Genomic DNA, 288,358 nt, shown 5'->3' on the forward strand with positions numbered 1-288,358 from the left:
GGCTGTTGTAGGCCAGGGAGCCAGGGAGAGGAGAGCACACACACATGCCCCAGACAGCAGACAGACAGGCTGTGTGTGGCAGACTCTGGGTCGCCCGTTATGCCCCCTTGGCGTCCTCACAATGCAGACATGATGTTCTTTATGTATGTATGATGCACTGTTGACACAGCCTTGTTATTTCAGTGTATGTGAGCCCCTCTGTCTGAAAGAGGATACACTCCATCGTGTGTGGGTGCGTGTGTGCATGCTTGTGTGTGTGTGTGTGTGTGTATGCACCATAATGCATACATACTCAGCGGGGCTCACGATATTGTGAGTACAGTATATATTACACAATTTATGTGTGTGCGCGTGTCCAGACGGCACCGTGAGCGTTAGCAGAAGAACCCTCCTCCTTGTGGCCCCACAAAAGGCTCCAGAGATCCAGAGAACCTCCCACCACCCAGAACATGTATTGCCTGCCCCCTACCTGCTCTGCACCCCACCTTGGGCCCCCGACCCAGGCCCACTCAACACACCCCAACAGGAAAGGCATCTTCACCATCCTGAAATGAAAAACAAAGGTTCCATCCAGTAGTTTTGTTTTGTTAATCCTTAGTGTGAGGAGGTCACCTCCATGGCAGGACTATGTGTGTTTTGTCTCTCGGCGCTAGTGAGCAAGCTTTTGAAAGTGTACAGTTAAGACTGGGTAGGTGGGGTTTTACGAAGGGACAGAATTGTGGTGCTCTGGAGTGGGAGTTCTTCACTCTCCTCAGTTAAAAGGTGCCAAGGCTGGTTTTAAAAGGCAAAGGCAGAGTGTGTAAAAGTGCACTGCCAAGTCCTGTTTTTATTGGCTTTTACTGTTTAATTGCATGGCGTAAGATAATGAGTCGCAGAGGCAATCGACTCCAAACAAAGGGAGAGTCAAGAATGTGACCAAGTCAGCACCATGTTTCCCTGTTTAAAATGGTTCATTTCATGAGGGAATTACCCGGCACCTATCAATTGATATGTAATCTGTGCGATGGAATGAAGATCAATGATTCTGTTTCTACCCCCCCCAAAGCAAATTTCTAAGGAATGCAGGAAATATTGACATAAAATTGATTAAATGAAATGAATGAGTGAAGACACCCCACAATGGAAGCATGAGAATGAGAGCCCCACCCTCTCCTCTGCTATGTGACTGAAGTGGAACGTAATTGACATCTGCCCTATTATTCCAGCCAGGATGATAAATGTGTAATATTCCACCCACTTGAATGTTTAATTGGACCCCCGGTCTCCTTTTTCACCACCCCCTGGTTTGCTACAGCTATCCACAGCTTGCTAACACTCACACACACACACACACACACCTACACACACGCACTAGCAGAGCCACACACATGCACGCACACATACACACACAGGCACGCAAGCATGTACACAGGCGCACATGCACGCTCAACCACTGACACACATACATAACAACAAAGCTTTTTATTTTGCTCGTCAGATATTAAACCCAACATTTCGCCATTCGTTAAAGTTAACTAAAGCTAATTATTCCTCCTTTTCTGATGGTTCCGTGGGGTAGCAGCTCCATGTATTTAGGCCCAGATGTGTGTGTGTGTGAGTCAGTCGGGGGAATAGCAGACCGTAGATGGTGTTGTGCAGCTCTTTTTTGAGTTTCAGGTGTATCAGACACAACGGCCTAGTCATCACGCCTGCACTCTGCATGGCCCTCTGACGTTGCCATAGTGACACCATCCGTAAAGTAGAGCCAGAGTTGGTGGGCAAGCGCCAATTTAACCCGGAGTGGGGTACCATTCAGGGGAGCAGAGTTGCGAGTGACTCTGCAGAGGTTTGTTTTGATTTCCAAAATTGGGGCCGGGTCTGCTGGCTTGCCTATGTTAAGGTTGTTAGCGATGTGGTGGTGGCGGTTAGCCACATATTGACCAAATTTTTACCGGTAGCCCTCTCATTTGCAAAGTCTCAGTATGCATACTCAGTGTTGACAGATCAGAAACTGACTGAGCGTTGACTGAAAGTTCGCTGAATGGTTTCATCGTCAGACAGTGCCCTTCCCTCAACACTGGACCATTCCTGGATACCGGACCCTTCCTGTATAGCGATCCTGGGTTAACGTTCCGTTGTCTTTGTCACAGTCATTCAGCAGCTCAACGGAGGGAATAAAATCCAACTCTATATTACCCACCGGGCAGATTAATCACAGTGTCAGTCATGCATTATTTGCCGGGGCTTCTCCTTGCTCAAGACGCTAATCTCCAAGTTGGGTTTTCGATTTGACTTATTGTCAGCGAAATGGAGCTTCAAAGGGCGGGACCGGTGGACTAACCTGCTGCTTAATCTCCCGACAGAGCCTCCGTCGCATAGATGAGAAAATAATGACCCACCTAATCCCAACATTAGCTTTTTAAATCGGAATGCAGATGTTTTAAATCATCCCTGCTAAGCAGGATGGGTGATTGTAAGCAGAGCACTGGGGGAAAGAGAAGGAGAATGAGAAAGAAGAGAGAGAGAGAGATGAGAAAGTACGATTCAGAGTAATCTTGTTAGGCTAAATGACGCTGTGCAGATAGGCCCTTGTCATCCGGTTGGCAAGATGGACTTGTTCTCATAAAAGATTGTCCTCTCTGGAGAAAGAGGGTGTTTCTTCTTTTTCTCTTTCCCCGGGCACATCTCTATCTTTCCCAATTCCCAACTGTTTCCCCTTTTTTTCCAAATGTCTCTCTCCCTCTCGCCCCCTTTCCTACCCCTCTCTCTCTCATACACTGTCACTCAAAAGCCCCCGCTACATTTCTTCCTTTTCTTCATTATCCTCCTCCTCCTCTTCTCTATTACTCACTCTCTCTAAACTCCCTGTCACTTTTAGATCATATCTTTTCATGTGAACATCTGCAGACCTCGGCTCACCACATGTCCTTAACCATTTTACATACCCACATACACACACTGTCCATGGAGTGTATCTTCTTCCGGACAGAAGAGCTCGTCGGTGTGAGTGAGAGGAGTTGGCTACAGATACGTTCCCCTTCACGGCATTATAAATGTATGTGTGAGGAGGCCTTTAATGGCTGCTAATCCAATTTCTGCCACTGAAATCAAATCTCGCTGGCGCCAGTAGTCCCCTCCTTCCCTCACAAATAATGGCTTTCGATTTGGCATGTTTATGAAGCAAAGTTCCAGCTTTTCCGTACTAAATCCACCAGAATCTTCTTCGGAATTGTTTTGATCCCCTACCCTCAACCCCCTTCTCCTAAGAAACATATTAATTGATGGTCTCAGGATGATGGCGGCGTTTACTGGCGGGATGAGGTAACAAAAGGAGCAGAGAGGGTTCACTTCAAGAAGAGGAACACATTTACCGTTCGTCTTAATGCCTTCTTGAGGTTGGTGCCATCGATTTCCTCCAACCACAAGCGGAGCAGATAAGATTAGGCCTTCGATTGGTGCACTGCCTGCTGGAGCCCGAGCTCTGGGTAGATGAAGTCACTTGGCCGTGCTGCCAGACAGTCAGTACACACACACACACAGTGGTCATGGCCTCAGCGATTATAGATTTGCATGCAGGTACACACTCCCACAGTGGCAGCCACCAGGTCTGTATTTCAAAATAATCATTATTTTCTCTCTCGATCAAGGTCTGTTTTTGTCAATGTCCTCATTAAGCCCCATTCTTGGCAGCGTGAAAAACAGAACATTAACCTAATGATGGAAAAACAGAACGTTATTTATTACATAATTCAAACACTCACTCATTGTAAGGAATACATTTTCTCTGGTTTATTCGGTTCTCAAAAACAAAGATATTGAATTTGGAGATAGGTGAAGGGAGTTTTGGCTCCGTCCTTCTCCCCTGTGTAAAATGCTATTCAATTAGACAAGTTGAATGGACCGCAACTCAGAGTGCCATGGGCATATCTCCTGAGAGAGAGCATAGTGTTATTGTTACTATACAACAGGCCTACAGAACTGCTTTCCTGTTGGGTATCTGGCTATGTCTCAACCACCATCAGAGATAGAAAGAGAGAGATGTGAATGAGAGAGAGAGAATGAAAGATAGAGATGTGAAAGAGAAATTGTAAGTGATGGATCTCAATCGGACTTGTCCTGGAATGTCCCAGTCAGCGGAGGTCGGGGTGGAACTCCCACCCCAGTGCATGTAGGGAAGTCTAATCTGCCTCTCCCAGGTGCTTTGGCAGCTGATAAGATTGTATATGACATTAGAGGGTCCAAGACACATTTGTCAAAGACTTTGCGCTGATATGGAAGAGCGCACACATGTACATAGCCTAGTCTTAAACAAACACACAGATACAATGCAGGCTTGGAGGGCACTCCAGAGCTTTCTTCAGGTAGCAAGAACTTTACCAGAACCAGACCTGGCTCATGCAGTGAGACCAAGATTGGGCTTACTTACACACAGGCACAAATACTAATGTACACACACACACTATGTCTATAATACACACACAGTGATAATGGTGGGGTCATCCTCTGCCACCACAACAGCTTCTGCATTTGATTCAAAACTACAAAACATTTTGAATTGCTTATAATGTTTTGTTTGTTTGTTAAATTTACTCTATGAACCCGTCCACATACAAAGCTTTAGAAGGCAGATTTTATCTACAAAAAAAACATTATACAATTAAGGATTGCAGAAGTGATGCGAAATGTGGCCAAAACTGAAAAGAAAATGGGGAAAAAATAGTGAAAGTATTTTCTGAAATGAAAGCCATTCTTCAATTTTGGCAGTAAGTTTAAATTCTGGGTCAGTGTGGGGTAAAACAAAAATAGCTCAAATTATTTGAAGATTTCTGTTCCCTCCAAGACAAATGATCTGTACTCGCTCTAAGATTTATGAATTTGTTCCTTGTTTGGAAAGTAATTGAGTTCACTTCTTAATAATTTATTTCCTGGTAAATAAAAAATAAATAATTCTTAAAGAACTCTGGCTTGCATAATCATCTTAAGTGTTTACATTGATTGTAAATATACCATCATAAAAGCGTTGTGTATTCACTCTGCGTCCTGGTAAATGTGAAAGAGACAGACCCTGATATGATGTGCCATCTCATAAGCCTTATATCAGATGCAGAGGGGGGAAGATCTATGTTCTCTTGGTATTGGTTGCCCTCTAGCTGTCAGCCTAGAGAACTCTGATTATGAAATAGAACCCAGTGTAGTCCATGCTTTCATGGACACAGGTCAAACAGAGATAGAAATGTTCATCAGCTCACTTGGACAGTTCTGATGACATTCCGGGACGTTTGGTTTTTACAGTTCACATTGTCCTGGAATAAATTAGATATGAGATATGACGTGAGACCTCAGACCTGGGACAAATACATAATATGCCACGGTAATACTTTGAGGGGTGCTCGATTTATTTAGATATTTTAGGACTCTTCCTTCTTTTATTTATCCGTTGGTTACATTGTACTGGGGCAAACCAAATGAAGCACAGCTCAAGCTTTTGTAAGTGTTTACTCACACAATTTACTTACGTCTTATGAGATGAGCAGTACTGTGACGTAGAATCCCGGTCTATATAATGTCATGGAGATGTGCAATCCCTTGTTTTTCCAAGAACCCGCTGTAGCCGTGTTTGTGCCGTGGTGTAAGACAAGTGTCATGTAGTTCACAAACATCTTAAAGCCGTGTGGATAATATCCTTTCTGTGTTCGTGACTATTCAGGAAAACTATACTGTTGGTCTTTAAGTGAGCTCCACGCATTTATTTGCACTACACGCAAACTCGTACAACACGCAGAGAGCCTAATGGTTCCATGGAATGGCCCATATGGGCCTAGCCCAGCTACAGAGGCCTTTTTAATACAGCAATGTTTGCTTTTTTGCCATCAAATGTAATTCGTCTTGAGTCGATTGTATTGAATGCTGTGTTTATGAAGCGCAGAGCAACACTGTTTCAAATGAAAAGGACCTCTTTTAAATGGCAATTAGGAAAAAGAAACCTACGGTCCGGATTGACTTTGAGCGTGATGCGTGCACTAACAGTCGTAACCATACTGTACCTCACCCAAAGAATCGAAAGCGACATTTACTAAACGAGCATAGCAACTTTGCTGTTAATGTTTTTCAATTGGAGGTCACGGAAAGTTTAGAGCAAGATGTATGTTTTCCCCATGAGATGTGATTTTAAATCCTTTTATGGTCTGAAGAGGGGATTTTTTTTTTAATAAGATATTGCGTGTCGGCAATGTAATTTTTTGCCCTCGGAATGGCCGATGGTGACCACAAATAGCTAGCTAGATTGAATTGATTGCAGGAAATGGCTCTGAAATGTGGAAGTGAAATTGTTTGATATTTGTGCAACTGTAACATGACTCTCGTTTAAAAGAGCGAAAACAGAAAATTTTATATGTCCCCATTTCTTGGAAATATTAAAAAATATATTTTACAGTGTGGTGCTGAGATGTTCAATTGAACCAGACTTTTTTTGGGCGGCTTTAAATGGCTGGCGTTTGGCCAGGCCATATGAGAAGGTAATTAGAGGTAATTCTGCCACATATTACACACTTTAGCCTTATTTTCCTTAGTGAAATGGCATGAACAAGTGCAATAATAGGACACGGAGCCAGGTTTTGTAAACCTACCGTTGAGACACCCATTTATGTAGCATTTTTCAGTGTTTTCCCCCCTCGGCGAACCATAGCATGCCTTGTTTCTTGCTGTGCCAAATCAGGATCCAGATAGCATCTCATCATCCAAGCCTGACTCTAGTTTTCCCCCCATCAGATTTTATTTTTCTTCAGATCACTGACCCACTCAAAACCAGCAGAGCTATGCCACTGGGCAGAGGGGTTGGCAGCAGGATTGTGCCCCCACCACCACCACCCGAAGCCAACCTTCATTCAGCCCCATCACGTCTGTCTGTCTGTCTGTCTGTCTGTCTGTCTGTCTGTCTGTCTGTCTGTCTGTCTGTCTGTCTGTCTGTCTGTCTGTCTGTCTGTCTGTCTGTCTGTCTGTCTGTCTGTCTGTCTGTCTGTCTGTCTGTCTGTCTGTCTGTCTGTCTGTCTGTCTGTCTGTCTGTCTGTCTGTCTGTCTGTCTGTCTGTCTGTCTGTCTGTCTGTCTGTCTGTCTGTCTGTCTGTCTGTCTGTCTGTCTGTCTGTCTGTCTGTCTGTCTGTCTGTCTGTCTGTCTGTCTGTCTGTCTGTCTGTCTGTCTGTCTGTCTGTCTGTCTGTCTGTCTGTCTGTCTGTCTGTCACCTCGTTAAATGATTTGTGTCTTTTTTGGCAGCCAAACTGTTGCCTTTTGGTTCAGTAGCCTCTGTCGTAGGGAACCATTGGGTACCGAGGTAACGCCGCACACGGTTCCATTAGCACAGATTCCCAACATGCTTTGCCCACACCAATGACACCTGGGATACATTAACCCTGGGCTTATGAACGAGGACCTTTCCAGTTCTGACAGAGTGTTATGCAATTTCCCCAGAGAGAGAGAGAGAGGTGATGGGGCTGAATAAAGGAACATTTTGCTGCCAACCGCTCTGCCCAGTGGCATAGCTCTGCTGGTTTTGAGTGGGTAAGGAGGGGACCAAGATATATGGTATGTGTGTATATATATATATATATATATATATACATTAGCTGGTTTTAGAGAGACACCAAAGGGATGGAATAAAGGTTTTTACTGTGTTCCTTTTTTACATTGATGCACTGTTCTTCTAATAGGCTCTCTCTTGCTTCTTGTCTTTCTGCTTCAGGTGGATCAGGGAAGCAGCGACCCAAAGAACCAAAGAAGTCCAACAAGCAGAGGCTCCGGTTCCAGGCCCAGAACCAGCATAGTGACCACCTGGCCTCCATGAGCTCCAGCCAGTAGAGGACTGAGTCCCCCCCCCCCCCCCCATCCCCACCCCTTGGAACCTAAACAACACAAAGCTGCTAGCTGCTGCTCCACAAACCTCCACCCCACCCCCACCCCAGCACACAGTCACACTACACCATATTAATGACCCTACACATGTCTATGGTTGTAGTAAAGTACACATATGCCCTCTGTCCCTGTCTCTCTCTGTCTTCTGCTGCTTCCCTCGTACCGCAGAGTACTGCATCGTAGTGTGCCGCTGACAGATCAGCCAATCAGCTCCCCCCTTTTGACCCCACTGTGACATCATAGAACTCATAGAAACACTCGTTCCTTTTGCTCACACGCCATGTACGTCTGGGGAGAACAAACCAACGAGGGGAGACCGACACACACCGACTGACAGACGGAGGACGCGAAAGAGCAGGAGAATGAGGAATGAGATGGATGTTGATAATAGTGGTGACGGCCCAGCGATGGGGGCAATGGAAGACGCCAAGACGACGACTCTGACGGAGAGAGGAAGAACGTGTGAAGAGAGAGAATGAGAGGATGATCAAGAGAAGAGGAGAGATTTGGCAGAAGGGTGACTGCTATTAAGTGACATCTTGAAATAATTGAGACTTTTCTGTATTTATTTCAAAGCAAACTCTTATTTTCCCTCATTGGAGGCGGAGTGTTCCATGTATGGCCTTTTTGTTCATTGTGTACATTTTTTGAGAGTCATGTTAAGAAATACCATGCGTAGTTGCAATGTATTTTATTCTCAGCACAAAATGTTTACGTCCAGAACCCGCTTTAATGCTCTAACTGTATGCTGTGGATAAAGACATGGTAGTTGTTCGACTTAGCATGACAACAAACTCATGTGTACATAGTTGATGAGTTCATCTAATTATAAAACCTATTACTGTATTTTCGGTATTGACTCCTCCCAGCGTTCTAAATGTTTCAGAGAAAAGGATGTAATACCAAGCTACAGATTCAAAAGACTGAAAATGAAATAATAAACATAGCCAACACATAGCTATTACATTTATATGGTATATATTTGATTTATTTATTGATTCTATTTTGTACTTTTGTGTTCGGTGACAATTTTGTCTCGTACTGTTACTCCTCTGTGCTGAAATATGATTTGAATCCCACAATACAGATATCTTTAAAAGAGCCTCTTGTTTGTGTCTGGTCATGCGAAACAGTGTTGCATCGCGTTCATGTGGTCTCATCTACTGATTTCAATGTTTCAAAAACGGCAAAACTAAAGTGCGTACTTTGTTTGACATTGTTTAGGTTTGATATTCAGGGTTCGACAAATATATGGTCATAGGACCACATATGTGTTTGATTAAAATACATTTCATGTGACTGTTGATGTAGCTTTTCAGTCTTAGGGTTCATGGACAGCTAGGAGCGCTAGCTTTAGCTTGTCCCTCTCGCATTAGTATATAATTATGTAATTTGAAAAACATTTGTGATATCAATCATGCAATGTGCACTGCGTGACACAAGCTGCCTTCGAGCCAGGGAGATTCGATATGGTCAATTGACCATGACAGCATGACGTCACTGTGAGCGGCCTGTAAGCCATCTTGACTTGACCTCACGGATGGTGCAATGCCACATTGTGATGTCACCACCGTATCATTCATTTCCACCCTCATTATCTTACACATGATTTGGCAATAGAACTGCCTACTGTGCTTCCTTCACACACACACACACACACACACTCTCACCCCCTCTTTATTTGAGCACACATTAGATCTCATTCATTTTCAGGGTTTCAAAACATCAAATAAATAAGTATAAAAATCCAAAATGTGCTGGCTTGCCAAGAAAGGTTTTAACGCCAGTCATGGCTAATTAACCTAGTGAGGCATACTGTGTAATCATTGCCCCTTAAAAAATGTGAGGCTGTATCTGCCAGACAGCTTATGGACACACAGTAGCGAATGAAACAACGTTGTGTCCTATATCATCCTGGGAGACACCGACAGCAGGCTTCCTTTTCCTAGTAATCCTCTGAAGTCACACATTATTTTTTCCAGTGGGAAAGAGGCGACGGTGTTGATGCTCAACCCATAACCCATAATACCCGGTTCGCCCATGTAGCCTTCTCGGCCTTCTCGGAGAAGGAGTGAAACAAACCTCTTGCAGTGAAACAGTGGTCTCAGCTAGGAATGGCGAAGGCCTCAACATACAGTATGGTCTTTCACAGGTGTTGGAAAGGAGCACGGAGAAGGATGCTTGACATACTCTTCATTTTTACAGCTTAACACTTCCCTTAACCTTTCCCCTTGAAATGTATGGGTACTTATTGTCATAAAAGGGGAATATCATCTTTGATGCACCTTATAGAAATGAGAGATATCCATAAAGCCTAGAGTGCAGAACAGTGAGTGAATGGAAATGTAAAAGTAATACTAAGTGTTTTAAAAGACATCTGCTGCTGGTTAAGAGTTAATGAACGATTTACAGATGTCATCCCTAGGGCCAGACTGTCACTGTTTCAGACTGGGAATGAACTGCATTGAAGTGGATTCATTAAGGAGAAGACCACCAACACCACTGAAACACTACACAAGGTCTAGTGGGGGGGAAACTTAAGTGCACACTGGAGAATCTCCCTTACCTTTCCGTTTCCAATTATTCCTCTGTCTTTCATCCATTCTGGGTGTATTTGTGTCGTCGGTGAGAAACTGCATTCAGGGTTTCTTTAATGTTGGTTAGTGCATCAACGTTCACCCAGACATCAGAAGGTAGCCCGGCTGATCCCTTTTTATTAGTGAAACCACTTCTGTAAACTTTGAGGCAGCTTAAAGGAAGCGTCTGTGTTTCTCACTCTGTGTGTGTGTGTGTGTGTGTGTGTGTGTGTGTGTGTGTGTGTGTGTGTGTGTGTGTGTGTGTGTGTGTGTGTGTGTGTGTGTGTGTGTGTGTGTGTGTGTGTGTGTGTGTGTGTGTGTGTGTGTGTGTGTGTGTGTGTGGTTGAAGGACATAGTTAGGTGGTTGAGGCTGACGCTCCCTTTTAATGTGACTGGGTGCATTTTCATTAGTTCAGTTCAGTCCTATTATTAAAGCCCACTTCAAAGGCCCAACAAGTGAAACCACAAACAGGAAATGTCGCAGTGGGCTCTGCACACTAGAGATCCATACTGTAAAGTAGTGTTAAAGGGATAGTTCACCTAAATTGTATACTAATATCGAGTTTTGACAGGTCACCAAAATGCCCAAATCATGTCATTTTGTAAATTTGGTGACTATATCTTTAGTAACGGTGTATCTTGCAGGTAACAAAGGTAAAATCCAATTTATGCTCCGAATGGAGGTTGTGACGCAATTGCAGAACCTCCGGAGGCATGAAGAGGCCAAATTGAGTTCCACGCCACATCGCCGTGCGCCTCCCAAATGTTGTGACAATATGGAGGGCTCCGTAGTGCTCCGAATTGACATGATTGGTTGACGGTAGGTGGGGTTGGGAGGTCCTGTATAAACACAAACTCACTTCCTCGACAACAGCTCTGCACAACAGCTCTGCTCAACAGCTCTGCTCAACAGCTCTGCTCAACAGCTCTGCTCAACAGCTCTGCTCAACAGCTCTGCGCTGCTCTGCGAAGCGCAAGTAGTAAGAATGCCCTGACTTCTGCAGAGGCTGTATCACCATAAATGTAGATGTCGGATTGAACATGCAGCGCCTTTAAGGTTTTTTAAGCATACATATATTGCAGTCCCTCTCTTCAGCTACTTCAAATGTGCAGCACTTTGTGAGTGACACATTCGTTCCAACCCCAGATGGCAGAAGTGGAAGTTATGACATCGGTGGGTTAATAACTTTGCCCGGGACAATAAACGTTGAAATCATTTGCTGTGTTTAATAACTATATAATTGGGCATCGGTTGCCCTTTGAGCTGAAGGAAATCTGGAACTATTAGCGTTCACATGGGCTACGATGACGCTTGGCACGGCCTGTTGCAAGCAGCACAGAGTAGGTACAATGAAACCAGTCTAAGGCTTTCTACAAGTTTACCATATGTCAGCTATCATATGTAGAGGCACAGAATGAAGACAAAAACGCCATGTCTTTCATCCACCAAATTCGGACAAATTCCCTCATAATTGCAAAATGGTATCCGGTATCCACGTCCTTTTGAAAAGCAGATTGACTTCATTAAGAAAAAGTTGCTAAGTAACATGTTTATTACAGGCATAAATAAATATGTAAATTAAAGGTAATTGTCTGTGACCCTCTCTCTGCGTTCTCGGGAGACAAATCGGATGGGTAATTGAAAGGGACCAGGCCCGGTAATGGGACTCCATAGCTAATGCTGGTGTGTTCTGCCTGAGTGCAGCTGAAGTGAGGCTTTGAAGGTGGCTATCTTAGGCAGTGCTCGTGATTATAGCTGTCAGACCGCTTACATCTGTCCCCACTGCTGGAGAGAGATGGACCAACCTAATGACTCTTACTGAAGTCAATTGTTTCCTGTTTACACTGCGCGTCATCATGTTCTGTTTGATTCTTTCAAATGGCCAGCCTTCGACTTTGTCAAGCAGGGGGATATTTGTCATGTCCAGACTTCGACTTTGTCAAGTAGGGGGATATTTGTCATGTCCAGACTTCGACTTTGTCAAGTAGGGGGATATTTGTCATGTCCAGACTTCGACTTTGTCAAGTAGGGGGATATTTGTCATGTCCAGACTTCGACTTTGTCAAGTAGGGGGATATTTGTCATGTCCAGACTTCGACTTTGTCAAGTAGGGGGATATTTGTCATGTCCAGACTTCGACTTTGTCAAGTAGGGGGATATTTGTCATGTCCAGACTTCGACTTTGTCAAGTAGGGGATATTTGTCATGTCCAGACTTCGACTTTGTCAAGTAGGGGATATTTGTCATGTCCAGACTTCGACTTTGTCAAGTAGGGGGATATTTGTCATGTCCAGACTTCGACTTTGTCAAGTAGGGGGATATTTGTCATGTCCAGACCTCGACTTTGTCAAGTAGGGGGATATTTGTCATGTCCAGACCTCGACTTTGTCAAGTAGGGGGATATACTGTATATGGGCTGTGTTTCCTTGGGCTGTGTTTCTTAACTTACATTTCAACAGGTGCAGAATATATTATATTCCTGACCTGGTATGAGGTTTCCTTAGGGGCTTGGCAGTCGTTTTCGGGCTGTTTCACCGAACATTCCTCTTCTCCTTTCCAATGACTCATTTTGGTGTACCACCACCAGCAGCACCATGGAGAGAGTGTTGCTTTTTTTTCTCAAGTTCAATAAATCAACAGTGAGGCCCAAACACTGAAAACACACAACCATTTCCCCTTACCTCCACCTACCTTCACCTGAGGGAAATAAGCACAGGGACCCTGTCCTTCCATTCAGGATGTGACACATATGGTCTTTATGACCCCAGCTGAATCATACTGTGCACTTAAAAAACATTAGTGATTACCTAGCGGAGCAAACAGTTCCCCTTACAGGCAGACAGAGAGCCATGGGCATAACTAGCTGTATTTAGCTCGGGAGCCAGCTGGTGAGGACGTCCACGAAGACTACTATTTCCCCCCCCCTTTTTTTGGCAGCCCTTCTCCATTCATTGACTTTTTATATGTGCCTAGTAGCCGCGTTACCACTGGTTTCAAGGGAGAATTCATCAACAACAGCTCTCATTAAACCATGTTAAGACCACTCGTGTTGGATATAAGGTGACTAGCATAGGCCCAAAAGGGCCATGTCTGTTCCACGGAGCTGACACAAGTGGCCCCTCAAGAAGGGGGTGTCCGCTATCATGTAGGGGAGCACAGGTTCCAGGGGGGCCATTTGAGCATGAGAGCCAAGAGTCGTGCATTCATGGTGAGAGGGGTTAAGGGTGGTTAGGAGGGTATAAGTAAAGTAGAGGGTAATGGGGTCTCATTGTCCTGGAATGTTCACCTCACCTTCCCCCATGCCTCCATTGAGAGGGGGATTATGCAGCGCCATGCTTCATAGTCAACCTCTGCCTCGACTTGGAGGATCTTGAGTGGAAATCTTCATCCAGTCACACCACACACATAAACACACATATGCACGCACGCACGCACACACACACGTGTGCACACACACTCACAAGCATCACCACACATAATCTACACCACAATAAGGAGCCTGTTGTTTCCTGCTTCCAGCCAGCGATGGGGGTCTCCTCTTAGAGGTGGTAGGTGTGGGTCTGGTCTGGGCTGGAACCGGGCCAGGCTGCAGCAGGGTGTCATGGCTGCTGTCTCTCCTGACTCCTCTGTTGTCTGGAGCCATGGAGCCAGCCATAGAACACCCTCCACTCCATCAGCCCCCCCTCAGACTCCCGCCTGCCCGTCAGTCCTCCTCAGCAGCCAGCGCCAGCTTTTATTGGCTGCATTGTGCGGTGGGTCTCAGAAATGGGTTTAATCAACTAGCCATAGGGGAGGTTGTGACCTCATGTCAATGGTTCCCAGGTCTGGGTGTGAAGTGTGATCTGTGGTTCAGTCACTAGTTCACACTCAGGACTTATTTTTGGTTAAAGTGATCAATTATATGAAAGTAATGACTAATGGGAGGTAGCCTGACAGACAGCGCAATCCATATAACTGCACATTATCCACAACAATCCATTTAAATTAATAATTCAATTAATAATCCTCTCAAGGCACTGGTTATTGCAAGGCAGCATAGTTCCTCTGCTTCTAGAACAGGGAAAGATTGCAGATGCTTCTAATCTTTAATCTATAAGTGTGTGAACATAACAGGCGATATTTCAGTACAAGCTACATCCCTCTGGGGTGTGTGTGTGTGTGTGTGTGTGTGTGTGTGTGTGTGTGTGTGTGTGTGTGTGTGTATTTTAACGTGGTCGTCTAATTATCACAGTGATTTGTTTTTACAGTAGGCTGAACAAATCCACCTACCAAGTCTCAAATTACCAAACAAACATACAGTAGATTTTCTGGGATACAAATCAATAGCATGTACTTATTCTCTGGGAAAGTGGAGGATTTAGCAATTAATACATCGGAGCAGAGATATAAATGCTATATTCAGGCTGTACTATCAAATCCTCACTAAAGTACTTCAGTAGGACCGCCAGTAGCGTTTAACAGGTTTTGTAAAGCATCCAGTGAAGAGTGTCTGCTAATCAAATGACTAACAATGATAGCATCCTGTGGGATCCTCAGTATGCTGCCCTGCGTGGAAATTTCTTCACTTTGAAACACTGCCGTGAAGATTTATAGAGCCAGTATACTGGAGCAAACCAATGAGACAGACATTTAATTGCTGTTGCCTGCCTGGCTTGTATGCATTGTGTGAAATAAAATAAACCACATGGTCTGTGTGTGTGTGCGTGCATGCCTGTTTGTGCATTCCCGCGTGTGTGTGCTCGCAAGACAGCTGCCGGACCTAGCTCTCTGACTGCATTGTCTGTCTCCCTGTGTGGCTCGGCTTGGCAGCGGTTGTGCTGGTACGGGGGTGTACAGCAGGCATCTGTCTGGGCGCGAAGCATGGCAGTGTACTGTTCAACCCCCTGCAATGGTTGGCTGCTCTGAGGTCTGTCTATGAGAGTGGGAGTCTAGCAGGCAGGCTCCAGTCTCTGTGGTGAGGTTAAGCCCCAAACCAATAGGCTTATGGAGACCATGGGTTTACTAGTGCCCACACACATACGCCATTGACAACCACTCACAATCAGACAGATCACACATATGCCACAGCAACTGGCAGCTGATTACAATGTGTGAACACACAATGCCTTGACCTCTCTGGCCTATGTCCGTGTCACGCATCTGTTCGTGTGGCCATGCCACTGAATCTCAGTCTATGTTTTCTATACATTTATTCACTAAATTAAACACCATGCCATTAATGAACTTAGTGGTCATTATAACGGCGAGGTGCGATCCATCCATGCCTAACACAATACAATAGCACACATGCCACCCTGGCCAACAGCCCTATCTCCCTGTTGGTGAACAAACTAAGGAGAGTGGGGCTGTGTGTTATCTTTTACCATATCTAATGTGTTATATACTCCTACATTCATTTCACATTTCCACAAACTTCAAAGTGTTTCCTTTCAAATGGTATCAATAATATGCATATCCTTGCTTATATCCTTGAGCTACAGGCAGTTAGATTTGGGTATGTCATTTTAGACAAAAATTGAAAAAAGGGGCAGATCCTATTAATAATGTTTACATACTGCTTTACTCATCTCATATGCATTTACTGTATTTGAGTCAATGCCACTTTGACATTGCTCGTCCTAATATTTATATATTTCTTAATTCCATTCCTTTAGATTTGTGTGTCTTGTGGGGAATTGTTCGATACTACTGCACTTTTGGAGCTAGGAACACAAGCATTTCGCTACACCCGCAATAACATTTGCTACATCTGCTAAATATGTGTATGTGACCAATACAATTGGATTTGATGTCCTGGTAAAAATAAATAAAAAGAATAACACAACCATTCACTTACCCACATTGACTAAACGTTTCTCTCCCTGAAACAACTCAAAACGGTTCTGGAAGGTGGGAGCAAATCATTGACGATGGTTGATATGGTAAATCACCAACAGGCTATCAAGAGATTCGACAAAGCACTAGGTCAATGCAGGGCTGAATTACCTCATGGTTGTGGGCACAACACAACTGGGTAACACAGCGCAAACTGTCAATCGTTTCCAGACCTGAGTCCACCAGTAATGAGTTCTAGACAAACAGCCTGCTAAAGGTATGTCAAGTGTTGGATAAGTGAGGTTCTTTTGGATTTGGGTTGAGCAGGCAGAGTGAAGTAGAGACCTAACAACGTTTACATTTTTTTTTAATTAAAAAAACAAAAACACAGAATATTTAATAGAGCACGTGGCTCAGGTAGGGTACATTCCACAGCTTTGCTAGCCAATGCATAGTTTAAAATACCGAAATCATCAAACCAAACACAAAGGGAAACAGGAAGTGATGCAGCCCAGGAGGCAGGTGTCAATTTCTAAAGTTCTCCATAGCTCAAACAACTCCGTTATCCATGTGCACTAAGCAAATGACTCCATTACCTCCCTGCACTCAGGGACCCGCCATTATTTCTCTGCACACAAGGACCTGCCAGTATCTCTCTCCACAGAAGGACCCCCCCATTTGCTTTCTGCACACAAGGACCTGCCATTGGCTCTCTGCACATAAGGACACGCCATTAGCTCTCTACACACAAGCACCTGCCATACCTGTGGAGTGCATTCACTTCCTGTCGACAGCCACCTAGAACACCAAAAGAGTAGGTTTTTATACACATTGAAGTCACATAATCAGTTCAATTGTCCAATGAAAATGCTCGCTGCATTAGCTGAATGAAAAGGGGCCATCAGTCACACCTGTGACAGTTACTCCTCACATCCAACATGGTCCCATTAGAATATGCCATCTTGAGGCATGAGGTCTTGCTACCAGGAATACATATCTCCAGGGATTATTTCGTTTTCGGGAGAATTTGCAAACTGCTAACCATTAGAGCAGGGCTCCCCAACTGGCAGCCCAAGGGACAAATTTGGCCCACAGGTGGTTTTATATGGCCCCCAAGTCCCCCCCAAATGTAAGCAAGGTTTGAAATTATTTGAAATTATTTTAGTCAACAGCTTATTGCAGTCAATTTGCAGTCTATACATTATATTATTTTATATTATTTGTAATTATGATCCAGCCCCACAACCATCAGCTCAAGAACAAAAAAATGGTCCGCGGCAGAATCTACATGTAGTTGATGATCCCTGCATTAGAGGATGTGCAAGTCAAAGTAATCTTGGAAGAGGGGGTGGGGTTATTCCGCTCTCATCTATGTTTTTTCATTGGTTGAAGCAGCCTCTTCCTTGGTACAAAGGTCACGCTCTCACTCACACACATGCATGCATACACGCACGTAGGGTATACTGTATTTCCTCAAATATAGTGACATTTAATATAGTGACACCCAAGCTGACCTATTAGCTACAGTATGTCACTTATGGTGGGTAACGTCACGTCAGAGTGAAGGTGAACAAGGGGCAACTAGGGGGAACTTCTCTCCATAATTCACACTGTAGGTTAATGTGCTTCTTTTCCCTCCTTCCTCTGGCAATGTGCACAGCCACGGATAAAAAGACGTTGTGACATGGGAACTCTGCCAAGGTATCTGTAAACACAGGAAGAGAATTCAATGGGAGACCGGTGTAATTAGTCTAATAAATGTTTTAACGTGGATGTATTGGAAACAAAGCAGAGCTTATTGCAGCACGCATGGCTTTTATTGTGAGACCTTGTAAGCGGATGATGTCTTCTGCTCCGAGTCAAAGGGCTCTCTCATTCGGTGGCAATGAAACTAGTTCACGGGAGCACTTGCACTAACAAAAACCGGTGTTCTACTACTGAGGAAGCAAAATGTGGAACTGCTCTCCTTTTTAAAAAATAATATGAGGATGCAATAAAAATGCGTGTATGGATTTTGTTTTAATTCAAGACCTTTTTTTAAGGATCGCATTAACCCCGATAAAAGATATATGAATGAACGTGGATGAGGGATTACAAAAGGAGAGCATGCTGATTTGATTCCGTTTTTGAACGATGTGCTAAGTAACATGGGCGCTTGTTTGAAGCATCCATTAAAAAAGCCATGTGAGACTGTATGAATGGTGGTATATAGAGTTTACTGAGGTACTGAGCAGGGTGACATGTTTCTGGTTTAATACTGTTACAATAGGCTGCCATGCTCATTACCGAGGAGGCGGCTGTACTGGTTAGGAACAGCTTGCCCAGAGCCTCTGGTTAGGACCTGCACACACACCAGACTGCCCTCCTTTAATGGGCTGGGGCTGCCAGTTAGTGCATTGCTGGTTCCTGCCCTATAGATGTGGCTTTTGAGAGGGTGTCGGGGGGGGTTTGGAGGGGGCAGAGAGGGGGTCAGGCTCGCTCTCCACTGAGTGTCAGCCGGCCAAATTGCTGCCACATGAATGCATTGTGCACTTGTGATTGGGAAACGAAGGAAAATGTAAAAAATGTTGGAAATGGCTTCCCATGGCGCATAATTGAGCCCTAATGGGACACGGCCGAACATGAACGCATCTTTAGCATCTACACAATCCAAGCTCGAGGGATGAACAGTGTGTCGACACAACACAACCATCTAAGCAGGGGTCTCTGAGCATGGAAGACGGAGGGTGAGGTATGTGAGAGGAGCTGGTCACATCATGGCCACCATGTGGATCCATCCATTTACACAAGTTGTGTTGGTCTCTTATTTACTATGTCCTGTGCAGTGTTGGGGAGTAGTGAACTAACTACATGTATTTCAACTAGTCATTTAACTACATTTTGCAGTAGCTTGGTGGTACAGTAGTGGTGGTACAGCAATTTGTATTCTATGACATTACAGAATTCTATATGATTTTATCTTTCATGAAGTAAATGTAGCTTTAGTTAAGTAAACTATATTTTTCTTATGGGTAGCTTTAGTGTAGATTAACTTCTTCTCGTGTGAAGTAATTGGTAGCTTGGTAAACTATATTTTGAGAGTAGCTTCCCCAACTCTGGTCTTGTACTGCTTAATTAACCCCCGACAGGCTAACGTCGTCAGGCTCAACTGTTTTATATCTTCCTTTCTTGATGGAGGCAGATATTTTTAGCCATTTAGTGTGGCACTGTGGGTTGCTGTGTGCCGTGGCCTTCTCAGTTGTAGATTACAGTTGAAGTTGTAAAAATGTTTGTGAAGTGAAAACCTCTCCGAGCTGTGGTGCTCATGCCAAAAAAAGGTCTTCACAGCAGCCCTCAAGTTTGTTCAGCTATCTATCTACCCAAGGGAATTACACACACACCTGCTCTTATTTTAGCTGTCAATGACCCCAAGTATGATACCTTTTCACTACTAAAGCACCTAAAAAACCATGTCTACATAACTATGCTGTTAAGTAAGAAGCTTAACCTCAGGCAAGCCAATAAACGTTATTTATTCATTCAATGTCTCTCTAGTGGTGGAAATAGCTTGTTGTGGAATCTCCATCCTCTGTCTACATCTCATTTGTTTACTACTGTAAGCCTAGCCTACCTACTTGACTAGAATTAGCCTGAGATCTTAATTTGCTTGCAAAGTTGAGTCATCAAAATAACTCGGGAAAACAGACTCGTAAAGACATACACTAGCACTTGTATTACATTATGGAGACATTCACAATGGAAATGCTTTAGTCTTGTCTTGCAGCCACGCAAGACCATTTAGTAAGCAACATTGCTTTTTCAACACCACGTTATGTCCTTCTTTCGTTGGTTTCTTGTCCCACCATTTCTTCCAGCATGCTGTCAAAATGAGGCACATTGAAAATAGCTCCTATTTGATCCATGTTGCTTTTACACCCAGCTTTTATAACGTAACGTGGCAACTATTACATGGTAAGGGACTAATGATATATTTTCTCAGCTGGAACGTGGGAATCGCACCGCGGACACAGAGCAGTCTCGAGTCTCAGTAAATTAGTGCGTGAAGCTAAGTGAAAAGTGAGCCGCATGCCAGCCCAGCGCCGCGCTGGTTTGTGATCCATGGAGAACCCGCTGCCCACATGTTATGAGAGGGAGGGAGTTGCGAGGGATTGAGAGAACCTATAGTGAAACGAAGTCCTCTTTCACTGGAGAGACACTCAAAACCCAGACCCTCTGACAGCTCGGAAATACCCATTTTAATATGGGGGAAAAGTGGATTTGGCCAGACAGTTTAGTTCTTCATGTGGAAACTCATCTGTCCTGACTCCCGTCTCTCTCTGATGTGAGGCGACACCCAGTGACTTTAGGAAGAGGAGATCATATTCGGGCAAGCACGGAGTTAGGTCACGTAAATGAAGGTTCTTCTGAGGTCTGGTAATACAGGGTGTGGGTCAGAGGCCATAGAGGGAGCTGGAGACATGGGTTTGCGAGGAAGGTTTGAGTGGCTCACAGCCTTCAGCATTCTACACTATCCTGCTCTGATGTGCACCTTTCACATATGCCTCTCTATTGGTCTTTACTTAATCAAACCTTGAGTTCCCACGCTGAGGTCTGTCCAACGCTGGTCCGACCAAGCTGACTCCACACTCCAAGACTGCTTCCATCACGTGGACTGGGACATGTTTCGTAATGCGTCAGATAACAATATTGACGAATACGCTGATTCGGTGTGCGAGTTCATTAGAACGTGCGTTGAAGATGTCGTTCCCATAGCAACGATTAAAACATTCCCTAACCAGAAACCGTGGATTGATGGCAGCATTCGTGTGAAACTGAAAGCGCGAACCACTGCTTTTAATCAGGGCAAGGTGTCTGGAAACATGACTGAATACAAACAGTGCAGCTATTCCCTCCGCAAGGCTATCAAACAAGCTAAGCGTCAGTACAGAGACAAAGTAGAATCTCAATTCAACGGCTCAGACACAAGAGGCATGTGGCAGGGTCTGCAGTCAATCACGGACTACAGGAAGAAATCCAGCCCAGTCACGGACCAGGATGTCTTGCTCCCAGGCAGACTAAATAACTTTTTTGCCTGCTTTGAGGACAATACAGTGCCACTGACACGGCCTGCAATGAAAACATGCGGTCTCTCCTTCACTGCAGCCGAGGTGAGTAAGACATTTAAACGTGTTAACCCTCGCAAGGCTGCAGGCCCAGACGGCATCCCCAGCCACGCCCTCAGAGCATGCGCAGATCAGCTGGCCGGTGTGTTTACGGACATATTCAATCAATCCCTATACCAGTCTGCTGTTCCCACATGCTTCAAGAGGGCCACCATTGTTCCTGTTCCCAAGAAAGCTAAGGTAACTGAGCTAAACGACTACCGCCCCGTAGCACTCACATCCGTCATCATGAAGTGCTTTGAGACACTAGTCAAGGACCATATCACCTCCACCCTACCTGACACCCTAGACCCACGCCAATTTGCTTACCGCCCAAATAGGTCCACAGACGATGCAATCTCAACCACACTGCACACTGCCCTAACCCATCTGGACAAGAGGAATACCTATGTGAGAATGCTGTTCATCGACTACAGCTCGGCATTCAACACCATAGTACCCTCCAAGCTCGTCATCAAGCTCGAGACCCTGGGTCTCGACCCCGCCCTGTGCAACTGGGTACTGGACTTCCTGACGGGCCGCCCCCAGGTGGTGAGGGTAGGCAACAACATCTCCTCCCCGCTGATCCTCAACACTGGGGCCCCACAAGGGTGCGTTCTGAGCCCTCTCCTGTACTCCCTGTTCACCCACGACTGCGTGGCCACGCACGCCTCCAACTCAATCATCAAGTTTGCGGACAACACAACAGTGGTAGGCTTGATTACCAACAACGACGAGACGGCCTACAGGGAGGAGGTGAGGGCCCTCGGAGTGTGGTGTCAGGAAAATAACCTCACACTCAACGTCAACAAAACTAAGGAGATGATTGTGGACTTCAGGAAACAGCAGAGGGAACACCCCCTATCCACATCGATGGAACAGTAGTGGAGAGGGTAGCAAGTTTTAAGTTCCTCGGCATACACATCACAGACAAACTGAATTGGTCCACTCACACAGACAGCATCGTGAAGAAGGCGCAGCAGCGCCTCTTCAACCTCAGGAGGCTGAAGAAATTCGGCTTGTCACCAAAAGCACTCACAAACTTCTACAGATGCACAATCGAGAGCATCCTGGTGGGCTGTATCACCGCCTGGTACGGCAACTGCTCCGCCCTCAACCGTAAGGCTCTCCAGAGGGTAGTGAGGTCTGCACAACGCATCACCGGGGCAAACTACCTGCCCTCCAGGACACCTACACCACCCGATGTTACAGGAAGGCCATAAAGATCATCAAGGACATCAACCACCCGAGCCACTGCCTGTTCACCCCGCTATCATCCAGAAGGCGAGGTCAGTACAGGTGCATCAAAGCTGGGACCGAGAGACTGAAAAACAGCTTCTATCTCAAGGCCATCAGACTGTTAAACAGCCACCACTAACATTGAGTGGCTGCTGCCAACACACTGACAATGACACTGACTCAACTCCAGCCACTTTAATAATGGGAATGGATGGGAAATGATGTAAATATATAAACAATGCTACCTTATATAATGTTACTTACCCTACATTATTCATCTCATATGCATACGTTGATACTGTACTCTATATCATCGACTGCATCCTTATGTAATACATGTATCACTAGCCACTTTAACTATGCCACTTTGTTTACATACTCATCTCATATGTATATACTGTACTCGATATCAGCTACTGTATCTTGCCTATGCTGCTCTGTACCATCACTCATTCATATATCCTTATGTACATATTCTTTATCCCCTTACACTGTGTATAAGACAGTAGTTTTGGAATTGTTAGTTAGATTACTTGTTGGTTATTACTGCATTGTCGGAACTAGAAGCACAAGCATTTCGCTACACTCGCATTAACATCTGCTAACCATGTGTATGTGACAAATAAAATTGGATTTGATTTGATTTGATTTGAGTTTCTGGGACTAAAATCTGTACACTGTAAGAATGCAGATGTGAACTGTAATGTTTTACTTAAGCTACATTGACAAAAGAATGTGGACACCCCTTCAAATGAGTGGATTTGGCTATTTTCCGCCCCACCGTTGCTGACAGGTGTATACAGTCGATAGACAAACATTGGCAGTAGAATGGCCCATACTGAAGAGCTCAGTGACTTTCAACGTGGCACCTTCATAGAATTACACCTTTCAAACAAGTCAGGGGCAGATCAAATTTCTGCCCTGCTAGAGGTGCCCTGGTCAACTGTAAGTGCTGTTATTGTGAAGTGGAAACGTCTAGGAGCAACAAGGGCTCTGCTGTGAAGTGGTAGACCACACAAGCTCACAGAATGGGACCACTGAGTGCCGAAGCGCGTAGCGTGTAACAATCGTCTGTACTCGGTTGCAACGCCCACTACGGGTTCTAAACTGCCTCTGGAAGCAACGTCAGCACAAGAACTGTTCGTCGGGAGCTTCATGAAATGGGTTTCCATGGCCGAGCAGCCGTACACAAGCTTGATCACCATGCGCAATGCCAAATGTTGGCTGCAGTAGTGCAAAGCTCGCCGCCATTGGACTCTAGAGTGGAAATGAGTTCTCTGGATTGATGAATCACGCTTCACCATCTGGCAGTTGGAAGGACGATTCTGGGTTTGGCAGATGCCATGATAACGCTACCTGCCCGAATGCATAGTGCCAAATGTAAAGTTTGGTGGAGGAGGAATAATGGTCTGGAGCTGTTTTTCATGGTTCGTGCTAGACCCCTTAGTTCCAGTCAAGGGAAATCTTAACTCTACAGCATACAGACATTCTAGACAATTCTGTGCTTCCAACTTTGTGGCAACAGTTTGGGGAAGGCCCTTTCCTGTTTCAGCAGGACAATGCCTCCATGCACAAATGGTTTGCAGAGATTGGTGTGGAAGAACTTGACTGGCCTGTACAGACCCCTGACCTCAACCCCATCGAACCCCTTTGGGATGAATTGGAACGCCGACTGTGACTGGCCTAATCGCCCAAAATCAGTGCCAGGCCTCACTAATGCTCTTGTGGCTGAATGGAAGCAAGTCCCCACAGCAATGTTCAAACATCTAGTGGAAAGCCTTCCCAAGAAGAGTGGAGACAAAGAATAAGAGTCCCTGATGAAATCAGAGCCACGATTGTGGACCATGTCATAAACCACAGTCTTACAATGGAAGAGGCTGGTCAGAGAGTACAGCCTAATGTAAACAGGTCCACAGTGTCATGTGTCACATGGAATTGACGCTGGAGAGACGAAGCAGGTACGTTGAGTCAAACATTTAATAAGGAACGGACATGGAACGAGACAGGAACAGAGTCAGCATACAAGAAAACAAAGACAACAAACAATCAATGCATCAGCAGGGAACAGAGCAGGGGAACTGACAAATATAGGGGAGGTAATAAACAGATTGATAAGTGAGTCCAGTTGAGTCCAATATCGCTGAAGCGCGTGACGAGGGAAGGCAGGTGTGCGTAATTGATGGCAGGAGTGCGTGATGCCGGGCAGCCTGGCGCCCTCAAGCGCCAGGGGAGGGATGAGCGGGAACAGACGTGACAGTCATCAATTCGGCAAACATTCAGTAGGGAAAACAGGTCAATATGTACTCGTTGTTTACTTCTGTTACAGCATCTCATTCACAACAATACAGAAAAGTTGTAAAGGTAAATGCAAGTCTGAAAGTCACAATGTATGAGGAAGATATGTATGAGGAATACACAGTAATACAGTAATACAGCACAATTTGAATACACTATACTATCTGTAACACGATCTATTGGTGAATTCTACATGTCATATATAGGACTGCACAACGACCTCATGCTGGTGGCAGAGCAGCAGTATTCAGTCATCAGCAAGAACAAGACATTTGCAACATGGTCATAGCCAACAATTCCATCAGGCTAAGAGAGATCCAAAGTGCAATCATAAATGGCAACCATATCTTGGCAAATCAATTGTGTCGGCACTTCCACTATAGACAGACTTTTGAAAAAAATCTAATGACTATGGAACAACTCTACAAGGTGCCATTTGAGAGGAATCGACAGAGTGAAGGAGCTGCAGTAGCAGTATGTCGTATGTCCAGGTAGGAGCTGCGGTACCAGTATGTCCAGGTAGGAGCTGCGGTACCAGTATGTCCAGGTAGGAGCTGCGGTACCAGTATGTCCAAGTAGGAGCTGCGGTACCAGTATGTCCAGGTAGGAGCTGCGGTAGCAGTACGTCCAGATAGGAGCGGCGGTAGCAGTATGTTCAGGTAGGAGCTGCGGTAGCCGTATGTCCAGGTAGGAGCTGCGGTAGCCGTATGTCCAGGTAGAATCTGCGGTAGCCGTATGTCCAGGTAGAATCTGCAGTAGTAGTATGTCCAGGTAGGAGCTGTGGTACCAGTATGTCCAGGTAGGAGCTGCGGTAGCAGTATGTCCAGGTAGAAGCTGCAGTAGCAGTATGTCCAGGTAGGAGCTGCGGTAGCAGTATGTTCAGGTAGGACAATGCTGATGCATTGATTGTTTTTTGTCTTTGTTTTCTTGTATGCTGATGCTGTTCCTGTCTCGTTCCATGTCCTTTCCTTAGGTAGGAGCTGCGGTAAGCAGTAAGTCCAGGTATGAGCTGCGGTAGCAGTATGTCCAGGTAGGAGCTGCGGTAGCAGTATGTTCAGGTAGGACAATGCTGATGCATTGATTATTTTTTGTCTTTGTTTTCTTGTATGCTGACGCTGTTCCTGTCTCGTTCCATGTCCGTTCCTTAGGTAGGAGCTGCAGTAGCAGTATGTCCAGGTAGGAGCTGCGGTAGCAGTATGTCCAGGTAGGAGCTGCAGTAGCAGTATGTCCAGGTAGGAGCTGCGGTAGCAGTATGTCCAGGTAGGAGCTGCAGTAGCAGTATGTCCAGGTAGGAGCTGCAGTAGCAGTATGTCCAGGTAGGAGCTGCAGTAGCAGTATGTCCAGGTAGGAGCTGCGGTAGCAGTATGTCCAGGTAGGAGCTGCGGTAGCAGTATGTCCAGGTAGGAGCAGTATGTCCAGGTAGGAGCTGCGGTAGCAGTATGTCCAGGTAGGAGCTGCGGTAGCAGTATGTCCAGGTAGGAGCTGCAGTAGCAGTATGTCCAGGTAGGAGCTGCAGTAGCAGTATGTCCAGGTAGGAGCTGCAGTAGCAGTATGTCCAGGTAGGAGCTGCGGTAGCAGTATGTCCAGGTAGGAGCTGCAGTAGCAGTATGTCCAGGTAGGAGCTGCAGTAGCAGTATGTCCAGGTAGGAGCTGCAGTAGCAGTATGTCCAGGTAGGAGCTGCAGTAGCAGTATGTCCAGGTAGGAGCTGCAGTAGCAGTATGTCCAGGTAGGAGCTGCAGTAGCAGTATGTCCAGGTAGGAGCTGCAGTAGCAGTATGTTCAGGTAAACCATTGGTGTGCGCGTGGTATATTGTACAGGGAGTTTTACTGTACTTCAATGATGCCTGTATGTACTTCTTGAAGTTGTAGATACCCATAAGAACAGAAAACACTTCTACTTTACTATACACTCTGATTCTAGAATAGGCTATAGAAAACTATCTTTATTTTTGTTTCTGTGTTACTATATAGTGAATAATGGAGCTGGAAGGACATGAAATGACCCACATTCTTGTTTTTGTGGACGAGGCTGGGTTCAATCTGGCCAAAGGCAGGAGACATGGCAACAATCTCATTGGACGCCGAGTCACAATTGGCACATCAGGCCAACATGGGGGCAATATTACAATGTGTGCTGCCATTTCTGAAAATGGTGTGAGCACACATATTCCACACATTGGGCACTATAACACCCAACTTCTCCTGGCCTTCCTCAATACACTTTACGGAGACCTAATACCAGAACACGAAAGAGGTTTAGTTATATTTGTCAAATGATGTCACTGTGTGGGATAATGTCAGCTTCCACCGAACCAACATTGTTAGGGAATGGTTTGCTGCGCATGAAAGGATAACAGTGTGGTTTCTTCCACCATCCTCCCCATTCCTGAATCTGATAGAAGAGTTTTTCTCAGTATGGCGGTGGAAAGTATATGATTATCGGGCACAAGATCAGATGTCTCTGTTAGATGCCATGAATGCTGCTTGTGAGGACATCACAGGCGATCATTGCAGGGGATGGTTGCGCCACTCAAGGAGCATCACAAGGGAAAACATCAGCCGTGATGTTGACGAAAATCTTGGGCCAGACCAACAAGAGCGACATGATGTCCACCAAGAAGATGGGAATTTGTAGTGTTATGTACTGTGAGGTACAATTTTTTTTTTTTTTTTTTACAGAACTACCACAGTTTTTACAATTTTTTTAGCATGGATATCAGGTGGCAAATTTTCTGTTCACTATATACAGTGGGGAGAACAAGAATTTGATACACTGCCAATTTTGCAGGTATTCCTACTTACAAAGCATGTAGAGGTCTGTAATTTCTATCATAGGTACACTTCAAATGTGAGAGACGGAATCTAAAACAAAAATACAGAAAATCACATTGTATTGATTGTTAAGTAATTAATTTGCAGTACGGCTCACACAATGACAAAAAAACAAAAAACGTTTCATTTTGGTGGCATTGGCCAATTTACTGACACAATAACTAGGTTTTGAAGCATGAATTAAATGTCTTGGGTGAGTTACTACATTTTTCAGACATACAATAGAGTTGTGATGTCCCATAAAACAGTTGTGACAATTGCACTTACAGTTTAGAGAATATTAAGACTGTTTAAAAAAAATGAGCCAAAGCGATTGAGAAACTGTAATGCCCATGATTTTGGAATGAGATGTTCAACGAGCAGGTATCCACATACTTTTGGCCATGTAGTGTATATCTACTTGGTCATCTGTTTGGATTTAATAAGGCCCTACTTCCAGACTTAAATTAAATTTACTGATTGAAAGTCCTTTTGGATATGAGCGTGTGTAACAGCTTCTCATGTGGGGATCAATTTCCTACATAGGATTGTTTTCTTTTCTCCAGAGTATGTTATTGCCAATTGTGACATGATATTCTGAAAACTCAAGGTTTGATTAGGAAAAGGTCTATCTAAACTGTGAAAACTGAGCACAAGTACAAGGCGCACTCACGTGGAAGAATCATCTGTCCCCAGATAAGAATAAGGCTCACAAAATATACACCCTTTATGTACTGTAGAATATACATTACCTTGTACTTATGATTGCTACTGAAGCTGTTTTCCTTGAAGTTATTCAGTGAAAAAATCAACACAAATATATGAACTTTGTGTTTTGATTATAATGGCGCCTTATTTAATACACATGTACGTAGTAATATTCAGCAGCTACGCAACCCTGCCTCCAGGGCATTCTTTGTTTTTAACTAAAGAGAAGAGAAAAAAACACAAAAACAACATCCACATGCTAACATTTATACAGTGATTTCTTTTAATTGCCCTCTACTTTTTAATTTGCCTTGGACTAATGCTTTTAAAAGCGGTGCTGGAGGTATTTTATTGAAGTCGTGCATAATTGCAGGACAGAGTTTTCCTAATTGCTGTGGCCTCATAGCCGCCCAGCTCCTTCCTACCTGACAACCTGTGTTATTCGTTTCATTCCCAATGTCCACCACGCCACATAGCATTTAGAGTTGGAACAGCGAGGGGAACACTTAGTGAGCTTCCTCCAGGTTCGAAGCTTCAAAGGATTACCGTGAATTAACGTGCCTAGATTCTGGGTGCCCCGGGTTCAAGTCCAAAAGGAATCACGTTCAAATTGAAAAGTCAACGCAGATGGCCTAATAGATATATGTGGAGGTGAAGGGGAAAAGAAAAGATGATGTTTTATAGATTTCAATCTAAGCAGCCAGGAGGAAAAGATGATATTTAGTTAAAGACTTCCAGTTATAATAAAGTTTCTGTCAAAACAATGAACATAAACTCTACTTGACAAGCTAAGTCCCTAACTCAGCCTCTCTGACATCTTGGATGTATTACTTCTTCCAGGGGAATACACGTCCGTTATTAAAGTAAATGTCACACAAAGTGACAGTAACTATGGCTCCATCCAACAGCTTTCAGTTGAATGCCTCAATAAAACAAGCTATGACTTTTACTCTTCTGTCTTGATGGAAAACAATTCTGCACTGATGAGAAAAGCAACAAAGTAAATATCCTCCTAATATTTATGATTATGAGCTTCCAGTTCCTGTGCTGTCCAGAGGCCCTATATCTCCCCCAGTGGCTGTGTGTCAGCTACACACTGGGTGTCAGGAAGGCCAGCCAGGCCCCACATTTGCAGTAAACCAACTCTGCACTGCCACGCTTGACAGCTCCATCGTCTGTTAGCTACGATACCATCCTCCTCCAACAGGAAAAAGAGAGAGAGAAGAACTAGAGAGTGAGGGAGAAAACGGAGAGTCGTTCTGGATGTTAGGAGAGAAAAAGGGTGAAAATAAGTGTTGTGCCGAGGAGTTATGGCTGGGGTTTGACCCCTCGTGCCTTCTGAGCCACAGTGCTACTGTATCTCATCCTCACTGCTGTAAAGACCTCTGTTTTATGGTCTCAATTTCCCATGTGAAAAACTAAGGAGCAGTCCCAGCCAGCAGATGTTCTGTTCTAGGTCCAAGTGTTTCTTCGTCTGATTCTCTCTCTCTCTCTCTCTCTCTCTCTCTCTCTCTCTCTCTCTCTCTCTCTCTCTCTGTCTCTCTCTGTGTGTGTGTGTGTATGGTTGAGGCTGACCCTTTTAATGCATGCATGTGTTTGCCTGCATGCACGGGGGAATTGTGTGTGTATTTACATCCTGGTATGTGCAAATGTTCAGGAACGGTAAGGTGAGAGGTGTTACGAGTTCCGCTGATCAAATCTTATTGGGTGGTAAAAACGTCTTGAAGAGTTAAGTGGCGGCGGTATTTTTGGATGAATTTGTGCGCTCAAAATAAAGCATGAACGCTTCATTAGAGGGGTAAATGGAAAGTGAGTGTTTATGGTCTCAATTACCACCTTTGCTTTAGTGCCTGCTTTAATCACAGCCATATCCCTCTAACACTCACCAGAACGCAATCTCCCACTGCAACACACATCAACACGGAGACTGGGAAGTTAGAGTTACTAAATGGCCATGAATTTGTCAGCAAGAGAACAGAACATTGTGTAATGTGACTGCATACACCTTGGCCCAGAGTGGACGTTGCGCCATACACATAGTACTGAAAACATCTATACTTCCAACAAAGAAATATATACACGAAGTATACAAAACGTAAAGAACACCTGCTTTTTCCATGACATAGACTGACCAGGTGAATCCAGGTGAAAGCTATGGTTAAGGAAGGATTTTTTTAAAGAGACAATTGAGACATGTATTGTGTATGTGTGTCATTCAGAGGGTGAATGGGGATGACAAAATATTGAATTTCCTTTGAACAGGGTATGGTTGTAGGTGCCAGACGCACCCCGGTTTGTGTCAAGAACTGCAATGCTACTGTTTTTTTTTCCCGTGTGTGTATCAAGAATGGTTCACAACCCAAAGGACATCCAGCCAACTTGACACAACTGTCAGCATTGGAGTCAATATGGGCCAGCATCCCTGTGCAACTCAATATTAGGAAGGTGTTTCTAATGTTAGGTATACTCAGTATACTGTGTATCCGAATATGTGGTGTTTTTTGGGTTGTTTGAAATGCCTTTAAGAAATGGAATCAAAACTATTCAGTATGTCAAATAAACATGTTGTAATCACCAGTAATATCAAGTGAGAAAACATCAAATGTTCTTTGGCACTCAACATTTCACATGTACAGCCTGTAGTTCATCAAACTTAATCACCGTTCAATTCCAGTTTCACAAGAGCCCACAAGATCAAACTTGGGTAGAACATGTTTTGAGTTTCCTATCGCATGGCCTCGAACAACAATTCGGAGAAATTGAAACAATATGTGCCATATCAACACTTGCGGTCACTGAACCATCGCCACATAATGGGGTCATATTGTTTTCTATTTCTGGCTGCCACAAGAGTCAGGCATTATGGTTCATGCTCATACATGCTCATACCAGTGACCCCATCTTGTGGACGTATTGTAGTAGGTAACCTCATGCTCTACAAATGGGAATTTACAGTGCATTCAGAAAGTATTGAGACCCCTTGACTTTTTCCAAAATTTGTTACGTTACAGCATTCATCTAAATTGTTATTTTCCCTCATCAATCTAGTCAGAAAGCAAAAACAGGTATTTAGAAATGGTTGCTAATTTAAATATGACATTTACATATTACTTTTTTTTTTGATTACAGCCTCGAGTCTTCTTGGGTGTGACGGTACAAGCTTTGTACACCTGTATTTGGGGAGTTTCTCCCAATCTTCTCTGCAGATCCTCTCAAGCTCTGTCAGACTGGATGGGGAGCTTCGCTGCACAGCTATTTTCAGGTCTCCCCAGAGATTTTCGATCAGGTTCAAGTCCGGGCTCTGGCTGGGCCACACAAGGACATTCAGAGACTTGTCCCGAAGCCAATCCTGCGTTGTCTTGGCTGTGTGCTTAGGGTCGTTGTCCTGTTGGACAGTGAACCTTTGCCCAAGTCTGAGGTCCTGAGCACTCTGGAGCAGGTTTTCATCAAGTTTCCCTCTCTACCTTCATCTGTTTATCTTTCTCTTGATCCTGGCTAGTCTCCCAGTCCCTGCCGATTAAAACATCCTCCCTCCAGCATGATGCTGCCACCACCATGCTTCACCGTAGGGATGGTGCCAGGTTTCCTCCAGATGTGACGCTTGGCATTCAGGCTAAAGAGTTCAGTCTTGGTTTCATCTGACCAGAGATTCTTGTTTCTCTTGGTCTGAGAGTCTTTAGGTGCCTTTTGGCAAACTCCAAGTGGGCTGTCATGTGTCTTTTACTGTGGGTTGGTTTCTGTCTGATTGGTGGAGTTCTGCATAGATGGTTGTCCTTCTGGAAAGTTCTCCCATCTCCACAGATCAACTCTGGAGCTCTGCCAGAATGACCACCGGGTTCTTGGTCACCTCCTGACCAAGGCCCTTCTCCCCCGATTGCTCAGTTTGGCTGGGCGGCAAGCTTTAGGAAGAGTCTTGGTGGTTCCAAACTTCTTCCGTTTAAGATTGATGGAGGTCATTGTGTTCTTTGGGACTAGCGAGCCAAGTTAGGCATTACTTACTATGCACTGAATGGAGCTGTATGGATCCTATCGAGTGATGCTTAAGACTTAAGACTTAAAGACTTTCTAATCAACATTACCTTGGTCTTGTTAGAACAAACAGCACAGAAAACAGGGACCTTTAATGCTGCAGAAATATGTTGGTACAAACTTCTTCCATTTAAGAATGATGAAGGCCACTGTGTTCATGGGGACTTGCAATGCTGCAGACATTTTTTTGTTACCCTTCCCCAGATCTGTGCCTCGACACAATCCCGTGTCGGCGCTCTACGGACAATTCCTTCGACCTCATGTCTTGGTTTTTGCTCTTACATGCACTGTCAACTGTGGGACGTTATATAGACAGGTGTGTGCCTTTCCAAATCATGTCCAATCAATAGAATTGACCACAAGTGGACTCCAATCAAGTTGTAGAAACATCTCAAGGATGATCAATGGGAACAGGATGAACCTGAGCTCAATTTCTAGTCTCCATTGCAAAGCGTCTGAATACTTATGTAAATAAGGTATTTCTGATTTGATTTTTATACCATTTGCAAACATTTCTAAAAAAAAATGTTTTCGTTTTGCCATTATGGGGTATTGTGTGTAGGTTGATGAGGAAACAAGTCATTTTATCCATTTTAGAATAAGGCTGTAATGTAACAACGTGGATAACGTGAAGCGGTCTGAATACTTTCCGCATGCACTGTGTGTGTAGCTGTATTGTGAAACAGTATTTTGCATCTACCACAGGAATAAACTGTTACTATTGTTTGGTCCATAACCTTTGTCTGAGGTCACATCAAAGTCAGCGTATGATGAGAACGATTCTCCAGATTAGATGCCTCTAAATTTAGATATTAAACGTAGTACAGGCCTCATGCCTGTTTATGGGATTACAACCAGGTTTAAGAATACACAACTAAAGGCATTCTTTATTGTTATACAGTTGTGGTCTTTTTTATTTTATTTTTTACAGCGACTACATTTCCCAGATTTAATTTCAAGCTATCGTATTTTTCTGATTTAGCTCTGCACATTCCTTTTCATGTTGTGCATGCCAGTGAGTAGGGTTGACCTGTAACATGGTGAGATGTGACAGATCAAATACACCGTGGTCAATAAGGCATCCTGTGTGACCACATGGAAGCAAGGACCAATGAAACTCCTGCTCCAGAAGAATGCCCTCTAAACCCACACTGGGCCCACCACATCAGTGGCTGAAGGGTGAAATCACAGGACGACCGACGCTCACAATACCATTTCCATTTGGATCTTTTTCCTCCCGCTCGTGCTCAGTCCTCTTTACCACTTGCGACCGCAAGGCAACCGTAGGACCCGTGACGTTGACATCAGCCAGTCAGACCCATGACGTCCTGTCATCATTAATGTCAGGTTTTACTACAAAGGAGGAGCCCCACAGGGATGAAGGACACAGTGGTCACAGCAGAACCTTAAGCACGGATGAATTGCACCCTAAAAATACTTTACGCAATGCTGTATATCTACTTAACGAGACAGATTGTGTTCAAAGTCAATCTAATAAGAGGGAACAGTAGTGTAACTGAGACACAGTGCTAATGACATTCAGGGGGACAACAGCAACATTTGGGGCATTAGCAGTACGCAGAAAAGGAGGGCTTTGGTTTTCACAAGGTCATGTTTTTGGAAATAAGTTAAGAACCCAGTTCAGGTGATACATGGTAAATAAGTCAACTGCTTTGGTTGGATCAGAAGGTACTGGGTTGGTGAGGGAAAGTCAAGAAAAACACCTCGAGAATCCATCACCCTCACTAAACCTGGGTTGCTTGAGTGATCGGGGAATGTACTGTAGGCCCTTAGTTAGAGAGGTAACCTGTGAAAATGTATTTGCTGACCGTTCTTCACCAGACAGAGTTATACCCATCATTATAAATCAATTTCCTAAGCTGTGACTTACAGTAAGTATGGTAAATCTAACGATTTACAAACTGAGACCTGTTCTGGTCAGTGTACTGTAGTACGTATTCAGTTTATCCCCCTGGATAGCAATAAGCTCAATAGCAGTAGCTAGTACATGGTGAGTGTGACACGGGAACACCTACTTTTGTGCGAAGGGGTATTCAACTTCAGGCCTGGAGGGCAGACACACTTCTTATCTGGCTTTCAGACCTGAGACACCAGGTAAGTGGACTCTCTGACCAATCAATTAACTAGGTATAAAGAACCGGAACTTTGGCCCTCCAGGACCCTTGGACAATGCTCACAAACGTGTGTGTGGGGGGGATGCATGTGTATGAGTGTGCATGTATGCATGTATGCATGTATGTGTGTGTGTGTGCATGCGTGTGTGTGTGTGTGTGTGTGTGTGTGTGTGTGTGTGTGTCATTCAGTAGCTGTGTACTTAAGGCACTGGTGCCCATCTGTTGCTGCTATTGCCCCTGCTGCCTGTGGCTCCCTGTGTGAAGTGCACTGGCACGCGGTGTCTGGGTCTGCAACACAAGAGAGGGAGGATGTTTGTGTGTGTGTGTGTCATTCAGTAGCTGTGTACTTAAGGCTCTGAATCAAACAGCTGGTGCCCATCTGTTGCTACTATTGCCCCTGCTGCCTGTGGCTCCCTGTGTGAAGTGCACTGGCACGCTGTGTCTGGGTCTGCAACACAGAGAGGGAGGATGTTTCTGGTGTGTGTGTGTGTGTATGTGTGTGTGTGTGCGTGTGTGTGGTTCCAAAAGGGTTCTTCGGCTGTCCCCATAGGATAACCCTTTTGGGTTCTATCTACCTGCAACCAAAAAAAGTGTGTTCAAACGGTTATCCTATGGGGACAGCCAAAGAACCCTTAAGGTTCCAGATAGCACCTTTTTATCTAAGCATGTACGCATACAGTATGTGTGTGATTGTGGGAGGGGTATCTCCAACTAAACATTCCTCTCAGTGAATAGAATCCAAATAAAGCACTCTGCTGCCCTCCAGGGCCCACGTGCTAATGTACCCTACCATATCAGTCTTACTATCCATTCCAAAACACTACTTTCTCATTTCAAAATGCTCTGGCTGATGTGTAAATTGTAATTGGGGATGACTTTGGGAATGTTTGAGCGAAATGCAGCATTACCACTTTATCTTGTGGCCATGACCATCCATTGCGGGCACTTTTTGGCTCCATCTTCATGACTAAAATACGACCCCGACAAGGGTATCACAGCTCTTTGTCCAATCATATTTTGCATATCTGTTATGCTAAATGACTCGATATACAGGTGGAATATCAGACAAATAAAAGACGAGAGACCGCGGAACAGCTCTGTGTAATGCATTTCCTCTTCTGTCCTCTAGAGGACATTGTAAGTCTGATAATAACAATGTCCATGGGTCTCCAATCATCTCCTCCCTGGTTCCAAAGATCTTCTGTGAGTATCCCACTGCCTTAACCCTTCCCTCTCCAAGAAAATGACCACTCCTGTCTTGACCACTAAACTGTCTCCTCAAAATATGATGTTATACTGTAACACGAAATGTAAATATCCTATGGAAATGTGTGAGAGACAACGATAAATATTACAGTATATGTGAAAGAAAAAACACTTGAGATCAAACACCCATGTCAAGTTATTAGCCAAGTAATTACATAATATGATGTTCAGTGAATATTTAATACTCAACCTATTTCAGAGTGGTATAGAAGAGATTTAGGTCAGGTCTGGGGACTTTTGGACTGGACTGACTCCTCTTGGCTCTTGGGGCAGCCTTGCTGGACAAGCCAAGCACTTTACGATGACTCAGCTCCCTGTGAAAGTGGGTCTGCTTGGACTCCTGACAAGTGGGCTATTTCTGGCTGGATTGGTCTTAGGGACAGATACTTATAGTGTCAGTGCTGTTTCTCTGAAGCCCGCACTGAGTTGAGAGGGCTGGATAAGTGAGGCTCCAGACAATCCGTTACACAGGTGTGTTCTGTGCTACTGAATGAACTGTCGCAATAGCAGCACCACCACACAAGCAGAGGGGCAGCGGCAGCCTAACCGCTCACAGAGCACAGCTTTGTTCAGCCATTCTGATGCTTTGGCTGCATGGCCACATCTAGGGGTTTTTATAGTGAGGGTTTGGATCCAAACAAAGACTTCAGAGAGACTGAAGAGAGGATTGAGTGAGCTGGATGTTAGATGAACCCAAAGAAAGAGAGAAGTTTGGTGGAAATTACTGACAGAGGATATAGTCGGATTGCCGTGACTTTAGCCTAGAGTGTCTCCATTGAGATCTGCTCTGAATGATGGCATACATGCAATCTGTTACTATTGAGACCATAGCCCTAAGATACAGTATCCACGAGCCCATCAAATAGCTGTGCTTCGTGGAGCTTTAGTGATGGATCATCGGCTGAGAAGTATATTATTTGATCTCTTAAACGCTCAGTTTTACTCAAAATCAACAGGGCAGAAGGCAGAGAAGTGATAATCGGGAAAACTGAGGTTATCAACAGAACACCTCATCTTCATAACAAGGGCAGAATATATTCACTGCAGTAACTTGTGATAGGGTTCCACTGAGGCCCCAGGCTAATAGCTTACAGTCATCTTAGAAATACAAAAAAATACCAGAAATGGTCTTGTGGAGTGATTTCAACCAACCCACACTGCACAAATTTTAGTTTGAAAAACAATGCATCCTCATTTAGAAAAAGATAAGGCCCATCCTTAGTGCAGAAATAAGGTTAAATGTCAGTCCCACAGAAACACAGCCATAAAACTGATCATGTTGATGGTGTCAGCTAGTTCTTCGCAGTCTTTTTGTACAACATGGTCAGTATATCAGAGGCAATCAACTCATTTAGGCTTTAAAATGCAAGATCATTTATGTTGTGGTTTTTGCCACAAGGAAATCTTCATCATCATAAGCCAAGCACTGGAAGCCAGCAGGGCTCATCTTTTCAATGAGCAAACTAATCTTGTTTTCACTTTCTGTTTTAATTACTAGTGTTCCCAGAATTCTGAGAGCCCCCTGGGGTTGTCTCTCTCTGGCTCTATAAGTATCATTAACATCAGACGTAGACAATAATATCTTTGGGTGAGTTTCATGTCAGGGTGACTGGTTGCACCTCTTCATAACCCCTCTATTACAGAAAACATCTGTATCAGCTATTCATTGTTGCTGTGCTATCCTTATCGCATAAGTCATTGTTCTCTGAATCCTTATCAAATAAAAACATCCTCCTGTAAATAAGGATTTTGTTTTTCTTTCATGAATAAAGCTTGCCAAGGGCCTTTCTTGTCCAGAACAAATTTGTAGGAATGCCTATGATCATTATCATTATCTTATTGGCCTCACTGGCATGCTTACCCTAAATGACTCCACCTCCCACAATTCCTGGCTGCAGCTCAGGAAACAGCTGTGGTGGCCATTTGTAATAACAAAGGCATTCTCGACCAGAGACGGAAGAGGAAGCCAGACACCCCACTTGCTGGATTTTGTAGTTTTTTTCTGGTTCAATGAAAGTCAATGAACTAAGTAGACCAGACCCAGCTGCTATTGACCGGAACTGACAATTTTTTTCAATGGTAAAAGGCCTGAGGGAACTATCTTCACTTATCCACCATCTTTACTCTCTACTAAAGCACAAGGAAGACAACTCCACAGGACACCAAGGGGAGAATCTCAATTGCATACTCCTCGCGTTAAAAAAAGCTAACATATGGAATTGTTTTAAGGTGGTCATACCATGAATCATCTAGCTATTTGATGTAGCACATTCATACATTTTAAAAAATACAGTAAAAAAATAAATCATATCCTATGTCTAGGAGATATAGGAAAGCTCAGAAAATGTGTGTTTTTTTCGACACATATTTAACCCCTATTTTGTTGGCACAAAACTACCTCCATACTTCCATTCATTTGTATGGTTTACCTTCAGACAAGTCCCATGACACATGTGGGGGTTGTAGAGTGAAACGGTTCATGATAGTATCATCTTGCCATATATGTTTGTAGGCCAAACCATTCGGCCGCTACAGACGTTTTCGTGAGAAGACCAATTTACGGGATGCCTCATGGTCTGACAAAGACCACTGTAGCTCGGCCACTTTACACCGCAGATGCAGAAGGTTGACATAGGCGGATGCGGTGGATTGGGATGAAGCCCATGCCCAGATATCTCTAGCTTAAACTGATGGATTTTGATGGGGATTTTTTTATTATGCTACTTAGATTGACGCACGGGTGTCAACCATAAATACTTATAAAATCACCCACACATCTGATGTCAATTGCAACCAAATTGACCACAGGAGCCTTGTGCAGGCCTTAATACTCAAATCAGTTTTGTTTTTCAAATCCGTTTTGTACTACTGACTGTCCAATCAGCAAGTTACAAGTTACCAAATTGAATTTGTGTGTGTTCAGACAGCAGTCCTTTGCTGGCAAGGCTACACTAGTTGTAATAGTAACGACTGGTCTATGTGTTCGGGTGGTGTAGGCTGATTGGTGGTGGTGCTCTTGCTTCCTATCACTCAGAAGTTATGTAGCAAGCTAAGATGACAACAATGCCTGCCATGGATGTTTCCCAGTTGCTTTGAATGTTCAAAATCATAGTGTAAGAACACATTTAAAGCCTCAAAGGATAAGATGATCCAACTTTCAAAACAAGTCAGTTTTGGCCACAGCAGTCAACTAGCTAGCTAGGTAGATGTTTAGCTTTCTACCACATTCACTCATTTGTTTGTAAACTATTAACAAGCTTGTTAGCTACCATGTGTTCTTGTCAAAATGGTCAACAGAGTAGCTAGCAAGAGACAAGATATGCCGAATAACAATTTAAGAAGGGCAACTAACTCAGATTTGACCGTTCAGACACAAAGGTGGTTTAAAATGTGGCTTGAAATAGCCAGTTCCATTGTGCTTTTTGGCTGCTCAGACGGCAGGGGAAAAAACAGATTCGAATCAGATATGAAAATAGGATTTGAGTTATTTCAAACTGGCAATGTGAACAGGGCTTAATTTACCGCTCCTTAAAGCTGATGTAGTAGTCAGCTTGTATTCCTGATTGCTGTCAAAGTCTTTTAAGATATGTTCGCTCTCTGGTGGATATTATCATCAGAACAAATTAATCTGACTTTTTGAGCAGATAATGGGGATTTATCTATTTTACAATCCTTCCATACAACTGAAATCAAGTATTTCCTCATTTACCACAGAAAATCTACTGTGGTAATTTACCCTACATGTTGTATGAATGGAAAACACATGTTTCTTATCCAGATTGGGGGTATATCCCTGCACTGTGCATATGAAATGTGTGACTAAATCAAGTCAATTGTGAGTTAATTTATCTATAATTTCTATCAAAGTATAATAAAGTTATTTCAAATGGCACATATTTTGACATTTAAGATGAAATGTTTGAATGAAGTATAGCCCTACTACGGTTCTTATAATAACAATTTTTTGTCCATCAGCCTTATGGTAATCCTATGTTCCTGATAGGTTGTTATTTAGTTGAGGGCAGGAACAGAGAACCTAGACAACGAAAGTTGCAGCTGTGTGGTACAGTATGAACATAAGATCAGCTAAATCACTGGCATACAATCTCCTGTTAGTATCGTTTTAAGAAAACTGTCACCACTGACATTCCCAATATAGGCCTTTTTTACAGGTCTCTACGCTTATTTGTTACTGTATAGTTTAAACTATAGAAGTTATCATCAATAAAAACAGGGAAGTTTTGGAATTCCCAGACCTTAATAGGATCCAGTGTCATATCATGAATATTTGCATCATTAGGGTATTTTTTTTTGGGGGCTACTGTCATCTGTAACCAAAACTGTTTAAAATATATATATATATATTATAGGTCTCGGGAACATATTTGTCACTGTACCATTTGAACTATAGAAGTTGATACCAGTATAGGGGTTGGATTGTAATCCTCAGACCCTCTACTGATTAGGATCCATTGTCATATCATGAAGATTTTCATCATTAGGCAGTTTTTTTTATATTACTAAAATATAAGCAACTTTAAACATTAATTTTGGTGATTTGTAAACAGAAAAACATCCTGTAACAGTCAAATAATAACATTTCCGGTGGACTTTTACTTTTGTATTAGCAATATGATCATTTGACCTTAATGTCGCTAGCTTCACAATGCTCATCGGTGCATTGTGTCAGATCAGTACCTCTTTGAAAGCTGCATCTGAGCATCGCAGCTCTGGTATCAAGCTTCCCATCACTACACTGTAGTGGACATGACAACTTTGAGGGCCTGAACCTCTTTGGCTGATCAATGATAGGTCATTTTTATTTTATTTTGCTTGTTGAAAATCTCTGTTGAAATGTAACAGGCTTAAAGAAGCTGAGTTGGACTCGTGCACCTTTTACGTTTTAAAGAAAACAAGTGGGGTGTCTGCGCTTATAAACACAGGGTGGCTGCACAAATCCCTCTTTTCAAAGAGCGCTTCCTCGTACTAGCCTTAACAGAACCACGACTTACAGGAACACGCTCAACAGCCAAGCACACGCACGTTTGTGGATGCAAGGGCCGATCACTTCCGATACCAGTATTGACAGGCAGGCAGGGAGCATGTAGTCTGGCTAATACGTGACTCTCGAAGAGCTCCTGACTTCTGAGTTTGGAATGGCTCTTTGATGTTGTCGACACAATGTGTCAATAATGAAGGGGGCTGTGCTTTTACTGGTTGGCTCTCCTCTGTGTCTTTCTCACTCAAACATCCATACGCACAGCCACACAGCCCCCGAGCACCAACCCTATTGCATTACAACGGTTGGATTTTCAAATCCAGACAACGACAGGTCTCAACCACCAATAATTGTTGTTGTTGTTGTTGAGAGAACCAATCAAATAATTTCTGAGCGAATACTGTCACAGGTTTTGTTTATTTGAGTGTTGTTTCCTTAGGTTACCGCTGGAGGGCACTCTTACCTTGTTTTCTAGTTTCCAGGTTACCCTGATTATTTCTTATTGGTTTCACTGTGTTTAATTACCTTCTCTGTTCACCTGGTTGCCTTGGTATTGAGGTTCCTCAGTTGGCCTGTATTATTGCTTTGGTCTTATGTGTTGTTAGTGTGCTCTTGTGCTGTTGCCTTGTTTCTTTTAAGAGTCTAAGTAAAAGTTCTGGATTTACCCCTACCTCTGCTTGCTGTGTTTCTCTGGGCCTGGGTTCGAGTTCGTACAAGCATTACTATCACAAATACTACATAAACAGCCTCCTTTCCAGACCAGCGTGGTCTGGCTGATCAATGATAGGTCTCCCTGCACTTTGATTCACATGGGTTGCGTCAGCAAGGCTAGGAAGTATGCTTATCCACGGTGGTATTTGAACCCCAACCTTCTGGCCCGTAGCCCAGGTTGCCATAGACTGTGCCACAAAAGCATGCTCATGTGGAAGAGTAGATCAAGCAGTTATAAACACAGGGTCGCTACAATACTGGAAACCAAAATTACTGTACATTTGGGCCAAGTACTGGTTCAAATCCTGCCTATGAAAATGTAACATAATTGAGTTGTCCTCTTGTCAAGCAGAGGTTAGTTGGCCCAGTGACAAGTCTTTAGGAAGACAGAGTCATGTCTGTGCACTGTTTATGAGTGAGTTTGGATCATATCAATTGCAGTGAGTCAAACACAATGTCAATCAACAGGCTGATAATCAGACACACAGAGAGTCAACCCTGTCAGTGTCTGAGAGTTAGTGTGAGTGAAAATCAAGTGTAGTCTCGTTGGGTGTAGCCTAGCTCTCGTTCACCAAAGTGGGCTTCGTCTTTGGTTCTCAGTTGAAGCATTAATGAAAGCATAGGAATGTTTACAACAGTCCCAACACTCTGTCTAAAATAATCCTTGCTTGCGATAGGTTTTGAAAACCTTGGGAATTGTATTTTCTTATGATCGAGAAATACATTTCATAAAACAAAAAGGTACAATTATTACACATCCTTTTAACATGATTCCCACCATATTTCTATGTTACTGCTTGTTTACAGAAGAGAGAGATGACCACCTGTTCTAATTAGCTATAGCTCTCCAAACACCTGTGTATAACGGAAGAAGGACTCCAGAAAAGTGTTGTAACAGAGAAATACTGTCTGCTGCAAATGTGTTAAAAGAATGTACATTAAGTCTATATTTTGTATTTGCACAATTATTCTGATGTGATATGAAAGGAGAGCTTTATGTTTCTAGAACCGTATACCAATTGAGAATCGATTCAAGTTTAGATGGAGTATTTAGATGTTTTGCCTGCCAGAGCCAGTTTACCTCTGAACAAAACATATAAGTTCCTTGGATGTTAAAGGAGTAGGCTAGCCTGGACTCCTTAAAGGAGCTGCGTGGTCAAGCCGACGTCTGCATTGGCCGTGCACCATTTACGGTGATAAGGCGTCTCCAGAAGCCAGAACTTCGCGGAGCAGCGCAAAGCTGTTGTGAAGGAAGTTGTCAGGAGGTCACGTTGTGTTTATACAGAACCTCCTGCCCCCACCTACCATCAACCAATCATGTCAGTGCTGAGCTATACGGAACCCTCTGCATTGTTATTAAATGCGATGCATTACAGAGCTACATTTGGGCCTCTGCATGCCCCCGGAGGCTCCGTAATTGCGTCACACTCTCCATACAAAGCCTCTGACCACATTTTCGGAACAATCATAAAGGCCCAGTGCAGTCAAAAACGTGATTTCCTTTGTTTTATAGATATTTCCTCAAAATTAGGTTGGAATAATACTGTGAAATTGTGAAAATTATGATAATGCCCTTTTGGGGTGGCAGGGTAGCCTAGTGGTTAGAGCGTTGGACTAGTAACCGGAAGGTTGCAAGTTCAAATCCCCGAGCTGACAAGGTACAGATCTGTCGTTCTGCCCCTGAACAGGCAGTTAACTCACTGTTCCTAGGCCGTCAATGAAAATAAGAATTTGTTCTTAACTGACTTGCCAAGGTAAAAAAGTGGAAGAGCTGCCTAAAATTTCAGCCTGTTTTGGTGACATCACCAGTCAGTAAATGAGTTAATAGACCAATAAGAAACAGAGTTCCAAACCTCTCTGCCAATAACAGCTAGTTTTCCATTTCCACCTCCCCACAGACCAGTCTCAGACAATCCTAGCAAAATTATTGCGTGAGAAATTGGCTAAGAAACTGTTTCTTGTTGACCATTTTAATTGAAAACAATCACAGTAAGGTACATAATTGTTACCCAGAAATGATTTGATATTGAGATAAAATAGGCTGAATTGGACCTTTAACAGTACATCTTGGGCTAGGTGTAGCCTAGCACATCTTGTCCTGTTCGTTAGACAGAATGATTTGTGAAGTTTGTGCCAGTGTGTGACAGTGATGTATAATCTGGGCTGGGCTGTGTATTTAAAGGAGTGCTTTCTTGAGGAATAATTCAGGGCGCTCCAACACCTTGATAGCAATATCATTTAGTCAGCAATACATTTTACATAATCTGTGGATGACTCGGTGGCCGAAGACATCCGGCTTTGTCAAGCACTCCTATTACCCATAGAGCCTACCTATTCATCACTGCAGTGCAGTATGAGACTTCACCTCCCCTGTGTCTCAATTTCTCGATGAGAATACAGCCATGGATTCAGTGAAATGCTATTGCGGGCGTATGGTTTTCCTAGTTAAATACTGTACTTTATATACAGTAAAATGTGAATGTGGCAAGCGTCATCATTAAAAGGATGGCATGTTCACTAGATGTATTTATTCTCCATTACACAGCGGTGCGGGGTGCTATTATGATACATGTGCTTGTGGGACCTAGTGGTTGATGCTTGTGGGCTCAAAATCAAATCAAATCAAATTTTATTTGTCACATACACATGGTTAGCAGATGTTAATGCGAGTGTAGCGAAATGCTTGTGCTTCTAGTTCCGACAATGCAGTAATAACAAACAAGTAATCTAACTAACAATTCCAAAAAAAAAACTACTGTCTTATACACAGTGTAAGGGGATAAAGAATATGTACATAAGGATATATGAATGAGTGATGGTACAGAGCAGCATAGGCAAGATACAGTAGATGATATCGAGTACAGTATATACATATGAGATAAGTATGTAAACCAAGTGGCATAGTTAAAGTGGCTAGTGATACATGTATTACATAAGGATGCAGTCGATGATATAGAGTACAGTATCAACGTATGCATATGAGATGAATAATGTAGGGTAAGTAACATTATATAAGGTAGCATTGTTTAAAGTGGCTAGTGATATGTTTACATCATTTCCCATCAATTCCCATGATTAAAGTGGCTGGAGTAGAGTCAGTGTCATTGACAGTGTGTTGGCAGTAGCCACTCAATGTTAGTGGTGGCTGTTTAACAGTCTGATGGCCTTGAGATAGAAGCTGTTTTTCAGTCTCTCGGTCCCAGCTTTGATGCACCTGTACTGACCTCGCCTTCTGGATGACAGCGGGGTGAACAGGCAGTGGCTCGGGTGGTTGATGTCCTTGATGATCTTTATGGCCTCCTGTAGCATCGGGTGGTGTAGGTGTCCTGGAGGGCAGGTAGTTTGCCCCCGGTGATGCGTTGTGCAGACCTCACTACCCTCTGGAGAGCCTTACGGTTGAGGGCGGTGCAGTTGCCATACCAGGCGGTGATACAGCCCACCAGGATGCTCTCGATTGTGCATCTGTAGAAGTTTGTGAGTGCTTTTGGTGACAAGCCGAATTTCTTCAGCCTCCTGAGGTTGAAGAGGCGCTGCTGCGCCTTCCTCACGATGCTGTCTGTGTGAGTGTGAGGTTATTTTCCTGACACCACACTCCGAGGGCCCTCACCTCCTCCCTGTAGGCCGTCTCGTCGTTGTTGGTAATCAAGCCTACCACTGTTGTGTCGTCCGCAAACTTGATGATTGAGTTGGAGGCGTGCATGGCCACGCAGTTGTGGGTGAACAGGGAGTACAGGAGAGGGCTCAGAACGCACCCTTGTGGGGCCCCAGTGTTGAGGATCAGCGGGGAGGAGATGTTGTTGCCTACCCTCACCACCTGGGGGCGGCCCGTCAGGAAGTCCAGTACCCAGTTGCACAGGGCGGGGTCGAGACCCAGGGTCTCGAGCTTGATGACGAGCTTGGAGGGTACTATGGTGTTGAATGCCGAGCTGTAGTCGATGAACAGCATTCTCACATAGGTATTCCTCTTGTCCAGATGGGTTAGGGCAGTGTGCAGTGTGGTTGAGATTGCATCGTCTGTGGACCTATTTGGGCGGTAAGCAAATTGGAGTGGGTCAAGGGTGTCAGGTAGGGTGGAGGTGATATGGTCCTTGACTAGTCTCTCAAAGCACTTCATGATGACGGATGTGAGTGCTACGGGGCGGTAGTCGTTTAGCTCAGTTACCTTAGCTTTCTTGGGAACAGGAACAATGGTGGCCCTCTTGAAGCATGTGGGAACAGCAGACTGGTATAGGGATTGATTGAATATGTCCGTAAACACACCGGCCAGCTGGTCTGCGCATGCTCTGAGGGCGCGGCTGGGGATGCCGTCTGGGCCTGCAGCCTTGCGAGGGTTAACACGTTTAAATGTCTTACTCACTTTGGCTGCAGTGAAGGAGAGACCGCATGTTTCCGTTGCAGGCTGTGTCAGTGGCACTGTATTGTCCTCAAAGCGGGCAAAAAGTTATTTAGTCTGCCTGGGAGCAAGACATCCTGGTCCGTGACTGGGCTGGGTTTCTTCCTGTAGTCCGTGATTGACTGTAGACCCTGCCACATGCCTCTTGTGTCTGAGCCGTTGAATTGAGATTCTACTTTGTCTCTGTACTGGCGCTTAGCTTGTTTGATAGCCTTGCGGAGGGAATAGCTGCACTGTTTGTATTCAGTCATGTTACCAGACACCTTGCCCTGATTAAAAGCAGTGGTTCGTGCCTTCAGTTTCACACGAATGCTGCCATCAATCCACGGTTTCTGGTTAGGGAATGTTTTAATCGTTGCTATGGGAACGACATCTTCAACGCACGTTCTAATGAACTCGCACACCGTATCAGCGTATTCGTCAATGTTGTTGTCTGACGCAATACGAAACATCTCCCAGTCCACGTGATGGAAGCAGTCTTGGAGTGTGGAGTCAGCTTGGTCGGACCAGCGTTGGACAGACCTCAGCGTGGGAGCTTCTTGTTTTAGTTTCTGTCTGTAGGCAGGGATCAACAAAATGGAGTCGTGGTCAGCTTTTCCGAAAGGGGGCGGGGCAGGGCCTTATATGCGTCGCGGAAGTTAGAGTAACAATGATCCAGGGTCTTTCCACCCCTGGTTGCGCAATCGATATGCTGATAAAATTTAGGGAGTCTTGTTTTCAGATTAGCCTTGTTAAAATCCCCAGCTACAATGAATGCAGCCTCCGGATAAATCGTTTCCAGTTTGCAGAGAGTTAAATAAAGTTCGTTCAGAGCCATCGATGTGTCTGCTTGGGGGATATATACGGCTGTGATTATAATCGAAGAGAATTCTCTTGGTAGATAATGCGGTCTACATTTGATTGTGAGGAATTCTAAATCAGGTGAACAGAAGGATTTGAGTTCCTGTATGTTTCTTTCATCACACCATGTCACGTTGGCCATAAGGCATACGCCCCCGCCCGTCTTCTTACCAGAAAGATGTTTGTTTCTGTCGGCGCGATGCGTGGAGAAACCCGCTGGCTGCACCGCTTCGGATTGCGTCTCTCCAGTTAGCCATGTTTCCGTGAAGCAGAGAACGTTACAGTCTCTGATGTACCTCTGGAATGCTACCCTTGCTCGGATTTCATCAACCTTGTTGTCAAGAGACTGGACATTGGCAAGAAGAATGCTAGGGAGTGGTGCACGATGTGCCCGTCTCCGGAGTCTGACCAGAAGACCGCTTCGTTTCCCTCTTTTTCTGAGTCGTTTTTTTTTTGGTCGCTGCATGTGATCCACTCCGTTACACTGGTTGTAAGGCAGAACACAGGATCCGCATTGCGAAAAACATATTCTTGGTCGTACTGATGGTGAGTTGACGCTGATCTTATATTCAGTAGTTCTTCTCGGCTGTATGTAATGAAACCTAAGATGACCTGGGGTACTAGTGTAAGAAATAACACGTAAAAAAACAAAAAACTGCATAGTTTCCTAGGAACGCGAAGCGAGGCGGCCATCTCTGTCGGCGCCGGAAGTTCAGCTCAGCTCTTGCAGCTATGATCTCTTCTGTGGACCACTCTCACTTTCCTCTGTTTCCATGACAGAGGACCTGAGCACAGAAATAGAGAGAAATCAATCATTCCATTGTGAATTGTTTCCACCTGAATCTTCTAAATCATAGCCTACCCCACAATAATTGTTTTTGGAATTAGGAAAATAAAAAGTAAAAAGTAAGTTTTATGTGGGATAGTCATATGCATGTAATAATTTATAACATATAATAACAGCCATGCAATAACAGCCATGCTACTGATGATGAGGAAGATGATGATGGTAATGATGACGAAGGCATCATGTGTCCTGTCAAATTGACAAATGGGCTATCACTCTGTTAGATTAATCAGTATTTTAGGTTAGTCTTCTGATTTCAGAAACATGAGTCAAGAGCATCTCTCTAACCTCGGCTGGGTTCTAGCTCTCCTCAGGACCAGGATAACTAATCATCAACGAAGCACGTGCTCCGGGTTAAATTCACTGCATCAGAATCTTCCAGCAGACCCAGCCCGTGAAGGTACCGTCAATTGCTCTCGAGCGTGTTGTTGGGTCAGTGGGTCGAGCCGCCACGCAATGAAGTCTGATCTTCTGCTTCCATCGTTAAATGATGAAAGGGATAGATGTTTCTAATATTCTCTATCGGGTTAATAATTTATCGTTGACGTTTAGCTCTAACAACAGACGCGGGAGGGGATGGTGAGTGAGAGCGAAGGAGACGTTCACATTCACAAATGCGTCGAGGGAACATAGTAGAGGACTGCAGATTCTGCAATTCGGCTCGTCTCTCAAACCCTGCCTCCCGAAAAGGAGTGGCTATTTAAACATTACACACGCAAGCACGGTCGCTGACAGGGAGCAAGTTGATTTGTTTTGGTTGCAGCCATAGCCATTGCAGCGTATGGACACCCGCATTCATGGCAATTTGACAGCAGTCCTTAATTAAAGCAGCAAGCTGAACCAACATACGCTACGGTAAGGATATTTTGTCACTCACAACAACTATACAGGACTGTACTTTAATATTCCGTTTTTGTATCTCTATTTAATGCAATGCCTAGACTACAGAGTTATCAATACTGTAGCTTACATGGTCGATTCACTTATCCACTGGGGGGAATTATGGGCTGCATTTGCAGCAGGTGCTCAGTACTTTCATAACGCAACATCATTGACTTTTTTCAATAGTAAAGTAATAGTTCCATGAGATGTTTACTCGCTTTGAAATGCACACAAGAATTTGAAGCTTAGGCCTATTATACTTTTACATAGCATCATGCCTTCATGTAAGGGACAATAATTGGTCAATAGTTTGGTAGGAACCCATCAGTGGCGGTTGTTGCTGTTTTAAGATTAGGGAGGATTTTTTTTTTTTTTTATGAGCATGGCCTTATTTCTGTTAAAGCATATTGACTGACTGTCATTCATATTCCACTCACCCAGGTCAATGTAACACTGATAGATTTAGGCTACTACATAGTACTCAAATTTTCCCTATACCCATCATGAGATTGCTACAACCTAGCCTATGAATAAACGCTGATAACGTAGGGGCACAGGTTGAGAGAAAAATTGGAGAAATCAAGGTGGCAAATAGTGACACATTCAATACCAGCTTGTATACTCTTGCCTGCATCTAGCTGATCTATGGCGTAATCATTATTTCAAACATGAGTTTCTATTGGGACAAATTCAGGTAGGTGTTATGCTGCTTCGTTCTGTTTGCTTCCTTTAAAGAAACTTTTTTTCTACAGAATTGTCGGAATTAATACACCACTGATCACCCGCACACGCAGTTCACTTTCATAGCAGCCACATACAAACAGCATCATCACTTTGCTCGTTGTATAATTCATTCTTGCATCTATCCTCCACTCACCACTCCACAACAGCTGTCTGTGACTAGGCAAAAAAAACTTTCCAAACCTACATACCATAACCGCCAGTGCTTGACTTGCACTGAAATAGCTCCTTGGATAGCTTTTCAGAATTAAACTGGTCCACATGAAAAACTAGGCAAGTAAATGACTTGGTAACAGGAAATACATTTATTTCCATGACAGAATAAAACATTTATTTTGGACTGACCAATGTAAATACCCTTAACAAAAATAGAAATGCAACACATTAAATGTTGGTCCCATGTTTAAAATAAAAGTTTCCAGAATTCTTCCATATGCACAAAAATCTTATTTCTCTCAAATTTTGTGTACAAATTAGTTCACTTCCCTGTTAGTGAGCATTTCTCCTTTGCCAGGATAATCCATCCACCTGACAGGTGTGGCATAACAAGAATCTGATTAAACAGCATGCTCATTACACAGGTGCACCTTGTGCTGGGGACAATACAAGGGGACTCTAAAATGTGATTTTTTTGTCACACAACACAATGCCACAAATGTCTCAAGTTTTGAGGGAGCATGCAATTGGCATGCTGACAGCAGGAATGTCCAGCAGATCTGTTTCCAGATATTGTAATGTTAATTTCTCTACCACAACGCCGTTTTAGGGAATTTGGCAGTACATCCAACCGGCCTAAGAAATGCAGACCACGTGTAACCAGCCCAGGACCTCCACATCTGGCTTCTTCACATGCAGGATCATCTCAGGGACAGCTGATGAAACTGAGTATTTCTATCTGCAATAAAGCCCTTTTGTGGGAAAAAAACTAATTCTGATTGGCTAGGCCTGGCTCCCCAGTGGGTGGGCCTGGCTCCCAAGTGGGTGGGCCTGTGCCCTCCAGGTCCACCCATGGCTCCGCCCCTGCCTAGTGATGCGAAATCCATAGATTAGGGCCTAATGAATTTATTTCGGTTGACTGATTTCCTTATATGAACTGTAACTCAGTAAAATCGTTTGAATTGTTGCATATTGCGTTTATATTTTTGTTCAGTGTAGTTATGGTCTTTGATGTCGATCAATGGCCTGTAATTTCACTTCTTGAAAACATTTAAATAAATGCAATTAATTTGTGGGCCTAATGTATGCTCAGGCTGGTCACTAGATCGCCCAGCACTCATGAGGCTCATAGTGCGCGACTTAGACCACTGCGCTACGACAGTTCACAATGCTATAACAAGCACTAAAAATACTATGAATAGGCTCGTGATGATACATAGGCACACCATTTTTTATTACTTTGTTTTAAGCCTTCCCCACACCATAGCCTAACCTTAAGCACTTGGAATTAATGCCTTAACCGTTAACCTTTGAGTTATTTCTGTTTTAACCTTGTAACCACGCGGAATTAATACATAAAAAATAGACGTTCATCCATGAGTCAAAGGGCAGTGAGCCGGATTCGAACATTGCGGACTCTGGCATATGTGTAATGGGGTCAGTGGCTGTAACCATAACTGACTGACTTGCCTAGTTAAATAAAGGTTAAATCATTTAAAAAAATTAAACTGCAAGACCATACAAGCGCAGAGGTGACCCCAAAAAATGTATTCAGCCTATTTGCTTGCCTTCAACATAAAATAAAACAATTTATTAAAAAACGGACATTTCCCTAATGAAAATACATCTCCCCCTACAATTATGTCAATGTATTACAATATACATAAGTAGTCACACAAAACACGCTGTAGCCTGCAATGTAGGTATGGTACCGCATGGTATACAAACACCGCTTCCAGCTGCCCCCCTGGCGGTGATTCTAAATATTTATTCAGATATTCAAGTCCTCCTGCTGCAGGATTATTTTACTCCTGTGACGAAAGGGGTCAAATTAAAATCCAACATCTGTACAGTACATTGTCCATGCTCATTTCCAGATGTTAAAGTTACAGTAAGAAGGTGACAGTAAAGTACATATTTTCAAGGAAACCTAGACATACTGGCTGAATGGAATAGAACAGAAGAATAGAATTGTACTTTATTAGTCCATCAGAAATTGGCATTATTCTACTCTGCTCCCGACTGCCCACCAGACAACACACAACGCACGTTGAATGGAGCACAGGGCATCCGCAGTGCAGTGCCCCTGGAGCTATGTAGGGGTTAAGTTCCTTTCTCAAGGGCATAACGGCCAGAGATGGTACAGAGGAACTTAAACCAGCAACCTTCCAGCTACTGGTCTGTGTACTAACACCTGGGCTATCTACTGCCACCAGATGCACTGTGTCTCTATGAAGGACTCATTTGCACTCAGTCCAGGTTGACACTTCACAGTAACATGTCTCTGGGATAGTGCTTCACTGTCTAGGACCTTGGAGCCACAGGACTGCTTTACACCCATATGCTATGTGTCACAGTAGGAGTGTCACTGTGCCATTGGTACCAATCATTTGCAACTCAAATATGCAATATGCATGTCTATTAAGATAACATGGTTATTCTCTACATCAGCTACAGTTGGTCTTTGTTTTGGCATTAACCTCACACCACCTTGCTGATTGCCACGTTTCGTGACAGGGAGACACTAGTTATCTTATCGTCCTATCCATCTCGTTAGTAAACCTTTCAGGAAACACAGTTGAATAAACAGAAACAACTCTCACTCCATTGGCTATAATGAGGCCTAGACTGACCCACATCCTCATAGCTGAGGTTAATTTGACTGTATCCCTGTATATTTTACTGGCTTCACTGTATCGCCTGTGTACCCACTTTTCCAGAAGTCAGGAGGACTTCGAGTTTGGTATCAGCCAGATCTACATTCCACTGCAAGGGAGCCTTTCTCTCTGTCACCATGCCAACCAAGGATTACATGGGAAGCAAGTAAATATGTTAGTAGTTCCCGAGTCAGGAGGGGTTGAAATCTGAACAAGTTGATAAAACTATGCACTGAAGGTGATTGGTAAAGAGAGAGGTAGTTTCAGTTTCAGAATACTAGAGCAAATTTTCCAATTTCATGCACTGTGGGTTCAACACATGACTTCTTGGTGTGGCAGTTTGCCTTACGGCTAGCTTCAAAATGCTAATTGGAATGTACAGCCTAACAACTTTGCATCTATGTGGCTGTTTTCTCTGCTCTGTGTTTCCCCATTTACATATAGATTTTGGAACTAAAAGTCCTCCAGGTCCCTTTAATTTTTGATTTACAACATTTCCAAAAGTACCATATGGGAAGCAAATGCCATAGTCTCGTGTGAAAGATGTGAGATTTGGTTTTGGGAGCTGAGATTATGGCCATTTTCTTATGCTAGACAATGTCAGCGCAGTGACAATGTATTAGACGTAAGAAACAAAGTTGACTTTAGTCCCTTGTCCACAGAAATAAACACACCCAACAAAACAGGAAATCGTAAACAAACCCTTACCATGCACAGGGAAGAACAAGGCTAATGAAATGATGTAATCGGAGGCAGAGATCGTTAATTCATTATGTTTTCCTGTAAACATCATAAATTGAAGACGCAAAACGTGCTCCCACGTGGCCTGGTTGTCACAGCAACGTAACTTCAAGATGAGAGAATACGTCACGCTAGTTTCTTATTTACTTTACAACAAATACATGTATCGGAGACACTTTATTTGGATAGTCCATTTCTAGATGCTCTACAGACTGTCAGTAACATTTCAACTAACTATCTACTAACACTAACCCTAACATTAACCCTTGCCCTAACCCTTATTCTAAACCTAACCCTAATCATAACCTTATCAACAGATAGTTTGCTGAAAGTATGACCATCTGTAAAAATCGATGCCTTATGCTTTTGTCTTCATTTTGTTACAGTATAATCAAATCATTTGATTACAAATATTAACAGATTTGGTATAGCTTACATGTTTTTACCCACCAAAAACAAAGACATTTGTGCATTATTGTGTAACATTAGCAGAGTGGGTTTTTGCATCCCGAGCAGAGGTTAAGGTCCATCACCTACCGATAGTGGCCACCTAGTCAGACTTTATCCAGGACGCTCAATAGTTCATAGTCAGCCTCGTCTCGTTTTCCTATCAAGTGCCCAAGTCTACGGACAGTAAGGAATGCAAATGGGAATTTGAACTTTGTTCCACTGTATGACTGTAATATGGAAATATCTTTCCTTAACATTTATCTTGGCTGCATATTTTCATGGTGGTTAATCATCAACTGGGAGTTGGGTCACAGTGAAAGTCTCCCTCCTTTTCACACGTGAAAATTGCCTGGCTGACCCTAAATGAGCTACAAATGTTGGGTGTTTTTTTTTAGACACCTTGACTGGCAGCAGCTGGTTAATATCCTGGTGTGTTGGCTAAGGCTTGCCATTAATCCAGTGGTAAGTAGATCAAAGAATGTTGTAGTCATTCTCCTACTGATATCTGAATACCGGTCTGGAACTCTTCTTAGCTGACCTGGAGGCATGCTCTGTCATTGTTGGATCACGTTTTTTGATGCAACATGACATACTAGGTGATCCCAGAGAGTCATACTGTAAACCACAATAGTTCCGGTGTATCCACTTGACACATGTTAAGAAAGGCTTCCAACTCAACCTGTTATAGACATTGCCAGTGTGTGTACCTGTGCCTGTGTATATTTGTATAATGTGGACTGTATGCCGTGTGCAATTGTGGATCTCAAAGTATGGACAATGTATGTTTCTAATATGCATAGATCTATACACGTGCAATGTCTCACTGCTGCTCTCTTCCATGTCATTCTACTGTACTGTAGGTGATGGCGTCGGGGCGTAAGGACAGGCAGAAGGACAGGGACCGGGAGAGGGAGAGAGCCCTGCTAGAAAGATATGGAGAGAGAAGCTTCCCTACCCCCTGCCCTGGGGACACACTCCCCTGGAACCTGGACAAACACCAGAGGGTCAAACGCTCTAAGTCTGCCTCGGGCTCCGGGGACGTCCTGGACCCGGCTGAGAGGGCCGTCATCCGCATCGCAGGTAGGCAGTCTGCTGTCTGCAGCCCCACGACACTCCTCCTGCCACCTCTCACACATGCTACTTTGCTATGCTATTGTTCCCACCAGACCTCATACTAGAAAATTGGGTCTGCACTAGCTTTGTCTGAATGGGGCTAATGACACATTCTGTGTATGAGTGTGTTTAGCATACCAGTCATTGAAGTAGTTGATTTCTGTAGAATTTTGTTGACTGTTTTCATTGGCAGTAGCCTACTATGTGTGTGTGTGTGTGTGTATGAGTACTGTGTTGGGTAGGTGTCTTTGGACTAAGTTTCACCAACTGAACAGGATGTGTGGGGCCATAGCCAAGTATTAGGTGTGGTTGTCCATACAGGGCTCAATCAATAGAGAGGTGTCTAATTCACATTGTTTATTTAGATAGTGGGAGCACGTAACGTTGATGTTGCCTTCTTATTAGCTGGTCCTCCCATAATACTGTAATTCATTGGGTGGTTGCGCAGTGAGAAAACAGGACAGTTTCAGAGACATTAAGTCATCTATTTACCTATTTGTCACAACTGCATCTCTCAACTGGTAGTCGAGAATATCTTATCGTGGGGACGGTTGTAGATTCTCAACAGCAGTGGTTCCCAAACTTTTTATAGTCCCTTACCCCTTCAAACATTCAACCTCCAGCTGTGTAACCCCCTCTAGCACCAGGGTCAGCGCACTCTCAAATGTTGTTTTTTGGCCATCATTGTAAGCCTGCCACACACACACTATACGATACATTTAGAACCCGGCTCCTGGGAAGTGACAAAGAGCTCTTATAGGACCAGGGCATAAATAATAATAATCAATGATTTTGCTCTTTATTTCGCCATCTTACATATAAAAGTTTATTTCTTCATCAAAAATTGTGAATAACTCACCACAGGTTAATGAGAAGGGTGTGCTTGAAAGGATGCACATAACTCTGCAATGTTGGGTTGTATTGGAGAGAGTCTCAGTCTTAAATCATTTTCCTAAACGCATAGTGCCAGTATTTAGTTTTCATGCTAGTCAAGGCCGAGAATCCACTCTCACATAGGTACGTGGTTGCAAAGGGCATCATTAGGTCTCAATATGCTCTGCCGTGTGAACGAGCCAGTAATGTGAGATAAGGACTGAGGGGGTGAGTGGTCTGTCTGTAGACAAGTCTGCATAGGAGTAGTTGAGTTGTGAATATACAGTATATTGAGAAGTGCGCGATTTGCCAAGGCAGGATACTCTGAGCGCAGCCCAATCCAGAAATCTGGCAGTGGCTTCTGATTAAATAACATTTTCACAGAACCGCTTGTTGGTTCTTGTTCAGATATTGGTAAGTGGACTGGAGGCAGGGCATGAGAGGGATAACAAATCCAGTTGATTGTGTCATCTGTTTCGGGAAAGTACCTGCGTATTTGCGCACCCAGCTCACTCAGGTGCTTCGCTATATCACATTTGACATTGTTCGTAAGCTTGAGTTCATTTGCACAAAAAAAAATTACAATTATGGAAAGACCTGTGTGTTGTTCTTGTTAATGCAGACAGTAAAGACCTTCAATTTCATAATCATAGCTTAAATTTCTTTCCGCACATTCAATGAAGTTGCGGAGAGTCCCTGTAATCCTAGATTCAGATCATTCAGGCGAGAAAAACCATCACCCAGACAGGCCAGTCGTGTGAGAAACTCGTCGTCATGCAAGCTGTCAGACAAGTGAAAATTGTGGTCAGTAAAGAAAACTTTAAGCTCATCTCTCACTTAAAAAAAAAAACGTGTCAATACTTTCCCCCTTGATAACCAGCGCACATCTGTATGTTGTAAAAGCGTTACATGGTCGCTGCCCATATCATTGCATAATGCAGAAAATACAGGAGAGTTCAGGGGCCTTGCTTTAACAAAGTTAACCCTTTTCACTGTAGTGTCCAAAACGTCTTTCAAGCTGTCTGGCATTCCCTTGGCAGCAAGAGGCTCTGGGTGGATGCTGCAGTGTACCCAAGTGGCGTCAGGAGCAACTGCTTGCACACGCTTGAGCGCTCCACTATGTCTCCCTGTCATGGCTTTTGCTCCAACGGTACAGATTCCAACACATCTTCACCACCAAAGTCCATTTGATGTCACAAAGCTGTCCAGTACTTTAAAAATATCCTCCCCTGTTGTCCTGGTTTCCAGTGGTTTGCAGAAGAGGATGTCTTCCTTAACTGACCCCCCATAAACATAACGGACATATACCAGGAGCTGTGCCAGGCCCACCACATCTGACTCATCCAGCTGTAATGCATATAATTCACTGGCTTGTATACAAAGCAGTAATTGTTTCAAAACATCTCCTGACATGTCACTGATACGTCGTGGAACAGTGTTGTTTGATGAAGGGTTAGTTTTTAGTTTTTGGGCCTTTTCCCCCTGCGTTGTCTTAGCCATGTCCATGGCAGCAGGAAGAATTAAGTCCTCCACAATAGTATGGGGCTTGCCTGTCCTCATCACTTGGTAGCTCACCATATAAGACACTTCTAGAACCTTCTTATTAATGGTATCTGTTGCTTTTATACATGTCTTACTACTCTAAAGTTGTCTTAATAGTACTTTTGCACATATAACACACTGTGGCTGAGGAAAGGCACTACTCCCAATACAAGTGAACCCCAAATCAAAGTAGTTCTCATCATATTTACGCCTCTTCGATGGTCCAATGTCCCTGTCTGTTGTTCGGTGCGTTCCCAGGTAAGGGGGTAGTAGCTCTTCGGCTGCATCAGATTCACAACTGTCAGTGTCCATGCTAGCTGGGCTAACAACAAATGTAGAATTACTGATGCTAGCATTGGATGTGCTCGTGGAAGCAGAACAACTTGTGTCGTCGACAGGTGCAGGTGTAGAGTGCTGGTAGTATCAGTACTACCAGTAGAGGTGGTATGTGTGTCTATGTACGCGGGCCTTACTTTTTAAAAACTATTTATCAATTTTCGAGCAAACGGAATGAGCAGCACCTACGTTTGGCTACATACGGACCGTTAGTGGAATTCCCATGAGAGAGTAACGGTTAATGTGATTGGATGTTCATTATGTGACTAGGCTACCTGTATTTGACATTGTGTTCTTATTTCGCTGAACACTAGATGGTTTAATTTTATTGTTGGCAGTGATACGAGGCTACTCAGGTGAGAAGAAAAACTCACCAAAATGTATAGCTCCGTTGGAAAATATAAATGGACTGTTTGAAAATCCCAAAAATATATATATCATTTTTTTTTTAAATAAAATAATTTGGTTATTTTTATTTATTTTTTAAAATGTGAATCACATTTTTATTTGGCGTACCCCCGACGGCATTGCGCGTACGTACCCCAGTTTGGGAATACCTGCCCTACAGTATACTGACACCATATTCACTCAGTCTGTCTGTACTATTGAAGTCCCTGATTGCGGTGTATTGGGCACACGTGTAAGTAAGTAAGATGGCCTGGCATCAAGAGCCCAATAAGATTACATTTCACCATTGTATTGCTATGGCAACATGGAGTATGAGTTTATGACCTCAGCTGCATGTTGGACTGAACACATTCCCCTGAGTCCCATATCTGGTCGCAATTAACAGTGCTAAAATCACCCCTCCTCATTACAAATAGTCTTCATTAGAAGCTTGGAGGAAATTGATGTTCCTTCCCCTCATGCTGTAGCATAATTAGAATAAGAACAAGGTCATTGTCCACACACCATGTGAAAATGTGCCTTTGCTTCACTATACCATTTTTGACATCAAACACAAACAACATTAATACATCATTATCATTATCGGCATCTTGCTAATTTCAATGAAACTATTCAGTGTTTTGCTGGTCTCCTCCCATGTTAAAGTAAGGTTAGATCTACCAAGTGTTTGCTGATGAAGGCTTTGAGGCCTAAACGCACCCATCGCAACTGCTGAGATTGAAAATAAGTCAAAGTAATAGCCTACTCCATTTCATTATATACTGTATGATTTTTATTTTTGAGGGGGTTGTCTCCTGCCCCCTGTCTCCTATGCTCTTCCTCTGTCATAGGACCTGGTGGGGCTGTGTCAGCACACGTGGGGCAGCCTTTGTTCTCTCCTCTGCTGACATGCTGCCCAACGTAGGCCGTAAACCCTGACAGTAAGGGGAATCATGCATATATCTCAGCCGCTAGCTCTCCAACAGCCAGCCAGGGGCATTAAGCTAAGTCTGTGGGGTGCACATTTCAAATGGCAAGTGTCCTGCCTCTGCTGCTGCATCTGTGTCTGCACTGCACAGGTACTTGGATGTGTGTACATTATGTGGGAAGCCTTTGCTGAGATGCATCCAAATTCTCTATACTTCTCCCAAAGTGTGCACTTGCACATTCCACATCATGTATTTAACGATGGTAGAAAGTGCTACTGCTCACTTTGGGAAACGTGTGGGGAATTGGGACCCACATCGGTCATGTTTGCCAGTCACAGGTGTATGGCACCAATTAATGCCATGCATGTGTGGCACAGGAGGCTGCTGAGGGGAGGACGGCTCATAATAATACCCGGAACGGAGCAATTGGAATGGCACCAAAGACATGCTCTAGTCACTACCACAAGCAAGTTTCCCCCAATGAAGGTGCCACCAACCTCCTGTGCTGTGTGGTAGTAGGCTTTGCTCTGAGTGCAGCAGTGTTCGCTTGAGGCAGGTGTGTATGTGCAAGCTGGCAGGAACCGGAGAACTGTGCCTACTGCAGATAGTTCTCTCTTAAACACATGTATCCACTAACCTCTCCCTCGTGTGGCGAGTCTTAGACAGACAGGTTTTCATATGTACTACTATGTATCTAATTACTTCATCGAGGCTGATTTGAATCCCTTATGGGAGCTCTCTGGCTCAGAGGAAGGGGCTGGAGAGTTGTTGGGCTCCTCTGTCATGTGTTAGGTTATAAATGAAATGCCATGAAGCTGCATCACCTAGCAGTGACATGTGGACTATGGCTATTTATCATATAACACTCTCCTTTGGCACACTTGGAACATGTAAGCGCCAGGGCAGAAGATTGTGTGGCACCCTTAATGTTGTCCCCTGGGACCTGAACTCCAGAGCAGTGTCCCCACTTTTCAGTCACTCACACCAAAGGTCAAGGGAGAGGAAGAGACTCAGGACAGCCACCCAGTGGTTGAGTGAAGATTCACCATTCACAGTGTACAGCCCTGGTGGAAGTAGTGTATACCCCTACCAGAGAATTCACCGTGGGTTACAATACAATAAACATTTTGAACGCCAACACCACTAGATATACTAGCCTTGATTTTGGAGAGCTGAAGAAAACCATTCAATGATTTCACCTTAGACAGGAGTTATTAATAAATATGTTGACACTGTTGACACATATTCATGACATATATAAAAAAAAATGTATTACAACATCTGGTGCCATGCTAGTTGGACACCTTGACCTTGTGTTCAGAGCTGTAATGTGTGTGAACGGTGTCTGTTTCTGACAGGGCCCTCCCGGGGTAAAGCTTTACTTAACCGGCTAACATCCCTACTGAGTGGCTGTCTATTATTCATAACAGAGCTGCTATGATCTACAAGCTGTCAAAGTCACACACACGCACACACACATTCACACACAGAGCAGATTTTAATGTGGAAAAGAACCATTTGATGAATAGGTCCATGTGATTCTGCACTGACTGTAATATCGATGACTGGATGAGTCATAAATCCTCTCTGTTCCTCTCAGAGTGTGTTCCCTGTGCTGTAAACAGAGTGAAAGAGAGTCTCTTCAGTCAGTGTAATAAATAATCCACCATTCACACGCATTGGTACTGTCTCAGTCACTGAGAGACTTTGGGTGGAAGCCATGCCTGAGGCCTGCCATCAGTAGAATCACTAAAAAGAACAGGCTGTCTGTCATTACACACTGTGGTACAGCATGTGACTTATTTGTCTCTCGCAGATCTCCAAACGCCTCAGGCATTTGCTTGACAGGGGCCTGTCGAGTGTCAGTGGACCCTTTTCTCCATCCCTCCAAAAGCCTCCAGACTGCAGTAGCCGTATTCACCACCAGGTGTCAGTCCACACGGGAAAGCTTTCGACCCGGTCCATTTGAGCCTCTGGAAAATGTGCCTCATTGTCTATCGTTTTAAATAGAATGCATTACATAGAATATTCCATTGTGGCTGATCTTTTTTGGCACATTGGCTCTCCTTTCATTTCATAGAGGATAAGTTTCATACTTATTGAAAAGTCAGTCAGAGGGGTTCAATTTCCTTTTTATGTGTGGAAATGACTTTGGAGACAGAAGAAATGGCTCACTGATAAAGCTCCATTGCATGCTCACGCAAATGAATGACTAAAACACGTTACTAGTATGTCACCAAGATAGAATGTCAGACTGAATGACTTGTCAGTAACCAGAGGGTGGCACCAGCCGGTTGCCCTGGCATTCTCCTGTACTGTCACTGTCAACATCATTACACAGTCCTTACACAGTCATTAGACACGTAGTACAACGCTCATAAAACCTCATATAAGCTGGAGGCTAACTAATACATAGGGATTCTATATGCAATTATATACAGTATGAACCTAAGCCATGTTTTGAGACCCCTGTCCTGGCTGTAACTGATTAGCATAGAGATATGTTGCCAGAGGTAGGAGTGAGAGGGGGAGCGATCGATAAACTGAGAGATGGGCTTTAGGAGGCCTCTGTCAGACACTCTGTAGCCCTCTCTCTCTCTCTCTCTCTCTCTCTCTCTCTCTCTCTCTCTCTCTCTCTCTCTCTCTCTCTCTCTCTCTCTCTCTCTCTCTCTCTCTCTCTCTCTCTCTCTCAGGACACTAAGGGACAGCTGGCAGGAAGGTCACTTTGAAACACACAGACCAGTGACACATTTATGTTGGTGACGTAGTAGCCTGACATGAGTAATATTCTTAGTGTCATCCATCTTGGTCATCACATAGATGTTGGTCTGTGACACAGATTTGATTTGTTACAAATAAATCTAATTAGAAACAAGCAGAGTGCCCAGCCCAAGGCAAACGCAAGGCCCAAAAAAGCGGATATTGTTTCGGTAGAACATTGGAATAATAGTCCTGATAGACAGTATCTCTCCACAACCTTCAATTCCAGATTAATTTCTCACTTGCCATATTAATTTCCTCCCCATTGCAAAGGACTATAAATCATAGCTGCATAAATAAAGACCCACACGTACACGCAGTTGTAACCGGTGTGAAATGGCTTGATAGTTAGCTGGGCGCGCGCTAATAGCGTTTCGATCGGTGATGTCACTCGCTCCGTCACCTTGAAGTAGTTATTCCCCTCGCTCTGCGCGGCTTTTGTGGAGCGATGGGTAACGATGCTTCGTAGGAGGCAGTTGTTCATGTGTGGAGAGGGTCCCTGGTTTGAGCCCAGGTTGGGGCGAGGAGAGGGATGGAAGCAATACTGTTGCATTGATGCTGTTGACCCGGATCACTGGTTGCTGCGGAAAAGTAGGAGGTCAAAAGGGGGGGTGAGTGTAACTGGTGAGAAATGGCTAGCTAGTTAGCGGGGTGCTCGCTAATAGCGTTTCAATTGGTGACGTCACTCGCTCTGAGACCACTCGCTCAACTTTTGTGGAGCAATGGGTAACGATGCTTCGAGGGTGGCTGTTGTTGATGTCTGCAGAGGGTCCCTGGTTCAAGCCCAGGTAGGGGCGAGGAGAGGGATGGAAGTTATACTGTTACACATTGGTAGTTATGACTTTAGAATTGCAGCTCAGGAGTCTGTTATCTCCCCTGGGATAGGCTTTCTGCCAAAATGAGTTTTGTGTGTGTGTGTTTGTGCTTAACTGTGTGTACGTGTGTGTGTGTGTGTGTGTGTGTGTGTGTGTGTGTGTGTGTGTGTGTGTGTGTGTGTGTGCACGCGTATCTGTGTGTACACGTGTGTATGTGCGTGCGTACTGTGTCTTTGTGTGTGCGAGCCTTTGCTTGCAACCTGCAACTTCCCTGTATCCGTTCTGCTTACTGTAAATGCGCTCATCGTCACCATCCTCCAGCAGAGTATTCATTAATAACTTAGACAGACGTTTATAAAAGCTGCTGAGATTTGTGTGGGCCCTCCTGATGAATGACTCTTCACTCTCGGGATGTACAACGCTGAGAGAAACATTTCATGAACACGGATGGATGCTTCCAGCACACTGGCTGTTTGAGCCAACGCTTCATAAAGGGTTCTACGGCTGTTTTAACTGTCCTCGTTGGAGAACACTTTTTTTGGTTCCATGTAGAACCCTTTCACCCAATCAAGATAGTCAAATAAAAGGTTATAGTTGGAACCAAAAGAGTTTTTACCTTGAACTTAAAAAGGGCTCTCCCTACAAGGAAAGTCCAAGAACCCTTTATGGTTCTAGGAAGCACTTTTTTTCTAAGTATAGGCCTACTTGAATATCAAACGATCTCTGTGCTTCCTGCAGAAGAAAGGAGAGTGTGTGAGGTTACTGAGGTGGCATGTTTCAAGCCTGAGTGCCTTCATCAATGGCATTACACATGGGGAAGCTATGAAGGACTCCCAAGCCACCTGGGTCAAAGCAAATGGCACAGGTTACAGGTCAAAGTTCGGCATGTTTAATTCCCGTGTTTGTGCCAGCTGTGTTTACATGTTAACGTGTTCATGCAGTGTCACTCACCTCATAGGCCGACGTGGACATAACGAATTTCACGCCCATGTCAGTTGTGTTCATGTGTTTGTTTCAAGGTCATACATCCCCAGGTGCTGTCAGCACGCACAGTATCATACATCACACACTCAGTGTCACACACATGCACTCTAGGGATGTGACAAATGTAAAAATCATATTTTTAAACAATAAGAAAAAAAATCTAAAATTACATGTGAATTCACAATGTAGATATGGTCCTGCATATGACCGCTAGGGAGCCATTCAGTCTTGGCTACCATACGGAGCTCACCTTATTACTGTCCCCAACCCACTCAGCAACGAGGGTAGTAAATGACATTTTTTAGGTTCTCTGATGTGTGCCTTTCCTCCATTTTCTCAGTCCCATTCCCTCAGTCTCAGTTCTCTTCAATGGCTCGTTGCAGTGATGTATGACAGTGTGTTCATAGATGTCCAACAACCTGTTGTTAACGCCACGTATGGGGAGTTTGAGAGCTTGCGCTTTGTACTTGCAGAGTAATCATTATACAATTTCTCCACCCGGGCAGTCACAGTTTTTCGACTGGTTCTAGATATGCCATTAGGATATTGAAGCCGACATCCCCTACCGTTGACAATGGCTGCATATCAACTGCAATCATTTCTGTAATCAACGCTGTGATTTTCTCACTCTGTCTTTTATTGCACTTATTTTGTGTGAAGAGCCTGTCTGTCTGTTGTCGGGGGGCTGCAAGGATGACAGGATGACAGCAGTGGTGTAGTCTATGGGGATACGGATATCACTTATTATTGATGTCTACATAACGTTGTGAATCACACTGCTGCTCTCTCATTTAGCTATTTGCGCGTTACAGATTGTGGTTGTTGTGGATGGCTGTTCCTAAATCTAAAGGTGTATTTGAACCCAATAACGGTTGAATTCAAGAAGTTTAAGCTGCCTATCAACCATTGTGTTTGAAACCAGTGGACAGCCAGTGAAAAATGTGCTCTTGCAACAGCTGCATAGTGCAGATCCAAGCCTGTGGAATAAAAGTGGGGCTTTTATTGCTCAATCTAATTCATGCTGATGAAAAAATGTAATCCATAGGCCTAATGGACACATGCTCAAACTTGCACACTTTTGAATAGACTTAAAGGGGCAATCTGTAGTTGCTACATCCTTTTTTGGACTTATAAATGATATATATATCCATTGATTCTTGAAGAATATAACTTATAAATGCCGCATGTGCTTAGTTCAACTGTCACACTCCACGAGAACCCCAAATATAAGCTTGTTTTTCTCCAATGTACGTAAACATTGTAAATGTAAACAAACACTGATAACATGGTTAAAACAATAATGTTGATATCATGGATGGTCAGTCCTTGCATCCATAGCTCTGTCTATTAATCTGAGAGTGATTACATTTCTCCAGGCCCATCCCTCAGCGTTTTACCAAAGCAGAGGCGAGGTGACCATTTTGTTATTGTTTGGTCTGTGGATTTGCCCTTTGTTTGGTCTGTGGATTTGAGCTGCATATTTTAACAAGATATCAAAGTTTAAACAATAGGCCTATAGCAAATGCAGCATATGACATTCATTTTTCACATTTAAACTGCACTTTTCAGTAGTGCTCAAAGCATGCCATTCCATGAGTGCAGCATTTATTTTTCAACTCAAATCAATGAGCCCAATCAGTCCTCCATGGTAACAAAATAAACAACAGAGTAGGGCTGGCTAATAAGTCCTTTGTTTGGGGTTATGTTCAGGTAAAACAATTTGCTTAATCTATATTTCCAAGTCCTATTCTTGAAGATCAAGGGGTATAACATTTAGTGGAATGACTGGAATTCTGATAGACTTTGGTTTTCAATGTAAAGATATAATTTAATTGTATTATTATATGCCGTAGAAAGCCCACATAAACAACCCATAGAGTAAAATGTAACATCCATATATGGCCAGCTATGTAAACTTTAACATTGATTTATCCTGCAATAGATTTGGTTCAATTGGTAATGTACATTTTTGTCTTCTTCTAGTGCCTCTTAAGGGGAAAGTAATCTAAAAGTAAATGAATGTAATCAGATTACGTTACTGAGGTTGGGCAATCCAAAAGTTACGTTACTGATGACAATTTTGGACAGGTAACTAGTGACTGTAACGGATTACATTTAGAAACCAACCTACCCAACTGTTCACACATGGTTATCTGACAAAATGATCAGGGGTAGTATCTACCATAATTTCTATTACTATTTATCTCACACACACACACACATAGACACTCTCTTACATACACACTCACACTCTTTCACATAAACACACACACGGTTATTTGGCCAAATTATCAGGGGTAGTAACTGGCACACATACACATGCACACACACACACCCACACACACACACAAACCTTCTCGAACCCTCTCATGTGGACAGCGTGTGTGAGTAACTTAATCCCCATGCCAAATGCCTACACACACAGCATAGCACACGTGTTTTCTGCATTGGGAGCTGGGAAACTGCAAACAATCATCTCAGATTGTGGTGACACAAAGTTAGATATACATAGATACACATTCAGATATACACTTAGTCACGCACACACACGCACACACGCACACACACTGGTCATCTTTCACCTCATATAGACAATTGGAGAGTCATCAAAGATGTTGTTAACTTGTATCTGGTTAACAACTCACAACTTTAGGGGGGCTAGCTAAAGAGTCAAAGCACGGAAAGAAGCAAGAAATGTAAATATTTCGCAAGAGCCTGTTGCTGAAACACCAGTAACGAGTATGCATGTGTGACGTGATGTGTGTGAATGTACTTCTATGTGTGTGTACATCTCCAGGTGGGGTGTAGAGGAATGGGGTGAATGGGGTTGTACAGGAACACACCACTCCACTCACCTGTTAAGCCACAGTACAGTCTTCTAATACCCTCAGCCCTTCAACCATTGTCAACACAGCAAACAGCCCTCTCCCTCCATTGAGAGACTTGCCACACTGAACTGGACTGTGATACCTGTCTAAATCCAGCCCATACTATACAGTATATAGATGCTGTAAAGGAGTCAATGGAACACAATTTTCTAACAACGTGGATATTCGTCAAATCCTTCATGATTTATGTATTGTGACAGGCCCACAGTGTGGTTACTTAGGTCCAATTTGTATATATTTTGCTGTTTTCACTGCATAACATTTAGAAGTTCTCTTTTTTGTCCCTTTTCAGGTTTAGAAGAAGTGACTACTAAATGCTAACTCCTGTTCGTATAAGATGGTTAGCATACAGAAATTGGCGGTTGTAGTCAGTCGTTTTTAACTGTAATGAAGTTGATTGGTGACAATGACATGAACATGTGTTGGGCTTGGTCCATACAAGCATTTATTCTCAGAATTCTAGCTCAACATAGTGTGAAATACACATATAAACAATAGCCTAAATGTAGGCTAATTTTGCTGGGGGGCAATGAGGAGACTTGGTTATTTTCCCCAGGGCCCTTTCCCCCACGCGTTTCCATGGCAATTTCATTATTTTGATCGAGTTCAAATGACCCTCTTTACCGCATCTACAGTATGCTGAAGCCTACTCTAGTTGTCTATTGTTATGGCACATGGCAACGATAGAAAACGAGAGTTAGCTTCAGCACAGTACGTACAGTACAGTAAAGTATGGATGCAAGCTTGGTCCCATATCTGTTTGTGCTGTCTTGCCAACTCCTATGGTCATTGTCACGCCAATGTTTGGCTTGACAATAAGAATAATCATTTATCAAATGTATATTTTGTGATTTTCATAACAATCTGAAAGTGCTTCAAAAGCAAAAAAACAAGCAATACATCATTATGAGTAAGCTTAGCTATAGTTAGGTAAACCAATAGAGGCCAAGTCTTTGAGTGTGTGCATCCTGCATAGATGGAAAGGGACAGTTCATGGCGTGATTAGAGGAATAACCAACAATGGCCATAGGAGTTGGATCTTGGACCAGGCTAGATGAAAATGTGGTGAACCACCAGGTGTGTGTAGTCCTAGTCCTGTCATGTGCCAGTAGTGAAACAGTTTCCATTTCCTGTCGAAGTGTGGCTGTTTGTCTGGAACGGCAACAACGTCTCCTTTTCCAGTGGCGAGTGAGGCGTTTGGACTTATCCTGTTTCCTCACAGGAAAGCCTCCTGGCTGATGTCAGGGACTGGCATGAGAAACTCGCTGATAGAACGGCCAGGACGGAAATGAAACAACGAGGGGAGATTTTCCTACGGTACTGTCTCTACTCCCTGCAAGTGTGCTGCTGAGGGGATCTGACGTTTAAAGACACAGAAATATAACAGACTATACTTGGAGGAGTTTAACACTAGAACCCTTGGGCCTCGACGGACCAAGTCATTCTGACTGCAACATTCTAACAGTGTAATTCATATTTTTTTGCAAAAATAATAATTTGGTAGTGTTTATGAAGGCCGTGGGTAACATTAGAAAAACATTTTTATTCAATATTTTATAACACAATAGCATTTATATGAGTTTATGTTACAGTAGGCTATAAGTAAAAAAAAAATCAATCAATTTTATTCGTGTTTTTTAAAACTATGAAACAGAAAGCATATGTGTTGGAACACATTTTATAACAATAAAATAAAAATACCCCAACCACCAAAACGTACGGTCAAGACACACGGTCAAATGATGAAAACATCAGTCGCCTAAACATCATTATAAGCGCCAATTGGCCTTGATAAATAGTGAAATGAAATAATGACATTATAATGAATATAACAGCAGTCGATTTTGACAGCAGTCCAAAATAGTCAATTATTGTCAGCTTGTGTGTAACGATCGTTGTTGGAAAGATGGTCCGGCCAAGATGCAGCGTGGGATAGGTTAATCATTTTTATTTATGATAACCAGCACAAAACAATAAAGACAAACAAAACGAAACGTACAGCTTTTGTAGGGCTAAAAAGCTGCAATACAAAATCAAGATCCCACAAACAATAGGTGGGAAAAGGCTGCCTAAATATGATCCCCAATCAGAGACAACTATAGACAGCTGCCTCTGATTGGGAACCATACCAGGCCAACATTGAAATACACAAACTAGAGTACCCACCCTAGTCACACCCTGACCTAACCAAAATAGAGAATTAAAAGACTTTAAGGTCAGCACGTGAGGTGCGGACCCCGGACTCCAAACCTGACTCTATGGGGGAGGGTCCGGGTGGGCATCTAGCCTCGGTGGCGGCTCCGGTTCGGGACGGAGATCCCGCTCCGCTCGCGGTTCCCTCCGCTTCCGTGGAACCGGACCTTGGATCGCCGGACCTGGGAACCCTCGCAGGAGGTTCTGGACTGGGAACCCTCCCAGGAGGCTCTGGACTGAGAACCCTCGCAGGAGGCTCTGGACTAGGAACCCTCACTGGAGGCTCCGGGCCATGGATCCTCACTGGAGGCTCCGGGCCATGGATCGTCGCTGGAGGCTCTGGACTGCCGCCCGTAGCTGGAAGCTCTGGAATGCCGACCGTCTTTGGAGGCTTGGTGCGTGGAGCTGGCACAGGACGTACCGGGCTGTGGAGACGCACAGGAGGCCTGGTGCATGGAGCCGGCACAGGACGTACCGGAGGCCTGGTGCGTAGAGCTGGCACAGGACATACTGGGCTGGGGAGACGCATAGGAGGCCTGGAGCGTAGAGCTGGCACAACGTGTCCTGGACAGATGACAACATTCGCACGGCAAGTACGGGGAGCTGGCACAGGATGTACCGGGCTGTGGAGGCGCACTGAAGACACGGTGCGTAGAACCGAGCACACATTGTACCGGAACAATAACACGCTCCTCAAAGCTAGTGCAGAGAGCTGGCACAGGACGTGCAGGACTGGGGAGGCGTACTGGAGACCCGGTGCGTGGAGCCGGTACAGTCTTCACCAGACGGCTAGCACGCTCAGGACAAGTACGGAGAGCTGACTCAGGTGGCATTAAACTGAGGACACGCTCCTTAGGGCGAATGTTGTGCCTCATGCACCAACACAACAGCTCCCTCATAACTCTGTCCTCCAATTTCCCGATCAACCCCTTAACTGTCTCTGATTCACTCCCTTCACTCCCCTCCAAGTTCACCTTCCTCTCCCAGACTGGCTCTGGTTTACACCTCGGCTCCGCCGACCACCCCGTGTGCCCCCCAATTTCTTTTGTTGAGGCTGCCTCCTGGGCTTCCGTCGTGGCCGCGAACCCCGGTGTCGTCGTTGTTGCTCCCTCGCTGCCTCCGCCTGCTTCCATGGCAGGCTTTCATATCTTGCCAAGACTTCCTCCCAAGTCCAGGATATTCTCTCCTCCACCTCCTCCAAAGACCAGGATGCCATCTCCTCCCGGGCACGCTGCTTGGTCCAGTTGTGGTGGGATCTTCTGTAACGATCGTTGTTGGAAGGATGGTCGGACCAAGATACAGCATGGGGTAGGTTAATCAAAAGGAAACGTACAGCTTTGTAGGGCTGGCCAGTCTTGTTTTCTTTGCAAGCGACTTGTTCAGCAATGACAGTGACGAAATTGGCCGTAGTGACATTTATCCCCTTGCCAACACAACGTTCCACAAGCCTGATCACCACATTCTCCATCTCTCGCTCACTTGCTGCCGGTTGTGGATATTTTCTCAGATGTGAAAGCCGTTCAGCATGTACAATTACACATGCGCTCACTGTGTAGCCTACTTCAAGTGGGCCAGAGTAGACTGATATGACTGCTTTGATTCGCTGGACTGATGTCGGGTACATACCATTTTAAGATTATTATTAGAATGGATCAATACAATAGAATGGGCCGCCCTGTTCTTCATTCACAGTGGCTGATTACATAATTAGGCATCGTTCGCTTCCCCTCGCTCGTCAACTCACCCATTCTCCCCCTTTCTCCCCCATCGTACTTTACTTATTTATTTCATCTGTTGTTATGTGTGTGAAATTAGTTATGGTATAGTTTAGGTTCAGTTTCAGGCCCTACAGGCCCTACTGTCGGGAGGACCAGAACAGGCCCTACTGTCGGTAGAAGGACCAGAACAGGCCCTACTGTCGGGAGGACCAGAACAGGCCCTACTGTCGGTAGAAGGACCAGAACAGGCCCTACTGTTGGGAGAAGGACCAGAACAGGCCCTACTGTCGGGAGAAGGACCAGAACAGGCCCTACTGTCGGGAGAAGGACCAGAACAGGCCCTACTGTCGGGAGAAGGACCAGAACAGGCCCTACTGTCGGGAGAAGGACCAGAACAGGCCCTACTGTCGGGAGAAGGACCAGAACAGGCCCTACTGTCGGGAGAAGGAAGGGGAACGGGACAAAAAACATTCAAAAAATGACATGCCCTCCTAAAACTGGTTATAACTCCAGTTCTGTGTGTGATATTAAGATTCTAACACCGACATTGTGTTATATAGACTTACAGTATTTAGGAGAGGTCAAGGACAGAGGGGGGCAGGACTTTCAAAATGGCACAGTAATAATAATAAAACAAAACATGAGCAGTCAAAATGGCTGCTTTCGCGGTTCTACTGTTAATGCATGGAATGGATATTTGATTCTTTTGACGTGACACTTCAGTATGAAATAAACACCGTTTTATGTGGATGTTCCTGTATGGCTGGATGGATGCTTTCAGTACAATGTCAGCAATATTAGTTGTTTTATTGCTTTCCCACCCCTATAGATGATTCACCAACACTTCATGACACGTTGGCTTGTATGGGTGCAGTAATGAGGCCGCTAAATCAGGCGCGATATTAAATTGATAGATGTCATGACATATAATATCTATATATACTTTTCTGGACTGTCAAGTAGAGGAGCTGCTGAATATGCAATGTTGCTTGCTCTCGGAGGAGTGTGTTCCCTGAGGATGTCATGGTCTCATCTGCACTGTAACTCGCTTTTAAACGTATTCATCAATTGAGAGGCAAAACATTTACTTCCACTGCCTGGTGAATGACCCGGACACGCGAGCTAGGCAGCAACAGCATAGTGCATTGGCATAATCTGGGGAAAGAAGGGAAAAATATCCTTGTCCATTAGATTTAGTTGCTTTTATTTGGTTTCTGTGATTAGGATTGCAAATACTGTACATTAGAGTATATATTTTTTTCTTCAAAACTGTGTTTGGGTCTCGCATCTAATTATGAGAATCTTTTTTTCTTTTTTAACTTTAAGTCAGATGGGAATTGGGCCAGCAGTAGAAATGAGGTAGCAGCTTGTTTGTGTGTTTGTGTGTGTCTTACTTGTGTAGGAGTTGCTACTGGGTATGACTGAGTTTTGTTTGGAAAGTATATGCTAAACCCTTGTGCTTGTTTTTTGTTTTTTACCCAATAAATAGCTAGGAGGTTATACATAGGGAGTGTGCGACTCTCTTTGTTTTCGTAGCTTTTCATAGCTTTACTGCTGTGCAATAGTGCAATGGTGTGCCTGCCTGACAAGTCCTGCTGGTGTGCCCAAAGCTGCTCTCTCTCTCCCTCTCTCTCTCTCTCTCTCTCTCTCTCTCTCTCTCTCCCCCTCTCTCTTTCTACGTGCTTCCCCTGCCATGTGTCTTTAAGAGGAGGGACCTGGCATTTATATTGAGTATTTATCTGCTACGTGAGGGGGGGGGTGCTGACCACTGGAATGAAGTTGAGCGCTGTGGAGAGCTCATACACAACTGCGAGAACTACAGAGAGGACAGACAGACAGCAGAGGTTTTCAACAGGGAAAGAGAGCGAGGGAGCCACTGACCTCAAAATAAGAAGAAGGGAAAGGAGGAGGACAATAAAAAGAGGAGAAGAGGGTGACGGTCCCCATTGACAGCCATGGCCATGTATGAACCCGCATGCCTGCCCCCCAATGCAGAGGAGCAGGACTTCATCCAGGCATACGAGAACGTCAGGGAGAAGTACAAAGGTACATGCCAGCCAGGGCCCACACACTCACATAGAGGAGTGACTGCTGCTACTGCCAGTTAGGACAGGATATGGTCCGTGTGTGTGACTGAGGACGTGTGGGGGAGAGGGAGAGTGTGTGTGATATTAGTAGCTCTGCACAGGGGTGTTAACAGCATATGTGTTTGTATGAGCCTGTGTCTCTTCATCTGTCTTTCTGCACGTCTTCTACACCCTTTTGTGTGTGTGTGTGTGTGTGTGTGTGTGTGTGTGTGTGTGTGTGTGTGTGTGTGTGCGCAACAGGGAGTGCAGCCAGCCAGCCACACGCTGCTCCTCCAGAGTGCTGATGGATGTATTGATTGGATCACATGTTTGCTGTCACTCTGCCGGTCTCTCTCTGTGGCTCTCTGTGGCTCTCTGTGGCGGTTGTCAAAGTTCAATGTGTAGATTTACTCCACTGCTTTATCTTGATATGTGAACATAGCCAACTAGGTCTACCATTCTAACCTTTGACCTTAATGAAATGGAGAGGAGAGGGGCTTACATGTACTGTAAGTGCTCATCTGATTGTGTTATTTTTTGCCCAGCTACAGTTTATGGGACATGGACAGGTGTTGCTTCTCTACAATGAAGTATACTGTCCATCAATTTACCGGAGCTTATCATCACATTATGTGTCATCTACCACAATAAACACAAATGTTCTCTTTAATTGTTTCTTTTGAGCCACTTGGCTAATGTTCCTGGGAAAGAATGTTGTGTCGTTCATAGTCTGTCACATCCACTGGTTGAAGTGTCAAGATCTTCTTTTTGTTCATGATGTTTATATTGTATATAGGCTGGAATTCAATGTACAGTCTTTGTTTGAAGCGATCACTCTGTTTCCACACATCTGAAGGCATACCTGTGAGGGGAGTTTACCTGGTAGTTTGTATAGGGCTGTACCCAAGACCAGTCTGTGATTTTATATCACCATGGGGAAAAAGAGCTAATGTGTAAATACATACTGCAATGTGGACTTTATTGAATCGAGCCCACAGTCAGAAGATAGTGGATAGTGGGTTGGGGATCTCAATCATAGACTATCATAGATAGTAGACTATCATAGACTATCATACTTCATCCACTATCCTAATCCACAGAAAACCCCCATCCAAACCCCCATCCAAACCCCCATCCACACCCCAAAACCCCTCCATTGCTATTTCACATCTGCATTCGTGTGTCTTTGTACCCATTTGCTGTACCCTTTGTACCCTTTGCTCCTTCTCTCCATATCCCCATCTCTCTCCATGTCAGTCCTTATCCCCTTACTGTTCTGTACATCAGAGTGTTAACTCCCTCCATTTCTCGCACCCCGGTGTTCCTTCACTCTCCTTCTCCCTACATCTTGCTCCCCTTTACGCATCCCCATTCTGCTTTCCCCTAGTATGTAGTCCTTCCAGCTGATCTTTCTTTCAGAAAACAAGAGAGCTCCTCTATAAATATCGCCCCAGTTTCTTGTCTCGGAGAGAATCTGGAGAATGAGCCCCTGTGCTGAATCAATTTAGCTGTTTCAGGGGTGGATCTGCACATTTGTGGGTTTCTGTTTGTGCTCTATATGTGTGTGTGTGTGTATGGGCGCATGCATGCACGTGTGTTTTGTTTTATTTCAAGCTTAGTTCAGTGTGTGTGTGTGTGTGTGTGTGTGTGTGTGTGTGTGAGACCTACGGCCAAGAACAGTGGCAGCCAGGCAGGTGTTTATATTTGAGATGTTCCTCTGTGTTCTCTCTTCAGTCTCTGTCCTACAGGCAAGGAACGTAAAACAGGCAGACTGTCCTGCTCTGCTCTCATTATCCTTATTAAGGCACATGAGGCAGGGAGGCAATGAGCTGCTCATCTGTCTCTCTTTATCTCTCCCAGTCTCTCTCTGTCTCAGCCCCCCCTCTTTCTCTCTCCAACCGTCTCTGTATCTCTGTCTGTCGCTCTCTCTCTCTCCATCCATCTGTCTCAGCCCCCCCTCGGTCTCTCGCCATCCCTCCCAGTATCCCCGTCTCTCTCACCTCTCTTTCTCTCTCCGTCTCTCTCCATCTCTCCCAGTATGTCTCATTCTCTGTCTCTCGCCTCTCACCTCTCTCTCCTTCCCGATTGCTTGAGTTAATTATTTTAGAGAGAACCTGTGTTCTTTTCAGTGATGTCATGGTGGTGTTTACTCACTACCATGCACAGGTGAATCTAAGGTCATGACTCATCAGACTTCTTTCCTTCAACTCTTGTTCTTGTTCTCTGTGTATCTCTGTATATAGTAGGATGTGTGTGTCTTAGTGTACCTACTGATGTCCGATAATAGAAAGTATTTATTCTGTAAACATTGCTAAGTCTAGTTGTTCTTCCGCTAGGCGTCTTTAGCCACAGCAGCATACCGTGACAGTATTGGAGTTTCACTGGGAGATTTTATTTCATTGTCACACTCACCACTTGCCAGAGAATTCCCCATTTAGTTTTGATCTTTAGCGTGCATCTCACCTCACTGTTAGAAGTAGGAGCGGTTGCCATAGAAGTGCTGGATTATGGAACACTTGAATGACTGCGCTCGGAATCTGGGGTGGAGTTGTCAGCCGATGGTTCAGAAATTATTGTATTCAATGAGAGAAGAAAGTTGGTGATGCATATTATGGGATAAGTTGACCTGTATAGAATGCTAAGTCATTGCTCTGGCACTTTGTACTGATGCGCCTCCATTACGTTAGTCGGAGTTTATACGGTAGGAGACGTATCCCCCTGGGTGATGAAACAACTAGTTGAGAATTCTCCCTGTTCCTCCCATTCTGTCATCCTACAAGTTGGAAAACATGACACTACAGTCTTACATTCGTCACAGTATGTACAGTATGTAGAATGTGTCCCTCTCTAGGAGTCACTCAGCCTGCGGTCTTTGATCCACTGTCATATCAGGAAGACGGACAGCATTAATGGATAACTATACTGTCAAACGTTTGTAAGCGTTTATATAAGACGTATCCCTCTGTAGGAGTTAGTCAAACATTTCTCTTTGGTTCATTCGCAGATCGGGAGGCAACATGACGCTACTGTCTTACATTCGTCAGAGTTTGTGTATTAGGACATATTCCTCCTCGGGAGTTAGTCAGCCTGTGCTCTACATATTTCATTCTCTTGTGCTGTCTCATTGTCCCAGCATGGCGGAGGGAGGGAGGGAGGCAGGCAGGCTGGCTAGCTGGCTGACTGTCTTCCCAGCGTCCTCTAATTCACTTTGTGACGGCAGGTGATGTGGGCGGGTTGTCACTGGGCAGCCGGTGAGGAGGATTGCCCCGGTCTGGGTGGACGTGCCGGGTGGACGGGCGGACTACGGTTGGCATCCACGCTCTCTCCCACCGCCTACTTCCATGGCGCCCTCTTACGCCCTGCGGGGGCTTAAAATAAACCCCAAGTATAGCCTCAGCCTTGTTTGGCCGCCCAATTAAATAGTTATTTTTGGCCCGGGGGCAGACTTTGATTGTACCACGTTTCTCTGGGGTACAAAACAAATATATGGACTGTGGTTAATAATTGGATTTGATCTAAATGTGCTTATGTTTTGGAATGATGGAATCATTACTCATACCACTCCAAAAAAAATGGATCTCTATAGCTCAATTAAGAATCTATCAGTGGATGACTTCAGTTATATTTAGGTGTCTTGTGTAAAGTCCTTTGGGAAGTGGTCAGTCACCCAGCTTTATGAATGAACAAACTATTTAAAACCAGTGGTGTCTATTCTAGCTGTGTAGTGTGTGAGTGTAGTGTGTAGTGTGTGAGTGTAGTGTGTATACTGAACAAATACATATATAAATGTAAATCTTTTTTTTTTTTGTCACATGTGCCAAATACAAAAGGTGTAGACTTTAGTGAAACACTTACTAATCAAACCCTTAACCAACAATGCAGTTAAGGAAATCCCCCCCCCCAAAAAAAACAACCCAGATAATAATAACAAATCATTACCGAGCAGCAGTAAATAACAGGGCTATATACAGGGTGTACCGGTACAGAGTCAATGTGCGGGGGCACCAGTGTCAAAGTAATAGGTACATGTAGAGTTATTAAAGTGACTATGCATAGATAATAACAGAGAGTTGCAGCAGCGTAGGGGGGGAGGGGGGAAATGCAAATAGTCTGGGTAGCCATTTGATTAGCTGTTCAGGAGTCTAATGTCTTGGGGGTAGAAGCTGTTTAGAAGCCTCTTGGACCTAGACTTGGCACATCGGTACCTCTTGCCGTGCGGTAGCAGAGAGGACAGTCTATGACATAGGTGGCTGGAGTTGAGGGAGTGTGCAATGCTGACTGCTGGAACATCCAACAGATAATTTCCAGATAATTTTGTTCATTTCTCTACCATAAGCCGCCTCCAATGTTGTTTTTGAAGATTTGGCAGTACATCCAACCGGCCTCACAACCGCAGACTTCTCAAATTAAAATCACTTGGAGCTGATTTCCTGGTGTTTTTAGTTAATGTGTTTTTGCTCAGAAAACTTGGGGGGGCAAATAAAACCACCCGTCGGTCAGATTCAGTTTGCGGGCCGCAGTTGGGGAACCCTGTATCACGTTTCAGGTAAGACCCAAATGCAGACTGTGTTGAAGTCACAATGTTTATTACAGCAACAGGGGCAGGCAAACGACAGGTCAAGACAGGCAGGGGTTGATAATCCAGAGTAGTGGGGCAAAGGTACAGGACGGCAGGCAGGCTCAGGGTGGGCAGAACAGGAACAATCACTAGACAGGAATAGAGGGAAAAATGCTGGTAGGCTTGATGAAACAAAAAGAACTGGCAACAGAAACAAAGAACACAGGTATAAGTACCTCAGGGAATAATGGGGGGAATTAGTGACACCTGGAGGGGGTGGAGACAAGCACAAGAACAGGTGAAACAGATCAGGGCGTGACAGTACCCCCCCCCCTTCCTCTAGTGACACCACCTGGCGTCCTACCTGGGAGCATACCTAGTTGAGCGGGGTGCCGGAACTCAGAGATGAGGCCTGGGTCCAGGATGTCCCTAGCAGAGACCCAGCACCTCTCCCCTGGGGCATAACCCTCCCAGTCAACCAGGTACTGGAATCCCCTGCCCCGAGGTCAAACCGTCAGGAGACGTCTCACCATGTATGCCGGTCAGCCGTCGATGAGACGGGGGAGAGGGGTGGGCCTGGAAACAGGAGACAAGGGGCAGTAAGACACGGTTTTAACTCTAGACACAGAAAAGGTAGGAAAAAAACAGAGGGTACAGGGCAACAGAGAACGAACAGCAGAGGGGCTAATCATCTTGAAGCGGGGGGAAAGGTCTCGGCTTCCGGGGGTGTAGTCGCGGCCCTATAGCGGCGTGGCATCACCTCAGGCTTGACCTTCTTGGATACTGGTCGGTGCTGCGGAAGCGAAGTGGCCCAGGCCTTACTGAACCCCTCCCAGAGGTCCTGGTACTCTGCGGGGGCTGGCGGAGAGGTGCGGGGCAAGCCCCCAGGAAGATGTTCCGGGGCAGGCAGAACTGACTTCAGGCAATGAGGGTGGCAGGACGGGCTGGGCCAGTTCGTACTATCACGTTTCAGGTAAGACCCAAATGCAGACTGTTCAAGTAACAATGTTTATTACAGCAACAGGCAAATGACAGGTCAAGGCAGACAGGGGTCGATAATCCAGAGTAGTGGGGCAACAGTACAGGACGGCAGGCTCAGGGCGGGCAAAAAAGGTCAAAAGGTAAAACAGCTGGTAGGATTGACGAAACAAATCGAACTGGCAACAGACAAACAAAGAACACAGGTATAAGTACCCAGGGGATAATGGGGGAAATGGGCAACAGGTGGAGGGGGGTGGAGACAAGCACAAGGACAGGTGAAACAGATCAGGGCGTGACACCCTGCACTAATCTATGGATTTCACATGAATGGGCAGGGGTGAAGCCATGGTTGGGCCTGGGAGGGCATAGGCCCACCAACTTGCTCAGTCATGCCCCTTCTCAGTCATGTGACATCCATAGATTAGAGCAGGGTTCCCCAACTGGTTGGTTTTATTCGGCCCCCCAAGTTTTCTGAGCAACAAAAAAATATGCCCTACCGTTCAAAGGTTTGGGGGCAGTTTGCGCTGTTCTGTGAAGAGAGTAGTACACAGCGTTGTATGAGATCTTCAGTTTCTTGGCAATTTCTCGCATGGAATAGCCTTCATTTCTCAGAACAAGAATAGACTGGCAAGTTTCAGAAGAAAGTTATTTGTTTCTGGCCATTTTGAGCCTGTAATCGAACCCACAAATGCTGATTCTTCAGATACTCAACTAGTCTAAAGAAGGCTAGTTTTATTGCTCCTTTAATCAGAACAACAGTTTTCAGCTGTGCTAACATAATTGCAGAAGTGTTTTTGAATGCTCAATTAGCCTTTTAAAATGATACATTTGGATTAGCTAACACAACGTGCCATTGGAACACAGGAGTGATGGTTGCTGATAATGGGCGTCTGTACTCCTGTGTAGATATTCCATAAAAAAATCAGCCGTTTCCAGCTACAATAGTCATTTACAACATTGTCTGCACTGTATTTCTGATCAATGTGATGTTATTTTACTGGGCAAAAAATGTAACTTCCTTTCAAAAACAAGGACATTTCTAAGTCACCCCAAACTTTTGAACGGTAGTGTATGTATATATTTTTTTCATTGTTGGACGTACAAAACTGTAAAAACACCAGGAAATCAGCTCCAAGTGATTTTAATTCAGGAAATCTGTAACCTAATATTTCCATGCATAATAGAGAGACGCGATCATATACAAATGTAAGCAAAGGTTTAAAATGAATATGTTTTAGTCAAATAATATATATGAGATGGCAGATCAGGTTTCCCTCAGTGGACAGGCTAGTGAGTGATGGGTGTGTGGCCCAAGGAGCTTTTTGTGGCTGATAGGGATTTTAAGGATCAGAGTCAGTGACACGTCAGATCTCCATTTATCATGAATCACTGCTCTCTCTCTCTCTCTCTCTCTCTCTCTCTCTCTCTCTCTCTCACTCTCTGTCTCTCACTCTCTGTCTCTCACTCATACACACTGTCCACTCCCTCACTCTTCTTTCTTTAAAACAATAATAATAATTTCACTCCCTCATTCTCGCTCTCCCTCGTTCTTTTTCTCTCTCTCCCTCGTTCTCTCTCTCTCCTTCGTTTTCTAACTCTGCATGCATCTCAGTCTCCTGTCGACAGTCTGAATTAAGGACTCCCAAAAGTGTTAAATGAAAGATGTATATATATATATATTTTTTTTCATATACAGTATGTATGGATCTATTCATATACCACTTGCTTTTACCTTGCTACAGAAGTACTGAAATTGAATAATACATATATTTGAGAACCATGTAACCATGCTAATCACATGTGTCTCTGTCTGTCTTGTGTTCTGTCTCATAGGTAAGCATTGTCCCTCTCCTCATTGACTCCAACACAGGAGAGGGACACTCTTTATGACTTGGCCAATGGGTGCATTGGAATCAGATGTTGTAGCCTACTGTGCTGTCTTAAATTGCTTTGCTGATAACATACCTGTGAGTTTCCAGTAGTACCCTAATTGCATGTGTCTACTTGTAAATCACCCCTCACGCTCTGCGGGAATTGTCCTGCTGTGGCCCCTGTGAATCACACACACACACACACATACACACACACACACTGAACTGAAGCAGAGGTCAACCAGGCACAAATGCTATGTGAATGCTAAATGAAGTCATGAACAATTGAGCCTGTCTACTGTGTAAAATGTGTCACATTCTAATGATATTTTCCTTTATTGAGTAGCTGCCAAAATCTTCCCTTTCAAAGAGCTTAAGCTGGCAGTTTTCCAGAGCAGAAATTTAGAGGGAAAATCTCAGTAATGGAAATCTTCTGTACAGTATGTCTGTGAAATCGTTACAGCAGAAATGCAGCGGGCTCAGAGAGTGTGAGAGTGAAAAAATAGAGCGAGCGAGGGAGAGTATGTTAGAGTTGGAGAGAGAGAGTGGGAGAGAGAGATGGGTAAAGTATGAGTGGGAGAGGGAGAGAGTCCTTTTTTCCGTCTGACTTAACTCTGAGAGGTGTCGGAACCATGCTAAGGGAAAGACGCTGGGTTATTCCTGGTCTTTTCCCGGCCTCTATGTGTTTCTGTATTCTTGTCATTTCAGCATTTTTAGGGCCGGTGGCAGCAGCCTGGGATAGATCAGCACTCAGGTGAGAGGTCACTTCAGGGCCAGGAGGATCATGGCTAGACGGGATCCAGCTTTTGTCAAATTAACGTCAGATTTGACTTTTCGTAGCAGGTCAAGAGAACTTATGCAGCACCTTAGGATAATTAACCTATCAGGTTAGGGGAATTAGGTTAAGGTTAGGAAAAAGGTTAGGGTTAGCTAAAATGCACCAAAAAAAATCAACTTTGGACTCTAATTTGACAAATGCTGGAATACCTCCTGGCTGGTCATGGCTAGACCCTTCTAGACCTTTCTAGCCATGACCGACCAAAGGGGATGATAATAGATGCTTTGCAGAGATTCCTCTGGCCGTATATGGACTTTGGAGGGTCCGCTGGGAGGCTTCCCAATTATTTACTGTCCGTTTCCTGTCAGAGAGGCATAGCTGTGCAGAAGCTAGTGTTCTGTTTGATTGGATTACAGCAAGTGCAGAATCACATCGGCTTATTCATCAAATGGCTTTTTTCTTCAGTAAAATCTTCTGTGCCTCTGTGTGGGCGCACTCCCTCACGCGTAATGTCTGTTGAAACTCAGTCTTTAACAATGTTGTCAAACATTACACGTGAGGGAGCGGCCTGCTGCTGAAGAAATGCTGAGCCGTCTCATTCGCGTACGGTCATGGTTTTGCCCACCTCATCTCTTCTCTTCAAGCTGCACGACTTGACACCTCATTTGATTGTTTCTCAGCCATCTTTGTTTGAAAGCGGTATGATTGAACAGTTTAGTTTGAGTGACAAGGTGTCAGCGTTTGATGGAGTGACAGCTCAGCATACTGCTTTAGTGTCAACCTCGTGGGTCGATTTATACGCAGGAGTCACTGCATCATTTTGGCAAGAGTTCCTTTCTACGGAGACATGACTTTCATTCAACTCGTTGGGAATTATGTGGGAAACACTGTTGGGAATTATGTGGGAAACACTGTTTGCACCTGGACTGGGTTTGACACAATGCCTCTCTTTCTTCCTCCATCTCTCTGTGCCCCTGTTCCTCTGCCTTTAGGTTAGGCTCTGGCACTTTGTTAACTGTGCTATGTGTCTGGGACGGCTGCCCCAAGGCGTCAGTAAGCAATGAAAACATATAGGAGTAATCATATTGCTCCTCCAGATGCACACACAGATGCATGAAACCTCATACAGGTGCACTCACGCAGGCAGACACACATGCAGGCATGCAGTGACAGTTGCACATCACAATATTATATCGACACTTTGACTCCCGAGTATCGAGTTGATAAAAAATGCAATACATTGTTAGGTAGAATTAGCTAGTGCTAGGCTGCTGTGCCTGCACACAGACTCTGGTATTGTTCATCCTATAGCTTGTTCTCCAGCTTCTTTTGTAATCGTGAGGCAACATCTGTTCAGCACTTTTTATTTCCATGACTGATCCAAACAAACGTTCTCACGCCCTCTCTTGTTTCTCTGCAGCAGACATATAGTGAGCAATAGGTTCTCAGATTGCACACAATGCGTCTGCCCAACGTAGGCGCGATGTATACAGGATAAAGGAAGAAGATGCCATTTGGACAGCGTTTGCTCATGGCCAAGATGTCTTGCAGATGCGTTTAGAGTTCTACATCGTTTATACGTTGGCCAGACATCAACATTCCTATTCTGATGTCTCGCCGACGTCTTCCCAATGTGCAAACGCTCTCTAAACTACACATCCCCCACGCAATTTGATACGTCGGCCAATGGAGTGTGTGTTATCAAGAGTGTGAAACATCAAATCCCAATGAAAGCGCAGTATCGAATCGCAATACATGAGGAATCTTGAGAATCGTAATACATGTCATATCGGCCCGTAAGTATTGTGATAATATCGTATCGTGAGGTCCCTGGCAATTCCCAACCCTACATGCCCATGGGCAAGCAGGCGCACATGGACACACGCACGTACAGTAGGTACACACTCATGCACATATTTGCATGCGTACTTGTATGCATTTGCATGCGTACTTGTACACACACACACACACACACACACACACACACACACACACACACACACACACACACACACACACACACACACACACACACAGGGACTGGGACATGGGGGGAATGGGCCCGTTAAAGCAGCATTCGGTGTCAGTCAGTGCTCTAGTATCTTCCTTCCCCCTCATTTCCCAACCCTCCCTTCTCACATGCTCATTATAACCATAGTGAGGATGGTGTGTGTGTGTCGGAAAGTCCTGATAGGCGTGTGTGTGTTTGAACATTGACATCTTAAGTCAAGGTGCGTGTCAACGTATCAGGATGGATTGGATTTTAGTGTGAATGGCCACAGTGTGTATTTATTTCCCATGGGCCTAATTGAACCTCTCCTCTGGTGTGGAGTCTCTGTTCGTGCTGGGATGAGTTTTTAAATGGAAGTGTCTGTCTGTATGCTCTGTGAAGGAGCACTGCACGGGAGAACAAGCTCTGTTTGATTGGCTGATGGAAAGTGTTTCCGCTCCAAAGAGAGGGTATGGATTGAAATAGACATGAAACAGTTTTCGCATTCTTCTAGCGGGTAACAGTGCTCAAACAAAGTCCCTAAAAGGTCATATGTTTATTAGTGATACTGTGAGCAATCAGTGAGAGATGTGGGTGCTTTCCGTGTGGAAGAGATTTAGATCGGTCTGTGTGTGTGTGTGTGTGTTAGTGGTCTGCCTTGTCATTCTCTAGCACATTACTGCTTCCAGACACGCTGCGCAATGACGAGCCGGCATGACAGAGTCACCACGAGGCCCGGGGATGCCACAGCAAGTCATCCTGCACAGCTGCCGCACACACGCACACAAGAATGCGTGCACGCATGCATGCACGTGAGCGCACACAAACACACACACACACACTCACACGTAGAAAACCCTGGGGTAATACAGACTGCCCTTGAGGTATCACTTGCTACATTCTCCTCTGGTAGCAGGCTGCTTGGTTTGCCGCACATAGACATGCTAAAGACTTTGGAGAAGTGTTGCCTGGTGGCAGAGACAAATACCTAGCAAGCTGTTATTCCCCAGCCTGAACAATACCAAACAAAACACTGAGCTTACACACTGTAACTTTTACCTCAGTCTGAGTGACAGATAAGGAGTACCAACTTCTCTATCAGATGTGTGAACAAGGTCTCGGATACTGTTGTGGCAACTGCTTTTGGTTGCTATTGATTGCATTTTGTATTACAATTTTGTTGGGGGGGGGGTATTCTCATTTGAAAAGGATACCTGGGTCTCAATATGACTCCCTGCGGAAAGAAAGGTTAAATGAAATGTAACGTTGGTCTCTAACCTCTCCAGCCCAGAGGGGTGTAACTCTTCTCCTGTGGGGAAGAATGGCCACACTGGAAATCAGATTGTTTTTATTTTCTCATCAAAGCGCTAAAAGCACAGCTAATTCTGGGCTTCCTGTTGTAGCCGCACTTTGGCACAGGGCAGTGTTGTCTCACAGAAATAAGGGATTGTGGGGCTTCCAGAGAAGGAAATGGCACTCTCCCCTCTCCCCCTTTTTGACTGATTTTAATCAGTCAGAGCAAACTGGGGTCAAGGTCGTTCAGTGTTTTTAAGCATTCCTCATCAGTAGCAAAGCAAGGTCCTATCTGAGCTCTGGTATTAGTGCTCTCAAAAGCAGCGCAAAGAATCAAATATGAAAAGATATTCAACAACTTTTGGCAGGACAATGGAAGTTTGCTTTGACATTGTCCTACCAAGAGTTGATGAATATTTTTCAGCTTCAGTCTGCTTCACTGTTCACCTTCTGAAAGTGAGTTGGCTTCAGCATTTGACCTGTGTAGGAGCCTGTGCTCTATCCCCGACACAGACTGACCAGATGAATCCAGGTGAAAGCTTTGATCCCTTATTGATGTCACTTAAATCCACTTCAATCAGTGTAGATGAAGGGGAGGAGACTGGTTAAAGAAGGATTTTTAAGCCTGGAGACAATTGAAACATGGATTGCCTATGTGTGCCATTCAGAGGGTGAATGGGCAAGACAGAAGATTTAAATGCTTTTGAAAATGTTATGGTTGTAGGTGTCAACTGCAACGCTGCTGAGTTTTTCACGCTCAACAGTTTCCTGTGTGTATTAAGAATGGTCCACCACCCAAAGGACATCCAGCCAAATTGACACAACTGTTGGAGTCAACATGTGCCAGCTTCCCTGTGGAACGCTTTCGACACCTAGAGTCCATGCCCGACTAATTGAGGCTGTTCTGAGGGCAAAAAGGGGGGGGTGCAACTCAATATTAGGAAGGTGTTCTTAATGTTTTGTACACTCAGTGTGTAGTGTAAATGTCATGTCTTCTGGCTGACAGCTTCACTCTGCAGTTCTATTGTCATGTTAGGAATCTGTAGCTCAATGACAGCGTTCGTGTACATGGATGCCGTGACAACTATTTGTTGTGTCACCGCCAGTGTACATGTCTGTGTGTGAGTGTGTTTCTTTTAAAGTACTTCTTTCTGCTTTTACTGATCTGATAGTACTTGACCTGAATTGTTGTGCAATAGTCTTTACTCATCTCATATGTATATACTGTATTCCATTCTACTGTATTTTAGTCAATGCCACTTCGACATTGCCCGTCCTAATATTTATATATTTCTTAATTCCATTTTTGTACTTTTAGATTCACGTGTATTGTTGTGAATTGTTAGATACTACTGCACTGTTGGAGCTAGGATGTGTATTTGACCAATAAAATGTGATTTGATTTGAATAAAGCATAATCCTAATGCATTGTAGTGTGTGTGAATGGATTATTTGTGAAATTCTTGCAATGACCGTTTCAAATGTCTCATGAAGGAACGTTTTTAGTTAAACCAGTGTGAATGCTGCTCTCACTAATTGAGCACAGCATTCGGTCTGACTTTACCACGCTAGTAAAGCTGTGGTCATTTTTATGTATTGTACCTGGTTGCAGACGATAGATACCCCCAAGGCCTGCTGGATGTGGTCCTTATGAGGAAGCAGCTAGAGGAGAGGAGAGAGACGTATGTTTATTCTGGAGATGCTGAGGCTCCTGTAACAAAATCAATACGACAGTACCCAGTTCCAGACAGAGACAGACATCTTGGATGAGTCTGGTCAGGCTCCCGGGGAACACAAAGGAGCCAAGCTGACGCCTTCAATGAAAAACTCCTTGCATCATTACATATACCAGAGAGAGAGAGAGAGAGAGAGAGAGAGACTCACAGTCTTCCTCTCAGTGCTACTGTATTGATCAGCTGTGAGGTTGGCTTCCACTCAGCAGTTTGTTTCGATTATTAGACATCTGTAGAAGGTGACAGTAAAGCCCTGTCACTGTGGGCCTCATGTTCAGCCCTGAAACGGCTGTCTGTTTCTGCTGATTCGCTGCAGTGATATCTGGGCAAGCGTTAAGAGACGCAATCACCCCCCCTCCCCCTCCCCTCCAAGGAGACAGCCTCTTGGCAAGGGCAACATTTTGAGCCATATGTGAGCCATTATAGCTCCCATGGCCTGCTATCCTGCCTGTGAAACTACAACATGCTGACTCATCATTTTTTAAAATCGATCTAGGAAATGCATGTAACCTATTAAAAATGCATGTTACTGTGGGTGGCATCCATAATGAATATGCTGTTTCATATAGGTTTTATGTAAGAAATATGGTAAAACTACCCCATTTCCCCCCATGCCCAAGCACATGTATGATTGTGACTTGATCTGTTTGTGACTCATTGTCTTAAACAAACCAAAATAGCATTTTCTTGCCGTCTTGACAGTAACTGCTGTCTTGTTTCCTGGAATGTTTTCTATTAAAAAAAAAAGTGTTGTCTTTTCACCCTTTTTCCACTGAGAGTCCTACTCAGAGAGTCGGTGATAGTTAGGCTGTACAGTGTAAGCACAGCCCCTAGTGGAACGTAGTCCACATAACAACATCTAAAAACTCTTGGATCCACTGTTCAATTATTTGAAAGAGCAAGGTTGTGTCAGGCTTTGAATAAAAAGTACATCCGGAATACTATAGCCAAGAAATGAACAGGGACAGCGAATGAGTACTGTGATTATTAACTTTCAAATATTGCAATGAATACTCCCTTTAAAAGAAAAATCGAGTTTGAATTTGAACATGGATTTTTACAGAAGGACATGGATGTTTCGATCATCTGAAACACACTGAATTAGGTCTGCCTTCAGCTGGTGGTTCCAGCATGTCTACATTAAGCTGCTGAGATGACAGCGTGTCTCTCCAGTGCTCCAGCCCTCTGACCTTGACTCCCGTGGCCATTCCCTTTGAGCATGGGTGTGTGCTTTCAACCCTGGGGCCTGGTCTGGTCCCTGGTCTGGGACAGAACATAGAGGAAACCTGGCTTCAGTCATCACATTCTGTGCTCCATTACCCTCCAGCCCCATTCCCAGCATTCCTGCACCAGGCCAACGCACGCCACCCCGCCAGCCGCCCAGCCTTTCGGGTCGGAAAACCAGCTCCCTCGACAGAGTTAGGGCAGCTGCATGCTGTATGCTTGTCAACATTCTGTAGGCAAGCAGACATAGTGAAGCAGATCCACAGTGACAGTGACCCACTCATTCTCTCACCACACATATAATGTATTCGTCAGTTTAAAGACAGAACTGATTTTAACATCAATAAAATGTCATGGTGAAAATAGTGACTTAAGTAATAGTTGTTTGAAATACATGTTCACTTCCTATTAGAGACTTGAATGAAAGTTATGGAAGTTGATAAGCTACAATTACTGCGTGGATGATTTGGCCTTTCGGGAAGTGTATTCAGCAATATCCTCCTGAGGGCATAAGGTTGAAACTCTTGAGTTCTCTTACAGTGTGTTAACATGATCTTCTTATCTCGAGAAGTGAATGTCCGGTGAGTTGGAAGATAAGGCAGTATGATCCTGTGGTGGACAGCCTTTAGTAGCAGGAAGCAATGGTAGAGGTGTGTCGGGCCGAATGTGTGCCAAAGCACCCTGCCCTCTCAGTACACTCTTACAGGGGATTATATCTCCTGTGTGTGTGTGTGTGTGTGTGTGTGTGTGTGTGTGTGTGTGTGTGTGTGTGTGTGTGTGTGTGTGTGTGTGTGTGTGTGTGTGTGTGTGTGTGTGTGTGTGTGTGTGTGTGTGTGTGTGTGTGTGTGTGTGTGTGTGTGTGTGTGTGTGTGTGTGTGTGCATTTTATGCAGCTGATGTGTTTATCACTCTGTCGGGTATTTAGCCTCTAGATTATTCAAGTGCACCTGCAAGAGGTGCTCAATTACCATCACCAGTGACCTGTGCTGAGGATCACTTTTATGAAGTAGACCGTGAGTGATGTTTCACAGGGATATTTGCTAAGTGTGTGAGTGTATGTGTCCTCTTTGTAGTGTGCGATCCATAGACTGGGACCTGTTGTGTTTGGCTTTTGCCCGTCCATTGGCTAATAGTTTTATCACCAGATACTGGCTCTGTGCAAGGCTTTTCTCTCAGTGCTGGGGGAAAGCTGTCCGGCCTAGCCGCTGCCCTGCGCTCAAAGCTGTCACATTGGACTGGAGATTTGTGTGGCTGTGTGACCTCAGAGAGATGGAATGTTTTGTCTGAGTGTTCACAGCGGGGCTACTGGCGTAAACTGGCCAGGGGGCTGCAAACACACTCGTGGCCCCCACAGTCAGGGGTGAAAGAATAGGGCTCTGAAATGGACTGGGCTCTGAAATGGACAGGACTGTGAGGGAGTGTCCACTCCAATACAAGGTGCCACACTATCCCACACAGCCTTTCTGTGGTAGATTGAAAGAAAGAGAGCCCTGGAATGAGTTCTATCCTACATCCCACATTCAATCCACATCCACATGCTAGCACAGTCTACAGTACTTTTCCTCTCTACAAATGTACAGAGTCCTGCCCTTCCCCTTAACCCTCCACGGGAAGCCAGTAATATCTGGACTTAAGCTACGTGTGAAAACCAGAGCTTAGATAGATGCATGGAGCAGTAGAGACATCATTGGGAGAGTGAAACGGGCCATTGTATTCATCATGGTTTTGTGAGAGGAAAAAAGAGGATTCCTTTCGCAGGTGTTAACACTTTGTGAGCCGGGACCGCCAACAAACGGCTGTGTGGATTGACATGTTCCCCCGTAAGTCTGCACTCTGCATGTAAACTGCAGACAAGCACATAGCTCCAACACAGGCCCTACTGTAACAACAAAAGGCCTCTGCCTCACAGCTTCATTCCACTGAGGCTCTTTGTCAGTAACAAATGCCCGCTACTGCTAATGACACAAAGTTCCATCTCTGTATCCTTGACCATATGTGACCAAGATTACTATTACTGGAACAACCCCCTTCAAAAACCCTTGTGGTCACAACTGTTTGTTGTCTCGAGTACACCCCATCCATACTGTAGCTCATACTTGTTTTTAAATAGCATTTGAAATGGACGTGTGCTGGGGCCTTGCTGGAGTCCAAGATGGGCAGGGTTTGCACTTTTGGGAACATCAAGCTCAATCAATCACAGCTGAAGTATTTGAAAGATGACAAATGTTAGGTAAACCAGGTCTGATGTATCTAAATCTCAGTCAGTCAGTAAGGCTCACTCAAACATGAAGTGATGCTGGTGAAATATGTCTGAGAAATACCATTAAACCTCCCTCTGGCCAAACTTCAGACGTTTGCTGACTCATTCAGTAGGCTGTAGTTACAATAGCATAGGATGAATTCGGTTTCCATTCATGCCGCCAAACTAGGAAATCCTTAATTGATAGCCAGCAGCCCTGTTTGAATTTGCTCAGTGCTTATTCAAGCACACAACCAAATAAGATAATGACTGAACACAAGCAGTCAACACACTAATCGAGCATGTGAATAAATAGACTCATGGGCTCTATCTGGTCTTTATTCAGGAAGACAAAACATACCGTTTTTCGTAGGGATTCATTAGGATGCACATTTGGATGTATTTCATCTAGATACAATGTTTACTGTGTGAAAACAAATACATTCAAAGGGGTATTAGGCTTATTCAAACACGTACAGATCTCTATGGGTGGAATGCTGTTTTGTCATATCCTTATCCTTAAACCTCCTGCTACTAGTATCAGTGGTTTATCTATAGTATCTATTGGATAAGGACTAGGGACTCCCGCTGATGTGTGCCCATCATCACTAGCATGACATCTGATCTAAGTTGGGTAGAGTAGAGGGAATACAGTAGATCTCTGCTATTCTCTTCTCAAACTCATTAACACATGCTGTAGAGATTCTCATGATGAACAATGAGGCACTTGTGGAAAAATATCCGGTGTGGAAAAATGCATTCAGCATTTAATCACATGCATGTATGTAATACTACAAATTAAATTGTCCGGACGTATTTATCTCTCCACACCTTCTATCTTGTTTCACCCTGTTGCACCTGTGAGTTACATGTGGGCAGGCCAGTTCAAGGCAGTCCAGTTTTAAATTGGATCCACTTCTCTCTTAGTCAGCTCACCCATCTGGGAGTCATTGAAGAGTGTTGTTGCTATTGTCCCATCTAATTCATTACAGTTTTTGCCTATTACCTTCTGTTGGTAACAGGCTGGTTAGTCTGTCACACTGACAAATTGGGAGGTACAGGAAGAGAGGGAGGCACAGGTCCAAAAGGATGCTGATGTGAGCCAATCCAAACAACGGTCACCCCATACACAGCTGTGCCATCTCTCTGTGTCTTTCTTTAGCCGTTTAGTCTCTCTGGTACTGTGGCATGCTGGGATAGCAGGGAACACATCCATAAGGAAATAGTCAGGGATCCCAGCCATGGACACACACACACACTGTTTTGTGTATGTATTTTTCCTTGACATTACAGAATTATTAGACTACCAGTTCCTTTGCTGCCAACAATATGTCACTCATTTCCTCCCCCCTTCCTTTATTATATGAGAGAGAGAAAGCGATATTGATTGTGACTCAATTAATAGCAGAGGGTTGTGTACTCTGAATCAGACTGATGCTTCAGAATATAGGGTCATTTCCATGTACAGTTCATTTGGAAAGTATTCAGACCCCTTGACTTTTGTCACATTTTGTTACATATCAGCAGTGGTTCTTAACCTGGGTTCGATCAAACCCCAGGGGCTTGGTGAGTCAGTCTCATGGGATCGGCGGAGGTCAAGACACACATCCGACTCATATGATTCGTGATGACACTCCCCGCTTGGCCATCATTGGCTGCAGGTGATCACGCTACATCGCTTGGCCTATCTGTGCTGCAGGGAATTTGGTGTGCTCAGTAGTCGACTTGTGACTGTCGTGATGGTACGTCTTGTGATTTCTTTCTTAATATTGTAATCCCTTCATACTTACTATGTCGAGCAAAAAAAGAAAGTGGTCGGACGAATATGTACAATATGGATTCACATGTATAACGTGATGGGAGTCAGTGTCCTAACTGCATGATTTGCAATGCCAAGTTGAGCAATTCTAGTCTAGCACCGGCAAAACTAAGAGAACACTTCCTTAAGCTGCATGGAGATGGAAAATACAAGAACACAACGTTCGCTGAATTCAAGGTGAAGAGAGCCAGATTCGATGAAAAGGCTACTCTGCCTGTTCTCGGCTTTGTACCCATCAACAAACCGATCCTCACAGCATCGTACGAAGTTGCTTACCTGATCGCAAAGCAGGGCCAACCACACACCATTGGTGAAACACTCATAAAAGCAGCTGTGTTGAAGATGGCAAATATCATGCTGGGAAAAGAGGCTGAAGTTAAGTTATCCCAAATTCCTCTTTCAAATGACACCATCAGTGACAGAATAGAGGACATGAGCAAAGACATCTTGGCTCAAGTAGTTGCAGATCTGATTTCAAGCCCGGCAAAATTCAGCCTTCAACTCGACGAGACCACAGACATTTCCAATCTAAGCCAGCTTGCTGTATTCGTGCGCTATGTGAAAGACAACGTGATAAAGGACAATTTTTTATTTTGTAAGCCTCTTACAACAACAACTAAGGCAGCCGATGTGAAGAAACTTGTGGATGACTTCTTCAAAGACAACAATCTTTCGTGCGATATGGTTTCTGCAGTTTGTTTGGACGGAGCTCCAGTCATGCTGGGAAGAAAGTCTGGTTTTGGTGCGCTAGTGAACGCTGATGCACCACACATCATTGTTTTGCATTATATTCTGCACAGGCATGCGTTGGCAACAAAAACCTTGCCTCCAAAACTGGCAGAAGAATTAAAAATTGTAGTGGAATGCGTGAACTATGTGCGAACTAGTGCACTAAGGTACTGCATTTTCAGTGTGTGTAAGGAAATGGGCTCTGAATTCGAGGTACTTCTGTACCATTCTAACGTTCGGTGGTTATCCCGGGGACAGGTGCTGAATCGTGTTTTTGCTGTGCGTGTGGAATTAGCCCTGTTTTTGCAAGAACACCAACGTTGTCATGCAGATTCCTCTCATTTTAGCGTACATGGCTGATATCTTCGCAGCTCTCAATCATCTCAATCAAAAGATGCAGGGCGGTGGAGTCAACATCATCGAAGCGGAGGAAAACCTGAAGGCTTTTCAAAAAAAGCTAACGTTATGGAAACGACGAACAGAGAACGATAACTTCGCAAACTTTCCTCTGCTGGACGACTGTGTAAGTAAGATCTAAGATGTATCTGGAATCGGAGACATTTCTGTACCCGCGGAACTGAAGCAAGCAATTGCCACACACTTAGATGAGCTTGCAAAGTCCCTCGACGGATGCTTCCCTACAAGAGAGTCATATCCAGCATGGGTGAGACAGCCGTTCACGTTTAGTGTTGAGACAACAGATGTCAATGATGAATACCTCGATGAGATCATTGAAATTCAGCAGAGCCAGGTTCAACAGCAGCTCCTCAGAACAACAACGCTTTCAACGTTTTGCTGTCAACAAATGGTAACGTACCCTGTTATAGCTAAGAAAGCTCTGGAGATTTTCATACCGTTTGTTACAACATATCTTTGCGAGCAATCCTTTTCGAGGATGCTGGACATAAAAACGAAGAAAAGGAACAGACTTTGTTGTGAAAATGACATGAGAGACATGACATCATGAGACATGAGAGACATGACATCATGAGACATGAGAGTGGCACTTGCCAAGGTGAAGCCGCGCATTTCTGAACTGGTCTCTGAAAGGCAACAGAAGTCACACTGATTTGCAGTAAATATCCATTATTATGTTTTTGTTTTTGTGTGAAAATCATGTTTTGATGATTTTGTTCTTTGAACACAGTGATGTTGATGCACGGTTCGTTTTGTGCACCAGTAAAATATATACCTATGTTTTGTATTTGAAAAAATCATATTTTATTTTTCCAATTAAGAAGGGTTCGGTGAATGCGCATATGAAACTGGTGGGGTACAGTACCTCCAACAAGGTTAAGAACCACTGCATTACAGTCTTATTCTAAAATGTGTTAAATATATATTTTTCCTCATAAATCTACACACAATACCCCAAAAACAGGTTTTAGGAGTCAATCACATTTCTGTGAAATCAAACTGTCCACTTAGGAAGCAACACTGATTGACAATACATTTCACATGCTGTTGTGCAAATGGAATAGACAACAGGTAAATTATATGCAATTAGCAAGACACCCCCAATAAAGGAGTGGTTCTGCAGGTGGTGACCACAGACCACTTCTCAGTTCCTATGCTTCCTGGCTGATGTTTTGGTCACTTTTGAATGCTGGCGGTGCTTTCACTCTAGTGGTAGCATGAGACGGAGTCTACAACCCACACAAGTGGCTCAGGTAGTGCAGCTCATCCAGGATGGCACATCAATGCGAGCTGTGGCAAGAAGGTTTGCTGTGTCTGTCAGCGTAGTGTCCAGAGCATGGAGGCGCTACCAGGAGACAGGCCAGTACATCAGGAGACGTGGAGGAGGCCGTAGGAGGGCAACAACCCAGCAGCAGGACTGCTACCTCCGCCTTTGTGCAAGGAGGAGCAGGAGGGGCACTGCCAGAGCCCTGCAAAATGACCGCCAGCAGGCCACAAATGTGCATGTGTCTGCTCAAACGGTCAAAAAAAAACATGTAATTCTGTTACAAAATCTTTAACAGAATGACTGAAATTGAATTGGCTAAAATAGGTAATTATAGTAGTCACAAACCACAGTTGGTTCTCGTGCTACTGTCCTTCCACTGGCATACTGTTATGTTCAGCTCATAATTGTGAAAACAGTCTGGACAACCGCTCGCTCTCTGTCTCTCTTTTCTCTGTCACTTCTCTCTGTCTCGCTCTCGCACTCCTCTCCTCTCCAGTTAATGTCACCTCTTCCGGCTCTTACTGAATAGTTGAGTAGAGTTTAGGTCAGTACAGTACTGTAGAGTTTAGTACAGTAGAGCACACTACAGAGTACAGTGTAATTTACTGTACTGAACTCTGCTGTGCTGTACTGTACTCTATTGTGCTCTACTGTGATGTCTAAACTTGTGTACCATAGACGTCTATGATTGGTTCAGAGTTGGTCTGGTCTGTACCAACCAAATGTGGTCTTTTTTTGGGGGTGGGGAGCTCATTAGAATAATAGTCAATGTGTAGAATAATACCCAAACAATCAGGTGTTAATCCACTTCACTTACTGTAGTTCAATAAAGCAAAATGTATTTTTTTCCAACTCAAGGTGTCATCGTATTTGACACCCTATTATTTTTTGCAAACATCTTTGAATCTTTATTCAGAGTAGATATTTAAGAGAGATTTTGGAAGACTTCAAAACATAAAAAACGGAGGGAGATTTTACCGTCATTCTGTTATGAAACTCTACATCTGCACTGTTCTTCAAGTAGACATGTTTTAGTAAAATGTTCAGTGGACATTTTTGAAAGTAGTCCTTGTGCTTAGAGCTCTATAGTTCGTTTTCATTTGGCATACATTTTAAAGTGAGTCTGAGCATCATTATTTTACCATGGAATTGCCCATAGTCAATCATTTACATGAGGATCTCACTGCTATCATTAGTTATTATGTGGTTTCAGGGAGAGTTGTCTCCATCCATGAGAGTGGAGCAGAGGTTGCTGTGAAATATGCTCACATTTTGTGCCTCTCTGTTTTCAGTGTAGCCCGGGGAGCTCTGTGTAATATTGAAGGAACTCAGGGGACTCTAAAGATGGGATGGGTTATGTTGAAATTGAACATGGACCGTAACTGGAACATTTGACATAGTCCATAGACTGGCAGTTTTTCCAGTGGCATTTCAATGTCAGATCAGCAGCTAAACAGTGATATTTGAGCTTTGGTTAGTTGCTACTGTGGACAGTTCCTGTATGAATTAGAGTAGATGCTAAAGTAAAGTCATGTTGATGGGGGTCTTAATTAAGTTACTTTTACTGGGTCAATAGTTCTGCAGTGATGATCATGGTTTTGTAATGCAGATGTCAAGCTGTGCCGGACGATTTGAAATATTATAGCACCAGGTTTGACACAGTACACCTGTGCCGCTGCAGGTGAAATTAGGTTTTATTAATGGGAGTGGTTCTGATTGTACCTATTCACCCTGTTGTGGTATAGCATAAATGAACACTTAAAGAGAAGGTTGTCGTCTCCAATGTTACAGGCCAGATTTAGAGTGGGTTACTGTTTGCGTGTCCTCTCACTATTCCCCCAAGCCTGAACGGGGATAGCTCTCATACGGGTGTGTGAGATGGCGTCTAGCCTATACATTTCAGTGTGTTGATAAGGGATCTTCCTTCCTTCGTTTTATCTTCCATTTCCACATGACTTGGGATTTCTGGTCTGTCTGGTTCGGAACTGGGTGTGGCATGGGGATTTTATTCCTCCCCAGCTTCACTTTCCATCCTTCCCACCATCTCTCTGTATGTCTATTACTCTAACCTTCCCCTTTCCCCCTCCCCCCCTCTCTCTTTCTCTCTTTCTAGCTCTCCCTCTCTGCCGCCATCTCTACTTTAAAACTCACCATCACTCAAACTCTACTTGTTACAGGAATGTGTCTGAATGGCAGAGTTACACTGTGATTGGTTGAGCTATAATGAAGCGGATGCCGGTGCCCTGCAACCATTGGCTGAGTCATGGTGAACGAGAGGACTGTGCTGTGCAGTGATTTGCAGAGGCACAGCCCTCAGTGAAAAGCCGGCTTTAGGCGGAGGGAGGAAGGGAGGGGCTTCCCACAGTGTATATTCCTGTACACACAGGGTGTGTGTGTGTGCATGTGTATTTGAGAAGGACCCAAACACAGCAGCCTCTCCCGGCAAGCAGCACTACAGAGACAGAAAGAAAGAGAGCAAGAAGAGGGAGACAGAGATTGGGCAGTTCCTAAGCCTGTAGAGGAGTAGCCAGGACTCACAGATGCTTGCAAAGTCAACTTGAGGCAGAGGTACACAGTAGGAGCTGCACCGAGAACTGGCATCAACATCATCACTGTCATCAACATCACAGAGAACTGTCATCAACCATCAACAGGAGGCCAGAGAGTCAAAATGGATGGCCACAGGTCCATTCAGCAGGAGATCACTTCTCTCAAAGGTACTTTCTGTCTGGACCGGGGGCAGACTTTACTTTGTACTGTCACTGCAGAGTTACAGTATACTTGTATCGGGAGAGTTTACAGAGGAACTCTCTGTGAGTGCTTCATTGTAACCAGGGACAGAGACAAAAGACAAAGAGAGGAGAGAGAGAGAGAGAGAGAGAGAAAGAGAGAGAGAGCAGAGAGAGAGAGAGAGAGAGAGAGAGACAAAGACTGTACAGACAGACTGACTGACTGACTGACGGAGAGAGAGAGAGAGAGAGAGAGAGAGAGAGAGAGAGAGAGTGCAAATGACAATTCCATGATAACTGAGTGACATTGAGACTCAGATTTTTCACTTTAAAAACCAATGATTTTTACAAAGTTAAACAAACCATACAAATCTATGCAGAATTTCCACTGAAAGTTTTACAAAACACATTTACTATAAGTACATTCCAGATGCAAAGTTTGGTAACAGAATGACGGCACAAACCGTCAATCTGTTACCAAACTTTGCGTCTGCACTGTTCTTAAAATTTTCTGTGGAAATTGTTAAAAGTAATCCTTGTGCATAGAGTTGTATGGTTTGTTTAACTTTACAGTCATTGGTTTTAGTTTGACATACATTTTAAAGTGAAAAATCTGTCTCAGTTGTCACTCTGTTACTGTGGAATTGCCCCAAAGCAACATTGTTTTTGTTTTTTAGGCAGTCTGGGAGGGAGGGGCGTCCGGCAATGGCATTGTGTTCAGAGCAGCGGGGGGAGTTATGGGAGAATATCTTCCAGCTCAGACATTTATACTAAGGTCCTGCATGTGTGTTTCAGAGAGCGAAAGAGAGAGTGTGTTTGTGTGTGTGTGTGTGTGAGAGAGAGCGAGAGAGAGAGAAAAGATGAACTGCGAGAAGACATACGGGGAAAGAGTGTATGTTTGTGTCTCTTAAGTCTGCATTGTTTGTATAGAAATGCTACAATGTCGTTGCTTCGACTGACCTGTCACCTGACGGACACCTGCAGTCCTAGAGGAGTTAGTGTGTAGTAGTGTGCTGACGGGTGTCATGGTAGCGCTAGCATCTCCACCTCACATTTCCTATGCAAACCCATCAGGCAAATCTGACTTGCAGCTTTCCAGCAGTTAGTACTACTACGGCTAACCATTTAGAGATTTAGAGACTTGTATTGTCTTTTCTTTAGGTCTATGTAAACGTGCTGGAGTAACCAGTCTTCTAAAAAATACTTCCCCATTACAGTTTCTGTTGTCCTGATGTGACGACGGACATGTGATTTCATCAGCAAAACAATGCTAAGTTTGTCGACCTACAACTATCTGCCACCATTTATTTGTATTATTTTGAATAGGGACAACTGTGGGACAATTAGCATGGCCATAGCCTAAATGATGAGTGTTTTGATGAGGATGAGGATGATGAGGATATTGTCCACGGTACTTACTTGCTTGTTTGCCACGTGTGTTTGTGTGTGTGTGTGTGTGTGTGTGTGTGTGTGTGTGTGTGTGTGTGTTTGTGTGTGTGTGTGTGTGTGTGTGTGAAAGATGAAGTCATTCAATAATAATCCTGTGGAGCACCAGACAGTGGTGTGACCTAATGATGTCATGACGGGCACTCCTTGACCCTGCTGCCCGGCCAGCAAAGCTGAGATGACATTTCACCAGGGGGTGTGAGAGCAAAGGGAAGGTGTTTGTGTGTGTGTGTGCACATGCGCGTGTGATCTTAATTGAATTGAGTGAGGATACAGTAAATCCACCAACCTCACGCTGACACAAATGCAGTTCTCCCACACCCATGGGAAGACTGTCGTTGAGCGGGCAATAGACTTTGACTCCTGTCTTAGTCTGGCTTAAGCACTCCTCTCAGCCACTGTGTTCATCGGAAGTCCAGGATCAATCGCTCTGTATAATTACAGACATGTCACTCGCTCTCTCTGGCGCCCCGTCCCTAGGCTAGCCTGTTAACACTGGCATGCTAATAGAACACATTGGGTCTCGCCGTGGTGCTACATATGGGCAAGGCCTACTGATACGCCTTGTCATCAATGCCCATCGGTCAGATGGAGGTATTTGCAGAGTCCTGGTGAAGAGGCATGGAGGAGTGGGCATTAGGCTAGTTCTCTTTCAGCACTGGGATAGAGATACTGAACGAATTAGTGACCCGTGATCTTGATCAGTCTTAAGCCTACTTGTGTGTTTGTGTGTGTTTACTGGATTTTGAGTGTGCCTGCATGAGTGCATTGGTGTGTGTGTGTGTTTGTATGTTACATTGTATATAATATGTGCATCAGTGAGTGCTGTAAGAGGGTGTGTTGCCAGGAAGTGGCTCCTAGATGGGTGGTTAATCTCATCCCCCCCTTCATCACCAACACAGCAGCCTCTCATATATCAGCACTCCGGAACCGCCTATCGATTTCAGTCTGAGCTGGACTTCCTGATGGAGATCTACAGCCATATAAACCCACTGTAGTCCATTTAGATGGCTCTAGCCCAATGTACTAGAGCCATCTAAATATATAGCTCTGCACCGTACTGTATGATGAATAGTAGCTTTATGGCTGGCCTGGGGAAGAGGGGGAGAATATCCAGCTTCTCCCTCTCGTCTTCTCCCTCTAGTCTAAATCTGATGCTGTCATATTATATTGTAGAATATTTAGACTCTACCAATGAGGGATGATGCCATTGTGTGTGTTTAAAAATGCCAGGGTATCTTGGAACCTAAAATAGTGTATTGATGCTTTGGACGGTCTAAAAAAACTCCCCACATTTCCGGGTAAATACCAAGTGAGCAGCGGACTGCGAGGCTAAGCATTTGCTTGAGGAAGGTTGATCCGCTCATGTGCTGGATGTGCCACTTGACTATTTGATAGGCTGTGAATCTCTGAAATAAAAGAGCCTTCAGCGGTATGGGATAGGTTTTTGATTTAAACTGTCAAAACTCAGTCCATTAAACCATTGCAATGCAGCTGAGCAGAGAGCTGGTGAGACCCAAACACAATTGAAATGCGTGAACGCACGCACGCACACGCACACGCACACGCACGCACGCACACACACACACACACACACTGAACAAAGGGTGTTGCTGTCGAAAGGAAACACCTCTGATTACACAGGAAATGTTCCAACGACTGTGTGTACTTCACCTCCCATCTACTGTATGTGTCAAGAAGAAGTTATGGAGAAGATTACTGTTAATAGGTTAAAAAAAACAAGGTTCATATGCTGCTCAAAGCATAGGTCTATTAGGGAAAAAAAACATACAGTAAATCCGGATTGACTCCAGGAAATATCCTGTATATATCATAAATAGCATCAATGAAAAATAGTAAATCTTGCTTTTACCCTAAATTAAGCAAAATAGTGTCTCTGCACATCCTTCAACTAGCCTAGGCACACTCTCTGAACCTCTCACACACTGTGAACAGCTATTTTTACTTATTTTTTTACTATTTTCTACATTGTAGAATGTATGAAATAACACATGGAATCATGTAGTAACCAAAAAAGTGTTAAACAAATCAAACTATATTTTATATGTTAGATTCCTCTAACTTTGACTTGATGACAGCTTTGCACACTCTTGGCATTCTCTCAACCAGCTTCACCTGGAATGCTTTTCCAACAGTCTTGAAGGTGTTCCCACATATGCTGAGGGCTTGTTGGCTGCTTTTCCTTCATGCTGTGGTCCAACTCATCCCAAACCATCTCAATTTGGGTTGAGGTCGGGTAATTGTGGAGGCCAGGTCATCTGATGCAGCACTCCATCACTCTCCTTCTTGGTCAAATAGCCCTTACACAACCTGGAGGTGTGTTGGGTCATTGTCTTGTTGAAAAACATATGATTGTCCCACTAAGCGCAAACCAGATGGGATGGCGTATTGCTGCAGAACTCAGTCTCCTATGAACAGTTGATGTTGATGTGTCTGTTACTTGAACTCTGTGAAGCATTTACTTGGGCTGCAATTTCTGAGGCTGGTAACTCCAATGAACATATCCTCTGCAGTTGAGGCAACTCTGGGTCTTCCTTTCCTGTGGCGGTCCTCATGAGAGTCAGTTTCATCATAACACTTGAGGGTTTTTGTCACTGCACTTGAAGAAACTTTCAAAGTTCTTGAACCTTCATGTATTAAAGTAATGATGGACTGTCATTTCTCCTTGCTTATTTGAGCTGTTCTTGCCATAATATGGGCTTGGTCTTTTACCAAATAGGGCCATCTTCTGTATACCACCCCTACCTTGTCACAACACAACTGATTGGCTCAAACGCATCAAGAAGAAAATACATTCCACAAATTAACTTTTAACAAGGCACTGTTAATTGAAATGCATTCCAGGTGACTACCTCATGAAGCTGGTTGAGAGAATGCCAAGACATTTGTTTAACACTTTTTTTTGGTTACTACATGATTCCATATGTGTTATTTCATAGTTTTGATGTCTTCACTATTATTCTACATTGTAGAAAACAGTACAAATAAAGCAAAACCCTTGAATGAGTAGGTGAGTCCAAACTTTTGACTGGTACTGTATATGTATATATTTTTTGCTATGTCTTTGTTGCAAATGCTTTACGGCCAAACTGGTGGCAGTTGTGAAAAAAGACAATAGTTGTAAGAGCTGCAGAGTTAATTGAAAATAATATTTATTATATTATTATTATATTTGATTTAGATGCTTTAAAAAAAAATTAAGTAGGTTATTTTCTCTTGAACCATACGGTCTATTCACTAGAAAGTCATGGACAATATGGACACAGATTAAAACATATATACTATATATTAATACATTATTTTTAAGGTATTCAAGTATAATTTACTAAAATTACCATGGATTGCCATAGATTACCTGTTAATTACCTAAATTATCAAAGATTCCGGCAGCCAGTAGAGGTTCTGGGGGCATCATTGACAGATCAGAACATTTGGGAGTTTTGATATTTTTCATGTAACTTACACCTTCCCACCTGCCACAACAGACGTCAATTACAGTGGCTACTGCGGGTCTCTACCCTGGAACATACACTGTAGATGTATTGCCAAAAACCTCCATACCACTCAACAACTTCAAACATAGGCTCTGACCTGTCCAATGAGACAAACGGAGTAATCCTACTGACATTAGAATCCATAGAGCAGCTTGAAGTGATAGTCTACTGTGTGCTCAACACACCTCTGTTTGCCCTCTTCTGTCACTTTCTGTGTGTCTTGTCTGTTGCTGTCTCAGGTTCTTGTATGTTACGGTCTTCTTTGTCTGTCCTCTTCTGTTATGGCCTGTTCTGTTCTTCTGGTCTCTAACTCCATCATGTTGGGGCGACAGCGTAGCCTAGTGGTTAGAGTGTTGGACTAGTAACCGTAAAGGTTGCAAGTTCAAATCCCTGAGCTGACAAGGTACAAATCTGTCATTCTGCCCCTGAACAAGGCAGTTAACCCACTGTTCCTGGACTGTCATTGAAAATAAGGATTTGCTCTTAACTGATTTATCATATTCTTCTGTGTCTCTTTTAGTTTTGTAGTCTAAAACAATCAAGGAGATACTGGGGTAGCTTAATTTGTTTTGAGCCTGTGTCTGGGTCACTGAAATCATTCTCTTCCCTACCAAGTGTTCCACTAGCCTGCTGTTCTCATCTGTCCTCCTCCTTGCCGAATTTGCAAGATAGCAAGCATATTTAAAGGGTGACTGTACATCCTAATTTGGCCTCGCTTTAGATTTGGTTCATTAAGAAATGCTAGTGAATTCAAATGAGTTGGTTTTGGGGTGTGGTTTGATGTGTGTGTGTGTGTGTGTGTGTGTGTGTGTGTGTGTGTGTGTGTGTGTGTGTGTGTGTGTGTGTGTGTGTGTGTGTGTTCGCAGGTGGGAATAGTTAGCCAAATTATTTCAACAATTGGCTTCAGCCAGTTGGTGTGCGACTTGACTTTGGATGGCCTATCTCAGGGGCTAGTTAGGGACCGTCAATAAATGATGCAATGTAAATGAGACAATATTTTCATGTCGCACACTTTTTTAGTTTTCTCATGAAATACTTTCAATATTTGTATATTACTTGTCTGCTGCCAGCTGTGGGAATGTGGGCAGGATTGAGACAAACCCAACCTTCTCACAAAACTCTCACAATATCTTTGGGACAAATGATCCTATTTACACTTTGTAGTCCATTTTGACACTATAATAAATGTTTCGGACTCATATCGATGCCACATAGGCTGTTTTTTTAAATGATAAGTTGTATTTTAGGTGCAGTTGCATTTTAAAGTTACTGTATACTGACATGACCAGGACAACTCAACTGTAAAGAAAAGTGTCTGCATAACCGAGCAACACAACTCCAAACATGACAGATAAGAAGCTATATAGCCCCTAGGCTATATGAATATAAAGAGACATGAGAACCTAAACATTTTACCTTTAGAATGGAATAATACCTTAATGATTTATTTAGTCAGTTCTACCAACTAATATGAGATTGTAAAATTACATAACATTTGAAGACACATAACTATCTACAAGTAACTGTAAAAATAATGGGGCAAAATGTAGTAAATGAGGGATACAAAAGTATTTTGAAAGCAGGCGCTTCCACACAGGTGTGGTTCCTAAATTAATGAAGCAATTACCATCCCATAATGCTAAGGGTCATGTATAAAGTTGACCATTGTTTTGACTACCTTGGCTAGAAGAAGAGAGCTCAGTGACTTGGAAAGAGGAGTCTCAAAGTAGCATAGTTGGTGTGTGTGTGTCTCAGCCACCAGATCTCAACCCAGTTGAACACTTATTGGAGATTCTGGAGCGGAGCCTGAGACAGCGTTTTCCACCACCATCAACAAAACACCAAATGATGGTATTTGTCATTTGGCGGCTCTTGGTGACCCAATGCTCTATTAAGAGACCATGTTGGTGTTTCCTTTATTTTGTCAGTTACCAGTATTTTCAATGTTTTGTTCACCTACAATCTAACCACAAAACTGGCCATATTTTCCCCTCTCTTTCTGGCTGACCTCCCCTTTCCCTGATATACATGGAGTACACAGCACAATCAAATGCTGACTTGCAGGTTAACCTCTCGACAATGCAACAAGAATAGAATAAGTAAGTACCCACTGGGCACAGACGTCAATTCAACGTCTATTCCACATTGGTTCAACGTAACTTAACTGAAAGGTAACTTAAATGAAATGCCCAGTGGGCAACTAAGTGAATAAAATGAGTAATACAAATAAAAGCTCAATGAAATAATTTCACAAATGTAATGTTTTTATTTATTTGTATTTTTTTTTTTACAAATAGTTACAAAGCCTATATGGAAATGACAGACATGAGCCAAGCATGTTTACCTGTAGAATGGAATAGGTTATAAGACCTCTGTTAGAGGAATTTAATTCCTATATGTTCGTTAACCAATTCAATTATAACAAAGCAAAACACTTTGTCCGTTTCTAAGAATTTGTAAGGTTCTTATTTGCATAAAATAGACAAAGATCAGTCTCAAATTTAATCAGTAGCATTTATTCCCGAGAGCTCTGGTCATAATACCATGTACATTGGTTTATATACCTCACATTTCGTCATAAATATCCCTCCTCCTCTCAGATACAATGGCAATATAGTTCACAAGCCTTCTCACATTGTCTGCCACCTGTTAAACAATCTACTACAAGCCCAAGGTCTCTCCCCTCCCTGGGTAGGGACAGAATGTCCTGTAAGGAACACAGTATTCCAGCCGGTCTGACGATAGCTCCATTCGTTTCTAACAAGGAACAGAAAGTCCTTGTTCTAATTCTTGACTAAAACTACACACCTTATATTCAGTATTATGATTATAACAAGATTAATACATTCATACAGTAACAGTATTCTGTTTAGTTATAATTCTAATCTGAATGTATACATAATTTAGTCATTCTTCATAAAAATCCCATAACAGCCTCTATGATTCATTTCATTTTGTCAGTTCTTCCACCTCAATATTGCCCATTTTTAACCAGGTTAAATGTCAAATTGTAGTAATGTTCAGCTTCCTTTCACAGGGGGCCGCTGTGCCACTGTCAGAAGATATGTGCTTCCGTCAGAAAAACTTTCATCTCTTTGGTCTCAGCTAGCGAGCCAGCCAGTAGCTACCAAAGTGGCTAGCCAGCCAAGCCAGCTACAGATACTAAATAAACACTTTTCCTAATATCATGACTTATATCAACATGCTTAGCTTGCCCATTCACTAAATATACAGTTAAATAATATTCATTGACACTGGTCATATACAGCGGGTGTTGCACGTTCGTAAATTCATCAGTTATTCTGCCCTATGGCACATTCAGATGAGAGTGCTCTGAAATCGGAGTAGATAGCCAGAGTGAATTTGTGAACGCAAGAGATATGCCAATTGGATAACAGTTGTTCAAGTTCTTGCTAGCTAACCAAATGACACCTGCATCTCTAGCTAATGTTAGGCTCCGTGTTTTTAGCTTGCTACATAAATAGATACGCTACCCTATCAGCGACGTTATGACTGCCCTTGCTAGTTTGATTGTATTGACATTCCCAGCCTTAGTTACATTCGTCCATTTTTGCCCAAGATATTGAGTAATTGAAACACAAACAGTGCATCCCCAATGGAGGCAACAAACAATGTAACAGGCCAATTATGATTTACAACCTGATAGCAATATCTTTTGGACTACCAAGAAATGTATTGGTGAATTATATTAATCATGCATTGAACTGCATCCAACAATGCCTTAGTGTATGTCATGGAATGTTGAGTCAAATACAGTGCCTTGCGAAAGTATTCGGCCCCCTTGAACTTTGCGACCTTTTGCCACATTTCAGGCTTCAAACATAAAGATATAAAACTGTATTTTTTTGTGAAGAATCAACAACAAGTGGGACACAATCATGAAGTGGAACGACATTTATTGGATATTTCAAACTTTTTTAACAAATCAAAAACTGAAAAATTGGGCGTGCAAAATTATTCAGCCCCCTTAAGTTAATACTTTGTAGCGCCACCTTTTGCTGCGATTACAGCTGTAAGTCGCTTGGGGTATGTCTCTATCAGTTTAACACATCGAGAGACTGAAATTTTTTCCCATTCCTCCTTGCAAAACAGCTCGAGCTCAGTGAGGTTGGATGGAGAGCATTTGTGAACAGCAGTTTTCAGTTCTTTCCACAGATTCTCGATTGGATTCAGGTCTGGACTTTGACTTGGCCATTCTAACACCTGGATATGTTTATTTTTGAACCATTCCATTGTAAATTTTGCTTTATGTTTTGGATCATTGTCTTGTTGGAAGACAAATCTCCGTCCCAGTCTCAGGTCTTTTGCAGACTCCATCAGGTTTTCTTCCAGAATGGTCCTGTATTTGGCTCCATCCATCTTCCCATCAATTTGAACCATCTTCCCTGTCCCTGCTGAAGAAAAGCAGGCCCAAACCATGATGCTGCCACCACCATGTTTGACAGTGGGGATGGTGTGTTCAGGGTGATGAGCTGTGTTGCTTTTACGCCAAACATAACGTTTTGCATTGTTGCCAAAAAGTTCAATTTTGGTTTCATCTGACCAGAGCACCTTCTTCCACATGTTTGGCGTGTCTCCCAGGTGGCTTGTGGCAAACTTTAAATGACACTTTTTATGGATATCTTTATGAAATGGCTTTCTTCTTGCCACTCTTCCATAAAGGCCAGATTTGTGCAATATATGACTGATTGTTGTCCTATGGACAGAGTCTCCCACCTCAGCTGTAGATCTCTGCAGTTCATCCAGAGTGATCATGGGCCTCTTGGCTGCATCTCTGATCAGTCTTCTCCTTGTATGAGCTGAAAGTTTAGAGGGACGGCCAGGTCTTGGTAGATTTGCAGTGGTCTGATACTCCTTCCATTTCAATATTATCGCTTGCACAGTGCTCCTTGGGATGTTTAAAGCTTGGGAAATCTTTTTGTATCCAAATCCGGCTTTAAACTTCTTCACAACAGTATCTCGGACCTGCCTGGTGTGTTCCTTGTTCTTCATGATGCTCTCTGCGCTTTTAACGGACCTCTGAGACTATCACAGTGCAGGTGCATTTATACGGAGACTTGATTACACACAGGTGGATTGTATTTATCATCATTAGTCATTTAGGTCAACATTGGATCATTCAGAGATCCTCACTGAACTTCTGGAGAGAGTTTGCTGCACTGAAAGTAAAGGGGCTGAATAATTTTGCACGCCCAATTTTTCAGTTTTTGATTTGTTAAAAAAGTTTGAAATATCCAATAAATGTCGTTCCACTTCATGATTGTGTCCCACTTGTTGTTGATTCTTCACAAAAAAATACAGTTTTATATCTTTATGTTTGAAGCCTGAAATGTGGCAAAAGGTCGCAAAGTTCAAGTGGGCCGAATACTTTCGCAAGGCACTGTATAGCCTATTTTTAAAACCTCTTATAAAGTTGATTTTGTATGATAAACTGGGAATTTGATATTTTTGACTGATATTATGATTCATAGTAGTTAAACCTCTCTTGGGTAGGGGGCAGTATTTTCATGTCCGGATGAAAAGAGTGCCCAAAGTAAACTGCCTGTCACTCAGGCCTAGAAGCTAGGATATGCATATAATTGGTAGATTTGGATAGAAAACACTCTAAAGTTTCTACAACTGTTAAAATAATGTCTGTGAGTATAGCAGAATTGATATGGCAGGCGAAACCCCGAGGACAAACCATCCCCCCCAAACAATGCAGCCTACCACTTGATTATAAACGTTGTTTGACTTGTTTGTAAAAGTTTATTAGTAATGTTTGGGATTAATTTTGTATGCATTTTGATGGAGGGAAACTGGGTGAATTATTGACTGAAACGCGCCAGTTAACTGAGTTTTTATGGATATAAAGAAGGACATTATCAAACAAAAATACCTTTTGGAGTGCTATTTCTGATGTTCGTGTCACTCTTGCCTGGTTGAAATATGTTTTTTATGGTTTTGTATGTGGGACGCTGTCCTCAGATAATTGCATGCTGTGCTTTCGCCGTCAAGCCTTTTTGAAATCTGACACAGCGGCTGGATTAACAAGAAGTTAAGCTTTATTTTGATGTATTACACTTGAGATTTTATGAAAGTTAAATATTGATAATTATGTAGTTTGAATTTCGCGCTCTGCAATTTCACCGGATGTTGGCCGTCCCACTTGCCCATAAGAAGCTAAAGCACTGTCAGTTCCACTTTAATTAAACATCTAGGCTTAACCCCTGTCATATTTGACAAACTTAATGTAAGATTAATATTAACATCGAAAGGCTTCGTTAGACATACTCCATGCACTGTTCGTTCCGATAGGAGAGAAAGGCCATTGCCTGTTGCACACTGCAACCCCACCCACCTTGCTATCTGAGCGGAGGCTATGACTACTTTACTTAACCATAAACGGAATTGTTTAAAACCTGGAGAAAAAAATAATTTTTCTTTTACCGTGTTCTGACCATTGGAATGTTAACAGCACTATTTTATAAACTCTTCCTCAAATGCCATTGAAACCAGTATTTATCTCATGTTCTCAACTTTCTTTTGTTGTCCAGCATCCAAAGACAATCAAATCAAATCAATTTATATAGCCCTTCTAACATCAGCTGATATATCAAAGTCCTGTACAGAAACCCAGCCTAAAACCCCAAACAGCAAGCAATGCATGTGTAGAAGCACGTTGGCTAGGGAAAAATCCTAGAAAGCCCAAAACCTAGGAAGAAACCTAGAGAGGAACCAGGCTATGAGGGGTGGCCAGTCCTCTTCTGGCTGTGCTGTGTGGAGATTATAACAGAACATGGCCAAGATGTTCAAATGTTCATAAATGACCAGCGGGGTCAAATAATAGTAATCACAGTGAACAGGTCAGGGTTCCATAGCTGCAGGAAGAACAGTTGAAACTGGAACAGCAGCATGGCCAGGTGGACTGGGGACAACAAGGAGTCATCATGCCAGGTAGTCCTGAGGCACTGTCCTAGGGCTCAAGTCCTCCGAGAGAGAGAAAGAAAGAAAGAAAGAGAAAGAAAGAAAGAGAATTAGAGAGAGCATACTGAAATTCACACAGGACCGGATAAGACAGGAGAAATACTCTAGATATAACAGACTGACCTTAGCCACATAAACTAGACACATAAACTACTGCAGCATAAATACTGGAGGCTGAGACAGGAGGGGTCAGGAGAAACTGTGGCCCCATCCGATGATACCCCCAGACCGGGCCAAACAGGCAGGATATAACCCCACCCACTTTGCCAAAGCACAGCCCCCACACCACTAGAGGGATATCTTCAACCACCAACTTACCATCCTGAGACAAGGCCGAGTATAGGCCACAAAGATCTCTGCCACGGCACAACCCAAGGGGGGTGTCAACCCAGACAGGAAGACCACGTCAGTAACTCAACCGATTCAAGTGACGCACCCCTCCTAGGGACGGCATGGAAGAGCACCAGTAAGCCAGTGACTCAACCCCTGTAATAGGGTAGGGGCAGAGAATCCCAGTGGAGAGAGGGGAACCGGCCAGGCAGAGACAGCAAGGGCGGTTCGTTGCTCCAGTGCCTTTCCGTTCACCTTCATACTCCTGGGCCAGACTACACTCAATCATAGGACCTACTGAAGAGATGATTCTTCAATAAAGACTTAAAGGTTGAGACCGAGTCTGCGTCTCCCACCTGGGTAGGCAGACCATTCCATAAAATAAAAATGGAGCTCTATAGGAGAAAGCCCTGCCTCCAGCTTTTTGCTTAATAATTCTAGGAACAATTAGGAGGCCTGTGTCTTGTGACCGTAGCGTACGTGTAAGTATGTAAGGCAGGACCAAACCGGAAATATGGGTAGGAGCAAGCCCATGTAATGCTTTGTAGGTTAGCAGTAAAACCTTGAAATCAGCCCCTGCCTTAACAGGAAGCCAGTATAGGGAGGCTAGCACTGGAGTAATATGATCAAATTATTTGGTTCTAATCAGGATTCCAGCAGCTGTATTTAGCACTAATTGAAGTTTATTTAGTGCTTTATCCGGGTAGCCGGAAAGTAGAGCATTGCAGTAGTCTAACCTAGAAGTAACAAAAGCATTGATTAATTTTTCAGCATAATTTTTGGACAGAAAATTTCTGATTTTTGCAATGTTACATAGATGGGAAAAAAGCTGTCCTGGAAACAGTCTTGATATGCTTGTCAAAAGAGAGATCAGGGTCCAGAGTAACGCCGAGGTCCTTCACAGTTTTATTTGAGACGACTGTACAACCATCAAGATTAATTGTCAGATTCAACAGAAGATCTCTTTGTTTCTTGGGACCTAGAACAAGCATCTCTGTTTTGTCCGAGTTTAAAAGTAGAAAGTTTGCAGCCATCCACTTCCTTATGTCTGAAACACAGGCTTCCAGCGAGGGCAATTTTGGGGCTTCACCATGTTTCATTGAAATGTACAGCTGTGTGTCATCCGCATAGCAGTGAAAGTTAACATTATGTTTTTCGAATTACATACCCAAGAGGTAAAAAATATAGTGAAATCATTCGTGGTCCTAAAACAGAACCTTGAGGAACACCAAAATTGACTGTTGATTTGTCAAAGGACAAACCATTCCACAGAGACAAACTGATATCTTTCAGACACATAAGATCTAAACCAGGCCAGAACTTGTCCGTGTAGACCAATTTGGGTTTCCAATCTCTACAGAAGAATGTGGTGATCGATGGTATCAAAAGCAGCACTAAGGTCTAGGAGCACGAGGACAGATGCAGAGCCTCGGTTTGGCGCCATTAAAGGTCATTTACCACCTTCACAAGTGCAGTCTCAGTGCTATGATGGGGTCTAAAACCAGACTACATTGTTTGTCTTCAGTGAGTTGCTTTTTTTAAATTTAGGAAATGGAATTTTCGATATAGGCCGATAGTTTTTTATATTTTCTGGGTCAAAGTTCGGCTTTTTCAAGCTGCTTTTTTACTGCCACTTTTCGTGAGTTTGGTACACATCCGGTGGATAGAGAGCCATTTATTATGTTCAACATAGGAGGGCCAAGCACAGGAAGCAGCTCTTTCAGCAGTTTAGTTGGAATAGGGTCCAGTATGCAGCTTGAAGGTTTAGAGGCCATGATTATTTTCATCATTGTGTCAAGAGATATAGTACTAAAACACTTGATTGTCTCCCTTGATCCTAGGTCCTGGCAGAGTTGTGTAGACTCAGCACAACTGAGCTTTGGAGGAATATGCAGATTTAAAGAGGAGTCCGTAATTTGCTTTCTAATGATCATGATCTTTTCCTCAAAGAAGTTCATGAATTTATTACTGCTGAAGTGAAAGCCATCCTCTCTTGGGGAATGCTGCTTTTTAGTTAGCTTTGCCACAGTATCAAAAATAAATTTAGGATTGTTCTTATTTTCCTCAGTTAAGTTGAAAAAATAGGATGATCGAGCAGCAGTGAGGCCTCTTCGATACTGCACGGTACTGTCTTTCCAAGCTAGTCGGAAGACTTCCAGTTTGGTGTGGCGCCATTTCCGTTCCAATTTTCTGGAAGCTTGCTTCAGACCTTGGGTATTTTTTGTATACCAGGGAGCTAGTTTCTTATGACAAATATTTTTAGTTTTTAGGGGTGCAACTGCATCTAGGGTATTGCGCAAGGTTAAATTGAGTTCCTCAGTTAGGTGGTTAACTGATTTTTGTCCTCTGACGTCCTTGGGTAGGCAGAGGGAGTCTAGATGGGCATCAAGGAATCTTTGGGTTGTCTGAGAATTTATAACACGACTTTTGATCCTAGTCATTAATAGTCCATCTTTAGATCTTCCCTCTTTCAAAATTTCGAAAGGATATTTCAATCTCTGTCATATGAAATCACTCACATTTGCTGTGCGCTTTTGAGAACGGTGTTTTCCCGCTAATTGCATTTTGGAACATTTGCACTTATAGCCAGCCTACTGCCTTATGCGCATTGCTGTGTTTTATAATGTGAGGATATAGCCTAATAGTTGTCATGACGTGCCCTGGGGGCAGGATCATAGCCCCCCACCCTCTCTCTCTCTCCACAGATTTATGACTTTACGACAGGTCATAAATACCTGGTAGAAACTGCCATGCAGTTTTGAGGGAAAGAGTCTACCAGAACAAAGCGCTTCTCTTAGTTCAAAATTCCTAATCCCCAAAATGGGAGAACTCAACAATATTTCTACTTTTGAGAATGTGGGAATGGTCCGTGGACACTTAAGGGACAGTCATGACGAGTGTGTTTCATTTGGTGATCTCCTGAAGGACAGGAAACACACATAACTGTATCCCTTAAAGTGTACATTTCCCAGCTGTCAGGTTTATATCTAAATATTGTGAAACGTATATGATTAAACATGAAACTATTTGTGAAAAGATGTAATGTGATGTTAACCTTCTAAATGAGAGTATGGATTTTCATAAAAAGATGAACTAGTCAGTGGCCACACCCCCATGGGCCTAGACATCAAATTAGGCGTCAAGCCCTTTTCTCTGAAGTGTATAAAACCCACTCCTGATGAAATTCACATTACACTAGAAAACATGCAGCTGACGCTTCATGTGAAATGGTTTAAACTACATCTCTACCAAATGACAAGTCAGAGAAGGCCGGGACGTCGTCCCCACGTTGGAATGGCTATAATTCTATAGGCCACGGAGACCATACAGCTGTAATTTTGGCTACATGGCTGGAAATGGTTAAACTCTGAGACTATCGATCACTACAGAATAAGAGCAAATCTTAGACGTATAATTACTAGTCTGCAGCTAGAAATTATGTAAGTCTAGAACGAGGATACCGACAACCGCCGAAGCATCTATTCCATCAGAACATTTTCGAATGGTACTCTGAAGTATACATTCTAACCACCTACAACCACGAAAGACATTGTGACCTCTGGGAAAGTTATCCAGAGACTCTGATGAACTCTACAGGACAATCAAGTGTTTTCAATGGAGAGACTACAATGGTCTACGAGCGTAAATATATACATTGCAATTATTCTCAAATGAGCAGCCGTTCATATGCAAAGGATTACTAGCCATCCCGGATCCGGGATCGTGACTACAGGCTCAAGCTCATTACCATAACGCAAAATGCAAAAAATATTCTTAGAAATATTTAACCTCCACACATTAACAAGTCCAATAGCTCAAATGAAAGATAAACACCTTGTTCATCTACCCAGCAAGTCAGATTTCTAAAATGTTTTACGGCGAAAACACACCACATATTTATATTAGACCACCACCGAAACAAAGACAAGAGGCAGCCATTTTGTCCCAGAAAATATAAAATTATAAAAGCAGGATTAAAAAATAAATCATTCACTAACCTTTTGAAAATCTTCATCAGATGACAGTAATAGAACATGTTACACAGTACATTTATGTTTTTTTCAATAATATGCCATTTATATCCATAAATCTCTGTTTACAATGACGACATTTTCAAAAAATGCTACTCAAATGTCCGGAAAAATGATGATAGCTCCGACAGATAACGTCAGATAACAAGCAATACACATGACTAAATATACATGTTCTACATATAGTTACAAAGATACACTTCTTCTTAATGCAACCACTGTGTTACATTTATTTTTAACATTACAGAATTCGTTCACTAAGCTATAATATGAGACGGCGCTCAGATATTAGCAGTATGTCTCCTCTACGTTTGGAGTCCACAGAAACCCAAAATTAACCACATAAATATTCCCTTACCTTTGATGTTCTTCGATCAGAAGACGTGGAAGGAGTTATACTTACCCAATACATCGTTTGGTTTCAAGTTGTGTGTCTCTGTATTAGCATATGCTAACAGCTTCAGCTGAAATGCACCCAAAATGACTTCTGGTCCCACACTCTTGCGCATCAAAACTTCAAAATTACATATTATATGTCGACTAAACTGGTCAAACTAAGTGCAGAATCAAGCTTTAGGATCTTTTAAACGTGTAAAACAATTATCAGCTCGAACAGACAAACCGACATCGATTGGTGTTTCATGGAAAAAGAGAGAGCTCCAATTCAGACGCGCGCAATAGAGTGCATGTATTTTCGCGTGACCCGAACGTTTTAGCCCGCCAAAGGACGAGGGCGCGCGAGATTCTCACAATGAACTCCCCATTTGAAAGCAGACATCGCGCTGAACACACAGAAACTGTTCCCAGATCCGTAGCTGGTTGGGAAGGGTGGGGGCGATGACGTCAAAGTTGTCCCAACTTTTCTGTTGCCAAGAGAGAGTTTGGGAGAATGGCTGCCCTGAGAGTTCTGCTTTACATACAGACATAATTTAAACGGTTTTAGAAACTTTAGAGTGTTTTCTATTCAATAATAATTATTATATGCATATATTAGCAATTTTGGACCAAAGTTTTTTCTGTTTACTATGGGCACGCACTTCCTCCAAAGGGGGCAGTATTCAGCCCGATCCTCAAGAGGGTTTACCTCATAGAGCATTCTGCGCTGTGCTCTTGCAGTCATCTTTGCAGGACGGCCACTCCTAGGGAGAGTAGCAACAGTGCTGAACTTTTTCCATTTATAGACAATTTGTCTTACCGTGGACTGATGAACATCAAGGCTTTTAGAGATACTTTTGTAACCCTTTCCAGCTCTATGCAAGTCAACAATTCTTAATCTTAGGTCTTCTGAGATCTCTTGTTCGAGGTATGGTTCACATCAGGCAATGCTTCTTGTGAGTAGCAAGCTCAAATGTTGGGACTCATTGACTGGACTCCAGGTTAGCTGACTCCTGACTCCAATGATCTTTTGGAGAAGTCATTAGCCTAGGGGTTCACATACTTTTTCCAACTTACACTGTGAATGTTTAAATTCTGTAATCAATATAGACAAGAAAAATACAATAATTTGTGTGTTATTAGTTTAAGCACACTATGTTTGTCTATTGTTGTGACTTGAAGATCAGATCAAATTTGATGACCAATTTATGCAGAAATCCAGGCAATTCCAAAGGGTTAACATATTTTTTCTTGCCACTGTAGGTCAACTTTTGTACTATGGGGATAGTAGATTGACATAGGCTAGTGCTTTTGCTGTTCGTTACTCATCTTGTTGGCTGACGAACAGTAAATGTGGACAGTTCAATGTGCCTTGAAATTTGAAAAGGACACGTGCCGTTGCATCCCCAATGTGTCTGTCTTCACTTGTAGCCTACTTCGGAGCTATGATACCTGTGAAAAGGACCCGATCACATGACAGGCGTTGGCTAATAACAATTGAGATATCTGAGAGAGTCACATGGGTGAGAGGTGCTTTGGAGCGTGGTGATTGGCAGCTGGGAGAAGGGAATTATTATATTCAGCCCAAGGGCACAACGGCTGCAAGGCATGGATTTTTTTTAGGGGGCATTGCAGCAACACAAGGGGCCATGGCCGTCGATGCGGCCGGGAAATTCAAGGCCTGGTGAGTGGTCCACTACATTCTGAAATCTCAACCAATCACAGCAGGCAACATGCCAGGATACTGGCCTTCTAGGCAAAGCTGCAAAGAAAAAGCTATATCTCAGACTGGCCAATAAAAAGAAAAGATTAAGATGGGCAAAAGAACAGACACTGGACAGAGGAAGATTGGGAAAAAATGTTATGGACAGAATAATCTAAGTTTGAGGTGTTAGGATCACAAAGAAGATTTGTGTTGATTCAGCTGTGGGATCGGGGCACCACCAGTACAGAGCTTGCTCAGGAATGGCAGCAGGCAGGTGTGAGTGCATCTGCACGCACAGTGAGGCGAAGACTTTTGGAGGATGGCCTGGTGTCAAGAAGGGCAGCAAAGAAGCCACTTCTCTCCAGGAAAAACATCAGGGACAGACTGATATTCTGCAAAAGGTACAGGGATTGGACTGCTGAAGACTGGGGTAAAGTCATTTTCTCTGATGAATCCCCTTTCTGATTGTTTGGGGCACCGGAAAAAGCTTGTCCGGAGAAGACAAGGTGAGCGCTACCGTCAGTCCTGTGTCATGCCAACAGTAAAGCATCCTGAGACCATTCATGTGTGGGGTTGCTTCTCAGCCAAGGGAGTGGGCTCACTCACAATTTTGCCTAAGAACAAAGCCATGAATAAAGAATGGTACCAACACATCCTCCGAGAGCAACTTCTCCCAACCATCCAGGAACAGTTTGGTGACGAACAATGCCTTTTCCAGCATGATGGAGCACCTTGCCATCAGGAAAAAAGTGATAACTAAGCGGCTCGGGGAACAAAACATCGATATTTTGGGTCCATGGCCAGGAAACTCCCCAGACCTTAATCCCATTGAGAACTTGTGGTCAATCCTCAAGAGGCGGGTGGACAAACAAAAACCCACAGAGTCTGACAAACTCCAAGCAGTTATTATGCAAGAATGGGCTGGTATCAGTCAGGATGTGGTCTAGAGGTGATTGACAGCATTTCAGGGCAGATTGCAGAGGTCTTGATAAAGAAGGGTCAAAAACTGCAAATATTGACTCTATGCATCAACTTCATGTAATTGTCAATAAAAGCCTTTGACACTTATGAACTGCTTGTAATTATACTTCAGTATTCCATAGTGAATACTGAATGCTATTGTTTATGATTTGATATATTGTCTTCGTTGTAATTAAAAAGGTAGCTAATATGAAATTATTTTTCTTCTTAGCCATAAAGGTCTAACTGCCCTCATCTGGCTGGGTTATAATATAATAAGGTGTGCTATTTAGCAGACAATTTTGTCCAAAGTACAGTGCAGTGAGGCTATACATGTTATGGTTCCAGTGGGTATTGAACCAACAACCCTGGTGTTGCTAGTGCCACACTATTACCAACTGAGCCACAGTTAGCCCCTGTTAGCTCCATGTGATTGTGTGGATTGTTTGCACTGGGTTGTGCCCTCACACTGTGCTGCGCTCGTCCCTGAATGGCAAGCAGGGTGGCATAAAATACCTCAGCCTCTTTCAGAATCCAAGTGCTGAGACTTGACCTAGTTTTGCTGAGAAATGTTGGTGTGCCTAACCCCCTCTCACTATTGTATACGCCTAAAAAACTCCTAATGCCAAATGACTAGACTTTTAAAGTCAATCAAACACAAATTGGTACTTTACTGAGCAGAGGCCTTGAATCTCAATGTAATTTGTATTTTCCGTAGGTGTTACTTAGGCTAAGTTTAAAGCCTCAACAAAATGTACAGACAAGTATCAATATGCAAGGTGTTTGGGATGGTTATTTTCTCCTTACAGATGTTATTCAACTTCAGTAGTTTAGTGTAGCCTATGTTCTTTGACATGTCAACCTGAAGCTACTCTACCATCATCAAGACCATGTGAACAGAGTGCCATGCCAATAACAAACGGACCCTGATCAAATTACCACCAGTCTGATGATGATTACAGAGCACTGTTAGGCATCAGTTTGACAGTCAAATCTACCCCACTGTATTGCTACACTACTTTTCAGTCAGACTTCAAGAAGCGCCACGGTAGGATATATGGTGAATGTTGGCTCATTTGACGACAGCGTGAGAGAGGGGAGTCTCCTGACCTGTGGGTGTTTGCTTAACCCTTTTCCTGGCCCTTTGTGGCGCGTGTGTACGTGTGTGTGTGTGTGTGTGTGTGACCATGTTTGACAGTGTTATTTTACAGCTGATTGATCATCCCCAGCACCTTTCCCACACACCTCCTGACTCATTAGGAAAGACACAAAGGTGTGAGGACAGACAGCTTCCCAGCAAGGCATGTTCTGGTTGGCCTTTGGCCTGGGGTCAGGGGGTTGGGGTTCACAGGACCTTACTGGTGGTCCACACTTACCACACTGTTTATTGTTTGTTCCAATTGCCTGCTACATCTCCCCAATAGGTCTTCTTTTTTGATTTCCCTCCATCTTTTTAAGTTTCATCAGTGTTGATATGTTGTAGGATTCCTCCTGCAACATTCTTCATACTCAGGAATGCAAAGTACAGATTTGTTTGGCGTCATTGATCTCACTTGTTACTGTAATTGTGGAATCAGCTGTTTTGACACATTTAGTGGAAGTCTATAGAAGCAACTAGCTTGCTAAACATGGTGTGGATTCGCCTGTTTGTGTGCAGCTGTGAATACAGTACTATGCTGTGTGTACTGTGTGTGTGTATATATATATACATGTACATTACTTTCAGAAAGTATTCATACCCCTTGATCAGTTCCATATTTTGTTGTTACAGCCTGATGGATTCAAATCAATGTTCGTTCTCATACACAATACCTCATAATGACGAAGTGAAAAAACGAAAATGAAATACAGAAATATCTCATTTACATAAGTATTCACACCCCTGAGTCAATATATGTTAGAATCTCCTTTGGCAGTGATTACAGCTGTGAGTCTTTCTTGGTAAGTCTCTCTGAGAGCTTTCCACACCTGGATTGTACAATATGTGCACATTATTCTTTTTTAAATTATTCATGCTCTAGACAGCCATTTTCAAGTCTTGCCATAGATTTTCAAGCCGATTTAAGTCAAAACTGTAACTAGGCCACTCAGGAACATTCAATATCATCTTGGTAAGCAACTCAAGTTACCGTCAAGTGTTGCTCTTCTTTATATTTTCCTCCGTTCCTTACTATCTCTCCATCTTCTTTGTTATTTTCCCGCTAAACTGTGCCCAAGTCACAGAAGTGAGAGAAAAATGACAGCTCGAATAGATACGAGGGAAGACTTCTTGCATCTTAAGGCATCGTTTAGCTTTATTAGCAAAAGAAACAGGTAAAATATTCCAAACAGAGGATTTCTTTCATGAAGCGTGTATGACATGTTGTTGGACAAGATATCAACACATGTCGACGAGACCTCGCCGTCATCCAGAAGGCTTGATTGAAAAGGTTTGCCGTTTGAGCTGCAGAGAAGTTCTAATTTAATAAGTGTTGACTACGGAGACAGTGGGGGAAAAAATGGAAACATAGGAGGAAAAAAAGTCAAAGATTAGCTGATGACATGTTCAACTGTGCACATAATAAAAGGCTTAGTTAAAAACGCACATGCTGTTTGTCAATTATTAAAAAAAATAAAAAATGGAAATTAAGTCCAGGTAATCTCATGAAGTGTAAATAACATTATTTCTTATTGCAAACAGGATGCATGTTTTGGAATATGTTTTGTTCTGTACAGGCTTACTTCTTTTCACTGTTTTCTCTTTTACAAAAATGTCTTAAAACATAATTCCACTTTGATGTGTGTGTGTGTGTGTGTGTGTGTGTGTGTGTGTGTGTGTGTGTGTGTGTGTGTGTGTGTGTGTGTGTGTGTGTGTGTGTGTGTGTGTGTGTGTGTGTGGGCTAGTGACACAAAATATTAATTAATTAAATTTAATCCATTTTATATTCAGGCTGTATCGCAACAAAATGTGGAAAAAGACCAGGGTTGTGAAAACTTCCTGAAGGCACTCTGTGTGTGCATGTTCAGGGATTCATTGAATCCGATTCTGGTGAGAGTTTTGAAGGAGGAGAGACAACAAAGACAGGAAGGAAACGCTGCAAGAAGTTTTTGAAGACTCAAGAAATTGTAGTTGCTTTTATGGGAATCTGATATCAGATGAAAGGGCAGTATTCTGTACATGGGACCTACTGTAAAGCCATGACCCCTTGTCTGTGAAGTGGCTGTTTGCTTTTCTAGTATGAGCCTGCCTCAGTCTGGGCAGAATGAATTCTACAGGAAGACATGGATAGTCTGGAGCTTACTCCTTCAACTAGAGATTTACATATGCTGTATCTTAATTTGATCATCCTGGTGTTGCAAGAAATTCCAATGTGTAGTGTATTCAAGGTTTAAAAAGGCTTCTAAAATGTATAATTTACCCCCAAAAATGTTACTTGATTTTCCCAAATGAAAAATGTATCAACCCCCTAAAAAATTCTCCATGAATGATAATCCACATAACAATTCTCATTTCCTGTGGCTGCAGGACTATTTTCCTGCTGTGTGAAACTTGCTCAAATTAAGATACGACATCTGTACATCTATAGTACTGTACCTGCACTGCTGTGGTGGGTCTAGTAGAAACACAGATTATTTTCCTGGTGATGTTTCAATTGTCAAACCAAGTCAGCTGTTAATAGTGTTGTTTGCAAGCCAATAAACTGTGTCAAGGATGGGCAACTTTGATGGGGGTGGGGGCTACAAAAAATCTCATCATGGGGTGCCGCAGTTGCTCGCGGGTCTGCATTCCCACATGTGGATACCCCCCCACCACCACCACCACATATCGAGCAAACTATTTTAGCAGCCCCCCTCTTGACAGCGGAGAGACATTTTTTTACATTTTAGAGTTCATTGTGTGCAATTCTACACATTTTGCCATGGGGTGCATAGAAAATGTAGCAGTTCTAAAGAAAGTTTGCTGAAATTCTATACATTTTGATATGGGGTGGAGAGAGAATTGAGCTATTTCATGCAATTCTACTCATTTTGCCATGGGCTGGAGAGGCAAATGTTCTGCTTTACACCTAATTTCCTGCAGCTCTACACATTTTGTTGTAGGGTGGAGAGAAATGTTTACAGTTTTTTAGTGAGACTGACTAACTAAATCAATGGGGGTAATTCGACCAATAGCTGGTCTCTAGACTAATTGACCAATCTGAACGATGTTGGTCACTCAGTTAGCCCATGTCAGCTATCAGTGTCTGAGAGAAACTGCTGATGCACAACCACATTTTGAAATTGCACCATGTGTATTCTACTATTCTAACCTGCAACAATAAGTTGAGACCCGGACTGAAGGCCTTCAAAAGGGCGTCATGCGGGTCGCCAGTCGCCCATTCCTGAATAATGTTATGAAATCCAGAGGGTTACTCTTCCATCTGTTCACAGGGCAAGGATTCCCCAAAATAGGACAGAATTCCTAGGGAACAATGCAGATGTAGGATATGAGGCCAGCAGATGTGATATCTGGCTAGAGTGATTTAACCTATTTATTATTATTATTTTTTTTTACTGTTAATTTACTTGACGTCGGTTTAATTACTTGAATTCCCATTTTGTTTACATGTTCTTGTGAGCTGAGTGCACTGTTTCTTTAGAGAGAAATCAAATCATTCATGAGAGAAATCAAGTCAAGAACTATGTGGGACGCTGGGCAAATATTCAACCGAGTTCAGCGCAGAAACGTGGCAATTAACTACAATGACCATAATACATTGCACCTGTTCTTCCCGGCTTGATAGTTGTAGTATGCATCTACTTTGAAGAACTAGTCAAATAATTTTGTGAGACAGCTCTGCAGCATACTTAGTCAGCTACTAGCTAGCGAGCTAGTCACTAGCCTAGCTAAAATGATGTTTCAAAGACTGTACAGTATGGGGCGCATTGAGAGAACGTTTGGATGTCTGGCTGGCTGGCTGCTTCTACCTGAGCAGAAATGAGATGATGATTTTAAGGAATGAAAAAATATTAAGTCATCAAATAAAAACAAGGTAATATATGTGATTTCCTATTTTTCTATTGATGTCTACCCAATGTGGACTTGACAGGGAAAATGAAATGTTTTCAATGTTTTGGCAATTGAATGTTCACTATATTGGGCTTTGGAATTTCCAATAAAAAGTTATAAAATAATTTTCATGTCATTATTTGATAATGCATTTCATGTTCATTTTTTTTTGTTGATGTTGAAAACATACCTAAATCGAACCGACCTCAAAAATCCCTCCGCACTAGGCTATATCTGGCATACTTGTTATCACTCAGTCTGTTGCCTGTTCTGTTTTTCTGCCGTCTACTGTTGACTTGAGGACATCCATTTCCTACTATGGCTTCAAACATAGACGACATGTTTTTTGGGGTCCAATTCCTATTTATTGATTAGCAGTTACTATTAGCCAATACAGATATCTCGGTAAAAGACCAATATTTGCCAATAATATAGGTGAACCGATATATCGCTTTAAATAAGATGGGGATTGGGGAAGAGTTGCATTGGAGAGGCAATTGGAAGGGAAGATTAGCCTGGGACTGGGTGGTCACGGTAGTATAGTATGAGGGGCCAAGTTTATTGTTTGAGCCAGGAAATCAGGATTAACATGTCATTTTTCTCTGTATATATATCAATGATGTCATTCTTGCTGCGGGTGATTCTAAGATCCACCTCTAGATCTACCGCAGACGACACCATTCTGTATACATCTGGCCCTTCTTTGGACACTGTGTTAACAAACCTCCAAACGAGCTTCGACGCCATACAACACTTCTTCCATGGTCTCCAACTGCTCTTGAACGCTAGTAAAACTAAATGCATGCTCTTCAACTGATCGCTATCCGCACCCGCCCGCCCGACTGCGCATCACTACTCTGGACGCTTCTGACTTAGAATATGTGGACAACTATAAATACCTAGGTGTCTGGCTAGACTGTAAACTCTCCTTCCATCACTCATGCTGCCAAACATAACCTCGTAAAACTGACTATCCAACAGATTCTTGACTTCGGCGATGTCATTTACAAAATAACCTCCAACACTCTACTCAGCAAATTGGATGCAGTCTATCACAGTGCCATCCGTTTTGTCACCAAAGCCCCATATACTACCCACCACTGCGACCTGTATGCTCTCGTTGGCTGGTCTTCGCTACATATTCGTCGCCAATCCCACTGGCCCCAGGTCATCTATAAGTCTTTGTTAGGTAAAGTTCCACCTTATCTCAGCTCACTGGTCATGATAGCGACACCCACCCGTAGCACATGCTCCAGCAGGTATATTTCACTGGTCATCCCCAAAGCCAACAACTCCTTTGGCCGCCTGTCCTTCCAGTTCTCTGGTGCCAATGACTGGAACGAATTGCAAAAATCACTGAAGTTGGAGACATATCTCCCTCACTAACTTTAAGCGTACCGATCGTTGCATCTGTAGATAGCCCATCTGTAAATAGCCCATCCAACCAACTACCTACCTCATCCCCATATTTGTTTTTGTTTATCTGCTCTTTTGAACACCAGTATTTCTACTTGCACATCCTCATCTGCACATATATCACTCCAGTGTAAATTGCTGAATTGTTATTACTTCACCATTATTGGCCTATTTATTGCCTTACCTCCTTACTTCATTTGCACACAATGTATACAGATTTTTCTATTGTGTTATTTACTGTACATTTGTTTATGTGTAACTCTGTGTTGTTGTTTGTGTCGCACTGCTTTGCTTAATCTTGGCCAGGTTGCAGTTGTAAATGAGAACTTGTTCTCAACTGGCCTACCTGGTTAATTAAAGGTGAATTTTTTTATTTTTTTAAATGAACAGGACCTTGATCTATTGTAATCTTCTATCCGAAGGCAACACCCTTTGCAGGGCAGTGGCCCTGATCGACATCTCATTACTCTTTGAAGTTATTTGCCCAAGTCTTTAAAAGGAGTGTTTGGCTTTCCCATGGATAACTGGTGGTATGGTGGTTGGGGATGCGTCACAGCCTGCTCCGTCAGGGAGAATCAGAACGCCCTGTTCAGTTTTATCTGACCCATACGGCTGTCTAGTCTGAGAGTCCTGAAACAACAACAGTACCCTTGGGATTTATCACTGATGATCGCTATCGTACTCTAGTCAGCTGGCTACTGTATACTAGCGGAGCTGGCTACAGTGTTTTGGTGTGTAGAACAATGGCTGAGTGGCTGCTGGTCCCATTGTCGTCTGGTATTGTTTATGTCTGCTTGTTTAGTTGGGGCAGGGAATGGGATCTCCCAGTCCGACGGTTGTCCTTCCCAGTTTATCCCAATTACTTCATCTGGGAATCCCATCAAACACTCTGGCCATGATCCTGAGGGAGATGTTGATGTATTGTGTGTGTGGGTGTGTGTGTGGGTGGTTGTGTGCGTACTTGCAAGCATGTGTGTATGTTGGTGGGATATGGAAATACTGCCTTAGATATCAAAACACTGTCCCTGGATAACTTCTCAAGGATAGCTTCTATTGAATGATCTATTATGTATAGGGGGATTTTAAAAGCATTTCAGTTGGTAGGAACAGTAAAGGTTGAGAACCCTTGAACTAGTTAGTAATAACAACCATTTAGTGAATATAGCCATTGTCAGCAGTGTCCTATTATTGTTGAACAAACAATGCTGAATAATACATTCATACAGCGTATTTAGTTCAACTTCAACAAGCTTGGCAGCACATAAGATTTTCCAAAATGTCACCACATGGGATTCAAACCTGCATTCCTGTGGTTTCACGTCAATTCACAATTTCCCACAACCACTCTGCCACCCAGCCATTACAAGCTTCCTGAGAGCAGGACATTCCTTTGACATGGTCATCACTGGTAGGAAATGCATCACAGGACTGTTTTCCGCCTCTGTTGTCCAGCTATTCACAGTGATTGTGAGGCCCAGGGGAGCAGTACACTAGATAAACATAAGGCATTTTCCTCTACAGCTGCAGGTTGGGGCTTTCGCTGGGTGAAGTGTCCGTCTGCTGGTGGTTAATATGTGGTCAGGACAGAAGCAGAAACAGGGTGCAGCTGGGGTTTGTTCACGAGTGCACACCGTAACAAAATGTTTTGCAACGGAAAAGAAAGAGATTTGTTTGGTATTTCGCCATATTTTTTTTTTAATGGTAGATTACAATAAATGTCATTGGACAAAAAAGGACAAACAATCTCCACGCTTTTCTTTTTAAACCGCCGACAAAACAAACAGTCGCGTCCCTCACCGCCGTAACAATCCCATCCCTCGCCTCCGTTTACCCCCTACCCCATCTAGTGTTACTAAGATTTGCAAAAAAGATTGTGTCCATTGTCTTGGTGTGGAGATACAGTTTCACTCAGCTCAATAGTCACAGTGGGACCTCTTTTGAGGTCAGTCATACTTAGCGTGTGTTGTGCTCACACGCAGTATGCCATTAGGCCAAGATAACTGTAAATGATTAACTGCATGAACATACAATCATCAGTCACCCGCGGCTCAACACTGCACCTTTTTGAACTACACTGCCGTGAAGCTACACGTGTAGTAAGGCAAGGCACACATACCCCACACATGCTACACATTCTTTAGTGTTACAGTGACTTATCAATGCTAATGCTTTGTACTTACTCGGTATAGACGCTGCATAAAGGTCAAGAAACAACCTCTAGCCCTTAGACTTACATAGACTTGTATAGATCTTTAATAATTGGGTGGGCGCAAGCAATACGGTGTAGAGTATACATTTAGTTTACTAGAGGGCAAGGTGGAGCTATTACCATATTTCTTACACCTGTCTAATTCTTTCACATCTACATGCAGTGTTTAAGGGAAGGTTATGTATTCTACTGCATGCCCAAACAGACTGTACCAGCCCCCCTCCAGTAGGGTTGGCAGAGGGCCATGCCATGCCACTAAACCATTCTGTCACTATGCCAGAATACTCAACCCCCCGCCTCCGTGGAACCCTGTGGTGATAGTCCCCCCCACCCACACTGCTGCTTTCATCAAGTCTGTTCATCCGTCCGTCCATCTGCATCTCTGTCTGGCTATCTGTCCATCTGGCTGTCAGTCAGGATATATACTTCACTCAACCACAGGATCTCTCAGGAGGTGCAAACTGTTTTAACACCGCTAGGCTAGCTATGAACCGAGCAATAGAGGATGGCAGCTGGGGATGTTATCACAGTATTGCACTTGTCTCCTTTATAATGAATCACGAGCCTGCGTCTCACGTCTCAAGTGCACAGTGTAAGTGGTTGGCTGGTTTGCATTTGTCATTGAATCGAATGCAGAACAATTTTCTGCATTCTTGTTCTGTTCTTTTGAAGTTTTTATTCCCGCTGGCCGTTGTTGCTGATCTGAATACACACACACACACACACACACACACACAAACACACACACTCTCTCACACATGGGCCTTATGAGTGAGGGCGGCTCTAACCTGTGAAGGGGGAGGGGGACTCCTATTCTGTGGAACTATGAGGCGTGACGTGTTAGAAAGGGAGAGGACGATAGACAGAGAAAGACAGAGACCAGGCTGCACAAACTGAGATCAAGAGACGGGGAGAAAGAAAAAGAAAAGGTTTAGCAAGACCTACCTCCTGCAGTTCCAAAGGTCTCAGTAGCTGCTAAGGCATGTCCTCTTCCTACTCCTCGACCAAAGGTAAGACAGTGGATTGTGTTGGTGGTAGAAATGTGGACGCCGAAAGTGAAGAAATCCAAAGAATGGTGGAGGAAACAAATGCAGGTGCAGAGTATGCTTCACAGACCCTCTGGACTAGCCGGGGAGTATAGACACCATAGCAGACTAGGGCCAGGGGCTGCATATTGTAGGCCAGGGCGATTCAGATTCTTCTGCATCATATTTACTTCACGGTTACAAAAGCATAATGTGTGTGTGTGTGTGTGTGTGTGTGCGCGTGTGTGTGTGCGCACGTGTATGGGAATGAGATATGGGGAGGTGCAGAGACCACACATGCATATCTACAGAGATTAGTGCATAAAACTTGATGACATAAACAAACATAATGTGTCGAGCCAGGTTCTTAAGGTTCAGCCTGGCTGACTGCCAATGGGCTGTTTACGCTACAGTTCAGCTAGTTTACCTTCTGTCTGTGCTTGCAGGGTAGACACGACCGCAAGCTTGAGTGCTGGTAATGGCTGTGTATACCTTTAGTAATTAGGGGTCTTGGTTTTGTTGTCCTTATACCTCTGCCTTGGTCTTGTATGTGATTGATGTTCATTTCTAGACTGCCCCAACAAGCAAAAAGGGTTATTTTAATGTCATAAGAATCCCAAGCCTAATCGTTGATGTGGGTGAATCTGTTTGCTGTTTTGCAGGATCAAGCAACTGTACCCACCTGCCCCCTGTTTTACCTCTACTACATACTAATCTGTCTACCTCAAACACACACACACACACACACACACACACACACACACACACACACACACACACACACACATATATATATATATATACATATATATATATATATACACTCACTCGCACACACAGAATGCAGCAAGGCCTATACAGACAGATGGATGTACTACACTGTGCACACATACATCTGCTTGTCTGTCAAAGGTCAAATAAATTACAGATAGCCACCTGTTGTTTCAATCTGTTTTTGACAGATATAAAGTTTGTCTGAACATGGCCTAAAGCACAGTAACACACACACTGCTGTTCTCTATCATTTAAACTCTTTTGTTGATAACCCTCTTCCTGCCCCCCTCTCAACTCATTGTATGAAAAGGTCCTGGGGGGGGACGCAATGAATTGATGAAAGACTCGATTCACCTCAAACTAATCCAGACCAGACCAGTGCTTTATGGGAACAGCTGGCATCAGTTATGTACTGTAGAGGTTAAGTGAGCTCATTAGGCCTCCATTTCTGGCTCCTCTTCTAAACACTAAGCAGCACAGTGACGTCTCCAGATCAGCCCGTCTGTCTGTCCAACTGAATGTGAGGCTGCAGCTAATTTATAGTCTAGTGGCCACTGGCAAGGCTACTTCTCATGAGTTTTTCTCAATTGTTTAAGCACAATTTTGAAAACAGGGCCCGGTTTGTCAAAACACGACACACAATTAGCACAACCCTACACCAAAGTAGCACAACACTTCAGATCATTTGCAAAATGGAACACTTGTCAAAACTATACGCAACTTCATAAAAATATTTTGTTACCATACCAAACACACATTTCATACGACTTCAATCTTTTTGAACCAGTTACACTGCTGTTGCTAACCTAAAACAAGCTTTAGCAAGTCTAATTGTCAGTGATTAGAGTGCTGTAAATGAAGTACACAGAGAAAGTGCAACTATACAAACACTACACAAGACCAATGCTGCAGACTGAGGAAAATATCATTTATTTCTCTCCATGTACCCAAATCAGTCAACATGTCAACATGGAGAACCACAACAAAACATGTCCCAGTTCTCATGCTACTACAGTAGTGTGCATAACACTGTTAGCTCAGCAAACAGACAAACGTAAACTACTGTATCCAGTACAGCTTACAATTACAGTAAATAACAAACATAAAAAATAATCTGAAAAAAACGGACAATATTGTACAGAAAATACTATTGGGGCGGCAGGGTAGCCTAGTGGTTAGAGTGTTGGACTAGTAACCGGAAGGTTGCAAGTTCAAACCCCCGAGCTGACAAGGTACAAATCTGTCGTTCTGCTCCTGAACAGGCAGTTAACCCACTGTTCCTAGGCCGTCATTGAAAGTAAGAATTTGTTCTTAACTAACTTGCCTAGTTAAATAAAGGTTAAAAAAATAAATAATAAAAATACTATACATTATCTCTTCGCCTAGCTGGATCTGGCCAGAGAATTTCATCAACATCACAAGCAATATCGTCATTAGCAAGACAATGCGGGAAGAACCGTCTTGAATGTCGAATCCATCCTTGCACAGCTGCGGCGTCGACTTGGTCACAGTCGTCCTCCATGGCTTGAATGAGGGGTACCTGAGCCTGGGGCTGGAGATCGTAAACCTTCCACCGCCATGGAGAGAAAAACTATTCGATAGGGTTTAGAAACAGAGAGTATGGTGGAAGGTATAGTACTGTCAACTGTGGTGTTGAAACCAGTTCTGGACCAAAGCAGAGCGCTGGAATGACACATTGTCCCAGATGACCATGTATTGCATCTGGTGCATTTCATTACCTGCTGTGACGATGTGGTGCAATCGGGCCAAACATGTGAGAATGTGAGGTGTGTTGTAAGGGCCCATTTTGGCATGACGGAGGACAACCCCATGCTGTGAAATGGCAGCGCAAAGGGTGATGTTACACCCACGTTGCCCTGGGACATTGATTATAGCCCTGTGGCCAATGATATTTCTGCCTTTCCTTCTTGCTTTTGTGAGGTTGAACCCTGCCTCATCAATATATATGAATTCATGCAGGATTTCCTCAGCATCCATCTGCAAAACTCCCTGAAATACAGTGAAAGACAAGATTGTGTAGTTCAGGATAGGTTCTAGTATACAGTCAATGTAAAAAAGTCATGTGTGCAGTATGCAAAATAACAGTGCTAAAGTGTACAATACAAACCTCCACATACTCATGCTGCAGCCGCTTGACCCTCTCTGAACTCCTCTCAAATGGCACTCGATAAAGTTGTTTCATTTGAACCTGATGTCTCTTCAGGATGCGTGCCAGTGTTGACTGAGAGACCTGATGGACATTATTGAAAATGGGATGGTCACCGATAATGTTGGCTTGTAGTTCTCTGACCCTGATAGCATTATTGGCCAAAACCATGTTTATTATCTCTCTCTTGTTTTTGCGTGAATATGGGCCCCCTTGTCGTTCCCGACCCTCAATCCTATGTACAGAATAACACATGTAACTTACTGTACAATGTCACAGGAAGGGGTATCACAAGTGCTAATATGGTGCTGACAATAAGCAGCTGATTACTGTAACTGTAGACAGATCTTATTTTACCCATTTTCCTGTCGAAAAGTTCTTATGACAGATGCCACTGTATATCTGCTAAGATTTGGCTGAACTCTCAGTCCAGCCTCCCTCAGCGTCAATCCGTGGTTCACAACATGGTCCACTAGTGTTGCACCAATGTCATTTGATAAGTTTGGTCCTCTTCTTCTTTGTGCATGTTTTCCTCCTGCTTCAGGTCTTCCTCGACCTCTGGCTCGACCTCAGGCTCGGCCTCTGGCTCGGCCTCTTCCTCTACCTCCTCCTCTGTGTACTCCTCCTCTCACCCTCACTCTTCTTCTGACTCCTTCCATTTTGGTTGAAGGCAGGTGAACCTACCTGCTGCATTTTTATAGTGCTTAACCCTGATTGGTGTGTCTACAAGTGACATCATGATATACAGTGCCTTGCGAAAGTATTCGAACCCCTTGAACTTTGCGACCTTTTGCCACCTTTCAGGCTTCAAACATAAAGATATAAAACTGTATTTTTTTGTGAAGAATCAACAACAAGTGGGACACAATCATGAAGTGGAACGACATTTATTGGATATTTCAAACTTTTTTAACAAATCAAAAACTGAAAAATTGGGCGTGCAAAATTATTCAGCCCCCTTAAGTTAATACTTTGTAGCGCCACCTTTTGCTGCGATTGCTGCAGTCGTTCCACTTCATGATTGTGTCCCACTTGTTGTTGATTCTTCACAAAAAAATACAGTTTTATATCTTTATGTTTGAAGCCTGAAATGTGGCAAAAGGTCAAAAAAGTTCAAGGGGGCCGAATACTTTCGCAAGGCACTGTACTTCTGTGTCTAATGTACACAAGTGTGTTTAGTGTTTTGCAAATCACTGTGTGTAATGTTTTGCAACTAGTGTGAAGCTGACAATGTGCTTACAGTTGTGCAAATCTAGCCTTGTGTTGTGCTCCTTGAGTGTAAGGTTTTGCTAATTGTGGGAAAAGTTCAATTTTAGTGTGTAAGCAATCTTAAAAAACTGTAAGAGTATTTTAATGGAGAGTGTGTTTGTGTGCGTGTCCATGTGCGTCTGCGTCTGTCTAAGTGTGAAAGGTCCCTCTGTCTCCATCATCCTCCCATGGAATGGAAGGAGGAGCGTGTTTGGCTGTGATTTTTGTGGCTGTGAATGCCAGTTGACTTTAGGAAAAGCCTAAAACTGCAGTCTGACTGAGATTGCAGTTTGACTGGTCGAGGCAGAATGCATTGGCCTGTATTCAGAGAGTGAGAAAGGGAGTGAGTTAAGGGCTTGTGTGTGTGTGTGTGTGTGTGTGTGTGTATGTGTGTTGTGTTTGGGCAGTGTTGGATGACAATGGCCATGGGTGTATTTTTCTCCACCAAGTCCCCCAGGTGCTGCAGTCTTTCTTCCTACTGGGATTGATGGGCGTTACAGTAAACACCAACTGAGGAACAGACTGCCAATGGGAGCATATTATGCAGAGTTTCTGATTGTCGAGTGTGTGTGGGTGGGTAGGTGCGTGGGTGGGTGGATGTGTGTGTGGGCACGTGCATGTGTATGTGGGCATGTGAATGTATATGTGTATGTGTGTGTGTCCTCAGAGAAGAACATTTCTCAATGAAGTAGTGTATATTTAAGTCATGGTGTCAACCTTGAATTTAGCCGATTACAATGGTAGAGTTACAATGCTTTTTTCTACTTTTTGACGTGCTCCCTTGAGTCTTGACTGGTTTGAGTCTTTCTGGCCCTCGTGCAGCTGGTCCTTCCAGGAAATGTGACTATCCTGGAATGTTCCAGAGTAGGAGTAGTTAAGAGTTCAGAGAGTAGGAGTAGTTATGAGTTCAGATTGTTTCCCTCCCAGATTCTCATTGTGCTCTTTGATTGTTGCCCATTTCCAAAGTGCACAGAACAACCCGTACGGCACACAGAACGTCCCCCCCACAACCCCACCCACAATCATCACTCACTTGCCTGGTCCCAGATCTGTCTGTGCCGTCTTGTCAACTCCTACAGGAGCTGGCTGGACGGCATAAACAGATCTGGAACAAGGCTACATCACTGTTAAACATCTTGAATCATGGAATCTTGGGTGTTAGTTCCTCTGAGGATACCACCCTCGTAGTAGATAATTGATGAGTCCATAAATCACCAATTGTTCAAAGATGCCGGCTGTTGTGAACCATTGCCTCTTTTAGACAAGGCCTATTTTAAGGCTACTCTATAGAGGTCCTCTGGTTCAGAAATGTCACCAAGGTGGTGATTTAAGGTAGTGTTGGTTATGCACTGGAAATGACAGCAGGGCTTCGTGGGTGGTAAAGGCACAGGGCAGGTTGGAGTGACCTCATTTTCAGGCCAGCTGTAGTGGATGAAATTACCTAGTAGCCTAGTTTAAGTTGAAGTTTCTATAAAAATCTATAAAACACATCACATAATGACAACCTACGAAGGCGTTACTCTTTTAGGTCTAAAGGCTAAAGTAGGCAGCAATAGGCTATATGGGTACTTGCTACATTTTAAAAGGTAGATGCCCAGGTAAATTATACAGTGTCATATCAGTTAATGGCTAGGTGTCAGTATTTGACTTCATATTTGAAGTAGACCTACTGGCCTATGTCTCTAGTAGGAAAGTTATATTAAACATGTATTAGTAGATCATTTCTACATTGATATACAGTTAGTATTAGATTATACCAGTATAATTATACTTCCATTTGGGGGGGATGAATGGTCAAAATCCACAAGTGCCCCAAACTAAGGTTGTTGACTTATGGCCAAAGCTTAATATGACACATTTTGAACATATTGGCCCTACTCTTTTATCCCAGCAGGTGGCAATGTTGGCAAGTCAACCAGGCCTTGCCATGGTGTGAGGTATCTCAGTGCAAACTAGGTTGATGTGTCAAGCAGATTATATACAGTGCACACTTCTACAACGACCATAAATCTATCACTGAAACATCTATAGCCTAGACTCCTCGGTATCACGAATCCCCTCTGAAAACTCAATACTTGTTGCTTACTCTGCTATTCAGTAGTTTTAGTTTGTTTGCCAAACTCAGATGTGAAAGGAACATTGAAACAATTCAGTTGTAAGGCAGATCCCATTGTGCTCTTTTAACTGAAGGCAATGTTTCAACCCTGTATCACAGGCGAAGTGGGAAGAAGATTTACCCTAGAGATTTACCCTAGAGATTTACCCTAGAGATTTACCCTAGAGATTTACCCTAGAGATTTACCCCTGCTAACCACGGAAAGTTGAATAGCCTCACACGGGTGGGTTCTGAGACACGCAGCTGTTGATCTGAAGACTTTGAAAGAGTCATGGGTTGCTAATAAATTGATATGTTTGTCTTGGTATGCTTTACTAATTACGAACATATGGAAGATGTACGTTGTCTATACCTATTTAGTTTTTAAAAAACTGTTTGTTTTTTTAACGTTCAAATAAGCAATGAACTAATGTCTTGTTTCTCTGTCTTTTTCAGGTGAGTTCTTCTTCCATTGTTTGACTCATCAGAAGGAAGGGTTAGGACACCAGGGCCGTCTGCCGCCTGTCTCAGTATAGGTACAACACTCTAATAACACGAGCATAACATTATAAGGGATAGAAGGAATCCACATGAAGGTAAATGTATGAGAAAATGTTGGACAGATAATGTTATTGTAATGGATGGAAACAATGTTTGCCATGAGTGTTCTCTGGCAGGCTTAGTGGTGGTGCTGTTTTGCATTTGCCGGATACGGTATCTATCTGTATCCAAGGCTGGGATTTGTATAAGAGATGACAGGACAATGTGTGCAGATGTAGGAGTGCAGCCTTTCGGTTTCTTTGCCAAATCCATCACAATGATGCATCGAGTTTCAGGGCAGTGTAGTTGTGCAGGGCGCCGCCTTGTATCAAATAGTTAGGGGATATTTGAGTGTTTCAAGGTGAACAGCAATGGACAGTGAGGTAATAACAATTGTCTCCAAGGTGGCACATTTGGGAAATGATTCATTGGCATGTAGATATGAAATTCCTTAACACACACAGAACACACACACAACACACACACACACACACACACACACACACACACACACACACACACACACACACACACACACACACACACACACACACACACGTGTTAATCATACTGAAACATCACTGTAAAATGTTTGGTTTTTATGCTGTCTTGAAAGAGAGCCCCTCAAGTGAAGTGCTGGGCTGTGACTGGGCTGGGCTGTGACTTGCCCTATTCTAACTCACGTCTTAAATGCTACACGCCCCTTCTGACCTGTGAAGGCACTGTAACACCTAGATGAGAAACACCTGAGTGAGAGGGCTTGCCCAAAACTAGAGACTGGGAGAGGTCACCACCATGCTGCAGTTTTGGTAGAGGAGCATGTTTAGTTTTTTTAGGATGGGTGGGGTAGATAAAGCAACACGTGCTCTAACTTTGGACTTTGCATCCCGTTTTGTGAAATCAGTATGTGAAGAATGTGTGTGCGTGTGGGAGGGGGTCTGACACAGCTAGAAAGGAATTTTCAGTTTAGCAATTTACTTTCAAGTAGCTAGAGTCAACAGTCATGACTGTGCATGCATTTACATGTACAGTCACCATAGGAGAACCCTTTTCGGTTCAAGGTAAAAACCCTTTTGGGTTTTATGTAGAACCCTCTGTGGAAAGGGTTCTTTCTACGTGGAACCCAAAAGGATTCTACCTGGAACCAAAAAGGGTTCTTCAAAGGGTTCTGCAGTGGGAACAGTTGAAGAACCCTTTTAAGTTCTAGACAACACCTGTTATTTCAGCACCTGAGGGCATGCAAAAAACCTGGGCACGCCATGCATGTGTCCTCTTTCTGTTAGACAATTGAAGGGAAGTTATTTTGAAGGTAAATCCATCTTGTTGGCATTAAATTCCTCTCTAGGGAGGCTGGTATTACTTTCCATCCACCAGTGTTATTACAGAATGTCCGCTCGACTTTATTCTTGCGAGCCATTTTCTAAATATTAAGCTAGCTATGAATCTCTCTGGGAGAGACTACCTCCACCTTCCACCACAGGATCAAATTAGCCCATATTTTATAAGTGTCTATGTGAATGCGGAGCTGTAGGATTATCTGACTGATTTTAGTCTGTTTCTAATCACAAACGAAATCCTACATAAGAGCAAAGTGTGTTCGTTGACGTTCATGTATTGTCTCTAGTGGCCATAATAGGTTACTGTACAACTACTCTCTGGGGAGCTGCAAAGCATTGTCAGCGTTGTCAGGGGAGAAACATGATAGGCTACTGGCCATAGATATACTATATACTATACTGTGCTGCTTTTTTTCTCTTGCTCTCTCTCTCTCTCTCTCTCTCTCTTTCTCTCTCTCCCCCTGCACAAGTCCACACTCTCTGAAGGACAAACTGTGAACACGCTGTAACTCACACCGTAACTCACACTGTTGCCCTTAGCCTCTTCTGGGTGGGGTCTGAGAGGCCCACATACTGTAGGTTTTTTTATATCCAGAGGAGTCTGTCCTCTGCATTGTTTCATTTAATGACCAGCGCTGAAATGAAGGACTGAAGAGCGAGTGTATTCTGCCTGTTGTTTGCACTGGCTCTTTCTCTGTAGGAAGGAGTGTGTTTGCTTTGCTTTGTACTCATAGTGTAAAACAGGATAGGGCGAGACCCAGTCCAGCCTTGTTAATAAGTGAAGGCAGCGATGGTGACTGGTGACATTAGCAAATGCTAGATATTAAGAGCCCAAAGATCATCATTTTGGTCATGATATGTTTGGCTCTAGAAATAGCCTGACGCTGGAGGACTCAGAGAATGACCTTTTTCTAGAGCAGTGAATCCTAATGCTTTTGAGTTGATGTGAGCTAAAGGCTTAGCATCTCAACATCTCCACCATCACTGAACCGCGCCCCTCTGCGATCATTCTCAACCCTAACCGCTGTGTGATATTTGAATTGCTCTGCTGCACTGTGACTTTGGGGTGCGGTGGATTTGTTGTTCTGCCCCTGTGGCCCTGCTGAACACATGGAGCCGGGCCAGAGGTGTCTCAAAGACACCGCCTGAAAAAAAGGAAAGAAAACATACGCTATGAGATTGTGTTCTTGGATCATTGCGTAACATTTAAGTAATATCCTCCCAATCATTTCCCTTGGTGTGGCATGTTTATCTTTGTGACAGATCCTTGACCTACAATGACACAAAACTATAGTGATGTTGACTTTATAAGCGTAATAAGAGTTCTAACAGTCACCTCTAGCTATTTGGCATGTTATCTTGTGTTTATGTTGTGTAATGACTCAGAAGTTAGGACTGCTACATTTTATAGACTGAACTATACATGTAGAACTCCTACGAGCCTAAATGTACTAGGAAATTAGTCCTAAATGGAGTTGGAAATTTGTCCTAAATGTAGTAGGAATTTAGTTCTACATTTAGTAGGAAATTAGTCCTAAATGTAGGACTCCTACATTTAGGACTCCAACATTTATAGACTGCTAGTGGAGGTCCCACCTGTTCTACCCATAAGAGTAAACAAGCGGAGAATGATCTGAACCATAGAAATATAATTCTAGTAATTCTGTTTCTATGGGCTCAACTTATATAAAAGCACAGTTAGGTCAAGGGAAAGGCCTCGGAAGTTTCTTCATCTCTGCAAATACACAACATGACCAAATGTCACTCCAGAGAACGCGTTTCCACTGCTCCAGAGTCCAACCACTCCAGCCGACGCTTGGCATTGCGCATGGTGATCTTAGGCTTGTGCGGCTGCTCGGCCTTGGAAACAAATTTCATGAATATTCCAGACAAACATTTATTGTGCTGATGTTGCTTCCAGAGGAAGTTTGGAACTCGGTAGTGAGTGTTGCAGCCGAGGACAGATGATTTTTACACGCTACGCGGTTCAGCAGTTGGCGGCCCCGTTCTGTGAGGTTGTGTGGCCTACCACTTCATGACTAAGCGTTTGTTGCTCCTAGACGTTTCCACTTCACAATAACAGCACCTACAGTTGACTGGGGCAGCTCTAGCAGGGCAGAAATTTGACAAACTGACGTGTTGGTTTCCTATGACGGTGCCATGTTGAAAGTCACTGAGCTCATCAGTAAGGCCATTCTACTGGCAATGTTTGTCTATGGAGATTGCATGGCGGTGTGCTCGATTGTATACACCTGTCAGCAACTGTTGTGGCTGAAATAGCCGACTCCACTAATTTGAAGGCGTGTCCACATACTTTTGGATATATAGTGTATATATTGCTTCACTTCAGTTGCTGGTAATTTTTCTTGGCATTGTAACTTCCTGTAGTGCCCTTACATTCAGCCTTAACATTCAGAAATGTACACCTTTACCATTAAATTCTCCCTCCAGCACCTCTGTATAGATGGTTTGACTTCACTTCATGGTTGACTTTATACCTGTCAGTCACTGCCGTTGGGGCGTCGCCTGTCTCTCTTCACCTCCATAACAATGGTAATGGAAGGATTTCAGGAACTGTTTATTTTCCCCCCCTCGGAGCATACACTTAGAATAAACAACGTATTCATTGTTTAAGGAATGCTCCTCTTTACTTTCCTCTAAAATAAAATTTGATACTTGTAAAAGTTGTACTGAAACATTGCGCTCTTAGAGCAAAAATAATGTCCTCAAGTTTCCAGTTAAGAGATACACAACTTCCAGTCGGATTGTGGCTGATCTATGTCTCTTTTAGCTAAAATCTATTGATTAGTTCAGTAGATGTTGAACCAAGGTTGCTATACTATTTTAACCAGAGGGTCTACTTTATTTGCCCGCTCACTTTTCAAAATGTTTATTCTCTTAACCTAACGCCATACACATTTTATTAAATGTTTATCTCTTCTCTATTACCCTTCTATTCACACATCTGCTCAAATCTAACAACTTACATTGACTGCTGAGAGAGATGTACTGTAGGTTATAGTAGGCCTGCACAGCCATTCTGCAGAATAGTTATCTGCTGAGTGTCACTAAGAGCGGTACTACACACATGATAGTTGGTATAAGGATTCAGAAATAGAGCTTAGGGATAGTTCCCTTTCTGGTTCTCCAGCTAAAGCCTGCAGAATGAACACACCCTGCTACGTTGCTGTCTCTGACTACTGTGTCCCTGTCCCTGGAATCCCAAAGAGCTCCCTTTGTGGAGAGATCAGCTCATAGACAGTCCATTTGATGATAGCTAGAGAGGAACGGCAATGTTGAAACGTTACTGCTGACATTGATGTCCAGAGCTGTTAGAGGAAGGACCCTTTTTTTTCTCTCAGCCACAAACAAACTAAATAAATTACAGCAGGCTGCTTTAACAGTTCTGGCAGTTCTTCCAGGTCTTTTTTCCTCTCCTGTTCCGCTCAGAGGAAAGAATGAGCCTGATTCATTCTCTCCAAATGGAGGGTTTTTTATGGGCAAAATGTGGATAGTAAATCACCTTATTGTGTGTGTGTGTATGTGTTTCATTTGTGCGGTGCCCGCTGTGCCCTGTGTGCATAATATGTGTGTGTGTGTTTGTTGGTTTAAATGTTGACAAAGTTGATTGTCAGGATGCCTGTCTAAAAATGTAATACAGCCAAGCCTCTTCAGGCTCGCAATGCAAATTCTACCCCAGTCACTGCCAGTAAGGAAGGGTATCCTGTGTCAGTTTTGTTTCGGCGACGGTTGCTGGGACAACAGTCGCGTTCTTTCGACCTCAGCCACGGGCGGCTATTTACGTAGTCTGTGTCCCATTTACAGGCGGCGTTTCTATGGAAACACGTGGATCAGCATGACCACTCCCATGTGTGGTTTTGTCGTCGCTGAATGTCGCTGAGTCATAGCACAAATATTCCCAAGGTTTTTTATTGTGCTTTTGCTCTCTCCACACTGTAACTGCTGCCCTTTAGTTTTACTGTGGGACACTTTTGAGTGTGAGACTTTTTATTTTCTTTGTCACCCAGATCCTTCCCCATGCTGTCAGGTTTAACTTCCTTAACCATATCAACACTGTGGAATGAATGCTTCCCTCTGGTCTGGAAGCAGCCGCCGGCTCTGGGTGGCGCAAATGGGCCGAGCCCAGTGTTGGCTGGTACTCCTGGCCCAACGGACATTTTCTCCCTGCTCCTCCATCTTAGTTCCATTTCAAACTCCGACAAGAAGTACAGGAGAAAATCACTTATCACTCCTGGAAACGGCCTGGTTAATAGTGTGAGAAGAAGTCCATGACAGGGTATTGCTTGTAGTGTGTCTCATACAAACAATGTTGATGCAACTCTTATTGAAACAGTGTCCTTGTAGTGTCACCTTAATGCCACACTGCTCTTGTGATTAAAAACGGCAATAATGCCACAGGCGTTTCTACATGTTCAAATGAGACTCCAAAATGAAAAACCTCATAAGAGAGTTATCACCAGTGCTGTCTAGGAAAGCAAGCAGAGACAGGTCTGACGCCTGCAGGCTTATTTTGTTGTTGAAATGTGTTATCTTTTCTGCCTTGATCTTGTCCTTCAAAGTGCGTTGTTAAATCGACTAAGAAGGCATCCAGGCAAGAGAACTAATGTGCACTGAGTCATATCCGTGTGTCCCAAATGTGTTGCGAATGTTATCTTCCAGACCGTGTCCTCTCCCAAAAAAATGTACAATTTGTGTAATCCTTCCTCAGCCACTCAAAACAAAGAGAGTATTGATTGTTAATACAGGCTTGAACTGTTATGGAGGCTTGAGTAAGGGAGGATATCTGGATCTTTTTCGATTTCTCCCTCATTTCACCCTTCAACTGTCTGCAGAAGGAATGGAATGTTTCTTTTAACAACCTGGACAAGGCCTAGTCCCTCTCCTCCATGAACTCAGGGATGAGTAGGAGAGAGTAGACGAGAGGCGAAGATTGACTGTGTGGTGAACTTGGGTAACATTGCAATACTATATTGCTGCTTTTACTGAATAAGACTGAGTATAAGCGAAGCAGGCCAGAATCACGCCTTGCTTTTGTCCCCTCTCTAGTTTTCTCTCTGCCTCTCTATCGCTCCATGGCAATGTCCGCCCTTCGTCTTAATCAGCAAGGCTGAAATTTGTGAGGCCTCCAGGGACAAGGCGCCCTGTGTGTGTGTGCTTGTGTGTCTCGCCTGACCGAGTGTTTCTGGAACAATGTGTGGGTGCTCTTAGATGTAGGGAGTATGGGGTAGCGCGAGAGAGAGAGGGGCGGGGGGGAGCTCAGAGAAGGACACATTGGTTCCTGGCAAGGACTCAGATTTATGGTGTAGGCCTCCTCAGATGTTGCTTTGTCTTTATGGGCACATTGGACATAAGATGAAAAGAAGCTCTTGTTCCAGCCCTCCCAGCACCTTTACCCCCTCCCCCCCTTCTCTTTCTTGTCACATCTTGCATGCAGTGTGGATCTGCAAGACGGGCAATAGGTTTCACATGGGGGAGAGGAGTGGTTTGATCCTGGCCTAAGGAGGTGGTAGAAGGTTTAGTATAGTCTATTAGGTCTGGAGGGTTGGAGAGGTTGGAGTGCATGGACCCAGGAGAATCTGAGGTGACACTGAGAGGTCAAAGCGCCGTGGACATGGCTGAGAGGTCAATGGGCGACCTTCTGGGAGACCGCTTCTGGCGCAGCCCTAAGAAAGGTAGGAGACAAACCAGACTGATACGACAGGCCTAAGAAAGGTAGGAGACAAACCAGACTGATACTTTTGTCCTAAGAAAGGTAGGAGACAAACCAGACTGATACGACAGTCCTAAGAAAGGTAGGAGACAAACCAGACTGATACGACATTCCTTAAGAAAGGTATTTCCTTTGGACAGGTGGATGGTTGAGGTGCATGCCTTAAAGTGTTGTTCAGAGCAGTCCTCCCTCTCCCACATTCTTTTTTTCCCCAGTTGCTTTTCAGTTTTCCACATTTACATACGTTTTAGACGGATATGTTCTGCAGGTACTGCCATCAGCCCAGTGTGTGATTGAGATTATTTATTTTGGTCTAATTATAAATACGATAGAGTTTGTGGCTACTTTCGTTTACGTTCTAAGCGTGGCTGAAATATGACATGTCCTGCTTTCCATTCTACGTACACTGCCATCCAGAGGGGCTATAGTGCAGAGATTGATATGAGAGATTATTGGACCCCACAGTCTGCCCATCAATGGTTAATCCTGACTGGAGAAAAAATGAAATAGTCCTGATGTTTTGGCTGCTGCAGAGCTGTGCTGTGTGGAAATCTATGGCTCTCACAGGGGATCTGTTTCACATTCCCTCCTGACCTCCGATCAGATCCCTATGTCTGCGAGAACTTGTTTACTGCACACAAAGCCTTGGTGTACAAAATGTACCACTAAACTCTCAAACCTGATTCTCATTATGAAATGTTACGTGAAAATATGGGATTTTTGGCATACATCTTACTTTTTCTCTTCAGAATTGAAACATGGATGTGAAATGAAGCTTTGCTCGATAGTCTGACAGGTTTTACAATAGTAATGATGTAGTTGATAAATATGGTAATGTACTGTAAATCGGCATGACTCCGCTACAGGCCCATGGTTTCAGCCCTTGCCCATAGTGAGTACCATTGGGCTCCTCTGCCCGGGACTGCAGGGGGCGCAGTTACTGTTAGGTTGGTCAGCGTGCACACCACTGTCCCCCACCAAATGTCAGCTCATTAAATTAGACAAGTAGCAAGACTGGGAGAGGGAGAGGTGCTTATATTTGTTGGGTGAGGGATAATCTCTGACTTCATATCCACTTTCCACTCTGGAAAAGGAGAGGTAGTTTTTTTTTACCTTAAACTCTCCACCCAATTTCTAGGTTTTCCATGTGTGTTTTGTGCCTCTGAGAACTGGACAACAGCCAAGCTGCTCTCCCTTACACCTACGCTGCTGCTAAAATGATTATTAATACCATGACGCTACTGTTCATTGATTATTGATTGCCATTATTAGTATCTATCGATTTGTCCTGCTACTGGTCACTTACTGCTGTTAACATTTATATTACCATTAGTATATTACCGTAAGTATTTGTAACTATATTCTTGCTACCAGTCACTTTTCAGCCCTGTTGACATGTATATCCACCTATCATGCGTACACTGACACTCTTGCACGCTCGCGCACTAACACCTATACACACATTCACCATCACGCACACACCCAGCCACCACTTGTGCTGCTGCCATATTGTTTACTATTATTCATATTGTTATTATTTTCTCCTGCTACCAGTCACTTTCTCCTAAGCCCTGCCTACATGTACAGTTGAAGTCAATAAAACTCGTTTTTCAACCACTCCACACATTTCTTGTTAACATACTATAGTTTTGGCAAGTCGGTTAGGACATCTACTTTGTGCATGACACAAGTAATTTTCCCAGATGATTTCACTTCTAATTCACTGTATCACAATTCCAGGAGTTTACATACACTAAGTTGACTGTGACTTTAAACAGCTTGGAAAATTCCAGAAAATGATGTCATGGCTTTAGAAGCTTCTGATAGCCTAATTGACGTCAATTGGAGGTGTACCTGTGGATGTATTTCAATGCCTACCTTCAAACTCAGTGCCTCTTTGCTTGACATCATGGGAAAAATCAAAAGAAATCAGCCAAGACCTCAGAAAATATATTGTAGACCTCCACAAGTCTGGTTCATCCTTGGGAGCAATTTCCAAATGCCTGAAGGTACCACGTTCATCTGTACAAACAACAAGTATAAACACCATGGAACCACACAGACGACATACCACTCAGGAAGGAGACACGTTCTGTCTCCTAGAGATGACGTACTTTGGTGCGAAAAGTGCAAATCAATCACAGAACAACAGCAAAGGACCTTGTGAAGATGCTGGAGGAAACAGGTACAAAACTATCTACATCCACAGTAAAACGAGTCCTATATCGACATAACCTGAAAGGCCGCTCAGCAAGGAAGAAGCCACTGCTCCAAAACCACCATAAAAAAGCCAGAGTACAGTTTACAACAAAGATCGTACGTTTTGGAGAAATGCACTCTGGTCTGATGAAACAAAAATATAACTGTTTGGCCATGATGACCCTCGTTATGTTTGGAGGAAAAAGGGTGAGGCTTGCAAGCCGAAGAACACCATCCCAACACCATCCCAGCACGGCGGTGGCAGCATCATGTTGTGGGGGTGTTTTGCTGCAGGGGGGACTGGTGCACTTCACAAAATAGATGACATCATGAGAAGCAAAAGTATGTGGATATATTGAAGCAACATCTCAAGACATCAGTCAGGAAGTTAAAGCTTGGTCGCAAATGGGTCTTCCAAATGGACAATGACCCCAAGCATACTTCCAAAGTTGTGGCAAAATGGCTTAAGGACAACAAAGTCAAGGTATCGGAGTGACCATCACAAAGCCCTGACCTCAATCCTAAAGAGAATTTGTGGGCAGAACTGAAAAGGTTTGTGCGAGTAAGGAAGCCTACAAACCTGACTCAGTTACACCGGCTCTGTCAGGTGGTTTGGGCCAAAATTTGTCCAATTTATTGTGGAATCTTGTGGAAGGCTACCTGAATCGTTAAACAAGTTAAACAACTTAAAGGCAATGCTACCAAATACTAATTGAGTGTATGTAAACTTCTGACCCACTGGGAATGTGATGAAAGAAATAAAAGCTGAAATAAATCATTCTCTCTACTATTATTCTGACATTTCACGTTCTTAAAATAAAGTGGTCATCTTAACTGACCTAATACAAGGAATTTTTACTCGGATTAAATGTCAGGAATTGTGAAAAACTGAGTTTAAATGTAGTTGGCTAAGGTGTTTGTAAACTTCCGACTTCAACTGTACATATCTACCTCAACTACTCCAGTTTCCCTGCACATTGTACATTTGGTACTGGTACTGACCCTGGATATAGCTTACATTCTCCTTTTAATTTTAATTTTATTGTTATACTAGTTCGATATTGAATACTGCACTGTTTGGAAGGGCTTGCAAGATAAGCATTTCACTCTACTTTTGCATGTTACAAATAACACTTGAAACTTGAAACTTCCTCTTATATAACACACAATAGGCTTTTCTTCAGATGTGACAACAGCATAATTTTTATATAGGCGAACTCTGCCAATGACTGTCCAAGAGAAAAGTGCTTGGCAAACCCACATCTTATGTAAAAGCGTAGTTTTTATTCCTACTTGCCTTACTTGATTCTAAAACTATTTCATTTATTAGGCAGCGTCTGGAGACAGTTCTAGCTTGGCTGAGTTTACAGAACAGCTCTTGGAGTCTGACATTGATCACTGCACAACATGTGTGTTTCTCTCTCTCTGTTCACCTCTCATGGCCTCAACATCCTCTGTGTCAACATGCCATAACTTTCTCCCCTCGTAGTCAAAGTAGACGTTTAATTTCAATTATCCGAGAACAGTCAACTTGTTTATTTTACTCACAATGTGTGGAATGCCGATGGCACCTCTTTTCCTCTCCTTCTCCCTCTCTCTTTTAGCCAGCCCATGAACAAAACACTGCTCCTTTGTCTGCAACAGTCCTCTGTGGTTTTCCAGTCTTTCCTTGTGGTGGTCTTTGATGGTTTACCGACAGAGGCTGTCCTTGTGATGCCAACTCACCCACCACACCTCTTTTCTCTCTTCCTCTGGTTTAGAACTTCATGGCAAGTCACACCAGTGCCCCTGAAGCCCTCCATTTTGGATCTCACAAGATCATCCCAATTTATTCGCCCGCTTCGTGCCAGGGGTTAATCAATGCTGCTCTGGCCCTCTTGCGTTTCAAAGGTGCCACTCAAGACTGGCCAAGTGGCATGGCCCGTGAAGCTGCCATGAACAAGACACACTGTAGATCAAGGTTACCTCAGTGAATGAGCTCTCTGGCCCTTAACGTCGAATGATGCAGCTCTGGTCATAAACCATGTTATAACAAGTGATCACTCAAGAGATAAAGAATTATGGTTTTAAAACCTGTTGAACTTTGGTATTTTTTAAAGCTGTCAGTCACCTGGATGACACTTTTACCGTACAGAGAAGGGGTTAAAAGGTGCTTTCTAAAACTAAGTAGCATCTGTCAAGTTGCTGAGGCTCCCAAAACCCTGTTACCCCAATTGGGATGGTATTCTTCGGCTTGTAAGCCACCCCCTTTTTCCTCCAAACATAACGATGGTCATTATGGCCAAACAGTTCTAGTTTTGTTTCATCAGACCAGAGGACATTTCTCCAAGTGCAGTTGCAAACTGAGGTCTCGCTTTTTTTATGGTGATTTTGGAACAGTGGCTTCTTCCTTGCTGAACGGCCTTTTAGGTTATGTCGATATAGGACTTGTTTTACTGTGGATATATATACTTTTGTACTTGTTTCCTCCAGCATCTTCAAAAGGTCCTTTGCTGCTGTTCTGGGATTGATTTGCACTTTTTGCACCAAAGTACGTTCATCTCTAGGAGACAGAACGCGTCTCCTTCCTGAGTGGTATGACGGCTACATGGTCCCATGGTGTTTATACTTGCGTACTATTGTTTCTTCAGAAGAACATGTTACCTTCAAGCATTTGGAAATTGCTCCCAAAGATGCACCAGACTTGTGGAGGTCTACAATTTTTTTTCCTGAGGTCTTGGCTGATTTCTTTTGATGTTCCCGTGATGTCAAGCAAAGAGGCACTGAGTTTGAAGGTAGGCATTGAAATACATCCACAGGTACACCTCCAATTGACTCAAATGACATCAGTTAGCCTATCAGAAGCTTCTAAAGCCATGACATCATTTTCTGGAATGTTCCAAGCTGTTTAAAGGCACAGTCAATTTAGCGAATGTAAACTTCTGACCCACTGGAATTGTGATACAGTGAATTATAAGTGAAACAGTCTGTCTGTAAACAATTGTTGTAAAAATGACTTGTGTCATGCACAAAGTAGATGTCCTAACCGACTTGCCAAAACTATAGTTTGTTAACAAGACATTTGTGGAGTGGTTGAAAAATTAGTTTTAATGACTCCAACCTAAACTTCCGACTTCCGACTTCAACTGTACATGGAGGAGACTTAATCAAGGCATCTTGACTAGTCGTCTTGACTACTTTTGTCACGTTTTGACCTTAGTTCCTTTATTATGTCGTTGTGTTAGTTTGGTCAGGGCGTGAGTTGGGGTGGGTAGTCTATGTTCTTTTTTCTATGTTGTGTTTATGTGTTTGGCCTGGTATGGTTCTCAATCAGAGACAGGTGTTGTTCGTTGTCTCTGATTGAAAATCATACTTAGGTAGCCTCTTTTCCCCATTTTAGTTGTGGGTGATTGTTTCTGTCTCTGTGTCTTTACCAGACAGAACTGTTTCGTTTTTGTTCGTTCTACTTGTTATTTTGTTTTTGGTGTTCAATGTTAATAAATTATCAACATGGACACGTACCACGCCGCATATTGGTCCGATCCTTCATACTCCTCGTCTGAGGAGGACGAATCGCGTTACAACTTTCTTGTCTCTTTCTCACTTGCATCAAAGGTTAAACATGTTTTAATAGGAGACAGAATGTGATCGGATCATCATCTAATTGGCCTTCACAGGTAGATAGTACAGGTAGATAGCAATCACAACGATACTACAGAGATACAAAATAATTTAGAGAAAAAAACAAAAAGAACTTGAGGAACTTGTTCAAGAATGATCTAATGTAATCTATTACAAAAATAAAGCGAACTGGAATGAATATGGAGAAAAATGCACCAAATTCTTCCTGAATCTCCAATACAGGAACACTAACAAAAATAATTTGCAGAAACTCATTACTGAAGACGGAGTCATCTGTGATTCTCCGAATTATATTTTAAAAGGGGAAGCTAAATATTTTAGGCAGATGTTCTCTTTTCCGTCTCATCCTCTCCCACTGAAGGAAGATTACAGTAAGAAATTCTTTCCAAATAATATAAAAAATGGAAAAAATCAACAAATGTACATGCCAAGAAAAATCTGTGCGAAGGCCAAATTACAGAGGAAGAACTTTTTGAGGCTATTAAATCCTTACATTCTGGAAAAACCCCAGGGCTTGATGGCTTACCGGTCGATGTATATCAAGCCTTTTTTGATATACTAAAAGCTCCATTGTTAGATTGTTTTAACTACTCCTATAGAAATGGTAGTCTGTCAGGTACTCAGCAGGAAGGTCTGATTTCACTATTATTAAAACAAGACCCAGATGGCAAATATAAAGATCCAGTCTATCTAAAAAACTGGAGGCCTCTTACACTTCAATGTTGTGATGCAAAAATACTAGCGAAATGCATAGCACTCAGAATTAAAAGAGTTTTACCAGGTATTGTTCATCCTGATCAGACAGTTTTTTTTACATGGACAATACATTGGAGATAATATACGACATCTACTAGACATAATAGAACATCACAAAACATCTAAGAAGGCAGGCCTGGTATTTATAGCGGATTTTGAAAAGGAATATGATAAATTAAGACTGGATTTTATATATGGCCTGGATTTTTTCAATTTTGGGAATTCTCTTATAAAATGGGTAAAAATAATGTATAGTAACCCCAGGTGTAAAATAGTGAATAATGGCTACATCTCAGAGAGTTTTGAATTGTCAAGAGGAGTTAAACAAGGGTGTCCGCTGTCACCATATCTATTCTTTATGGCCATCGAAATGCTAGGTATTAAAATCAGATCCAATAACAACATTAGAGGATTAGAAATCCAAGGCTTAAAAACAAAGGTGTCCATGTATGCCGATGACTCAAGTTTTATATTAAGTCCGCAAGCTAGATCCCTGTAATGTCTCATTGAAGATCTAGATAACTTTTCTGTACTCTCTGGACCAAAACCGAATTATGATAAGTGTACAATATTACGTATTGGATCTTTAAAAAAATACAACATTTACATTATCCTGCAGTTTACCGATAAAATGGTCTGATGGTGAAGTAGGCATACTTGGTATTCATATCACAAAATATATAAATAAGCTCTCCACAATGAATTTCAATAGAAAACTTGTAAAAATAGACAAGATCCTGCAATCATGTAGAGGTAAATACCTGTCTATTTATGTAAAAAAAATGCCCTGATTAACTCCTCCTAGTCATATCTCAGTTTACTCACATACTTATGGCGCTGCCTACTTCTGATGATTCGTTTTTCAAATCATATGAGCAAAAAATAATTTGCTTTATCTGGGATGCTAAACCAGACAAAATAAAGCGTGCCTATCTATATAATGAATATGAATTGGGTGGTTGAGATTATTAAATATAAAAGTGCTAAACCTCTCTCTAAAAGCTTCACTTGAACCCAAAATGGTTCTCAAGAAGAAAAGCTCATCCATTGTTTAAAAATTGCCTTTATGCTTTTGTGCAGATTGCCATGTCTCATTTTCTCATTTTTGATTAATTGAAAATTCTACTTTTTTTCAAAGTAACTCTCTTTTTCAAACAAGCATTGCACAGCTGGCTACAATTTCAATTTCATCCGCCTGAAAAGTTAAGGCTTTTATATTAAGGCTGAACTCAAATGTGCTGGTTGATAAAATACCTGTATTTATGGGAAAGATGATTGAAATTGCATTTTGTTCTTAAATTATATTGTACATTGGAATGGTAGTCATGTCCTTCATGGGTTATCAGAATTTTACAGGAAGGTCTGCTCAATCCAAGAGTACCACCAATTGATTACAGCATTACCTCAAAAATGGAGTAGGCAGGTGGCAGCGGGAGGAGGCAGGGAACTGGTCTGTCTGCCCAATATAAAGGATCAAAACTGGCAGAGGAATAAAAATAGCAATAAATAGGAAAGTATACCAGTTTCATTTGAGGACCAGGATGTTGACAACTATGCCATCCAGATTGCAAAATAGTTGGGAAGAGATTTTTGATGTACCAATTCCATGGTACAGGGTGTATGAGATTATATATAAAACAAAGCAAGATTCAAGAATTTGTAGTTTTCAGCTAAAATTATTATATAGAGTTCTTGCCACCAACAAAATGTTGAATATTTGGGGCATAAAATCCTCAAAGCTCTGCAGATTTTGTTGTAAGGATACAGAATCAATAGACCATTTATTTTGGTATTGCCCTCAGGTAGCCTGTTTCTGGTCTCAGGTTCAGGAATGGCTGAAAATGCATAGCATTGTTCTAAAATTGACCCTAGAAACAGTACTGTTAGGAGATCTGGAGAGACCGGGTCAGTCAATTACTAATATACTAATACTCTTAGTAAAAGTATTTATCTTCAACTCGCAATCTGTGGATTATATTAGATTATATAGATTGAAATTGTATGTTAAACATCACAGCATAGATGAAAGATATGTGTTGTGTAGAAATCCAAAGAGGGTGACCAGCAGAGATAGATCGGATGCGCTGAGGGAAGCTGAAGGTTGGGATGTAGAATTGGAGACAAGTGGGAGTTGCTGTGCGGGAGATAGAATGATGGTCAAAGATAAAATTCAAAAATAAAGTCAAAATAAAACATAATAAAAAGTCAGTTTGAATGACACTGAGGGGCAGTGTTTTTACAACTAATGCCGGTTTGCCTGAGGCTGGATGCCCGTGCAGGTGTTTGTACATATGAATATACACACACTCTCATTCAAATAAACATATACAAGAACACACACATACATGTAATAGTGGCAAACATGCACACAAACATATACAGTTGGCCTTGGTGTTATGGTTTTAGTTGTCCTTGATGTCCCTAGTTTTTTCTTTTTCTTTGCATTGTTGTTTGCTGTTTTCTTCTGTCTTGTTCTTTTTTCTCTTTAGTTCATTTTCTTGGTTGTTGGTGCATTGGGGGGGGATTCTTGGGGGGGGAATGGAATTAATTGTATTTATTTATTTATTTTTTTATCTTCTTGGGGGGGGTCTGTGGTAGAGGTCTTGAATGGTTGAGGGACAGCTATTGGGGGATCTTGGAGGGTTCAGGTTCACTTTTTTGGCCTGGTGGGAGATCTGTCAACGTGTCCTTGAGCAGGGCATTGACCCTGGATGCTTCCGTGTGTCGCTCTGAATGGGAGTCTGTTGGATGACTGGTGTGGTGTAGTTGTTGAGCAGCTTCACTGCAAGTATATTGTATGTTTCGGATATTACAAAAAAAAATCCTGTTGACTCGCTCTCTTTATTTCTCTCAAGTTGAGATCAGGTCAACTCCAGCCAACTTTGACATTCTTCCTCCCAGAGACAGAGGGTAGAGAGTCTCAGTCATTTATTAGCAGCTGTAATTACATTTACCAGCCACATTAATTTCAGCTCCATTTGATTCCTGGACGTACTTTCAATGCAACAGATATACACAACTGGTCTCTAAGAAATATCCTGATGACCTTTGTTTCCCCCTGGGAGTGGCTGTAATCGCTTGGGGTCTGATATCAAAGTGGGCAGGCAGTAGGCACGTGTCTCGGATGGGCCATTGAGCCCCAGAGCACAGACCGTTTACAGTGGGCATGGAGCCCAGTCAGCGTCGCTGGTGTGGGTGCTGACATGTCTATTCTGGGCAGAGTGGGTTCTCTGACACATCCAAGCAGACTTACCAGGAACAGGATCTGGCTGGAGTGGACTTTCCTACAATCACACCTCTCTTTAGTTTCTGATTATCCCGTTCATCTCTCAATCTATTATCAATGTCTACTTCCACTGCCTGGCCCGACGTTGTCCCATTGCCAAATTCAGCAGTCCAGAGATAATGAACAGCTTATTCAGTACAGTGGAAACTCTTCCCCCTCCGTTAGACATCTATTTCTGACCATTCATTTGTCTGATAATGCAAACATACAGTATCAGCAATCATAAAGCAATTGCAACCATTATGACATGTGGAAAGACTGAATTGATGGTCAGCTGTGTTATAGTGTCATGTTTTTGAGGAAGGCGTTATAAATGGGTCTGGGCATTTAGCCAGTTCATGGGTCAATGTGAGACATTGGGTGGTTCAGTTAGCACTGTGTGCACAAACAGTGGATGAAATCCCACTGATGGGCAGTTCTAAGAGGAGGGTGCAGGGCATGTGGATGCAAATGAACCCTAATGAGGAGTGCTGGCATGGGTAGAGTGGCACAACTAGGGGACATGGCATGGCACAGTGAAATTGGGGCTATTGCCAGTTTATAGTTTTGAACCAGGAGCACATTTTCTTAAGAAAGTAATAGTGTAATCTCTGTTCATTATAACCTGATAGATCACGATGCAGTGCAGGAAGGCAGTTATTCCTTTTGAAATGGATGATTCATTGGATACATTTCGTTTTTTAAAGGAAAAATTAAATAGTGACTTATAGATCATTTAAAGCAAGTCTAAGAAGTGATAGATCTGTTCTATGTGCCCTATTTCTATGCTTCGCTGGCTTAAGTTTAGTTTGTGCTTGTTTTACTTTCGGTTTTGTACACCAGCTTCAAACAGCTGAAAATACAGCATTTTTAGTAATTGAAAATATATTTCACAGCGGTTCAGATGGTACAATGATTCTCTACACTTGTTTTGTCACACAAACTGAAATTAGGTGAACTATTGGCATTTTAGCAACCCCAAAATGGCAAAGGGATTCCTGCATATTGCAACTTTTTAATAGGGGTACAAATGCACACCTGCACTACCTTCCTTTCTGTGTTTAGGCAGACTGTAGCATGTCAATGGTCATCCATTCCATTTCCTTTTGTAATCGCAAGGAATGTGTTTGCAGTACTTACCTTCAGCATTCATTGTGCTTTTACGCTATTAACTGTGGCCACCGCCACTTCTTGTGAAAGAGTTTCTAGGCTTGAGTGTCTGTAAAGACATGTTAGGTTAAAAAAGGTTATGGTGTTTTATCATTTAGATATCCATGTTGGCAATAGAATAAGCTCTCAAATGGTATCCACCTGACCCAGATTGCGATGTATACTGGAACGTTTTTGGATGATGTAAACAACGACAGTAATCGTGTGATGACACAAGGCTGTGTTCCAAACAAAACAACAAGTGTGCTTTCTTCAGTTCCTCTGTGGCAAAGCTTGGAGAAAAAAGAAAAAAAAGCCCCTTACAGTTGAACTATTTTCTTGAGTCAAAAAAGTGCATTGAAATGACCCAGTTCGGACATGTGTGTGGCCACTTGGAGACACCAGTTAGACATCTCGCTCAAACCCCTGTACTCATTTATTTCTTATCTTGCCCCTACTCCAAAATTGCTCTGACAATTCCCAGTCTTTTCTTTCAATCGCTACCCTGCTCATGCATATGCTTTTAATAGTTCCTTTTTTAGAAACATTTAAATGTATCACTATATAATGCATAAAAACAAGTCTTCAGTGTTCATGAAGTAGGCTATTATTGTGGCAGTATGCACTTTTTTAAATGAACGCCTTGGATCTAATTGCATGCAGTTAGGTTTAACGAGTTGTCTGTATTCCTAAAATTACAGACCCAAAGAGCGCAATTGCATCAGGTGATTATGTAGGATGACTTGATTGGTGATGGGAGGCCGACTTGCACCTAATGGTTGTATAGTTTGACAGAGAGCGCAATGCTAACTGTTGCAGACAGCTGTCTGTGAAGTGACAGTAGAGTCAAGCTGCCCTGAACAACATATTTATGGCCCACTGCAGCCCTGAAAGATGATATAGAGAGAAATAGTAATGGTGTCTTTTTGTAGGCACTAACTCCACCATGGTTCCTTGGACAAAGCCTATAGGGAAATGAATGGTGTTTTGGGATATTCGCCAAAAATAAGATTTGTGGTATATGTTTTGTTCTATGAGATCATCTTCATCAGCTAACATCACTTGTGAATTTTGAAGCATTTATGTCATCGTAAAAATGATAATTCATAGAGGTCACGTTAACTGACTGATATTATCTCTTAGAACAAAACGTATTTCCGAAGCCTGTGTTAACCTCAGACCTTATTTTTGGCGTTTATCCCAAAATCCTATTCTTTTCCCATTCATTTTCCCAATGGCTGAACGATGGCTGAACGATGGCTGAACGATGGCTGAACGATGGCTGAACGAACCAGAGGTAACTCATTTCCGGGTTTTAGGACTACAAGCTGGTGAGCTCTATTTGACTTACTCTGAACTGGAACACTGGCAATGGAACAAAAATATAAATAATTCAGTGTATGGATCTGGATCTGACTGCAACCTACTGTGGTTGGAAATAGTAGCCTATGAGTTTCCTCATGGCTTTTTTTCATTGTTGCCGCAGGCGTTACTCACATACAGGCACTACTCAGTCAGTTCCTGTCCCAAGTTTTTTGTGTACCTGATAAATGTGTGAACAGAATAGAATTTAGACTAATGAAATGTTCTGCCTCGATCTCTCCTCCTCTAAGGGCACGGTTTCCAGTTTCTCTCTCTTACACACACGTGAATGCACTAGAGACTCTTTCTCTGACACATCGATAGGTGAGCGAGACAGATGCACTGAAGAGAGAGAAGTGATCTCGGTGGAAGGTCATCTGATATCATGTTACTGGGTGCTGTGAAAGGGTAGCTATAATGCACAGGCTCTTTATATAGTCGAGTCAGGCAATACGAGTTCACTGGCTATATCAGGGCAGGAACCCTCCGTATGAGCCGTTTGGATATTGGAAATAAGTGGTTCTTACAGCCTGTTGCATCACTTTAATGGGTTACATTGGGAGGAGTTGGTGGGACTCTTTTATTTCCTCTCCACCTGGTGCTGACTGTGTAATCTACTAACAAAACACTGACGTGAATGGAGTTGAATTAAATCAATTGTTTTATTAGTTATATGAGTGGGATCTGGCTATACCTCTTTGGCTTGTAAACGAGATTGATTAGTGAACTCATTTCAGTCCATAGGGCTATTTGTGTTTTCAACCGTGACTTGTCTAACTATCAAGTTACAGGAGTCTAGTTTTAGTTGGTCACACCAAAGCTTATGTCCATGTTACCGTAGCTGTGGCTATAGCCTATCTCTCTTTTATCTCCCACACTATCTATATATGTCATACTACATTCAAGAAGAAAGTATTTCTGCTTTCTTAGGTGTGGGGTCTGGAGACATGCAGTTCTCAGTCAGATCCTCTGTGTGTAGGGCAAAAGTCAAGCAGTCAGTGATACTGGATCTGAAATGTGTAAAGCAGGGAAGCTTGAGGGTGACAAGCTTCCCGTAAGTAAATGTCTAGTGTGTCTCTGCAGTGTAGGATGGCATGCCTAAAGGGTGTCTCCCTTTACTGTCGCTAGCTAATCTTTCCTGTTCCAACCCACTACATCAGTGAGTGACTGTGCGAGCACACGTATGTGGTTGGGCGTCTTCTTTTAGTAACAGCCCTGCATGCCCAAGTACTACAGAGGTGTGTTAGTAGCTTCCATTCATTTGCCTTTTCTTTCACTCATTTATCCTAATCTAATCTCGATTGCACTCATTTATTTACCCCCTCATCAGTCATTTTTGGCCTTCTGTCATTGTTTAAGTTTGTTTCCTCAGAAGGTTTTTTTTTTCCATGCCAACTTTTCCTCAACTGTAGAGAGAAGGTAGGAGGAGCCGTGGAGTAGTGTGCCTCTCTCTCTCGTTCTCTCCCTCTCACACACACACACACACACACAAACACACACTCTCTCTCTCTCCTTCTGTCACTGCCGTTGCATGCATCAGACCGGAGTCTGTTCACTTCCAAGCAAGTCTGACTAAAGGGGGGAACAGTACTCTTTTGACTTAGTTTCTGGATTCTTCACGACATCTTCTCAGAAAAACATTCTCTGTTTCCTCACGCGCTCAAAGGCAACAAGAAAAGAGTGAAGAAGAAGCAATAAGAGAAAATAAGAGGATTTATTCATACTTTTTGTGATTGGATTGAAAAGCACGTGCAGACGGTTTTAGCCACTGGACCCTTTCAGAGACTGAGAAGTGAGGTCATCCTGTAATACATTCTCCCTTGGTGGAGTGGCTCCAGCTTTGCTGTTAGTCATACTTTGAAGAGACAAACACACACACACACACGCGCAACACACAGAGCAACAATGGTGGCCGGAATGGTGATGCCCTTGGTGGACTTGAGGGCCATCTACGAGCTCCTGTTTCGCGATGGAGTCATGGTGGCCAAGAAAGACAAGCGGCCCCAGACCAAGCACCCAGAGATCCCCAGCGTGGGAAACCTGCAGGTGATCCGCGCCATGGCCTCCCTCAAGTCCAGGGGCTACTTGAGGGAGACTTTTGCCTGGAGGCACTTCTATTGGTACCTGACCAACGAGGGCATTGTTTACCTGCGCGACTACCTCCGTCTGCCTGCTGAGATCATTCCCTCTTCCCTGCAAAGGGTTCGCCATCCAACAGCAACCCTGGCCATTGCCCAAAGGGCAGCGCGTGGGGTCCAGTCAGTGGACGGCCCCACATCTTATGTCCCCAAACCTGGCAGGGAAGAGAGTCAGGAGGCGATGGCTGAGCGCCAGGTCTACCGACACAGGAGGCTGGACGCAGCCGAGGAGGAAGGCCCCTCTGACAGGACGCCAAGGTTCAGAGGTCGCCCGATGGCCACCGAACCGGTCAGACCAAGAGGATCATGGGAATCTGAGTCCCAGGCCCAGCCTCCCCTGTGGAAGGGGCGGGGCTTCCGCACTGAGGCTTCAATGATGGAGGAAAGCCAGGGGAAGAGGGCCTCCACGGTTACCTTCTCTCAGACCACTGAGGCTAGTAGCAGTAAAGCAGGGGTGTCCTCCCAGGAGAAAATCATCACTAAGGTTCGTGCAGAAAGGTCCCAGGTGGTTCCGGTTCAGAAACATTCTACTTCAACACATGAATCACAGGTCAGCATCAAGTCAGTCTCCTCCAAAACAGCCTTCCCATTAGCTGTTACTGCAGTAGCTAGTGCTGCAGGAGCTGGGGCTGCATTAGTGAAGGTCTCAGCTGAATCCTCTTACAATAAAGCAGGTATAGAGAAGCCCAAGAAAGCTGCAGCAGTTGAAGAGGCCCCCAACGTCTCTGCTGAACCTGTACTCAGTAAGCCAGCCATCCCAGCACCCCTGCCCCCTACTAAAGAGATTAAGGAGGAGAAAAAAACAGAAGTGAAGGTGACTCCAGAACCCAAGAAAGCATCAGAAATGACTGTCCCCCAAGAGACCCCCAAACTCTCAGCCGAACCCACCAAATCATTTAAAGTTGATATAACTGATCCCTTATCAGTGGTCAGTGGCAAAGACAGTGTTGTCACTGAAAAGGTTATTGAAACTAAAAAAGGGATGATTGAAGATTGCTCCAAATCAAAGAAGAAGAAAAAATCTCCCAGAGAAATAACGAAAGCTGCGATGGCTGAATCACCTGTCACAAAGGTGTCCCCAGAAAAAGGACTGAAGACCCCCGAGGAAGAGACACAGGAGCCCCCCAAACCCCCACCAGCTTTTGCATCATCAATAAAGCCCAAGGGACCAGAATCCACTAAAGAAATGAATGCTGAGGTTCGAAGAGAAACTAAGGCTGAGGTTCAAAAATCAAATGAGGCTGATCATCAGATCCCCAAACCAGCAGTGGAACAGAGCAACACTAAGTCTATAGTATCACAAGCTGCATCCCATCCCGTTGCAGCCCCTCAAGTGCAGGAGAAGGCTGAGACGACCAATAAAGTGGCCTCAGGCTCATCTGGAAAATTCACCCACGGGTCAGAGATGAGTGTCACTAAAGTGGAAATGGTAAAAGTGCAGAAGACCATAAAGATGGAGATGAAACAGGAAGCCCTCAATCCTGTGAAGATGACCTTCACACTGCCACCGCAACCACCACAACCTGCCATAGTGCCGGAGGCTAAAGCCCCTATAGAAACAGCTGTGGTTGATTCGTCAAAGGCAAAAAAAGCTAAAAAGAAAAAGCAGGTTTCTTCCCCAGACCGTGAGACCACAAAATCATTATCTCCACCTGCAGCTAAAACATCATCACCAACAGAGAAGGTGTTGATGACCAGGGCTGCCATTAAGGTTGACTTCCCAAACACCCCTGGGGCAAAAGTAATGGACTGCTCTCCAAAGATGCCTCAGGAAGGAATGTGGTCTGAGGAAACCAGCATGGCAGCAGCTGTGCAGGCTGGGGCCCCTGCTTTAGACAAAGGAGAGGCGGAGCCTGCCCAGCTCTCTGCTGAAAAAAAACGGGAGGACTCGAAACCAAAAACCTCCTCTGCAAGGGAAGCACCCAGAGAGACAGCGTCAGCCGGAGCCGAGGCACGGGCCAGCCTACACACTGAGCAGGGGGAGCTTCCCAGAGTTGTTGCAAAACACGCTCTAACAGCAGCACAGAGCACAGAGGAGGAGAAGAAAAGTCTATCTGTTCCTCCCAAGGCCTCGGAGCAGGAGAAGGACAAGGAACCACCACAGACCCCTGCTACCACTGCAGCCACCACCCCTCTGCCAGCACAGCCTCACCTGGAGGACACCTGTGACCAGCCTGTAGACGAGGCCAACATGAGGAAGAAGATAGTAGTGGTGGAGGAGGTGATTGAGGTGCAGCACATCACTAGCACGCAGGCAGTGGATGGAGGAGAGGTTCCTCCTGCTGTTGTACCTGAGATAACAGGGAAAGAACTGGACTTTGATGTCCTGCACGCACTGGCCGTTGAACGGGCTCTCCTGGCCGGAGGAGCGGTGGTCGAGTCCGCCCAGAGCACCGTCTCCGACGATGACTGGGACCACTCTCTGGACGTACCCGAGGAGAAGACCTTCCCCAACTTCATAGAAGGTTTGAGAGAATTTCTTGTTTCCCCCTAGTTACTTCCTGTCCTGTGTGTTTGATGTGTGATGTCACTGCAGTTGCCAAGGTTTCCTCCCTTGCATGTACTGTGGGAAGTCTTAGGTGGGCGTTGTGGTGATGGCACTACCATGTCTTTTACCATGTGCTATTATGATCTATTTGCATATGGTATAAACAGTGTTTTAGGTTATTATACTTCTCTTCACAGTGTATCATTTGAAGATGAACTTATAGTATTACGTTGGTCAGCAAAAATCTGTATTATAGTCCCAAACGTTAGTTTCAGTGCTTGATCTATTCTATTATAGAGTCGGTTGCTCATTAGGGATAGTTTCAGTGAGATGATGAATGAGTACAAACCAATTACAATGAATCTGTGATTTAGGCATCTGTGAGAGAGCATGCTACTATAGTTTCACTGGCAGGGGAGATAACTCACACTACAAAGTGACAAATGTAATAGATTTCCATGCACAACAGCATATTGTAACATATGAAGCATGTTGAAGCCCGTATTTTATTGTACAGACCTCAGTGCCACATGACTTTGATTTTAGACTTGAGCAATGCACACTCGCTGTCTCCCTGCCAGAAATGATTCAGACCTGCAGTAATTCCTGTGGTGTGGCTATGTGCTACGCCTAGCTTACTCCCCTCATGTCTTTTCTCCGTGGAGATGACCTGTGTGATAAAGGGAAGAAGAGAATGAATGAGAGAAGGGGGTGTGGTGCTTTTGGACATGTTCTCTCTCTCTCTCTCTGTGTGTTTTTTTAGTCAGGAAGGCTGTGTTCTTGGCACTGTGATTATTTATTTTTTAACACTGGTCTCCAGTTCCTGGTTTCCCCTCTCGGGTCAGATAATAGTATGAGTTTGTATGTGTTATCTAACAACAGGCTTTGTTAGGTGGGCTTTCTGAACAATATGTTATCACGCCTGCTGACAGCTCCCCCCACCCACCCCAGATTGGCTCATGAAAAGTGCTGGAATGTGCATAAAAATGTTGGCAATGCTATCCCATGTTGTTGGCGTTGACTAAACTGAACGTATACGTCTTTGTTTCTCTGCCGTTGTTTGCTGTTATTAAAGCAAGATGCATGTTGGTTGACACTGGTTTTTGAGATGTGTTATGTGGGTGTTAATGAGTGTATACTGTAGCATATAACCCTTGCGCAGAGTGGCTAGAGACTGCAGCACACATGGGCGTTGTCTGTACTGTTGTGTGAGAGAGAGAACAGACAGGAAATTGGAATAGTTTGCTCATACCATAGCTGTACTATTCTGGGTGTGTTTTCTCGGTTCCACACGTGACACTGCTTCTGCAGGTCTGGAGTAAATTAGCAGCATTGCTCATATGACAGGTAGTGGTCAAGCTGTGTTAGTCATCAGGAGAATGACTCCACTTTCGGAAATTTTAAATTTGAGGTTAGTGTGTGTTTACAGATCACCCGGTCAACAGCATTTTAGAGCGTTTGAGATCTGGATCAAATAACACGTCTGGAAGCTAAATCTTCTTCAAAATATCCAGGGGCATATTGTTATACTGTATGTTAGGGCATTTACATTCCTTTTGTTTTGGCATCAGTGCAAAATGGAAAGAAAATAAGGTTCCTTGCTCTTTATGTGAATATCAAGGGATAAAAAAAAGGCTGTGTAACTGATCAGGCATGAAAGCCCATCATGCTTCAGAGTGCCATCCTAGCCACTGATAATACCAATGTTTGCTAACTCACTGCTGCCACCTACAGTGGATGATCCATAATAGCCATGTGTATACGTGAATTACCCCAGAAATACCAATGTGAAAGTGTAGTGCTGCCTTTCTCTGGGCTATTTTTATTCATTTTGGAATGCATGTCATATGACCAATCATGGAGTTTGTCAACCATACCGTAAGATACATTAGGCACAGTATCTATTTGAAGGAATATATCAAATGGAGATGTTTAGCAGACACCACATTGGTATGCGGGTGTCTCTTCATGTCTGATGATCCTAGAGCGTATTAGTATCGATAGTGTTGATGGTATGAAATCGCATTATATAGCTGTAAGATTCAGTAATACCCTCAGATTGTTCTGCACCACGCCCACTTTTATACTGCTACCGTAGCACTGTCTGAGACTCTCAGAACTCAATCAGCCCTTTCTCGGACTTCTGTCAACAACACATCAGGCCAAGCCAACAGTGACTCTTGATCTGGGAAATCCCAGGAAAACACTTACGCTGTGTCCGTGACATGTGTGATGAATGAATACGACTGCATGTTGAAAACAAAAGCTACATTGTTTATGATTAGTGGGGCACAGGCCATTAACCTAACTCATATTTCAGACATGTCGTGTTGTTTTCCTAGGCTTCTCCCTCCTCTTTGCACGACATTCCCACATATTTGTGAAATGTATGAAACTACGAGCAACTGAGGATTCTCCTCTGTCCCTTTTCGTACTAACGGCTCACGATTGGGGTGTGGTGTATGGGAGTGTGTGAGCCTGACCTTTCGCTAGTGAAAAAAACATGGGGGTTAATCAGTAGCCTGTGTTGTGACATCGCAGCGATGAGCATGTTGAGTACAGTTTAAGGCTGTAAATCTGGGCTTTGCTGTTGTGCTCAAAACAAAGTTGGCTGGCTCAGCTGCTCCTCTGTCGTTCCGCTGACACCACCTGGCATGTCTCCTGGGTTGGGATGGCACCTGTGTGTTTACAGGCCGCCCGATGAGGAAAACACGCGTTGCTCCATATTTCCAAAATAACGAGATGAAATGAGAGATTGTACTTCGTCCGCTTGCACAGAATTGCGAATTGCGTCACATGCTTGATGTAACACGGGTCTGATCCAATTGTAGGAATGTTTATCAAACATTTAAACAATGTAGATACTAGTATAATGTTTCGCTGAAGTGTATAAATGTTGTGTAACATATACAGTGGGGACAACAAGTATTTGATTCACTGCCGATGTTGCATGCTTTCCTACTTACAAAGCATGTAGAGGTCTGTCATTTTTATCATATGTACACTTAAACTGTGAGAGATGGAATCTAAAACAAAATCCAGAAAATCACATTGTATGATTTTTAAGTCATTCATTTGCATTTTATTGCATGAAATAAGTATTTGATACATCAGAAAAGCAGAACTTAATTACAGAGATCATACGTTTCCTGTAGTTCTTGACCAGGTTTGCACACACTGCAGCAGGGATTTTGGCCCACTCCTCCATACAGACCTTCTCCAGATCCTTCATGTTTCGTGGCTAGGCCACTCCAGGACCTTGAGATGCTTCTTACGGAGCCACTCCTTAGTTGCCCTGGCTATGTGTTTCGGGTCGTTGTCATGCTGGAAGACCCAGCCACGACCCATCTTCACTGCTCTTACTGAGGGAAGGAGGTTGTTGGCCAAGATCTCGCGATACATGGCCCCATCCATCCTTCCCTCAATACGGTGCAGTCGTCCTGTCCCCTTTGCAGAAAAGCGTCCCCAAAGAATGATGTTTCCACCTCCATGCTTCACGGTTGGGATGGTGTTCTTGGGGTTGTACTCATCCTTCTTCTTCCTCCAAACACGGCGAGTGGATTTTAGACCAAAAAGCTCTATTTTGTCTCATCAGACCACATGACCTTTTCCCATTCCTCCTCTGGATCATCCAGATGGTCATTGTCAAACTTCAGATGGGCCTGGACATGCGCTGGCTTGAGCAGGGGGACCTTGCGTGCGCTGCAGGATTTTAATCCATGACGGCGTTGTGTGTTACTAATGGTTTTCTTTGAGACTGTGGTCCCAGCTCTCTTCAGGTCATTGACCAGGTCCTGCCGTGTAGTTCTGGGCTGATCCCTCACCTTCCTCATGATCATTGATGCCCCACGAGGTGAGATCTTGCATGGAGCCCCAGACCGAGGGTGATTGACCGTCATCTTGAACTTCTTCCATTTTCTAATAATTGCGCCAACAGTTGTTGCCTACTCACCAAGCTGCTTGCCAATTGTCCTGTAGCCCATCCCAGCCTTGTGCAGGTCTACAATTTTATCCCTGATGTCCTTACACAGCTCTCTGGTCTTGGCCATTGCGGAGAGGTTGGAGTCTGTTTGATTGAGTGTGTGGACAGGTGTCTTTTATACAGGTAACGAGTTCAAACAGGTGCAGTTAATACAGGTAATGAGTGGAGAACAGGAGGGCTTCTTAAAGAAAAACTAACAGGTCTGTGAGAGCTGGAATTCTTACTGGTTAGTAGGTGATCACTTATGTCATGCAATAAAATGCAAATGAATTACTTAAAAATCATACAATGTGATTTTCTGGAAAACCTGCAAAATCGGCAGTGTATCAAATACTTGTTCTCCCCACTGTACAAAGTCCTCTCACAGGAGCCTGCAGGGTATTGTCTCCCAGCGTAGGCAGGCAGAGAGGTTGCCAGTTGGAGCAGAGCTGGCTCACATGGAGGAAAAAGGCGGCTGGAAAAAAACAGCGTTAATTATAGTTGTAATACAATGTACTGAGTGCAGCCTGGCTGGCTCACGTCAGACTGGCTGGGAGATCTACTGCCTCCATATAACAGTTAACTCACTGTAGTCTAAACTATGGAACAAACACACAAATCAATAGCATATGTTCCTATAATGAGTACTAGTCCAAGATGAGCTGATGTTAGGTATTTCCCATGGTACATATTGGATTTTGGTCCTTGGTCATCAACACATCTTAGAAGCTACAGTGCCTTCAGAAAGTATTCACACCCCTTGACTTTTCCCACATTTTGTTGTGTTACAGCCTGCATTTAAAATAAGATTGTGTGTCACTGGCCTACACATATCAAAGTAGAATTATGTTTTTAGACATTTTTACAAATTAATCAAAAATGAAATGCTGGAATGTCTTGAGTTAATGAGTATTCAGTCCCTTTGTTATGGAATGCCTAAATACGTTTATGAGTAAAAATGTGCTTAACAAGTCTGTATTTTTGAAGGACTAGCTTGTCTTTGTACCCCACACATATACTTATCTCTAAGGTCAAAACACAGATTAATCCACAAAGACCAGAGAGGTTTTCTAATGTTTCGCAAAGAAGGGCACCTATTGGTAGATGGGTAAAAAAAATGCAGACATTGAATATCCCTTTGAGCAGGGTGAAGTTATAACACTTTGGATGGTGTATCAATACACCCAGTGTCACGTTCACCGTAATGATGAGACCAAGGCGCAGCGTGATAAGAATACATTCTTCTTTAATTAACAAAGATCACTTAAACACAAACTAACAAAACGAACATGCCGCTATGCTAAACCGAGTGCTGACATGCAACTACACATAGACAATAACCCACAAAACCAAAATGGGAAATGGCAACCTAAATAGGATCCCCAATCAGAGACAACGATAAACAGCTGCCTCTGATTTGGGAACCAATTCAGGCCACCATAGACCAACATTTACCTAGACAAACCAAAACCCCATAGATGTACAAAAAAAAACCTAGACAAGACACATACCACCCTCGTCACACCCTAACCTAACCAAAATAATAAAGAAAACAAAGATAACTAAGGTCAGGGCGTGACACCCAGTCACTACAAAGATACAGGTGTCCTTCTTATCTCAGTTGTCGGAGAGGAAGGAAACCGCTCAGGGATTTTACCATGATGACAATGATGACTTTAAAACAGTTAGGAGAGTTTAATGGCTGTGATAGGAGAACTGAGAATGGATCAACAACATTGCAGTTAATCCACAATACTCACCTAAATTACAGAAGGAAGCTTTTACAATATTAAAATATATTCCAAAACATGCATATTGTTTGCAATAAGGCACCAAAGTAAAAATGCAAAAAAAAAGCAAAGAAATGAACTTTTTGTCCCGAATACAAAGCGTTATGTTTGGGGCAAATCCAACACAACACATGACTGAATACCACTCTTCATATTTTCACACATGGGTGGTGACTGCATCATGTTATGGTTATGTTTGTCATCAGCAAGCGATACAGAGTTTAGAGGATAACAATAAATGGAATAGAGCTAAGCACAGGCAAAATCCTAGAGGAAAACTTGGTTCAGTCTGCTTTCCAACAGACACTGGGAGACAAATTCACCTTTCAGCAGGACAATAACCTAAAACACATGGCCAAATATACACTGGAGTTGCTTACCAAGACAACATTTAATGTTCCTCAGTGGCGTAGTTACAGTTTTGACTTAAATCGTCTTGAAAATCTATGGCAAGAGTTGAAAATGGCTGTCTAGCAATGATCAACAACCAACTTGACAGAGCTTGAAGAATTGCTTTAATAATAATGGGCAAATATTAAACAATCCAGGTGTGCAAAAAGGTCCCAGAAAGACTGGGTGAGTCTAACATGTATTGACTCAGGGGTGTGAATACTTATGTAAATTAGATATTTCTGTATTTCATTTTCAATATATTTTCAAAAATATATAAAAACATCTTTTCACTTTGTCATTGTGGGTAATTGTGTGTAGATGGTTGAGAAATCAATTTTGAATTCAGGCTGTAACACAACAAAATGTTGAATACTGTAAGTGAAGGGGTATCAATACTTTCTGAAGGCACTGTGTGTGGCTCAGGTATGACTATCCTCCCCTGGGTGTTGAGAGGAGGGAAAGGAATGGATTCTAAAAAGTAAATGTTGATTTTGTGATGTGTACACACACATGTGCACGTGCATGCTCACACAGACACACACACACACACACACACACACACACACACACACACACACACACACACACACACACACACACACACACACACACACACACACACACACACACACACACACACACACACACACACAAAACAAACTCCCACAACACCCACCCACATACAAAATACTATAGGGTTTTTCTACTCCTTTCAAAGGTCTCAGAAACATTTCACCTTTGACACAAACCAACCAAACTGTAACAGTTTGACGTTTTCTAAGTCAAGATGAAGAAGAAGATTTAACTAGAGCAGAGAGAGGGACTCTATGGTTTAGACAGAATATCTGCACTTTCTTCATTAGACATGTCTATACATGGGGCCCTTTTATGGTTTGGTCGAAACATTTTGTGCCTTTCTTGGACACTGTTCCTGTATGTTACATCCAGTCTTTCTGTTGAAAAAACATCCTTTATAAAAAATGTCATTACAAAAGGTTTAAGAGAGATTGCAAAGGTAGCTGCATTTCTCAGGTCTTCAATGTTCAAAGCCTTTTTAGGCACTAACTCCTCGTCACTCCAGAAATGTGAGTGATGTGTGTATAGATACCACAAGGGTGAACTATAGGGGAAAGGGGGGATACCTAGTCAGTTGTACTGAATGCATTCAACTGAAATGTGTCTTCCCACGTTTAACCCAACCCCTCTGAATCAGACTACTCTATGAGCCCCCAAGGGGTGTCGTAATATAGCTCTATTTCAGAAATGACTGCACCTCTTTATGGGTTAATTTGGTGGAAATATTCCATGTCAATATCACTAGGAACTGTGTTTGGGCCATAGATAATCCTATAAGAACATCAGTTCCTAGTAGACAAAATATTGAAATCTTCAATATCTGTAACTGTAAGCCTAGTTAACATTGAACACACAATGGTGATTTTAGAAAGGCCTATTTCATCCTCAAACATAGTTTGACAAAGTTGTGAATGGAACATACATTGTCAATACTGCAATTCACAACGCCACATGCACACTTAGATACATAGCCCCCAACTTTAAAAAAAAAGCTATATTTAGCCAATGTTATACATTGCAAGGGTCCCCAAAGCATCAGGGGGTCATTAGTTAGAGGCTTGCCAATCTATCTCTCACTAAACAGGAGTGTGTTCACTGGCATTTCTACAGTTAAGTTTGACATTCCTAACCCAGTGCCAAAGAAGACCACCAAGCCAGACTGAGCCGGAATAGTTCCAGTTCTGGATATGAGAAATTGTCTTATTGTTGGGGCGTTTTGTGTCATTTTGTTTTGTGTTTTTCTGTTTTCACATTTCCATCAGGTTTATGTTAGAGTACATTGTAATTGACACAGTGCTTCATTGAGAACCATTTGTCCTGCTTCACCTGTTTATGTTTCACTTGTGTCATCATGTCACATAGATGATAGGCTTTTGGCAGAAAGCTCAACTGATCGTAGTGGTATTAGATGCTATTTGCTGACAGTATTAGCTGATGGATATACTTCAGGTATGTAGACACAGTATGTGCTCAGGCAAACTGGATACATCATCAGATTCCTCTTAAATGGGTCAGGTCTCTTTCCCGGTGGCTGAAACCTGTGACATAATCTCACTGAATAAAGATCTCCTCCTCTGAGAAGAAAAGTAGCCTGGCTTAGTGGGCTACTGCAGCAAAAAAAATGGCCGCCAGAGTGGTTCCATCAGCTTCTAAACTGCGATGGTGTGATCATCTGTCTCTGTCTGGTATTTATAGCCCCACCGTAAGCTTCAATACCGCCCCTTGCCTCCCCCTCTCCTCCTTTCTCCCCCCCCCAGCCCTGTCGTGTTCCCTTGCTCCCCTTCTAATTGTGAGGCCACTAGAGAGCAGGCTGACAAGTCCTAGCAGCAGGCACGGGGCTGTCAAAATTAAGAAGGTGGAGAAACGGGGCAGCGGAGAGCAAACAAACAGGAGTCCTCCTCTTTCCCCTCATTTCCCCTGATTCGGCTCTCTCTGTTCCTCCTACTTCCTCTTCCTCTCTCTTTTCCTGACAGCATAGATGAAGATCATACCTGGTAGGTCAACCGACTAGGGTGACTGTTGTTGTGGTCAGTGTCTCTCTGTTGGCTGTCCGTCTGTGTGTTTTTGGCAAACTCGGTGTGTGAAATGTTGTTGTGTTGCTGAAGGGGAGGGGGAACGCACATCCGTACTACACACAGGCGCACATTCCCCACTCACACACACACACGCACACACATAAACACCACGGCCGCTTAACCGCAACCTTCAGCTACCGAAGTAGGGATTCTATTCCATATTTAAACCTGTTGGCACTATGGCAGACTTGAATTGCGAATCATGTCTGCTGATATATATATACAAGAGGGTTGTGACTGGCTCAAAGGATGGTGTTGCTCCCTTTGAAACTCCTCTGTGTGTGTTTGATGGCTGTCTGTGTCTGTCCGGGCTATTTGTGAATACACAATAGATTAAAAAATAAAATTAAAAGACAAATAAAGCCTACGCCTGTTTTCCTGTCTTGCTCAAGCCACAAGTGTCGCCAGGCCATTTGGGATTGTTGTTGTGTGTAAGCAAGTTAACCGGTATTCAATCTGTTTCTTTCATAGAGATTTAGAAGGCAGGAGTATTTGGTGCCACTTTAAATTGTCTGTGCTTAGTTCACTCTTATTCTCGAAGGAAATTAGATAGAGGTGACACTGTACATAGGGCATGTGTGAAAGTGTAATCGATGGGCTAGTATGGTAAACATGCCGCTCCCCTCTCTATCTCTGAGACAGAGAGTGAATAATGCATGTGAATGCCACAACGTTTGCGTAAAGACCTTTACCCTCGGATGATGGGCCTTACTATGATTATCATTCTTACTTCGGGCTGGGCTTTTTTCTTTTGAAATCACTCAGTGACAGGACCATTGAGATAACACTTCCAGACCAACCAGTCCTGCTTTAATTGACCTTACAAAGACATTTGCATCACCTACTTCCTTGTGAAATACTGTAGAACTCTAGATCCTTGTTCAGTTGAACTACGATCTACTGTATGTGTAGAGGTTGAAAAAGAGGGGGGTCGTTCATTGGGGAACATGATAGTGATTAGGCTGCAATGAGAGAGAGAATGGGGAACAAAAAGAACATTGATACTCTAGGATGGAATGAGTCAGAGAGGGGGTTCAATTCAATGTGGTAAGAACACAGTACTTCCAATGTAAACTTCCACCTACTGTCAATGTTGACTTAAATTATAACCATATTATCAGATTGTTTTAGTGCTACTATTTCAAGAGGAAGAGGATTTTGACATCATTTTACAGTGGTACAGTAGTTTTTTTTAAATGGTTCCTTCATTTGAAGTCTAACTTGCCTTTGTGACTCTGTGTGTGTCTCTGTATGTCTAATGAACAGAGTCTAGTAAAGTGCCCAGTGTGACTAGATCCACTTTAGTTTAGACAGCCCTTTGCAGTGAAAGCAGATACTGTAAACACGGAGTGGGCCGGTCATTAAAGAACAGACACATACATTATAGAAATATACATTTAGAATGTAGAGAGAGGAAGAAAAGAGAAAGGAAGAGAAAGACTGAGTTGTAAAACACAGAGGACTAGATGAGGGACAGAAGAAGTGTTGAAAGAAGAGAGGGCGTGGCAGCATGTGAGAAAGCTAGTGGTTCACTGTTTTGGCCGGGAAAGGTTGAAACTGCCCGTCTTTATTTTTTTAAACCACCCTCCCACCTTCTCTTCTCCTCTGGCACACTCACACGGCCCCACTCCTCTCACTCCATGCCCTCCCACCTGTCTGTCAGTGCTGCCAAAGTTTTATCTCTGTCCTAATGCCAGCTGTGGCCTGGTGGTTTTTGGGCACATAGTGACCCTGATCGCAGTCTGGCGCTTGACGAGACTGAGGAGGCAAAGTAAGAGAACTTCAGGAGTGGGGAAAGGGCTTTTCACTGTTATTCTCCCACCAAGAAGACACACTAACCTTAAATTAAAGAGAGTCAAGGTCATAGAGTAGCCAGCTGTACCATTCAGTAAGAGGGTGTCTCCTTTTCCCTCTAGTTCTCTCTCACCAGCCCTTTCTCTTCCTAAAGTCTCTGTCTTGCTCTCATTCTTGCTTTACTCTTTTCAGCCCTCTTGTGTTGGAGGTTAACCCTCTAAATGCTGGCTACTATCCTAGTCATGTTAGCAGTCATGGTATGTGGTATGAGAAGCATGAGGGAGTGTGGCTGATCTGTTCACATCACGCTAGTTGTTATTCTTTAGATCTGAATCAGTGTCCAAGGTTCGAAAGCAAGTCATTACTTATATCACAAATATATGAATTGCAAATCTGTCAAGCCTCTCTGAATAAATAGTAGATACAGTATTTACAACACTTATTGTTTATTTATTGTTTAGATCCCCACCAACCATTTTGCACATTCTTTGTGAGAAATATTGTTTCAATGTCCTATATTTAGATGTTAAAGTCATTCCACTCTCAATAATGCAAAGGCAAGAGAGAGAAAGTTTATGACCAGCATTAACTCAAGTCTATCCAAGACGGCGTAGCAGCAAGACGTGTTTGTTTTTGTCCGTTATTGTCCCGTGTAAATATTCAGCTTTTTCTTTTTTTCTGTATACATTTCAATTTTCAAATTAAATGTACCTTCCTGCAACCCGTCTCACCCAACGTGGTACGGATCTGCTATTTTGTTTAGACCTTATAACCGGAACCTCCATCAGGGGCTAGCTTTCAGAAGCTAGCCAGCTAATTAGCTACTAGCTATTTAGTCATTGTTAGCCACTGCTTGCAGTCTTTACCTTTAGCACAGACACCAGCCGCTTTAGCCCGGATAGCCTGGATAATATCCGCCAGTCTGCACAGCGCGATAACATCCCGGAGCATATCGGAATAGTTTTTTTTCACACCACATCACCGGATTCCTGTCGCAAGCTCTGGACCATTACACCGGATCATCGCAGCTAGCTAGATGCTAGCGAGTGGCTATCGTGGCTAATGCCCTTGTCCAGAAGCAAACACCAGTTAGCCTCGAGCTAGGCCCATTCCCCCGGCTAGCAAATGAAGAACACCAACTACAACACCTCTCTTGCCAATTGGCCTGGACCCTTTACCAACACGGAGCTCCGCTGATCCATCATGAATGATCTGTTGACGTATTTCGGTTGATGTGCTCTCAACCGGCCCCTGCGTCGTTGATGTCGGTCAGGACCCAGCTACTAGCCCCGGCCTGCTAGCTCTCTGAGTGCCGTGTCTCCCGCTCGCCTAGCGTAGTGATAACTGCCAAGTGGCTCCCTGTTTTGTCCATTGCTGCTTATTAGACCCTATGATCACTCGGCTACACAGCTGATGCCTACTGGACTGTTCATTAACACGGTACTTCATTTTGTTTCTGTCGGCTCCTACCTTGAACTCAGGCCCTGTGTGTAGCTAACTGACCCTCTCTGCCCATTCATCGCCATTTACCCGTTGTTGTCTTAGCCCTCCCAATCAACACCTGTGATATGCCTCCCTCTAATGTCAATATGCCTTGTATACTGTTGTTTAGGGTAGCTCTCATTGTTTTGTTTTACTGCGGAGCCCCTAGTCCCGCTCTACATGCTTCGGTTAGCTCCCCTGCCCCACCTCCCACATATGCGGAGACTGTACCTAGCTTAACTGGCACTACCAGAGATGCAGCCTCTCTCATCGTCACCAAATGCCTAGGTAAGCTGGACACATGACGTTTTTAACAATGCTTTTTTCTAATAAAAAGTCATTCATTGCATCGGCGGTGGAGCCCAGTTTCATTATATTACCATATATCCCAGCTGCCTGCTGTAGTTTTGAAGTGATCATGAAAAAAAACAGGCCTTATTTTAGGGCATTTTTCACCCTGCCAGCTCCTATTAGTTCTATTGAGCACTGTGGCACCAACTCGCCTTCCGAACGTTCTAATCCCAGTTTGTTGTACTATGTCACAATGGCAGCTTCACAATGGAGACCTGCTCACATTGTATATAGTTCAAATGTAAACATCAAAAAATCCCTCATGTTACTCTGAGGTCATCCCATTGTTTCCTATAAGGAAATATAGGTATGTTTGTCTATTTTGCCAAATATCTCGCAATGTGTATATTTTGATGTTTTGTTGATGTTATGTTGATGTTTTCGGACACCATGCTAATCATGAGAATCTCCTCTTTCAAATGATGTAATGCTGGGCAGTGTATCTTGTTGTCATCAAATGCTAGACCAGAAATAGTCAGAAGTTGCCATTTTTTCCTACTTCCTCATTATGCAGACATAAGCACACTTGGCACCATTGAGGTGCGGATGTTAACTTTCTACACAAGTTGTTATTTTTCAGTTTTGTCCTAAGAACAGATTGTAGTGGTAAAATAAAAAGGGATAGATTTTTTTGGTGCCATTTAAGCTAAATGGAATTCTAAGCTTCACTCCAGTCAAAACAGGCTCTGTTCGATTCCATAAATTTGCTATGGGCTCGCGCTAGTGTTCCAGCTTAGCCAACATTCTAAATACTTTTTTCAGCCTTGGGTGAATTTTGACTCATTCTATTGTCCAGCCTAGCCTAGGTTTACCTCCACTGTACTCGCACCCTACCATGCCCTTGTCTGTGCATTATGCCCTGAATCTATCCACCTGGCCCGGATATCCTGGAAGGATATTGACCTCATCCCATCAGTAGAGGATGCCTGATTGTTCTTCAAAAGTGCCTTCCTCACCATCTTAACGCTTATTAGGGACTAAAGTTGGTTTAGAAAAGTAGTTTGAAGTGATTTGCAAAAGTTTATAGGCAACTTTTGTCATTTTAAAAGTGACATGCAAGATACTTGTAAAGGGGCATTTTTCTGAATCAGAGTCTTCAGCAAATCACATTTTGGGTATAAATGACGGATTTAATCGGGAAAAAGACCCAATTGTGATGTTTATCTGATATATAGGAGCTCCAAGAAAGAAGCTCGTCAAAGGTAATGAATGTTTTATATTTTATTTTGCGGTAGCGCCGCGCTACCCCGCAAAATCTATTGTTTTGTTGACGGTCTGGTATTCTGGGGGTGCATGCTATCAGATAATAGCTTCTCATGCTTTTTCCCGAAAAGCATTTTACAAATCTGACTTGGTGGCTAGATTCACAGAAAATAGCTTTAATTCAGTATCTTGCATGTGTGTTTTAATGAAAGTTTGAGTTTTATAAACTTTACAAATCACTTAAAACTGATTTTCTAAACAGGGACCAAGTATTAATAAGCGTTAATAATCTATCAAATTGATCACGGGGCGATCTGTATTCGATAGCAGCAAGTCTTGAAATCATCTTCCATGTTTTCAATTTCATAACATCCTGTGGTGAGCCCCAAAACAGGAAGGGCCTATACGTCATCTAACCAAGGATAAAGCAGACTGAAAATGCCAGTACTGGCGACATCGTGTGGAAGCTGTAGGCGTTTACAGGGGATCCCCATGTATTTTCTTTAGCCTTAGACAATACATTGACTGGCGGATGAATATTATTTTTGTGTTTTTGGTAAACAGTTTTTCAAAGGATTTTTACTCCTAAACACGTTATGTTATAGCCACAGACACGATTTAACCAGTTTTAGAGACTTCAGAGTGTTTTCTACACACACTTATCATATGCATATACTATATTCCTGGCATGAGTAGCAGGACGCTGAAATGTTGCGCGATTTTTAACAAAAAACTGCGAAAATTCGCAGCCTCCTTTTAAATAAGCACGCCCCTTTCAAAAAATGCAGAACTAAGAGCAGATGTAGCCCTTGGTTCATTCCAGACTTGACTGCCCTTGACCAGCACAAAAACATCCTACTTTTACAGTAACTCAAGAGTTGCAACATTTGCTTACACACACAAATCATTATCTGTTGTCCAAGAGATGACACAAACATTCATAATGCTGTAGTAGGCTGATGCTATAGAAGGACTGGGGTGAGTGGCTTGGCACTGAGTCTCCGGTGTGGAGGAAAGCTCCACAGTGTTTCCTGCAAACAATCACAACTCCCACACCTTCTACTCTGGAGGCTGTGACCGACATTCTGGGAGGGAGGGAGTGATTCAATTTGATTCACTTGTGTGCTTTTTATCATTCCAGGAACCATGAGTGTGTACAAAATACCACATATCCCCCCCAACACCAACACTCTGTCTGTAAAGCTGTGTTGGTGTGGGACAGTATTCACAACAGAAAGTTCCAGAATTTCAAGGTAAACAGTGGACATATGCAACATGTGCACATGGGGAGCAGAGAGTTATAAATGAGACATGTAGTTTGGTTCAGATTGTTGACTTTGGATGCTGTTCAGTGTCCTCTGGGAGAAGGGGAGAGGGCAGAGCAATTGGCCCTGCCAAAACACAGAGGAACAATGTACAGACCTCATGTGGACCTCATGAGTGCCAGTCATTGAGGCTGTATTTTTGAGTTGCTCGGGAACCATGGAAACACATCCGGTCCTAGGCTAAGAGTTTATTTTTACCTCTCGGCCCTCACCGGGGGATTTCTCAACAGCACACCCTCGTTAGTATACATACGCATCATACTGTATATCCCGAGAAATTCTTTCTAAGTGATATTTAATCTAGGAGAAGTATCACCCATTATCTGTGAAGCCCTAAAACCCTGAACAAAGCTATGTGACTGCCCACTAAAGAGTACTGGTTATCCCCAGTGGACAATCTCCTGATGAAAGCTGAATGACCTTGACACACAAGACAACTGTTCACCCGCAACAAGGTGCAAGAGATCCAATATAAGATTATGCAAGTCGGTTCATTGGACTCCCATTATATGTAATAAATGAATGAAGAATTCTCTGACACCTGCTGTAAGTATAAGAAGGAAAAGGCACTCATGGCCATCTGTTTTGGACTTTAATTACAACTTTCTGGGAAAATGTCAAAATGTAGTTGGAGGGCATGTTCATATGTCTTATAATAATGGATGGACCCATGGCTATTTCCACTAGTTGTCGTCGTGAACAGGCCCTCACTTACCTTAGCACAGCTCAATCTTAAGAAATTACACTTTGTGGCAGGCAAATGCATTTTCCTTAGCCGGATGAAAGACCAGCTACCAACAATAAATCAGTGGTACTGTGAGATCTTGTGTTACTAATGGAGAAAATTAGTGCTATATTTAGGAACAAGGAAGGCTATTTCTATGCCATATGGGATCCCTTTTTACTATCCCTTCCTCCTAATCTTGCAGTTACCCTAAAATTATATGAATTTATTGGTCAACTGGACCTGGTCTCTTTCTTGTATACAGTACAATAAATATATTGTTGTATAGGCCTCTATACTCTTTTAGGGGTATTTTACACACTACAGCCACACATTTTGCGACAGTCAAAGGATTTAAGGTATGTAAGGAAAATACAAAATAATAATGTTATTGGAATTTCTGAGAAAAAAAGTAAATGCAAAATGAAGAGCAGAGATCTGAAAGGGAATGTATAATTGTTGTTGCTTTTGTATGGTTTTGTTTTGGTGTTTGTTGGTTATGTTATTTTGGAATTAAAATATCTGTACAATATCTGATGACCTGAAACAAGGAAAATGATATAATAATACAAATATATGTATACTTGAAGAGTACTGGTTACATTGAATGTTCATGGCTATTGAAGAGTACAGGTTTGTTGTACTCAAACAACATAAAAGCCTGTACTGGAAAAAGCTATTCAACATGAAATGATACATACATTTTACAACATTACATGATACATAACATTTACAACATACAGTGCCTTCAGAAAGTATTCATACCCCTTGACTTATTCCACATTTTGTTGTGCTACAGCCTAAATTCAAAAATGATTCATATATATTTTTTCTCTCACCCATCTACACACAATACCCCATAATGACAATACATTTAAAAATGTATTGAAAATGAACTACTGACATCTCATTTACATAAGTATTCACACCCCTGAGTCAATATATGTTAGAATCGTCTTTGGCAGCGATTACAGCTGTGAGTAATTCTGGGTAAGTCTCTTAAGAGATTTTCACACCTGGATTGTTTAATATTTGCCAATTATTATTTTCAAAAACGATCACACCACACTCAAAAGATTCTTCAAGCTCTGTCAAATTGGATGTTGATCATTACTAGACAATCATTTTCAAGTCTTGCTATAGATTTTCAATCAGATTTAAGTTAAAACTGTAACTCGGCCACTCAGGAACATTCACTGTCTTCATGTTAAGCAGCTCCAGTGTAGATTTGGCCTTGTGTTTTAGGTTATTGTCCTGCTGAAAGGTGAATTCATCTTCCAGTTGCTGGTGGAAAGCAGACTGATCCAGGTTGTCCTCAAGGTCTTTGTCTGTGCTTAGCGCCATCGAGGTTTATTTTTTATCCTGAAAAACTCCCTTAATGATGACAAGCATATCCATAACATGATGCAGCCACCACTATATTTGACAATACAGAGAGTGGACTCAGTAATGTGTTGTATTGGATTTGCCCCAATCATTAAACGTTGTATTCAGGACAAAAGTAAATTGCTTTGCCACATTTCTTTGCATTATTACTTTTAGTGCCTTGTTGCAAAGATGATTCATGTTTCTGTACAGAATTCCTTCTTTTCACTCTGTCAATGTTGTTGATCCATCCTCAGTTTTATCCTATCACAGCCCTTAACCTCTCTGAACTACCGATACCGGATCCGGGAGTGTGACTACACCCTCAGGCTCATTACCATAACGCAACGTTAACGATTTCTAAAAATCGCAAATGAAATGAAATAAATATGCCTGCTCTCAAGCTTAGCCTTTTCTTAACAACACTGTCATCTCAGATTTTCAAAATATGCTTTTGAACCATAGAAAATCAATCATTTGTGTAAGAGTGTTGATGGCTAGCTTAGCATTTAGCGTAGCATTTAGCACATAACATTTTCACAAAAACCAGCAAAGGAATCAAATAAAATAATTTACCTTTGAAGAACTTCAGATGTTTCAATGAGGAGACTCTCAGTTACATAGCAGATGTCCAGTTTTTCCTGAAAGATTCTTTGTGTAGGACAAATCGCTCCGTTTTGTTACTACACATTTGGCTACCAAAGTGTTATTAAAACTCAGTCACCAAAATGAACTTTTTCCGAATTAACTCCATAATATCGAGAAACATGGCAAACGTTGTTTGAATCAATCCTCAAGGTGTTTTTTCACATATCTCTTCATTGATATGCCGTTCGTGGAAGCATGGTTTTTTCTCAGAATCCCATGGAAAAATAGCAGCACCTGAGTTTTGCGCACCAATTTCCACGCAGGACACCGTGCGGACACTTGGAAAATGTAGTCTCTTATGGTCAATCTTCCAATGATATGCCTGCAAATACGTCACAATGCTCCAGACCCCTTGGGGAAACGATAGAAAGGGTAGGCTCATTCCTGTCGCATTCACAGCCATATAAGGAGATGATGCAAATCGGAGCCTCAGAAATCCTGTTCATTTCCTGGTTGCAGAAACATCTTGGTTTCGCCTGTAGCATGAGTTCTGGGGCACTCACAGTGAAAATCTTTGCAGTTCTGGAAACGTCAGAGTGTCTTCTTTCCAAAGCTACCAATTCCATGCATAGTCGAGCATCTTTTTGTGACAAAATATTGCGCTTAAAACGGGAACGTCTTTTTATCCAAAAATGGAATAGCGCCCCCATAGGCTCAAGAGGTTAAACTCTGTAACTGTTTTGGCATGGTGAAATCCCTGAGCAGTTTACTTCCTCTCCGGAAACTGAGTTAAGAAGGACGTCTGCACCTTTGTAGTGACTGGGTGTATTGATCCACCATCCAAAGTGTTATTAATAACTTCACCATGTTCAAAGGGATATTCAATGTCTGCATAATATATATCTATTTTTATCCATCTGCCTTCTTTGCGAGGCATTGAAAACCATCCTTTTTTTTGTGTTTTTTTTGTTTGAATTTGACCCCTTTTTCCCCCCAATTTCGTAGTATCCAATTGTTGTAGTAGCTACTATCTTGTCTCATCGCTACAACTCCCGTACGGGCTCGGGAGAGACGAAGGTTGAAAGTCATGCGTCCTCCGATACACAACCCAACCAAGCCGCACTGCTTCTTAACACAGCGTGCATCCAACCCGGAAGCCAGCCGCACCAATGCGCCGGAGGAAACACCGTGCACCTGGCCACCTTGGTTAGCGCACACTGCGCCCAGCCCGCCACAGGAGTCGCTGGTGCGCGATGAGACAAGGACACCCCTACCGACCAAGCCCTCCCTAACCCGGGTGACGCTAGGCCAATTGTGCGTCGCCCCACGGACCTCCCGGTCGCGGCCGGTTACAACAGAGCCTGGGCGCGAACCCAGGGACTCCGATGGCACAGCTGGCGCTGCAGTACAGCGCCCTTAACCACTGCGCCACCCGGGAGGCCCAGGAAAACCATACTTTTAACTCTCCTCAGGACACATTCCTACATTTTCCCAAATGTCTCCGTTTCACTCAATACTCATCAGCAGTAAAAGGTAGTGATTTTTCTGTGTACACACGTTACAATGGGGAAAAACAAGTGACTTAAAGTGACTTTGAGTGTGGTGTGATCGTCAGTGCCAGGCGCACCAGATACAGTGTCTCAGAAACGACCGCCCTCATGGGCTTTTCACGCAAGAATGACACGACAAACAAAAAAAACATCCAGTCAGTGGTAGTCCTGTGACCGAATACAGCTCGTTGATTAGAGCGATTCGAAGTAGAATGGCAAGAATTGTGCAAGCTAACAGGCAGGCCGCAAACAGACAAATAACAGCACAGTACAACAGTGGTGTGCAGAATGGCATCTCGGAATGCACAACTCGTCGAGCCTTGTCATGGATGGGCTATTGCAGCAGACGACAACACCGGTTCCACTTCTATCAGCTAAAACAAGAAGAAGTGGTCCAGTGGGCACGCGATCACCAACACTGTACAATTGAGGAGTGGAGAAACATCACTTGGAACATGACAGCGAGTTCAGTTTACTTGATTGACCTGCGCAAGTCCCCTGAACTCAACCCAATTGAGTATCTTTGGGAGGAGATGGAACGGGCTGTTGGCAGCATGAATTTACCGCCGTCCAATCTGCAGCAACTGTGTGATGCCATTGCGTCAGCACGGAACGTTTCCGATACCTCATAGAATGCCCTGACGAATACAAGCTGTTCTGGAAGCAACCAGTACCAGATGGGTGTACCTAATGAACTGGCCAGTGAGGGTAGTTCACCACTGTGTGCCTACGCTCATTGATAGGCATGCGAGAGTTGGAGAGCCCCCTGTGGGTAGCATCTGGCAGTAATCGTCTGAGCTCTGACACTTATTCTAGAAAGTTTCTCACAGGGTTTTCTCTCCATTCAGGGCTTGCAAACTATTACAGACTACAAAGGGAAGCACAGCCGAGAGCTGCCCAGTGACATTAGCCTACCAGATGAGCTAAACTACTACTACGCCATTTTCAACCTCTCCCTGTCCAAGTCTGTAATACCAACATGTTTTAAGCAGACCACCATAGTCCAGGTGCCCAAGAACACTAAGGTAACCTGTCTAAATGACTACCGACCCGTAGCACTCACGTCTGTAGCCATGAAGTGCTTTGAAAGGCTGGTCATGGCTCACATGCTGACTCCTTGCTGTCCCCAGTCCACCTGGTCGTGCTGCTGCTCCAGTTTCAACTGTTTTGCCTGTGGCTATGGAACCCTGACCTGTTCACCGGACGTGCTACCTTGTCCCAGACCTCCTGTTTTCAACTCTCTAGAGACAGCAGGAGCGGTAGAGATACTCTGAATGATCGGCTTCGAAAAGCCAACTGACATTTACTCTAGAGGTGTTGACCTGTTGTACCCTCTAACAACCACTCTGATTATTATTATTTGACCCTGCTGGTCATCTATGAACATTTAAATATCTAGGCCATGTTCTGTTATAATCTCCACCCAGCACAGCCAGAAGAGGACTGGCCACCCCTCATAGCCTGGTTCCTCTCTAGGTTTCTTCCTAGGTTCCGGCCTTTCTAGGGAGTTTTTCTTAGCCACGTGCTTCTACACCTGCATTGCTTGCTGTTTGGGGTTTTAGGCTGGGTTTCTGTACAGCAGGTGTAAGATGTAAGAAGGGCTTTATAAATACATTTGATTGATTGATGTGCTGAATACAACAACAGTGAAATGCTTACTTACAAGCCCTTAACCAACAATGCAGTTTTAGAAAGATAAGTGTTAAGAAAGTATTTACTAAAATAAACTGAAGTAAAAAAATATGTAAATAATGTAAATAAAAAAGAAGACAATAGAAAAATAACAAATCAGAGAGCAACAATAAAATAACGGTAGCGAGGCTATATACAAGGGATACCGGTAACTAGCAATGCAAATAGCTTACAGATCATACACGTAACGTTAGCTAGTGATCCAGCAAGCTGTTGTTCGCTAGCTAGATAACAGTACTCTTTAACTTGCAATGAAAACGACTTTCTGACAAATTTAGAAACTTATAATATCTGAAAATGTAGCTAGACTATTACCCCTATGCATAGATGAAGGCTTCACAGCAGACTGGAAACCCTTTTCACTCTGTTTTGTTTGTACAGCTTGTTTGCCCCACATTGTGTCAAGTCACTCCGGTTCACAATGACTATGATCAAAAAGTAGTCCATCACAACTGTTTCCCACTGATCTTTGTCAATAGTGCCTGCTAACTTTTGGCAGCAATGTTGTTGAGCAGTAGCAACACTTTTGCAGTTCTCCATGGCTAAAAAAGCCCTGGTAGCAAGGTTTATCTACACTTACTGAGCAGCTTATGTTCTAGACATAAGCATGCTTCATGGTAGACCAATCCGAACTCATCTCTCGGCATGTCCAGCCCATCCATCATCTCAGCCAATCATGACTTGCGGGAAGGTTCCGGCCTTTTTGCATGGCTAAACCAACTGGGCTCGTAATTTTAACAATAGTATTCCTATTTACAGATGGCATACAAGTTTGTTGTTAAGGCACAAGAAAGTTCACATGTTCCAGAAGGCATTTCTGCCAAAAAATGAATTTTGATTATTAAAAAATGTGCAAATTCCTCTCCTGTGAAGTAGCAGCACACGCCTAACTTCTTGAAATGGGTCACATAATATTGCTTAAAAGTTAGAAGTGGGAATCGTCGGTCCATTTTCCTGGACCCAGATTAAGCCTATCCATGGGCTAAAAATCACTTTCAATTAAGATTCTCCATTGACCATATGCTTTTTAGTCCAAAGGAGGCTTTTTATAATGGGTGCGGGAAACCAGTCCTTAGTGCCTGAAGACAAGTGCAATTGTATGTTTGTGGAGCATAGGTCAGTCATCTGTAAGAGAAGTCTCATATTCAGGCCATCTGTCCACTCTTTAATCTGTCCTAGGATCTGGTCAGTTGTGACCTGTTGTAAATTAGCCTCTCTTGACTGACGACGGTGGTGTTTGTGTCGGTCGACCCAAGTAGACAGTCATACATTGTTTAATTACAGTCCTATTAGAAAGAGAGAAAGTAGTCCGCTTTTTCCCCTTCCTTTTACTTTCATGATAGGCTTAATGATAATTCTGCCTTAACTGTGGTAGAAGGGTTGGAGACTTGAAGTACTGTGAGTTCCAAGGTGGAATGCAGTACTAAGGGAGCCTCAAAGGTAAATTGATGACAGTTTTTATAATTATAAATTCCTATTATAAGATCTGTATCACACCGGGCCACTGTTAAAACTGCCAAAGAGCCCAGACAACACACTCCATAAACCATAACAGGTTCTGAAAGGCATGTATACACACACAGTGAAATAATTCAACTATGTATTTCACACTTTATATTTCCCACCGAATATAAAATTAACTGATCAAATATTTGCTTTCATTGTCACACATAAATATTGCAATTGTAATTTAACCTTATCCCAAGAATATTAAAATACATTCGAACAAAGTTTAACATTTCATATATTTTTAATGATTATTATTATTTTTTTTAAAAACATTTCACTGTATTGAATGGATAGGCCTATATACTGTATATATCTATTGATATGGAAAAGAGTACAAGTCCATATACCTTTGGGAAATAAAAGGACCCAAATGAGATGGGCAGGGCTGTCATGAAAGTGAAACATTCACCCATCCATTAGAAATCATTTTTTCCCTATTGACTGTTGCACCATGGCCAGTTTGCTCTGAAAGCGAGTGTGTTTGCATTCTTGCGCTCCGGATTGTCGGTGAGCGCATCTTGAGAAATCGTGTCGCTTTTCACCTGTTGAAGTTATGGCGACGCAGGGCAGCCCCGAAGTTCCAACTGGAGCGTTGTCGTTTTTTCATCTGGGAATAGATTATGAACGGGAATATCACCTGCACGAGATGAGCTATGCAAAAAGAAGCAAATATTTGTACTGCAAAATGTGTTGTGTAGGTGAGTGGCAGAAATATAAATACTGACATGGGGTAGGGTTAAGCAAAGTAGGCGTTCCCCACACTGGTTTTAGTCCTACCGTAGTAAATATGATCACATGTAATACAATTGTAGTTACAAGTAATAATTGAAGTTTATAATTGAATCATTTAAATTTCATATATGGTCTAGGGCCCTGTGTTTTGCGCAATCATTTGACACAGCAAGATCTGTTCCTATATTTTAAACCTAGTCCAGAAATGAGAATTACACCAAAAATGTAAACAACGGTGCTGGACCACCCTCCTCAGGCATGTAACATGATTGAGCAAAACACAGGGCCCTACAACATGATAATTAATATTGTATTGTTTTCCATTTCAGAGTGAAAATGAAAATGTTCTTTCAATTAATGACCATGTAAATCTTAGGCAACTGAATGTTTTCAGAATGTATGGTATGATTCTCAAATAAGTACATTGTACATATTAGTAGCATGTGAGATTTGTGAATGGGGGAGAAGGCGTAAGAGACTTGATTATCTGTCTCTTTTTAGTGTTACAGTTAAACTAGTCTTGGATTCCATTGATATAATGTCAGATGTTTTGCTGATTGCCTCCAGCTGTCTCATGTCCAACTCACTTCCATATGTGTTCAAAGTAGGACACTGAAGGAGCCCTTACTCCCCAGCTCTCACGCAAATCACAAATGACTAACATCATGGGCTTTGGCAAGCCTCTCCAATGGGGTGTGTCTTCTTGACTCACAATCCCACATGAATATACACATGAATTAGGCTACCAGCTATTTGTTCTCTATGCGTGGGAACTGCCTACAGGTCAAACAGTTAACAGTTTAGTATTAGTCTATAGTAAATAATAACTACTCCAGTATATGGCAAGTGTTAAATAATAATGCACTTGTTATTCCTCTGTAGCACAGTTCACAGGTTTTTTTTGTACTCTGGGTGTGACATGGCAGCTGGGTAACATGCAGAGTGACTGTGGTAGGGGAGGGGTTTTATTGGGTAGGGATAGTGCTCTGTGGATGACTCACCCTGACTGGATTAAGCAATGTCCTGACAGTTAGGATCAAGGGTGTCATTCAGCTATTATAAATATGACTATTTTAGAGACACTGATGATGAGTAATGTCTTTAAGTAACACTTCCAGTTGCTTGTAACTATCTAGAACCCAGAGTATTCCGTGGGTATGGTTGTGTATATCCCCTTCCATAAATGCACTCTGAGAGGGTCTGAATGGCACCATCATTATATTTGCTTTTTCATACATTACTTTTTGTGTGATTTGAAATGTCTAATGTATGCAGGATTGGCAGGTTTTCATTTCTCTGTTTTTTTTTATTACTTGTTCATTTTTCATGATAACTAGATCCAGGAGTTTTTCTTCCTACCATGTAACTTGACTATAACTGAATTGTATGGAGCCCAGAGTTGATCCTGGTTAGATCATGGCCACAGCAAAGAAAGTATAGCAACATAATAACAAGACCAGCAAAAGTCACCCTGTCCTCATTGTGCTTTGTCACCATCTAGTGTTCACTCTGTGAACACTCTTCTCCCTCCAGAACCACAGTTTTCCTTTCTCTATGAAGTTAGTCAATCATGGAAGACACAGCCCCCAGTCTAAAAATACAGCCATGAGTAATAGAACTAAAATAACCCAGCCACAGGCGCAAAAAGCTACCGTTTGTTTGGAAATATCGGCACAGCAACCCCTCTCAGGTTCCTCTTTTTCCACATTCAAATGTACTGTCGGTCAGATAATTCTCAATTCAGCCCTCCACTAATGTTTATCAAATATGGAAACTAGTAATAATGATCTTTGAAGGGATAGGGAATGAAGTGAGAGTGACGTTTTGACAGGTTTTCTCAATAGCAATATGTCATTTCCATTTTTACATATTTTAAATAAAGCGTCTGTTGCCCTCCGTCGAAAACTATTGTACGTAATGAGTACATAGGCTGGTGCAGTATGATACCATCTCCAAAAGAGGGAGACTGGGTGTTGTATTGCAAAGGTACTGTACCTACACCTTGATTAAACAGACATACTATAATCTCTGTGTAAGTTTACTAAAGGAAAGTCCACGAGAGTGAGCGTTAATTTACAGATGTGGGGCTTTCCACCATGGCTCCAGGAGCGGTAAACTAATTAGCCATTTTCAACCTCAGCTGTCAGGGGTAATCCATTCCTTGTTGAGTCGGAGTTAAATTGGGCTTACAGCTTCATCCTTTGATCTAATTCTGACTATGACGTCTCATCCTGCTACCGGGATTTAGATCTGTGAAGATAACGTCGGACATTCAGTGAGTCTTTCCAAAGCTATGGCAGAAATCCCCTCATGTCCTGTTATACAGACAGAAAAAGTGCATTGAAGACTGGACAATATGGCTCTTGAACTTCATGAATATCTCAAAGGTACACTGTGCTGATGATCACAGCTGACCCAAACAGACTGTGTGTACACACACACACACACACACACACACACACACACACACACACACACACACACAGTCAGGAACAAGGTGTTTTAACGATCATTTGTTGAAGAAGGTGTGGACCAAAGCGCGGTAAGTGTTCAGACTTTATTTTTTTTCAACTGAACACTAAATAACAAAAATAACAAAGAGAATGAACGAAAACCCAAACAGTCCTGTCAGGTGCAGAAACACAAAACAGATAACTAACTACCCACAAAAACCCTGTGGGGAAAAGCTACCTAAGTATGGTTCCCAATCAGAGACAACGATAGACAGCTGTCCCTGATTGAGAACCATACCCGGCCAAAACAAAGAAATACAAAAACATAGAAATAAAAACATAGAATGCCCACCCAAATCACACCCTGACCAAACCAAAATAGAGACATAAAAAGCTCTAAGGTCAGGGTGTGACAGGTGTATCCCAGTTGTTCCTCTTGGTTTTATTTTATTAACATTCCGAGCACACGCTCCCACTTGCATTGGGCTGGAGTGACAGGAGAATGGGAGGGGGAGTCAGTGAGGTGGATGTCCCTCTAAGGGAGTGCTGAGGCTGCTCCCTTCTCTGGAATGAAGGGCGTTAACCCTGCCATCCTCTCCTCCCCTCTTCTCATGATCTCAAGACTATCTAAACCATGATGGCGGATTCCTGTTCTCCTTTAATCTCTGTTTTCCAAAAGGAATCATGTTCCCTGTGACTACACGACCGATTGTCTGAGTCAAAGATGCTTGACCGGATGATTTTTACAGATGAACTTGACATGAGTTGATGATGAACTTGACATGAGTTGATGATGAACTTGACATGAGTTGATGATGAACTTGACATATACAAATGCTCATATGGAGAGCATAATGGCTTTGACGTTCCAACTTTGAAGGGTCAGGCAATAGCATTGCATTTATGTGACCGTTTACAGTTGTGAAAGAGTTTAAACAGATAGGGTGTGAATAGTGTTGTGATTATCTTATGTTATCTTCTGTTTACTTCGAATGGTTCTCCATTCCTCTCCCCTTGAACTCTGGGTTAGAATGTCTGCAGGGGACACTTTTCTATCTCTGCGGGAGTAGGCCTACCTCTCCGGAGGTTTTGCAATGGAAAACGGGAACAAACCTTTCTTATTGGACAGGTTTAGGAGGTCACTCCATGTTTCAGTCCGTTTTGTGGCTCATGAACACAACCTTGGTTTATTATGGCTGTGATGCTAATCTCTGCTGAGTTGAGATAGTGGAGTGAGTTGATGAGTGAGTGGGGTTGAGTACAATGAGAAGCAATTTGAAATGGAACCTAGTTGTTTTCTATTTGAAATGGAAAACAACTACCATTGTTGATTTTGGAGAAAAATCACAATTTCCGTCAACCCAATTTGACAGATCTTTCCGAAACAAGGATGTAGTATTTTGGGAACTGTTTAGAGGAATCACAATGATATATATAGACGTGTTTGGTGTTTTCGTCTGGGACTTTCTACAGATATATAGGCTTGCGGCATATTATTTTCTATTTAGTTTGGAGATGAATGCACAACTGATAGTGTGGGATGCTGACTCATTCTGACATCTGACAAACATCTGACAAAGTTTGGCTATGTAGAATCTCTAAGTTCTTCGAATATGCATGAGCCTTGAAATGAAACATTGGGCATACAAATTAGAGGGGTGGATCCCGGGTGTTCCCCCCTCTTCCCTCCACCAGAATAATCCATCCACATCATCCACAAAGAAACTCATGAGCTGAGTTCCCACTTCTGGTTTGGTTGAATAGCTGTATCCCTGAAAACCGGATACATCTGGTTGTGGGCAAATCCGCTAAGGGTGTCCACATATGACGCACAGTCAGTGTGGGAACACATGAGGAGAACCCCAAGACACTCTCATACTTTAATCTGTCCCGTTCTATATAGCAATGAGAGAACCTCAAGCATGTCATTTAGAGAGAGAGAAAAAAAAATCTCTTCATGTTTTCAACAGTTTTTATGTTTTTAAAAGTCCAAGCGTTGCATCTGGTTTAGATGAGGGCAAATGAGGGAGCAGGGTTATAAGCATGTGTAGACCTTAATGATACATCCTTTGCAGCGTCTTTGGCGAAAACAGTTTCATGAGTAAGATTTTCCACGGTATCTCTGACGTTGGCTGCTCTATTGAGTTTGGGCCTTCCTGTGACATTCCACATTTCCCGTTGTTATGCCCCCCTGGGCTTGGTATTGTTATGTGTGAAGTACCTAACACCCTGGTGTTGGTACAGTGCCTTGGGAAAATATTCAGACGCCTTGACTTTTTCCACTTTTTGCTACGTTAGCCTTATTCTAAAATGGATTAAATAAAAAATGTGTCAGCAATCTACACACAATAACCCACAATGATAAAGCGAAAACAGGTTTTTAGAAATCTTTTCAATTTATTAAAGATTAAAAAAAGAAATACCTTATATACGTACTGTAAGTATTCAGACCCTTTGCTATAAGACTCGAAATTGAGCTCAGGTGTATCCTGTTTCCATTGATCATCCTTGAGATGTTTCTACAACTTGATTGGAGTCCACCTGTGGTAAATTCAATTGATTGGGCATGATTTGGAAAGACAAACACCTGTCTATATAAGGTACCACAGTTGACAGTGCATGTCAGAGCAAAAACCAAGCCATGAGGTCGAAGGAATCAATAGGATTGTGTCGGGGTACAGATCTGCGGAAGGGTACCAAAACATTTCTTCAGCATTGAAGGTCCCCAAGAACACAGTGGTCTCCATCATTCTTAAATGGAAGAAGTTTGGAACCACCAAGACTCTTCCTAGAGCTGGCCGCCTGGCCAAACTGAGCAATCGGGGGAGAAGGGCCTTGGTCAAGGAGGTGACCATGAACCCAACGGTCACCCTGATAGAGCTCTAGAGTTCCTCTGTGGAGATAGGAGAACCTTCCGGAAGGACAACAATCTCTGCAGCACTCCACCAATCAGGTCTTTATGGTAGAGTGGCCAGATGAAAGCCACTCCTTGTTAAAAGGCACATGACAGCCTGCTTCGAGTTTGCCAAAAGGCACCTAAATACTCTCAGACCATGAGAAACAAGATTCTCTGGTCTGATGAAACCAAGATTGAACTCTTTGGCCTGAATGCCAAGTGTCATGTCTGGAGGTAAACTGGCACCATCCCTACAGTGAAGCATGGTGGTGGCAGCATCATGCTGTGGGGATGTTTTTCAGCGGCAGGGACTGGGAGACTAGTCAGGCCGGAGGCAAAGATGAACGGAGCAAAGTACAGAGAGATCCTTGATGAAAACCTGCTCCAGAGCTCTCAGGACCTCAGACTGGGGCGAAGGTTCACCTTAAAACAGGAGAATGACCCTAAGCATACAGCCAAGACAACGCAGGAGTGGCTTCAGGACAAGTGTCTGAATGTCCTTGAGTGGCCGAGACAGAAACCGGACTTGAACCCGATCTAACATCTCTGGACAGACCTGAAAATAGCTGTGCAGCAACACTCCCAATCCAACCTGACAGAACTTGAGAGGATCTGCAGAGATGAATTGGAGAAACTCCCCAAATACAGGTATTCCAAACTTGTAGCGTCATACCAAGAAGGCTTGAGGCTGTAATCGCTGCCAAGGAGCTTCAACAGAGTAAAGGGTCTGAATACTTTTGTAAATGTGATATTTTTTTTCTCTTTATACATTGGCAAACATTTCTTTAAAAAATGGTTTAATCAATTTTAGAATAAGGCTGTAATGTTACAAAATGTGGAAATAGTCAAGGGGTCTGAATACTTTCCGAATGCACTGTATGGAGAAGGGTGAAGTTGCCCCTACACACTGGTCTTGGGTCAGTTTTGCATTTCCCCCATGAATGGTTAGGGTTCAGAATGGGGCAGGGGGAGCTGATACTAGATCTGTACCTAGGGTAAAATCACACCGGAGCTGTTCGTATCATTATGTCACACTGCTGAAGAGAAGTGCCTAACATTGGTGTTCACACCTGTGCCACTGCATTGCAGTGTTGACCTTCAGGTATAAAATACTGTACGGTCCAGTATGTCAAGCTATTTACGATCCAGTGACAAGCTATCAAGTTCTATACAATAAGCTACACCCAAGATGTACCTTTATATTTCATGCTTATACAACTAATTGTTTATGTGATATGGCAGATGACAGGATTGTGATCTGTATGGACAGATTTGTCACATACTGTATCAGCCTCTTGCAGGCCTACCAATCCTTGCGGTGTGGGGGTGTAAGGGTGTGTGTTTGTTTGGGGTGGTGGGTTAGGATATTTAGGTTAGGACTTTGGCCCAGTGCCCCGGCCAGCAGAGAGGAGATCGCAGACACATTCCAACGGCTCATCACGTCGCCCTGCTCTGTCAGCATCCTCCTAGCTGCATAAGCAGTAGTCCACGGTCAAAGCCCTTTCACTTCACCTCTTTTTTAGCTTTCGTTCAACCCCATGCACATTGAAATTTGATTCCTTGAACTCACTCTGTTTCATAAAACTCCCAACCTGTTTTGAGGTATCAGTAGCAGTTAACGTGTTGTGGTTTGCTAAGCACATTGAAATCAATGACATCATATGTTAATCCTTTCTTTCCCAGGCTACACTATCCAAACTCTCCTGTGAGAGGTGACCATATGAATCCTCAGTGTTTTTATGTTTAGCCTCCAGCCCTGTCGAGGTGGGATTATGTGTGTGTTGTTATTACTCTTCTCTTCCCTTTTATGTCTTGGACTGTACAGTATTATGGTATTTGCTTGGCCTCCTTAATTCCTGTTCTTGCCTAGACGTGTGGGAGGACACAAAGCTATTATTTAAGGTGTGCCTCTCCACCATTTTCAAATTTTGTGAACTTAGTGTCAAATAAAACAAACACACATCTTGACACATCAACTGCTTCATGTTCAAACAAGATGGAATTAATCACCTCACATTGGAAAGAAAAGTGTTTTTTTTTGTTTGTTTTACATCCTTCCTAATGTCATGTCAGACAGGGTGTGGAAATGAGATGCATACCTTCTTAACGTTTAGAGGGCCTGTTGGTCACACCCTGTGGCATTGTTTTGGGTGTCAGCACCCTACAGTTCTTAGTGAAGCCTGAAAATACACAGGCCTAGGAACTCTGAGGGGTATTCTACAAAGCAGATTCAAGGAGTTAGCCAACTAAACTAGCCTAAATATTGTCATAGAGGTAAAATGCATGTTTTTGAAAGATCTTGAAATGGGTATGTTCTAATTGACTCAATAATCAAAAACACATATTTAAGTTAAACTTTTTTAATGAACTAGAAAATCAAGTATTTTGTTTTCGTTTACCAAAGTAAGCTGGCTAGCTCCTTGAGCCTACTTTGTAGTATACCCCTGGTTCTTACCTGGGTCTCCCTTAAGTGTATTTTTGGGTCTTCCCATGTTATTATGAGGGAATGAGACACCAAAACAAGTCCTCACTGATATCGTGTCTTATCAGTTATCTGAATGGGCATCTCTGGGTTAGAGGCTGATAAAGGACTGATAATCATAATCACTGGTTCAACAATGCTAGCTGGTTGTAGTGGAGTTGTGCTAGAATGTCTCTGTAATGTCTTTACATGTGAGTGTTGGGTTTGAGGAAATCAGGTCTGTGAGCGTGCATGAGTGTACTTTAGTTCATGCTGGTGTAGTTAAAGGGAAAACAAAAAACACACACGCTGTCAGGCCTTCAGCAGAGCAGAGGGAATATGTACTCCTTCACTAATTGTCTAGTTCGAGAATCTACATGTCCTTAGATATAGCTAGTACCGTATAGTCTTGTTGAGGGTTGGGTCATGGCTGATCTCTCAGTGTGTGTGGATGCCAAAGTAGCCCTTCCCTCAGCCTCCCCCTTTTCCTCATCACACTGAGTAACACCCACAGCTCTTTCAGGAATGCTGTGAGTAGGCAATGATTAATCACGTGTGTGTGTGTGTGTGTGTGTGTGTGTGTGTGTGTGTGTGTGCGTGCGATTAAAAAGTAATTAGATGTTGAACTGTGTTCTAAAACAATATGAAATTATATCAAACCGTAAAACAATATTGTGTTATTTATTCCGGTGCCATTCTTCGTTATTGCTTATACAGCCATCGTAACGAAGTATAAGGATTCAGGGTGTGTATTGTGTACCCTTCAGTAAACGAAGGTAAGATGACAAGTAAAAGTGTATGCAGATGGTGTCTTTTATGGCACAACGGCCTGCTGGCCACCACACCTTGTCTGATCACTCACTTTCCTCTGTTCCCCGCCCCCTTCCTGCTCTCACCAGCCACACCAATATGACAGGGCAGAGGAAGGGGTGTGGTCGAGCCTCTTACCCACCACAATGTCCTCCAAACGCTCAGGCAGTTATCATACTGTACAGATCAGCACAAGGACAGGCCCAGACACTGTACTCCACAGGAATAACTTATTGCGAGAGGAGGAGAGGGAGAAAAAAATCAACGGGAAGAAAAGAAGAGAAGATCTCATACGGAGGTAGAGCGAGAGAGGAATACAATCATAGGCTAGATCGAAAGTGCTGACTGGAACGTAGCCATACGACTGCATGCTCCCTCCGAGTGAAAGGAGCACTGAGGAATTTTTAAGCGGAGTAAGAGCAGGAAAGAGAGAAACGTTATAGCTACCGTTATAGCTACCAACAGAAACCTTGTGGTGACAAAGCGGTCGCATAGAGCGCGCTAGAGGGGACTTTTGATTCATTCATTCGGAGTTGAGTGGCACCATGAGCGGTCAGCAACAGAGATACAGGAACTTCTCGACAGATAGCAGTGGTGGCAGGGATGGAAGGGACAGGGTGCCCTCAGACGAAGGCTACTACCAGGGGATGCTCAAGTCTACGGATGGCAGGAAAGGTACTAGTATGACAGCATTAACCTAGGAAGTGTTTACAGTACATATGTTTACAGTACATGAACAGTTTGGTTCAGTGTTCACCTAGCCAGTGTGTCAAATAGGTTCATATGGAAAGTTTGCCTCTGATACTATGGTTTGTCATTACTTAAGGGAGAGAGTTCAAATTCTGGGTGTTTTTTTTTTGTGTGAAAGGGAAGGTTTTACTGCTGTAGTTACAGGTTTGGACCATTTTCATATCCTTGCACAGACAAGTCTGTGAAATAATGAGCTCCTTCATGATGCTGAGAATCATACCAGCTGTCAGTGTCAATTTAAATTGAAAGAGGGCTTGTGGCTTCCACTGTGAGCCTTTAGTGCACTCTCAATTACAGTTTGAGCTTTCTCTAATCATCATCTATGGGAATACATTTAGATTTAAAATTACATTGTTGTTGTTTTTTTGCTGTCATGTTTTCTGTGTCTCTCCAGTCGTCCACATTTGTGACCAAGAGTGGACACTCCCACTAATCTAACACATCAGCCGTTCCCTCCCACCCTAGTGGTCAGCGAACCCATTCACGAAATGTGGGGATGAAATCTCAGTAGGCCTATACATTGTTGATAAAGCTCCTATAGAAATGACCAAACCCCAGGACACTTTAACGGTTGACTATCCAGGATGACAAAGAAAAAGGAGCGCTCTGTTTCTGCATAGATCTGAAATATTTCTATACGGTACACGAACAGGCTCCCGTTTCGGTGTAAAACGCCTTCAAGACTCTAATGAAGGTGTTTCACGCCGAAACAGGGAGGCTGTTTGCGTCCTTTACATGTCTTTTTTTGTGGTTGTTTCCTTTCCTTTCCTGCATAGTCACCCATTGAAATGTCATGGGGTAAGGATTGTTTTTTGGAATTTCAAGTCCCTCAGTCGAGCACCTGACTCCCTTTTTCATTTAAGCTGGGCTGAAGTGTGTTTGGGTATACCCTTTTTCTTATTGAATGACATTTATAGATATTTTCTTACTTGCTCATTCACTTCTGGTTATTTTATAGAAGAGTGGAGTAGTAGTCATGTGTCTATAGGTTAATGGCCAATTATAAATCAAGTGCTGAGAGTGACTCATTTCAGGAGGACCTATTAGATTACCACTTTTAAGATGGGCTGGAACACTCCTTTGTCCTGCAGTGAATCAAGGAGATGGCTTTGGGTAAAGGAGGTAGGACTTTCGCCCCTTTTTACCATTGTGAATTTGTGATCACTGTGTTTATCTTTGGCATCACACAATGCAGTTGAAATAGTTTGTCTTAGCCCGAGTCATGACTGGGTGCACTGTGTATGCTGATTGCAAGCTGGACTAACACAAGTATTTGTGTTAGTCCCCCCGACCGTGATACTTGAGCATTTTTACCTCGCATAAACTGTGAGCGGGAGTGTCCCGTATAAATCAGGATTGCCCTCGTATTGTAGCAGTATTGATGAACGACAGAGAATGACAGAAGTCAATAGTCTCCAGGCACACACACACACACACACACACACCCTATGGTTGCCACGGCAACGTGATCCCATAACACAATAGCAACATGGCGGACGCGCCCACCTGAGAATACAAAAGTGTAGCCTGCGGGTTCAGTTTGCAGTCACAGTGAATCAGCACACACCGTTGTACTTTGGTTCTGCAGTGCCTAGCCTGTGAGTGGTACTTAATATGCTTTTCACCACCTTGTAAGACTGATAACGTTTAACTTATATAGCATGTTTAACAGTTCATTCAGTAACATGACCTGAGCTGTCATAGGAGTAGCTGAAGACCCGAGGCTTCCTTAAAGTTGCACTATGCAGAAATTGCTCTGCCATTTCCTGGTTGCTAAAACTCGAATAGTTTGCCAAATTTCACTTTATGTGACAAAATAAGCTAGTTTAGTTTAGAGAATCATTTTAACATCTAAACCGCAGTGAAATACATTTTCCATACCCATGAATATTGTTGTTTCAGCTGTCTGAAGCTGGTGTACCAAACCCAAAGTAAAGGATGCAACAGCAAAACTTAAGAATGGGAAGCATAGAAATATCGCTTCTTAGACTTGCTTTCAAGTAGAATGATAGATCTATAACTCGCAATTCTATGTGACTTTGGTCGAGGCCAAAAAGTAACATATTGCCACCTTAAGGGAAAATTCAAAAAGAAATGCAACTTCGTATTCATCATCTCCAGCACCACCCCAACATCAACATATGTGAAAATGGCGCATTTTTATTTATGTTTTTGTAGAAAAGATAGAGGAAGATAAGTGTTTCCAATAACACCATTGGTGTGCATCGTGTGATTTTAACCTATTATTATTATTATTATTATTATTAGGCATTGTCTACAAATTGATGATGTCATTGGAAACATTTTAACTTCCTCTATCTTTTTTTACTATAAAACATAGAAACGCGCCATTTTCACCATGTTGATTTTGGGGAGCAATTTTCCCTTTAATGGTACGGTAGGCTTTGATAAAGAACCTTAAATGCCGGTTGTTAATGACATATTATTAATATGGACACGCTTGTCTTTTGTCTGGATAATGAGTTATCAGTGTAATAAATACAGTATTGTCTTCAATGCGACGTATGACTTTCGAAAAACAAACCTATTGGAATTGCTATTGGATTGGCCATCAGTACTATCTCACTTGATATAACTGATGGGCTCACTTGAAGAAGAGATGTATATCTCAATGTGACTTCTTTGGTTAAATATACAAAAATATACAACAAAAAAAATCAACAATCTTTCAGTGAAGTGGTCTGGCATGATGACTAACTGTTGGTGATGTGCCTCTTAGTTGGGGAGGGTCAGTGTCTATAGTTGGTACGTCAGTGTCTGCGCTCTGCAGTATGCTTATCAGTACCCCAGAGTAGTGGGGTGTGTCCAGGTATTTTACTGCGGGTGTGTCAATTCCACTCAGTATGGTGAGGCTGAAACCGTATCGATCTGCCCGATGTGGTTATCTGCCCGTTAAGGCACCGTTGTCTTACTCTCTGAGAGCTACCATATCTTGTCATGTTCCACAAGCGCAACAGTGTCCGTTACAGTATGTAGCAACATATGTGTACATACAGTACCAGGCCTGTAGAGATACTGAGCACCTGTACAGTGTAAATGCTTCCACTAAGCCTCAGGCCCTGCCTGTAGTCATTTGTTAGTGAATAGCATTTGCAGAAACAACTCGACAACGAGGGTGTATATCTAGACACTGACTGTGCTATGATGATTTCTCGTGAGTCAGACATGTTTAGTCCCGACGCTCTGCTATCATGTCTCACCGGGCTAGACTAATCCCATCCAATGACTTCTCTTTGTCTCGGGGATGTGCAAAACGATGGCGGCATCTGGGATACTTGTTAGATTTCAGCGCTCGCTGTTCATGTTAAATGTATTTTAAATCCTTTGGTCTTCTCCTTATCCCCAAATACCCTGCGATCTGTTTTTCATTTAGACTGAGTTTTCTCAACCCTCAGTAAAGAATACCTCAACATGACTTATTAATGTACTCCTCGGGTTTATCTAATCTTTGTTTCTCTATAATCATGTCTGACGTTTGCTCTTTGTGTCTTGCAGACGAACGGGATCGAGTACAGAAAAAGACCTTCACAAAATGGGTGAACAAACACTTGATAAAGGTATGGTCACACACTACCAGAGTACATTTATATGCTCCATAACTCAATACCTAACTTACTCTCCCTGCCTTGCTTACTTTAATTGCTGGTATCAATAGTTTAGACACAAAGACAATCACGTGCACACACACACACACACACCGACTCATTTTTAACCAACATCAGTTTGATTTCAATAGATATGTATCAATGTTGTTTCTGTGCTTTACTGGACTTCTCACAATGACTCATACAGCATTTTCAAAAGCAATATTCCTGTGTTATTATCCATAAATGTCAGTCAAATACCATAAAACTAATGAAAATGGTGGTTACTGAAGTGGCAGAATAACCGCAGAAGTTGTCAAAGTAGGATTTTATGTTGAGTTGGATCACTACTGGTCCAGAAGTGATGTGTGGGAATGGCAAATGGCAGATATTTCCTTCGTGAATCATGCCTCATAATTGGCCAACCAACCACATGGGGGCTGAGCTGTGTGTTTTCTGACGATTGCAATTTAGTCTCTCGGCAAAAAAGGATTTTTAGCTTCAGAAGTCATTTTGCCACTAATGACAGGAGTAGGCTAGAATCTTTGGCAGGAATCGTAACGACACCGGCCCGATACTTTATTGATGTGTTTTGGATGTGTAGTTTCGTTTTTCAAATTTAAAACGGGGACGACTCTTTAACAAACACCAGGGCTTGTATTCATAAAGCATCTCAGAGTAGGAGCGCTGGTCTAGGATCAGTTTTATTTGACATGATTTTACATTATAACGACAGCCCCTCCCACTAGTACATGTATAAATACCCCCGGGTCATAATTCATTTGACAAAATCCCACCAGTAACCAAACGTTTACAGCTCAAGCCATTAAGGGACTCCTCATAATTCTCCATTCTCCCTCAAAAGAAACAAACCCATTAATTTCCCCTCAAAAAAAAGAACAAAAATACTATTTTCCTTTCCATGCACAGTGTATGTGCGCCGTGCTGTGCGAACACACTCTGTTCCTGATATAACACACAAGCACACAGTCTTTTCGTTGAGTGTTTTATGTGAGTCACACACATCTGGATTCGTTTTGCTCTTTGCCTCTGAAGCACCACATTCTGTTCTGGGCCCAAGGCCCGGTGGCTCCTGGCTGGGCCAACAGTAGCACATGTGCTACACAGACTGACTGTTGAGTCTGGGTGGCTGGCTGACTGCCCGCCCGCCCTTAGCTCTTTGCTAGTCAAGGTCCTTAAGTGCTCCTTACAGACATTATCAGAGGAATCAATCTGTGTCTCTTGTCTTCCCGCTACCAGTATGACAAGACGGTAGGCCCATGTGACAAGATTTGCATCTCATTTAATGTTCGACAAACTGCGAAGTCGGTACATTTTACCTTTAGAAAGTTTAGATTAAGTCGGCTATGTATTGACATGAAGTAGACGAATGCTTAATTAAGAGCTTTCTTAAGAGAGAACGGTCTTCTGAGAAACGGGTTAATACCGTACACAATATGTGGTATGCAATGCATTGTTACAGAACTAGCCTCGTCATTAAAATGAATTTTGCGGTAAAACGAAAGTGTTATAACAGTCTGTCCGTGTGAAAGCCTGCTCTTCTGATGTTGAACTAATGTTGAACTAATGTTGTTAATGCGTTTCCAGAGAATATGGAATAACTTTCACTCGAGCATAAATCTTGTTGTGTGTCAACAAGGGTGGGAAGGGTTTCTCAGCCGTTATTTTCCGGTGTTACGTAAAAAAGAAATCCACTGTAGCTTACATCATTCTGCAGATGTAATGCCCCGTTCACTTTTAATGAAGTGTACAGACCGGAGAGACAGAAAGTATCCCTATTTTCTTATACAATGACGTGTGTGTTTTGTCTTTCTTTATAGGCGTTCAACATTATAATACTACGTGTAACCCTAGGTTAACTGAAGGACGCATCACCTACGTGTAACCCTAGGTTAACTGAAGGACGCATCACCTACGTGTAACCCTAGGTTAACTGAAGGACGCATCACCTACGTGTAACCCTAGGTTAACTGAAGGACGCATCACCTACGTGTAACCCTAGGTTAACTGAAGGACGCATCACCTACGTGTAACCCTAGGTTAACTGAAGGACGCATCACCTACGTGTAACCCTAGGTTAACTGAAGGACGCATCACCTAAAGTGTGTTTTGTAATGGGAAAGCCTAGTGTGTGGTTTGTGGTGGATGAGGAGTTGTCAGGTTCTGTGTTGACTGGCCCTAATGGTTTTAACCTTGAGGGCCGATCAAATGGATCACTTGACTCGGGTTGACTGGAGTGCACATGATACCACCTGATCACGCTGACTCAACTGAAGAAAAACACTTGAATGTTATGCGATCTTGTCCCATCAGTTCCAGACGTACAACTTGTATAATATTGTTGAAGTTGGAGACTTTTAGTTGAAGTTGAACAATCTTACACGATTAATGTGTGAACAGGGATCCCTAGTGGCCATCATCAATCCTCGCTGCATTTCAAGCCACCACCGGTGGAGTGTGTACACCACAGGTGGGCAGGAGTGAGTTACTGTGTTCACACACAGGGTTGTACAACTACTTATAACACACAGTATTATATAAGTACTTACCATTGATGCCAGTAATAAATCAAGGTAGTGGGTGTTACAAGGGTCGAGACTTGCATACATACTTGTGTACATACCATACCTGTACATACCTGTGCGAGGACAGAGCAACACACTGACACAGTAGCAAGGCATTGCCTGCAATCTCCCAACATTAACCATGTCATAAAGCACTAATATTAGTAACTATTTTGACCATTCTCTTTTAATCTATTCATCTAACCTTTTTCATTTTCTCTCATTCTTTACATTTTTTTTTTTTTACTAAAGTGCCATTTGAATAATGAATCATTCTAATCTCAGACTCATATTCTCTTCCTCTTTCGGTCATTCTCCCTCTCTATTCCCTTTGTTCTCTCCGTCTCGTCCCTCACCCACTCATTCTCCTCTGTCCAGCACTGGAAAGCAGAGGTAGGTACCAGCTGCCTGCAAGCCCCAGCAGAAGGGCACTGTATGTGGGACACATTCTGATGTAGCTCACTTTCTCCCCTTCCACCTGAACACTATCCACTCCCCACGCCTATGCCTTCGCTGTGAAAGTACGAGGAATTAAACTGACGGTGTCACACAGAAATAGGACTATGCCTTGTGGACTGTGGGCCCACAAATCCCTCAGTTTCAGTCATTCCCTACGTCTCTTTCTAAGCTTACACCCTCTTCTGCTCACGATCACGGTTCATCTTTCTCACTGGAAATGATTATAGCAGGCATGCAGTCCCAAGACTCACTGTAGTATCGGTTTTCATGTGCAGGTATCTGCCTGTGTTTGTACTGTTTATATGTATGTGCGAAAGATTTAGTCGTTTTTGATTGATGCAACTTTTTTTTATTTTTATATGAAGACTCCCTGTCATCCGTCCATCCATCATATCTCAGTAGATCAGGCAGCTGCCAATTAGCAGGTGTCTGAGTGTCGAACGCAGGCTGATTGGTTGCCCGCAGCCATGCGTTCCTGTCCTTTGTACAGATGTACAGAGAGAGAGAGAGAGCGAGCGCTGCCGGTTTATAGCATGAGCCGCGTAGACTGATCTGAGAGGAGCTTGAACATTTTGTCTAGTTTTATACTGTAAAGATTGGTTGCTCTTTCCAAGGTTTACTGTGAGAGAATGATCCCCATGTCTAGGTACCCTATCAAATCAGAATCATAACCAGATCCAGAATATCAAAGCGTTATTACATCAATACAATGCACGGCTTCTAGGTATTTTGTCTAGGTGTTGCACAACAACAAAAAATGCATTGTGATGACAACCCTTGCCTTACATATCTCCCTTCTCTTTCTGTCCCACAGTCACAGCGTCAGGTCACAGACCTGTATGAAGACCTGAGAGATGGACACAACCTGATCTCCCTCCTGGAGGTCCTCTCTGGGGAGACGCTGGTGAGTGCTGCTGACTTCTGATTGGTGAATGGACTGATCTTGGCATCTGTGACCAACCTCGATCCAACCCCCCCCCACTCTGAAAACCTGACCCTAAGATACATAAGTCTAACCCTTATTTATACCTACCTAATCCAAACCAGTATACAATCCCTGAAGCAAAGCAAAACATCAGCTAGACTTTCAAGTCGTAGCACAACCTAACTAGACAGTAACTGGAAAGTAAACAAAGAACCATTAACTGTCTAAGACAACCCCTGCTTACCTACCTTTCATTCCAGTCCCCGGAAATGTTAACCATTTGTAGTTGTTTCGATTTTTAAAAATTTAAATAAGTCAGTAAGTCAACACTGGATGCTTGCACATTATGATGATGCATTATAGGTTACTGCAGAACTCTATGGATGCCTTGCACTCTGTCTCTGCTATAGTAGCTCATCGCTCTGCTGGTCTCTGCTGGTCTCTGCTCATCTACCAGACACCTCCATGGTCCTAACACATTAACCCCACTTTGGCTTCTCTTTTTGTACTGTGTGCTCCTGTCTGACCGTTCTCTGGTTCTCCTTCTCTGCTCCCCCCTCTCCTCATGTCCCCCTCTTTACCCCCTTACACTCTCCCCCCCCTTTCCTGTATGCTGACCTTTGCCCTTTGGCCTATGTCTCCTCTCTTTGCACTGCTCTTTGCTGGGGGTAGGCAAGGGAGAGAGACGTGGTCAGGAACTTGCGATTGGTGAGTGGGGTTTTCTATAACTCGGCCGCCATCATCTTCTACTTCATGTGGCTTGAGTCATCCATTACCCAGTGGCTCGGCTGTGCATGATGTCACTTGCTGTGCGTATGATTCCATCCCCCCCCTTTGGGCATCACTTATTTATCATTGACAAGCTTGCAAAGTCTCAGAGGTGCATTAACCATTTCGCTGCTGGCTGTAAACAAATACCCTCTGTTATTAGTAGGTGCCATGGCTGAATGAAGGAAGGACATAATTGTCTAACTACTTCATTGACTAGTCATTGATGCTATAACAATACTTGAAGCACTGGAAATGATCAGTTTGAAAATAACTTTGTTTCTGTTTAGCTCAATTACTAATGCTTATTACATAGCACAAATGCAGTATTCTTTGGAAGTGGAAGTCTTCAGTTCATTGTTCTCCAATCAGAACACATGTATGAAGTGGTGACACAATTCAAAACCAACCAACCAACCAACCAAAGATTCCTGTACCTAATAACTAATCATGTTATTGGCTCAGCCAATGCATGACTGATGCTCCCCCCTTCACTCCAAATGTATCTCCTATTTACCTCTGTGTTTGTCTGTCGAATGTGAAGAACAGGTATGATGTCATTCATGTGGTGTTATAATGAGGGAAGTTGTACTTGGAGATCTGTGAGACACATCAGTTATTCATCGTATTCTTTGTCGTTCATCCTTTCCTTTGGAGGAAAATCGGGTGTACTCTTGTCATTGAGTCCACAACTTATTTCCCAATTTCCCTTTTCCTGTTTGTCGAATATTGTCGTAGCTGCATCACATTTTTCTCTTCCGACGTAATGTCTCACTCGCATTTCTCCACGCCTCTTCTAAGGTAGCATGTCTGTTTCTAACCCCCCCCCCACCCACTCTCTCTCTCGGTCTCCCCCTTCTTTGTCTCTTTCTCTCTGTGTCGTTCTCTCTCTTGCCCCCTCTCTCTCTCTCTCTCTCTCTCTCTCTCTCTCTCTCTCTCTTGCCCCCTCTCTCTCTCTCTCTCTCTTGCCCCCTCTCTCTTGCCCCCCTCTCTCTCCCTCTCTCTCTCCCTCTCTCCCTCTCTCCAGCCCAGAGAGAAAGGCCGCATGAGATTCCACAAGCTGCAGAATGTACAGATGGCACTGGACTTCCTCAAACACCGACAGGTAAGAGAAACAACAATTGAAATATAATAATGGAGAAAATGTAACATGAGTTACCCTCTGAGTTTACTTATCTTGTACTGTATTAAGATGACTTACTATAAGTGACATGACTGAGACAAATATCTAAATGCATTGGAACAGGGTAATAATGTATCTACTATGATGTGAGCTACTATAATTGTTAAGTCTCGCTCTTCTCTGTCGTCCAATCACAGGTCAAGCTGGTGAACATCAGAAACGATGACATTGCGGATGGTAACCCCAAGCTGACGCTTGGGCTGATATGGACCATCATCCTTCACTTCCAGGTGTCCTTCTCTGTCAGTGTTGTGTTCCCATATCATATAGCTCCTCATGCTCCTATCCCCTTGGCTCTGATCCAAGCCAATCAGCAACAATCACAAATTGAACTCAATCCAATCATATTTGTCATATCATATCTCAATCACTCGAAATGTTACCACATCGCTTTCAGAAAATCACATTGCTGTCAAATCTGTCATCAAATTATTATGAAATATATTTCAATCATAGTATTATTACAGTTTAATAATTATAATTATTTTAACAGAGGTGGAAAAAGTACCCAATTGTCATACTTGAAGAAAAGTATAGATACCTTAATATAAAGTTACTCAAGTAAAAGTAAAAGTCAGCCGGTAAAATACTACTTGAAGAAAAGTCTAAAAGTATTTGGTTTTAAATTTAAGTATGAAAAGTAAATGTAATTGCTAAAATATACTTAAGTATCAAAAGTAAAAGTAAGTCATTTAAAATCCCTTATATTAAGCAAAGCAGACTGCACAATTGTCTTTCTTTTAAAATGTATGGAAAGCCAGGGACAGACTCCCACACATTTGTGTTTAGTGAGTCCACCATGCCAGGCAGTAGGGATGACCACGTGTTCTCTTGATATGTGCTTGAATTTGACCATTTTCCTGGCCTGCTAAGCATTCAAAATGTAACTAGTGCTTTTGGTTGTCAGGGAATATGTAGGAAGTAAAAAGTACAATATTTTCTTTAGGAATGTAGTAAAGTAAAAGTTGTCAAAAATATTAATAATAAAGTAAAGTACAGATACCCCCAAAAAACGACTTAAGTAGTACATTAAAGTATTTTTACTTAAGTACTTCACACCACTGCTTTTTTTTCTCACAACTTTCAACCAAAATCGAATGACAAAATCAATCAAGCCTAGCTAAAGTATTATAAATGATTTCAAATAGTATTTGAAAACAGGTCTGATACCTAACTAAGACTGGTATAGAGTATACCTACTGGGCACAGACATCAGTTCAACTTCTAGTTGTTGTTTTACATTGGTTTACTGTACTCCATGTACTGCGTTGGATAGAGAGGGGTATCTCCCATTTCTCAGAATGAGAAAACACAGGAGGGCCGGTGCCTGGTGAGTCATCATAGGAATTCTCCTCTTCTTCAGAGGGGTGAGGTTTAGGGTGGGGCCATCGAGGGTGGATTGGATCCCGAGGAGAACACACACACACACACACACACACACACACACACACACACTTACAGTATACCCACCACACCGACTACAGAAAGAGACCAGTCGGCAGAGAATTTGGTAAATGAGCGGTCTTTTGGCAAGAACAGAGAGTACCCTCTGAGCCTCTGGTGACTGTGACTCATTTAATTTCCATTCCAGCCCAAATAAAGTCCTGCCACATTAGCCAATGGTGCGTGTTCCCGCACTGGATCAGATAGTGCTTAAGTTGTGTCTTGAGACCCAAAGCAGGAGCAGTCTCCGCCGGACATCCCTCCCACCTATTCAATGACCTTGGCATTGAGATCTAGTTGGCGGTTCCCTTTGATGTCACATATGTACTATTGATGACAGAGTTGCCTCCCTGGCTGAAAAACAATGTTTTTTCTTGTTTTCCACCACAGATCATTGAGGTAGACAAACCTGATTCATATTGAACCAGAATATCATATGATTGAATCAAACCCCATCCATTACAATGCATAATACATTTTCTCAAATAGATGATATCTTTATTGTTTCAAACTATCTCCCTCTGCCACCATGACAATTCCATATAAATTCATTCAATCCAGGAAGTCAACTGAAATTCCATTTTCTATTCCAAATCTCGTCATTGAGGAGGCGTTTTCATCCAATTTGAGTTAACTTCCCGTATTGACCCAATTTAAATGGAATTGACCCCAACCCTGGTAGCGTGTGGCCTTCTCCCCCGTCTAACCCCGGTATCTATCCTCCCCGTCTAACCCCGGTGTCTATCCTCCCCCGTCTAACCCCGGTATCTATCCTCCCCTGTCTAACCCCGGTTTCTATCCTCCCCGTCTAACCCCGGTGTCTATCCTCCCCCGTCTAACCCCGGTATCTATCCTCCCCTGTCTAACCCCGGTTTCTATCCTCCCCTGTCTAACCCCGGTGTCTATCCTCCCCTGTCTAACCCCGGTGTCTATCCTCCCCTGTCTAACCCCGGTGTCTATCCTCCCCTGTCTAACCCCGGTGTCTATCCCCCTCCTGTCTAACCCCGGTGTCTATCCCCCCCGGTCTAACCCCGGTGTCTATCCTCCCCCGTCTAACCCCGGTGTCTATCCTCCCCCGTCTAACCCCGGTGCCTATCCTCCCCGTCTAACCCCGGTGTCTATCCTCCCATGTCTAACCCCGGTGTCTATCCTCCCCTCTCTAACCCCGGTGTCTATCCTCCCCTGTCTAACCCCGGTGTCTATCCTCCCCTGTCTAACCCCGGTGTCTATCCCCCTCCCGTCTAACCCCGGTGTCTATCCTCCCCTGTCTAACCCCGGTGTCTATCCTCCCCCCGTCTAACCCCGGTATCTATCCTCCCTCTCTAACCCCGGTGTCTATCCTCCCCCGTCTAACCCCGGTGTCTATCCTCCCCTGTCTAACCCCGGTGTCTATCCTCCCCCGTCTAACCCCGGTATCTATCCTCCCCTCTCTAACCCCGGTGTCTATCCTCCCCCGTCTAACCCCGGTGTCTATCCTCCCCTGTCTAACCCCGGTATCTATCCTCCCCGGTCTAACCCCGGTGTCTATCCTCCCCTGTCTAACCCCGGTGTCTATCCTCCCCGGTCTAACCCCGGTGTCTATCCTCCCATGTCTAACCCCGGTGTCTATCCTCCCATGTCTAACCCCGGTGTCTATCCTCCCCCGTCTAACCTCGGTGTCTATCCTCCCCTGTCTAACCCCGGTGTCTATCCTCCCCCGTCTAACCCCGGTATCTATCCTCCCTCTCTAACCCCGGTATCTATCCTCCCCTGTCTAACCCCGGTGTCTATCCTCCCATGTCTAACCCCGGTGTCTATCCTCCCCGTCTAACCCCGGTGTCTATCCTCCCCCCTAACCCCGGTGTCTATCCTCCCCCGTCTAACCCCGGTGTCTATCCTCCCCTGTCTAACCCCGGTGTCTATCCTCCCCGTCTAACCCCGGTATCTATCCTCCCCTCTCTAACCCCGGTATCTATCCTCCCCTGTCTAACCCCGGTGTCTATCCTCCCCTGTCTAACCCCGGTATCTATCCTCCCCTGTCTAACCCCGGTGTCTATCCTCCCCGTCTAACCCCGGTGTCTATCCTCCCCCGTCTAACCCCGGTGTCTATCCTCCCCCGTCTAACCCCGGTGTCTATCCTCCCCTGTCTAACCCCGGTGTCTATCATCCCCGTCTAACCCCGGTGACTACCCTCCCATGTCTAACCCCGGTGTCGACCCTCCCATGTCTAACCCCGGTGTCTATCCTCCCCTGTCTAACCCCGGTATCTATCCTCCCCTCTCTAACCCCGGTATCTATCCTCCCTGGTCTAAACCCGGTGTCTATCCTCCCCGGTCTAACCCCGGGGTCTATCCTCCCCGGTCTAACCCCGGTGTCTATCCTCCCCTCTCTAACCCCGGTGTCTATCCTCCCCCGTCTAACCCCGGTGTCTATCCTCCCCTGTTAGATCTCGGACATCCAGGTGAATGGCCAGTCAGACAACATGACGGCTAAGGAGAAGCTGCTGATGTGGTCCCAGAGCATGGTGGAGGGCTACCAGGGCATCCGTTGTGACAACTTCACCACCAGCTGGAGGGACGGCAAGCTCTTCAGCGCCGTCATCCACAAACACCAGTAAGTGGTCCTCTGTGGGTCAGTTGGTAGAAACATGCTGCTTGTAATGCCAGGATACTGGGTATCGATTCCCGCGACCACCTGAACGTAAAATGTATGCACGCGTGATTGGCGGAAGGGTCTGCTAAATGGCATATGTTGTTATTATTTGGCGGCCGACACCTCAAGCCACAATACGTAGTGTAATGTTTACAGTATTTAATCTCTGTACCCAGAACCAAATCTTGGGTAAAGTATGTCAAAAGAGACTATACTGCACCTAATGTTCAGATACTGGTGAACATCTTTGGATTGGAACATCAGAATGTTACACGTAAGCCCCACTGTCTCCTCAAATGTAGCCTCACCTCCAGCCATTTCAGGTTTATTCTTAAAGGTGAGATTAACCCCAAAAATAGTACCCCAAATGCACCCCTCTGTAGACTGTACCCACTCATGTTATTACCCACAGTAGTAACATGAGTGGGTACAGTGGCACTATTAGGTGTTAATATGTCTTGTCCTCGCGTCTCCGGTAGTGCTAAGCTAAATGCAACAGGGTTGTCATGACACATCGCTTTATTCTGAAGTGGAAACGTCTAGGAGCAACAACGGCTCAGCTATGAAGTGGTAGGCCACACAAGCATGTAAAAATCGCCTGTCCTCGGTTTCAACACTTACTACCAAGTTCCAAACGGCCTCTGGAAGCAACATATGCCCAAGAACTGTTCGTCAGGACCTTCATAAAATGGTTTTCCATGGCCCGAGCAGCCGCACACAAGCCTAAGATCACCATGCACAATGCCAAGCATCGACCGGAGAGGTGTAAAGCTTTACACCCCTGGAGGGGTGTAAAGCTCGCCGCCATTGGACTCTGGAACAGTGGAAACGCGTTCTTTGGAGTGATGAATCACGCCTCACCATCTGGCAGTCTGACGGACGAATCTGGATTTGGCGGATGCCAGGAGAACGCTACCTGCCCCAATGCATAGTACCAACTGTAAAGTTTGGTGGAGGAGGCATAATGGTCTGGGGCTGTTTTTCATGGTTCGGGCTAGGCCCCTTAGTTTCAGTGAAGGGAAATGTTAACGCTACAGCATACAATGACATTCTAGACGATTTTGTGCTTCCAACTTTGTGGCAACATTTTGGGGAAGTCCCTTTCCTGTTTCAGCATGACAATACCACTGTGCACAAAGCGAGGTACATACAGAAATGGTTTGTCGATCGGTGTGGAGGAATTTGGCTGGCCTGCACAGGGCCCTGACCTCAATCTCATCGAACACCTCTGGGATGAATTGGAACACATACTGTGAGCCAGGCCTAATCGCCCAACATCAGTGCCTGACCTCACTAATGGTCTTGTGGCTGAATGGAAGCAAGTCCCCACAGCAATGTTCCATAATCTAGTGGAAAGCCTTCCCAGAAGAGTGGGGGCTGTTATAGCAGCAAAGGTGGGACCAACTCCATATTAATGTCCATGATTTTGGAATGAGCTGTCTTGACGAGCACGTGTCCACATAATTTTGGTAACGTAGTTTATATCTAGTACAAATGTAAACTATCAGGTACATAAATCAATAAGACACTAGTTTCAACAAAAGAGAGAAAGGTTTTCCATGTCTTATAAAATAGGTTTGTGCGTCCACTTAGTGTTTATTTCTCAGTTCTGACTAGTCCTGAGGTAAATTACAATTTTATTCTAACTCTGTAGTTGTTCAATCTCCTCTCCTGGCCGTACCTGATCGTACAGGTTTCAGGCAGCTCTAATAAGACATTCCTTTGAACTTGTCAGTGCACTGGGCTTGGAATACCACAGGTGGGTGTTGTGTCAGATGGATACAGGTACCGGCACTGATTTGAGCACTTACTGTGTATGCTGTTATTATTATGTTATTAGACTCACTAATATACGTTCAGGTGGAGAGGGTGCTGTCTGAGGCACCTGGGTGGTATAGAATTGGGAAAGATGGGTTTGTTTACTTATCCTTTCATAGGCTACACTCCTGCTACCCCGGTGCAGCAGGGTAGCCTAGTGGTTAGAGCGTTGGACTAGTAACCAAAAGGTTGCAAGTTCATATCCCCGAGCTGACAAGGTACAAACCCTATTGTTCTGCCCCTGAACAGACAGTTTACCCACTGTTCCTAGGCCATCATTGAAAATAAACTTTTATTCTTAATTGACTTGCCTAGTTAAATAAAGGTTAAAAATATATATATAGGAGTCCTTTTCTTAGGGAGCCCTGGACTAGAGGAGTGACTAGATGAGTTCTCAGTCCTTCTGTTAGTATTACAATGGCCTCGGAGCTGCTTTAGTCACTGTTGAAGCATACAGTTACATGTAGACATGAATATGAGAGTGGATGAGTGGAGACATGTCTGTGGTCTCTCAAAGTTTAGGCGGAGGCCTAAAAAGTCACAGAGACAGCCACATTATCTGTAAATAATAGTGTTTTCAAGCACATAACATGTAATGAAAGCAGCACCCTGCACATCCCCAGGGAGTCTGAATGAATTATGAGAGCGACTGAAAGAGGGACATGTGATGAGGGAAATCTGGGTAAATACCCAGCAAGGTGTGGCACTAAAGGAAGGAAGAAAGAGAGGCCCACAGGGCAGGTTCAATCAAAGCTGTGCGTGTACCTGCAAAGTTGAGCTACACCCTGCTCTCTCTAACAGAGAGCGAGAGAGAGAGAACACTTTTTAAGCTGTGAGTGTCACCTAAGGCAGTCTACTAGCTGATTTTCATAAGGAGAGAGGTGTGTCACTGTAACACTCCTACTCAAACGGCAAACACCGCAGAGTTACTTTTTGCACAGCCTACAGTCGGCACTTTTTTAAAACACTTATTTGGACGATTGAATGTTGCTGTCACCCTGGGAACTAAGGACCTTACATTGGACTGGTGAAAGTTACAGTTGATATCGGGGGAGCTGTTTTGGACAGACAGGGCTGAGGTTGGGAGGTCAGGTCAGGAGGGGATGACAGCAGTTAGTCTCCTAGTGGTACCGAGATGTTTCTTGTCTCAAGGAGAGGTTTGAGCACTCGTTGTAACCTCAACATGATGATTGTGTCTTTTTGAAGACGTCAGTGCTTGGGTGGGATTAAACCTGCACATTCTGCCGACTTGGACCCAGCTGTCTCCTGAGAAAACGCCAAACCATCACAAGGAAGCTGGTTAAAATGATTGGAGCAGCAAGCCTTTTGGAATTGGAAGCTCACTGTTAAGTGCAACGTTTTTCACTTGCCACTGGAAGAGTACGAAACATCTAGCCAGCTAGCTCTCCGTTTTGGGGAGACTACAACTCCCAGAAGGCACCATGATGTCGAATCTGAAGAGGAAACTGTCCTTGAAGTCCAGGAAGAGGACTGGCAGGTCGTCCAGCAGGGTCACGGGCTTGGTCAGCTCATTGGAAGACCGTGTGGTCATGCAGTGTGACGATATCCTCTCAGAAGGCTCCTCCTGCGACTCAGGCCAGGGCTCCCACAGCTCAGTGGCCCACTCCAGCTGCGACTCCCACTCAGGGGACCATGAGCTGGGCCAGGGGACAGGGCTGGGACATGACTGGAGCCCTCGCAGCCTCCAGGGAGGGGAGGGGAGGCTGGTCAGCCCCAGTAGGGTAGAAGGGAGGCCCCCCAGGCCACGGAAGCAGCTCTCTCTTAGGGAGGTGCGGTGCCTGGAATCAGACCCAAGCCCTGGGGACTACTACGCTATCCGCTCCAACTATCACGTCAAATCGCTGTACGGATCTGCTCTAAGCTTCTCTCTTCTTTGTCTTGGGCTTTACTTTCAGAGTATATCAGAATAATGTGAGCGTATTGTAAAGAGAGAATGAGTATACTGTGCCATAAAATATAGAATGAGCTCTAAACGGTGACATTTTTACTTAATGGATGCAATACTAAATGAATTAGAGAGGGATTTTTTGTTACCGATTTTTTTGTTGTTTTTGTTAAATGTTATGTTTCAATTGGTTAAGATTTGAATTTGAGTAACAGCATGATTTGAATGTTTCCTTTATGGGTATTTTCTGTTCACTTACTATCCTCTCCGTGGTGCAGATGAGTGTAACGGGGAGCGAGTGTAGGTGTTTATCTAATTTGAAATATGTCTGCCCTGGTTGTCTGCTGCAGCCCCATGTAACATTCCGTTCATATATAAATGCCAAGCACCTCAGGGGAGGCAGGTGTTCACTGCAGATTTATGACATACAGACGTGCCATTTAAAAAACATTTTTTTAGGACAAGTGATATGTAGGTATGAATTATCAGTATCTGCCCGGCCAGTCCTTATACCCTCCTCAACTGCCTACACTGCCTTTACACCAATCGTGACCGATGTCCCATGGTTCTGTCTCCTCAGGCCTAGACTCATTGACATGAGTAAGGTGTACCGCCAGACCAACGTGCAGAACCTGGAGTACGCCTTCAACGTGGCAGAGACAGACCTGGGCGTGACACGCCTGTTGGATCCAGAGGGTAAGACCGCACAGAGATCCTCCAGTACATGTGACGATGGCTGACCTCCGCACCAGGGGTGGAATCACAAGTGCACACTGTATCAAAATGTTTCGCAACGGAAAACGTTTTCTTCCAACGCAAACAATAGTTTCTATTCGGCAAATTCCCTCCCCATTTTCGTGGTTTGCTTCTGTTTTGTTCCTAGCGAATGCACCGCAAGTTCTCTGCCCACGTACCACCTAGCTTTGTACTTTTGATATTTAACGGAAGAAGAGTCAGGGGTGAGAGACTCCAGATGGAACACGAAGAGCTTGGAAATATAATATATACCCCCCCCCCCTTCTCCAAATCCACCATGAACATGATCTAAGTGTATAACTAATGTTTACAATCATCTTCACATACCAAATAATGACTGGGTACACCGAACTTTTTGTTATACAATGAACCTCAAAGTACTTAATTCCATTTTTGGTATTTGCAGAGTCTCCTCTTTTGCTGTGAAAAAAAAAATCTATAAACACACAATTATTTTCCCAGATGTTGACGTGCCGCACCCTGATGAGAAGTCCATCATCACCTACGTGTCGTCCCTGTATGATGCCATGCCCCGGGATGTCCAGGATGGAATCCAGGCTAACGTGAGTGTATTTCTGACCACCGCTGATCTCTGATCACTTCAATTCTTTTTTACAAGATTGTCCCTAAACCTGATATACTCACAAACTGGACATATCTTATGTCCGAGACTCAGATTGATACATTCAAAAAGGGGCACGCTAAGCCACTGTTATTGCATTCAATCCTACTTTCAATGAGGGTGAATTCCGAGGACCCCCCCCGGATTACACAGGCTTGTGACAGTCAGTCAGAACATGTCATTTGTTTTGTTTAAAACGCTGACGTCCAGAGTCACTTCAGTTTGGAACCACAGAGGAAATCCTGTGATCGTTAATGGAGCTGCAGGAAATTAGCAACCTTCTGTGTTTACCTCAAAGAACCTTCTACCCAATAAACACCCTCTCACACCACAGCATGATCCCAGCACACAGAAGAGCCATGTTGGAAAAGCAAAATGGTGTATTGCCAAAACAGATTTTTAGTGTGCCATTTGTTCTCCAATGATAACTAAACATATAATGAAAGTGAGTATAGGAGGGAACCTTTGTTTATTGCACATAAACATACTTTCTCTCTCTCTCTCTGTTGACACCTAATTGAGTGAGGGTGGTGTGTGAGCAGGCGAGTTATCATGGCTCTCCAGGAGAAGGCTCTTGCTGTCTGTCGTTAAACCCTGTTATTGTCTGCTGTTTTCTGCTGTGTCTGTGTTACAGGAGCTGGAGCTGCGCTGGACGGAGTACTATGAGCTGGTCACTATCATTCGACAGTGGATAAGCCACCATGTCGTTATCTTCGGCGAGAGGAGGTTCCCAGGCAGCTATGAGGAGATAGAGGTGAGTCTCCTTACCTGGACAGTTACTAGTAGCGCTGTTGTCAGTGGGATTGGAATGCTACTTGCTGCTGGTCATATAAAGTACGATTACTAGATATATGTATACTGGAGCTTGGATACTGAACATACTGTATGTGTTTCTGTGTCTATATATTGGGGTCTGTAGCTAAGGCATTTTCTTTAATTGCTGTGTATTATGTTTATTACATTTCTCCACACACACACCTTCATTTGTTTTCGGTTACCATAAGCCTATTCAGAGATGCCTTACATGATCAAATCGTTCTGGAGATTCGTTTCTCTGAGCTCTTACTGATATGTATGCGCACGTGCATCAACAGAAGCCACGCACCCCTGAGACGCGTGGCCGTTAAAATAGTTAAGCCATTATGACCCAGCGGGTAGCTCTGCCGTTCGATACCACATCATACGGAGCACTTACAGCGTGTGTCCAGCCTAGAGATTGCGGGCATCGTGTGACATCTGGGTGGATGGCGCCGGAGCTGAGGAAAGCAGACCCGAAGGCAAACATTATTCTACCTCAATCTCAGTGGAATCTTCCGTACTGCCCCTCCCCATTCCCTGGCTAGCTCGGAGTCGTAAAACGTTTGCGTGACTGCAACTTCCTCTGTGGAGACGAAAAGGGACTGTCAGATAAAGGCTCGGTCAGCTAAGTTCTCCTATTGGATAATGTATATAACATTCACGAACCTATCAGTTGCTGTAATCCGTTTACAAATCTTGTACAGTACATACACAGGAATTGTACAGTAAAACAGAGGAGGACTCCCTTCTGTGTCAAATTTCCTTTATCAACTCGAACACCTATTATAATGGTCCCACCTCCTTTTCATCCGATGTAATGGCATGATCAGAATGAGCGGTACAAGGCTGGGTATATTGTGCTTCAAGGTAGTCTAGATCCAGGATCTCTTTTCCTAGAAAATGGTTCCCAAAATACAGGCATAAGCAGTATCTCGAGAAGTCTCCTTCAGAAATGTTCTCCTTCATTCTGTCTCTCTTTCAGATCCTGTGGCGTCAGTTCTTGAAGTTCAAAGAGACAGAACTGCCTGCAAAGGAGGCCGACAAGCACCGTTCCAAACTCATCTACCAGTCCTTTGAGGTTAGCCATGCACAGAGCTTCTATTCTATTATTTTCTATTCTGTTTACATTCTAGTCTATTCAATGAATTCTATTCTATTGTATTCAATTGTACTCGACTCTATTGGATCCCATTCCATTATACTCTAGTCAGTTTTTTGACAGATTGATATAGATAGATAACACTTATTATTTTACACCAACCCCTCTACAGAGTGCAGTGCATGCTGGTCAGGTCAAGGTCCCTCCAGGCTACCATCCCATTGATGTGGAGAAGGAATGGGGCCGTCTTCACGTGTCCATCCTAGAGAGAGAACGACTGCTCAGGATAGAGTTTGAGAGGTGAGTGAGTAAAGCTGTGTGGTGATTATCAATGTCTGGCCATATTCTTCCACGAATTCCACGATTCCATCAATCCTCATCTGGATCTACACTGAACAAAAAATATAAACGCAACATGTAAAGTCTTGGTGCCATGTTTCATGAGCTGAAATAAAATATCCCAGAAATGTTCTATATGCACACAAAGTGTATTTATCTCAAATGTGCACAAATGAGTTTATATCCCTGTTAGTGGGGATGCCAAGATAACCCATCCACCTGACAGGTGTGGTATATTACGAATCTGATTAAGCGCCATGATCATTACACAGGTGCACCTTGTGCTGGGGACAATAAAATGGCACTCTAAAATGTGCAGTTTTGTCACAATCTCAATACCACAGATGTCTAAAGTTTTGAGGGAGTGTTCAATTGGTATGCTGACTTCATGAATTAATGAATGTTGCCAGAGAATTTAATGTTCCTTTCTTTATCATAAGCCGCCTCCAACGTAATTTTAGAGAATTTGGCAGTGCGTCCTACCGGCCTCACAACCGCACGTGTATGGCGCCGTGTGGGCGAGCGGTTTTCTGATTTCAACGTTGTGAACAGAGTGCCCCATGGGGGTGTTGGGGTTATGGTGTGGGCAGGCATAAGCTGCGGACGACGAACACAATTGCATTTTAGCGATGGCAGTTTGAATGCACAAAAATATCATGACGAGATCCTAAGCCCCTTTGTAAGGTCCATTTTTTTTAAAGGTATCTGTGTGACCAACTGATGCGTATCTGTACTCCCAGTCATGTGAAATCCATAGATTAGGGCCTAATGGATTTATTATTTCAATTGACTGATTTCCTCATATGAACTGTAACTCAGTAAAATCAATTCAACTGTTGCTTGTTGCGTTTATATTTTTGTTTAGTATATATCTACTCTCTTCAAGTGACCTTGTTAGTTTCTGCCTGTTTTGTTAGAAAATAATCGGTCTTCATGTTACAAAATGGGAAGAAATATGTTATTGTTCGACACAATACCGGTCATTGATTCGTTGGTCTGTGTGAGAGAATCCTGGATAACTAACTCCATTAGTCGATTAAACCCAGTTTTCCTTGGTTGCACTGCTCTGGGGCCTTGTTTAGGCTGGTTTGTCGACAGTCAGTTCCTCTGGAACAGTAATGCCATTGGCACGCCCGAGGTTTGCTATCTATGATGCCATAGGGGATCGGACACTGTCCTGCCTGATTTCTCTAAGCTCTTCGGGGATGACTTCATGCGTCCTTGAGTTAGATGGACGTTTCCACTAGTTTCTTTGATTTAAGTAGCACCACAGAGCGTCGATTTAGAATACCAGACCGTTGATGAGTGCAACTTACTTACAGCGGATGATTCATGATTCATATAAAAACCACAGAAAGTGACGGATGGATTCTTCTCGAGACAATTCTATCGGACCATTTCCTTGTTAGTTACATGTGCCGTTTAAACCGCTGCAAGAACAACATCTGAAGCTAAGTAACGCACGGTAATTATATTACCCATCTCCCCTATTTCGGAGTCTCCGTATCCAGATGTTGTGATTGAATCATGTTTTCCCTCTGCAATGAAGGGATTGCAAAGAAAGACATCCTCTGTTCACAGGGGCCAAGTCTTGTACAGAGCGATTTTTATTTTTTTTAGAAAATGCATTCTCGTAACTTAATCAGATCTGATTACCTGTCAGAAGACATCAAATACCAATATTATCAATATCATAAGGCTGGATGGCTGGAGTGGTGTTGTGTTGCAAGTCGTCTTGAAATGGGCTGGTCCACTGTCATGAGACAGCTTTGTTTGCCGGGTCCACGTTCAGTATAATGGGCAGTTCTCGTTTGCTAGTTTCAACTAAGTTCATCAGACTGGGCTGTGCTCTATCTGGGCAGCCTTATTCATGAACTGGGGTGAGGAATGGCTGAACAAGCGCAGCAGACATTTGTTGTCCCTGCCAAGACGGGAGAGAATTCCCATGACGCGACGGGGCTGTGTTAAGAAGAGCCACCTCTCTACCTGGGACTTTAGAAGGGAGAGCATAGGGTCAAGAGTATGGCATTTGTGACGGACCCTTGTAGAGTAGAGTACCTGCTGCATTCAAAGAGGCTGTAAGTGTCTTGTTCTGGACTTTCAGTGATTGTGCTGTTGTGGGTAATTGTGTTACTATGTTATGACGGTTTTAGCTGTGGCCACGCAAGGAATATGTTACATTTGATACTTGATACATAAAACATTTTTGTTTGTTTGTTTTTCTATTGATTCGTTCACTTTTAGCATTGTACAGAAGTGAAATTCTATACCAGGTCAGTGTTTTGTCCAGATCGGTGTTAATGCTCCTCTTCTGGGGCGGCAGGTAGCCTAGTGGTTAGACTTGTACTAAGCGTTGGACTTGTAACCGAAACGGTTGCAAGATCGAATTTCCGAGCTGACAAAGTAAAAATCTGTCATTCTGCCCCTGAACAAGGCAGTTAACCTACTGTTCCTAGGCCGTCATTGAAAATAAGAAATGGTTCTTAACTGACTTGCCTAGTTAAATAAAGGTAAAATGATCTTCCCTCAGGCTGGAGAGACTACAGAGGATTGTCAGTAAAGTCCAGATGGAGTCAGGTGTGTGTGAGGAGCAGCTCAACCAGCTGGAGACCCTGCTGCAGACGGTGAGTCTTGGACTGTACAGTGAGGAGGCTGGGACTGAGGCTGGGACTGGGACAAACTAAGGACAACCATTGTCCTCAATTATGTAAAGTTGCTATAGGCCAGTGATTTTCTAACTGGAGTCATATGCTCCAGTTAGAAAATCATTAGCTGTCTGTTTACTACCTCATTCAAAACCAATGTGTCCAGTCATCCTCTCCTGTCATACAACAGCATGAGGTGGGCTGGATAAGTACAGTCTCACAGAACAAAAGGAAGATCTGAACTATCTCCAACAACTTTGACAAGCCATGAAATCCTCCAAGTGGAGGAAGCATTACTTGTCTGTCAACCATAGAAACCCTTTACCTTCTGTCTCTCGAAAGCTCATAGGTTAATGACATTAATATTGGTATGCCCTCCTCCCTCTAGGACATCCGTCTCCTGAGTGCAGGGAAGCCGGCTCAGCACACTGCCGAGATGGAGCGGGACCTAGACAAGGCAGACGGAATGATCCGCCTGCTCTTCAACGACGTGCAGCTGCTCAAAGATGGACGCCACCTGCAGGCCGAGCAGATGTACCGCAGGTGTGTTGGCCGTGTCAGTTTCTCACAAAATGGATAATAAAGTATCTATTTTCTATTTGATTCTATTCTATTATATACGCTGATCGATTACAACGATTTGCTTTGTGAGGATAGAAACCATTTTCTCTAAATGATAAATGATATCCCCTCCCCCTCTAGTCATGATTGAAACCTAAACTTGTTGTGTAACCATAGTCGTGCAACCGAAGAAAATGTGTTACAGGACAGAACACTTCCCTGTCGAATAAATGCGTGTCGTTCCCACAGGGTATACCGCCTTCACGAGCGTCTTGTGAACCTGCGCACCGATTATAACCTGCGCCTCAAGTCGCAGATGATCCAGACCATCCAGCAGCCCTCCACCAGGGCGCGTCCTGAGATGGACGAGGTGACCCTGCGCTACGCCCAGGACCTGCTGACCTGGGTGGAGGAGAGTCAGAGGCGGATTGACGAGGCCGAGTGGGGCTCGGACCTGCCCACCGTGGAGTCTCAGCTGGGCAGCCACCGGGGCCTGCACCAGACCGTGGAGGACTTCCGCGCCAAGATCGAACGGGCCAAGGCTGACGAGGTACTAGACCTTAAGGGGGCAAAGGTGAAATATGTTTTAGTGGGGCGTTATAATAACTTTGTTTCATAGACTCTCCGTATATTTCCATATCTTTTGTATTTGATCTGAGGGAATGGAGACATTGCATACGTTCGTTACCAACCTCAAGTGCTAGATCCTCTCTATCTGACTGTGACATTACATTGATGTTGCCTGTGTGTCCCTTGTGTCCCTCAGAGCCAGCTATCCCCAGTCAGTAAGGGGACATACAGTCAATACCTGGGCAAACTGGACCTTCAGTATGCCAAGCTGCTGGTAAGATCTTTATTCAGAAGCATTCTTTTGGGTTAAATGTCATATTTTTGGGTGAAGATGCTGTTATGGTCAACTACCACCCGGATTGGTAATAATTGTATTCTCATAAATGTACACATACAGTTTGTCATTTAATCTGTATCTTCCCTCTTTCTCCCAGAACTCTTCCAAGTCTCGTCTGCGTAACCTGGACTCGCTCTATGTGTTCGTCAGCGCGGCAACCAAGGAGCTGATGTGGCTCAACGACAAAGAGGAGGAGGAGGTCAACTACGACTGGAGCGATCGCAACACCAACATGACAGCCAAGAAAGACAACTACTCGGTAGGTCTAACCGCTCACCCAGAAACCATATACATAACTTGACAAATATATCAGAAATGCTGTTAAGACAGCCTGGTTGGTCAAATGCACATTTTCTGAAGCATAGAAAAAGATTGAATAGATCATACAGTATTTCCAAACTCTGGAGTAGTGTTCATCTGAATGTAAGCCTGTTGATAGCTCATTGATAGCTCATCTTCATTCGGAAGGGTCTAATGCGTGAGCTGGAGCTGAGAGAGAAAAAGGTCAACGACATCCAGGCCACAGGAGACAAGATGCTAAAGGAGGGCCACCCCGGCAAGAAGACAGTGGAGGTGAGCACAGCACTACCCCCTAGTGGTCTCCATGTGCAATAACAGGGTAAACCTGGATGCATGCATTAGTACACAGAACCGCATACCGTAGTAGATTGTTTTGCAACTGAAAACAAGCATGTCTTATTGGACAAGTTCATGTAGTCCCTCCGTGTTTCAGTCTGTTTTACCCCACTTGGTGCCTAATGAACACGACCCTGTTTTGCCCAACTCTTGATGTCCCCCTTTAATTTCCAGGCCTTCACAGCAGCCCTGCAGACTCAGTGGAGCTGGATCCTACAGCTGTGTTGTTGCATCGAGGCTCACCTTAAAGAGAACACAGCGTACTACCAGGTTTGGATGCTCAGAATAATTTTCAAATGAAAGAATGGCTCATAAACCTGCATGGCTCCATGAGTAATAGTTCCAAACACAATTGTTGATGTTCTCATTGATTGTTCAAACACACATGCCCTTATCCACTTGTGCTTTTTCGCAGTTCTTCTCGGATGTGAAAGAGGCTGAGGAGAGGATGAAGAAGATGCAGGAGATGATGAAGAAGAAGTACAGCTGTGATCGCTCCACTACGGCCACGCGACTAGAGGACCTGCTGCAGGATGCTATGGTGGGTAGCCTACGACACAGTTGGACTGTGTATGGATGCTTGTGCTCACATAAAATGTGAGGTCACCTAGCTCTGGGACCCATATTCATAAATCGTAAGAGTAGGACTGCTGATCTAGAATCAGGTCTGCTTTTTATATATAATGAATGGAAAGGGGTTATATGATCCTAGATCAGTACTCTTACTCTGTGATACTTCATGAATATGGGCCCTCGTCATAGGCACAACTTTAGTCGCTCAAATGCAGAGAAAGCAAACCAGGAAACCCTTATCTTTTTGTTCCATCTTTTTCGGGAGATTTTGAAGTATTTCCCTTCTTTGCCAGGAGGAGAAGGAGCAGCTGAATGAGTTTAAGACTCACGTGGCCGGCCTGAACAAGAGAGCCAAGACCATAATCCAGCTGAAGCCCCGTAACCCCACCAAGTCCATCAAGGGTAAACTGCCCATCCAGGCCGTGTGTGACTTCAAACAGATGGAGGTAAGCATATCATCTTTATCATCACCTTTTGAAGGTATCTGGTGCAGGAATAACGCTCTACCTATGTAGAGGAGGTAGAGACTTTCTTTTCATTTGTTTGTTTCGTTCATCACTCGTTTTCTTCCCCCATTCATTAATTCTTCCTGGTTTATTCATTCATTCTTACTGGTCTTGCCATCCACCATCCATCTATCCATGGACTGTAACGTCTCATATACTCTGTCTCTCTGTGCAGATCACTGTCCATAAGGGTGAGGAGTGTGCTCTCATCAACAACTCCCCACAGCCCAACAAGTGGAAGGTCCTTAACCGCTCAGGCATTGAGGCGGTGGTGCCTTCAGTCTGCTTCCTGGTTCCACCTGTCAACAAGGAGGCTATGGACAGTGTGTCCAGGTGAGACTCTTACATCAATACACAGTGCTCTCCATCTATGGATCACGCAGAGCCCGTTTTTTGTTTGTTTTTTTGCCACGTCCCATATCTGTCTGCGCTGTCTTCCCTGACAATGACCATAGGAGTTGGCAAGATGATACAAACAGATCTGGGACCAGGCTGGTTTTTCGTAACCTAGCCATGAACAAACTCCGGTGCCCTAGTTATATTTGTTTTACAGTACAGTAACACTTCCTTCTGTCTCCTTCCCCAGTCTGGACTCTGGTCACCAGTCGATGCTGATCCTTTGGCAGAGAATGCATGTGGACATGAAGAGCATGCTTTCCTGGCAGTACCTGACGAGAGACATCACACAGATACGTAACTGGAACATCACCATGGTAAACACTAGTCATCTGTGTTTTTGTATAAACCAACATTTTAGAAAGATATATAGTAATTAGAATAGTTTGACATTAGTTAACTGTTTGACGTTTAGACGTGTACTCTTTTAAGTTAAACGCGATCCTCACAGACAGTCAATCAAGGGAGTCGAGTGGTCACCCTGTTTGTGTTACTGTAAGTGTGCTGAATTGAATGGGGAGATTTCCCATACCATTGTTACTTTACGGTGAGGTTGAGTCTCGAGCTCTGTTATTTATAGAGCAGACCATGTAGACATGGACAAGTGTTTGATTGAGTTAGAAAACCTCATGGGTTTTGGAAATGGAATTATCGTCGGGGAAAGTTCTGATACTGCTACGACAGTAAGGAGCCGTGTCTACCAAAGCGTGTGTATTACATGACAAACAAACTAAAAGCCTTGATTGTGTTGTAGATTTGATTTTATAAAATGTAACCGCCTAAAACAGCTTGTGATACAAGCAGGGTACATGGACAGAATGGCAGGGACAAATTGACCGGTAATTCTGATAGATTCCTCTCTCAAGGAGGTTTTGAAAGATGACCATGCCTTAGATGGACTATTTACTTACTCATCTCCTTATTCTACCTCTCCCTCTTTTTCCCCTGCTCTCCTACCTCTTCTTCTCTCTCTGTCTTCCCTCTCCTTCTCTCCTTTTCATCCTATTTCTTCCCTCTCTCCTCCCCTCCCTCTCTCTCACTCTCTTCTTTCTCTTTCTCTTTCTCCCTCTCCCCCTCTCTTCCCTCTATAGTTTAAGACCATGAAGGTGGAGGAGTACAGGCTGATTATGAGGAACCTGGAGCTTCACTATCAGGACTTCATGCGTGACAGTCAGGATTCTCAGCTGTTTGGTCCACACGACCGCATGCAGATCGAGGGCGACTACTCTAAGACCACACAGTACTACGACAACCTTCTGCGCTCTGTGGAGAAAGGTCAGTTCCACCTACATGCTCATGAACAAACACAACAAACCTCTGGATCCCTTTATTTTACAGCCTGGTACTTACCTGGCGTTTGCATGGTATTAACTAAGAAACTAATGGGGTATTAGTGGGTACTTCCTGGTTTGGTGACTTCCTGGTTTGACAAATAATGAATGTGTAATTACCTAATGAACAGCAGGCTGCAAAATAAAGTTTTGATCTCAGTAAGGGTGGCATCTACCCTCCTTCTCTGAGTACCACCAGCAAACAGTCTTTTATACAGTGGATGTGTGTAGTCCGGGGTGAAAGGCGTGTTACTGTACACCGGTTCAGCAACATTGGGTAACTGTCAAATTCACCTTTCAGGACCAGTGGTTAAAACCAAAGGTGAGTGTGTCACGCTAGGCTATAGCTCACACAGGCAACAGTGAACCCGCCAGGCTCTTGAACTATGGATGGTTGGGGCATTCAAGAATGAACGATTTGTTGTTTTCGTCACTCCACCCCCGTCAACTTACAGTGTTCACATTGACAGCAATTTCGCTAGCTCTTACAGCTTTTGAGTGAGTGCATGATATCTTTTGTCTTTTTTTTTGTACATTTCCTGTTTCCAATGTGGCTTTGTTTTTTTTGTTTTTTTTGTCATGCAATATCGTGCTTCAGACAGCACATTCAGGTAGAGGTCAAGCTGTGTTTTGCTGTGTGTGTAGAGATACCACTGCACAGTGTAGTCGCCTGCATAGAGGATCATTCGGAATGAAATGTGCTTTGTTTGAATGCGTATCGAGCTGTGTGTGACACACTACATGTGAAAACATGCATGTCTGATCATGAACCATATGAATGCACTGCACAAAGGTGTGTGTGTGTGTGTGTTGGGGGGGGGGTATATTTAGCATTCTCTATCTCTATCTGCAATTGTAATTCCATTCAAAGCAATGAGGTATTGCAAGGTAAAGAACGTACATGGAAGACATCAAGGGAAAGGCCTCACCACACTACATTCAACCCTCTATCTTACTACACCTACAGTGACCTCACACCCATCCTGCCCTAAGCTCCTCACCATGATAATATAAGAATTGTATTATTATTGCCACTCAGCAGGCGCTTCTATTCGAAATGATTTACAGTACAGTGAGTGCATACATTTTGAGTGTGTGTTCCCTGCGGGTATTGAATCCACAACCTCGGCGCTACTCGTGCCACGCTCCTACCAATCCTAACCAATCTCCACAATGTCCACGCTGCACACAGGTGAGCAGGACGAGTCGACGTGTGTGACCTACATCACCCAGATCAAGGACCTGCGTCTACGGATAGAGGACTGCGAGGCTCGTACCGTGGCCCGCATCCGCAAGCCCGTGGACAAAGACCCCCTCAAAGACTGTGCCGAGAAGACCACCGACCAGAAGGTACTGTACCTCCACTTGAATAACTAAAGAATACGTTCCGACTTAGGTCTAACCTGTTTGTTGGACAGGTGTCCCCCGTAAAAGACGCTCAGTGGATCAACCTGTATAAATAAAGGATAATGAAGTATAACCTATATACAGGTGAAGGTAACGGTGGGGGAGGGGCATGTCAGTGCTAGTGTCCATGGCACAACAGATACCGAAGTTAATCCCCGAAACACAATGGCGTTTTATTTGAACACTGGGAATAACATCACAATGAGCCCTGAATGTATTTTTTTAACAAGGAGCTACTGTAAAACAGTTATGGGAGGGGGAAGCACCAAAAATGTGATACCGAGCAGGGTTTGGTAGGTTACTTTGTAAATGTAATCCATTAGTTACATGTCAAATTGTAAGGGATTACTTTCCCCTTAATAAGAGAATTAGAAGAAGGCAAACCTTTATATTACCAATTTACCGACATCTATTACAGGACAAATCAATGTTAGCGTTTACATCGCTGGTCATATGTTGCATTTTACTTTATGGGTTGGATATGTTGGCTTCTTCAAACCCGTTGATTTCTACTACATATAATAATATGATTAGGCAAAATCTTTACATTCAAATCCAAAGTCTGTCAGATATCCCGGCATTCCAACTAATTGAATACCCCTTGATCTTCAAGAATAGGACTTGTAAATATGGAAATCTAGATTAGCCCAATTGTTTTACCGGAGCGTTACCCAAAAACGAAGTACTTATTAGCCTACTCTGTTGTTTATGATTTTGTTGTCATGCAGGCTTATTGCTTTGAGTTTAAAATAAATAAATGCTGATCTCATGGAATGGCATTCTACGAGCACTACTGAAAAGTGCTATTTGCATATGTAAAATGTATACCAAATTCTGTGTTTGCTATAGGCTTATTGTTTCCATTTTTCTTTGGTGACACTTTGATGCTTCTATAATTTGCAGCGGTTTAAGTCTATCAAAAGTATGCGAGTTTGAGCATGTGTCCATTAGGCCTATGGGCATTTATCTGAATCAGCACACATTAGATCCAGCAGTAAAAGCCCCACTTGTGGTCTTCTTAAATGAAATGTTGTTTTTTACAGTATGGAGCACAATACCACGGAGGAGTTTAGAAGGAAGGAGCTCCCTAAAATGTTTTCCCCTATAAGCTGGGATCTGCACTATGCAGCGTTTGCAAGATCACATTTTTCACTGGTTGTCTACTGGTCACAAAAACAACAATTGATAGTCAGCTTAAACTGATTTAATTCAACCATTATTATGTTAAAATATGCATATCCATTTGTGAACAGCCATCCACAACCACCACAATCTGTAAGGTGCAAATAGCTAAATGAGAGAGCAGCAGTGTGATTCGAATCAATGCGCTATGTAGATATCAGTAATAAGTGATATCTGCTGTCGTCCTTACATCCAAGCGTTTATTCAAGTTGGATCATCTTTGGATGCCGACAGCACTCGCACCATTGGAAGACATAGCTTGGACAAAAGCCTATTCCTACTCTTTTCCTGCGATCCTAATGCATTTGCTGTGTCATCATAGTTGTCTCTGACTTGTGGTCAGATTCACTCAGGTGGAACAAACTGGAACTTTTTGCAATGCTCATTTTTCGCAAACATCCCTTTTGAATGTAAAAGTAATCCTGTAAGTAATCATCTAGTTTTTCAAAGGTGTCTGTAATCTGATTGCAATATTTTAGCTGGTAACGTAACACAGTTTTTTGTAATTTTTTGTTGTTGTAATCTGTTACATGTAATACGTTACTCCCAAACCCTGATACCAAGCAACAGACTGGCACCAGAAACAGGACAAAGCACTACACAGAAAAGGAGAGAGAGAGAATGAGGAAGAAAGAGAATGAGGGAGAAAGAGAGGGAATGAAATATAGAGAGAGGAGACAGCGAGGCTTAATTACAGCAGATTGCAGCTATGGATAGGGCTTTCTGCAGTGAGGGAGAGAAATGTGAGAAAGAAGGACGCTTGAGAAAGGAGATATACACTTACTGTACGGGAGCCAAGTGCAGCAAGAAAGAGTGTAACGATGACTCAGTAGACGGGTGGATGGGCGGGGCGGAGGTAGATCGAGAGGGAGGGAATGGAATGGCATGTTTGCCACCTTCTGCGCAGCCTCTGAGGGGGGAAGAGGGAGAAGGAGATTCGTGAGAGTAAGACAGAGAGCGCAAGAGGGAGAGAAAGAGAAAATTGAGTCGTGTCTAAGCTCCGTGTGTCCAGTAAGTCCCTGGGCTGTGTTTCTCTATGGAGACTTCCTTGCCTGAAGGTGCTTGTGAGGGAGACTGGCAGGAAGGCCCACTGCCCAGCCTGCTGATCCAGCTCCTCTGGACCCTGCTGGCTCTGGGCCTAGTGGGGATCCTTTCTCTGCTTCTCCACCAAGAACCCTGGCAGCTCCTCACCCAGAGAGTCCACACACAGGTCAGGCTCAGGAACACACTGCTTCCTTGGACCTGATCGAGGGGACTCGTTCAGCATTATGATACTCGGTGGAAGTTTTGTAGTCAGAGGAGGTTTTCTCCCTTTGTTTTGCTGTTTGTCCTGCCTTTATCTTAATCGTCAGGTGCTTGTTTTTCTCCTCTTTCAGAAAGTCCAAGTAGAGCTTGAGGGTATCAAGAGGAACCTGGACCAGGTGGCCGTGAAGACCGAGGAGGTCCTGAGTACCACTCCTAAGCAGTCCAGCACTGCACCTGTCCTGCGCTCTGAACTGGAGTTCACCCTGAAGAAGATGGACCACGCCTACATCCTCTCCTCTGTCTATCTAGAGAAGTGAGTTGACTCTTCGGTTTTCTTTCTGTAGCCAGTTGCCGTTTCTCGGGGTTCTTATTGCCCTGACAAAAGCAACAAACAAGCAATTGAAAAATGCAACATTCTATTTAAGACGTATTAAATCTCCCACGCCACTTCCCTCCGCATCCCTCCTCCGCTGACATTTCCATCTCCTTGCCTGAAGGCTGAAGACTGTGGACGTGGTCATCCGCAACACGCAGGGGGCCGAGGGAGTGCTGAAGAAGTACGAGCAGCGACTGCGCGAGGTCCAAACTGTTCCCGATGACGTCAAGGAGGTGGAGAAGTACCGCACCCAGCTCAAGGTGAACTGACTGGACAGTCAGCACTGGGCACTGCCAACGCTCATACATTTTTACGTTTTATATACCATTGTACTATGAACATGGAAACAAGGCAGGTTTAAAAAGAGGGGGAAACTGTTTATGTGATGAAACACAAAAGACATACATAACTTGCTTCTGTGATGAAATGTAACTTTGTCAAAGATTTAATTTTGACGCCAGCTCCACTTATTGACAGCTTATTTAACAATCTAACTGTTGCTCTTCCCTCCCGTCTCTTTCCCTGTAGAAAATGCGTGCTGAAGCGGAGGGTGAAAAGCCTGCATTCGATTCCCTGGAGGGCGAGCTCGGAAAGGCGGCAGCCGTGAGCGAGAAGATGTCTCGTGTGCACAGTGAGCGTGACGCTGAGCTGGACCACTACCGCCATCTCCTGTCCGGTCTCCAGGACCGCTGGCAGGCTGTGTTCTCCCAGATGGACCTGCGTCAGCGGGAGCTGGAGCAGCTGGGCCGCCAGCTGGGTTACTACAGAGAGAGCTACGACTGGCTCATTCAGTGGATCGGTGGCGCCAAGCAGAGGCAGGAGAAGATCCAGGCCGTGCCCATCAGCGACAGCAAGACTCTGAAGGAGCAACTTGCCCAGGAGAAGGTTAGCTACTGTACTGATGGGGGCATATTAGGGGTCCATTACATCACTGCATTGCTCTAGGTGCTTAGCTGATCAACTGAACATTGTGAAACTTTGTGAAAATAAATCATTGACACCTTTTTTTATACTTCTTATTTTGTATACTACTTGTCTATTAATGTTATAAAGGTGTGCTTTGTGTCGTTCTCATCATTGAACATATGCAGGCACACCTTGAAATCACATCCAGACTAATTCTGATTATTTCCCCCAACATAGACACTTCTGGAAGAGATCGAGCAAAACAAAGAGAAAGTTGACGAGTGTCAGAAATATGCCAAGGCGTATATCGACACTATCAAGGCAAGCATGCACAGCAGTGTACAAACGTGGAAAGCATTATTGCGTTCATATACAGCTTTATTTAAGTGTCTTCATTTCATAGGGTTTTTAGTGTTAAAACATCCTGTTTGTTTTTATTAGGATTATGAACTCCAGTTGGTGGCCTACAAAGCACAGGTGGACCCTCTCTCACCCCTGAAGAAAACCAAAATGGATTCTGCCTCAGATAACATCATTCAAGAGGTCTGTGCCGCTTGCGTTATCTGAACGCAGATTGTCATTCTCTGACAACCATTTGCAGTGTTAGGAGAAAAGTTTAGATCAATAGTTGAAGCCAACACACACTAAATCAAAAGTGTCCTGTTTCATTTCTCCTCCATCAGTATGTGACACTAAGAACCCGCTACAGCGAGCTGATGACTCTGACCAGTCAGTACATCAAGTTTATCACCGACACACAGCGCCGGCTGGAGGACGAGGAGGTGCGTGACAACACACTGATATATCCTAACCCTAACCCATTGACAACCAATGAAAAACAAACGCATGACCGCGCTCTTGCACGCACAAATGCATACACAACACATTAATGTATGGTTGACCTGACATTCCTATATTTTGAGGTAATGTATGGTTTGGAACATTGGCATTTGCATGCTGTACTGTAGCTGCAGGATGTTAGGGGACCTAGCAGACAGGAAAACCTATCGCTTAGAATGATGGCCAAGCTGAGCTATTTGGCAAATATGAACCAAAAATAATCCTGGTACTAAGTGTCATGGTTTTCACATGGGAACCAGGGACTATCAATATACATTAGAATATGGCTAGAGTGTCATATGAAATGTTTATGGTGCCTTAAAATATCTAGGACCAAGTAGATACCTTTCTATTATATGAACATCAATGACAATTGCATACTATTTTGATAAGCAGTAGTGACCTTGTCACAAAATTCAATGAATTGATGAAATGTTTGTGTTCAGTCTGAAGCAAAAGAAAGAGAGAAAATTTCAGTGGGTTAGACGAAATAACTCATAGGATTTGCACATTTTATATTTTGGCCTATTCATTTTCATGTCATTTATTGAAGCGTGCCATAGTATTTTTTTCAAAGGGCGTTATTTATTTCGCTATGTATTTTTTCTCATTGGCACTCTTTCTTAGATCTCAACCTAAGCTCTCCCACTATATGCTTCAGGCTGACTGCCATGTTCCTCGACTTTCCTTTTTTCCCCGGATTAACACAAATTTTCCGTCTCCCGTTCTTTTCTAACCCTAATGTTTTGTTTGTTTCTTTGCTTCTCTTAACTGCTTGCCAGTGCTTTATCATGACGAATGCTTGTCTTGTTTGGGTGCTAAAAGAGGTAAATAATCCACTACGCTCCAGTTACTATTCTCTCATTATGTACCTTACCTTCCATGCCCTCAGGCTTCAATTCATCACCTAAACTGCCAAACATTTCCATATTTACCTTACATTCACTTACTTCCATGTATTGCTTATTCTGTGTTAGCATGGGCTTTAGGTGCTATTTTCTTATTACATTTTCAGACTATCCTTGCACTATCCCTGCTTTCCCCTCTGCACATATTCGACTCAGTTCCTTGATAATAGTGATCTAAAGAATCAACGTAACAGGTTGTTTAACAGTGTGAATAGATTAACTAGTTACTGGTTGATTGTGATCGTCATTTTTGAATAATAACTTTGTTTGAATCATTTCAAGCTGAAAAGATAGATGATTTAAAAAATAAATGATTCACTTTCATATTTCACTTGATCACAAAATACTTCCCTTATGGACACCAATATGTAAAAAGATACCGTTGCATGCCACATGAGTTCCTCACTTTGTTGTGTTGTGAAGTGGTGTCTTGTCTCTGTACATTAATTGTTACATAACCATTTTCCATCTCACTTGTTTCTACCTTGAATTATCTTTGTCGAAGATAACTTGCTTTAACAGCATCCTCCTAAATGAATTTACATCTAAACATATATATCTTTAAGCTAACTATTAACATTTAACCTGTCATGCTTAATTTTTATATTTTCTTTACCATTTGCTTCCACTAATACAGAAAGCTGCTGAGAAAATGAAAGCGGAAGACAGGAAAAAAATGGCAGAGATGCAGGCTGAGTTAAACAAACAGAAGCAGCTAGCTGAATCTCATGCAAAGGCCATTGCCAAGGCCGAGCAGGAAGCTCAAGAGCTGAAGCTCATGATGCAGGAGGAAGTCAGCAGGAGACAAGTTGTTTCAGTAGATGCAGAAAAGCAAAAGCACAATATCCAGCTGGAACTACATGAGCTCAAAAATCTCTCAGAGCAGCAGATCAAGTCCAAGAGCCAACAGGTAGAAGAAGCCAATCATAGCAGAGTCAAGATTGAGGAGGAAATCCGCATCATCAGGATCCAGCTGGAGACCACTGTCAATCAGAAGTCTACAGCTGAGGATGAGCTCAAGCAACTCCGGGAAAAAGCTTCTGAAGCCGAGAGGCTGAGGAAGCTTGCACAGGAGGAGGCTGAGAAGCTCCGCAAACAGGTCAACGAGGAGACCCAGAAAAAACGCAAGGCAGAAGAAGAGCTCAAGTTAAAGTCTGAGGCTGAGAAGGAGGCTGCCAAGCAGAAGCAGAAGGCTCTAGAAGACCTTGAGAAGCTGAAGATGCAGGCGGAGGAGGCGGAGAGACGCATGAAGCAAGCTGAAGTGGAGAAGGAGAGGCAGATCAAAGTTGCCCAGGAGGTGGCACAGAAGAGTGCTGCAACCGAACTCCAGAGTAAACGTATGTCCTATGTTGAAAAGACATCAAAGCTGGAGGAATCACTCAAACTAGAGCATGTCACAGTCATCCAGCTGCAGGAGGAGGCAGCTCGTCTCAAGAAGCAACAGGAAGAGGCTGATATGGCCAGGGAGGAAGCGGAGAAGGAGTTAGAGAAATGGAGGCAGAAGGCCAATGAGGCACTCCGCTTGAGGCTCCAGGCTGAGGAAGAAGCTCACAAAAAGAGCCGTGCCCAGGAGGATGCCGAGAAACAGAAGGAGGATGCTGAGCGTGAGGCCAGGAAGAGGGCTAAAGCTGAGGAGTCCGCACTGAAACAGAAAGATATGGCAGAGCAAGAGCTGGAGAGGCAGAGGAGGCTAGCTGAGGGAACTGCTCAGCAGAAACTCTCAGCAGAACAGGAGTTAATCCGGCTAAGGGCAGACTTCGAACATGCTGAGCAACAGAGATCCCTGCTTGATGACGAGCTGTACCGCCTGAAGAATGAAGTCAGTGCAGCTGAGCAGCAAAGGAAACAGCTCGAAGATGAACTGGCCAAAGTGAGGAGTGAAATGAATGTACTCCTGCAGCTAAAGTCCAAAGCAGAAAAGGATAGCATGTCCAACACTGAGAAGAGCAAACAACTCCTCGAATCTGAAGCTGCAAAAATGAGGGACCTTGCTGAGGAGGCAGGCAAACTTAGATCCATTGCTGAGGAAGCCAAGCGACAAAGGCAAGTTGCTGAGCAAGAGGCAGCTCGTCAAAGAGCAGAAGCTGAAAGGATCCTCAAGGAGAAGCTTGCTGCCATTAATGAGGCAACTCGTATGAAGACTGAAGCAGAAATTGCCCTCAAAGAAAAAGAGGCTGAGAATGAGCGACTCAGACGACAAGCTGAGGATGAAGCTTACCAGAGGAAAGCTCTGGAGGACCAAGCCAGCCAGCACAAGCAAGATATTGAAGAAAAGATCAATCAACTCAAGAAGTCATCTGAGAATGAGTTGGGAAGACAAAAGACACTTGTCGATGAAACTCTCAAGCAGAGACGAGTGGTTGAGGAGGAAATTCGCATTCTCAAGCTAAACTTTGAGAAAGCCTCATCTGGCAAGCTTGATTTGGAGCTGGAGTTGAATAAACTGAAAAACATTGCAGAGGAAACACAGCAGAGTAAACTCCAAGCTGAAAAAGAGGCTGAGAAACACAGGAAAATTGCCCTGGAGGAGGAGAAACGCAGGCGCGAAGCAGAGGAAAAAGTAAAAAAGATCACTGCTGCAGAGGAAGAAGCAGGCAGACAGTGCAAAAATGCACAGGAGGAAGTGGAGCGCCTCAAAAAGAAAGCAGATGAAGCCAAAAAGCAGAAAGAGGATGCTGACAAGGAAGCAGAAAGACAGATTCTCGTATCTAAACAAGCAGCACAAAAATGCAATGCAGCAGAACAGCAAGTTCAGACTGTCCTTGTCCAACAGAAGGAGGACAACCTCATGCAGAAACAGCTCAAGGGAGAGTATGAGAAAGCAAAGATGCTTGCAAAACAGGCAGAGCTTGCCAAGGAAAAGGCAGAGAAGGAGGCTGCTCTTCTCCGGCAACAAGCAGAGGATGCAGAACGCCAAAAACAGGCCGCTGAACTCGAAGCTGCCAACCAAGCCAAAGCTCAAGAGGAAGCCGTAAAATTGAGAAAGGAGGCAGAGTTCGAAGCTGCCAAGCGAGCACAGGCTGAGGCTGATGCAATCAAACAGAAACAACAAGCAGATGCTGAGATGGCAAAGCACAAAAAGCTTGCAGAGCAAACAGTGAGTCAAAAGTCTCAGGTGGAGAAAGAGCTCGCAAAGGTCAGGCTTCAGCTGGATGAAACTGACAAGCAAAAATCTGTCTTAGACGAGGAGCTGCAGCGCTTAAAGGATGAAGTCGGTGATGCGGTCAAGCAGAAGGCCCAGGTGGAAGAGGAGTTATTCAAAGTCAAGATTCAGATGGAGGAGCTGGTCAAACTGAAACTCAGAATTGAGCAGGAGAACCAGCGTCTTATCAAAAAGGACAAGGATAACACTCAGAAATTCCTGGCTGAGGAAGCTGAGAACATGAAGGAGCTTGCAGAGGAAGCTGCCAGACTCAGTGTGGAAGCCCAAGAGGCTGCACACATGAGACAAATCGCTGAATCTGACCTCTCCCAACAGAGGGCACTTGCAGAGAAGATGCTAAAGGAGAAGATGCTTGCCATTCAGGAAGCATGTAAACTGAAAGCAGAGGCTGAGATGCTCCAAAGACAGAAGGACCTGGCTCAAGAGCAGGCCCAGAAGCTGCTTGAGGATAAACAACTGATGCAGCAGCGTCTTGAGGAAGAGACTGAGGGCTTCCAGAAATCCTTGGAAGCTGAGCGCAGGAGACAGCTGGAGATCACAGCCGAAGCTGAAAACCTCAAAGTGAAAGTGTCCCAACTTAGTGATGCTCAGTCCAAAGCAGAGAATGAGGCCAAGAAATTCAAGAAGCAAGCAGATGAGATCAGTGCCCGTCTTCATCAGACAGAGCTAGCGACTAAAGAAAAATTGACCTTTGTGGAGACACAGAGACTGAGCAGCAACAACGAGGCTGATGAGCTACGCAAAGCCATCGCTGATCTAGAAAAGGAGAAGGCCAAACTGAAAAAGGAGGCTGAAGACCTACAGAATAACTCTAAAGAGGTATTGTGTTTAGAGATGGCATAGTAGTGCAGCTTATGCCATTGTTAACCCTCTCTCTGAAAACAAATCATCTTAAATTATTTCATTACATTTCTTTATCTATTCCTTCTTAAAATTAACCACTTACACAGTTCTATTATGTTGAGTTATATTTGTTTTACAATACACTAAGCTTAAAAAGATCATATCCCTTCCAGATATTTTCATTTTGTCCAGTTGGACAAAAGTATAGATTCATTATTGGTGGTGTTCCCCATAATGTTCTTCCCTTACTGAGAAGAGTATATATACTATTATGTAACATAGGAATAATTGAATCTATTATATATATATATTTTAAACTATTTGGGACTGATTCTTATAAGTGGAGGGCATTGTACTAAAATGTTGTAATTTCTTTACTAAAGTGCACAATATGTCGATTGATGGAGTTTTTCGTAACATTTTAAATACAAACAAAACTCAAATTGTTCTAATTATGTTCTTCTTTTCCATTTTTCTCAATTTAGATGGTCAATGCTCAGCAGAAACAAATCCAACGCGAGAAGACAGTACTCCAGCAGACATTCGTCACAGAGAAGGCAGAACTGTTGAAGAAGGAGAAACAAATTGAAGAGGAGAAGAAGAAGCTGGAGAACCAGTTTGAGGAGGAGGTCAAGAAGGCCAAGGCCCTCAAAGAAGAACAGGACCGCCAGAGGAAACAAATGGAGCAGGAGAAGGATAAACTTCAGGCTACCATGGATGCTGCCCTCAACAAACAAAAAGAGGCTGAGAAAGAAATGCTCAACAAGCAAAAAGAGATGCAGGAGCTTGAAAGGAAAAGACTTGAACAGGAAAAGCTGCTTGGCGAGGAGAACAAGAAACTTCGTGAGAAACTGCAGCAGCTCGAGGTCGCCCATAAAGAGCCCGTCTCCCACACCAGAGAAATCGATATCCAGACTGACGATGTGCCTGAGGATGAACTGATCCATATGACCATGGTGGAGACAACAAAGCAGGTTATCAATGGCCAAAGTGTTGGGAACGAGGTTGACAGTAAGAAGGATGCATTTTCTTTTGATGGCATCCGTGAGAAAGTACCTGCACGCAGACTTTATGAAGTTGGCCTTTTGACAAAAAAGGAGTTCGATAAGCTGAAGAAAGGCAAAGCCACTGTGCAAGACCTCAGCCAAACTGACAAGTTAAGAACAACTCTGCAGGGCAAGAACTGTATAGGGGGTGTCTTGACACAGTCTAATCAGAAAATGGCAATATATCAAGCTATGAAAGAAAAGAAAATTACTCCTGGCTGGGCTTTGATCCTCCTGGAGGCACAGGCAGCATCTGGCTATGTAATAGACCCAGTTAAAAACAAGAAACTCTCTGTCAGTGAGGCTGTGAAGGAAGGCCTGATCGGACCTGAACTGCACAACACAATGCTGTCTGCTGAGAGAGCTGTCACTGGTTACAAAGACCCTTACACTGGTAACACGATCTCACTCTTTGAAGCTATGAAGAAGGGCTTGATTGACAGAGACCATGCCATTAGGCAGCTTGAGGCTCAGATAGCTACTGGTGGACTCATTGACCCCATAAACAGCCACCGTGTGCCCATCGAGACTGCATACAAACAGGGGCAGTTTGACACAGAGATGAATAAGATACTGGAGGACCCTTCGGATGACACCAAGGGATTCTTTGATCCTAACACCCAGGAGAACTTAACATACTTTCAGCTAATGCAGAGATGCAACACAGATCCGGAGACAGGACTACTGCTCCTGCCCATCACTGACAAGGCTGCTCTGAGCACGTCAACCTACACAGAGCAGGAGACCAAGGATGTGTTCAGCAAGACGACTGTCTCTGTGCCATTTGGAAAATTCAAAGGGAAGACTGTAACTATCTGGGAAATCATCAATTCTGAGTACTTTACCGAGGACCAGAGAAAGGACCTTATTCGTCAGTACAAGACAGGAAAGATCACAGTGGAAAAAATCATCAAGATTGTTATCACTATGGCAGAGGAAAAGGACAAAAAGAATGAAATCGCTTTTGAGGGTCTGAGGGGAACAGTCCTTGCTACTGAACTACTGGAGTCCAAGATAATCGACAAAGACCTCTACAACAAGCTGCACACAGGCAATAAAACAATCAAAGAGGTGTCTGAAATGGAGCCTGTTCAGAAATCCTTGAAGGGTACAAACTGCATTGCAGGTGTAGTTATTGACTCAACTAAAGAGACTATGTCTTTCTATCAAGCCATGAAGAAGGATATGATGAGGGTAGGGCCTGCTTTAACTCTCCTGGAAGCACAAGCAGGAACAGGATTTGTTGTTGATCCTATAAAGAATCAGAAGTTCACTGTTGATGAAGCTGTGAAAGCAACTGTCATTGGTCCTGAGCTGCATGAAAAATTACTGTCAGCTGAAAGAGGTGTTACAGGCTACAAAGATCCTTACACAGGAAAGACTGTGTCTTTGTTCGAAGCAATGAAGAAAGAACTCATTCCAAAGGATCAGGGCATCAGACTCCTAGACGCGCAGCTTGCAACAGGAGGCATCATTGATCCAGTGAAAAGCCACCGCATCCCACACGATGTTGCCTGTAAACGAGGCTTCTTTGATGATGAAATGAACCAGATTCTGAAAAATCCAACTGATGATGTTAAAGGCTACTTTGACCCCAACACACAGGAAAATGTCACATACTCACAGCTATACAAGAGATGTGTCACTGACAAGAAATCTGGCCTTCAGCTTCTACCTCTGTCTGAGCAAGCAATCAATGCGAAGGAAGAACATGCATACACAGAGGTCCAAACCAAAGAGGCCATGAGCCAAGCAACAATGGAGCTGCAGTCTGGTCCACTCAAAGGGAAGAAACTCACTATCTGGGAAATTATCCACTCTGAATATATTACAGAGGAACAGAGAATTGACCTGATGAGGCAGTATAGGTCTGGAACGATTACAATAGAAAAGATCATCACGATTGTGATCACCATTGTAAACGAGAAAGAGGCTAAGAAACAAGAACAAGACAGCTTCAAAGGGCTTAGAGCACCTGTCTCTGCCAAGTCACTGTTTGATTCCAAAATCATTGACAAAGCTACGTTTGACATGCTCCAACAAGGCAAAAAGACACCTACACAGGTCAGCGAAAATGTCAATGTAAGCAAGTACCTGCAGGGCTCTGACAGTATTGCTGGTGTCTACCTTGAACCGACAAAGGAGAAGATCAGCATCTATCAAGCTATGAAGAAAAATCTTCTGAGACACAACACTGGCCTGTCACTTCTAGAGGCCCAAGCTGCCACAGGGTTCATTATAGATCCAGTGAAGAACCAGTACCTGTCAGTGGATGATGCCGTTAAAGCAGGCATTGTCGGCCCTGAGCTACATGAGAAACTGCTTGCTGCTGAAAAAGCGGTCACTGGTTACAAAGATCCCTTCACAGGCAAAACAATCTCTCTCTTCCAAGCAATGGAAAAAGATCTAATCATTAAGGAGCATGTCATGCCACTCATGGAGGCCCAACTGAGTTCAGGAGGAATCATTGATCCTGTGAACAGCCACCGAGTTCCTATTGACGTTGCCTATCAGAAGAGCCTTTTCAGCAAAGAAATGACACACACCTTCTCAGAACCATCTGACAATAACAAAGCTTTCTCAGACCCAAATTCAGATGAAAAAGTAACATACAAACAGCTGAAAGAGAAGTGCACTAGAGATCCTGATTCAGGCATGAACCTTTTACCACTTTCCAAGCCACAGGCCCCTACTGTGGTGGAGAAGACATACCTCTACACGGAGGAACAGACGCAGAATGACCTGACCACAACCAAAATTGACCTCCCCAGTTCACTTGAGTCCCTTGCTGGAGGCTCAAAAAGTCTCTGGGACATCATGAACTCAAATCTACTTCCTGAGCAAGAGAGAAAGAAGCTGATGGAGGAGTATCGCTCAGGCAGTATCACTAAAGAGCGCATGATCATCATCATTATTGAGATTATGGAGCAGAGAGAGATCATCAGAGGTGAAACTGTTAAGTCCTGCAACACAATCAGACGTAGGGTCACTATCGAGGAGCTCTACAATTCCCGTATCATTGACCTGGAGACATTCAACCTGCTGAAGCAAGACAAAAGAAACATCCGTGACATTATGGAGATGCAGAGTGTGAAGCAGTATCTGTTTGGCACGGGTTGCGTTGCTGGTGTTATGTCTGACTCCACTTCCAAGATGAGCATTTATTCAGCGATGAAGAGAGGGTTCTTGAAGCCTGAAATTGCCCTTAGTCTCCTGGAAGCACAAGCAGCAACAGGATTCATAATTGATCCCGTCAGAAACGAGACACTCACTGTTGATGAGGCTGTCCGCAAGGGTGTGGTCGGCCCTGAGATCCACGACAGACTTCTGTCAGCTGAGAGAGCGGTCACAGGCTACAAGGACCCTTACAGTGGCAAAATCATATCTCTCTTCCAAGCAATGAAAAAGGACCTTGTTCTGGAGGATTATGCTCTGAAAATGTTGGAGGCTCAGACTGCCACAGGAGGCATTATGGATCCGGAATTCTACTTCCACCTCCCAGCAGACATTGCCACACAGAGAGGATACATCAACAAGGAAACAAATAAAAGGCTTGCTGATGACGTAAAGGGATTTGTTGACCCTGTCACTGAGGAGAAAGTTTCTTATGCCCAATTACTCAAGAGGTGCAAGATTGACCCTACCAATGGGATGCGCTTGCTGTCACTGGGAGACAAGAGACTGATGTTCAAAGGTCTTAGAAAACAGATCACCATAGAGGAGATGTTACGCTCTCAGATCATCGACCAACAGACAGTCAATGAGCTGAATGAAGGACTGATTTCAGTGGAAGAGGTTAGCCGTAGACTCCAAAAATACCTTGAGGGCACAAGCTGTATCGCTGGTGTTTATGTAGAGGGAACTAATGACCGTCTATCAATCTACCAAGCCATGAAAAAGAACATGATCAGACCAGGAACTGCCTTTGAACTGCTTGAGGCTCAGGCTGCCTCAGGCTATGTAATTGACCCAATCAAAAATCTCAAACTTACTGTCAATGAATCTGTCAAGATGGGAATAGTGGGGCCAGAATTCAAAGACAAACTTCTCTCTGCTGAGCGTGCCGTGACAGGTTACAGAGACCCCTATTCCGGCAAGACAATCTCTCTGTTCCAGGCCATGAAGAAGGGGCTCATCTTAAAAGACCATGGAATACGTCTCCTTGAGGCTCAGATTGCCACTGGCGGAATCATTGACCCAGAGGAGAGTCATCGCTTGCCAGTGGAGGTGGCCTACAACCGTGGCCTCTTCGACGAGGAGATGAATGAGATTCTCACAGATCCATCAGATGACACCAAGGGTTTCTTCGATCCCAACACTGAGGAGAACCTGACCTACCTCGGGCTAATGGAGAGGTGCATCACTGACCCAGCTACTGGCCTTGTCCTCCTGCTCCTGAAGGAGAAGAAGCGCGAGAGAAAGACTTCCTCCAAATCCTCTGTCCGCAAACGCCGAGTAGTCATCGTGGACCCAGATTCAGGCAAAGAGATGACTGTCTATGAGGCATTTAGAAAGCAGCTCATTGACCATCAGACCTACCTAGAGCTTTCTGAGCAGGAGTGTGAGTGGGAAGAGATCACGCAGACATCCTCTGATGGCGTTGTCAAGTCAATGATCATCGACAGACGGTCAGGAAGACAGTATGACATTGATGACGCCCTCGCGCGAGGCCTCATCGACCAGACTTCACTTAGTACATACCGCTCCGGAAACCTGTCAATCACTGAGTTTGCTGACATGCTGTCTGGAAACATGGGTGGCTTCCGCTCCCGGTCATCCTCTTTTGGTTCCACCTCTGGTTCCACCTCATCATCATACAATCCCATGAGCCCCATACCCTCCATTAGACCCCCTGCAATCATTTGGAATGACCCCACGGAGGAGACTGGCCCTGTAGCCGGAATCCTGGATACAGACACTTTGGAGAAGGTGTCAGTCACAGAGGCCATGCACAGGAACCTTGTGGACAATATCACAGGCCAAAGATTACTTGAGGCACAAGCCTGCACAGGGGGCATAATCGACCCGACTACTGGGGAACGATTCGCTGTTACTGAGGCAACCGAGAAAGGACTTGTGGACAAGGTGATGGTGGACCGTATCAACCTGGCTCACAAAGCTTTCAATGGATTTGAGGACCCAAGAACCAAAGTGAAGATGTCTGCCTCCCAAGCTCTAAAGAAAGGCTGGCTGTATTATGAAGCTGGGCAACGTTTTCTGGAAGTCCAATACCTTACGGGGGGGCTGATTGAACCGGATGTTGAGGGCAGAGTCTCACTGGACGAATCCATCAGAAAGGGCACAATTGATGCTCGCACTGCTCAGAAGCTGAGAGATGTGAGTGCTTACTCCAAATACCTGACGTGTCCCAAAACCAAACTAAAAATCTCCTACAAAGATGCCATGGACAGAAGCATGGTTGAGGAAGGATCTGGCCTGCGACTGCTGGAGGCCTCCTCACAGTCAAGCAAAGGGCTGTACAGCCCATACAATGCCAGCAATTCTGGGTCTGCCGCTGGCTCCAGGTCCGGGTCCAGGACTGGATCCAGAACAGGATCCAGAAGAGGCAGCTTTGATGCCACAGGTTCCGGTTTCACCATGAACTTCTCATCCTCTTCCTACACCAGCTCCAGCAGTTACGGTGGCCGCAAATATGATGCAGGACCTCATAATGGGCTCAACATGGATGAGCTAGCCCAAGCCCTTACGGCTCTAGCAATGATCAGGCCATGCAGCTCAGAAGAACAACGAGCCTTCCCCATGATGATACCAATGCATATCACGGTTGCATAATTTATAGGAAAAATCATTTCACATTTGAAAAACAAATAATTAATTTATTCTGCTCCTCATGTGGTCACATTAGGAAATGGCTGGAAGTAATTAAATGCAGTTCCTCAGAAAGATGTCCAAAACAATGCCTTATCTCTCCAGCCTTAATTTCTTAGAATTATTAGATAAATTTAATGTTTTGTTCCATTTTATTGCAATTTTTTTTCATTAGGAAGTCAATTTATATTTTAAGAGCAAAGTATCAGATTTAGTTTTTACTTCATATAAAGTGACCACAACTGATTTTATGGTTTACGTTAACACAACTTGTATACTTAAGCTTTCCTTAACGAACATATGTACTTTGAACAGATATATTTTTCCAGTTTTCTTTTTTCTTTTTAAATTTAAGAATATTTTTATCCACTTTCTTTTATCTGTTTGACAATATCCTATGAAATATGCCAACATAGATATTACAGTGACACTTTTAGATGTCTTCATATTTCTGAATGTCTGTATAGAATTTGACCCAGAGTTTAAAACAATTTTTTTTTTAAAGTGAAATATGTTATCCGGCAAAGTAAAACAAATTGTCGCAGAGCAGAATAAAAAAACACTACATAAACAGTGGAGGAAGACTGCAACATTCAAAGTTTAATGAACTGCTTCCCAGCCTACATCCCAGACAACATTGCCCTTTCTGTTCAGTGGACAGGCCCATGCACCAAGTCATCACCTTATTCTTTAATCACCCACTTCAAAATTCTGAACTATTATACCCATCATTATGGACTACTATACCCACCATTTACCTCTCATCAAGTTTTCCTGGTAGACTGTCCTAAGAAGATTTCAGGCTTCACCATGCTTCCTCTGACATTAGAGGCAAAGATCTGCATCCTGGATGTTGCTTTGGTTCTTGTAAGTTGAAATCGGTTTTCTGATTTGTAATTTAGTAATGTAGTTTTGTAATGTACTTTCCTTTTACCCCTTTCATCACAGCCATACACCTTCTCTACTCTCCTTTGATTCTGTTTTTTTCTCTCCCCCCTTTATCGCTAGTATTTCAATTCTAGTTTGGAAGAAGACGCTATCAAACGTTTTTATTAGTTGGATGATTATGATCATGCCTTTTTCACCTCAGTATATTAAGATGATCAATTCCCTTTTTTGACAGATGTCTCATTCCATCAGAATTCGATGGGGATTTGCAGGTACTCAGATTGCCTTGGCTGATGAGTCTCTTTACGGGGACGGTATCCCAATTCAACAGCTTCAGCATCCAGAAATGCAGGTAAATTCATCATCCACCAAATAAAGCATTAAATAATCAAATACATTTGCAATTTATTTATTTGTTTGCGTTACAATTATTTTAGCTTTTTAAAATTTATTTTTTACTGTTGTTGGTTTTGTTGTCTCCAAATTATTATTATTATTATTATTTTTTAGATCTGCCATTGAGTACCTTGCTTCCATTGCACCGCCCTCATTTTTGAAGACAGTTGAGGCTTGTGACCCCTGAAGTCTCCCTGGGATACCATACTAGGAACAAACTCCATGAACTTCTGTCCAACATTCTTACTTGAATATTGATCATAATCCCCCTATTTTGGATTACACCACTCAACATGTACACATCACTATGTTTATGGGCTTTCACATGGTCAGCGCCATGAAGATGAAATGCAATGTAATCTTAATTTCTGTAAGCAACATCAATGTAACATCAGTCAAAACCAAAGTAAATAGTTGCTGAGATGACATTGCAATATATTTACAATACATTGAATGAATGTACATATTTTCTAGGATGAATACATTTCAAGACATTTTCCTACATTTTACATTTTTCCTTTTGCAAAAATGATTTTGAAGCTTTGTCATCTGTTGCTTTTAAACCAGTATTGTAGCTCTTGTTTTCCATACCAAGAATGTTTGTTTTTCTGTTCTGCTTCTAGGAAGTGTTTTACTTCTGTAAATGTTCATTTTTCATCATATTTTTCTTATATTATATAATAAATTTTTGCTTTGCATGTTTTACTAACTTGGTAATAAATATTCTTTGAAAAAAATACATTGTAAGAAGAAGAGAATAGAACATGTATCTGCTCCGCAAAACGTGTTTTGTTAAATGCGGATTTAAGTGGTAACAAGATATTTAATCAAAACTAACTGGTTGGTTTTGCTCATTAACAGATTTTTTTTGTTGAGTGGCATGGTGAATGGAATCTGGTGTATGTTTTGATGATAACACTTTAATGTAAATAAATGTGCTATTAAAAAAGGTAATCTTGTCAACTACATTTCAATATCCAGGTAAATCACACATACTGACAATGAAATTATCTACACAGTGACCGTACAGCATTTAGAACATATCAGTATATTAAGCACAACACATAAGATTATATTGTGTGTACCTGTAGGCACATTATATATTTACACTCCAAAGGCTATGAATCAATTTATTGGTAGCAGCATCTGATACACTGTTTTTTCAATAGATGCAAATGGCTTCAGTTTAAGCCATTGTATTTTGTGGTTGGCCTTATACTTTAGTTTCGTCATTTTATTGTGGTATGCATATACTTATACTTAAAACCATTGTTCTGGGCAGTGGTGGAAAAAGTACACAATTGTCATACTTGAGTAAAAGTAAAAATACCTTCCTAGAAAATGACAAAAGTGAAAGTCACCCAGTAAAATACTACTTGAGTGAAAGTCTAAAAGTATTTGGTTTTAAATATACTGTACTTAAGGAATCAAAAGTAAATGTAATTCCTAAAATATTCTTAAGTATCAAAGTAAAAGTATAAATCATTTCAAATTCCTTATATTTAAGCAATCCAAACAGCACCATTTTCTTTTGAATTTATGGATAGCCAGGAGCACACTCCAACACACAGACATTTTTTACAAATTAGGCATTTGTGTTTAGTGAGTGCCAGATCAATGGCAGTAGAGATGACCAGGTATGTTCTCTTAATTAGTGTGTGAATTGGACCATTTTCCTGTCCTGCTAGACATTCAAAATATAACTAGTACTTTTGGGTGTCAGAGAAAATGCATGGACTAAAAAGTACATTATTTTCTGTAGGAATGTAGTGAAGTAAATGTAGTCAAAAATATAAATAGTAAAGTACAGATACCCCCCAAAAATGCCTTAAGTAGTACTTTAAAGTATTTTTACTTAATTTACACCGCTGGTACTGTATACCATGTTAGTATCATTATAGGTGAATTAAGTAGTGTCTTTAATGCCCTATACTTGCTGTCTGCAAGCACTCCTGTCTGCATTATTTCATTTCACCATAATGAGGACACTACTAGTTTGACTTACAAGTAATTTCAACTCATGTCCTCTTGGAATCATATGAGCAAACGATGAACCCTCATTCACGATTTAGCTACCAACTTAATTTAATGGATACATGTTCTGTCAGCGACTTGGGGAACGTTATTAGAGACTTAGATATATGGTGTTCTGTGTGTTATGAATGGGCGGGCGTGGAAGTAGTGCTCTATCGGCCTATCTCTATGTCTGTGTGTGTCTTTCTTTGCCAATGTTAGCCTTTGATATTGATGGAAGATCCAGCCAATATGAGAGATGGGCCGTCTACCTGGCAGAATACCTCTAATGACTGCCTTGACTACCCTTCACTGACCCTGTCCCTCCCAACCCTCCCAGAGAGGGGTGACAAGGAGGTAAGACATCAGAGAATGGGGTGAATGTATGGAGAAAATGTATGGAGTAAAAAGTAGATTGTTTTCTGTGGGATTGTAGTGAAGTAAAAGTTGTCCAAAATATAAATAATAAAGTACAAATACCCCAAAAAACTACTTTAGTACTTCAAAGTATTTTTACACAACTGGCACTGTATGCCATGGTAGTATCATTATAGGTGAATTAAGTGGTGTCTTTAATGCCCTATACTTGCTGTCTGCAAGGACTACTGTCTGCATTATTTCATTTCACCATTATGAGGGCACTACTAGTTTGACTTACAAGTCATTTCAACTCATGTCCTCTTGGAATCAGAGGTCTTGGAATACAAGCAAACAATGAACCCTCATCCCCTCATTCACGATTCAGCTACCAACTTCATAGATACTGTTGTGTCTTTGGCTATGCCGGATTAAGTGATATGACATGCTATTCTATGAAATAATTTCTCCGTAATTAATATTACCTGATTGAGCTAATCATGTAAATATAATTAACTAGAGAGTCGGGGCACCACAAAATAATATTTATAGAGCTGTTATCTTCCGAATAAACTCTTAAAGACCTAGTAATATTTTACATCAATAGCAGTCAATATTAATCGTCACCTTAATTCAGTCTCATCTGAAAGTTGTAAATTCTTGGTTATCTGCACGAACTCTGGCTAACAAGTTGAATCAGCAATACAAAATTGGGTTTAATTATTTATTTATTAAATACCTAACTAATCACACAGAATTACACATACACATAATTCATGATAACTTGATTACAAATTACGTCATAAAGGAAAATGTCCTTAGTGGGCAGAACAGATATAACAGCTTGTTACACAAAAGAAAAGGGGCTGGGTTTGAGTGAAAGAGCGGGAAGACTGAGGAACAAAGGGCGAAGCTGTGCTATCGTAAATACAGTATCTTATGCATTCTAAATTATCGCCCATTTGGAAAAGGAAAATGCAATAAATATTTACTCTGAGCTGCGCTTCTTGTAGGTTGGTGGTAGATGAAAGGCCGTGTTGCCAAACCGAGTCCTTTGTCCTATGAAGAATGTCTCTGGTGGTCAAATGGATACGTTGTAGTAACGTCGTTGTGTGATAGACGGGATACTCTGTCTGTTCCTTCCTAACCCTCATTTGCAGCGGCTGTTGCTAACTCAACGGCTAGAAGGTATCACTTCTGTAGTGAATAAGAGTTCAAAGTTCATACCATTCGCAACCAAAGCTCACGCTGATGTTGGCTTCGTTCTGTAGTTATTATCTGAATCATTCTGACATCGGACCGTCGTCCTCACAGCCTCGGAACAGGAGGTTACATTGTCGTCAAGGCTTTATATAGGAAGGGAGAGGAGGGCGTGTTTTTATTTCTTTACTTTTCATTTCACCTTTATTTAACCAGGTAGGCTAGTTGAGAACAAGTTCTCATTTACAACTGCGACCTGGTCAAGATAAAGCATAGCAGTGTGAACAGACAACAACACAGAGTTACACATGGAGTAAACAATAAACAAGTCAATAACACAGTAGGAAAAAAAGTCTATATACATTGTGTGCAAAAGGCATGAGGAGGTAGGCAAATAATTACAATTTAGCAGATTAACACTGGAGCGATAAATTATCAGATGGTCATGTGCAGGTAGAGATACTGGTGTGCAAAAGAGCAGAAAAGTACATAAATAAAAACAGTATGGGGATGAGGTAGGTAAATTGGGTGGGCTATTTACCGATGGACTATGCACAGCTGCAGTGATCGGTTAGCTGCTCAAATAGCAAATGTTTAAAGTTGGTGAGGGAGATAAAAGTCTCCAACTTCAGCGATTTTTGCAATTCGTTCCAGTCACAGGAGGCAGAGAACTGGAAGGAAAGGCGGCCAAATGAGGTGTTGGCTTTAGGGATGATCAGTGAGATACACCTGCTGGAGCGTGTGCTACGGGTAGGTGTTGCCATCGTGACCAGTGAACTGAGATAAGGCGGAGCTTTACCTAGCATGGACTTGTAGATGACCTGGAGCCAGTGGGTCTGGCGACGAATATGTAGCGAGGGCCAGTCGACTAGAGCATACAGGTCGCAGTGGTGGGTGGTATAAGGTGCTTTAGTAACAAAACGGATGGCACTGTGATAAACTGTATCCAGTTTGCTGAGTAGAGTATTGGAAGCTATTTTGTAGATGACATCGCCGAAGTCGAGGATCGGTAGGATAGTCAGTTTTACTAGGGTAAGTTTGGCGGTGTGAGTGAAGGAGGCTTTGTTGCGAAATAGAAAGCCGACTCTAGATTTGATTTTAGATTAGAGATCTTTGATATGAGTCTGAAAGGAGAGTTTACAGTCTAGCCAGACACCTAGGTACTTATAGATGTCCACATATTCTAGGTCGGGAACCATCCAGGGTGGTGATGCTAGTCAGGCGTGCGGGTGCAGGCAGCGATCGGTTGAAAAGCATGCATTTGGTTTTACTAGCGTATAAGAGCAGTTGGAGGCCACGGAAGGAGTGTTGTATGGCATTGAAGCTCGTTTGGAGGTTTGTTAACACAGTGTCCAAAAAAGGGACAGAAGTATACAGAATGGTGTCGTCTGCGTAGAGGTGGATCAGGGAATCGCCTGCAGCAAGAGCAACATCATTGACATATACAGAGAAAAGAGTCGGCCTGAGAATTGAACCCTGTGGCACCCCCATAGAGACTGCCAGAGAACATGCCCTCCGATTTGACACACTAAATTCTGTCTGCAAAGTAGTTGGTTAACCAGGCAAGGCAGTCGTTTGAAAAGTTTTATAGCCCATGTCCCTTCACAGGGGTGGGCCACTGATTGAGCAGAGCCCTATCTTATGAAAACCCAAATCTCACATTTTAGAAGCTAAAATCACATTTCATCCCATCACGAATAATTTCATATTCAAACATTTAAATTGAACAACAATTCCATGTGAATCCGATAACTCTGATGTGTAGACTTTCCACTGTAGAGTTTGTCATCTTATCATTGATGAGAATGTCTCAGATGACAACCGAACTGACATCATAGTCATTAAGTACCACCGCATATGTTCAGTTGTTCGGATTACCAGAATATAGTTCATTTCCCCCCACCTTCTGATGTTCCCAGAATCTCTATGTTAACCAAGGGTTTTGCAAATGTAACATCAGTAGGGTATAGAGAGGAAAAGGGGGGAAGAGGTATTTATGACTGTCATAAACCTACCCCCAGGCCAATGTCATGACAATACATGTTCTGTCAGCGACTTGGAGAACGTTATTATTAGAGACTTAGATATACAGTGTATGTGTGTCTGTGTGTTATGAATGGGCAGGTGTGGAAGTAGTGCTCTATCGGCCTATCTGTATGTCTGTGTGTGTCTTTCTATGCCAATGTTAGTCTTTGATATTGATGGAAGATCCAGCCAATATGAGAGATGGGCCGTCTACCTGCCAGAATACCTCTCATGACTGCCTTGACTACCCTTCACTGACCCTGTCCCTCCCAACCCTCCCAGAGAGGGGTGACAAGGAGGTAAGACATCAGAGAATGGGGTTGAGGCAATGCTTTGGGAAGACAATGCTATAACAGACTTACCAGTAGGGGGCAGTAAAATTATACTCCTAAATTTGAACTTTGGTAGTACTATACTAATGTGTCGATGAGGACAAACTCAGTGTCCTGATCACTACCAAGTCATGGTATTATACTGTATATTGAGTGAAAGCAAACACAAATTAAATATCTCTGATGTATTCTTATTTTTGTTGTCTGTTTCAGGAAGAAAGGGGGAGTGTGTATGGATTGGCAACACTCACATCCAAGGAACAGAGCTCTGGGTATGGGTAAATGCACACACAAAGTAGCCATGGCTCAATTCAACACATAACCATCACAACTTCAACATTTCAACAATTCACATAATTGGTGAATTTTCCTTTTTGTATGCATTTCAAGATCATAACATGTGTAATTAAATACAAATTCAATGTGTTAAATGTTGTTGCACTGGGCTCCATGCCCATCACCCACCATCAGTCAGGTCAAACTGAACAAATGGCTGGTGATGATGACAGTTGGTCGATTGTCACAGTTTAGTGGACCAGCGTGCCTGGGTCTAAAGTCATTGACCTGGATGGTCAAACAGAACAAAGACAATAACAAAAAAAGCAACTGTAAAGCACACAGTGTAAAAGGTCCAGTTACAAACATTGGGTAATTGGTATGGTTACTAGTTGTTTCAGTAAACAATGATTTTAATGAAAGAAAGAAAAACTGTCAATGGTGAAATGAAAGGTGTCTCCTCGTGCTCTCCCACACAGGTGCGGCGACTACAACCGCTTGACGGTAGTGCACTTGAAAAGATGTAGAAACTGATTTTTATCAGAACCGCGCAATGTCGTTTACAGACATTTGTTAGTGAGCATTTCTCATTTGCCAAGATTATCCATCCACCTGACAGGTGTGGCATAACAGCATGATCATTACACAGGTGCACCTTGCACTGGGGACAATAAAAGGCTAATGAAGCCCTTTAATGGGGAAAATCTCATTCTGATTGGCTGGGCCTGGCTTGCCAGTGGGTGGGTCTGGCTCTCAAGAGAGTGGGCCTATGTCCACTCATGGCTGTGCCCCTGCCCAGTCATGTGAAATCCATAAATTAGAGCCTAATTTATTTATTTCAATTGACTGATTTACTTCTATTGACTGTAGCTGTAAAATCTTTGAAATTGTTGCATGTTGCATTTATTGTTGTTCAGTATACAAAAATTGCTGATCTTTTTAAACGGCGCAACCGATATGCATGGAAATACCCTCAAATTGAAGCTGACCGTCTGCACTTTAACCTCATAGTCTTTGATTCATTTCAAATCCAAACTTTTGAAGTATAGAGCCCAAAATAGAAAAAATGCTTCACTGTCCCAATAATTATGTATAATGACACTTTAAATTACAGTATTTATCCAGGTTATTATTCATGATAAATAGTAATTTGCTGAAAAGAAGAAAAAAAGATGATAAATTCTATTATAAACTGGGTGGTTCGAGCCCTGAATGCTGATTGGCTGACAGCCGTGGTATATCACGAGTATGACAAAACATTTATTTGTACTGCTCTAATTATGTTGGTAACCAATTTATAACTGCAATAATGCACCTCGGGGGTTTGTGGTGTATGGCCAATATACCACGGCTAAGGGCTGTGTATAGGGCTCCGCGATGCGTCGTGCCTAAGAACAGCACTTACCCGTGTTATATTGGCCATATACTACACCCCCTCGTGCCTTATTGCTTAAATACAAACTCCCCTTTCAGTGTAGCTGGAAAAGCAGTTTACAATACTCTAGGTATTTGAAGTTACTGCAGGTATCTGATTAGGCAGGTATTGATATATATATTAATATGAGATTAATAGTGACATAGACACAAGCTGTGTGGCTTATATGCTTCCAGGAGGGAGTCAGAGGAGTGGAGCCAATGGCAGGGGGAGTTCAGAGGTCAAATCCGAGCCCTGCGACACTGGCTGAAGAGCATGGAGATGAGGCTACCTCTGGACCATATGGTCAGTTGGGTTGTTGAGTTGTTAGGTTCCTTACCTTTCCCACTTTCACTTATTTAACTCACAGCTTGAATGTCATTTGTTTTCTATTTATTTCTAAGAGATTTTATGTCAACATTGCTAACATCAGTCTTTCCCCGCTGTAAAATTATTCTCAGAGGTTTAGTGCACATTACGCACTTAGCAGTAGAATACACAGGGCCTTGGCATATTTAGTAAAGCAACATCCTTGTGGTGGATTCTGCTGCAAGAGGCAATCAACCTATTGCCATCATCAATGGATATCCACGGAACCATTAAAGACGGACATCGTCCTCCATCCTCTGTTGCTGTGCATCCAATAACAGAGAGTAAAAGACACTGGTGGAGAGGGGGCTGGATATTAAGTCAAGGAGAAGAATGAGTGAACAATGTTGATATATTATCCATTCACAGGATGCTCGAGGACTGGACAATACCCATTCCCCATGATGCAACTTGTTGGTCTAACAGTAATTGTGTGGGCTGGGAGAAATCCAAAGAAGATTTCAAACAAAAACAGTGATTTGAGGCTGGCCCCTATTGTGTAATCTACTGTCCCCATGGCGCTGAGCTGAGCATCACTATCGAATAATATGCCCTAAGCCCCAGAGAAAGAAATGCTTTCTCACCCAGGGTGCTGGCATGATACCACTAAACAGAGAGCGAGAGAAAAACTGTACAAACAACAGAGCAAGAGTCAGGAGGGAGATACACATTACACATACAGGCGTATGACTTCAGACAGAAGGAAAAAGAGCAAGGGAATCAGTGAGAGAGAAGAATTTAGAGCCAGACAGACTCAAGCGGAGATCGAGGTGGTGGTCTTAGCTCCTCCATATCCTGCAGAGAGTTTCCTTTGGGGAGAGGGGCAGGCAGGCTAGCTCTTTTGTACTCTGCTAGGACAGGGAGGCTGGAGAGCCGCTCAGCAGTGGAGGCCCACTGCACACATGAGCGAACACCCTGAAAGGACATTAGACTCAGATGGGAGGATGAGAACAGAGAAAAAAAACCCACAAAAAAACAGGATCTTACAGACAGAATACTGTGGTCTGGCCATAAAGGCATTTGTTGTGTATACCCCAGACATTCGTCTTTTTTATCTGTTAGTAGCGCATAATGAGATTTAAGTGTTGCACAGTAATTAGTGCGTCTTGAAGGGTGATATTTTATATCACAAACATTAACAGGGTTCTTTTAGACTGAGGATAATGAACAAGGGCCTCAACTCCGATAATTAGCCTAATCCACAGATTTAAAGCGGACGAGCATGAAACATTGATATGACCAGACTGAAGAGCACACCAAGACTCTTTACAACACAAACACTGATTGAATCAATTGCCATATTGTGTTTTTCAGCGTCATGTTGTTACTCTCTGCATTATTCAGCCCTTTTGTCGTCTTTGTGTTTATTTTGTGTATTTTTGTGGTTGTGAGTACTGCATTTACCTCACAGTGAAGGAGGACCTTATTGTGATTGATAGGTTTTGGTTGATTTAGTGGTACTAAAAGCTCCATTGTCCTAATTGTTTGTTTGATTGATTGATGAATTGATTATAACGCTAAACGGCGTAACAACATAACCTTTGTGTAGTCTTAACATTCTGTATACTCCCCTTGTCCTAAGGGTAAAAAATGACCTGCCTTCACTAAACCCCTCAAATAAAGCAGCTTCATTGAATTTTAAACCCAAACATCTATTTTGCATGAAGAAACAACCTGTTATTCATCACAAACTTTGTGAATATCTGGGTTTTCCCTCTTCTCAGTGTAGAAAGACTGCATTTAATCAGTGGACACTCGTTTTTATTACAACACATCTGTCATAATTGTTTACTAAAGTAGAGGTTTATTATTATTATTATTATTATTATTGCTAAAGGTACTGCATAGGTGTAAACATCCATTTTTTAGCAAGAGATTGCACTTGTATAGCCTAAGAAAGTCGCAGAAATGTGCAGAAAGTAATTTTGAATGAATTTTTTTGAGATAAGGTTACCTCCTCTGGACCATCTTTTGACAACAAAGTGATATATTCTTATATACTGTCAACTACAAAATACTATTTTTTTTTCCATTTGTTTAACCATTGTATAAACAACAACAATAAATAAGAATAAAATAATATAATAGATAAAAAAACAAAAAATGTGAAGAACATAAATCAATCAACTCTAATTAGCACATGTAGGACAGTATTCAACTATGTGTGCATGGACTTTGCAGATGTATTTCTCACATATGCAGCACATAGTATTTGTTTTACAGTCCTTCTTTGGGGGGCAGAATTGGCATCTCCTCCTCTTGCCTGCCCCAGCTGCAGCCTCAGGTGTATCAGGACAAGATTCAGCCCCCTGAATAGCTTTCACAAGTGCTGCAGAGACTGCTGTACAGGGGAGGCGCTCCCTTCTTTGAAAGTGTGAGGTCACAAGTGCCTTTCCCAGCTGCTTCAGGAACACCCTCCTCTTGTTCCACTTATCAGGCATCCAGGTAGGGTTGATCTTGTTCCGTATCACAAAAGACATTGTATGAGGACACATCAATGATGTTATGGATGATGACCAGGGGCCAGCGGGCAGTCATCCTCCTGCAGCTGTGAGTTCCAATCCCCTTGTCCAGGTTGTCCACGCCTCCTTTGTTGTGGTTGTATTCCAGGATTATGGCTGGCTTCCTAGCCTCACGATCACTGATCTCAGCTGTTTTGTGCAGTGTGCTCAGGAGGACCACATTTTGTTTCTCTTTGGGAGGTAAAAAACTAGAGTGGTGATGGGGGTGAAGGCAAACTTTGATGAGAAGGCCTCTCTCCCCCTTGTTGCAAGGAGTGCAGGGGGGAGCTCAGGCTTGTTCTTTCAAACTGTGCCAACCATGGGGATCTTTCTCTTCAGGAGCTGCTGGCTGAGTTCAATTAGTAGCACACATAATCTCAATTTGTCATTGTGTGTGTGTGTGTGTGTGTGTGTGTGTGTGTGTGTGTGTGTGTGTGTGTGTGTGTGTGTGTGTGTGTGTGTGTGTGTGTGTGTGTGTGTGTGTGTGTGTGTGTGTGTGTGTGTGTGTGGTGTGTAAATTATTTTATAACTGCCGGGTCAAAAATTACCCTAAGACAATCTTTGTACCCTGGTGGTGTACAGCTTTCACGGAAATATGAACAAAGACGATGTTTCACTTTTTCTAATGTTGGGGTCACTCTAGGAAAGTCATCAAATTTCAAGTTGGAAAAATATAATTTAGGGGGTTTCCTCTGCTGTTATATATTGTGGCAGGTCATTTTTGACCCTTAAGACAACACATTGACCCTTAAGACAACACAACGGTTAATGATTTAATCTTATAATCAGGGCTCATGACCTTCGGGTGAACTTATCCATCAAGCCAATGCCAATTGTTTTTCTCTAATTTTGAATTGCACATTTTTTTTTTGCATTATGATGCCATCATCACGCTTTGTTAAGTGTGTGACTCAAAAATGTGTGTATGACACATGCATGACTCAACTCAACTTTTTATGAGCTATAAGGTTGACCTCGATGTTCAGTGGTGAACTGAGGGTCTGGGGGCTCCTGTGCCTCTCCCAGTGTGCATGGGTTAAATGCAGGTAGTCTTTAATCAGCACTGTGCCTTTATCACAGTGCACCCCTCCATAAGCCTTTGTCATGTTAATGCTGCTAGTCTATTCCACTGCTGCTTTCAGTCTGGTCTGTGGGGACTCGTTAGTTAGCTAGGCTAACTGCAATGAATGAGACACAACACAACTTCCCCCAACATGCCAACAATACACAGGAGAGAGACACACCTGCTCCTTAGCACAGGTCATGCTCTGACCCTGGGACATGTTCTTTAGAACATACTGTAGCCAAATCTTTTGCAAATGGGAAACAAACATTTGACTTTTGAACGACAATATCAGATAGTACTTCACTGTTTCACTCCGCTTCGGGACATTTTATTCTGTTCTGTGACTTACCTTGTTTCTCCATACAAACTAACAGCCTCCATAAACCAAGTTAAGGAGATTCATAAACCGCTGTGAAGCAGAAATTTGATGTTTAAAAAAAAAAGTAGGCCTCGAGGTTCACGTTGTGAAAATGACTTGAAATGTTTGCATTGTGTAAGAAGTCCTGTATTGCGTCACTCAAAAGTCAGAAAAGCAATCTCTCCATTCAGAGAAACAAAATAAGGCCAAAAGTTCCTCTCTTCTTTGTCGTGTCCCCCCACTAATGAGGAACTGCTGGATAAAGGGTGTTTGTGTCCCTCTGTCTCTAAAGGTCTCTAATTTCCCTGGGTCCGCTGCAATTCTGCATCTCAAATAAGCCCTGCACACATAACCTGCAAACAGACCAGGAAGAGGGATGAGAGAGCCACAGTCTATTCTCCTCTCCTCTGTCTTGATGGCAGTGGGCAAACAGTAGTCCCTCTCTGATGAAGGCAGATAATGACTTGGAAAGATTTGTTTGTGTTGGTTGCTGTGAATCACCAAGTGGTACAGATAGGGAGGGAGAAAGGGATTGTGTGTGTGCATGTGTGTGTATGTATGTGAGTGTGTGTGCGTGTGTTCATAATGTTTTGAATTGTGATTATCCACTTCTTTATGGTCCCGGGATTGTTTGTGTTTTTGTGATTCTTTAGCATTTGTTGTGACCAACATTTGCATAGGAATACTAATGTTATTGACAAAACCGCTTCTTTTATGTTCTGACTCTTAACAATCTAATCTTCCGGCAGGTATCCTAGTGGTTAGAGTGTTGGGCCAGTAACTGAAAGGTTGCTAGATCAAATCCCCGAGTTGGCAAGGTAAAAATATGCTGTTCTGCCCCTGAACAAGGCAGTTAACCCACTGTTCCTAGGCCGGCATTGTAAATAAGAATTGGTTCTTTACTGACTAGCCTAGTTAAATAAAACATTAAATTCCTGTGAACAGACCAATCACATATGGGGGTTGGGTTGTTGACTCCCTCCATCCTCTATCCTGTGACTAAGATTTCCAGTATCCAGGCCCCCCCGGGAAGCCCCTACCTCCTTTTTACCCAAACCCACACATTTCTGGGAAGCAATCCCTTTAGTGATAAATAACTGTGTGTGTGTGCGTGTGTGTGCGTGCGTGCGTGCATGTGAGTATGTGTGTGTATAATGGTGTTGAATGGTGCTTTAGTTTTGACCCATAAAAGGGAGCCCTTTTTCATTTCCTCGTGAAGAGGGCTCCCCATGTGAGGGGTGTGCATGGCTGCAGAAGTGCTAATTACCACATAGGCTAGTAGAGCCATAGAGGAGCCACTGAGGTCTTATTTAATTGTAAGGCAGAGAAGAGAGGGAAGAGAAGGAAGATTGTGGAGGGGGGGACATACCATGCAGCCAGCAGGATTCATCTACTTTAGTGCTGTCATGTCTTCTGGCACATGGGGTCTGTGACCAAATTTGGCCCCATTTGCAACCAATTTGGAATTGTGTACTTTTAGACCTGAATATCCCATCTCCCGATAGCAGAACCTACACTCTCCAGTCTTACTCCCCAGTCTTAGATGGGAGGTTAATGGTAGAGAAACTGAGAAATGATCAACTGCCTGGCTGCCTAGCCTGTTAATAGTGTGTTTCTTCATAGCCCCATTGACAACCAGTGTGCCAGTGGTTCTTCAACTACACCAGCCAGTCTTTTGGAACAGAGGGGGTACATGTGGTTGAGGCCATGGTGTGAAATGGAAAGGGACAGCGGGTTTGGTGAAACGATTAAATTATTTCTAAGAGGATTTGGAGCTAGCTGAAAACCAGGATCAGGTGTTGTGGGTTTAGAACAGTGGCACTGGTATACCGGGGTATCACCCATGCCAGACCCACTCAGGGAGAAGGAGGGCCGGCTCACTTGCTCTTTGTTAAACAGCTAAAGACACTGCTGCTCTCTTATGGGACCAACCAAACCCTTATTTGGTGCATTGCTACTACTTTGAAAGCTTGATATTGTCTGGCTACAGTATCAATCTCTCTGTCAGTTGCAGATGTCTGTGCATTTCTGTCATTGCCTGCAGGTTCAGATCTTTGGGACAGAGAAGCTAAAGTATGGGAGGTCCTAATATGTGAGACTAGTATAATTTCGGACAGACAGGGATGGAGTAGTCACAGGGTTAAATAACTTGACCACATGGGTGTGACGCTATTGAATTGACTTTTCCTTCGCAGCCAGGGCATTTTCAGTCTCCTTTGTGATTCATGTTATCACCTCTTTCCCAGTTACTCCTTGTCCCTCGCTGTTTTCAAAGTCTTCAAGTAACACTGTCATAAACAAACATTCACTTCTGGGAAAATAAGCCTAAGCCAGGTTAAATCTTGCATGAAGACATGCAATATCGGTATGACAATATCTTGGCATCAGTGTAAAACATGTTACGTTTACACGACAGAAAGATGGTGTATCGGTAATCAGCTAATCTTGGCACAGTGAAATGGGAGGGACATGTGATTTCGTGTCCCCTTCTGTCTTTGCACAGAAACAGTCAATATTTCGCTCCCTATTCCATCTGCCATGCATTTTCTCCTCTGACTAATCATTCTAGACATTGACTCCATTGAAAGACTGTGTAGATTATGGAAGAGGGAGACCGAGAGTGTGTGAGAGAGTGAGAGAGGGTGAGAATATTGGAGGAGGGAGAGAGAAAGATAAGGACAGACAGACAGACAGACAGACAGACAGACAGACAGACAGACAGACAGACAGACAGACAGACAGACAGACAGACAGACAGACAGACAGACAGACAGACAGACAGACAGACAGACAGACAGACAGACAGACAGACAGACAGACAGACAGACAGACAGACAGACAGACAGAGACAGACAGACAGACAGACAGACAGACAGACAGACATAGATGTTAAATTAGGTTGTTCAGGGCTTCAGGGAATAAACACCTCTTTGAAGGGGGTGACCTAAAATGCACCTGTCCTCCAGGGCTTCCAGTGCACCTGCTGCCCTGCACCTGTTCACTTACTCACAGCTAGTAATAATCCCAGCTCTGATCCCGGGGAGAGATCACTACACACATCATCTCCAGGTGATCACATGAATGTGTGATTAGCTGGTTTCATTCAACTGGGGTGTTGGTTTCCCTAGTCTTAGTCTCCATGTAATAGGTAGGATAGGAAATAAAGCAATTAGGTTATATAGTGTTAATGTAAAAAGACAAATCACATGTAGATGCTATTGTATATTTGAGATGTAGTTAGATGCAAATGTAGTTTGATAAATGACATCCACAGGGTTCCATCATTGCTTTCCCAGGAGTCAGAGAGGTCTATTTTGCCCACATCCAATTTTCTCAGTTTCGTCTTCATTTACGCTTTTTGATTTATCATTGGAGTTGTAAGGGTCTGGAAGTGATTTGAAAAAAGTAAATCAGATATGTTTTACAGTAATTAGTTGTCTTTGTTTCTGCTGTGGAGGCTGCTGCACTGACTCTGAATGGAGATGGGGGGGTTGGGTGTGGGTGGGTGAAGGTCCCTCCTTTTGTGGCCTTTGCGTTGCTCGCCCCTGCCGGCGCTGTGTGAGCTAGAGACAGAGAGAAGGGACTGGAGGCAGCTGGAGGCATGTGAATGTTTCGAGGAGGGCGGCCCGGGGCTCTTTAGAAAGCTTTTTTCTCACTCTCTCTCTTTTCACCAGAAGCAGCATGGAGTTTCAGAGCCAAAATAAAACCTTCTAGGGGAGGGCCTATCAAGGGGGGTTGAGGGAGGGAAAGCGAATGGAGAAAGGTAAAGGGAAGCACTTCGCTGTCTAACTGTCTGGTACAGGAGCACAAGCGGTGTAGATTGTGCCACTGGTCTACGGTCATATGGAGCCACCAGAGTGTGACCTCAATGTGAGAACTATTCCTGGCTGGGAACTGAGGGAATCTAGTTGAGCCGTTGGTACTACATTGTCTTGATCCGGGTGCACCATCGTCCTATTGGTGGTGTGAACAAGGAAGGAATTCCTCTATCGGAGCTCCAACAACAAAGGAGAAAAGGAGAGGAGCGGAGCCGGTGGGAGGGGCAAAGGTTGGTGCTGTGAGAGGGGAGAGGAGGACATTGTTTGCCTGTGACTGTGGGCAACGGGAAAGCATGGGTTATCAGGCCTTGTGTGTTTTTGTTTAGAAAGTGTGTTTTGATATGCGGATGTCTGAGTGAGTTGTGAGTGTATGTGTGTGAGAGAATATGCATGTGTGTGAGGAGACTTCTTGGGAGGGGAGGGAGGCCATTTAAAGGATGCTCTAACAAGGCAGGATTTTTTTTCTCTCCTTTTTGAATGGTGACTGAGGACTAGCTGAATTCCTTTGCTCTAGCCGTTGTCCTCGTCTCTGCTCCAGGGTAAGTGTGCGTCACCTAAATCTCAAACCGCCAAAACTGCCACCAGGCCTGGATTGGTTTATAGGAAAAGTTCAGTAGGAGTTTACTCATCTGTGATTGCAGCTTGGAAGCGCTTGTGATGATGCAAATTGGCTATGGCCATTGGTTCACTGGTCCACATTGGCTCAAAGGGACAGTTCCGAGTCTGAACAGTGAATGTGAACCTAGAAGTATGTTTTTATTTTTACTCCCCACGTAGGAAATATGTATTTTTGATTGTTTGATACAGTTGTAAGTATAATTTCTTCACGATAATGGTAATGTGCAGTAATAATGTGCAAAATAGAATGTTCTAATTTACAGATTTGATTCAGGAAGAAAGTAGTGAGTTTGATATGTGAAATTGGGAAAATTGTATGCACCATTGCTACATTTTGTCAGGATCAGAATGATAAAAATAGCATTGTGGTGTTAGAGCCAGCATGTGCTGTTTTAAATGCAATTCACCAAAATATCAAACAATTTCACCATTGGATGCAACCATCACATAATGTCTTACCATAGCCAATTTGCATTATGGGTTTAATTTATTTGAGATGTAATGTTATTTCCTAGATGCAGTGTGAGGTGTTTAAATCAACCAAACAGTTTGACACAATCGTTTGCTTTGTTCTGTTTTATTCATGAACGGATGCCCTTCTTTCATATCTGTCATAAGAAATCTCACTGGTGAAGCTGTCAGCTTTAATTAGAAGACCTCTATCTTGATTACCACATAGAGACCCTCCGTGAATTGTGACTGGCCTATCTTTGTGGGGCTCTAAGATTGTAATTCATGATTGTTATTCTATGGTTAATGGAATCAATGTTCGCGTTTTGCCCATCATTGGATCCATTTTTGGGGGTTTGGATACACGCTGAAACAATTGTGACAAAACACCAGACTCTCTTTTGTGTGTGAGTGTATGTTGGTGTAGGTGTGGGATGGGACTGTGCTTCTCGCAGACACTCGCCGAAACAGAAATGCACACACATCCAAACTGTCTCGTGTCTTTATCAGTGATACATAGATTTCAATTTGTAACGATTGAGTTCATAGTATCAGACATTTCACTGCCCTTTCAGGTCTCACTGCGTGTTCCATATATTGCAGAGTAGCCCTTTATTGTGACTAAATTGGATTCATCGGGAAATGGTCTGCAGGGATGGATCATACATCAGTCTTGAGAGCACACAAAGGGCAGAGTCTAAATCGAGGGTCATTTCTAGGGGAGGTGAAGTGGTGGATTGGACCGGGTCATCTGAGATATGGGGTTCGGTGAAGTGGTTGTCTGGCTTCAGCTTTAGCGCAGAACTAGCTACTGTGCACATTCGTATCATGTAGCAACATGGTCTTATTAAAATATGTCAAAACAGGATAGTTGAACAATTGGTTAGCCTGTTGCAGAATGATTGCTTGGGTTGTTTGAATTCTTAGTTACATTTCTGTATGGCCTTGCAGATTATTTTAGATTTTGATGGACCTGGAGGATTGGCTCTTAGAATGACCCAATTACCATACAGTGGAGTTGAAATACATAACTGTTAATTTGGTCGTTATAATAGTTAAACAAATAGCTACCTGGAACTATCTGCATTGACTCTTTTGCTCTAAATTTAGACTCTTCACATACGGTGCTGCTATTGTTTATTATCTATCCTGTTGCTTAGTCACTTTACCCATACCTATATGTACATGTCTACCTCAATTACCTCGTACCCCTGCAAATCCACTCGGTACTAGTACTTTGTGTGTATAGCAAGGTTACCGTTACTCGATATGCATTTATTCCTTGTGCAATTGTTTTCTATTTTTCTCTCTGCGTGGTTGGGAAAGGACCGTGTGGAAGCGTTTCACTGTTAGTCTACACCTGTTGTTTACTAAGCATGTGACAAAAGACTGTTCGACTTTATTTGATTAGATTGATGCGGTAATTAGCAACCTCGGTGTTTGTTTTCAGATGGAATCTCGCTGTTAATGTAGTAAGTGTGTCAGCAGGATGACTCACAGCATCTTCACGCTACATGCAGTATGTCTCAGAGGAATAGTTTACAGGAGCACACTCATGTAGCCTGGGATCCAACCTGATATGCTCTGTTTCCATTGTCTTCTATTTTGAAGGGAAACAGTGGGGGAAACAGGACATATCAGTTCGAATTCCAGGCTACACATTTTATTTTATTTAACTCGGCACGTCAGTTAAGAAAACAATGGCGGCCTACACCGGTCAAACCCTTACCCGGACGACGCTGGGCCAAATTTGCACCGCCCTATCACTCCCAATCGCAGCCGGTTGTGAAACAGCTTGGAATCGAACCGGGGTCTGTAGTAACACGTTTTGCACTGAGATGCAGTGCCTTAGACTTCTGCACCATATGGGAGCACATCAGGTGCAATAGCCAGTCAGACATGGCACACCCTTTGCCTTGGTTTGTTAACCTACTGAACATGGACACAGCCGCCTGGCCGCAGATACTCTCTGGTTCTCCTCTGGGGAATATGAGGCTGTGATTAAGGCTAACAGGGTAATCATTGATCTTGAGCTGGGGCTTTGTCTGTGAGCCACTCTCCTCTCTGATTCCCCCTGGGTTCCATGCAATGGCCTGCATCATCTGGGCTGCAGACATGTGCATAATACGACTGTAATTACTATAATGCACATGGAGAGGTCTAATCAAAAATGTTCATTTCAGCGACAGCCTTATTATATAATAGAAGACAGACACATCCTGGTATTTCATGTGGACCATGGCTGTGAAACAAAATGAACTGAATAGAATTATGAATAGAATAGAATTACAGTATGACATGAAATTGCTGACAGAGACGCAATGAGGTTGTGTTCTACTACAATCCGAACAAGCTGTTTTCTCTCCAGGAAAGAGAACAGCCGAATCTAGTCATTCAGCTAATTGTTTCGAGCTCCTAACCTGTCAATACTGAATATTCATTGTAAGCAAAGAACGAAGAGCGGATACAGCCAGCAAGACGGCACTGTAAAATCTGGCGTCTTCTGGTCCAGCGAGCCAGAAAACAGAAAACCCTCTTGGCAGGTTTTTTGGAGCGAACTTCCCCAATTTATCTGACCTGACCATCTGAGACCAGTTGCGACCATCCGTGACCTGGAATGACCTGTTGTCGATCCACAGGCACTAATCCACTCTGACCTCAGAGGAAGCAGTAACAGCAGAGTATAGCAGAGCCCGTCCCTGGTTGCCCCTGATGGGTCCACCTCAGCCCCTATAGGCCAGGATAATTACACTCTTCTTTGAACCCTCGGTCATTACAATGACCATACTGTGGAGAATTAACAGACAGTCTGAAACCGTCCCTAGTCATGGATAAAAACTAATGGCAGTTATGTTGGAATTAGTCAATGAACTCTTGGAAAATGATGCATTGTAAGCCATGCAAAGAGGTTAAATACTTGAACATGTTGGCTTACAGTCCAAATTGTTGGGATGATATGATTTGTTAGTGATCAGCCACAGCAGCCATCATGCTCCTATTATCATTCACAATACTGTACAGTACAACCTGTTTACAATGCTTCTTGAGCACAGTGTCTCTGCAGTTATGTCAGGTCATCACAAGCAGTTCGGAAAGCGGAACGGTGTCCTGTGTCATCATAGACATCTTTTATCTGTGATTCCCCGACTACGCATCACTGCTCACTGCCCTCAACCGTCACCCCCCCCCCTCCCCCAGCACAGCCACCCCTACTTCCTCCACCCCCTCCTCAGCACACACAAAAAAAGAGGGGGCGTTTTTATGCATGTCATATTTAATTATGGGCTAAATAGTGTCCCCAGGGCCGGGCCGGGCTCGGAGAGGGCTAGAGCTGGCAGGGGAGAACTGGTCCTGCCTGCCAGAGCTCAACAGTGGATTTCCTAACAGTGGGTATCCTTCAACATTCTGCTTTCAGTTGACAGGCCTGTCACACACATTTCAATAGCCAGAACGTTGCAGGCCATCCAAGACCAAGAGAGCCCAGATCAGTGCATGTGGTCCAAGGATGACAAAGAACCAGCCTTGTCTGCACAGTAAGCCAGCCAGGAGTCCATGGCTCTGCTGTGCTTCAGTTGATTTTACTGTACTACTCCCTCTCTCTCAACAAATGGGCTGTGGCGGCGCGTGGATAGAGATGGAGTGAATAGGTAGTTAACCTCTCATGGATATGTTTCTGCAGTTGTAGTGGTTTTCACCATATTTTAGTTAGTGATTACTTTCACAAGTCATGCACATTGCAAATAATATGATATTTAGCATTATCCAAAGTTGGTCCAATAACATCAGAGACCAACAAAACATTTCACATAAATCAAACTGTTTTGGGGGGGGTCAAAGAGGAATGATTTTACAGTTGGATGCTCACCCCAAGCCCCCTTGTCTCACTCTAGGCATCTGAAGGATCTCCTGCATGCATGGCAGAGGGGCCCACTCTCGCCTATTACCTCACTATCCCCTGGGCTGAAGGATTATGGGTAATCTGATCAGCCGGCCCAGCTGCCTGGGCCAGAAGTCCAAGCAGGTGAGGTCCGACGAGGACTTCCTGAAGGAGTGCTACCAGCGGCGCCGCGAATGGCAAGCTACGCCCCTGACACACCATGGGGAGGCCAGGCGGGAGGAGGTGGTCAGAGAGAGGGAGGAGGAGGAGGAGCGGGTGACAGACAGGACAAAGGAGGATGAGGTGGAGGATGAGGTGTCTCACAGCAACACCCCTCCCTCGGACAAACCCCTCAGGACCAACCCCTCCCCCACCCCCACGGTCACCACCATCAGTACTCTGGACAATGTTTGGCAAGGCACCCCCTCCCCTATCAAGACATCCAGGAACAGCACCCTGACCAGGAAGGCCGTGGTCCAAGAGATCCCCTATGGGAGATCCCCTCTAGCCCAGCCTGGCTCAGTCCCAGGCTCAGCGGAGAGGAGGGCCAGCTTCCAGAGGAGAGACTCCAGAGAAGGAAGTCTCCAGAGGAGAGACTCTAGAGAGGGCAGCCCCTGGTCCTGGAAGACCTTGGCCTCCCACGAGGTCACGGAGGTGACGGAAGTGACAGAGACAGTTGTGACAGAGATTGTGGAGGTGACTGAGTACCCTTCTGGAGAGAAGGGCGGAGATCCCCTAGTCACCAGGACTGTTAGGGTTCTGACTGGAGCAGCTGAGGAACTCGCTGAGGTCAATATAACTTCAACAGCAAACAGCCTCTCTAAAGTGTCTTATTATTCAGTACAGTAGACTAGGATTTGGCTCCTTTTTCCCCCCCTTTCCATTCCATTCTTTCATTGAACGTCTGAAATTCAACTTATCATCTTTACCACTCTGCAATCTCCTTAACATCTCTTCAGCAGCATGTGCTACAGAATGTGTTATGTTTTTGACCGGTGCTCTTTTTCAGAAAAGCCGTTTGTGCAGTGTGTTGATTTTTATATTTCTATCCCAGCTGCATAGCGATGGACATTCTAGTTCAGACCAAGATTCCAGCTTGGACCGTTGGAGGGTAAGATATCCAGTGCATTGCTCTGTTTTTTATGGAATTGACTATTTAGCATTATCTCAATCGCCTCTGCACAGTATGAAGGTAACACTGATATTACTGCATGGTTCCATGATGTCCGTGGTTTCATATTGTATAGTTACTATAAACAGAGTTAATGCTGTGTCATGCTCTCTTTTCCCCCAGGGAATGAGATCTGCCTTGAGTCTGAGAGATGATTTTGCAGATTCTGAAACGTTCCATCAATCCCTGGAAGCACTGTTGACCTGGGTCTGTGAGATAGAAGAGCTGACAGCCAATCAGAAGCCTCCATCTTCAGAGGTCAAAGTGGTGAAAGCACAGCTACAAGAGCAGAAGGTACAGTACCAGTCAAAAGTTTGGACACACCTACTTTTCTTTATTTTTTAAAACTATTTTCTACATTGTATAATAATAGTGAAGACATCAACACTATGAAATAACACATATGGAATCATGTACAGTAGTTACCAAAAAAGTGTTAAACAAATCAAAACATATTTTGTATTTGAGATTCTTCCAAGGAGCCACCCTTGCCTTGATGACTGCTTTGCACACTCTTGGCATTCTCTCAACCAGCTTCATGAGGTAGACCTGGAATGCATTTCAATTAACATGTGTGCCTTGTTAAAAGTTCATTTGTGGAATTTCTTTCCTTAATACGTTGAGCCAATCAGTTCCTGGGTTGGTATACAGAAGACAGCCCTTTTTGGTAAAAGACCATTTCCATATTATGGCAAGAACATCTCAAATAAGCAAAGATAGATGACAGTCCATCATTACTTTAAGACATGAAGGTCCGTCAATCCGGAAAATTTCAAGAACTTTGAACGTTTTTTCAAGTGCAGTCGCAAAAACTATCAAGCACTATGATGATACTGGCTCTCATGAGCACCGCCACAGGAAAGGAACACCCAGAGTTACCTTTGCTGCAGAGGATAAGTTCATTAGAGTTAACTGCACCTCAGATTGCAGCCCAAATGAATACTTCACAGAATTAAAATAACAGACACATGTCAACATCAACTGTTCAGAGTAGACTGCATGAATCAGGCCTTCATGGTCAAATTGGTGAAAAGAAACCATTACTAAAGGACACCAATAATGAGAAGAGACTTGCTTGGGCCAAGAAACATGAGCAATGGACATTAGACATTTGGAAATCTGTCCTTTGGTATGATGAGTCCAAATTAGAGATTTTTGGTTCCAACCGCTGTGTCTTTGTGAGACGCATAGTAGGTGAACGGATGATCTCCGCATGTGTGGTTCCCACACATGAAGCATGGAGGGGGAGGTGTGATGGTGTGGGGGTGCTTTGCTGGTGACACAGTCTGTGATTTATTTAGAATTCAAGGCACACTTTACCAACATGGCTACCACAGCATTCTGCAGCGATAAGCCATCCCATCTGGTTTGCGCTTAGTGGGACTATTTCAAAAGAACAATGACTCAACACACCTCCAGGCTGTGCAAGGGCTATTTGACCAAGGAGAGTGACGGAGTGCTGCATCAGGTGACCTGGCCTCCACAATCACCCGACCTCAACCCAATTGAGATGGTTTGGGATGAGCTGGACCGCAGAGTGAAGGAAAAGCAGCCAACAAGTTCTCAGCATTTGTGGGAACTCCTTCAAGACTGTTGGGAAAGCATTCCTCATGAAGCTGGTTGAGAGAATACTAAGAGTGTGCAAAGCTGTCATCAAGGCAAAGGGTGGCTACTATGAAGAATCCAAATTACATTTTGGTTTGTTTAACACTTTTTTGTTTACTACATGATTCCATATGTGTTAATTCATAGTTTTTATTCTACAATGTAGAAAATTGTAAAAATAAAGAAAAACCCTTGAATGAGTGAATGTGTATCAACTTTTGACTGGTAACACGGTACACAAAATGTCTAAACTTACACAAAGCACCCACGGCTAAGTAACTATAATGTTTGATCAATTGCAAGAGGATACTTTATATATGGAAAATGGCACTGAGATTATGGAAATAGTAAAATGCTCCCTTTATTGTATGAAATCCCTTGAATTCAGTGCTGAATTGGGAAGGTTCACTCTTACAATTCCTGGGGTTCATTTTTTCCCCAGCAATTTACCTTTCAGTGTGAACCAGCTCCCATTGTGAGTACAGTGGGTGAGGTGAAACCTGCCTGGCTCCTCACAATGCAAGTCTAACACTTGAGATGGGGCTTTCACTGCACTCACACAAAGGAAGGAGAGACAAGAATAAGGCACATGTACCCAAATGTAAATTCTCAGGACTAGCAAGTAGCAATGACTCTCTGAAGCTAAGACCCGAGTCGTCTGAGCTGTAGTTGTCCTAACTCCTAATACATCTATTTGAGGTATTATCTGGCTTTACACTTCACTTCTCAATAGTTGTAGCCTATTTTCAAACATTTGTAAGATTACACTGGATGTTCCAAAGTAGCTCTTCCCCAATTTATCACAGGTTTGGACTTTTTATCATTGTGAAAATATCCACGAGTTTCACCATCAGAAAGACAATGAGTAAGACTTGCATTTTCCCTGGTCAGGTACTGTGGTCAGGTAAAACTCCTGGTCATAACAACAATAAGGCAATGGCTGAGTATCCATTATCATCTCACAGCTCCTGCAGCGCCTCCTGGAGGACCGGAGGCATAGTATGGAGACCATGATGCTGGAGGGCCCTCATATGGCCGAGGTCTTCCCAGGCAAGGAGGGGGAGCAGGCCAGGGTCCAGCTTTCCACTCTCAGACACAAATGGGAGGCCTTACTGGTAGATGCCGTGAACAGGTCAGCTCCTTGAACTGTGGTGCTGTCCCTTCATGTTATGCTATGCTATGGTATGCTATGTCATGTTGCGTTTTGCTTTGCTTTGCAATGCTATGCTATGCTATGCTATGCTATCATGTTGTTGGCAGCGTGGGCTGAGCTGTAATGTAATGGGTGTTGTGTATTGGGGTTGACAGGCGGGGCAGTCTGGAGCTCATCCTGCCCAGGGCAAAGCTCTTCCAGGAGAGGGTGGACAGCCTGCAGCAATGGCTCATCTCTGTGGAGCAGGACCTGGCCGAGCTACGCAATGCTGAGAGGGAAATGCTACACCTCCCCGAGGGTACGGAGAAAGCCAAGGTAGGATATCATTTATGTATACGTTTCTTCTGTATGCAAGCCTACCGTTCCTTGCAAAAGTATTCACCCCCCTTGGCGTTTTTCCTATTTTGTTGCATTATAACCTGTAATTTAAATACATTTTTATTTGGATTTCATGTAATAGACATACACAACATAGTCCAAATTGGTGAAGTGAAATGAAAAAAATTACTTATTTAAAAAAACAACAAAAAAAACAGAAAAGTGGTGCGTGCAAATGTATTCACCCCCTTTGCTATGAAGCCCCTAAATAAGATCTGGTGCAACCAATTACCGTCAGAGGTCACATAATTAGTTAAATTAAGTCCACCTGTGTCCAGTCTGAGTGTCACATGATCTGTCACATGATCTCAGTATATATACCTGTACACCTGTTCTGAAAGGCCCCAGAGTCTGCAACACCACCAACCAAGGGGCGCCACCAAGCAAGTGGCACCATGAAGACCAAGGAGCTCTCCAAACAGGTCAGGACAAAGTTGTGGAGAAGTACAGATCAGGGTTGGGTTATAAACTCATGGACCAGGCAAGGAGGGCATTCATCAGAGAGGCAAAAAATTTTAAAAAAAATTACCAAAAATTACCCTGAAGGAGCTGCAAAGCTTCACAGCGGAATTTGGAGTATCTGTCCATAGGACCACTTTAAGCCGTACACTCCACAGAGCTGGTCTTTACGGAAGAGTGGCCATTGCTTGAAGAAAGAAATAAGCAAACACGTTTGGTGTTAGCCAAAAGGCATGTGGGAAACTCCCCAAACATATAGAAGAAGGTATTCTGATCAGATAAGACTAAAATTGAGCTTTTTGCCCATCAAGGAAAACGCTATGTCTGGCACAAACCCAACACCTCTCATCACCCCGAGAAAACCATCCCCACAGTGAAGCATGGTGGTGGTAACATCATGCTGTGGGATGTGTTTCATTGGCAGGGACTGGGAAACTGGTCAGAATTGAAAGAATGATGGATGTCGCCAAATACAGGGAAATTCTTGAGGCAAACCTGTTTCAGTCTTCCAGAGATTTGAGACTGGGATGGAGGTTCACCTTCAAGCAGGACAATGACCCTAAGCATACTGCTAAAGCAATACTCGAGTGGTTTAAAGGGAAACATTTAAATGTCTTGGAATGGCCTAGTCAAAGCCCAGACCTCAATCCAATTGAGAATCTGTGGTATGACTTAAATATTTCTGTACACCAGCAGGAACCCATCCATCTTGAGGAGTTGGAGCAGTTTTGCTTTGAAGAATGGGCAAAAATCCCACTGGCTAGATGTGCTAAGCTTATAAAGACATACCCCAAGAGACTTGCAGCTGTAATTGCTGCAAAAGGTGGCTCTACAAAGTATTGAGTTTGGGGGGGAATAGTTATGCACGCTCAAGTTATTTCTTGTTTGTTTCACAATAAAAAATATTTTGCATCTTCAAATTGGTAGGCATGTTGTGTAAATCAAATTACACAAACCCCCAAAAATCTATTAAATTCCAGGTTGTAAAGGCAACAAAATAGGAAAAATGCCAAGGGGATGAATACTTTCGCAAGGCACTGTATACCCTGTGCCATATACTGCATGTTTATGTACTAGTGGAGGCTGGTGGGTGGAGAAATCATATTTTTGTAATACCCCTCAGGCTGTGGTGGAAGAGATCAAGGCGAAAAACACTGACTTGGTGAAAATTCAACAGAGCGGTCATGATCTCAAGGAGATGATTTCAGGTAACATAAATGATGGTGCAAAATCAACGTGTTTGTATATGTTTAGCCTTACCAATAAACAAAATCCATCAACAGATGACTTACATAGAGAATCAACATGAGTTGTGACATGTCACAGGTGGCTGTTGAGGGATAGAACGACACATAATAATGGCTGGAACGGAGCAAATGAAATGGCATCAAACACATGGAAACCATGTGGTTGATGTATTTGATACCATTCCACTTATTCCACTCCAGTCATTACCAATTCAAGTGCCACAACCTCCTGTGCTACATACTAATAGTAAAAACATGCTAAAAGCAACAGCGTGCTAAGGGTACTAACATGCTAAGAGTATGAACATGCTAAGAGTATCAACATGCTACGAGCACCAAAATGATAAGATGATCCACATGCTAAGACTAGCAACATGCTAATCCTACACGTCTTTGTGTTTGGTGCGGTCCCCACAGAGGAGGAAGCCCAGCAGGTGCAGGAGCGTGTGGACAGCCTGAGGATACGCTGCTCAGTGTTGAGCCTGACCAGTGGTGACGTGCTGCAGAGACTGGAGCAGGCCCTGGAGGCATCCAGCCGCTGCACCTCCAGCCAGGAAGACCTCCACCTGTGGCTGGGCCGCATCGAGAGGGAACTGCTGGGGCCTGCTGGGGGGCAGACTGGGGGTGGAGACACGGTGCTCTGTGCTGCAGAGAGACAGAGGGTAAGAGGCGGGGCTTAGCAATGTTGCCCGTGTGCATAACTGATATGAGGTTGATGGACTGCTTACACCCGGGTCATGACTACTCATTGGGTCCCGTGCATTTAGGCAATATTGACAGTCTTCTGATAAGGAGGAAGTATTAGGAACTCGGCACACACTTCAACTAGACAGCAATGTGTATTTTTATTAACCTTTTATTAACCTGTCTGTATGTGTATGTTATTGTCAGTTGGAGCAGGCTGTGGTGAAGGAGATGGCCTGGTTCAGAGACACTGCCCTGAGCCTGGAGCAACTCAAAGCTATTACTCTGGAGCCTGAGCATATCTCTGCCCAACTCTATGAACAGAAGGTGAAGAGACCCATTGGAACTGCATTTTAAAAGCTACTTTGTCCCTTAGGGCCAGCCTATACAAGCCTGTTCATCCACCTCTACATATGCTTTGTTTTGTTCTACAACCACCTATGTAGATTTGTAAAGAGGTCTGATGATGTGTGATGTTTAAACATATGTCTTGGTTTGCAAATGCTTGTGTGTTTGCACAGCATTTTACATTACCTTAATTTTAAATTGTAAAATATGCCATGCTTTTGTGTTGTGTACATGAAGATCCTTGCGGTGGAGATTCTGCAACACAAGTTCAACATTGAGAAGATGGTGAAGATCGCTGAAATCTTGCAGACATACGGTGATGAAGGGGAAATAGGGGACCTGCAGGTACATACTGTACCATCTTACCCATGATAACATTTGACTATAAAACGTTCAAACAGACGAGACAAGCTAATAGCATACGGGTCACATTAAAGCTGTTGTCATCCGATCTCCCCAGATCCCATTGGATGCCTTACAGGAACAATGCAACACCACATCAGCCACCAACTCCCATGTGGTCCTGCAGCTGGAGCATGCCCAGTCCCTCTTGGTCCAGTTCACTGAGGGCCTTGCTGAGGTGTCACCGTGGCTACAGGAAACCCAAGCGCTCATTGGCCAGCTCTCCCTGAGCACCATTAGCTACAAGGCATTCCGAGAACAACAGGACCTCTTACAGGTAGCAGAGACCTGCCTTTGAGTGGAGTGCCAATTCTTTAAAACGTTTTTCCCCCCCCCGTTCAACAATGATGCCCTTTTAGATTTCATAGCTCATAGCTGTTGTAGATTATTCCCTTGTAGATTATTCAGCTCCGTTCATTAGAGTACTTTAATCTACTTGAAAGGAAACCATTGAACATTCCCACAGGTACATAAAGACATCCCTATTCTCCTAGGTAGTTAATGGAAAATGAGACAAGGTGACCCGTGTTACCTTTCCTCTTCAACAGTTCTCAGGGATAGAAATGAGACCCCTCGTTTCTCAAACATAGCCATTTACATGCACTCAACAATTCCTTTACCATGCCCAAAAAATCATCTGGGTTGTAAACATTAGGTACCAAATGGAAGAAAATGTGGAGGAACTACCTGAACTTGTCCAATAAGAAACTGTCCTTTTTTACTACTGTGTGCCCTAATTTTTTATATATATATTTTTTTTTGAACCTTTATTTAACCAGGCAAGTCAGTTAAGAACACATTCTTATTTTCAATGACGGCCTGGGAACAGTGGGTTAACTGCCTGTTCAGGGGCAGAACGACAGATTTGTACCTTCTCAGCTCGAGGGTTTGAACTCGCAACTTTCCGGTTACTAGTCCAACGCTCTAACCACTAGGCTACCCTGCCGCCCCAAATACAACCCAGATCTATGTGTCAAGGATCTATTTCTATAACCCCAAACCGTTTCTCACCTAGGGCCTAAGGGAGTCCATAGCAGAGCATAGACCTCTGATAGCACGGCTGTGCTCGCTGGGGAAACGTCTGTCAGAGCTTAGTCCCGCCCAGGGGAAGGAGTTATGTCATAGCGCCACAGAGCTTAAGGAGCAGCACAGGGCCATCAGGGACAGGGTCAGAGAGGCTGCCAATCTACTGGAAGAGTCCCTGCCCAGATACACACAGGTGACAGTATGCACACACTGCTGCATGAACGCACGCAAGCATGCATGAAGAGACACATGCATCACAAACACACACACCCAAAGCGCACGCACACACGCACGCACGCACGCACCCACACACACATAAAGACACACATGAAGACACACACATGGTGCATGTATACTTACTGTAAATACAGTACATATAGCAGTCTCGCCAGACTCTGCATACTGTGAGAATAGACTATACACATAGAAACATGTAAACATTTGACCATCACATACACACAGTGACACAATGGTGTCTTGTCTCTGTAGTTGAATGAGAGGATGACGCTGATTAGAGAGAGTCTGGATGGTCTGCTTGGTCACATGCAGTCCCCAGCCTCTCTGCAGGGTCAGACCCCACGCATCCAGGAGCAGCTACAGGACAACAAGCACACTCTGGCTGAGCTCTCCAAGCTGGAACTGGGCCTACGGAGTATAGGGACCCAGGCTGATGAGCTCCTGGCCAACACACAGGCAGCTGGGGACGCCTCCATTGGTACAGGTACACTCATCACGAAGTGCCCGAAATGTTGGTTTTTGCATTCAATTGTCGGGAGTATAAAGGGTGTGTAACTTTCTTTCATGTGAGTTGTTTAAATCAATTTGGAGCTTTTCTGTTTAGCAGCACACATCTAGAGAGGGGGAATCTTGGATTTATCTTGAAACAACTTTGACAGAGATACTGCCTAGGTTACCTACAATGGGTTAAAACATTTTTGGAGTGTGTAGAGAAAGTAATTTGAGAGAAAATGCAGATGTCACTGTTTATTTTATTTTACCTTTATTTAACTAGGCAAGTCAGTTAAGAACAAAATCTTATTTTCAATGACGGCCTAGGAACAGTGGGTTAACTGCCTGTTCAGGGGCAGAACGACAGATTTGTACCTTGTCAGCTCGGGGATTTGAACTTGCAACCTTCCGGTGACTAGTCCAACACTCTAACCACTAGGCTACCCTGCCTACCCTCACTGTGACTTGCAATGATTGTGATATGTGGTTAACATGTGTATGAGTGTCTGCTAAATTACTAAAATGCAATGTATTATAATGACTGTATTCTGTCTTCTCCCTAGCAATCCAGGAACGGGTGTCCAGCCTGACTCAGCAGTGGGAGGAGGCTCAGAGGCAGGCTCAGGAGAGAGAAGGCTGGCTGCTCAACCTGCTGGACCTGGCTCTCAAGTTCTGGAGCGATGTTAGTGATGCGACGGCCGGCCTGCACGATGCCCAACAGGCTGTCCTGGACCTGAACGCCAGCAGGACAGACTCAGAGACCATCCGCCAGAGCCTGGAGACTATGCAGGTAACTGTGGACAGTGGAGCTGTTGGTTTGATCTTAGCTGCTTTAAGATGAATTAAATAGTTCAGTACAATTTCCAGTGAATGTGTTTTTTTTTTCCCATCCTCTGTCAGGTACTAAGATGATCCAAGACGATCTATTTCAACGAATGTACTTTACTGTCTGCTTCAATTGATCTCCCTTCTTCCTGATTCCATTGTGGGGTCTCTCACCCCTGACAATATCGCCTTACAGACACTCAGGGAGGACATCGACAGTCTACAGGGGGACCTGGACACGCTTGGCATTCTGGGAATGGACCTGATGTCAGCATGTGGGGATACAGACAAACCTGATGTCACCAAGAGCTTAGATGAGGTGAGGAGTGAGAGGAGGTAACATTTATGTTAATATTCATTCTCCATAAGACAATCCTTTTCCAATGTGTTTCTAAACAATGACATCACTGACTCCATAGCTCTACTGCACATGGAACAACCTGAGTAAACTCTGGAGTGAGTGTCACAAAACACTGGAGGAATCTTTACAGATGGCTCTACATTACCAGGACACCATGCAGGTACGTGTGTACAGTATGTGTGCGTGTATGCATGTGTAGTGCATGCGTGCATTCGTGAGTGTGTCTGTGTGTGGGAGCCGGTCACTAACATATCCGTATTGTCACTTACACGTAGCTTTGCTTGGCTGCCGCTTCTCCTCTTAACTCCCCCAGTGCAGTGGCAACCAGCCAACAATAAACTCCACTAGTCTTTTATGTCCGTTGCAATGGCAGAAACCAGACTCTAGCTCCCTGTAGTGTTGGTGATGAGTGACTGACAGACTGTGCACTTCCCTGCCAATGGGAAACAAATGGTGTTAACTGCGAGAGACACAGTCGATACCCGAGGCCTGGGAAGCCAGCCTCAGTGTCGCCACTTGTACAAGTCAACAGGATCGCATGTTTCATTGTTCAATATGGAAGTTATTTCACCACTTCAAAATACATACAGTTGAAGTCAGAAGTTTACATACACTTAGGTTTGAGTCATTAAAACTCGTTTTTCAACCACTCCACACATTTCTTGTTAACAAACTATAGTTTTGGCAAGTCGGTAAGGACATCTACTTTGTGCATGACACAAGTAATTTTTCCAACAATTGTTTACAGACTGATTATTTCACTTATAATTCACTGTATCACAATTCCAGTGGGTCAGAAGTTTACATACACTAAGTTGACTGTGCCTTTAAACAGCTTGGAAAGTTCTAGAAAATTGTCTTGGCTTTAGAAGCTTCTGATAGGCTAATTGACATCATTTGAATCAATTGGAGGGGTACCTGTGGATGTATTTCAAGGCCTACCTTTCAACTCAGTGCGTATTTGCTTGACATCATGGGAAAATCAAAAGAAATCAGCCAAGACCTCAGAAAAACAATTGTAGACCTCCACAAGTCTGGTTCATCCTTGGGAACAATTTCCAAACGCCTGAAGGTACCACGTTCATCTGTACAAGCAATAGTACGCAAGTATAAACACCATGGGACCACACAGCCATCATACCTCTCAGGAAAGAGTTGCGTTCTGTCTCCTAGAGATGAATGTACTTTGGCGCGAAAAGTGCAAATCAATCCCAAAACATCAGCAAAGGACCTTGTGAAGATGCTGGAGGAAGGGCACAAAACTATCTATAATCCACAGTAAAACGAGTTCTATATCGACATAACCTGAAAGGCCACCCAGCAAGAAAGAAGCCACTGCTCCAAAACCGGCATAAAAAAGCCTGACTATGGTTTGCAACTGCACATGGGGACAAAGATCATACTTTTTGGAGAAATGTCCTCTGGTCTGATGAAACAAAAATAGAACTGTTTGGCCATAATGACCATCGTTATGTTTGGAGGAAAAAGGGGGAGGCTTGCAAGCCGAAGAACACCATCCCAACCGTGAAGCACAGGAGTGGCAGCATCATGTTGTGGGGGTGCTTTGCTGCAGGAGGGACTGGTGCACTTCACAAAATAGATGGCATCATGAGGTAGGATAATTATATGGATATATTGAAGCAACATCGCAAGACATCAGTCAGGAAGTTAAAGCTTGGTCGCAAATGGGTCTTCCACATGGACAATGACCCCAAGCCTACTTCCAAAGTTGTGGCAAAATGGCTTAAGGACAACAAAGTCAAGACATTGGATTGGACATCACAAGCCCTGACCTCAATTCTATAGAAAATGTGTGGGCAGAACTGAAAAAGCGTGTGCGAGCAAGGAAGCCTACAAACCTGACTCCATTACACCAGCTCTGTCAGGAGGAATGGGCCAAAATTCACCCAACTTATTGTGGGAAGCTTGTGGAAGGCTACCTGAAAAGTTTGACCCAAGTTAAACAATTTAAAGGCAACGCTACCAAATACTAATTGAGTGTATGTACATTTCTGACCCACTGGGAATGTGATGAAAGAAATAAAAGCTGAAATAAATAATTCTCTACTATTATTCTGACATTTCACATTCTTCAAATAAAGTGGTGATCCTAACGGCATTTTTACTAGGATTACAATTCAGGAATTGTGAAACTGAGTTTAAATGTGTTTGCCTAAGGTATATGTAAACTTCCAACTTCAACTGTAGCAACTATTCATAGTTTCTTGTGACACGAACTTGTGTGTCTATGAAGGAATTGTGTTTTTAAACACATAAAAACAATACATTTCCACAGGGGCTTTTCGAGTGGCTCAAGTCAGCAGAGCTGAGATCCACAGAGGAGTTCTTGGTAGGAACTGACCTGGAGTCAGTCAAAGAGCAGCTGTGTGATCTCAAGGTGAGTCTACTCTACACAAACAGAACCCACTGAAGAGCTCCCACTCTTTCCTAAATTCAAACTAATAATCTATCATGGGAGCAATAAGCAAGACATTCCATAATTGTCACTTTAAGCCTTTGAGTCTTTTGCTGAATCTGACAGTTCTTTCTACATTGTCAGCTCTGTAAAGTATATGACACCTGCTGTTTCTCCTCAGGAGTTTAAACGGGAGCTATACCAGAAGAAGATCGAGATGGAGAGCCTGAACCACCGCTTTGTGTGCAGGCTGTCTCCAGGCTCTGAGCGTCCCGGATCTGTCTCTCCCTTGTGTGACTTCAGACAGCGCTGGGACAGCCTGGAGGCAGAGACTGTCAGCAGACAGGTTAGACTCCACTCAATCACTCATCAATATGTGCAATTCAATTGGCTGGGACTGGTTTCCCCAGACACAGATTAATCCTAGTACTGGATTAAGAAATTCCATTGAGGATGTTTTTTTTAGTCTAGGAAAAGGCTTAGCCTGTGTTCAGGAAACCGACACTTGTTCAGTATTTTTTCTTAATGGCTTGGGTTATGGTATTGAAGAGGTCGGACAATGCGTTAATGTGTTTTCACTACTTGTGGTTGCAGCATCAGCTGGAGTGTTCCCTGCTGGGTCTGGGTCAGTTCCAGAACACTCTGGATGAGCTGCACACCTGGCTCGCCCACACAGCCGACCTCCTCCAGGGCAGTCGGCCAATCAGCATCGACCTGCAGGCATGCGAGATAGAGCTGGCCAAACACAAGGTTTGTGACTTAAATGAATCAACACAATGTATTGGGATCAATTCCATTTTAAAGCTTCTGACACCTATGGGTATGTGTGTGTTTGAGGAAGGATGATACTATTGGATACTTTCTCTGAGCATAAGATGTTTGTATGCAAATATCATGTGTATTACAGTATTGTCATCAAGTGTGCTGCTATGTTCCTCTCCACTCTAGGTGCTGCGTAATGACGTCATGTCCCACATGCGTACGGTGGAGTCTTTGAACCAGGCGGGGCGGGGCCTATTGGAGGTGGGGACTGGGGACAGCCCTCACGGTCTGCACCCACAGCTGGAGCAGCTGAATGAACGCTGGGAGTTTGTCCGCTGTGAGACAGAGCGCAGACAGCTGGAGCTGGAGAACAACCTCAGTCAGGTGAGGAGAGATTGGGAATAGACCAAGTGGCAAGTTATTTTTCATGATCACTCCATCTCTGTCTTATTCACTATCACATATGCAAAGAGATGCCAAACTTATTAGAAATCTTAGGACAAACTACTTATTAGGTTTCTCCCAACATTGCAATATCACTAGTACTGAATGATTATCTGCTTTGTGGTGCCCTCTAGGGGTGAATCAGACTTAGTAAAATCTAAAATATTGCAATCATAACAGATTAGTAATTGATAATTAAATATGGTTTTCAGAGGTGTATTTATGATTTTTTTTCTACCCTAGGTCCAAGATGTTACAATGGAGATCCAGGATCTTCTTCAGTGGTTGGAGAACACAGACCTCAGGCTGTCCTCCAGTAAGACAGTGTGGGGGATGCCTGACTTTGCCAGCGAGAGGCTCAACGCACATCTGGTAAGGCCAACACAACACCAACTCTACCCCACATCAATAACTGACCAGTAGATTGTCACATGACTCATGATGATGACTGCTAGCTTGCTACTTTTGAAAGTATGATGTTGACACGATCAATCCAATCAAAGCTACTGTAGATACAATTACATCAAATCACGTTTTATCTGTGGCCAATGACCTTGAGCCTTCTTGGATGGGCACTTCTAATGTAACTCTATGGCAGCACCAAAGGGGCATGCATTTTCTAGCTCTACCTGTGTATTTTGCGGTGACTTAGTGTCCCCATGAGAGAAAGAACATTGAGCCAATTACAGTGCAACGAGAGAACATTACCAACTCCTACGTTCCATATATTCTGCTGGCTGCCCCACCACCACAGAAAGTGCTGAGCTAGGCTGAAACACCTGCATTTTGAAGCTGCCTCACTCAAGAATGCAAAAAAGAGACTGTTTGTATGCAGTTTTACTGACTGAATGTATGACATTTTTAATTGACATTGTTTGCAAACTGATATGACATACTGTATTAATGCCAAAATAACATGCAAACAGGCAACAAAACAAAAAAACTCAACTGCCCTGAATGATGGGTCGCCACTGGACCCATCTAGTAGCTGCCCACAAACGGTCCTGTGCCCTGATCAAAAACTGAAATCCAAGTTCAGAGATTCATAGTACTATAGGGTGAGACCCCTTTATCCATCCACCTGGATCTCATTGAAACCTAATATGTATTGTCATTGTATGATTTTTTTTAACAAGGTTTTGTCTCAGCTCAGAGGAACCTACTGACTGTACGCACATTTTACAGTGTGGCATTGAGCAATAGGGATGTCTATAGCTGGATATCCCCATCTAGTGGTTGATGTCTGTAAATGCAAGTGTTAATTAAATGACTAGGAAGGTGCAATTGAAACTTACATATCATTTATTTTGATTACATTTTTTATATACTGTATCAACTGCTTAAAACACCATTACTTCTGAGATGGCAGTGTCTTATTCTTTCCTCTGGTCTAAAAACTATCCCAATGCCCCAGGGCAGTGATTACACTAAGAGAAGAGTAGGGGTGTTAACCCCGGTGTCCTGGCTAAATTCCCAATCTGGCCCTCAAACCATCACGGTCACCTAATAATCCCCAGTTTACAATTGGCTCATTCATCCCCCTCCTCTCCCCTGTAACTATTCCCCAGGTTGTTGCTGTAAATGAGAACATGTTCTCAGTCAACTTACCTGGTAAAATAACTAATAAATCAAATTAAAAAAATATTAAAGGAAAGTCTTAATTTTAATTACATGGAGTTTTAGACAAACAATTTTCACAACCTTCCAGCTAATGTCAGTACATAATTGCATATGTTTGTCCTCACTTGACCCTGGAAATTAGCTAGTTTTCGCCTTTCCCGCTACAAAAAGGCGCAGTGGGCAACTCTTACTTCCACTATTAAAGTACGGGAACACCTTTTCAGTGAATTTGTCTTTGAAGGTGTAGAGAGTCGTGTTCTTGGTGATGTCGCAGAATGTCACCTCCCCTTTGTCACAGTCCAGTTGAACTCGGATCACTTGTGGGCTCTCATCTACTTTGATCAGGATGTGCGATTTTATACATGCTTTGTATTTGCCACTGATGTGTTTGATGATCCACAATCCACTCTGAGGCTCCATTTTGACTTGCTTCTTGCGTGGAATGGACTCTTTGGCTACTCCTAAGATCCAGTTATCATTATCTCCAACCTCCACATCCCAGTAATGGATGCCTTTACTGTACCCTTCAGAACCCAACACTCCTACGTTAAGAAACCTTTCGGGATTGTCTGGGAGACTCTGCCTCTCGTCACAGTATGTCATAGTGGTGAGGTCATCAGAGAGTGTGAACTTAGTGGACATTGTGTTCGGATCCATGGTCACAGGAGCTATAGGGATGTGTGCAGAGATATTGTATATTAATATTGAACTATATTGGTGGGAGACATACAGTAGAGAAACCAAATTTTTTTTTTGGGGGGGAAATGCACTCACTGTAGTCAACAAACTCATGCATCTTCTCCCAGACTTTGAACTTGAGAGATCCCACATGTTTGGCCACGTCAATCAGTGCTCCTGACACTACCTGAGTATCTTCAGTATCTGGGAATGTGCAATTGGCTCTACGGTAGAAAAAAAAATGGATGGCGTCAGTGGAATGGAAAGAATTATAATAATTTAGACACTTATTTAAAAAAAAAAGTGATTTACCTGTTAAGTATGGCCTTGTAGTTCTATGAAAAAAGAACGAGGACAAACGTCACTTAATATCAGGCGACTGTGAGAGAAACCGTTTCACAGCAATGGGATTTTTAACATTTTGACAGACCTCTTACCTGCAGGAATGTGATATTGTCAACTTCCATTTCCTTATCTATAACTACAATCGTCTCTGAAAGGGTTGTGAGCTCTCTGGTCAATGCCTCAGCTTTTTCTTGCATCACTTCAGATTTCTGCCGTTCTTCCTCTCTCAGGGTAGCTATCCTGGCCGTCTCTTCCTCGTCTAGGAACTGGTGGAGTTTCTGAAACTCCCTGCTGATCTGCTCCTCTGCAAATTGGGCCTGGCCCTACAATAGAACATTCAACTCAACCTTCAACATTGCTCAAAGCTCACTCAAATATTCATGTTACTTAAAACGCATTATAATAGCTACCTTTATGTGCTCCACCCAGCTTTGATGACACATCTTGGCTGTGTTCTTGTTTTCTAGTTTGTTCTTCAAAGTGTAAACCACAGCCTGGATTTCACTCTAGATTGGAAGTGATAATTGTCAAACATCTGATTTTGTTACCCACGCTTTAAAAATAATGTGTGTTGATTCAGCTTCAAAAACCAAGGCAACCAGATGCAATACCATTTTTTGTTTGCAACATTCGGGCGTATTAACTCAACCAACATTCACAAATTTGCTTGAATGTTTTAGGTTGATTGAAAATACAATTCAACATGCCCAAATGTAACTAAAAATCGTATTGCAGCTGGTTGGTTGCCTTGGGTTTTTGTATTGAATAATCTGAAACCCTCTAATCTCTTTTTTTTGTGCTAAATAAGAATGGGATAAAAAATTGGAAAGATTGTCAGGGATTGAACCCTGCAGGGTACAGTATATGTGCATGGAGCCGGGATGTTACCCCTTTGCCAGTAACTGAAAAGACGCTGGTTCGAATAACCGAGCCGACGAGGTGAGAAATCTGTCGATGTGTCCTTGAGCGAGGGACTTTAATCCCTAATTTGCTCCAGGAGCGCCGTACTACTATGGCTGATCCCGTAAAAAACACACATTTCACTGCACCTATCCGGTGTATAATTTAAACTCAATAAAAATATAAAAGCAACAATAAACGATTTTACTGAGTTACAGTTCATATAAAGAAATCAGTCAATTGAAATAAATTCATTAGGCCTACCCACTTGGGAGCCACGCCCAGCTAATCAGAAGGAGTTTTCCCCCCACAAAAGTGTTTTTATTACAGACAGATATACTCCTCACAGGACAAGAGCAACGGAAATGGTGCTCTCAAAGACAGTAGATAGTGGTTTTCATCCTCTGGTGCTCTGCTCTCCTCATCAATGTCAAAAAGTACGTGTGTGCAGTGTATTTTGCCATCGCCTTCCACAAGCAAATATGAACTTGTAATTTTACGCAACGAGTTTTTTCAAATTCAGCTGCGTTTTATTTTTTTGAAGTCCACTCAATTTACACAATTATGCTGAGTAAGCAACTGGTTTTGTCAGAGAGATGTACATTGCCAGTTAAATGCAAGCAAAGTAAACAAACAGTTTACAAAATGGTCTCACCTTCAAATCCGGCACAGCCTCCTCAACGGGATAACAGTTATGACCTTTATGTTTTTTTGATGTGTAGCAGACAACACAGATGAGCTGTTTATCGTCGAAACAGAAGATTTTAAGTTTCTCCCCATGCAGCTGGCAGTTGTTATCAGATCTGATGTTTTCACCCCCGTTCTGTAAGGAATCACAGAGACTCTTTAAGGCGAGGCTTAAACTCTGCTCCTCAGATGAGCACTCTTTTTTGCATACGGGACACAGCGGATTCTCCATTTCCTTCCAGTATTTCTGCAGACACTCCTCACAGAAGCTGTGGCTGCATTTGAGGACCACCGGGTTCCTGAAGATGTCACCGCAAACGGGACAAGAGAGGTGCTCCTCCAAGAGAGACAACCTGGCAGCCATTATTTTTCACACACAGGGATCGTCTGTGCTATTCTTTCCTCATTGGTTGAAATGGACCTCACCCACAAGTTACCAAGAAACAAAACAGAAACTAAACTAAACTCTGCCTCGGTGCAGAAACTCAGGCTTGGACGTATGTACAGTATAGTACCTACCGACAATGTCAACTGTTTATGATTATAGCTATATGGTAAACAATTATCATAGGCAAAATATTGTACGAACTACTATGTTTTTTTGTCCATTGTGTATTTCCGTTTGCGGAATATTTAGTTAAAAGCCTGGAATAAAGAAAATGGGCTACCTATAATTAAATTGTACATATATTTAGCTTCTATGTGGTAAATGGTACGTGTGCATATAGATTGCGCATAGGCTTGTCTCACACATAAAACTTCTCTTTGTGCCAGACTGGGTTCAAATGCCTTCTGTCTCTTTTTTTCTGTATATGTTATGTATGTGTGTACATATACAGTGTGTATGTGTGTACATATACAGTGTGTATGTGTGTACATATACAGTGTGTATGTGTGTACATATACAGTGTGTATGTGTGTACATATACAGTGTGTATGTGTGTACATATACAGTGTGTATGTGTGTACATATACAGTGTGTATGTGTGTACATATACAGTGTGTATGTGTGTACATATACAGTGTGTATGTATGTGTGTGTACATATACAGTGTGTATGTATGTGTGTGTACATATACAGTGTGTGTGTACATATACATTGTGTGTGTACATATACATTGTGTGTGTACATATACAGTGTGTGTGTACATATACAGTGTGTACGTCTATATTTTTTTAAATGTTTGGATAACCTTATTTACTATTATGTATTGATTTTTTACCTTACATTATTCACTCGTTATGCGATGTGTAATGCAGAGAACACCAGAAGAAGAAATATCATTGAATTACCACAGTGAATTATTGTAATGTTTGTTTATGTGCCAATTAATCCCATAAGGGATGAGTTACCAAATGGCGATTTGACGCGAAAATCAAATGTTACTCATTAATTCATACTAGAGGGACACAAAACAACAAATGTTTTGTTGGACTTTTACCTATGTGAGCAAACCTCTTTACCACTGGATGTCAGTAAGTACCCAGCAAAAAGCAATGGTTGTTAATGGTGAAGACATGGAAATGATGAAGGTATTGCTTAAAACGGTGTAAAAATAAAGACATGGTCACACCATGATACTGTTGTAATCCAGTATGTAAGATTTTACCTTTAAAATCTGGTGGAAAAAGTCACAGTGAATCCCATTCAGGGTCAACCTGTCCCAAGGTATGCTTTAATCTTTTTAGCAAGCAGTTCCAAGAGCTTCTACTAAATGTCATTGTCTGCCATCTCTCTTTCTTTAAGATGGAGTGGCAGGCAGGCAGGCAATGGACCTGACAGCACAGTGCTGACAGCACAGTGTCAGTGTGCTGTGCCTAGTGCTGTAATCAAGTTGCTAAAGTGGAGTACTACAACACTGGCACTCCCCAGAGGGTCCTGAGAGAGGACCGGGTGCTAGTGCTCAGTGCCAGTCCCAAAATGCCCTAATCATCTTTGTTCAATGTCACAATGCCACTGTGCTGTAGAGCTCCTTCCTGCTGCACAGACTCTGGAGAGACAGAAGGTATTGATGCCGATGGCTCCGAGAGCATATTCAATATTGTTATCAATAAATTACAACGGTGTCCTTGCAGCCTCATATCAACCGATTTGCAAAAAGATGACAATTAGTCAATAGGCTATTTCTCTCCTGTTCTACCCAGTTACGGTGGACAGTAACTAGTTAGCAGATGGACATTTGACTGCATACATAAAGAATAATATTTTGTCCATAAAAAAAAAAAATATATATATATATATATCAGTTTGAAAGGAAAGTGGGAGACGTACTGTATATAAGTGGACATAGTGGATGCTGAGCTTCCCTCTCTCTACCGCCCCAGGAGCTGTGTAACGAGATGGACTCCAAGCTCCATGCCTACACAGACGTGAGGAACGCCATCCGCAGGATGTTGGAGAGCGGCAACGTGACCCGGGGCTCCAGCACGGAACACAGCCTCTGTATCCTGGAGCAGAAGTGGACTACCGTCTACGGGAAAGTACAGGACCGCAAGGTGAGAGTGAGACTTAGGCTGCTCCCAGATCTATGTGCTTTAGCCAACCCCTCTGACCATTGTCAACCTTACATACAGGGTTGTGTTGATTAGGGCATGCAACAATGTTTTAGCTACAGAAAACGAAAAGGAGCATTTCTTACTGGATAAGTTCAGGTAGTCCCTCCCTTTTTCAGTCAGTTTTCTTCCAACCCAGATCTGGGACCAGGCTAAGTGACACTGATGAGGGGCCTAAGAATATGATGATTAACTACAGTATATTTGTGAATGACCTGGGTAAAAGTGTGATATCTGTTCTGTTCGTAGGCTAAGCTAACCGAAGGGTTGAGCCTGGCAAAGGAGTTCCACTGTAATGTCCAGGAGCTGCTGACCAGGATGGCCAAGTATGAGGAGGCCATAGGAGACCTGCCTGCCCCCAGCTTCGTCCTGGACACAGTCTGTGGCCAGCTTCAAGAACACCGGGTGTGTGTGTGTGTGTGTGTGTCTGTCTGTCTGTCTGTCTGTGCCTGCGTGTGAGTTTGTGTTTGTGTGTATTAGCATGCATGTGCACATGCATTTGTGTCTATGTGTGTGAGAGTGTGTTTGTGCATATGTGTGTGCATGTGCGAATGATGCCTGTGTGTGTATATGATAAATCCTAGTGTATTTCCTCCCTACAGACTCTGGTGAGTGAGGTGAACTGCTACGGTGAGAAGAAGACAGTGGTGGAGACTGCAGGCTCCAGGCTGACCGAGCTGAGCAGGAAGGAGGACTGTAACGTGGTTCACAACCTGATCATGACCGTACAGGACCGCTACAGGAAGCTTCACCAGTGCACCACAGAGAGGGGCCGAACACTAGAGGACGTCAAGAAGAATGCAAAACAGGTATAGATACAGAACCATCTCTGAAATATAGTTTTTTTGGTCATTATGAACTATTCTGTATTTTCCACCCCACATAATATTTTTTTTTCCCCGACATCCTCTATCTATTAACTCATAGTAACCCTCCAAAACAGTCTTAATGCCTCAGTTTCAATATTCCAATTTAGAAGGGCTCTCGTGATAACAAGCACACGTTATCCTCTAATATTTCAGTTCAGTGAATCTTGGCGCCTCCTAGTGGACTGGATGACTGAGGTGGAGCAGACGCTGGACACACATAAAGAGATCGCCGCGGACCACGAGGAAATTAAACTGCAGCTCACCGAACAGAAGGTAGGCCTAATGAAATTATAGAAATAATTGTAGCTCTTGTGAATATTATTCCAGCTTAGAATGTATAATTTAAATCCATTGTTTTTGTCCATTGTTTTTGTTCCGCAAAATTACATATTTACCTTTTATTCCTGTATTTTTCTGTATGTGTGCTCCTAGGACTTCCAGAAGCTTCTGCGCTCGAAGCGACCTATGTACGAGGCCACTCTAAAGAGTGGGCGGGGCCTCCATGAGAGGTCTCAGAGCGCCCAGGACAGACAGCACCTGGAGAACCTGCTCTCTGAGCTCCGGGACTCATGGGATACCATCAGTGGCAAATCCATGGAAAGGTGAGGGACACAATGCGCTGCTGAGTGAAATGGCATTTCGACACAGCTAAAATTATTTAAAATACTGGTCCCAATTCACTTCCTACCTCTTCCCCTAGGCCCTCAATATCTGTAGACCTGAAGGGATAGGATAGGTTCAATCCAAATAGTTGTGGACTATCCACAATTTTGCTTCCACCTTACAGATCTGCAAACATGGAAGGGATCTGCAAACATCAAAGCCAAGGGTAGGGGTAGGGAGTGGATTGTGGCCGGAATCAATTTGGGCAACACGGTTGGCCAACTTTGACAGAGTTTATGATCCAGTAAAATTTTCCTCAGGCAACACAAACTGGAGGAGGCACTGCTGTTTTCAGGCAGATTCACAGACGCCCTTCAAGCCTTGAATGACTGGTTATACAGAGCAGAGCCACAGCTGGCTGAAGACGTACCTGTCAGTGGGGAAAAAGACATGGTCAACAATCTGATCGACAAGCACAAGGTCATTATTTATACATTATGTGTATGTGATTCGATAAGATATTGAGGCTTTTCTATGGACACCATAGCAATACCTTTCTTGAGGCGTCACCTGAAAGCTGTTTGACAGCAATATAGGGTATGAAATTCCTCTCACGCTGACATTCTCTTGGACTCTCTTGTTTCTCAGGTGTTCCAGAAGGAGTTGGGGAAGCGAGCCGGGTGCATTAGGACCCTGAAGCGCTCGGTGAGGGACCTGACCAGGAGCAGCACTGCTGATGCCCATTGGTTGCAGGAGCAGATGGACGAATTGGAGGGACGCTGGGAGGATGTGTGTAAACTGTCCGTATCCAAGCAGGCCAGGCTGGAGGCAGCCCTTCAACAGGTAACTCACCATGCTGTCTTATTCACATTTTACGATCACATTCGACTCCTCTTCAGTGTTATGTAATGTACTTGTATAGTATGGACGGGGTATACCCAGAAATTGTTCAAGACAGTTTCCCCCCTCTTGGACAACAAAGTGTATCCTTCCTAAACACTTTACTTAAAGCCTGCAGGTATAATGATTTATGACTTGTTATAAACACGCATGAGGCTTTATAATCCCTTGTTATGTCATTCTAATAAGGACGGTTTATCTCATTGTCCTTTCATATGTGTGTCTCTGTCAGGCTGAGAAGTTTGACAGGATGGTCCACTCCTTCCTGGAGCATCTGGCGGAGGCAGAGAGGGTGCTGAAGTACGGGGTCATCCCTGAGGAGGAGGAAGCTCTGCTGGCCTTTCGCAAACAACATGAGGTAGGTAGACATTTAGGCCTAATATCACTGTAGCCTCCATTATTAAGGTGTATAAATAGCATAATAACAATTCATATCAGGGCTTGTAGAGGTTGCGAGATACAAGTTACAAAGCCTATTGCTTTATCTAGCATTTGATAATAATAATAATCATTATAAATAATAATAATAGTTCATGGTATTTATAAAGCGCTTTTCAAGTACCCAAAGTTGCTTTAAAATTGTAGAAATGAAAAACAAGAAATTGAAATCAAAACAAAACAACGCCAAACCAAATAAAAGGACAAAAACACGAAACAAAGAGTAGGATCTGGGCTCAAGGAAGGGAAAAGGTGTGATGTGTCAGTGCATGACTGAGTGAGCCGGTGTTGTGTGTGTCTGTGAGTAAGTGGAAGATAATGGGTGCTTGAGAAGAGTGTGTGAGGATATTGGGGTTTAAGGGCAGGCCATGATGAAGAGGTAGGGCTCGACTGAAAGATGGTGATGGACTCAGATGGCTGGAGGGAGGTTGTTTCAGTTTTGTGGTTGCCTTTTCAGCTTTAATGACTTTCACGATACCACGCTTCAGATCGTTTTGTATTTACTCATAGTATTATAGTTTGATGGCATTACCCAGTAGACAGGGGGTGTAATGAGCTCTGTGTTGGTGCCCTGTATCCAGGTGTCAATCACTTCCCTGAGCTTCCAGGAGATGGAGCTAGAGAGCATCCAGTGTCTGAGTGAGGAAATCCTGTCCTCCTGTCACCCAGACTCCATCATCACACTCAAGTCCTGGATCAACGTCACCAAGACCCGCTACGAAGAGGTGAGACCACTCTTACCTACTTAGGATTTTAACGTAGGACAAAAATGTAATGATAATGACTTAAGCATTGTGTCAGTGTAGCCTTATTTCTTTGAGGTATTTAAATTAGCCTTTGCGGAGCCACCAGAAAACACTAACATCCGGTTTTCAGGGCTACAGTATTTTACAGCCAAACCTCTGCTTCCCCTAAAAACTGAAGTGGGATCTCTGCTCAGGCGTCTTTTTACACCTGCTACGCTAGGTTATATTTACATTGCCCCTCCCCCACCAAAGAAACTGTGAATGTTTGATCCATTTTGAAGATAAATTAGGTTTTTGTTGCTGCCTATGATGTGCTAGCCGGTGCAAAGGGAATGAGTGAGTTGGCAAGCCTGACAGCCTGTCAGTCAATTTGCAGTCAGTCAGTCTGCAGTTGGTCATTTTCTGTTAGGTGGTCTTGCTGATTCCCTGTAGACAACACAGAATCCAGAAGTAACTTTTTGCTGGTGTTCCCTCTCTCTCTCTCCGATTCAGGTGCAGACTTGGGCCCAGCAGCAGGGCCAGAGGATCCAGGCCAGCCTGTCTGCTCTGGAGGATGAGCGGGAGAATCTGCAGCGCCTACTGGACTGGATCTCATCCGCCGAGGAGGCCCTCGACCTCAGAGACCAGGAGCCACCGGCTGAAAGCATAGAACACAACCAGGAACTCATCGTCCAACACATGGTATAGTACATGAACACAGAGTTTCACAGTCACGAACCATAGAGTCTCTACGAGCTACAAACCATACAGAGCACAGGACTAACAAACACAGCTAAACAGTTGCAATCCACACAGTATACAAAAACCAAATACATTTGACATTTTAGTCATTTAGCAGACTCTCTTATCCAGAGATGACTTAAAGTTAGTGCATTCATTTTAAGATAGCTTTGTGGGACAACCACATATCACATAGTAAGGACATTGTCCCTCAATAAAGTAGCTATCAGCAAAATCAGAGCTATTAAGGGGGGGAAAAGTCAAGTGTGAGTATTAGTTCACAAAATACTATCTATTTTGTTCTTTACAGAATCAATTTCTTTTTAGTTAAGACTCGAATAATAACTCACCATTCCTCTCTCCAGGTATTCATGGAGGAGCTGAACCGAAAACTACCAGATGTAGAACATGCCACAAAATCCTGCAAACAGAAGCTGATCCCCAAACAGCAGGCTTCGCCGTGCCGCAAGGCACTGACAAGTAAGTGAAGGGTTAGGGTTTGCAACCTGTTGGCTTAGGGACTTTGTATTTTATTGAATACCTGTTTCACTTACAGCACTAATCTGAGCCATATTAAAATGTTGACGTGCACATTTTTGGAGGGATTATGTCAAACATGGACAAATTTTACATTAAAGGCCCAATGTAGTCAAACACGTAATTAATTGTCCTGTGTTTTATACTGTATATATTTTCACACTATGAATTTGGAATAATGGTGTGAAATTGTGAAAATGATGATAATGCCTTTTTAGTGTAAGAGCTGTTTGAAAACACCACCTGAAAGTTCTGCCTATTTTGATGGGATTGAGTTTTGGCCTGCCTATCGACATCACCAGGCGGTAAATTACTTAAAAGACTAAAGAGAGTTCCAAACCTCTCTGCCAATAACTGCTCGTTGTCAGTCCCCCCTCCACCCAATCAGACCACTCCCAGACAGTCCTTGCTAAATTCTTTCTTGAGAAATTGCTCTTTGCTGTTTTTGTACATTTTTGACCACAATAAGGTTTCCCCAGAAATGATTTGATATTCAAATAAAATATTTTTTTTTTAATGTAAAAGGAAGTTTGTAGATACTAAGCTAATTGAGGTTTCCATCTTCCTGTGTTTGCTCCAGAGAGGAGGAGCACTCTGAAACTCCAGCCTATAGTAATCCCTCTCCCCCTGGAGAACCTGAACCCTCAGACCCCTCAGCTGAGTCAGCTGGTCAGCCACTGGCAGAAACTCTGGCTCCTGGCTCTGGCCAGACAGGGCCGCCTAGAGCAGCACGAGCAGAGGCTCCAAGAGGTGACTGCCACAACATACTGCCAGCTATATGTTAACTCTTTGCTTCACAGCGGTATGCTGCGTTCCCGTACATGCTTTATGAACGTTAGTTGTGAACGTTTGTGAGCAGCTTTTGGTGCATTAAAGTGCATTAGTTAATAAGACATAGTAAAAATGCATTATTAAGAGGGTATTCATTGGAAGTGTTACCGAGTTTCCCTTTCAATAGCTTCAAATCTGGATCTAAATTCCTCTATGTACAGTGTTAATGTCATTTGTCACTAATATTATTGATTTTCAACAAACAGATGGAGGAATTTGCGAACTTTGACTTCAACGTCTGGCGAAAGCGCTACATGCAGTGGATCAGCCACCTCAAGTCTCGGATCCTAGATGTGTTCCGAAACATCGACAGGGACCAGGATGGACGAATCAGCAAGAAGGAGTTAATCGACAATGTCCTGGCATCCAGTAAGCCCTGCCCTCATACCCACAGCCTCTCAGCATCGGTCACTCAAACTCTATATCCATTTAATCAATATCAACGGCCATTCATTATTGATTTGATTTGTGTATAAAACTGCCACTTGGTACTAATGTCCTGGAGAGAACGATGGCCTTATTGAATCAGCAGAAACCTTTGATCAGTCTGTTATTAAAATCGTATTTAAATGTCATCTCCCATCACTGATTCAAAGTCTAAATGTCTAAAACAAATCCACATATGACCTTTTTAGAATTCCCCACCAACTCCCTGGAGATGAATGCAGTGGCCAATATCTTTGACATGAATGGGGACGGCTTCATTGACTACTATGAGTTTGTGAGTGCCCTCCATCCCAGCCGGGATCCCTACAGGAGGACGCTAGATGCAGATCAGATCAACGAGGAGGTGAAATGTCTCCCAGAGTTGTTTTCATGCCCATGATCTCCAACGGTGTAACAGCATACAGTTCCACGTGTTACACCTGAACACAGCTGTGTTTGATGAACGTTATCTGATTCACTGACTCCCGTATCTCCCTCAGGTGAGTCGACAGGTGTCTCAGTGCAACTGTCCCAAGAGGTTCCAGGTGGAGCAGATCAGTGCCAACCGCTACAGGGTGAGGGACCGTAAAACCTTTTGATTGCATGTCGGTCATTGTAACAATGAACATGTGTTGAACTGAACCCTGAGAAAACTTTGGTCATAGGGTTGTTAATGCCAGACTATTGAAACCAGTTATGTTTTTCGTTGGCCTCTGCTGTAGTTTGGGGATTCCCAACAGTTGCGGATGGTGCGTATCCTGCGCAGTACCCTGATGGTACGAGTGGGAGGAGGTTGGACAGCACTTGATGAATTCCTGGTCAAGAATGACCCTTGTAGAGGTTAGTGGAGACTTAAAGTAGGGCCGCATTGATTGATGAATAATTCTCAAATATAAGGTTTTAACTTTTAGTTTATTTTCGTCTTATTTTGGATGTTGACATTTCATCCGAACCATTTTGAAGTTTGTTAGCTGGTCATTTAGCAACATCCATAATCTCTTGGCTAGCATTTTTTTGTTTTGTTGCAATGCTAGTGGGAAAGCTTGTATCAGTTTTTAGCAGTGCATTCAAAAGCATGTGGACAGCGCCCGCGGTGACCTGAGAAGCACTGTAAAGCTCTTTCCGCATGCCTTTAACACAGTCCATTTCCACTTGCATTGCATCCACTACATCCTCCCAAAACGCTTGCTTTAATGAAGCCAGATTCACAATAACCATTGATGTCTGTTATTTATTTCACAGTGAAAGGTCGGACGAACCTAAAGATAAAGGAGAAGTATTTATTCGACAACTCCCAGAAAGGAGGCTCGTCTAAAACTCTGACGGTCAGCAGGTCCAACTCCAGCCTGAGTCTCTACAGCAGCGCCTCGGCTCCAAGCAGCCCCCTAACACGCAAAGTAAGATCACGTCTATCATAGTGTACTACCAAACCCCAAAACACTATTATCACTATCTGTGTATAAGCCTACAAACCAACAAGGTAAGCTTACCACTGTAACTTTAGTACTAGCCCCAAACCAACACACTCTCCTTTGTAGAAGTATGGTAGTCCTCAAAGCAATAAGTTAAGATCATCTATTCATGTCTTTGAGGTGGCTAGTATCATGGTTTGATCATCTCTATTCCATGTTCCAGGCCTTACTGCGGAGGAGTCTCTCAGGCGACCGCTGCATCCGGCCCAGGAGCTCCATAGCTGCTCTGGGGTCAGATCTACAGTTCTCCACTGCGGATGAGGATTCTTTTTTGCAATCAGGTGTGTACAGTAAATCAACCCTCTATGAACGGAATTGGACTTGCAATTATAGTACAGTTCAGATGAGTTCAACATGATAGCCACTCCATTGACATAATGGCTTTTGTTTATTTTGTATTTTAAGAGGAAGCTGAAAGACTGCCCACATGATGAGGAAGGTATGTCCACAATGCGCATCATGTGAACGCTACAGTGATGAGCTCCACTACAGCCTTGGGGTCCAGAGAGAGAGAGACCAACAAGACAAGGCCTCAGTCACAAGCCCATAGACTGCCACTAAGGGGAACTCCACAATCTTCAGAAGTGATACAAAAGGGCCTGATTCTCTATTGGACACTGTGTTTGTAGGCTCTGTGAAGAGCCTCTGATTGTTCAGCTAGGGATATGGACATGACCTCTGACCTAAACCTGGACATATCCCACTACACTCCTCTCTGAGTCATTGTATTGATATAGTCGTCATTTCGATCATCTATATCAATATGCAACTTCAACACTGGTTTTCCGAATTTGACAGAGTCCGAGGATAGAGATACTGGAACAGTCTGCATGGATACACATTGCATGACGGTTATCAGTATAGATTACAATCTAGCTTCAATATTTGTTTCACCCTGTGCCCTTATAATGATGTCAGGGCAAGCTGCGATCAAGCAACGATGTGGCCTGAAGCTAAATCACAAAACTCCACAAGAACAAACACATGTATTAGCAGAAACTGGGTTTTCATTTTCGAAGCTATATAAAGTCAGGATTTCATCAGCGACTGTCATAATTAGTTCCTTTATGTTACTGTGTGTAGTGCATTTCTCCTTTTAAATAAGTGTGTCTGTAAAATGCGCTCACATGCAAATTCGTGAAGGTGTGCTAGTATGCCCTGTGTTTAGTAACAAGACACAGACCGTCCAAAAGATGACTCCAAAAAACCTACACAGCCAATGAATGGTTCCATCATCTTTCACCGTGGTAATTATTTTTCCACGACATAATAGGAAACACTAGCTTGGTCCCAGATCTGCTTGTACTGTTTCGCCAACAACGTCCATAGTAGTTGGCAAGCCAGCACAAACAGATCTGGGGCCAGGCTAAGGAAACACTGCTGGCGGGGCCCACATTGCTATTTCATGTTTCCACTTTAACCTGAACTGTTGCTACACTGTTAAAGATTTATTTTTGACGTCCTGTTCAAGTATTGTTTTAAATGCTACATTTTAAGATCAAAAAATGTATGAAGATGCGTCATTATTTTGTTGAGATTATTTTCTCAGGTTTGGTTTTGCCTTTTGATGTTTAGGGGTTCAATGTTTAAGTGGAACATTACTGTGATATTGTAGATGTACTTTTTATGTTACTGCTGTATAGTTACTGGAGGTTTTATATGGCAAGTTATGTTCTTCACACATTAACTTCTCCCCCTGAAATGCACTTTTTATTTACTGAACTACAGTCAGTGCATCGGTTTGGTTCTGTATGTGTGTGTGTGTGTGTGTGGTGACACATTTTCTGATTTCATTCACTTAGCTTCAGTGTTTAGGACTAGAGAAATAGACTGATGTTTATTTTATTTACGATGAACAACTGTATTTCTACAGGGTTTCACGGGGTGTGACCCTCCCAAAATACAAAAGTGTAGTTCTCAATGAGATCTTGACTTTCTTTCTTCCATTCGGGTCTTAATACGGACTATTTTATGCAAACCAACATATTAATTTACAGTTGAAGTCGGGAATTTACATAAACTCGTTTTTCAACCACTCCAAAAATGTATTGTAAACAAACTATAGTTTTGGCAAGTCGGTTAGGTCATCGACTTTGCATGACACAAGTCATTTTTCCAACAATTGTTTACAGACAGATTATTTCACTTATTCACTGTATCACAATTCCAGAAGCTTACATACACTAAGTTGACTGTGCCTTTAAACAGCTTGGAAAATTCACAAAACTGATGTCATGGCTTTAGAAGAATCTAATTGGCTAATGTATTTCAAGGCCTATCTGCAAACTCAGTGCCTCTTCGCTTGAAATCATGGGAAAATCAAAATAAATCAGCTTCAGTAAAAATTTGTAGACCTCCACAAGTCTGGATCATCCTTGGGAGCAATTTCCAAACGCCTGAAGGTACCACACTCCTCTGTACAAACAATACGCAAGTTTAAACACCATGGGACCACGCAGCCGTCATACCGCTCAAGAAGGAGACGCATTCTGTCTCGTAGAGATGAACGTACTTTGGTGCGCAAAGTGAAAATGAATCCCAAAACAACAGCAAATGACCTTGTGAAGATGCTGGAGGAAACCCAGTACAAAAGTATCTATATCCACAGTAAAACAAGTCCTATATCGACATAACCTGAAAGGCCACTCGGCAAGAAAGAAGCCACTGCTCCAAAACCACCATAAAAAGCCTGACTACGGTTTGCAACTGCACATGGGGACAAAGATTGTCCCCTGGTCTGGCGAAACAAAAATAGAAATGTTTGGCCATAATGACCATCGTTATGTTTGGAGGAAAAAGGGTGAGGCTTGCAAGTTGAAGAACACCATCCCAACCGTGACGCACGGGGGTGGCAGCATCATGTTGTGGGGGTGTTTTGCTGCAGGAGGGACTGGTGCACTTCACAAAATAGATGCATCATGAGGAGGAAAATTACGTGGATATATTGAAGCAACATCTCAAGACATCAGTCAGGAAGTTCAAGCTTGGTCGCAAATGGGTCTTCCAAATGGACAAGTACCCCAAGCATACTTCCAAAGTTGTGGCAGAATGTCTTAATAAGGACAACAAAGTGAAGGTATTGGAGTGGCCATCACAAATCCCTGACCTCAATCCCATAGAAAATTTGTGGGCAGAACTGAAAAAGCTTATGCGAGCAAGGGGGCCTACAAACCTGACTCAGTTACACCAGCTCTGTCAGGAGGAATGGGCCAAAATTCACCCAACTTATTGTGGGAAGCTTGTGGAAGGCTACCCGAAACGTTTGACCCAATTGAAACAATTTAAAGGCAATGCTACCAAATACTAATTGAGTGTATGTAAACTTCTGACCCACTGGGAATGTGATGAAAGAAATAAAATCTTAAATAATTATTTCTCTCTACTATTATTCTGACATTTCATGTTCTTAAAATAAAATGGTGATCCTAACTGACCTAAGACAGGGAATTTCTACTTGGATTAAATGTCAGGAATTGTGAAAAACGGAGTTTAAATGTATTTGGCTAAGGTGTATGTAAACTTCTGACTTCCTACTGTATGTCCCTTTCTTCCTTTTGAGCCTAGGCATATAAGCAAACGGTCCCACCTATAGCAAACGTTCCTCACATGCGTCTCTCAAACAATTACACCTCCGCATACAACAACTATCAGACAAAGGATTGATTCACTCACCATGACTGTGCTACAATTCCGATCAATATTACAAACCCAAAGAAAACTGTTTATCAGGTGACATGCTTGTGAAAGTCTACACCCTCAACTCTACCTCAGACAGATGAGGCTTGAGGCTGACAATGTCCTAAAATTGACACTGTACATTTTTTTTTGTCTGTAGGTGGCATCTGGACTTGTCCCTGCTCCGTCTTGTATAGTGCTTGCCTTCTCTATGGTTTACTGTATGCT

The 288,358-nt window shown here is 43.3% G+C and overlaps 4 protein-coding genes across 20 annotated transcripts in view; 3 read left to right on the forward strand and 1 right to left on the reverse strand.

Moving 5' to 3' along the window:
* The window catches only part of LOC112222576 (R-spondin-2), an 82,510-nt gene extending 73,525 nt beyond the window's left edge, over window positions 1-8,985 (forward strand). The window contains exon 6 of the mRNA XM_042304447.1: window positions 7,715-8,985. Within this exon, the coding sequence (XP_042160381.1) occupies window positions 7,715-7,830 (116 nt within the window). The 3' untranslated portion in view covers window positions 7,831-8,985. The remainder of the gene's footprint in view (window positions 1-7,714) is intronic.
* A 45,191-nt stretch (window positions 8,986-54,176) lies between these two features.
* Window positions 54,177-236,400, forward strand: LOC112223137 (plectin). 17 transcript variants are annotated; one of them, XM_042304455.1, is made up of 37 exons: window positions 71,648-71,900; window positions 191,442-191,503; window positions 194,494-194,508; window positions 195,389-195,478; window positions 196,172-196,207; window positions 197,295-197,372; window positions 197,588-197,680; window positions 201,319-201,485; window positions 205,829-205,944; window positions 206,467-206,567; window positions 207,261-207,380; window positions 208,407-208,502; window positions 208,696-208,823; window positions 211,393-211,486; window positions 211,896-212,050; window positions 212,318-212,618; window positions 212,835-212,912; window positions 213,073-213,234; window positions 213,444-213,548; window positions 213,786-213,881; window positions 214,027-214,152; window positions 214,478-214,630; window positions 214,866-215,023; window positions 215,277-215,403; window positions 216,178-216,361; window positions 216,719-216,739; window positions 217,610-217,767; window positions 220,383-220,564; window positions 220,749-220,887; window positions 221,156-221,512; window positions 221,771-221,854; window positions 221,975-222,076; window positions 222,217-222,315; window positions 223,919-227,263; window positions 227,773-235,029; window positions 235,286-235,402; window positions 235,561-236,400. In XM_042304455.1, exons 1-35 carry the CDS (start codon window positions 71,810-71,812, stop codon window positions 234,124-234,126), a joined length of 13,773 nt encoding a protein of 4,590 aa, XP_042160389.1. In that variant the 5' UTR covers window positions 71,648-71,809; the 3' UTR covers window positions 234,127-235,029; window positions 235,286-235,402; window positions 235,561-236,400. The 17 variants fall into 17 exon arrangements, with proteins under 17 accessions (XP_042160387.1, XP_024241908.2, XP_042160389.1 ...); XM_042304448.1 differs by lacking the exon at window positions 71,648-71,900 and adding an exon at window positions 152,350-155,422; XM_042304449.1 differs by lacking the exon at window positions 71,648-71,900 and adding an exon at window positions 152,350-155,422 and having other exon boundaries at window positions 235,303-235,402.
* Window positions 236,401-257,013: 20,613 nt separating this feature from the next.
* LOC112223139 (microtubule-actin cross-linking factor 1) lies at window positions 257,014-286,510 on the forward strand. The gene is made up of 38 exons (XM_024386142.2): window positions 257,014-257,231; window positions 257,415-257,585; window positions 259,862-260,028; window positions 260,205-260,364; window positions 262,010-262,094; window positions 262,551-262,795; window positions 263,025-263,144; window positions 263,403-263,510; window positions 263,626-263,844; window positions 264,583-264,786; window positions 265,083-265,314; window positions 265,886-266,112; window positions 266,344-266,466; window positions 266,567-266,668; window positions 268,805-268,906; window positions 269,106-269,270; window positions 269,519-269,674; window positions 269,873-270,070; window positions 270,374-270,502; window positions 276,686-276,856; window positions 277,163-277,318; window positions 277,516-277,722; window positions 277,936-278,055; window positions 278,215-278,384; window positions 278,706-278,865; window positions 279,034-279,228; window positions 279,518-279,643; window positions 280,305-280,448; window positions 280,962-281,150; window positions 281,555-281,669; window positions 282,307-282,476; window positions 282,764-282,926; window positions 283,193-283,347; window positions 283,484-283,558; window positions 283,706-283,823; window positions 284,226-284,380; window positions 284,619-284,736; window positions 284,861-286,510. Exons 1-38 carry the CDS (start codon window positions 257,103-257,105, stop codon window positions 284,884-284,886), a joined length of 5,775 nt encoding a protein of 1,924 aa, XP_024241910.1. The 5' UTR covers window positions 257,014-257,102; the 3' UTR covers window positions 284,887-286,510.
* On the reverse strand, window positions 271,775-274,771 carry LOC112223140 (E3 ubiquitin-protein ligase TRIM35). The gene is made up of 6 exons (XM_024386144.2): window positions 274,329-274,771; window positions 273,184-273,279; window positions 272,866-273,096; window positions 272,741-272,763; window positions 272,525-272,652; window positions 271,775-272,418 (listed from the first exon to the last, which is right to left on the reverse strand). The coding sequence occupies exons 1-6, from the start codon at window positions 274,722-274,724 to the stop codon at window positions 271,889-271,891; spliced, it is 1,404 nt and encodes a 467-aa protein (XP_024241912.1). The 5' UTR covers window positions 274,725-274,771; the 3' UTR covers window positions 271,775-271,888.
* Window positions 286,511-288,358: the final 1,848 nt, after the last annotated feature.

This window comes from Oncorhynchus tshawytscha, linkage group LG23 (genome assembly GCF_018296145.1).
Source record: "Oncorhynchus tshawytscha isolate Ot180627B linkage group LG23, Otsh_v2.0, whole genome shotgun sequence".
NCBI classification, from domain to species: domain Eukaryota; kingdom Metazoa; phylum Chordata; class Actinopteri; order Salmoniformes; family Salmonidae; genus Oncorhynchus; species Oncorhynchus tshawytscha.

Excerpts from the sequence above, each read along its gene's own strand:
- LOC112223139 (XM_024386142.2), top strand. The coding sequence starts at position 257,103 with ATGTTTTTGACCGGTGCTCTTTTTCAGAAAAGCCGTTTGTGCAGTGTG. Across the intron at positions 277,723-277,935 it reads TCAAGAAGAATGCAAAACAG|TTCAGTGAATCTTGGCGCCT; the intron begins GTATAGATACAG and ends CTAATATTTCAG. Across the intron at positions 279,644-280,304 it reads CCTTTCGCAAACAACATGAG|GTGTCAATCACTTCCCTGAG; the intron begins GTAGGTAGACAT and ends CCCTGTATCCAG.
- LOC112223137 (XM_042304448.1), top strand. The coding sequence starts at position 152,725 with ATGGTGGCCGGAATGGTGATGCCCTTGGTGGACTTGAGGGCCATCTAC. Across the intron at positions 196,208-197,294 it reads TGGTCAGGAACTTGCGATTG|CCCAGAGAGAAAGGCCGCAT; the intron begins GTGAGTGGGGTT and ends CCCTCTCTCCAG. Across the intron at positions 212,051-212,317 it reads GCCGAGCAGATGTACCGCAG|GGTATACCGCCTTCACGAGC; the intron begins GTGTGTTGGCCG and ends TCGTTCCCACAG.
- LOC112223140 (XM_024386144.2), bottom strand. The coding sequence starts at position 274,724 with ATGGCTGCCAGGTTGTCTCTCTTGGAGGAGCACCTCTCTTGTCCCGTT. Across the intron at positions 273,280-274,328 it reads AGGCTGTGCCGGATTTGAAG|AGTGAAATCCAGGCTGTGGT; the intron begins GTGAGACCATTT and ends CTTCCAATCTAG. Across the intron at positions 272,764-272,865 it reads ACAATATCACATTCCTGCAG|AACTACAAGGCCATACTTAA; the intron begins GTAAGAGGTCTG and ends CTTTTTTCATAG.